General features: G+C 39.8%; 6 protein-coding genes and 2 pseudogenes across 20 annotated transcripts; 6 read left to right on the forward strand and 2 right to left on the reverse strand.

Annotated features, from left to right (window-relative positions):
* The first annotated feature begins 33,591 nt into the window (after positions 1-33,591).
* LOC122442007 lies at positions 33,592-34,568 on the forward strand (annotated as a pseudogene).
* A 13,611-nt stretch (positions 34,569-48,179) lies between these two features.
* ITSN2 (intersectin 2) lies at positions 48,180-167,947 on the forward strand. 5 transcript variants are annotated; one of them, XM_043469208.1, is made up of 40 exons: positions 48,203-48,400; positions 75,057-75,120; positions 83,175-83,267; positions 86,463-86,526; positions 87,271-87,434; positions 89,087-89,293; positions 89,423-89,519; positions 90,585-90,724; positions 93,496-93,559; positions 94,120-94,257; positions 94,719-94,804; positions 95,503-95,765; positions 96,597-96,746; positions 99,531-99,671; positions 101,129-101,216; positions 104,454-104,593; positions 105,639-105,719; positions 114,246-114,382; positions 117,690-117,826; positions 118,847-118,944; positions 122,529-122,695; positions 122,975-123,119; positions 126,283-126,488; positions 128,409-128,473; positions 130,929-131,095; positions 133,184-133,229; positions 133,312-133,433; positions 134,427-134,523; positions 134,929-135,120; positions 154,022-154,143; positions 155,811-155,917; positions 156,785-156,968; positions 159,511-159,609; positions 161,263-161,430; positions 161,832-162,047; positions 162,626-162,747; positions 163,428-163,510; positions 165,918-166,001; positions 166,405-166,578; positions 167,040-167,947. In XM_043469208.1, exons 2-40 carry the CDS (start codon positions 75,090-75,092, stop codon positions 167,195-167,197), a joined length of 5,043 nt encoding a protein of 1,680 aa, XP_043325143.1. In that variant the 5' UTR covers positions 48,203-48,400; positions 75,057-75,089; the 3' UTR covers positions 167,198-167,947. The 5 variants fall into 5 exon arrangements, with proteins under 5 accessions (XP_043325138.1, XP_043325143.1, XP_043325139.1 ...); XM_043469203.1 differs by lacking the exon at positions 105,639-105,719 and having other exon boundaries at positions 48,180-48,400; XM_043469204.1 differs by lacking the exons at positions 48,203-48,400; positions 105,639-105,719 and adding an exon at positions 62,845-62,866.
* On the reverse strand, positions 162,058-182,872 carry FAM228A (family with sequence similarity 228 member A). 2 transcript variants are annotated; one of them, XM_043469228.1, is made up of 9 exons: positions 182,285-182,872; positions 179,966-180,034; positions 178,835-179,026; positions 176,665-176,745; positions 173,950-174,037; positions 173,680-173,836; positions 170,627-170,768; positions 169,767-169,909; positions 162,058-162,368 (listed from the first exon to the last, which is right to left on the reverse strand). In XM_043469228.1, exons 1-9 carry the CDS (start codon positions 182,375-182,377, stop codon positions 162,362-162,364), a joined length of 972 nt encoding a protein of 323 aa, XP_043325163.1. In that variant the 5' UTR covers positions 182,378-182,872; the 3' UTR covers positions 162,058-162,361. The 2 variants fall into 2 exon arrangements, with proteins under 2 accessions (XP_043325163.1, XP_043325164.1); XM_043469229.1 differs by lacking the exon at positions 162,058-162,368 and having other exon boundaries at positions 169,700-169,909.
* A 408-nt stretch (positions 182,873-183,280) lies between these two features.
* Positions 183,281-223,981, reverse strand: LOC122442005 (protein FAM228B). Of its 8 annotated transcripts, none has more exons than XM_043469235.1 (9): positions 223,846-223,981; positions 207,288-207,415; positions 201,079-201,147; positions 199,065-199,256; positions 198,270-198,350; positions 192,974-193,061; positions 192,723-192,879; positions 188,600-188,704; positions 183,281-183,572 (listed from the first exon to the last, which is right to left on the reverse strand). In XM_043469235.1, the coding sequence occupies exons 2-9, from the start codon at positions 207,381-207,383 to the stop codon at positions 183,566-183,568; spliced, it is 795 nt and encodes a 264-aa protein (XP_043325170.1). In that variant the 5' UTR covers positions 207,384-207,415; positions 223,846-223,981; the 3' UTR covers positions 183,281-183,565. The 8 variants fall into 8 exon arrangements, with proteins under 8 accessions (XP_043325170.1, XP_043325172.1, XP_043325171.1 ...); XM_043469237.1 differs by lacking the exon at positions 223,846-223,981 and adding an exon at positions 208,085-208,421; XM_043469236.1 differs by lacking the exon at positions 223,846-223,981 and adding an exon at positions 208,198-208,420.
* Positions 203,931-204,427, forward strand: LOC122441306 (annotated as a pseudogene).
* On the forward strand, positions 208,360-212,315 carry PFN4 (profilin family member 4). 2 transcript variants are annotated; one of them, XM_043469244.1, is made up of 5 exons: positions 208,360-208,388; positions 209,475-209,603; positions 209,877-210,014; positions 210,804-210,909; positions 211,769-212,315. In XM_043469244.1, the coding sequence occupies exons 2-5, from the start codon at positions 209,487-209,489 to the stop codon at positions 211,795-211,797; spliced, it is 390 nt and encodes a 129-aa protein (XP_043325179.1). In that variant the 5' UTR covers positions 208,360-208,388; positions 209,475-209,486; the 3' UTR covers positions 211,798-212,315. The 2 variants fall into 2 exon arrangements, with proteins under 2 accessions (XP_043325179.1, XP_043325178.1); XM_043469243.1 differs by lacking the exon at positions 208,360-208,388 and adding an exon at positions 208,469-208,570.
* On the forward strand, positions 217,095-223,548 carry TP53I3 (tumor protein p53 inducible protein 3). 2 transcript variants are annotated; one of them, XM_043469225.1, is made up of 6 exons: positions 217,095-217,244; positions 217,505-217,647; positions 219,762-220,029; positions 220,979-221,191; positions 222,204-222,400; positions 223,186-223,548. In XM_043469225.1, exons 2-6 carry the CDS (start codon positions 217,510-217,512, stop codon positions 223,366-223,368), a joined length of 999 nt encoding a protein of 332 aa, XP_043325160.1. In that variant the 5' UTR covers positions 217,095-217,244; positions 217,505-217,509; the 3' UTR covers positions 223,369-223,548. The 2 variants fall into 2 exon arrangements, with proteins under 2 accessions (XP_043325160.1, XP_043325161.1); XM_043469226.1 differs by having other exon boundaries at positions 217,131-217,647.
* Positions 223,982-224,021: 40 nt separating the features above from the next.
* Positions 224,022-232,186, forward strand: SF3B6 (splicing factor 3b subunit 6). The gene is made up of 4 exons (XM_043469245.1): positions 224,022-224,294; positions 227,010-227,128; positions 231,608-231,746; positions 231,917-232,186. The coding sequence occupies exons 1-4, from the start codon at positions 224,265-224,267 to the stop codon at positions 232,004-232,006; spliced, it is 378 nt and encodes a 125-aa protein (XP_043325180.1). The 5' UTR covers positions 224,022-224,264; the 3' UTR covers positions 232,007-232,186.
* Positions 232,187-235,442: the final 3,256 nt, after the last annotated feature.

A 235,442-nucleotide genomic window follows, 5' to 3' on the forward strand; every position in this document is an offset into this window, starting at 1 on the left:
GCTTCTTCACACTGATCTCCATCTCCAGGCACAAATAGCTCTCAGCCAAGTACAGTGGTCATACAGCTGGGTCAGCCTGCTGTGCTGTTTCCCAGGACAGTGCTGTCTGAGCCAAAGAAATAGCCAGGGAAATTCAAGTACCGCAGTATACCACTAGTTCTTTTACCAGCAACTTACCAATATTTCTAAATATCTTCCAAAAGAATGAGAAATAATTTAAAGAAGAAACAAATGTATATGCTCAGAACCTGTCCCCAGAGCACATCACCATAATAATGATTAGAATATAGCAAGTATGTGAAAAGGAGAATCCTAATTGAAACTCTTCCCTATTTTGTATTATATGATGAGTGGACATTATTACTTGGAGAAAAGACAGTAAAAATACTAGACATGATAAACTATGAGTGCATTTATTCCCTAAAAGTATTTTCCATATTAATTTTTATGACACATTCAGTATCTGAGTATATTTCTTGGTCATAAGAGACTCTGAACATTTGTACAGCTTTTGATAGCAAGTTAGATCTCTTTTGACAGCAAGTGAGAAGAGATCTGATCCAAACACTGGCTGAAACAAAACAGGAACTTACTCGATTATGTAACTGAACAGTCCAGGAATAGGGCTTGCTGCTCTGCTGCTATCTTGGATTGAAAGCTGAAAAGCATCACCAGGGTGCCTCTCTCTCTCTTTCACAGCTCTGTTCTCAGACTGGTTCCCACTTAAGATGTCAAGATGGCTACAGCAACTCTGAGCCTTACATGAAACATGAAAATATAGCAGGACAGAAAATGAATCTCTCTCCCAGAAGCCCCAACAGAAATATCACTACTTCTCATTGATTCTGCCTCAGGCTGACCAGGGGACTGCAATATCTGGATTGATTTAGGTCACAAACTCTGTGCCTGAGCCAGGGGTGAAGCCCCAGCCGGAGCAGCCACCCTGGAGGCTGGGATTTCCACAGATGGGAGCGAGAGTCCAGTTTCCAGCAGCAGGCTAGCTGTGTGGTGGGCAGGGAAGAGAACAACTGACAGTAAACAGCTGTAGCCTGAGATAATTGGTGTGCGATGGAAATCCTGTAGCAATGAGGATCTACCGGGAAAGAGGGGCACACTGAGAGAATGAGAGTGAACAATGGGAGATGTTTACATCCATCACTTGACATTAACATTTAAAATGTTAAGAGTCTATATTTCTGGACTTGGTATGCAATTTCAAAAAGAAAGAATAATTTATGTTCCTAGACGTGATGTGCAATTTCAAAAAGCAAGAATAATTGCTTTATTCTTCAAAATTAAAAAAAAAAAAACTTCATGAAATGAGCTTTAAGAAGAAAATGTTATCCTGAGAATTACTCCAAGTATAAGATTACTCTCATCTAAAAGCATGTCAGAAATAAAAGACAGTGCTGGGAATCAGCTACTGACAGCTCTAGACAGAATGTCTAATTTGAAAATGATTTATTCTTTTCCATGTAAGGCTCTTCTATAATATGTAAATTGGAGGTGATTCGTACAACTCATGTAATGCTAAGATAAGAGCTAGAGTAAGAAGTTTGGGTTAGAAGCAGAGTGACTTTTAAAAATAGTTTTACAGTCAGTTTCTATATTCTTCAAATACTTAATGGCAAGAAATGTAGTCCAAGAACTTTTCTAAGTCACTGCAGAGAATTAATAATTATCAGAAGAAGAAAAACATTTTACTAGTTTCTGAAGAGGCATTGTCCTGCCCTTGGCACAGGACCGGGTGGATTTAGCGTGTATAATTTCTCCTGAGTGCCTCTGGCAAGGCTATTAGTAGCCTACCCAACAGCTATTACCCACTTCTTTCTGCTTAACAACAACAACAACAAAAAAAACAGACTACATACATAAAACAAAAGCCCTATTTCAATTGGGTAATGATGTGCCCAGTTTCAGGGCCTAAGCAAATCATATCACTCTCACTTCCCTTTTGTGAGTCTAGCGATGGGCATGAGGTCAAGTTCAGGCCCAAGATGTTTGCTGGGAGCCTCAGTGTTTCTTCCTGCTTAGGAAGACTTAAGAGAAAGAGAAAGCCCTTTTCTTGTCTCCTTCCTTCCTGCTTGGGCCTCGGCACTCTGACGAAACCATGTCTAGAGCAGCTGCGCCATCTGGTGGCCAGAACGGGCAGGGCACGGGAGTAGCCCTTGTGGGCCCAGTCACCCAGCTGTTGAGCACCCCAGTCATCGCCTGCTTTCACACGTTCGTTAAGTGGCATATTATGGGTCATGTGGTTTGAGCATTTTTAGTCGGATATTCTATTTCTCTAGCCAAAGCCATTCCTAAATAATATGGCTCCTCCTCAAATTTCTGACTTGGGACTGCCATACTAAATACCATGCAGCTAAATTTTCCTTGCAAAGTCAAAACTTCATTCTTAAAGAACCACTATTTCTTAAATTGTCCTATTTATTTAAGTTTGATCCAGTGCTTGCCTTCAAAAAAGAAAATTCAAGCCAGATCCTTTTTAATCGTTTCTTTTGGAAAACTATTAAATAAATTTATTACTGAAATGACATTCCCTCACAGCTGACACCTGTCCTCCTGTTTCAAATATGACAATCAGTAAACATTGAGGAGAAAAGTGGACAAAGAGGAACTTTCACTCAAAACCGTGCAGAAACACAGCAGACCACACCCACAGAGGAACTTGAGTGTAAACAGAATGACAGGACTTCATCAAGAACATTTAAGTATCAGATGGAATGCAATTAGATGATCTTTAAGGTTTCTCCTTGAAAGAAAAGTTATGATCAACCCAGACAGCATATTAAAGAGCAGAGGTATTACTTTGCCAGCAAAGGTCCTTCTAGTCAAAGGTATGGTTTTTCCAATAGTTATGTATGGATGTGAGAGTTGGACTATAAAGAAAGCTGAGTGCCAAAGAATTGATGCTTTTGAACTGTGGTGTTGGAGAAGACGCTTGAAAGTCCGTTGGACTGCAAGAAGATCCAACCAGTCCATCCTAAAGGAGATCAGCCCTGAGTGTTCATTGGAAGGACTGATGTTCGGCCACCTGATGTGAAGAACTGACTCACTTGAAAAGACCCTGATGTTGAGAAAGATTGAAGGCAGGAGGAGAAGAGGACGACAGAGGATGAGATGGTTGGATGGCATCACCAACTCAATGGACACGAGTTTGAGTAAACTCCAGGAGTTGGTGATAGACAGGGAGGCCTAGTGTGCTGCAGTCCATGGGGTCACAAAGAGTTGGACAAGACTGAGCGACTGAACTGAACTGAAGGTTTCTCTTAGTTCTAAGATTCAAGGGTTTTAATGTTCTCGGATCTCACATCTTAAAACTAAAAACATCTTTTCGTTTTTGATTCTGCAAAACATTTTATTACCATCTTCTCTCCTTAAATATTTAATTGAAAGTGAAAATGAAAGTTTCTCAGTCATGTCCAACTCTTTGCGACCCCAGGGACTATAGAGTCCATGGAATCTCCATGCCAGAGTACTGGAGTGGATAGCCGTTCCCTTCTCCAGGGGATCTTCCCAACCCAGGAATTGAACCCAGGTCTCCTGCGTTGCAGGCAGATTCTTTACCAGCTGAGTCACCATGGAAGCACATATATACCCACTTTTTGCTTTCTGACTCCCTATCCATAACATTGTGTAACTGAAATTCTATACCACATTTGAGTACTAAAAGTGTTCTTAGTTTACTAATGACTGAAGATTAAAATTAATCCAACACATTTTTCTTAATCTTTTTTTAAATTAGATAATTTTTTATTAGATAGTTTTTTCTGCAAATGCACAAGGAATCTCCATGTAGTTTTAGAAACCTCCTTCTAGTATTTTTTGTTGTTGTTTAGTCACTAACTCAAGTCCAATTCTTTTGCAACCCCATGGACTGCAGCCCGCCAGGCTCCTGTGTTCATGGGATTTCCCAGACAAGAATACTGGAGGGGGTTGCCATTTCCTCCTCCAGGGAATTTTCCCAACCCAGGGATTGAACCTGTGTCTTCTGCATTAGTAGGCAGGGTGTTTTTTGTTTGTTTGTTCGTTTGTTTTTTTACCATTGAGCCACCAGGGAAGTTCTCATTCTTGTATGAACCCCTACAAAATCAAAATCTGAATTTCTTGGTATATTTGTAGCCCATATCTTTCTTGTTAGTTTTTGCATAAGCCTTGCACTATTTTTTCCAGCTATATTGAGATACTATTGACATATAACATGCAAGTTTGAGGTGTATGATGTGATGATTTAATATATGTGTATATTGTAAAATGATTATCACAATAAGGTTAATTAACACCACCATCCCCTCATATAATTGCCTTTTTGTGTGCATGGTGAGGACATTTAAAATTCACTCTCTTAACAACTTTCAAGTGTATAATTCAGTACTGTTAATTATAGTCACCATGATGTACGTTAAATCCTTGGAACTTACTCATCTTAGAGCTGGAAGTTTGTGTCCTTTTAAATCTTTATCCTCCCTGGACTCTCTCTTTTCCAACCCCTGCTTGAAATTCTGTCCTTCCTTTAATCTCATTCCTGAAACTTGAGGGGTTTTTTCCTTCTTCTTTGTAGTCTTTATTAAGATATAACTAAATAATCTGGGGAAACCTTTTTAAAATTACACGCATCCAAGTTCGAGTCCAAGAATTATGATTCAGTGGGTCAAATGTGGGGTGCATTTTGCCAAACAACCTATGTTTTAGGGTATACTTTTCCTCTAATCTGTTCTTCCATCAATTCTGTTTTATAAGACCCCCCCAAAAATGGGAAATGGCTGTTGGTTAGGCTACCAAGTTGTGTTCAGCATCACATGATTAAATTTGGATTTTAGACTACTGAGGGAAAAGGGTTGGCACTGCTATCAAAAAGAGACAAAGGGGGAACTTCTTCTCAGAAGGGAAACATTCACTCACCAGGAGGAAAGGAATGATAAATTATGCTTTGTTAAAAGTAATAACTTCTATTTATCAAAAGATACCATTAAGAGAATGGAAAGGTAAGCCACAGGATGGGAAATTGTATTTGCACCAAGTATTATTGAAAAGAGGCTTGTATCTAAAATGTATAAAAGACTCTTGCAAAGCTATAAGAAAATTATGGACAACCCAATAGATAGATATTCATATCAGTGTGTGTGTGTGTGCTCAGTTGTGTCCAATTTTTTGCAATCCACCAGGTTCCTCTGTCCATGGAATTTTCCATACAAGAATACTGGAGTGGGTGACCATTTCCTCCTCCAGGAGATCTTCATGACCCAGGGATTGAACCCACATCTCCTGTGTCTCCTGCATTGGCAGGCTGATTGCTTACCACTGAGCCACCTGGGAAGCCCTAGCTATTCATGAATAATACTAGAAACTGCCCATGGGAGAGCCAGTTTTCAAACATTTACTAGCCCAAGAGGATGTGAAGCCATATTATAAAAGTGTTAGCCAAGTAATAACCTTCTTACACCTCATCTCACTCCTAGTGTTACCTCTCTCCTGGCTCTTTGCAGAATTAAAAACAAAGAGCACAGAACTTATAGTCTGGAGAGAAGGTAAGAGCAAAAAAAGCAGTACGCACAAGTGTGTACCTGCAGCAGGTACCAGCAGGGAAAAGTTTTAATTACTGACTTGAGGCTATTTTCACACAGCGTTTTAGGAATATTTTCACAGGGTATATAATTCTGGGTTGGCAGCTATTTAGTTCAGCACATTAAAGGTACCAATGCTTAATCTTTTGGCTTCAGTGATTTCTGCTAGGAATTTAGCCATCAGTCTAACCCTTCTTTCACGGTAAACTGTCTTTTTGCCTCTGGCTGCTCTTAAGAATTTCTCTTTCTCTTTGGTTTTCCTGGTTTCCTTATGACGTGTCTATGTGTGGCTTCCTTTTTACAGGTCTTCTTATGATTCACCAGGTTCTTGAATTTGTAGTTTGTTGACTAGAGCAGAATGATTTCCAGCTAGTATCTCATTAGATGTTGCTTCTGTACCATTGCCTTTTACCTCTTTAAAAACTCCAATTAAACAAGTTAAACCTTTTGATTCTGCCACATTTCTCTTTGTGCTTTGTTTTCTCTCTTTGTGCTTCATTTTCAGTGGTTTCTTTCAACTGGTATTCATACACTAATTCTTTCTTAAATGTGTCTAATTCATCCTAAATTCATTCATTGGTTTCATTTAGGTTACTCTACCTTTTACTATTAGAAATTCTATTTGGTTATTTTTCAAGTCTTCTGTGCCATTTTTAAAAATATAAAAATACTTTACAATTCTCTCCTAAAATTTTCAAGCTTCTCTTTAAAAAAAATTTTTTTTAATTTATTTGGCTGTGCCAGATCTTAGCTGTGGCCCACCAGATCTTCAGTCTTTGTTGTGGCAGGATCTCGTTCTCTGATCAGGGATTGAACCTGGGCCCCCTGCATTAGGAGCACGGAATCTTAGCCATTGGACTAAGTGGCTAAGTTCAAGCTTCCCTTTTATCTACTTGAATTTGATAAACATAGATGCTTTACTATCTGTATCTGGAATCCTTGAGGATCTGTTTTTGTAGTCTATTGTATCCTTCTTGTTCATGGTGTTTTTAATCTTGTATACCTGATTCTTTTTTTTTACAATGTCCTGACAATTTTAATTATTTGTAAAGATAATTTTGAGGCCTCTGATGATGTTCTCAGTCTCCAAAAAGAATTTTCATTGCTTCTGCCAGGCAGTTGGAGGTACCAACAATCCAAGATTACCCTAATCCAGTTTCACAGCTTGACATTTTCTGGGCTATATAGATGAGTCAAAAGCAGATGACAGTACAGTTCATCCTCATTTCTAGCGTCTGTCCTTTTCGTCTCGACTTAAGGTAGAAGGCACTTATCTCTAGTGGGCCATGGACCACAACTTTTGTCACTGTAGCCCCAAATGCCGTTAAGCCACTCAACCCCTGCTCTGCATTACCTAACATCCTCAGAACAAAGTGGCACCACTTCCAGGCACTTCTCTCTAGATTTTCATCTTCTCCAGGAACTTAGCCTAGGAATTCCTCACTATTTGTTAGTCTGCTACTTTTAGAAAGATCATGCTATAGCTTGTTCCGCATTCCAGCTATCTTCAATGAGAGGATTTATCTAAATTACTTAACTCATCATTCCGGGAAGAAGAAGTCTACTGTCGACTTTTTTTAAATCTTTTTTGGCTGTGCTGTGTGGCTTGTGGGATCTTAGTTCTCCAGCCAGAGATTGAACCCAGATCCTGGCAGTGAAAGCACTGAGTCTTAACCACTGGACTGCCAGGGAATTCCCTACAATCCACTTTTTCATCTACTCCTACTTATCACCCTGTGACTTTTTAAGGAAGCATAGACATAAAGGAAACAAGGAGAGCTGGGTTCTGGTATGGCCTTCTCCATTAATTTGCTGTACAGCTTAGAGCAAATTACCTAACTTTTGGCCCTTAATTTTGTGGAAACAAATTAAAATTAACCCTTCCCTTTCTTTAAGGAAATTAAAGAAAAATGTTAAAGGGAAAATATATTATGTGGTACTGAAAGAACTTCTGTGCTGTTCTCCAAAATGGCTTAGTTTGTGCTGATATAGATAACAAATTGCAAACTTATAAACTAAACTTAAAATTTTTTGTTACTTAATTATTCAGATTTAATCAAGATGTTAAATGACATTAAATTTGACCACGTTTCGTACCAATCATAGATGATACATTTTTCTACTGGGCTTTCTTCTTACTCAACAAGAAAAAATAAGAATTCCCTTGCCATCATTTTTAAAAACAAGAGATATATACAAATACTATGCTTTCAAATGTGTATGAATGTCACAGATTACAAGTTGTGTTTTAGATGATAATGGCAAGTTTAAAAATGTAGCTAATGTAAGACAGTATTGTTAATGTATTAACCAGGATAGACTAGTTATGCTGCAGAATTAAACAATCCCAAACTTTCATACCAGGGCTTCACTGATAGCTCAGTTGGTAAAGAATCTGCCTGCAATGCAGGAGACCCCGGTTCAATTCCTGGGGCAGGAAGATCCGCTGGAGAAGGGATAGGCTACCCACTCCAGTATTCTCGGGCTTCCCTTGTGGCTCAGCTGGTAAAGAATCCGCCTGCCATGTGGGAGACATGGGTTCAAACCCTTGATTGGGAAGGTCCCCTGGGGAAGGGAAAGGCTACCCTCTCCAGTATTCTGGCCTGGAGAATTTCATGAACCATATAGTCCATGGGATCGCAAAGAACCAGGCATGACCAAGTGAATTTCACTTTCAAACTTCCATTCGTTTAGCCCATTACAGTTTATTTTTCCCTCATGTGAAGTTAGCCATAGGTACCGTGGCTCTTCTGGACACCTCTCTTCCAAGCACGCGTGACATCCAGGCTATCTCCCCTATTTTTGGTTATACCATCTCGACATCTGGCTTCTACTGCTGGGATGGTAGGAAAAGAGAGAGGCATCAAGAACTAACAAGTGCTCTCTTCTCTATGCTTTGTCCCAGAAGTGACACATGTCACTTCTCTTCACATCTCATTTGTCACAACTAGTCACATAGACCCACTTAACTATTAATACCAGGGAGCTGGGAAATGCACAGGAGCACATGGATACTCAGTGACTAATACATTATAATAAATTACTTCGCTTTAGATGTGATTGAACTTAAAATGAACTCCTTGAAATATTTCCAAGTAAGAGTTGTTCCCAAAGCAATAGGAAAATCATGGTGTAATTTCCAGTGTTTGAAGAAGCAGATCTTCTGCTGTCTGCCCCCTGCAGTGGTTAATTTCTTAAAGAGTTTCTGACAGCTTCAAAACATAAAACACAGCATGGAATTTTGTTTATTCTTGGATAGTTGCCTTCTATTTAAAAGGAAGGGATTGGATTGAATGATCTCTAATGTCACTTAAGAATCCTTTAAATGATTGTTTAAACAATCAGAACCAACTATTTTCTATTTCAACTTGGATTCATTTTTGTTTCAGAATTCTGATTACTTTTTTAACCAAAACGAATTATGTACTAGAAGTTCTAGTCCCTCAGAAAAAAACATTTGATAAGTGAATTAGAGATAAGGTAAATCTTATGCATCTGGTTCATGTCACACATGATTTCTATATTAGGACCTTCACTTTTTTAATGAAGGCCTTTTGTTGGCAACAGAAGTTAAAAAATGGAAACCCCATTTCTCAGGTGCAATGGCATGGGGTAAGATCAGTTTGGGCTTCAAGGTGGCTCAGCGGTAAAGAACCTGCTCTGTGACGCAGACACTTGAGTTCAATTCCTGGGTAGGAAAGATCCCTTGGAGGAGGAAATAGCAACCCACTCCAGTATTCTTGCCTGGAAAATTCCATGAACAGAGGAGCCTGGAGGGCTACAGTCCAGAGTCGAAAAGAGTTGGACGTGACTGAGCACGCACGCTAGAGATCAGTTTATTCAAAAAGTTAACATGAGCTTACATCATTAAAACTTTGTTCTTCATATATAATTTTGCATGCCTGAGTTTTAGCAAGAGAACTCTTTAGCAAGATAATTTTGCTAAACTTGTTAATAATGTTTCCTGTGTTCTGTTTATTGGTAAGATGTTGAGAGAATATTGGTAAATAATTTCAAACTTGTGACTGCAAAATCAGACCTGAGAGGGTTCAAAGAGGTAGATGAAGCAGATAACGTGGGAGTTATGGAGACAGGATGGAGCTTGTTTAAAGTGGAGACCCACTACCAGCATATTGTTATGCTAGAATTTGGGTTCACAGGGTCAAGATCTTCCAATTTAGGAGCAAAGGAGAGAGCTATTAAGAAGGGAGAAGAATGGAAGAGGCAGGGTTGTTGGCAAGAGGCAGAAAGACATTAGCTTATTTCTACTCTTTCTTTCCCTCTCTCGGGCAAGCAATCTCTTTATATGTGAGGTGGGAGAGGAGGAGAAACTAAGAAAGCAAAGGCTGTTACACAGACAAAATTAAAACAGTAACAAGGCTCTTAGGCACAAACAAGGCTCGAAAACAAAAGGGGGCAAGGATTAATAACAATAGTAATAGTAGTAACTAATAGTAATTGAGAACTTACTATGTTCCAGGTTATATTTTAAGAGCTTTACATGTAATTATTATTTAATCCTTATACTCAGTTCAGTCGCTCAGTTGTGTCCAACTGTTTGTGACCCCATAGACTGCAGTACGCCAGGCCTCCCTGTCCATCACCAACTCCCGGAGCTTACTCAAACTCATGTCCGTCGCATCAGTGATGTCATCCAACCATCTCATCCTCTGTCGTCCCCTTTTCCTCCCGCCTTCAATCATTCCCAGCATCAAGGTCTTTTCAAATGAGTCAGTTCTTCACATCAGGTGGCTAAAGTATTGGAGTTTCAGCTCATACGCAGCTCAGTTCAGTCGCTCAGTCGTGTCCGACTCTTTGCGACCCCATGAATCACAGCATGCCAGACCTCCCTGTCCATCACCAACTCCCGGAGTTTACCCAAACTCATGTCCATCAAGTCAGTGATGCCATCCAACCATCTCATCCTCTGTCGTCCCCTTCTCCTCCTGCCCCCAATCCCTCCCAGCATCAGAGTCTTTCCCAATGAGTCAACTCTTCACATGAGGTGGCCAAAGTATTTGAGTTTCAGCTTCAGCATCAGTTCTTCCAATGAATATTCAGGACTGATTACCTTTAGGATGGACTGGTTGGATCTCCTTGCAGTCCAAGGGACTCTCAAGAGTCTTCTCCAGACCACAATTCAAAAGCATCCATTCTTCAGTACTCAGTCTTCTTTATGGTTCAACTCTCACATCCATATATGACTACTGGAAAAACCATGGCTTTGACCATAGAGACCTTTGTTGGCAAAACGATGTCTCTGCTTTTTAATTTGCTGTCTAGGTTTGTTGTAGCTTTTCTTCCAAGGAGCAAGCATCTTTTAATTTCATGGCTGCAGTCACTGTCTGCAGTGAATTTTTCTAGTGAATTATCAAACCTGAGGATGGTCATGAGAATCCTGACTTTGTAGCCAGCTGGTCTGATGTGAGGGTGGCCCTGAGAACCTTGAAATTTTTGACTGGTTTCTAGAATGAAGGCAGTCTCCTGGAGCTGTGGTTCATGACTGTGCAGTTTTCTAAACTCTTTTGCAAGCACCCAAGAGATTGTTATGATACAAGAACTGATACCAAGAGGGTCATTTACCTGAGGGCATAAGGGAAAAAGTCAGGTTTCAAACTCTACAAACAGTGTGATATTGCTACTCCATCATCTCAAACTCTGTAGAAAGGATCCCTATTATATCTTAAAGTAGCTTTGCTTAGAACTGTTTTTCAAATGTACTGCGTAATAAATCCTGTATTTTATATTGCCATTCATTCTACACACACACACACACACACAAACACACACCCTTGAAATAAAATGTGATACACTCTGATACTTTCTAATCCCAATTCTTTTTATTTCCTAAATGTTAGAAACCTACCAAATTGATATATATACACTTAAGAATTTTGCAACAGCAGTATAAAGAATGCTGGTTGAGAAATTTACTTTAAAATAGTACTTTACAATTCTGGCTTCAAATTAGAATAACTTGGGGAATTTTTGAAGGAAATTCTGAAGCCCAGGCTCCATCCCTATAGATCTTGACTCACTTAGTCTAGATGGGGCTTGGGCATTAACATTTTATGTTTTTAGTCTCTGGGTGCATCTAATGTACAGCCAGGAGATGAGAATTGTTCAAAAATATTATCTACTTTAATATTTCAAGCAGATGTTTTAGGGAATAAATATGCTCTTTTATTTTGAAATAAAACTGTGTGAAGAAAATGCATGGTTAAATCTGGTGACTTGAAACTCTTGCAGATCACTTTCATGGCTACAGCACTGTTGACAGCATTTTACCTAAACTGGAAGGGTGATTTTTTTGACCATTTAAAAATAAACATGGAAACTGACTCTGTAACTCTAAAGACATGAAGTCATGTCTTGGTGACTTTTCTTTTCACTTAAAAGTGATTTTATTATCAAGAGGAGAAAAAAAATTACAAAATGTTTCAAAGTAATACTTTATATTATATATTATTTATGCTACATATGCAATCAAGAAAGTCATATTTAAAAGCATACCTGTATAAATATTAATTTAAAAAATAAAGAATATTACTATTACCTGTGTGCCTCTCTCTGCCCCATTTTCCTTTCTTTTTTAGAGATAAAACACTATCCTAAATGTTGTTATTTTGTAATTTTTTTGAGCCTTAATAAGTTTGTGTACATCTATACAACAGTGTTTAGTTTTGTATGCTTCTGAATTTTATTTGAACAGAATCATATTCTAAGCATTGTTTCTTGCACATTTTCATTCAAAATTATATTCTTGAGACTCATCCATGTTGTTACAGCTTTTGAATTAACTCTGTTATATAGTATTGCACCCTATATTGTTACAGGGTATTCATTCCACTGCTGGTGGACACTTGTGCTGCTTCTAACATGCTGTTATAAACAGAGCCACTCTGATTAGATTGGCCCATGTCCCCATGTACACGTGTTTGAGGGTTTCTTTAGAACATATACCTTGAAGTGAGAACACTGGGCTGTATAATAGGTACATCTTCAACTTTACTATATAATGCCAAATTGTTTTCCAGTTACTATCTCAATGCACACTCCCACCAACAGAGCATTATGGCTTGCGCTGTTCCACGTCATTGGCAACACTCAGTAGTATCAGATATCAATTTTTGCCAGCCTGACAGGTATAAAACTGTACCTGAATGCTATCATTTCCCCGACACAAGGAGCAGTACTAAAGCGCGTTTTCCACACGCTGATCCTCGGTCATCTATTGCGTTTTCTCTGCTGTGAAGTCCCTATTTCGTCTTTGGCCCATTTATCCACTGGGTTTTCATTCTGGTAACTCCCTACATGTCAACCTACCAAATTCTCTTAAAACATACCCCAGTGAGCTCCCTCCAAAGATAAATCCCTCCAAAGCATGTTTGCATGGAATTTCTTACAAAAAGTTTTCAGGTGCTCATTTTAAATATGCTGAATTTGTTAAGTTTAAATCAGGATGTTGAAAATTATCCAAACTACCCATATATAGTCAGAGATTCCTGCTCTTTTCCATCCCAGATCTCTCTTAGCTACAGTCTCTAGGTAGATAAATCACAGCGGGATCATAGGCAAGATTCCGGTTAACTGCAGGACAGAAACCTGCATAGAGAAAAAAAGCTTCTGACAAATACAAATATTATAGAGGAAAATAGGTGAAAATGTGATTGAAAAGCAGCTTGTCAAATGGACTGTTATTTATGCATATGCTTTCCTGCCAGAGGATAACAATCATTCCCAAATCTAGACCAATGCATTAACTCAAAAAAAGTTAACAATGACTTCAGTAGTACAGCTAGAAAAATAAGAACAGAAAATTTGCCCTGCTGGGTCATATCCACACTAAGAATCAATCCCAGTAATCATGCCCCTGGGTTTCCCTGGTGGCTCAATGGTAAAGAATCTGCCTGCCAGTGCAGGAGACGCAAGAGACGTGAGTTCTATCCCCGTGTTGGGATGATCCCCTGGAGAAGGAAATGGCAACCCATTCCAGCATTCTTGCCTGGAGAATCCCATGGACAGAGGAGCCTGACGGGCTACAGTCCATGCGTGCATGCTAAGTCACTTCCAGTCATGTCTGACTCTTTGTAACCCTATGGACTCTATCCCACCAGGCTCCTCTGTCCATGGGATTCTCCAGATAAGAATACTGGGCTGGGTTGCCATGCCCGCCTCCAGGGGATCTTCCCAACCCAGGGATCGAACCTGTGCCTTCTATGGCTCTTGCATTGCAAGTGGATTCTTTACCGCTGAGCCACCAGGGAAGCCCAGGCTATAGTCCATTGGGATCGACTTAGCAACTAAACAACAACAAATCATGACTCTAACAGAACTACTGGGTTGCTTATCCAGCTTAGATTCCATATCATCTTTATAACTATTCTCACATGTAAAGGTTCAACTCCTTTGTCCTCAAAGCTCTCCAGTTCACTCACCTAACAAACCCCAACCTTAGTGGTATTTTGAAAATAAAATAGTATGACTTTTCTCTAAAATGTTATAATTCTGGATGTTCCAAAGAACTCCAAGGAACTCAATAATTTCCCCCCTTTGCTTCAAATTCCTTACTTGAAAGTTTTTAGTCTGTTGATGTAGTAGAGAGGTGTGTGGATGCATGTGTGTGTGTGTGTGTGTGTGTGTGTGTGTGTGTGCGTGTATGAGTGATATTTGACTATTTCAGTGAAGAAATGTGTTGCAGAAGAAATCTTTGAAATACACTATCAGTGTTGGCTTCCCTGGTGGCTCAGATGGTAAAGAATCTGCCTGCAATGCATGACACCCGGGTTCGATTCCTGGGTAGGGAAGATCCCCTGGAGGAGGAAATGGCAACCCACTCCAGTATTCTTGCCTGGAGAATCCATGGACAGAGGGGCCTGGCGGGCTACAGTCCATGGGATCACAAAGAATGGACACGCCTGAGCAACTAACACTTTCCCTTTCTTTCATCAGTGTTTCCTCACTGCTGCTTTCTCTATTCAAAGTCCTATTACATTAGTTCTTAAAGGCTTGTCAACAAATGCAAAATGTAAGATGATTTACTTGACTATTTGAGCTTGCCTTATCTTACTTTTAACTGCTTGTCAATTCTATTATATTTCACTGTGCTGTACGAAAACAGATATTTCTTTCTTCATTGTTTTAGGGAAAGCAACTCTAGACCTGAGCCTGCTATTGTGTTCTGGTGAGAGGGTACCCAGAGAAGGCTACTGTGAACTGTGAAGATAAGGTGAGGCTGCAGTCAGATGAGCTGGCTCAGGTGGAGAAAGCTCCATTCTAACCTCCCACAGTGAGAGGAATTCTAATTCTGCTGACTCCAGGAAACCCTCTAAGAGAAGAATATGATGTTCCCAGCAACAGAATCAACTCTGCCTGGTGTTCCAGGGTCCTCAGAAGCAGAGTCATCCTTCTTCCTCGTATTTTGTCTAGGGAAATGTCTAAACACTATGGATGCTTCATTCCAGGCCAGACTAATACTAACTAGACTGCTTTTGGTGATAAAGATAAAAAAATGACTAGTTCTGTTAGGTTCAAAAGGCACCAGTCTTTAAGCCCCAAAGAAGGCAGTGGGAAAAATCCTAAGAATGCTGTTCAGAGGAAGATCTAGGAATTGCTACTGCATGAAAGAAACCTGCCTCAGATCCCATGACAAACGATGAGAACCCTGCTCCTTCCTGGTACTATGTCAGACTTGTGAACCCATCAAGATCAGGAATCCTTTCTAGTGGTCATGAGTTTGTTTTCCCAACCTGCTAATTTGACATTTTTCAGTCATCCATGCTGCATTAAAACAAACAACCCCTCTCCATACACACAAAAACAAAATAACAACAGTCAAAAACAGGCTTGAAAAAAAAAGAAAAAAAAAAAAAACAGGCTTGAAACAACAATTTATTATTTTTTGCTATGCTATGGGAAGGCTGGGCTGGCCTGGCCTTGCCTATGTCACTTACATGGCTGTGGTCAGCCAAAACCTCAGGTGGATGGCCTGAGATGACTCGCCTTCATACTATCCAGGCCCTCATTTGGGATGTCTGGAATGGCTGGGAGCCTCAGCCTTTCTCTCCATGAAATCTATCACTGAAGGCTTTTTCCATGTTGAGAGAAGCATCCTCAGAGGGAGAGAGCAAAAAACAAAGTGTTTGGAGGCCAAGATCAGAAATATCTAAGCTTCTTTGGCCATATTCTAATAAAACAGAACACAAGGCCAGAGCAGATTCAAGGGGAAGGAGATTTCACCTTTTCAGGGGATGGGAAAAAAAGGATGGGAGGAATGGTTGTAGCCATCTTTGCAAACAATCTACCACATGTGTTTAATATTAGAAAATCCATCATGGTAAAAGCCAAAAAGAAAAAAAAAAATATGTATATTTTCAATACATGAAGAAAAGACATGTAATAAAATCCAATAATACATATTCAAGATTTAAACAAAAACAACACAGTAAAAAGACTAGAAAGGAATTTTCTTAACCTGATAATATATATCTACCAAAACCTACTCCAAATGTTATTACATTTAAAGGTGAAACAGAAAATACTCCATTTAGGACCAGGAAGAACATAGGAATGTCATATCACCATTTCTAATTTACCTTTTTGTCCAGAGTTCTTAGCAGTACACTCATGTAAAATAAATAAATAAGGATTGGAAAGATAGAAACAAGTCTTCATTATATGCAAATGATAAAATGCTAGAATTAAAAAGAATTTAGCAAGCTCACAGGAAATCAACATTAAAAAAACCAACTGCATTCATATTCATCGGCAATAACAATTAGAAAATGTAAAGAAACTCTTGTTGTAAGTATTGAAAACTAGCAAGTTTCCATTTTCTGGTAAAATGAAGAATGCATATTTCAAATCTCTCCTACTAAATTCAGCTATAAAATGGACAGAATGCATAAGGCAGCCCATTGATGACTCTAGACATAAGTAGGAAAAATTTTCAACATCATTAGCTACCAAGGAAATAAAATCAAAATCACAAGATATCACTTTTCCCACTATGATGACAATAATAAAGAAGATAAGCACTAATAAGTATTTGTGAGGATGTAGAGGAATTAGATGGAGAAAGCAATGGCACCCCACTCCAGTACTCTTGCCTGGAAAATCCCATGGACAGAGGAGCCTGGTGGGCTGCAGTCCACGGGGTTGCTAAGAGTTGGACACGACTGAGCGACTTGACTTTCACCTTTCACTTTTATGCATTGGAGAAGGAAATGGCAACCCACTCCAGTATTCTTGCCTGGAGAATCCCAGGGACGGGGGAGCCTGGTGGGCTTCCGTCTACGGGGTCGCACAGAGTCGGACACGACTGAAGGGACTTAGCAGCAGCAGCAGACAGTTCTAATTCGAACTGTCGTGCAATGCTGAGAGGAATGTAAGATAATCCAAGAGAACTGAAACTTGCCCCCACAAAAACTTGTACATAAATGTTTATAGCATCATTATTCATAATAGACAGAAGTGGGAACCCAAAAGTCCATCAGTGAATGAATGGATAAACAAAATGTGATATATCCATACAGTAGACTATTATTCAGCCATAAAAAGGGATGAAAAATGGATTAATCTATTTTTCAGATGAAAAAATGCTAGAACATGAATGAACCTTAAAAATAATATGCTAAATGAAAAACATAGACAGAAAAGGCATATATTATATGATTTCCAACTCTGTATTACTCAGGGCTCTCCAGAGTAGAAATTGGCTCAAACAAGTGTGGGGCCTGGTGAGTATAAAACTAGCTGGTAGGCTAGAGATTCAGAGAAGAGTTGAGTTGTAGGCTTGAGTCCAAACCAGAATTCCCTCTTCCTCCAGGGACTCAAGCTTTTTTTCTCTAAGGTCTTCAAATGATTGAACGAGTGACTGGTAATGAGTATGGGCTTTCTTTCTGAGATGATATAAATATTCTGGAATTAGGCAGTGATGATGGTTACACAACTCTGAAAATATTAAAAAGCCACTGAAATGTATACTTTAAAAATGTGAATTTTATAGTATGTGAATTATATCTCAGGTTATGACCAACCTAGACAGCATATTTGGAGAAGGTAATGGCACCCCACTCCAGTACTCTTGCCTGGAAAATCCCATGGATGGAGGAGCCTGGTAGGCTGCGGTCCATGGGGTCGCTAAGAGTTGGACACGGCTGAGCGACTTCACTTTCACTTTTCACTTTCATGCATTGAAGAAGGAAATGTCAACCCACTCCAGTGTTCTTGCCTGGAGAATCCCAGGGATGGGGGAGCCTGGTGGGCTGCCGTCTATGGGATCACACAGAGTCAGACACGACTGAAGTGACTTAGCAGCAGCAGCAGACAGCATATTAAAAAACAGAGACATTACTTTGCCAACAAAGGTCCATCTAGTCAAGGCTATTGTTTTTCCAGTGGTCATGTATGGATGTGAGAGTTGGACTATAAAGAAAGCTTAGCACCGAAGAATTGATGCTTTTGAACTGTGGTGTTGGAGAAGACTCTTGAGAGTCCCTTGGACTAAAAGGAGATCCAACCAGTCCGTCCTAAAGGAGATCAGTCCTGAGTGTTCATTGGAAGGACTGATGCTGAAGCTGAAACTCCAATACTTTGGCCACCTGATGCGAAGAGTTGACTCATTGGAAAAGACCCTGATGCTGGGAAAGATTGAGGGCAGGAGGAGAAGGGGACAACAGAGGATGAGATGGTTGGATGGCATCACTGACTCAATAGACGTGGGTTTGGGTGGACTCCAGGAGTTGGTGATGGACAGGGAGGCCTGGTGTGCTGCAGTTCATGGGGTCACAAGGAGTCGGACACGACTGAGCGACTGAACTGAACTGAACTGAAAGGTGTTTTAAAAATTCTTTTAAAATTTTTAAATTTTAAAATTTTTAAAAGCAGAAGTTTTTATAAATATAAACAAGCCTATTCTAAAATTTATTGGAAAGACAAAGGATCTAAAATGTCTAAGACAATTTTGAAACAGAAGAACTTGAAGGAAACAGTATCCAGTCTTAAGATTTGTATAAAGCTATAGTGATCAAGACAGCAACCATGAATTCAGTCCTGATTCCTAAGATAAAGGGATTTTAATAAGAGGAAAATTTTTTAATCTAAAAATTTTTTGTCATTTTTATTGAATTATTTATATTTTCCCATTTCCAAAAAAGAATTTTAGTCACCTTACCAAAATAAATACAGTATTGAATGAAGAAAAGACAAGTGAAAACACAAAATTAAAAGTCTAAAAGTCACTTAAAAGTAATACACAAACATAAAAACCATAAGATACTCTCCACCTCTAGAATTACAAGTAGATTTAGCTAAGAGCTTTTCTAGAAGCCAGTCCACCAAAAGAAAAGTCAGTGGCATGCTCATCGTATTCATAAAAAATAAAAGCAGATACTCAGGAGAGAATATTGTTTCCTGATTTTGCAATTTGAGAGAACATTCTCCCATTTAGAAAAACACAGTTGTGTGGGGGCAGTAGAGTGTAAAATATTGACAGCCTTGGAGACAGCAGCTTCAGCAGTGACAAGAAGTAGCATCGATGGCACAAACATCAACAATTTGACACCAGATATTGGCAGCCTGGGAGCAGAGATCAATGAGAGTCAGCAGCCAGCAGGGGTGTGGCCTTCAGTTTGCCTCTGAAAAGAGAAGAGCAAGAACAGAAATGTCAAGGCAGCCAAGAGAACAAATTCACAGAACACTTGTGATATACCACATAGATTCCAAGAACTCTTTACATGGAAACAGAGGTCTTAGAATATGGGGAGAAGAGAGAGAGAAATATTGCTATGTGACTATTATTCAGGTTCTCAGAGCACCAATGTGATAGGTTTTTCTTTTCATTTTTTTATAAGATCAACCCATATATCTCTTTTAAAAAATTAAATAGAAGAGTAGAATTCTGACCCTTTGAGCCTTATTCTCAAATTCCCACTTCTTTTTAAAATTTATTTTTAAATTTTATTTTAAATTTTATTTTTTATTTATTTGACTGTGCTGGGTCTTAGTTGCAGCATGTGAGATTTACTTCTGATCAAACCCCAGCCCCCTGAATTGGGAGCATGGAGTCTTAGCCACTGGACTACCAGAGAATTTCCTTTCATTCCTCTTAAGCAATTCTTTTAGCTATTATGGTAAATGAAGATTTATCTGTCTTAAATAATCTCCCTCAAATATATTTGCTCACATATATTTCTGCATATCCATTTACCAAATTAGTTACATTGGCATTTTTATTTAAATGAATGTTTATTATTTATATTATTATAATTAGTTTATATTATTCACAGTTATGATAGTGTGTACTATGATAACATTTCATTCTTGAACAACTTTTGTTTTTCCCAATATTGATAACTGCCTTGGGCTCTTTTGGTTACTTGTTTGCTTTTTCCCATGTCAAAATCAGTAATTCAACTCCAAAACTATCCAATAGAACTAAAAAATCATTTCAGAACACATTAAAATACCTCAGATACTCTACATGTAGTTTTCTCCCTGGAAATATCCATCTTGGAACCCTCTTATCTATACTGGTTGCTCACTAGGTTTACTGCCCAGCTATCATCCTGAAATTTCCCAGCACTAAAATCCTGGGAGTTCTTTCCCCCTTGCTTATATGTCAGATCTTCTGTTTCCTGGATACTATGCCTTTCTTTTTCCTGGTTTCTTCCTTTTTCACATCACTTAGTGTTTCTGAACAGAAGTGTCATTATTTAACCTTCCTTACCAGGGTGATAATTTGCCTAGGTATAAAATTGTAGATTGGAAATAATTGTTCTTCAGAATTTTAAGGCACTGCTCCATTTTTCCTCCAGACTAACCCAATGTTCTTGTTTCATTTGCTTGTTTTCTGAGTCCCGAATTGCTTCTTCTGTCTTTGAATTTTTGTTATGGTTTGTTTGTTCTTTTGCTGTTGGTTGTCTTTGTCTCTCTTGCTTAAATCTGTTTCAACTATCTAGTGATCTTTTGTTGTTCATTCATATTTTAAAATAAGGCTCTAAAACACTGAAAGATTGTGTGCCAGACTGTCACCTGGTGAGCTTCACTGTGGAATGATGAAGCATATATGTTAAAACTTTCTAATTTTCTATATAGCTACTTTTTCCAGAGGAAAAAATCTTGAATCTTCTGGTTGGTGGGTGCTAGGGAATAAAGCTGTCATCCTTCTGGTTTTCAGCTTTGTGGGCATGGAGAAACTCAAGAGAATGAGTGGAAGGTCATCCTGCACCATATGGACTTTGTCATTCTTTATAGTATGATGCTTCTGCTTTGCCTACCACTGTGCTTGTCCCTGAATTGGAACCTGTCTTTTCAATTTATAGATCAAGCCTCCAGTCTTTGCTTTGGGCACTGGAGATAATCAATATGTTATATCAAAGAAAATAAGAGTCAGATACTTTTGCATAGGAAAAGATATCGGGAAAAAAAGAATATTTAACAGCTAAATACAGCAGATTGAACATATGGCACTTATTTCTGTTGCCTCTAGAAACTCTGCTAAAATGAGAATAAAATTCTTGAAATGAATAAATACAGTAAAGGAAGAACATAGACAGTGATGAAGCAGTCAGAGTTCTGGCAGAAAACTAGTTGGCACACTCAAAGGAAAACTGAATAGAATTTAATAAGGAAACTATTTACAAAGGTGTGGGCAGGATTAAAAGAACCAGTAAGGGACGGTGAAGTACGCTGGGGGGGCTATCACCATCTTTATGCCTGGAGGGGAATGTGGAAAGTGGACTTTTTATGTTAGCTCACAGATTAAGTCTCAATAGATTTTAAAAGATTGATATCATACAAAGTATCTTCTCTATCATAGCTTTATCACAAATAAAACTGGAAAATTCACAAATTTGAGGAAATCAAATAATATACTCTTAACAACCAAGAGGTCAAAGAAGAAATATCGAGGGAAATTAGAAAGTACTCAGAAAAGAATGAAAATAAAAACACAACATACCAAAACTTACAGGTGTAGTGAAAGCATTGCTAAAGGGGGGGAAAAAAAAACAAGAAAGATCTCAAAACAATAACATAACTTTACAATTTAAGGAACTAGAAAAAGAAGAACTAAACTCAAAGTTAGCAGAAAAAAGGAAACAACAACGATAAGGGCTTCCCTGATGGTTCAGATGGTAAAGAATCTGTCTGCTAGTACAGGAGATGTAAGTTAGATCCCTGATACTAGAAGATCCCACATACTATGGAGGGGCTAAGCCCATGCACCACAACTATTGAGCCTGTGCCCTAGAGGCCAGGAGTCACAACTACTGAGCTCACGTACCACGACTCCTGAAGCCCACATGCCCTAGAGCCTGTGCTCAGCAACAGGAGAAGCCACTGCAATGAGAAGCCCTCACACTGCCACTAGAGAATAGCCCTTGCTCACTGCAACTGGAAAAAAAGCCTGTGCAGTAACAAAGATCCAGCACAGCCAAAAATAAATAAATAAACTTTAAAAAAGAAATAAAAATTGAAATATTACCAATTCTACAGAAATAAAAAGGATTGTAACAGAACACTATGAACCACTGTATGCCAATAATTTGGATCAGTTAGTCAATCAGTTCAGTTGCTCAGTCATGTCTGACTCTGTGACTCCATGGTCTGCAGCACGCCAGGCTTCCCTGTCTATCACCAGCTCCCAGAGCTTGCTCAAACTCATATTCATCAAGTCAGACATAATATAATTTGGATAATCTAAATTAAATGGACAAATTCCTACAAACACAAAATGAACCAAGAGTAAATCACAAAGAAATAGAAAAATCTGAATAAACCCATAACTAATAAGGATGTTGAATTAGTAATCAAATATATGACAAAATCCCTAGACCTGATGACTTCATTGGTTAATTCTATAAAACATTTAAAGAAGAATTAATGCCAATATTTCTCAAACTTTTCCCAAAAACTGAATGAAGGGAAACTTCCTAACTCATTCTATGAGGTCAGCATTACCCAGATACCAAAGTCAGACAAAGACACTGCAAGAAAAAACAGCAGACCAACATCCCTTATGAATGGATGCAAATATTCTCAACAAAACACTAGTAAACCAAATTCAGCAGAATATCAAAAGGATTATATACCATGACTAAGTGGAATTCATTCCTGGAATCCAAAGATGATTCAACATGTGAAAATCAATGTAACATACTACATTAACAGAATGAAGGAAAGCCACATAAACACTTCAACTGATGCAGAAAAAGCATTTGACAAAATTGAACACCATTTCATGATAAAAACACTCAACAAACCAAGAACAGAAGACAACAAATTTCATATAATAACCACATATGAAAACACATAGTGAAAATCATACTTAATGGTGAACGTCTGAATGCTTTCCCTCAAAGATCAGGAAAAAGACAAAAACACCTGCTCTTGCCACCTCTGTTCAACACAGTACTGGAAGATCTAGCAGATAAATTAGGCAAGAAGAAGAAACAAAAGGCACTCATATTGGAAAGGAAGAAATAAAATTATCCCTTTGCAGATGATATGATCTCATATGTAGAAACCCTAAAGACTCCACAAAGAAATTGTTGTAACAAACAAATTCAACACAGTGGCAGGATTTAGTGTCAACACACAAAAATCACTTGCATTTCTATATACTACAATAAACAATCTGAAAAAAAAATACACAAGCAGTCCCATTTACAACAGCATCAGAAAGAATAAAATACTTAGAAACTAACTTAACCAAGGAGGTGAAAGGCTTGTAACAATACAGTGAAAACCACAAAACATTACCGAAGGAAATTAAAGATATAAGTAAATGGAAATAATCTATGTCCATGGATTGATAGACTTAATATTGCTAAAATGTCAATAATACCTAAAGTAATCTACAGATTCAGTGCAATCCCTATCAAAATCCCAATGACACTTTTCAAAAAATAGAAAAATTCATCCTAAAATTCATATGATGCCTCAAAGGACATTGCAAAGCCAAAGAAAATCTTGAAAAAGAAGAATAAAGCTGAAAGAGCCACAACTTCTGATTTCAAAACATATTGTAAAGCTACAGTAATCAAACTCATGTGATATTGCATAAAGACAAACATAGAGACCAATGGAATTGCATAAAACCTAGGAAAAAAATCCTCACTTATATGATCAAGTAATTTTTGACAAGGGTGCCAAGACAATTCAATGAGGAAAATACAGTCTTTTCAATAAATTATGCTGAGAAAACTGGATACCCACATGCAGAAAGAATAAAGTTGAAACTTTACCTAATCCCATATATAAAAATTAACTCAAAATGAATGAAAGACATAAGGTGTAAGACTCCAAACTATAAACCCTTAAAAGGAAACAGCTAGAAGCTTTACAATAGTGAATTTGGCAATGATTTATTGGCTATGACACCACCAGAGGCAACAAAATAAAAAAATAGGCAAACTAGACTTTATGAAAATTTTAAAATGTTGTGTATCAAAAGACGTATCAACACAGTTAAAAGGTAACCCACAATTGGACTTCCCTGCCAGTCCAGTGGTTAAGACTCTGCACTTTCACTGCAAGGGGCATGGGTTCAATCCCTGGAAAGGGAACTAAGATCACAAATGCCATTCAGTGCAACTATTAAAAAAAAAAAAAAGGCAACTCACAGAATGAGGGAAATTTTACAAAACTCCATCTGATAAAGGATTACTATCCAGAATATACAGAGAACTCCTATAACTCAACAACAAAACCCCAATTCAAAAATGGGAAAAGGCCTTGAATAGACATTTCTCCAAGAAGATATACAAATGGTCAATGACATGAAAAGATGCTCAATATCACTAATCAGTAGGAAAATGCAAATGAAATCCACTGAGATACCACCTCATATCCACTAGGATGGTAACTAACAAAAAAGAGAAAATGACCAGCACTGGCCAGGATGAGGGAGTGTAAAATGATGCAGTAAAAACAGTCTAACAAAAAGTTAAACTAGAACTACCCCCAAGACTGTATAGTTCTATTTTTAGTCATATACTCAAAAGTATTGAAAACAGGGACTCAAGCAGATACTAGCATGCCAATGTTCATTGCAGTACTATTCACAATAACTGTGAGATGGAAATAACCTAAATATCCCTCAATAAATGAAAGGATAAATGAACCGTGATATAAATACAGTGGGTATTCCTTATCCATGAAAAGGAATGGGGTTCTGATACATGCTACAGCATGAAAGAACCTTGAAAACACTATGCTAAGTAAAATAAGTCAGACACAAAAGGAAAAATGCTGAATGATTCCACTTGTATGAAATATCTAGAATAAGCAAATTCATAGAGACAGAAAGTAGACCAGAAATTACCAGGGTATAGGAGGAATGGGACTGGATGCCACGATCTTAGCTTCCTGAATGTTGAGTTTTAAGCCAATATTTTCACCCTTCTCTTTGACTTTCATCAAGAGGCTCTTTAGTTCTTCACTTTCTGCCATAAGGGTGGCGTCACCTGCATATCTGAGGTTATTGATATTTCTTCCAGGAATCTTGATTCCAGCTTGTGCTTCATCCAGCCCAGCATTTCTCATGATGTACTCTGCATGTAAGTTAAATAAGCAGGGTACAGCCTTGATGTACTCCTTTCCCGATTTGGCACTAGTCTGTTATTCCATGTCCAGTTCTAACTGTTGCTTCTTGACCTGCATACAGATTTCTCAGAAGGCAGGTCAGGTGGTCTGGTATTCCCATCTCTTTCAGAATTTTCCACAGTTTATTGTGATCCACACAGCATGGCAAATAGATGGAAAAACAATGGAAACAGGGACAGACTTTATTTTGGGGGGCTCCAAAATCATTGCAGATGGTGACTGCAGCCATGAAATTAAAAGACGCTTGCTCCTTGGAAGAAAAGTTATGACCAACCTAGACAGCATATTAAAAAGTAGAGACACTACTTTGCCAACAAAGGTTCATCTAGTCAAGGCTATGGTTTTTCCAGTGGTCATGTATGGATGTGAGAGTTGGACTATAAAGAAAGCTGAACACAGAAGAATTGATGCTTTTGAACTGTGGTGTTGGAAAAGACTTGAGAGTCCTTTGGACTGCAAAGAGATCTAACCAGTCCATCCTAAAGGAAATCAGTCCTGAATATTCATTGGAATGTCTGATCCTAAAGCTGAAAGTCCAACACTTTGGCCACCTGATATGAAGAACTGACTCGTTGGAAAAGACACTGATGCTGGGAAAGACTGAAGGCAGGAGGAGAAGGGGACGATAGAGGATGAGATGGTTGGATCGCATCACCGACTGTATGGACATGAATTTGAGTAAGCTCTGGGAGTTGGTGATGGACAGGAAAGTCTGGCGTGCTGCAGTCCATGGGGTTGCAAAAAGTTGGACATGACTGAGCAACTGAACTGAATTTAGGGAAAATGGGGAGGATAAGGAGTTACGGCTTAATGGGTACAGAGTTTCTGACTGAGGTAATGAGAAAGTTTTGAAAATAGATTGTGGAGGTGACTGCACAACACTGAGAATGTAATTAATGCCACTGAATTGTACTTAGTAAATGGTTAAAATGGTAAGCATTTTGTTATATATATTTTACCATAATGAAAATAAAAACCTATGAAAGAAAGTAAGGAAGTGAAATCACTCAGTTGTGTCTGACTCTTTACGACCCCATGGACTGTAGCCTACCAGGTTCCTCCGTCCATAGGATTATCCAGGCAAGAATACTGGAGTGGGATGCCATTTCCTTCTCTAGGAGATCTTCCTGACCAAGGATTGAACCCAGGTCTCCCGCATTGTTGGCAGACGCTTTACCGTCTGAGCCACCAGGCAAGTCCCCTGGCAGGTTGGTATAAACCCCTGACAGGGTTTCTGCCATAAACCATATGCTGCTGCTGCTAAGTAGCTTCAGTCATGTCCGACTCTGTACGACCGCATAGACGGCAGCCCACCAGGCTCCCCCGTCCCTGGGATTCTCCAGGCAAGAACACTGGAGTGGGTTGCCATTTCCTTCTCTAGGGCATGAAAGTGAAAAGTGAAAGTGAAGTCCATATGAGGTCACCACAAAACACAGAGCAGGGCTCCTCACTTGCTTCACGCAGGGCGTGTCATTTATTCACACAAGCATGCTGTAGAGTCAGTAAAGTACGGCAGAAAACATGTTTGTTAGGAGAACAAAGAACTAGAGCTCCAAGCCTCCTTACCTTAACCTATGGGAAATAGAAAAAAGGGTGAAATTAAGGTCTCTATGCATTATTTATTATCCCATGTCTACTGCCTTTCTCCAGATTAATAATTAAATATTTGCTTAGAACTGCTCTGGTGGTTCAGACTGTAAAGAATCTGCCTGCAATGCGGGAGACCTGGGTTCAATCGCTGGGTTGGGAAGATCCTCTGGAGGAGGGCATGACAACCCACTCCAGTATTCTTGCCTGGAGAATCCCCATGGACAGAGGAGCCTTGCAGGCTGCAGTGCACGGGGTCTCAAAGAGTTGGACACGACTGAGTGACTAAGCAGAGGGCATGCCATTATTTATTATCCCAAGTCTACTGCCTTTCTCCAGATTAATAATTAAATATTTGCTTAGAACTGTAGTTTACAAGATTTACATGGGAGTTGGATGTAAAATATTCTGGCAGTACCATACTTGTTTGGGAAACTCTGGCATACAAGGTAGTTTCTTAAAGTACAGTCTGAGGATCACCAGCATCAGAATTACCTTAGGATGCTGATAAAATGCAGATTCTTGGCTCCAACCAAGATCTACCAAAATAGAAGTTTTAGAGTAAAGCTTATGAACCTGCATTTTAACTATCCTTCCAAAGAGAAACTATAGTTAGATTTTAGGCAATCGTATTTATGTGAGGCTTCCTAAATTTGGAGAGAAGGCCTGTGCCTGATAGTTCCCTGGAATTTTGGATAGAAGAAATTTTGAAGACTTCAAGACTTCAAGAAGTTCAAGATAGAACACTTGAAAGACTTGGGCTAAATTAACCCAACTTCGGAGTTGCTGAAGGAGTGAATAAGACTTCTTTATCTAGACTGAAGAGAATAAAATTTTAAAAGGGAAAAGGTAACCATTTTCTACATATTTGAGGTTTATATTCAAGAGCTTGAATAACAGAAAGGTGTTAGCTGTGTTCTGTTTTCAGGGTGAAAAAACTGGCATGCAATAGTATTATACTGTGCTCATTGTGCATGCAACTCCGGGTCTGATTATGGCATCATACAGCGTGATTTTAAATGAGACCCAGAATAGGGGAATGCCTTCTTATGTAGTGTATAGCACTGATTTTCAAACCACAGTGTGCATTAGAATTGCCTCACCTTCCTCATGCCCCCCCACCCCAGAAATTCTGATTCAGAAGGCTTAAAGCAGGACCCAGAAGTCATTAAAAAATAAATACACCCAAAATAAATAAATAAATAAATACATAAATACATAAATAACTCTAGGATATTCTTATGCAGATGGCCCATACTTGGAAAAACACTTGAGTTGCACTTGATATGTCCTGAAATAGCTCTCTGGCTTCCTGGGCAGAATATTAACGGAACACTTGTAAAAAGGACTGAACTACCCATTTTATGAGTCCTAAGCAGTGAGCTAGCAAGGACTGAAGAATCAGCAACACGTAGGTAGAGGCTGGACACTTCTGATACTTGGTTAAGCTCCTCGGAGAGGGAAAGCAACACTCTATAGTCTTCCTGACTTTTAACAGTAAAACAATAGCAGTAACAATAAACCCACCCCAACCCCCCCACCACACACACAAATTTGCCAGTCAGTGGTGGATGCACACTTTACCCACTAGGGGGAGCCCAAGGATTTCCACACACAAGCTTCATCCCCTGGGGGAGGAAATCTGATACAGGCCAAGGACATTTGGGGACTTTATTGCTAAGGAAGGAGCAAAGAATGAAAGGATCTAAAAAGCTAAAAGCCCTTGCTTACATGCAGAATGTCCTTTCTTTCTGGCTGCCATTCAAATCTTTGCATCTTAAAAAGTAGTGCTCTGAGGCAGCCTAGGCCAGATTTGCCAGGATTGTTAAAGAAGAAATTATTCTAACAATACCACACTGTATACTTCAAAGTTGCAAAGTATACTTCAAAGTTGCAAAGTTCAAAGTTCTCAGTACTCGTTCCCCCACCCCCCCAAAAGGTACTGTGTGAAATTAACCTTATTGTGGTAATCATTTCACAATGTATTCGTGAATCAAATCACTATGTCGTACACCTTAAACCTGCACAATGGAAAGTGTCATTTGTATTTCAATAAAGTTGGAAAAAGAACAAGTTATTCTGACACTTTTTTTAAATGGTAAGGAAAACTTTATTCAAGACTATTGCAGCAGATGTCAAGATTATTCCAATGGGGAAAGAGATCAGGCTCAACTCTGAATATAGTACAAATGGGGATTCACAGCCAAGGAGCAGAAAGGGGAGATCAGTGGATAGAAAACTCAGTGGATGGAAAATTATTAAAAGGAGAAATCAAATGTAGGGATCTTGGTAAACTGACTTAGCAGGATTCTGTCTGAAAGCTGGCCAAGGACTTAGGAACATCAAAGGTAAGGGGTGAAGAATTTGATCAGATATTGAGAGTTATCAGGTATTAAAGAGACTTGAGAGTCTGAACTAATCCGTCAGGATTCTTGTGAAAACTAGGCTATGCAGGCCTGGGCCTATTTGCTGCTGTTGTTCAGTCGTTCAGTTGTGTACAACTTCTTGCGACCCCATGAATTGCAGCATGCCAGGCGTCCCTGTCCTTCACTATCTCCCAGAGTTTGCTCAAACTCATGTCCATTGAGTCAATGATGCCATCCAACCATCTCATCCTCTCTTGTCCCCTTCTCCTGCCTTCAATCTTTCCCAGCATCAGGGTCTTTTCCAATGAGTAGGCTCTTCATATCAGGTGGCCAAAGTTTTGGAGCTTCAGCATCAGTCCTTCCAAAGAATATTCAGGGTTGATTTCCTTTAGAGTTGACTGGTTTGATTTCCTTGCAGCCCAAAAGACTCTCAAGAGTCTTCTCCAGCACCATATTTCAAAAGCATCAATTCTTTGGTGCTCAGCCTTCTTTCTGATTCAACTCTCACATCCATACATGACCAATGGAAAAACCATAGCTTTGACTATGTGGACCTTTGTTGGTATGTGATGTCTCTGCTTTTTAATATGCTGTCTAGGTTTGTCATAGATTTTCTTCCAAGGAGCAAACATCTTCTAATTTCATGGCTGCAGTCACCATCTGCAGTTATTCTGGAGCCTAAGAAAATAAAGTCTGTCACTGTTTCCATTTTTTCTCCATCTATTTGTCATGAAGTGGTGGGACCAGATGCCATGGTCTTAGTTTTTTGAATGTGTATGTGTATGTGTATGCATGTGCATGTGTGCTCAATTGCTCAGTCATGTTCAACTTTTTACAACCCCATGGACTGTAGCCCGCCAGGCTCCCCTGTCCTTGGAATTTTTCAGGCAAGAATACTGGAGCAGGTTGCCATTTGCTACTCCAGAGAATCTTCCTGACCCAGGGATTGAATCTGTATCTCTTGCATCTCTTGCATTGGCAGGTGGATTCTTTACCACTGTGCCACCTGGGAAGCCTATATATACACACACACACACACACACACATGTATATATATACACCTATACATATATATATATATGTGATATATGTGTGTATATATACACACAAACACACACATACATACATACAGTGGAATATTAGCCATTTAAAAAATGAAATAATACCATTTATAGCCACATGGATGGACCTAGAGATGATCATACTAAACCAAGTGCTAATGGCAGAAGAGAAAGACAAATACTACATTACATCTTGTGGAAAAACCTGAACAAACTTGTTGACTAACTCAATACCATGTATCACTTATAAGTGGTATCTAAAGTACAACACAAATGAACATATCTATGAAACAGAAATAGACTCTCAGACTGAAAACAGACTTGTGGCTGCCAAGAGGGAAGGAAGAGGGGTGGGGAGGGGAGGATTAGGAATTTACGATTAGCAGATGCAAACTATTATATGTAGGAAGAATAAACAACAAAGTCCTGCTATATAGCACATGGAACTGTATTCAATATCCTGTGATAAACCATAGTGGAGAAGAATACGTATATATGCATAACTGAGTCATTTTGCAGCATACTAGAGATAACACAACACTGCAAATCAACTATACTTCAATAAAATTTAAAATAAAAGTAGTATATTTTGAACTGAAATAAGATCATAACATGTGCTTTGCAATCTATTTTATCCAAATGATAAATCATGAATGTTCTGCTTTATAGCCTTCAAATACACAGGTTTGCTTTTCATAAAACTTTTATACTTCTGGGAAAAAGATGGCAGTTTGAGAAGACATGGCTGATTCCTCTCCTTCCCTTTTCTTCTACCCTACCAAAATGACTAAAGAAATGTAAAATAAAGAACAATCCGTGTCAGTACTGAGATAGAGAAAAGCATCCAAATATCAGATATTTTGAGGAATTTTACTAGATTTAGGGCAGCTGATATTAAAGAACACATAGGTAGGTTTGCCAGATTTAGCAAATAAAAATACAGGGTGCCCAGTTCAATATGAACTTCAGATACCAATATATAATAAATAATTTTTAGTATAAAAACTATACTACTGGCTCAGGCAATATTTGTTGTTTATCTAACATCTGAATTTACTGGGCATCCTGTATTCTGTCTGGTGATCATACTCAGAGCCCATTCACAGCTTCCCTGAAGAAACTTCAAGACCAGGAAGGAAGGAAGGAGAGAAGAAAGAAAGAAGGGGGGGAGGGTGAGACAGAGAGGGGTGTTAACAGTTTAGATTTGGAGGGAAAAGCACTGGGATTGACAGGCATGGTGAGGTTGACTGGAAAAGCTGTATTTAGGGTTCCAATTAGTTGTTAAGGATCCTGTGGGCCGTAGTGGCCTTACGCTCCAAAGCTGTCAATGATACTAAGTTGTAGAAAGCCTAAGGTAGGAAAATGGGCCCTCTCACACACTGCTAGTGGATGAATAATTTTAAAGCAGTTTTTCTAGAGAACAATTTGGCTATCTGTCAAACTCTATCAAAAGCTTTAAAACATGTATACACTTTAACTTATCAATATCACTTCCAGGAATTTATTCTAAAGAAACTGTGTGATCTTTAGAGTATTGTTCATAATAACAAAGAAATGGGCACAACTTAAATGAGAAACAGTAGGGGAATGTTCAAGTTATGGTATGCCTACACAGTAAGAAATATACTATGCAGTCATTAAAAATGATTCCATAGATTATTTATTGACAGGAAGACTTTTTTTCACAGTATAATTTTTTTTTAAAGCCAAGCTACAAAACTGCATTATGATAAGATACTATTTTTGAAAGAATATAGATATTTAAATATATACACACTTTATGCATAAAGAATGACTGAAAGGGTATATACTAAATGTTACCAGTAGTTTTCTCTAATTAATTGAATATGGGTGGTTAGTGTTTTCTTTTCACTTATTATCTATTTTATATATTTTCTTCAAAATATTTATTACCAGGGTTAATGTTTTTAAGTTTTAAAAACTTTCTGATTGGTGATTTTATACTTTTGAGTAATTATAAAACAAGATTGCAATTATAAAATAGGCTTTAACATTAAGGAGAATCTAGTCCAGATAAATCAACACTGAGTTTCAACTGGATGCCAGGCCCTGTGATACAAGCTGGGGATAGACAGGAGTTGGACACACTCTCCGCCCCCGCCCACCCTTCCCCCGCCTGCCAAGAGTCTAAAGTCCACATTCTTTGGGGGAGGTTCCTCGGTTCTTGGCCTTGCTGGCTCCAAAAACTGAGAATAGCATTGAAACAAGTATACTATCAAGGATGAAACAGATCACCAGCCCAGGTTGGATGCCTGAGACAAGTGCTCAGGGCTAGTGCACTGGGAAGACTCAGAGGGATCGGATAGGGAGGGAGGCGGGAAGGGGGATTGGGATGGGGAACACATGTAAATCCATGGCTGATTCATGTCAATGTATGGCAAAAACCACTACAATAATGTAAAATAATTAGCCTCCAACTAATAAAAATAAATAAAAATGAAAGGAAAAAAAAACCCATTTGTCAGCCCATTCAAGATCACCCCTCGTTTTAACCAAATTCACAGAAGTTGATGAACAAACTAAGATAATGTATTAATTTGTGCTGAGAATTATCACAGTCACATGGGCTAGGATAATCCTCTAAGCATGACCAAAACATTTTTCACCCTTATGGGGTGAACTACATAGGGAACCAAAATATGATTAGCATCTTGTTTATTGAGATTGGAATCATACCAGGGGCAGGCCGTAACTTAAAAGTCCAATGAGACCTGGTGTTAGTACGCTTCTCCTCAATAAACATGGCCCTGCCAATGAAATTACCGCACAATTGCACTCATCTCACACTCTAGTAAAGTAATGCTCAAAATTCTCCAAGCGAGGCTTCATTGTGAACCATGAACCATGAACTTCCAGATGTTCAAGCTGGACTTAGAAAAGGCAGAGGAACCAGAGATCAAATTGCCAACATCTGTTGGATCATCAAAAAAGCAAGAGAGTTCCAGAAAAGCATCTATTTTTGCTTTATCGACGATGCCAAAGCCTTTGACTATGTGGATCACAACAAACTGTGGAAAATTCTTAAAGAGATGGGAATACCAGACCACCTGACCTGCCTTCTGAGAAATCTGCATGCAGGTCAAGAAGCAACAGTTAGAACTGGACAGGAATAACAGACTGGTTCCAAATCGGGAAAGGAGTACATCAAGGCTGCATAATGTCACCCTGCTTATTTAACTTATATGCAGAGTACATCATGAGAAATGCTGGACTTCATGAAACACAGGCTGGAATCAAGATTGCCAGGAGAAATATCAATAACCTCAGATATGCAGATGACACCACCCTTATGGCAGAAAGTGAAGAGGAACTAAAAAGCCTGTTGATGAAAGTGAAAGAGAAGAGTGAAAAAGTTAGCTTAAAACTCAACATTCAGGAGTGGGAACAGGCCCTGGGCCCAGAATTTGGGCGCCCGCTGCTCGAAAGCGGCCTGCGCCATGGCCACCTCCGCCGCCTCCTCGGAGCATTTCGAGAAACTGCACGAGATCTTCCGCGGCCTCCATGAAGACCTACGAGGGGGTGCCGGAGCGGCTCCTGGGGATGGCAGGGACAGAAGAGAAGAAGAAGTTGACCAGAGATTTCGATGAAAAGCAACAGGAAGCAAATGAAACGCTGGCAGAGATGGAAGAGGAACTACGTTACGCTCCCCTATCTTTTCGTAACCCTATGATGTCTAAGCTTCGAACCTACCAAAAGGACCTTGCTAAACTCCATCGGGAAGTGAGAAGTACGCCTTTGACAGCCACTCCTTGGGCCCGAGGAGACATGAAATATGGTACATACGCTGTGGAGAATGAGCATATGAATTGGCTACAGTCTCAAAGGACATTGCTTCTGCAAGGCACTGACAGCCTGAACTGGGCCACCCAGAGTATTGAGCGTTCTCATCGTATTGCCGCAGAGACTGACCAGATTGGCTCAAATCATAGAAGAGCTGGGGGAGCAACGTGACCAGCTGGAACGTACCAAGAGTAGACTGGTAAATACAAGTGAAAACTTGAGCAAAAGTCGGAAGATTCTCCGCTCAATGTCCAGAAAAGTGGCAACCAACAAGCTGCTGCTTTCCGTCGTCGTCTTACTGGAGCTAGCCATTCTGGGAGGCCTGGTTTATTACAAATTCTTTCGCAGGCGTTGAACCTCCTACAGGGAAGGGTTTGTGGACCAGAACTGTGACTTTGTGAATGAATGGCCTTAGAGGTGTGGAAAAAATCTTATTGCTGCTGTGAACTAGCCGTTCAAGAAGGCACTGTGTAGCCAGACTGTGGGTGGAGGGAGGAAGACGGAAAACCACTGATATGTGAAGGAACAGCAATAAGACCAGTATGATATAGCAAGGTAATAAATGTCGTTTATGACTTCTTAAAAAAAAAAAAAAACACAAAAACTCAACATTCAGAAAACTAAGATCATGGCATCTGGTCCCATCACTTCATGGGAAATAGATGGGGAAACAGTGGAAAAAGTGGCTGACTTTATTTTTTGGGGCTCCAAAATCACAGCAGATGGTGACTGCAGCCATGCAATTAAAAGATGCTTGCTCCTTGGAAGAAAAGTTATGAACAACTTAGACAGCATATTAAAAAGCAGAGATATTACTTTGCCAACAAAGGTCCATCTAGTCAAAGCTATGGTTTTTCCAGTAGTCATGTATGGATATGAGAGTTGGACTATAAAGGAAGCTGAGCGCCGAAGAATTGATGCTTTTGAACTGTGGTGTTGGAGAAGACTCGAGAAGACTCGAGAGTCCCTTGGACTGCAAGGAGATCCAACCAGTCCATCCTAAAGGAGATCAGTCCTGAATATTCATTGGAAGTTCTGACGCTGAAGCTGAAACTCCATTACTTTGGCCACCTGATGCAAAGAACTGTCTCATTGGAAAAGACCCTGATGCTGAGAAAGATTGAAGGTGGGAGAAGGGGATGACAGAGGATGAGATGGTTGGATGGCATCACTGACTCAATGGACATGAATTTGAGTAAGCTCCAGAAGGTGGTGATGGACAGGGAGGTCTGGTGTGCTGCAGTGTATGGGGTTGCGAAGAGTTGGACACGACTGAGTGACTGAATTGAACTGAACTGCCAATGAAACCTTAAGTACAAGTGTGAGACCGTCTCTTCCCAGGACAGTAGAAGCTGGATGGACCTTGCCAATATTCACCCCAGATGCTCTCTTATGAAAATCTTCCCAGAATAACTAATATACCTCCATTTACTTCTGATTTCACTGTCCACATATACCCTCATAATTTGCTCAGATCTGGAGCCATTCCATTTCTTCAAAGTAATTTTTGTCTCTTTTCTTCTCTGTAATTTTTTTGTTTATATAGTTTAAAGATTATCTTATTTTCTTAATTTTCCTTTCTTAAAAGCCATCTAATTTATACATTGACATACAACAAATTTTAACTAGTAAACATATTTTTTAATTAGGAAAAAATATTTCAAATTTAGAGAGGAAATAATGGAAAGCATTTGGTGAAGAAGTTAGGAACCATCACACAAGGCTTTCTATAACTGCTCATTTGCCCTTCAACCATGATCATCCTGGGGTAAAATTCTTATGCTCAAAAGTGAAACTAAGCCCCTACTACATGGGTAGAAGACACGAGGCACAGCTCTCTCTCCTGAAGTGGTCATAAGGAGTTGCCACTGGTGTGGCTTCCTTCGTTGCCAACTAAGCTACCCAAATTTTCTGTAATTGGAACCAAAGTCCACACAGTCTACTTCACATTCAAGAACATGGTGTACCCACTGTGGGTCATCCAAAAGGCAAATTAAGTACATTCCTAGAGTGCTGGCAACGCTTGGGCAACACACACACACACACACACACAAAATTTGGAAGTATTCAATATTTGAGAGTTTTTTTTTAAAAGGCATTCAAATAGTCATCATGCAAAATTCAAAACAAACAAATCATAGAACTTACTAGATTTCTTGATGTTTACTTTAAGGTTTAGTATATTTCGCTGTTTTGTTTTTTAATTTCACACATGGATTTAGAGCCTCTAAACTCTTAATCCAGTACTGGGGATATTAATTCTAGTATAAATGCTATTAGAATTTTTAACATTAAAACCATGTTCATTAGGCAATTACATCTATGAATTCTAAATTTCAGCATGTTTCAGCCACTGGATACATACTTGACTCCTTCTAAGAAGCCATGAAAAGTTTTTCACAACTCCTTTCATCACACATCAAAATAGCTCTCAAAGTTAATTATACTTAGGGTTTTGTGCCAAAACCCCAACAATTAACAATCATTATTTTTTAAGTATTGAGAGTGCAGTATAAGCTATCAAACTACATGTCAAAACCTGGTCTCTGCCCCAAGGCTTATCAGATAAATTACAAAAACAAACTCATTCAGACTACTCACTGCATCAAACTAAAAAGCAAGGCTAAACTTGAATGACACAAACTTCTGGAAACTTTTCTATAAATCCCTAATAAGTTACCATAATTCTAACCAGAATTATTTGTTGGTTTGAAGGTAGAATTCTGTATTTTTTTTTTTTTTAATCTACTAACAATGGCACTGCCAATGTTCCAGGAAATAATATTTAACTTAAGAAGAGAATGCTACAGTTGTAATATAATTTCAGTTACTCTCATTGTCCCAAATGAAAAAAATCAAACAGCAACATAAAACTCTTGGATATCACCTAGATTCTCCTTAATCATGAGTGAACTGAAATATATCAAGCTATTGTAACAAGAACCTCAACAGCAGTAGCATACTGCAAAGAGATTTTAATATTTACTTTTCTTTCATTAAAAAAACCATCCATCAGTACCAGTATGTCTGCCTGACAAAAATATTACAGGAGACATCTTTTGTGGCATCTGTCTATTCCTACTGCTCCTCCTTTTCCCTTGGCCTCCAGAGACTACAACCTCAAATCACAAGACTGGAGCTGAGTCAGGCTTGTTTATACAAGGCTTAATCAACTGTGGCCAAGGGTGGTATCTTAGGAGAGGCCTAGTTTGTTTTCATTGTATAACACTCCACACAGTAGAACTCTTAAAACATAATAAAAATGTTTGACCCCACCCTTGACCACAGTTGACTGGGCCAGGAGCAGACACATGACCCAAACTAGACCAATCAGAATCTCATCCCAAGAAATCTGGAATTAGAACTAAGGGATTCAACCTTTCTTTAGATGACTAGACCTAAAACATGGAGGTTGGGTCCAGTGGGGATGGGGTGAGGGCATCTTCACCTGTGAGGAGGACTGGAGAAGGATAGGAAGCCAGTCTGCAGACAGAAAATGAAGCACAAGGGCAGAGATGAGAGAGAGAGGGTGTCTATTGAGTATTTAACACCATACTCTCCCATAACCTTATATTGTGTTGTTGTTCAGTCACTCAGTTGTGACCAACTCTTTGCGACACCATGGACTGTAGTACACCAGGCTTCCCTGTCCTTCACCATCTCCCAGAGCTTGCTTAAACTCATGTCTGTTGGGTCAGTGATGCCATCCAACTACCCTGTCCTCTGGAAAAGGTAGTATTCTCTATATTACCTTATATAGAATACTACTTTTTGTTTTAAGCCCCTTTAGTTGACTGCTGTTATTTCCAATCTAACATCTTAACTCAACCTGGTCACTCTGACATGGAACTGAGAGTTTTATGTTTCCTTATACAAAGACATAAGAAAAACATTTGCCTAAATTATTAGGGTGGGCCTAAATCCTTTTGAAACACATGAAAAAAACTCACCATGGTGAACATGTGGGTAAAAAAGCTTCATTCAGCAGACTTCATCAAAGGAGCTATTCTCTAAGAATTTGATAAATAGCCTTGCCCAGCATAACATTATTTTCAATATATCAAAAGCCTTGAAAATACTAAATTTAAATTTGTAAAAATGAAGATTTATATTATGTTTAAGAGAGCTACTGCATAGAGTATTATACAATGAAAACAAACTAGGCCTCTCCTGGGCTTCCCTAGTGGCTCAGCTGGTAAAGAATCTGCCTACAATGTGGGAGACCTGGGTTCGATCCCTGGGTTGGGAAGATCTCCTGGAGAAGGGAACGGCTACCCACTACAGTATTCTGGCCTGGAGAATTTCATGGACTGAATAGTCCATGGGGTCACAAAGAGTCGGACACGACTGAGTGACTTTCACTTTCAGTTTATCCTAGGAGATAGTATCACTGTCTCCTAGGATACCACCAGTAGTTTGTGTTCAACCAAAAAATACACCATGGTAAAAAATAAAATATAGTACATATACCTTAGGAAAAAAAATATTAAATAGAACTTGGAAAAGGGCCATCTGACTATTCTGATCAGGTAGGAGAATTTTAGAAACCTCTTCAAGGACTCCTGAGAATTATTCAACAATAATTAGAAATGTAGATGACATTATCTTCTGTCATAAAACTTTTTTCAGCATCCAGTGACATTTATTGAACATCTAACATGGGCAGTTCAGTTTTGTCGTCGTTCAGTCGTGTCCGACTCTTTGCAACCCCATGAATCATAGCATGCCAGGCCTCCCTGTCTATCACCAACCCCCAGAGTTTACTCAAACTCATGTCCATCGAGTCGGTGATGCCATCCAGCCATCTCCTCCTCTGTCGTCCCCTTCTCCTCCTGCCCCCAATCCCTCCCAGTATCAGGGTCTTTTCCAATGAGTCAACTCTTCGCATGAGGTAGCCAAAGTATTGGAGTTTCAGCTTCAGCATCAGTCCTTCCAATGAACACCCAGGACTGATCTTCTTTAGGATGGACTGGTTGGATCTCCTTGCAATCCAAGGGACTCTCAAGAGTCTTCTTCAACACCGCAAAAACCTTGTTATCTTGTTTACTGCTATATTCTCTTTGCTTAGCACAGTCTTGGCATATAAAAGGCACAGTAAATATTTCTAGATAAAAAAATGAATGTTGAAAAATAAGAATCAATCCATGTTATCTGGTAAGTAGAGAATCAAATAATGTCCAATGAGATAATGACCAAAAGATGATTTTAAAACAATCCTCTTTTGTATATATTATATAAAAAATTCATATGAATTGGTAAAATAGGAATACCATAATTATAAATGGACAGGGAATATGAATAGTTCATAGGAGAAAAAATTACCCTTATTAATAAAAAGTAATAACAATGTTGATCATTAGGACTGATCTAAGAGAAATAAGTTGAAAAATTACTCTGTCTAATAATTTAAAAGTTGATGAAATATAGTTTTGGGGAGGGTATGGTGAAACTGGTATATTCCTACACTGCTTTGGCAGACTAAAATATATTTTATAGAAACTATCAGTAATTATTTTGCTGAAGTAAAGTTCTGAAAATTGATTCTGAGGATGGCCATCAAAAGAAGGAAAAATGATATCTATGAAAATGTTTACTGTGAAATATTTTTATATATGTTTCAGTGTTTAGAAATTAAATGTTATTTATAATAATAAAAACCTAAAATCAACCTAACAGGAGCATCATTATGCAAATTACAGTACTTCATTCAGTAGACAGTATGCAGTTTTTTAAGAAGATAAATACAGAAAATACATGGAAATACAAGAAATGCAATAAAATATACTTGGAAAATATACATGGAAAAGTAGCTATGATATACATTAAGTGAAAAAAGTTGAAAATAAAATTTTATTACACTATGACCTTACTAATTACACTGTGACAGTCAAATAATAAATATATATCCATATACACAAGTCCTAAAAGTAAAATGAAAGTTTAATTTGTTGGAATGGTGCAACTGTCTTATTTAGATTCTAGATATAATTCTAAATCTACTGATACAATGTTATTTGGGTAATAAAATAAAGTAAGATATCCCTTTTTTCTGAAGAAAAAATAGAATTTTAGGAAAAAGAACAGAGAGTTAAACAGACACACATAGAGGGTTAAGACTTAATGGCAACTAAGACCCATTACAGGCAAATAAATAAATATATTTTAAAAAATGACTTAAGTCTGAAATCTTTTTAAATTCCACTTCCCACAAATGAGTAAATTCTAGGCAGACTATTTCAAAGTATGATAAAAATTCTGTTGCTTCAAAATGGAGTGTCTACAACATTGAACAAAAGAAGCCAGGCACAGATGGGTACATACTGTGTGATTTTACTTACATAAAATCTGGGAGCTGGCAAATTTATGATGTGCATACTTTTAACACCTGCAAATTATACCTCAATAAAGAACAGAAATGATCTGTAATCAGATAAGATCATTTCACAGAACTGAAAACCAGACAGAGACATTGAGAAGATTTCATTTTCCTTAAATTGCCTATTTGGAATTTAATAAAGCTTTTCTAGGTGTTTTGAGTAATCCACCCTTACTAAACCACCTTGGGTAAGTGTGGGTGGTCATGAATGGTGAGATGTTTATTTAAATACTTATTATGGCTCACATTGGCCAGACGGAGTGTACATCTTAAAGGCCACTGCTGCCTCTCCTCGTCAAATGATTGGGTGGATTCTCTTTCATAAAGAGTTATGTTATGTACATGATAGACTCTTAAAGGAATCCAAGAAGTAAGACCATTTAGGTCCCAGTCTGGAAATCTGTGGCTAACACAGAGAAGAGGAATTGTACTGCAACATGAGATCCTGGCTGCAGAGGAAGGAATCCCAAGCTCCAGGAACATCATACAGTGTATCAGACTATAAAGGGGAACTTGACCTACTATTTGCATCTTCATGTTTTGGGTAATTGTTCTCCCCAGATAAATTATTTTGGAAGTTCTTTATGCACATTTAATATGAAAACAGAGAAATTATTAAATGCTGTAATAGAGTGACAGGAAGCCTTGTAGAGTAGAAAAAGCAAGGACTTGAAAGTAAACAAAATCAGGAGTCAAATTCTAGCTCTTCCACTTCCTAAATATGTGACTATGGAGAAATGATCCAATTCTTCTAAACTTCCATTTCTTTGCCTGTGAAATGAGGTTTATAATACCTGCCATATATTGCTATCTTAAGGACTGCAGACTACATGAGTGCCTGGCATGCTGAGCATACAATGGTGTCGGTAACTGTTAAATATTAAGAGAACCGGATACCAGCCATTCTCAGCACTTATGGCTGAATGGCTTTGTTCAAGACACTCATGTTTTTCATTTATAAAAAAAGCCAAGAACATCTACCATGGCTTCTGAACTTAATTTGCAAGCAGTCTATTTTTGTTCTTTCTTGTGCTCCTACATGTGTCTACTGAAATAAGCACTTTAACACTAGATACTAGAAAATGGGGAAAAGGTCTATTTATTGGATATGTACAACACAAAAGGAAAAAAAAAATCAGAAATGGTAAATGGCAACAACACCTAACCTCCATTTGAGGCCCAAGGCAGAAAATTCTCCTGAAAGGGTGGATGAGAATGGCAACTGACTTCAGGTTGCTGACCTCATTTTTAGCAGTGATTTCATTGCTCTAATTTTTATTTTTTTATTTTATTTTTAAAAAAATATTTATTTACTTATTTGCACCAGGTCTTTAATTGCGGCATGCAAACTCTTTAGTTGTGGCATGTGGGATCTAGTTCCCTGACCAGGGATCAAACCTGGGTCCCCTGCACTGGGAGCATGGAGTCTTAGCCACTGGACCACCAGGGAAGTCCCATTGCTCTAATTTTTAAATGTTCATTTTGTTCTTGAATGAAATCAAGATAGTCAAGTTTCAAATATATCACTCAGGGTCACAGACAAGATGGCAGAGTAGACGAACATGAGCTCATCTCTTTTTACTGGAACACCAGAATCACAACTAACTGCTGAACAACCATTGACAAAAAGGTACTGGAACCTTCTAATAAAATACCTTACATCCAAAGACAAAGAAGAAGCCACAATAAGATGATAGGAGGGAGGCAAGTGCAATAAAATCAAACCCCATACAGGCCAGGTGGGCGACCCACAAACTGGAAAATACACTGCAGAAGTTCTCCCATAGGAGTGAAAGCATGAAGTCTGTATGCAAGCCTCTTAGGTAACATCCACCAGGCTTCAACCACAATCACAGAAAGACAAAATGAGATGGCAGAGAAATATGTCCCAGGTGAAAGAACAAGACAAAACCTCAGAAGAACAACTAAGTGAAGTGGAGATAGGCAATCTACCTTTAAAAGAATTCACAGTAATGACAGTAAAGATGATCCAAGATGTCCTAAATGAATGGAAGCATAGATGGAGAAAATAAAAAGGAATGTTTAACAAAGAACTAGAAGAACTAACAAACAGATGAACAATAACTGAAATAAAAAATATACTAGAAGGAATCAAGTATATCACCCAAACAAGCAAACAGTGGCTTCCTATTGGCGTAGGGTCTATCTTCCTATAGTGCTTGACTCCAGAGCAAGGATAGTTACCCCATCTCATCTCTCGCTGCTGAGAGTGGGCATAAGGCCAAGATAGGGGCAGTTATCTTCCTTTTATTTCTCAGGCTCAAGGTGCCTTATTTAGGGAAAAGAAAATGGCAATACCAGAAATAAAAATGCTTGTCCTGCCAGTCTGGGCCAAGCAGTACAAAATGATCTGATCCATTGTATATTTTAAACTAAAACACTGTTGCTTTCTGAACCCAGAATAGCATGGCCTGTGTTTCTCTATTTAAAAGGGGAAAAGAAAATCACAACTCTGCATGGGAAAATTCCCCAAAAAAGGCTTACGCCTGACTTTACCCCTTTTTCTTCACACCAACCAAGGTTAGATAATCACAAACAGAACTTTACCCTACTTCCTAGGATTGTTGTAAGGATTAAATGAAATAAAATTACTCTGTCAAGTGCAAAATGCCACACAAATATTAGTCAGGTTATTACATGAAGGAAACTGGTATCATTCCAGGTTTGTGCTGGAGACAGCAACAATGAACTAAACAGACAGCTGGGCAAATCTGCTAGACAGGAAGCATGTCTGACTCTTGAACACAGGCTAGATTCCCTTCTGCTGAGCTATACCTGCCAGACTGGAAGCCCCTCGTGCTCCAGTCATGAATGGACACGTCCTGTCCAGGGCTTCCAAGGCCTCACCCCAGTCTGGCCTTTGGCTCCACCCTGCAGTGCTGGCCCAGGGCCAAGTCTGGGTTAACTTCCCCTTCTAGTTTGCCTGGTACTGCCTTTCCGGTACCATCAGGCATTAAGCCAGAGTCAGGTTTTGCAGAGCACAAGTGGCCCAAGAATGAAAACATTCCTTCCTTCATACTAGGGAACTTCCCTCCTCTTTCCCCTAAAATCATTCCTATTTCTACTTCTCTGGTTCTCATCTGCTCCAGGGCTCCAGATTAAGGTGTGGGAGGTCAAGAAGCTAAGATAAGAGGGAAGGAACAGTTTGTCTCATTGATCATTCCTCTAAATTGAGTCTCAACTGCTCTCCACTAGTGCTACTTCCTTGCTAACTCCTTGCTTTCAGGAGCTGGAACGTAATAGGTTCTTAATAACTATTAGCAAAAGGAACACAAATATCAGATTAACGAATCAGCAAACATAGGTATACCTTGGAGATTTTGTGGGTTCAGTTCCAGACCACCACAATAAAGCAAATATCTCAATAAAGTGAATTTTTTGGCTTCCTAATTCATATAAAAGTTGTGTTTACAACACACTGACATCTATAAAGTCAACAGCATTATGTATTAAAAATATACCTACGTTAACTAAAAATACTTTATTGTTGAAAACCCTAACCATCATCCGAGTCTAAAGATCACTGAACAGAGATCATGATGATAAATAATATAATGATCAAACAGTTTGAAATATTGTGAGAAGGAATAATACTGAAATATTTGAAATATTGTGAGAAAGACTAAATTGTGACACAGAGACATGAAGTAAGCAAATACTGTTGAAAAACAGCACCAATAGACTTGTTTGATATGCAGGGTTGTCACAAATCTTCATTTTGTAAAAATGCAGTATTTTTGAGCATGCGTGCATGCTCAGTTGCTTCAGTCCTGTCCGATTCTTTGTGCCCCATGAACTGTAGCTCACCAGGCTCCTCTGTCCATGGGATTATTCCAGCAAGAATACTGAAGTGGGTTGCCATTTCCTCTTCCAGGGGATCTTCCCATCCCAGGGATTGAAGCTGTATCTCCTATGTTTCCTACATTGGCAGGAAGATTCTTTACCACTGAACCACCTGGGAAGCCAAAGCACAGTAAAGTTAAGCATGATAAAACAAAGTACACCTGTATCAAACGAAGTCCAAGGCCTTTTCCTGGACCCTGACCTCCCCTATTCCTGCCTGCTTTTCATCTGTTTTTACATTCAGAAACTAGGGCACTTCAGCTTGGTTTCCCAGATTAACTTTGATTTTAGTTCTTTATGCACAAAGGATCACTTTCAGCACATCTATACTTTCATATGAGTTTCAAGAGGAAAAAGAAACTTAAAAAGGGACAAACCTTACTTTCTATCTATTTCTCAGAAGGGTCAGAATCAATGTGGCAATATATAAATGTGTGTGTGTGTGTGTGTGTGTGTGTGTGTGTGTTTAGGAGTGGCATGAAAAGATTGTGAGGTTTTGTTATTTTCAATAGGAGAATGGAAGAGACACCCTAGCTGGAAAGCAGAGTTGCTAACAGTAGAGGCAGATTAACTCCTACCAAAGACAGAAGGTAAAGAGGGCATAGCTTTAAAATCATGCTACTCACCCCTATCTCCAGATGCCCTAGATCAGGAGGGGAGAAACAGGGTTTTCTGGTGTTCAGTGGTGGAACAGTGTTCCACTGCTACACTGCATCAACTATGAAACCCAGGTGGTATCAAATACTCATATATACATGTAGTTGGAATGACAGAAGGAGATGAGAGAGAATAGGGCAGAAAAAAAGTTTTAAAAAATAATGGCTAAGACTTTTCTTAATTTGATGAAAGACAGAAATTTGTAGATACAAGATTATAAATGAACATTAAGCAGAAGAAACACAAAATAGGTTCACACTGATGTACACCAGAGTCAAATTACTGAAAGCCAAAGCCTAACAGCAACTCTCAAAAGCAGCAAGAGAAAATAACATATTACACAGAAGGAAAAAAATGATCCGATCAACAGCCATCTTTCATCTGAAACCATGGAGGCCAGGGAGAATGGAAAAACACCATTAAAATGCTGAAACTAAAAAAACCATCCTGTCAATCCAGAACTCTATATTCAGGGGATATGTTATTCAAGTATGAAAGAAGAATAACAATATTTTCAGATAAAGTACAACTAAAAAGATTTGTAGCCAACATATCTACACTAGAAGAAACACTAAAAGAAGCTTTTCAGGTTGAAGGGAACTATGAGATGGAAACCTTCATTCAACAGGGAAGAATGAAGCACACCAAAAATGCTAAGCATCTGAGTAAATTAAAAAACTATTTTTTGCTCCTTTTCTCTTAATTTCTTTTTAAATTGCTTTTAGTACTTGGTTATAGTCTATTGTTTATAGTCTTGGGAGATTTATTACTTGCAGAGGTATTACATATGAGCTCATAGCCTTCCTACTCTGTATTTATCTTATGGGATGCTTAGAGTCTGGAATTGCTTCTGCTCTCTATTCGAGCCTCTTTCCATTACTAAGAATTTGTTATGTGCACTGACTGGGTAGTAATGTGGTGAGGGACAAAAGTCTTTGAAAACCAACAGAAACGGAGATTGCTAGAATATAGAATGTATATGGTTGGGAGGGAGAATCAGTGCAGGGAAGGAAAACATTGAGATTAAACGCTCCCATGGTAAAAGCCAAGTTACCAGGAACAGGCCTTCAATCTGTCCTAATCTGTGGCAGAACTTGGGGAAGAGAAACGTAACATACTTAGTCCACTACCTAATTTCTCAACCTTCTTACCCTACAATAATTCCTAATCTTCTTAAGGCTTGACAGATATGTCTGTATGTCTTTAGGTAGTACTTAGTTCCTCCAGGTATCTGATTTCCAGTTGGTGCAGGAAGTGAAAAAGAGGTGGTAGGATTTGGGAAATAATAAGGGGAGAAATTACAGATACAGTTTCAAGGTGTGCCCTGTGAGGAGAAGAGGAAGTCAAAGAGCTGGAACTGTGGTGGTATCACCCATATGAATCATCAGTGCTGAAAGAGGAGGATAGGATGGACACACTGGCCTCAGAGCTCTGAATGGAACCCTGGGATATAATTGTTTTAGTGTTTGGGGTACTATAGGCTTCCAGTTGTATTCAGGACCTCAATTTCTATCAGAGGTCCTTAGCTTTTTGGTCTATTATAGGAAGACTTAAAATTTTTCCTTAAATTTCTTTATAACTATTCCTTTCTACAAAGTTCATTTTTGTCCTACCAAGGATTTGGCCTCCTCATTTAGAAAGAAAGAGGACTCAGGGTGAATGGTATCAGGTCCAGAACCCAGAAACACAAATGACATTGATCAGACAATGGGTGGGAAATGGAGACTGGCTATCAATCGGCCTATTGGGAATAAAATTAGGTTTTACCTTACAGACCAACCCTTCGGAGAACTACGTTGAGAAGGATTCAGAGGCTTGGACTGAAGCACAGACTCCAAAAGGGATCATAAATAATTGGTGATATCTGTCATGGGAATAAGACCATGTGCTCAAGAGTGCTGTCTGTAGCTTGGGTGGTTTGTTTGCAGACTGATTGGTCCCCAGCAGATAAAGGATAGACTGACTGGTTTCTAGTAGATAAATGACTTGCAAGGCAAATGCAAAGAAGTCAGGTTTTCCTGTGTCACTGACTCAGGAACTGTCTATAAAGTCTAAGTCAGGTCCAAATCTAAGAGTTAGGAAAAACATCGAATGTGAGAGCGGGAAAAGCCTGTTTATCATTACTAATGTTTGCTAAGTTCCTCACAGGAGTTGCCTGTCTAGTTCAGATAGGCCTGGTCTCTGGAGTCACGCCTCTTAAGTCAGCCTGGCTACATTCACATGCCCCAACGTGTACGAATGAAAGGAAGCTATGGGAGCTTTTGCTCTGCACAGATTTCTCCTTTTCCAACAAGTCATGGTGTATGAGTTTTGTACATGGGTCCATCCTTCACTCCAAGTGTAAAGCCAACAAAAATCTTGGGTCTTGCACCTCCACTTTGTTATGCCCATAGGAACCACGGACGCCACCTCGAACCTCAAATAACAAAAAGCCTTTCTCTTGAAGGAGTGCTGTGTCAAGGGCAGGCCCCCCATAAATGGTGGTGACTTGAGTTATTTAGTCTTTTGTGAAGAGACTAGGAGCTGAAAGGGGAGAAAAAACATGCTGAATTTGAGCTTCACCTGTCAGGCGGCTCTCAGGTGGGGAAGAAAGGTCAGCATCCGGAGGGCTGCAGGTCGTGGAATTTACGGAGAGATAACTATCTTCTTACTGCTTGGCCAGAATATTCGAGGTAGGTGTTCTGCGTGTGGATGGGGGCTGGAAGGCTCCTTTCTCGTCCTTTTTTGTTTGTTATAGAGGAGGGTGAGGGACGCTGAATGGACGACTGTTAGGTACGATGAAAGTGAGTTCTTCTGGGGTATTTGAAGGAAAGGCCCACACCCATGAACAGAGGTGGGAATAATCTGTGCCCGTCCCATCCCCATTCCAGGGGAATTGAGCTCCCAGGTGAGAAGGCTCCAGAGAGAACCCCACAGGGACTTGGGGTGGGGTGGGGGCGCATGCATCAGGGACGCGCTGGACACTGGTTGGCCCTCTTCCGAAACCATGGGGTCTGCGGTGGCAGGAAACGCACTACCCAACCCCAGCATGTCACCTCGGGGAGGAGGAGCCAGGTGGGTAGGCACCCCTCCAGGAAGGGCTGCCGGGTTCAGGCTTCGGGGCCTCCCCGAGGGAAGAGACGAGTATGAGGACCAGGCCCGCGGGGTCCGCGGCCTCGAGACTCCGGGGATGAGGAGTCGCGCCCGGGCCAATTTCGGGTTTCCAAGGGAGTACGAGTCGGTGCCCGCCAGCGGGCGGGCGGGCCGTCAACTGCCCGGCCCGTCGCCTCCCTCCCCGCCCCCCGGCTTCCTGCGGAGGCCGCGGCCGCCATGTTGTGGGGCTGAGGCGGCGCCGCGGAACCCGAGCGGCTGTGACAGGCTGCGCAACAGGTTCGCTGTCGGCGGCCTGACGACGAAGCAGGCGCGGCGGCGGCTGCCGAGCAGGTCTCCCGGCATCCGCCCGCGCCCGCGCCGCTGGTGCCGAGGGGCGCGGGGTCGCGCTGTGACGTGCGGGAGGCGCGGCGGGCGCGCCAGGTGGGTGAAGCCGCTCTCCGGCTGCGGCAGGGCGCGGGGCAGGTGCGGGCGCTGCCGCGTCCGCCGCGGGGAGGCTTGCGGGCCGGGCTGGGAGGCGGCTGCGCGCCCCACACGACGCGGACGGGCCCTCGGGAGCCCCGGAGGTCCCCGAACTAGGCCCCTGGCAGTCTTGGCGGCGCCGGGCGGAAACCTCCGGCCCCGGGTTCCTGCCCCCGCGGCGCGGCCAGGGCGGACGGCCAGGGGCCGGGGCCGGGCTGCGTCTTCCCCGCGGCCAAACCCCGGACCCCGGCCGCGGCCTCTTCTGGCAGGTGCGGACGCGGCGGTCGGCTCCCTCGCTTTTGGGGTGCGGGTAGAAGCGAACCAGCCCTGAGGGGCACCCGCCCGCTTCCTCGGGGCCCCATTTTATTTTCACGGAGTTGGTTTTCCTTCTTGGCAATGGTTGGTGCGGAACGTCAGGTGAGCCGCATCCCAGTGCGTCAAAGTAGCCCGAGTCACGAGAGGCCAGTGGGCGGATGCTCTGAGTCCGACGCTCTCATTAAACCAAAGTTGGGAAATGTTACAATTTGACTTCAGCGTTATTGACTTCCAGGGTATACAGGAAGCACGGAGAGCTGTAATCTCTTGGACCAGAGTAAAAGTTGATTGCTTTTATAATTCTTTTTGAAGACGCCTGCATGTGTATAGTGAATGGGTAAACCGAGGCTGAAATGCAGATGGCTGTGCATTTTGTAAAAAGATGATGTATTTGGATTTATTAATCCTGTGCGTTATGGTAGAGTGATTGCTGATGGCAAGTATGCTTCACTTGAGACTTATATTAATTAGGAATATTTTTGATAGAATACTTTGTGATAGGAATTAAGCTTAACACAAAAATGTTTGCTTTGCTAAATGCACTAGTTTGTTTTTACTAGGGTTTACTTGCTTACCCAGAAATAGGCGAGTGTGCCTTGAAATTTTGTGTTGTCCTGGTCAGCTTAATTTAGGTAGCATACACTCCAGGTTAAGCTTCTTAAGCCTCTTAAGAAAAGTAATTGCCTCTCTCCCTGTGCTTCTTTGCTATGTTGTTAATCAGTGGTGAAACCTAAACACAATCTAGAAACATCACGTAAAACCCTTACATAAATTAATAATGACGTCTCTCAAAATTTAAAGATGGTAGCAATTTTGTTGTGCTAGGTTTCTTTGGCTGTGCCTACGATTCCCTTGTAATTTATTTCGCCCAGCTTTATTGAGATATGCTTGATATATATTCCTTATTACTTCAAAAGTAGGTAAGGTGAAAGTTGTTTCTAAAAGCTTCATTTAAGGACAAACAGAATTTTGTGTTTTTTTTGAGGCCATGGAAAAAATTGTGCATGGCTGCTGATTTAATGTAGTAGTAGTGAGCCTCACTAAAGCTTGCATTTTTTAATATACTTTAATGCATGTAATTGTTTTTTTGCTTACCTTTATAACAAAAGGTAGAATTGTTTGAGAAAACTTGACCTATACTGAATTATTGAGCAGGGAGGTACTATTGTTAGTTCAGCATATCTCATGGCTAAAATCCAGATCTCATCAGAATATGAGAAAATGTATTATACAATTGCTGGGATTAGAATTATGGTTTTAAAAAATTTTGTATCTTCACAAAATCTGAATAGTAAAAGGAACCTCTATACATCCATCACCCAAACTTAGCAGCTTTCAAGACCTTCTTTGCCCATCTCTTTCTTCCTTTATTTTTTTCACTCTATCGACTTACCATATCTCTTTTTTAAAGTGGAAATTTCTTACATAACCTTAAGATTTTTACTTTGTTGTATTTTTAATATAGAGTTTCACAGATTTCTATCTAGTAAGACAAAAAGACCATTTATTGGCTATCTACTTCAGCTACTTTCCTCAGTATTAAAATATATTTACCATTTTTGTCATTTATTGAGCACTTACTGCCTCCCAGGCTCTGTGTTGTTACATAATCATTTGAAGCTCACAGAGACCCTATGAGTAGTTCTTTCCCACCCATCAAATAGATAACTGAAATGTTAACCTGGAGGTTAACAGAGCTTCTCTAGGTTAACTGAGTTATTCTAGGTCACTGAGCTAGTAAGTACAAGAGCTAGGTTTCAAACTAAGATTCTTCTAACTTCAGCACCTGTTCCTTATATGGTACATTCATCTTGGTTCAGAAATTAAAATAAAAGGTTATTTGGGCATTCAGTATTTGTTGAGTAAATGAATGAAAGTTTTGATACATATTATTCCATCAATAAGTAGCATTTTTATATACTATATTTACTTGTAAAGCATTTGTATTAACAAGTTCCAGAAATGATTCAGAATAAACTAATTACCTTACTCAAAATATGGTGGTATTTTATTACCATACAACAATGCATGTGCCTGTTTTTCTTTTTTTATATTCTGATCTTTTCAGTACCTTATTTATGGAAAAATTTATGGAATAACTATTAATATTTATGAAGAAAGGCTAAAAATAGGCAGACGTTTTTGTGTGCCAATTGTTAAAGGCGGGATTCCAAGTGTGAAGGATAAAAATAATGTTTAGGATTAATTCTGTAAAAGAATAGTCCTATAGATGAAGCTACATCAGAAATGCTATATTTTTTTACTTGAGTTTATTTTTTACTTTTTACCATTCTCTACCTACAGAGCGTAGTGACTAAATTAGAGTCCTGTTGGGGAGAGTGTGTCTATAGGTATTCTTGAGAAGGAGGAACTGAACTGGTCTAAAATGATCTAAAGGCAGAGAGGAAGTGGGGGAGGGGGAAGGAAACCCAGCAGAAAAAGAATACATCTGAGCGAATATAGCAAGAAAGAATGTGTTTTTACAACTCTAGGAGGGCACCATATTTCATTTTCAAATGTTCTGAGAGATTAATTTAAAAATTAATTTCACAGCTATATCAGGACACTGAATGATTTGTTTGTGAAGTTATTCAGCAGTGGTTATGGTAGACATTTATAGAGATCTAATATCAGATGGTAGACTTTTAACTTGTTTTACTTAAGCAACTGTTTTATGTTTTCTAGATCTTTTTTTTTCACTAGTGCATATTCATTTTAGAAAAAGTATATGTATTTCAATAAAAATTTTATTTATTTTGGTCTTGATAAAAGTACAGGCCTTTAAGTTAAGTCTCCTGCTTATATCTGTTTTGAGCAACTTATTTTACTTCTCTAAGCTTCTGTTTCCTCATATGTAAAATGGGGAAAATAACAGTATCTATCTCATAGTGACGTTGTATGTAATATAAAGTCCTTACAGTAATTTCTGCTTAGTTTAAGTGCTTAATAAATGTTACATATTATTATTCCAACTTACTTCAAAGAGAAATTTCAAAACTGAACTAGTCCTCTTTCTATTTTTTATTTATTAAAAAAATTTTGCTCTTAATGTTTAATCTTACCATCAAAACAATCCATAAAAGAAGGCTGGAAAATAGTGCAGAACTTAGCCACAATCCTGTCTCCCAACAAAGAATCTGCATTTTTAGTCCCCTTAATTTGGGGGAGGGTGGGAAACATAGCCTAAAAGAAGCAAATGTTCTTTATCTGGAAAAGAAGCTACTGCTTTGGTTTATTACTTCGAAGTCTTTGAATCCACATGCTTAAATAACTTCTACTTTTCAGTGTGAGGAGTATTTGGCTAGTATGAGGTTGATAATGGGAGAGAATGACCAAGAACAGTGTCAAACTGCAGAGCCCACATAGATAAGGACCCAGTAGGCTTTGCTTGGACAGTTTGGAGGACACTGATAATTTGCTGTATCATTTCATTTTTGCTTAAAAATAGGTATTTGGACACTTTCTTCACCACCTTGCCACTCCTCCTTCACGCTTAAGAATGGTTGCTTAAATATGAGAATTAAGTAGGTCAAATTAATAAATTTCACAATTTATGCAACATTTGAGGAGTTTTAGTGAGTGTGTGCTAAATTGCCTCAGTCGTGTCTGACCCTTTGTGACCGTATGGACTGTGCCTTTGCGATGCTGTGGACCAGAGCCCTCCAGGCTCCTCTGTCCATGGGATTCTCCAGGCAAGAATACTGGAGTGGGTCGCCATGCCCTCCTCCAGGGACTCTTCCTGACTGAGGGATTGAACCTGTGTCCCTTACGTCTTCTGCATTGGTAGGCGGGTTCTTTACCACTGGTGCCACCTGGGAAGCCCTTTTAATGAGTATGAAATACTTTTTGGTGAATATAAGTGAGAATTTAGGGATTAATGGAGTTTGCTGAGAATGAAGCAGACTAGGAATGCTTGCGTAGCATTCATTCTCTAACTTTATGGTAAGCCCTGAAAACCTGAATGGTAAAGAAGACTGAGATTTAATTTCCCTTAATTCTCTTCTTCTCCCTAAAAGCATTTTAGGCTTTACCTCTGCTAAAGCTCCAGTGAAATGCTTAGACAACTTGTATTAGAAGACTTTCCCTCCCCACTTCTCCTTTCTTCTGGTGTCTGGTCTTCATCATTCCATATATATATATATATTTCTTTTCTTTTTTTTTTTGGCTCTGCAGCATGTGGGATCTTAGTTCCCTGACCAGGGATCAAACTCATGCTCCCTGCCATGGAAGTGTTGAGTTCTAACCACTGGACTGCCAGAGAAGTCCCTTCCTTCCATGAATCTGACTGAAGTTTTTTCCTCCTTCTAGCATCCTAGTTCCTACATCCAGGATCTAGGGTTTCACTGTTCCCTGAAAGCTGAGTTACTTGGATGATTGAGATGGAAAGAGGCATGCCATTTAGGGAGACAGATATAGATAACTCAAAGCTTTCTGACAACTCCTTTCCGGGACCTGGGTTTTATAGTCTTTATAACCTGGTGGTCATCCCATCTTGAAAAAGTACGTGCTGCAGCTCCCTCTTATATCCATGTTTACTATTATTTTCCTCATTAGGTTGACTTTACCCCAACTTTATCTTTCTAGGGGTTTCAATGGGGAAAAAAAGCTCCTCTTACCTCTTTTTCTGCCCTCTGCTTTAACTTTCTTTTGTTCTCAGTCTCTTTGTTCTTTAAAAAGTTAAACCTAACAGAAGTCAGTCATATTTCTTGATACTGAATTCATTCATTCTTCTAGCAAATAATGAGTGTCTTCATGCCAGGAATTGATCCAACCACTGAGAGTATAAACAGTAAACAAAACACACAAAAGCCCTGCCCTGTGCTACTTGTTTTCAGGAATGGGGAGTGGAGACAAAAATGTCTAGGAGTTAGAATTTGCTGAGTGCTATGGAGAAAAGTAAGGTAGGAAATGGGACTAGGGAATGTGTGGGCAGGTGGGTGGGGGTAAATGGAGAGAAGTAAGTTTGCCTCATTCAAAATTATTAAAGAATTCAAAATTGGGGGAGGATGATTGTACACATTTTATGAGTAAAATAGTATTTCAGATCATTGTATTTAACAGAAATGTTTATCATTTACTATCTGGTTTGGACCCAGTAGATCTCTTAATATTTCTATTTTCTATAACTTAAGCCAGAAAACAAAAAACTTCAGGTACAACATGAACCTAGAGCAGATAAACTATTTGTCAAATAGCTTAGAATAGATACCTTAATTTGATTTTTTCTAAAAGTGCTATGTTGTGTTTGTTTTTAAATTCTATAGACTTTTTGTTTATGCTATTTTTATTATGATGAGTAATATAAAGTTCCTTGTGTAAAACTGGAAAGCTGCAGAGAAATCGAAGGAAGAAAATTGTAGTCCTTAATAATATTATCTGGGGAAATATTCAGTGTTAATATTTTGGTAGATCTCATCTAGAAATTTTTCCTTGGGAAAAATGGAATTATATATTCTGCTTTTGTTATCTGATTTTTAGTTTACTAGCATTTATCAAAATAATAAATGCTACTTTATATTTATCTACAATAAAATTTTCATTGGCTAAATAATATTGTCTTGCTTCTACTGAATGTTAATAATGTCTAACATCTATTGATATTACTGTATCCTGGTTACTTTTGAGACACTTTACATACTTTTGCTCATTTAGTCTTTAGTCTCTCTTTAAGAGCTGTTCTATCATTATTTATTTTACAGCTGAGAAAATTGAGCAAGGGCAAGTTTAGTAATTTTCCCAAGATCCCGCAGCCAGTAAGTGGCAGCCATAGGTTATGAGCTTATTCTGACTCCGCAGCCTGTGGAGGTAGTTTATAGTTGTTTCTGTTGTTATTTTAAGTCGTGCCACAGCTAACATTCTTGTAACAATAATCTGTCTTTATATCTATGATTATTTCCTTAGAATAAATTTCTATTAGTTGTAGTAATATTGGGTCAAAAGGTGTGGATACTTCCTAAGGCCCATGTAAATGTATTGCCAAGTTGGTTTCCAGAAAAACCTGTCAGTACCAAAGTGTTCTCTTATTACCACTTGAAACCAGATTCCCCACATCCTTAGAAACACTTCTTTTTAAATCTAATAATTTGATAAAGACCCTTGTTTTAATTTTTCTTTCTCTGAATACTAATAGTGAAGTGAAAGTCGGCCAGTCATGTCCAGCTCTTTGCAGCCTCATAGCTATACGGTCCATGATACAGGCCAGAATACTGGTGTGGGTAGCCTTTCCCTTCTCCAGGGGATCCTTCCAACCCAGGGATCGAACCCAGGTCTCCCACATTACAGGCAGATTCTTTACCAGTTGAGCCACAAGGGAAGCCCAAGAATACTGGAGTGGATAGTCTATCCCTTCTCCAGCAGATCTTCTGACCCAGCAATCAAACTGGGGTCTTCTGTGTTGCAGGCAGATTATTTACGAACTGAGCTATCAGGGAAGCCCTAATATTAATAAGGTAATACTTAAAATTTTTTCTTTGAGAAATATTTGTCTCTGTCCTTTTCTCACTTCATTGGCATGTTCATCTCTTGGTTATTTCTAAAATTTCTTTAAACATTAAGAATAGTAACTCTTTGCTTATAGGTGTAAATTTTTTTTCCAAATTTGTATCTTAGTTTTGTAAATGAATTCTTATCAATCATAATGATAATAGCTAAGGTTTATGTGCTTCCCTGGTGACTCAGAAGTTAAAGCATCTGCCTGCAATGAGGGAGACCTGGGTTCGATTCCTGGTTTGGGAAGATCCCTTGGAGAAGGAAATGGCAACCCACTCCAGTGTTCTTGCCTGGAGAATCCCATGGTTGGAGGAGCCTGGTGGCCTACGGTCCATGGGGCCACAGAGAGTCGGACACGACTGAGTGACTTCACTTTCACTTTCAGGGTTTTTGTAGTAATCACCGTGTGTGGCGTGCTTAGTCACTCAGTTGTGTCCGACTCTTTGTGACCCTATGGACTGCAGACCACCAGACTCCTCTGTCCGTGGAATTTTCTAGGCAAGAATACTGGAGTGGATTGCCATTTCCTATTCCACAGGATCTTGCCAACCCAGGGATTGAATCTGTGTCTCTTGTATCTCCTGCTATACTAATTGATTATATTTATTAACTCATTTAATTTTTATAAGATCTCTGTGAGGTAGGTGCAGTTATTAGCTCCATTTACAAAGTACTCTGACGGTATGTTTTAAATTCTCAAACAGTTTTTTCTTCTGTGTCCTTGCCCATTTCTGTTCTCAGTTCCTCAGACTCTCTTTTCCTAGCCTAATTGGGTGATACGTTTTGTTCAGTTTTTCATTACTTAGTTTAGAAGTTATTTCCTCTGGGATTACTCATCTAACAACTTTCTAGTTCCCTAAGGCAAAGTTAGGTGCCCATCTTCTGTCTTTTCTTTATACCCGTTGCACTTACATGCAGTTACCGTTTTTGATCTTATTCCTCTTGTGTATTCCCTGCTCTTATACATTTTATACAGATGCTGTACATCTGAATACTCTGTAAACATTTGTTAATTTGAATTAAAGGTGCTCATGATAATGTTGGTGATATAAGAAAGAAATCAACCTTCCCACTATGTAAAATAGAGAAACTTACATTTAGGAAGTTAACACTGGAACTCAACTTTGAAGGCCAGTGGGGGAGGAGGCAGAAGGAGGGGGGCCTAGAGACTGAGTGAAAACACGCATGGGTATTTCCCATTCTGGGAACAACAATGATTTACAGTGATTTTGAGGTTTATCAGCTTTGCCTCTGGGAAAGCCTGGTGTAATAAATCCCCCCTTCCCCCAGCATACCTGGTCTGGTGTTCAGAATATTTCAGTCTGTCTTCTGGATCTCTTCTGTCATGAAGCAGAGCTCAGTTTCTCTTCTGACTTCCTCATTTTTTCAGTGTGACAGGAACGGGGGAAGTTGGCAGGTCCTGGTATAATCTTGATAAGATCTTGACATGCCCAGGGAAGTTTTGTGACTTGGTGGGGAAGGCCCACTGGCAGCCTTTGCCTAACGTGGAAGTCTTGGGCTTGGGGAGAGAGGGAACCCTGCAGCCTGTCTGTGAAGACCTGGGTTCCTGCACACCCTTTCCTGGTTGTCAGCACATGGCATGAGACCTCAATGTCTTTTCTCTTTGGCCTTCGTTACGTTTCTGGTCTTCTAGCTTTGATACAAGACTAAGAGATGTTCTTCTTTGGCTCTAGTCTTGAGGTATACTGACTGCTGGTCTTGAAGAACAAGTGAGCACTTTACAGATTGACAATATAATTTATTTGTCATTTGATATTTTTTCAAATCCTCCTCTTTATATCTCATCATGTAACAAACTTTTTTCATTATGAAAATAATTCTTGCTTATTGAAGAAACTTTGTAAAATAGAGAAAAAAAAAGTAGGAGAAAAGTTATTACACCAATTAAAACCACATTTTTGTGTCTCCCACCACCCTGTTTTTTCTGTGTTTTTACACACGTATTTTTGTAAATGTTTGACAATATAGCACTGTAGTTAGGAACATGGCCTGTGCTATCTGACTGGGGTTTTAGTTACAGCTTAGCCTTTTATTAGCTTTGTGAATGTAACTGTCTCACTAAGCCTCAGTTGTCTTTTCTTTAAAAAGTGGCGATTTCATAAAATATTTATCCCTGGAGTTTTTGTGAGGATGAAGAAATAATATGTTTTCAGTGTGACCATCTCATAATGACTTTTCAATAAATGTAACAGTAATAATCAGGCCTGTCCTTTGGTTAGGTCATCGAGGGGTGCACCTCTGGGCTGTGCTTGGAGAGAGGAGGTGGGTCAGGGTACTGTACCTTTCTTTTATGAAATAATTAAAATTCAACTTCAGATTTTTTTTTAACATTTTCAAAGGGCCCTATGAAAATGTTTACACTGAGACCTCCTTTAAAATATGACTTTTATCTTGGCCTAGCCTCACAGTGGGTGAGTGGCGCTGGGCCTCAGACTTCTAGGATGGCCCTGATGATGATGGTATCAATGATATTGCAATAACAGTGACAAGTAAAGACCTGAGTGTCAGGCTTGGTGTTTGATAAATATTCAGTGATTGTTAGCTGCTCTTTTTAATAATGATAAATACACATTTATATTAAGTTTTAAATTATAAATTCCAACGGATGTTGGCAAGTGTTATATGCAGAGTACATCTTGTGAGATGCTGGGCTGGATGAAGCACAAACTGGAATCAAAATTGCTGGGAGAAATATCAATAACCTCAGATATACAGATGACAGTACCCTTATGGCAGAAAGTGAAGAGGAACTGAAGAGCCTATTGAAAGTGAAAGAGGAGAGTGAAAAAACTGGCTTAAAACTCAACATTCAAAAAACGAAGATCATGGCATCTGGTCCCATCACTTCATGGCAAATAGATGGGGAAACAATGGAAACAGTGAGAGACTTTTTTTTTCTTGGCCTCCAAAATCACTGCAGATGGTGACTGCAGCCATGAAATTAAAAGACATTTGCTCCTTGGGAGAAAAGCTGTAACAAACCTAGACAGCATATTAAAAAGCAAAGACATTGCCGACAAAGGTCTGTCTAGTCAAGGCTATGGTTTTTCCAGTAGTCATGTGTGGATGTGAGAGTTGGACCAAAAGAAAGCTGAGTACCAAAGAATTAATGTTTTTGAACTGTGGTGTTGGAGAAGACTCTTGAGAGTCCCTTGGACTGCAAGGAGATCCAACCAGTCCATCCTAAAGGAAATCAATCCTGAATATTCATTGGAAGGACTGATGCTGAAGCTGAAACTCCAGTACTTATGTGAAGAACTGTCTCATTGGAAAAGACCCTGATGCTGGGAAAGATTGAAGGCAGGAGGAGAAGGGGATGACAGAGGATGAGATGGTTGGATGCATCATTGACTCAATGAACATGAGTTTAAGCAAGCTCTGGGAGTTAGTGATGGACAGGGAGGCCTGGTGTGCTGCAGTCCGTGGGGTTGCAAAGAGTCAGACATGACTAAGCAACTGAACTGAACTGATAAATTGTAAAAGCATAACCAGTTTCCAGATTATTACATAATCTTCCTGAAATTTTTTTAAAAGGTTATTGAGATATCTGTCTAGATATAGATATATCTGTATATCTAGATCGATCAATCTATCTACCTATATATATCTAGATCAATCTATGTATCTAGATAGATCTATCTATATATATCTAGATCAGTCTATAGATCTATCTATATATATCTAGATCAATCTATATATCTAGATAGATCTATCTATATCTAGATCAGATCTATCTAGATATATAATTCACATATCACTATGAATTTGATTGAAGTGGCAGCATAATACCTGGCTCAGTGTGTTCTCCCCTTATTGGATGCTCATATCATTTCCAGTTTTTCTCTGTAGTAACTAATAATAGCTGCAGTAAATGTCATTGTAAGTAAAGCACTTCCCACATTTATTATTGTTTCCTTATGACAGATTTCCAGAAATGAAATCATTGACTTACAGGATAAGAACTTCATTAGGATTCTTGCTGTATATTTTCACACTGTCTTCTGAAGAGCTCTGCCAGTTTGCACCCCCATGAGTATGTCTGTAACCCTCTTCACTTCTCATGTTTGTGAGCCCTGATACTGGTAGCCCTAGAGTCTGTTTTTTTTTTTTTTTAAAGTAAATCTATAATGAGAAACAAAATAAAAATTTGCATTTTCTCGATTTATTAGTAATGTTAACATCTATTAGCCAGTTTTATTTCCTCTTTGGAAATTATCTATTTAAAGTCTTAGTGTTTTCATTATCTAAGTAGTTCTATGTACATTAAAAATGATGACTATCATATTTGTTTTGCTTTTTCTCCAATTATATATCTTTTAATTTTGTTTTCAGCAGAAGTCTAAAAATATTTATATGGACAAATCTTTACTATTTCTTTTGCATAAATAATAGCTTCAGGACTTAGTTATCTTTGTTTTAGGGAGGTGATATTTTACTTGAAGGTAAAGCATCTACCTGAATTTTTTCCCTCTATACTATTTTTTAGAATATTTACTTATTTACTTGACTGTGTGGGGTCTTAGCTGTGGCCTGCAGGCTTGGTTGCCCCATTCCATGTGGGGTCTTGCCTCCCTGACCAGGGATCAAACCCATGTCCCCTGCACTGGAAGGTAGATCTTCAACCATCGGACCACCAGGAAAGTCCCCTCCTTCTATACTTCTTATTCAAGTCAAGTAAATAGTTTTGTTTTAATATTTAGTCCTGATATAAGACGGAAGAGGGTAGACCAACTAGCCAGCTCCCACCAACCCACCCCTTAGAGCAGTGCAGGCTGAGTCACAAGCTATTCTTAGGTGTTTTTTCCCCTTTCATGTGGGTGAGTTGTCTTGTTCAGAGTTGTTGACTAATTCTTCTAAAATTGATTTAATTTAAATCTTCAATATAATGCAAGCACTAGCTACTTCAGTTATTAGTTTACCATTTCTGTTCTTTTTTTGCCCTATTGATTGATTCTTTGTGGGCTAAACTTAACATTTATAGAAGTCCAAGCTTACAGCTTAAACTGAAGATGTTAAGTTGCAGAACTAGAACTGAGAACTAAATTTGTGTAGAACAGTTCTCTTTTTGAAGCTTTTAAGTCTCAACATGCTTTGTGTATTTGGGGCCCTAAGCCTCTTGGTAGAGATAATAGTCACCTTTTACTCAAATATAATCAATATTTGTAAGAAAAACATATCCTTTTTATTAGTAATTGGTACAACTGTGGTTTGTCATACCAATTCAGTGAAATTAAGCCAGTTCTTAATAGTTGAAAATCAAGATGAAATAATAGTAGCAATAGCCATCATTTATGAGCACCATCTGTGTGCCAGATGTTTTACAGACATGATACCTGAGCCTTGAAAGAGCCTGGCATTTAGGTGCCATCAATCACATTTATAAGTTAGAAAACTGAAGCTATGTCGTGTGCAAGTCTCCTAAACTAAAAGTAACTACACTGGGATTAGAACTCGAATTGGTTGATCTGCTTTCAAAGTTCAAGTTTCAGATTGTCAGCTTGCTTGTCCTCAGTGCAGTTGAAAGGATGTTAATCTCTCAGTGTCAAAGCTTTTTTATTAAAGGATATTTTAGTACCTACCCGGTGGCTGAGCACTAGGTATATGAAGATGAGACACTCACAGGACCTCCCAGTCTGATAGAGATGGGCAGGCATGAATACAAAGGTTACAGTATTTGGTGGTATGTAGTTTATTGGAGATATATACAAGATAAAATGAGGATGTGGCAAAGGAAGGTTTTAAGTGGAAGTATCACTGAGAAGTGTCACAGATTCAGAGAGAGGGCTAATAGGAATAAGATGGCATAGAGGTGGAGGGGGAAGGTATTCTAACACTGGAAATGTAGGCAGAGGATAAACCCTAAAACACCTTATATGCCATTAGAAAATTAGATTTTTTAAAAAAATATCAGTTTTATCAAGATATAATTCATATACTATAAAATTCACCCTTCTAAAGTTTACAATTCTGTCATTTTTATTACAATCACAGAATTGCACAAGCATTATCACTAATTTTAGGTTATTTTCTTCATCCCAAAGAACGCCCTATACCCATTAGCATCCTCTTTCCCCCATTTCCCAGCTCTAGGTAACCACTAACCCGTGAATATGCCTCTATGAATTTGCCTCTTCTGGATATTTCATATAAATGAGACACAGAATATGTGGTTTTTTGTTACTGAGTTCTTTTACTTACTGTAATGTTTGTTTTTAAAGTGCATCCAAAAAAAAAAATGCATCCATATTGTACCATGTATCAGTAATTCATTTCTTTTTATGGTCGAATATTCCATTGTATGGATGTAGCACATTTTGTTTATCCATTCATCAGTTGGTGGTCATTTAGGTTGTTTCCACTTTTGAGCTATTACGAACAGTGCTGTTGTGAGCATTTGTGTACAAGTTTTTATATGGACATAGGTTTATATTTTCATTTCTCTGGGTTCATATCTAAAGGTGGGTTTGCTGGGTGTTATGGTAACCTATGCTTAACATTTTGAGGAGCTGCCAAATTGTTTTCCCAAACAGCTAAATCTTTTTACTTTCCCACCAGCAAGGTATGAGGGATCTAGTTTAGTAGGAGATCAGATCCCCTGGAGAAGGAAATGACAACCCACTCTAGTATTTCTTGCCTGGGAAGTGCCATAGGCAGTGGAGCCTGATGGGCTATAGTCCCTGGGGTCACGAAAGAGTTTGAAACAACTTAGCGAATAAGCAACAGATTTTATACTACTGGTGAGCACAGTCACAGTGGTTGAAAACTATTGGATTCTGTTCTGCTTCCCAATGTCTTTCAAGACATAGGTCAGAAGCCTTTTTCTAATGAATGGAACTAAAATGCAAATCATTTCCTCAATTCTGTGGGCTACTTAAAATCTGAGTTATTAAGGATTACTGAAATTTAGTGTTTATGTATTAAAACTAACCAAATTCTAGAGCTTACTGAGTGTCCTAATTCAGTTTTTTTCTAAGAAATCTGTTAACTCTCCAAAACTTTGGCAGCGTCAGATTGAATTGAAAAATTCCTACTATGCACACCCACTACAGTGGATACTATTTCATTGTATCATTGGGTTGTCTTGAGTTTGATTTGGTTCCATTTCTGCTATTCTTGAATTGATTGCAGTCACAAAATTATGTTGTTTTAATTTTGTTGACCATTTGTGTAACTGTTTCTTTGCTATAACTTCTTCATCATGGAATTATTTTTCTATTGAAAAATAGGAGCACGTAGGTAGGTTGAATCTCTTTGTTGTTCCACATAGGTAGGCAATAGTTAGAATAGTTTGAGAATGAATGGATTACATAATTGGAAGATTTCTTTCCCACTCTAATATTCCACCCTAATACGTTTTTAAAGTGGAAATTAATGTGTGTTATAATTAAGGGTTTTGACTATGGAGTACATGCACTCCCCAAATTGGCTTTGGAAGTCTGAAAGCTTTGAAATTGTTCACCACATTTTGTGCATTTGTGTTTTTTCCAGAGAGAGAAACTGGGTTTGCCAAATTTCTTTAAAAAAAAAAAAAAAAGAAGTCCATGACCCTCAGAATTAAAGAATTCAGATGGATGAAGAGAATTTGGAAATTTGAGATTTGACGTATTTGGGGGAAGTGAGACCTTGCTTTGGTTAGATGTTGCTGCTCAGTGATAGATATTTTCTGGATACATGTCTTTTAAAAGGGTGACTCATTCCATGTTAGAAGAGCTCTCTTTTATTCTTTCCTGATAATTTTTTGTCCCTGTCAGAACTTGGAGTTTGCCTTCAAAGTCCTCACTGCACATTTATTATTACTATTTTATATTTTATTATTAAAGTAATACTTATTATTTTATATTTACTTTCTTGTATGATTGGATTGCTCTTTATTAAAGGTGTTATTTTTGCTGCCCTGATTGCATGCTTTACTTGAAATGAGTTGATATTTTAAAAAAAACGGTTTGATAGAATAAGAAAATGAATGCTTTTCTACCCTTGACTTTTAGTTTCTTTTTCCTTTACTCTCTTGTTCTATTTCTGTTTTGGTTGAGATTGGAAAGTACCAGTAGCCGGTGGACGCTCTTCCCGTGCAGGCCTTGCTCGGGTGTTGGGGCATCAGCTTGAATATCAGGTTCTCAAGGCCTCTGCAGTACAGTACGGCTGGAGGAGTATACTTCTTCTCTGTAGCTGTTTTACCATCATATGCAGCATGGTTGGATTTGAAATATGAGACCGGCAATTTCAGTTAAATGTTTTTGATAAAACAGACTTGTTACTTAATATTGTTTACAATAGATTAAGAAATTGTCAAGGAAAAAAAAAGAGAAATTGACAAGGTGAGGTTCTGGATGATATTGGCTATAGGGTTAAAAGATGGTTGTAGTATAATACAAATATATTTGGTCTGTGTCCCTTGTTCCTGGCACAGAGCTCCTAAAATCTTTGAAATTCCCTGAGTGATAGGAAACTTGCTTTCCATCATACCTGAGTTTATATTTATGAGGTGACTAACAGTGGCACCCCTGGATAGCCTCAGCATAAGGCTAGATAACCAGACTTAGAGAATTAGAGGGTTGGAATTTTCAGCCCCATCCACCAACCTCCAAGAAAAACAGGTGAGTGTTGGAGTTTGAACTTCTGTTTATATACATAAGTTCACAATTTTGAATATTTGCATCCTATTCCAGAATTTTATATTTAAAAAAATTTCCATTGTATCATAAACATTACCCATCTACTATAACCTTGAAATCATTTGTGAATAGATGCATTTTATTCTAAGTGAATATAACCTTATTTTCTTGTTCCTTTCTTTGTTTGATAAATTACCTTATTTGTATTTTTTCTGCTGTTGATGACACTATGATACGCATCTTTGCATTCTGTTTTCCTCCTTTGGATTATTTTCTTAAGATAAATTCTTACAAATGGGCCAAGTGGGCATTTTGTTTTGGATGAATGTTGTCAAATGTAAAGGTACAAACTTTATCTTAAACCTTCTACTTCTGTGATATTTGCCTTCTTTAAAAAATTGATACACTTTTTTTTGGATAATTTAAAATTTACAGGAAAATTGAGCAGATAGTACAGAGTTTCCTGTACACCCTTCTACCTATTATTAATAACATTATTAGTACAGTACATTTATTATAATTAACCAGTAGTGGCACATTATTATTAACTAAAGTCCATGCTTTACTTACTTACTTTTCCTTAGTTTTTACCTAATGACCTTTTTCTGTACCAGGATCCCATACTATAGTACATTTAATTGTCATGGCTCCCTAGGCTCCTCTTGATTGTTGTTACTCTTAGTTGTGACTGTTACTCAAACTTTACTTGTTTCTGATGACTCTGTCTTGAAGGGTACTGGTTAGGTATATTTTAATGTTCCTCTGTTGGAATTTGGTGTTTTTGTCATGAGACGAACAACCATGGACCAAGCAGGCAAATGAACCAGACGTGTAGACTGCAACGTAAATTTGCCAAAATAAATATGTTTCTTGTATACCAAAAATATATAAAGTTAGTATGTCACTTTTACTGTAACCATTAAGTACCTACAAGTAAATGAGACAAGAGTAGGACTCTACTGAAGGATGCAAAAAATACACGTGAGAACAGTCTCAAAAATTATGAAAAAATAGGACAGTGAGTAGAGAGAGATTTGCATATTCTAACACTGGTAGTTAGAACCCTAAGACAGGAATACACAGGAAGACCCACTGAACAGAAATAAATGCAGGTTATGAGTAAACTTAGTGTATAAGAGGAGAGGTGCATTTTACACCAATTAATAAAAGCTAAATTATTTCATAAATGGTCTCAGAAAAAGTGGTAGACATCATTAGTGGTGGAAAAGTGGAGAAAATAATTTAGACTCATATCATTCCATTCCAAAATAAAAAATTCTGAATAAATCAAATATATAAAATTTTTTAAATGTACAGGTACTAGAAGAAAACTTGGGCAGTTTCTGATATGAGACAAACCTTTCTTAGCATGGGAGCATACTCAGTGGTCATAAAGGAAAAGACTGATAAAAAGACAGAACAAAGTTGGTATAACAACAAATTGGATAAAAAGTGTTTGTAACATGTAAGTCTGGGAGATTGAAAGGGCAGTGTGTGAAGTAGTCTTCTAAGAGAGTAGGGGAGCAAATGAACTAGGGAAATGTGGACTTGTCAGGCAGGACGTAGAGTACACTTGAGTTAGTGGTCAGGAATTTAAAGTGAGACCAGGCAGCGTGTATATAGTCATGGAATAACTAGAGAGTTGGATTTGCAAAAGACTGGTATTTTGCTAGATGTGTAGTATGTAGGGAGAGAGGGAAGCTGAGGATGTTTACAACAAACTGCTTATAATGGTGAGCTGTGATATTTAATTTGGGTAAGGAGGGATATTAGGACATGAGGAAGGGTGTAAGGATATAAGGAAGATTGAGGGACAGTTAAAAGGTGATAAGATCAATAGTTTGTAGGTCCAAGTAGGGCTAAAGAATTGTTGGCATTAGGGAACTGGAGAGATTCAGCTTTGAGATGGTGCTGGCAAAAGGGGCATGGGAAACTTGAAATGGATTACAGAAGAGGGAAGTTACTGACCTGAGGTGTGACATGGAAGTTGTGCCTTAGATGAGATGGAGGATAAAATTTTTGGAACACAGGAGGTCAAAGACTTCTTGTTGTTCAGTTGCTATGTTCAGTCTCTAAGTTGTTCAGTCTTTTAAGTCGTGTCCAACTTTTTGCGACCCCATGGCTACAGCATGCCAGCACATCAGAGACTTACTTAGAAGCCAGTCTATGGGCAGGATGATCTGTGAGAACATTGACATCACCAGGAATTCTTATGGGAATAATGCTGGAGAATAGATAGTGAGCTAGGTGTTAAAGCAGTCAAGGAATTACTCTGGTGAGTGTAGGGGAAAACAGTGAATGAGGAGAGCCAGTGGTCAAGTCAGATGCTTGAAAGTCAAAAGCTAGTTTTCTTTTTCCACTTTTATTATGAAAAATGTCACACATAGAAAGAAGTTTGAAGTACTGTGATCACTTGTTTTCTGTATGCCTTCAGTTAGTAGTTGATTTTTTTTTTTTAGTAGTTGATTTTTTTTAAATAATTTTTTAAAGTCTTTATTGAATTTGTTACAGTATAATTTCTGTTTGATGTTTTGTTTTTTGGCCACAATGCATGTGGGATCTTAGCTCCCCGTGCATTGGAAGGCAAAGTCTTAACCACTAGATTGCCAGGGAAGTCCCTAGTAATCTATTTTTTTTACTTAAATGTGTCTTGTGTTTTTGTGGGGGCTTTTGTGATAAGGCAGGATATAAATGCATTTCCAAATTCCTTTCCAGAAAGGTGGTGCCGATTTACACTTGTATTAGCTAGGTATTAAGACTATGCTTTCAGGGATCATTTTTGTAGTGCATATTAGCTAAGAGTTGGTGCAGTACTTACTGTTACAGCTATTGTTAGAGTTCCTTGCATTGCTGTTAGCTCTTCACTATATCATGTGAATAAGCTGCTGCCTATTTTCCCAGACCACGCCTTTCTGTCTGCTTTTGCATGTGCTGTTACCTCTGCTCAAATTTTTTTCCCCACATTCATTCATCTGATACATGTTTTTATGTATAAGGCATAAACTAATTTAAACACAATCTGAAATGCATGTGCCTGGTTGATTCTTGGGAACTGATTTGCATGTGACCCGCTCTTCTTTTGGCCTGCAGAGGCGAGAAATTTGTGTTTGGGCTCCTGGGGGGCTGGGATACAAGAGCCTGTTTTCAGTCTGATTCTTTGAACTATTGTCTGGGCCCAAAGGAAAGATAAAAAGTTACAAAGACAAGATGTACTTTCTCCTTTTCTCAACTTCTTTTTCCTGTGCTTGCAATTTAGGTACATTCATCCTTACCGCTTTTCCTGTTTTTTATTCTGTCCCAGATTCTAACTTTATACTCTAGAGCTGTCAACTTCCACTTTCTCTGGACCCAGACTTGTTAGGTAACCTCTTCCTTTTCCCTTTTCAAAATTAAATCTCTCCTCCTTCCTCTTAAAGTGATTTTGTTCTCGCATCTAAAAAGTAAAGACTTATAACCTCTCCTCTTTCTTAAAGCTTCTTATCTCTCCTCTCCCTCTTTTTCCCACTTCTTATAACAACACATACTTGTTGAGTCACCTACACTTCACCTCCAGATTATTGCTTCAGCTTGCCTTTAACAGTCAGCTCACCAGCCTGGAACTGTCTTCACAAGAGATTGCCAAAACTAATGGCTTAGTTTTGACTTATGTGACATTTGGCAGTATGACCATCATCCCCTTGAAACTTGTATCTGTGTGTCCTGATTTCTCTTTTGCTCAGCCTCTGTTTTGATTGTTCTCCTCCTGTTTCCTGCACATACTTTCTACGGGTAATGCCATTCACTGACGTATTGACAGCTACTCCCAAGCCCTAATGACTGCCGAAACTGGGTTTCTGCCTTAAACAGAATTCTTAACTGTTCCTTGTATGTTTCCACCTAAATGTCTTCGTAGGTGTGTCAGATTAGATGTGCTCAAAATGGAACATTTTGTTGCTTACCTCACAAATCTAATATCCAGATCCCTGTTTTCTCAGAGCTCCTGTTGGTTAATATTATCATTCTGCAGTTGCTCAAGGTAGAAACTCATTTATGATGCTTTTCTTTCATCATCTGCATCAGCTGATCAGAAAATCCTGTCTCTTCTACCTCTACACACGTTCAGATTTTCACTGTCTGGATTATAGTAGGGACAGTGTCCCTGCCTCAAGATATTCAAGTGCAGTTCAGTTTCTGTATTATTTGTCAGAATTCTTTCTCTCTGCCCTTAAAAGACCAGGTTCTTCTCTTGTTTCTTATATATACTTACCCTGGATAATCTCCTTCATTGACATGGCAACAACTTCCCAATCCCTGGGGGCTACCAAATCTGGGTCTCTAGGTCGGATACATACTGTGTTTTGTTTGTTTATTTATTTTAATTTTGAGAGGCTGCAGCATGCAAGATCTCAGTTCCCTGACCAGGGATCAAACCTGTGCCCCTTGCATTGGGATCACAGAATCTTAACCCCTGGACCACCAGGAAAGTCCTATATGCTATGTTTTAAATATTGACACTCTGTGACTTGTGTAGTGAAGTTCAGAATCAATAACATGACATACTTTGTTCCTTAAGTTGAAATCTTGGCAAGTTACTTCCTGTCTTTGACCTCTTTTTAATTGTTTCTAAATAAAGGGAAAGGAATTAGGTATGTGTTTAACTCTTTAAAAAAAAATCATGAGATAAAATAGAGAAACCTCAATATGTAAAACACAAGAAACAGAGCTACTTTCATTAAAATTGGTATCCTCAACAGCTCTGCTGTATCTCCTTGAAATTTCTAGAACTGTAAGGTGCACAATTTGAAACTGTTGAGTTTCAAGAATGAGTTCTTTGAAATCACATCACGCTCAGATTATACTCTCTGAGTAGCAAAGGCTCTGCTGTTTTACTGGGTGTGTTCTTTCCTTCTTTTAGCAAGTCCTTCTCTTAGATTCAGATACTTCTCCTTTCTTTGTAATAGTGCCTGGCAATAGACCTGTGCAATGTATTTTACTATAAGGGCCCCATTAAACCCACTTACTTTAACACTGACGTCATGTTAGATAATTGTGTGTGTGTGTGTGTGTGTTTTGGCTGCACTGTGTGGCTTGCAGTATCTTAGTTACCTGACCAGGGATTGAATCCAGGATCTAGGCAGTGAAAGCCTGGAATCCTAACCACTGGACTGCCAGGGAGTCCCCTAGATAATTCTTATACAAAAAATTGCCTTCTTTGTGATATGTACGGTACTTTGATTTACCTCCCAAGTAGTGTTAGTTCTATCCTCTTGATTCACATAGCATTCTTCTTATCCTTTTATTATAGTTCATTGTTCATGTTTGAATGAATAAATATATGGATGAAAGAAAGAATGAATGAATAGATGGGGAACAGGTGTGGCATCTTACTGCAGGAACTATAAAGAAGTAGGTATTTTGCTTTAATTATTCTTGCATGGAACTGACCTTGATCTCCTTGCAAATCAGATGTGGAAAGAACATTTTCCCCAACTAATCAGCAAGTTTAGAGAGTTCGCTTTTATGTATGTAGCACGTGAAGTGGAGGAGGCACTGGAGAAAGATTATATAATATGCCTTCAGAAACTTGATGATCTTGCTTTTGAATGTCAGACCTTCAGTCAAATCTATACTAATCAACATGATTCAAAGTATAGTTGAGAAACCCAAGGCTTTCTCTTCATTCCAATAAAAAGCCTTTAGAATTCAATGGGAAGTAAACCTTTATCTCTAAAAGTGTACTTACAAGAAGAAAAAAATTAAGAAGGTCCATATTACAAAAGGTAGTTTTGTCTAAGATGCATAGCTCTGATGCCTGTAGGGTTTCAGGGAAGTAGTTTGGAACCTCCTCTGCTTTCTTACCAGTTTCTCTTCTGTATATGTTTTCAATTCAGTATTACTCTTCTCCATGCCTCCCTTGCTTTTTTATTTTTTTCCATATCTCAACCATCTTATTCATTTACCCAGTTTATTTGTTTAGCAAATACTTATTGAGCATTTTCTCTGGGAGATCTGGTTTAGGCAGTAGGCATAGAGGTAAATAAAAAAAGGTCTCTGTCCAGAACAAGTGAAACAGACAAATGTGAAATTGGGATACAGTATGATAAGTAAAGTTACTGTGGGATGAACAGGTGTTATGAGCATACCTAGGAGATGATGACTGACTGCCTGAGAGGACAGAAATCTTCCAAAGAAGAGGTGACATACGAGTTGGGGGTTGAAGAATGAGAAGAAAGTGTGGCGAATGTGACAGAGGGGAACTGCTTTTTACAGAGGAATAGGAGAGTGAAAAAAGCCCCTCTGATAAAGGAAAGATTGGTATAGTTAGGACATCTGAATCTAGGGGACGTGTCTAGCGGTGAATGTGATAAAGTAGAATTGGGGTGGGATTTTGAAGGGTGCCATATTTCATACTATGAAGTTTGGACTTTAACTTGTAATCAGTAGGGGAGTTTAAGCAAGAGAAGGGCATTAGTGGTTGTTTTTGGGGGGGGGTGTGGAACTAGTAACTCTGTGGAAGGCAGGAACACCATGTTAGGAGGTTCATGCCCTGATTCATGTAATGACCCCCTTACTAAGTCACAATTTCCCAGTGATAGGCCCGGGAATCTGTAGAACTAGAAAGTGTCTGAGGTGATAGAATCAGGCAAATTGGGATGCTTAAAAATAAAGCATTGGACCTAAGAAATGTGCTTTCTGGGACCAGTTTTGCTACTGACTAGCTATATGAGCTCATGGAATTCTTTTCGTTTTTCCGTCTTGAAAAATGAGGGTTTTAGACTAATTAGTATAATTGTTTCCTTCTATAATTCTGTGCTTCTAAACAAATCCAACCTTAATTGAACTACTTTTTACTTATAATGGCTATTTTTTTTTTCCTTCTGTGTCTTATTGACCCTTTGAAGAAGACGGATTGCCTACTCCTATTCAAGTATTTCTGCTTTTCTCTGCCTTAGTATGAATATATATTTCCCACATTCTCCAAATGGTGTTTGGATTATGTTAAAATGAAGCGGTGGTCTTTGCATTATGTCTGTTATCTGCCACACGTTTTCTTGGTTTCTAAAAAGGAAACAATGCCAGTTCTCCACTTATTATGAGCAGGAAAATCTCCACGTAAATATTCTGAAACCATTGATAATTAACACAGTGTTCAAATTATATGATAGCTGCAAACTGCCAAGATTGCCCATCATTATATGTTACCCGTTTTGAAGAGTAGAGAGCAATGTTTATTGGATGCTGACTTCAGTCATACATGCCTGAAGCAGACATCAGGCCTGAAACCGGGGAGATGCTGATCACCCTTTCTTCCTCTCAAAGGGTTATACCAAGAGGGAAGAAATAATTAACATTCCCTAATTTATGCATGTGGTTGATGTAGGCCTGAGTGTTAGAAGGCGTCTCTGGCTGGCTTGTTTTTCTTCTTTCTTTTATTATAAATGTAGCAAGAATGAGTTGATCTGGTACATGCAGGAACCTGTGACCCACCCAGCATTAATTATTATACCCATTTAAGAGAGGAAAAGGCAGATAAAGTCCATGGAAAGTTCATGGACTTTAGAACTAAACAGGTTTCATCACTTACTGGCTTCATCACTTAACTGAATTTTGGCAAATAATTTAATCGTCCCATTTCTTCATGTGTGAAATGGGCACAGTATCATCTCTCCTGCAGGGATGATGTGAGGTTTGCCAGTATTATCAAGGGTTGCCAGTATTATCAAAGGTGCCTAGCTTTGTCTGGCTGGCACCTAATAAACAACTCCTATGTGTGTAGCTCCTTGTACAGAACCTGAAATATTTTAGATTCTCAATGAATATTGAGCATGACAAATAAATAATAAAGTATACTGAATTTGTAGTAAGCATTTAGTAAATGGTAACTATTATGATTACATAAAGTAAAACTGTTGATTTTTTAAAAACATCAAATGTATTTGTTGCATTTTTCAAAGTTTTAATTACTATTTCTCTGCAAATATAGATGGTAAAGTAATTATTCTACAGCAGGTCAGAGAGAATTAGTATAAACCTAACAAATATGAAATAGTAGGCTTTAAAAGCTTAATGATTCTGTGGATGGACCTAGAGAATATTATACTAAGTGAAGTCAATCAGGCAGAGAAGGGCAAACACTGTATGATATCACTTATATGTGGAATCTAAAAAAACCACAAATGAATCTATGTACAAAACAAATAGACTCACAGACACAGATAGCAAACTTTCAGTTACCAAAGTGGAAACGGAGGAGGTAGGGATAAATCAGGAGTATGGGATTAACAGATACAAACTGCTATACATAAAATAGATAAGCAGCCAGGGTTTAGTGTATATATATATATATTCAATATCTTTTAATGAACTATTAACAGAAAATAATCTGAAATATATATACACACATATATAGCTTAAAAAGATGTCATCTGAACAATCCATATATAGTTGGGCAAACATATTTTGTATTAAAATTCCTGAATATAGCATATATAAAGTTAAAAAAAAGCTTATTGGTTCCAACAAATGATGCCACTGTATTCAGATGTTACCACAGTCAATCAGATGTTACATACATACATATAATAATGTGATACCTGCATGCACAGGTGGCTAACCCCCATGTACCAGGTGAAGAATATTCTATAATACCAGTACCTTCCGCTTCCCTAAGGGGATTTGCCTGCCCTCCTTGCCGTTCACATTTGACTCAATTTTTGGTTTTATTTCAGGATTATACTTGTGATTATTGAGCATCTGTTATGTGGCATTTTGTTGTATTCAGAGTACATGATGACTCGCCAGACGTCCTAGATAGATTATCTGTAAACTTTTACACCTAAATCTAACTGATTAAGGCATTGTGGCTATGGGATCCTATACCTTGTCCTTTGTAAGCCTGTGCTTTTCCTTCAAGCTGTCTTTGGTAATGCACACATTTTTATGCAGTTATAAAATGCATTGTAGGTAATACTTTTGGAGGATTTCTGCTACATATAAAAATTTTCTCACAGAAACTTAATAAAAATAGGGGCCCTAGCTACTGCATATCTGTCAATAGTTTCTTTGCAAGATTTGGCTTATTTTGGTTTAACATTACTTGTGATAATTTAAAATTGGGGAAGTGAAAGTGTTGTTTGTAGAATTTCTATATTTGGAGACGTTGTAGTCAAAACTTGATTTATGAAACTTCCTTCTGTGTTCACTTTATTTAGCTCCTGACACCATGCTTCATCCAGTCACAAACTGTAATTCTGGGAGTCCATGGTCTCTTATAGCTCATAGAAGTTGTACCTACTGTAAACACTTTGTTGTTCCTCCAGTTCATTCCCTCTCCTCCCTTCCCCTCTCTTCCTGCTGCCAAGGTTCCAGATCAGCTGCCAGATGTCATTTTTACCTGTGCCAGATAGTCTAACTGAGCTCCCTGTGGCAGGCTTGGCATTTTCTTCACAATTGACTGTCTTAAGTGACATAGGAGTGTATCCCTCCATAAAACCTTTTAAGACTTGTCAGCCATAGGTTCAAGTCCAAAATTCTTAGCATTACAGCTATAACTAATTCTTACTCACCTGTGAAGCTCAACACAGTACCTCCTCTAGGAGTTCTTGACCACCCCACCACAGTTTAGATATTTTTTTTTCTGTATGGTAAGCAACTCCAAACCTAGAGTTCACATTACCTTTGAGAAAAGAGGTCAGAAAATCAACTTGTACATGAGTAAAATTTCCTCCTACCTAAAAAGATTGTAGTGACAGGTGAAGTCTTAAGTGTGGTAAAAGGTTCCAAGTTCCATTGCAATGAAGCTTACTAACATCTAGAGAAAGAGTGCACTTTGAGAGGGAGGATGGTATATCGTGGCAACATACAGAAAAGTTAGGAGTCAGAAGACTAAAACTCATTGTGTGTTAATAAACTGGATTTTATATACCAGTTTTTTGTTAGTGTGACTTACTTTGGTGGTTATACAGGTACATCTTTCCTGTATACATCTTTCCCTTGAGCACCATGCATTCACTGGGATAGGTGCCTTGTAACACTTCTTGGCAGCTAGTCAACCAGCTCCTCTGGGGACACCTTCTACCACAATGCACACCTCTTTAAGCCTTCTTTATTCAGATGGCTTGTGCAAACATTTTTTTCTCAGGCTTCTAAAAATACTCGTATTTGAATGATTTGGGTAAATAGATGAGTTACTGAGCAGTCTTTCAATATAGTAGTGTTTTCCTACAATGTTATAAACCATGGTTTTAATTAAGTGCATTACTGTGAATTTGCTAGGTCTTCACTCTCCCTAATTGGTCCTGCCCTCAAGATTTCCTGGAACAAATTTTGAATTTATTTGTAGTAAGATGATGAATTCAGGGTTCAAAGTTATATCATATTCTTCCTTCCTGGACACCCAGGAAACCATTTTTAAGTCATTTTAAAAACACCCACAATGTGTCAGACAGTGTACTGGGTTACGTTTAATGCTTAAAAAACAAACAAACAAACAAACTCCTGTCAATTATTTTTACAGATGAGAAATCTGAGACTTTATAAGATTAAATAACTCTTCTGTGATCACAGCTAGGAAAATAAAGTTGGGATTTGAACCCAGAGCTGTTAATTTCCAAATTCCCTTCTCTTCCTAGTGCAGAATATTTCCTTATTACTTTTGTTATGTATAAATAAACATACACATTTTAATAGTTACTTTTAGTCCATTTTTATAAACCTGTAGAACTGAATTAAACAGCTCTGCTACATTTATTTTGGATATTTTTCTTGCTCGAGTTTTTTTTGTTTGTTTGTTTTTTTGAAGGAGAAGAGTATTATGACTTCCCATGTTATTGTACAATTAATTTATAGAGTTAATTTCTCTGAAATAAATTCTTGGCTGGTTGAAGCAACCCTCCTGTTTCACAAATTAGTTTCTACAAAATTGGTTTATGCCAAAGGTTCTTTATTCAGTATTTACCATTAAATATGACTTTTTCTGTTAAATGGTTTTATTTTAAAGGCAGCACCGTTAACCCAACAAAAGCTTCTACTCTTCCCCAACGGTAAATCCTGCCTGTTCAGCAGCAGCCGAAGCTCTGCATTGTTTTCTGTTGGAAGTGTGAGCTGAAGGGGACAGGCATTCCCGGTGCTTAGCGGGTGCGCTGAGCTGCGATCTGCCCTTGTTGTATTATTAACGGCACCATGTTTTCATGTTGCAGATGGCCGAGCGTTAGCAAGGAAAATTCAGGACCATGATGGCTCAGTTTCCCACCGCAATGAATGGTAAGTAGCTTGATGCTTGTGGTGAGATAAAGTGGTTATGAGATTTTGGATAGAAGTTATAAAATATTCATTTAGATATTTTCCCTTAAATTTATAAATGCAAAATTTCAAGTATTCTTGTTGAAAGAATTTAAATAGTTTATTTCAAAACACTGCGTGTGTCTTCTATTAGAATATTATGCAGTAAATCCCAAAGCTCAATATAAGCATGGTCTGCAGTATCATCTGGAGTGTGTGCTTGCCTTTGAGCAGTTAAGAGTAACCTAAGCATCCATTGTGTTTAATGCCTAAAACTGGAAGACAGAAAACATAGTGCCATAAATGAATAATATTAAAGATGTTTTTGATGGCATGAGATGATTGTAAACTGATTAAACCAGTAAAGATTCATTTATTAATGTATGTATAAAATTAGTTTGTTTTCCCTTTTATAAAGGGTTTTGTGTATACCTATACACACAGTTATTTAATAGGAAACATTTTAGAGGACATGTTTAGGTTATTTCAATAATAAAAAGTTTTTAAAGGTTTTTTTCTGATTCAAATTTTAATTTGTTTCTCAGATATACATTACCCACCTTTAATAGGTATTTTTTACTGTGTGTATCATTTATAATTGAGAAAATGCATTGTGTTTTTAAATTACTAAGGTAATTAAAGATGCTGAGTTCTGAATTATGAGGTAGATTTTATTAGCTAATTATAAATGTAAGGAAATAAAGAGTCCAGTCAATAATTCTTTAACACTTGAACTGAAAACTATAATTGAAAAGAACACTGGGGGAAAAAAGAGGGAAAAATCACCAATAATTCCAAGCCTTCACATAGGATTGTGTTAATGTTACCAATTGATCAATTCCTTTTTTTTTTTTAATGTTTTCAATCATAGGGCCAAATCAGTACATTGTTAATAAAGAAAATATATGTTGTATATCTTAAGTTTTTAAGACTCAGGATTGATCTTATGACATTTAGAAAAGTTTTCAAAAAATGAATTATTTTCATAAAAAGTTAAAATAAGTTTTAATATATGGTAGGACGCTGTCATTTAAGGATGGACTTGAGATAAGGGTTTTGTTGTTTTGTTTTTTGCCTTTTCAGATGTGAGCATTGCTCCTTCTCTGGAAATGGTATGGGATTATAAAGATTACTTGATGCCATGCACTATTTCTTAAAATGAATTTTTTTTCCTTAATGAGTGTTAAATGTAAGTTTAGAATGAGGGTAATAATTGTGGTAATAATGTGCTCTACTCAAATTTGAGAATTTCTATGCCACATACTAAGGAGTTTGCTGTAAATACATTGTTTAATCTTCAATCTACATGTTAAGCAGGCTTATAAACAAAATGAGCATAGTAGAAATCATTGTAGACCTGGTCTTTCTCATTTTTTTTTCCCCATTCTCTGAACATTTACAGATCACTTTGTAGCTTATTCCATTATATGTAAAATATTGGAAACAAGCAAGATGTTCAATAACAGCAACAAAAAGAGATTATTTGAATAATTGTCTAAAATGTTGGACAATTAATTTAGGAATGCTCAGTTGCTGAAGTCGTGTCCAACTCTTTGTGACCCCATGGACTGTAGCCTGACATTCCCCTCTGTCCAAGGGATTATCCAGGCAAGAAAACTGGAGTGGGTTGCCGTTTCCTTCTCCAATTTAGGAATAGTATATAAGAATAAAGATAGTAATTTTCTAAACTTCTGAAGAAGTGATAGCTAATGCAGACTGTAGTACCTTCCTACTTACTTTATAAAGTAACTGAGGATTGAAGATAATCTTATATATATCTGAGTCCAGTTCAGGGTTTAAAATCTTATTGAAAGAAGCATCCATGTATAGCACAAACCTTCAAGAGCAATGTTTGCTCCTTCAATACCTTCTCAGTCATAGATCGGGTTAAACTTTTTTGATGCCCAGTGCTATTGGAACTTGTCTCTAACTGCCCTCCCTGGACCAAGCTGTTTGTCTAAACATTTCTGACACAGTCCTCAAATTTTGCTATGTCTACTTTATCATCCTGAGACTAACCACAGACTTTTAAGACTTTTTTGGTTCTTAGAGCTGTATTGTCTAATACAGTAGCCATTAAGTACATGTGGCTATTTAATAATTAAGTAAAATTTAAAAATTCAGTTCTTTCAGTCACACAGCCAAGCGTGCTGAGAATCACATGTGCTCGGCTAGTGGCTACTATATTGGACAGTGCAGATACATCTCAGATAGCTCTGTTGAATAGGTATTCTTTCTTTGTGTGCTTACCATTTGCTTACAGAACTAGAAGATCATTGCATCATATTTTTACCACTTACAATTTTACTTCTGGTGTCTTCTGCATGAGCAGAGTCATCCTTGCCAAAACCGTTTTAGCCATGGTAGGTTTGCTTTCTGCTTTTCAGAAATGTAATGAAATTATAAATACAGAGGGCATGATACATGAGCCATAAGGTGATAGGCAAGAGGCCACTTTGGATACATGTTCTGCCAGTTGGTATCGTAGTGTGTCGTGGCTTGTTTCAACCTTAAAACTGTGGAGGTACTAAAGGCTGGTTATGTGAGTATGAAATTCTGGAGCCCATGACAGTGGTTCTGTCTAAAACCTGGAAGAGAGAAGGAAGAAGGAGAGAAAAGAAACAGCTAGTAACTTAGGAGGGAAAAAATACCATTTTTATTTTTAGAACCTTTCATTTATTACCTTTTAGAATTTTGGAGCTCTTTACTCTTTATGTAATTAAGAAATTTTTGTTGAACATTGGACCTGGAATCAGCTGTAGTGTTGAACTGCGTATGTAACAACCCAAGCATTTATTACTCAAGTCCCTACAGTTAGGCTTTTGTTCTATCTAGACCAGTATTCCAGTTGTGTTTTAGAGATTTAACTTAGTACTGGATCAACGTATATCATTTGATTATTATTTTGAAGTGAACAAATATACCAGTGAAGACCGTTTCTGATATCATTTAATTATTACAGTGTACAGGTGGGATGTAACCTATCTGAATCATGTATGCTCGGAACTGTGTGTTAGAATACTGCTCTGCCACTACCCAGCTGTGTGGCTTAACCACATGGAACTTATTTTTGTGTGTATATGTACATACACATATGTATGTATACATAGATGTAAAACAGGAACGACACTACTTACTGCATGGGGTCTAGCATATAGCTGATGTTCTGTAAACGTGTGTTTTTCCTTCTACATAGACCATAAGAATGTATTTGTCAGAGCCAGTAGATGAGACTAAGCAACAGAAATCTTTATGAAAATACCACTTTCTCAATTTAGTGATGAGTTGGGGGAAGTGGATAGAATTTTAATATATTTCTAAAGTAATCATCAGAGAATGTAAAAGGTTTTAGGTTTTTAAGGAAATAATTGGAAACATCGACTCCAAAACTTAGGTTTTCCTGCCTTTCTGTAATACTTATGAATAAATATAGATTAAGATATGCTTTACTTGAAGTTCAAAGTAATAAGCTGTTGACTCTTTAGAAGGTTCTTTTAGTACATATTCTAAATAAGAAAGCCAGAATTGGATCAAAATTGGCTTTGCATTACATGTATTTCATAGCTTTAGTGTCCAGATTTGAATATTATTTGAATACTACTTAAAAATTATTCCTTCTCATTTGACTTAGAATATTTTTATTCAGTTAGTAACATTAATCATGACAATATTTAATCATGATCGTTGTGTATGACTCTCTTGGCTTGTGGAGCCAAGACCGATCAAACTTCCCCAACCAGTCTGTTCAAACTTAAAATAGTCTTAGGGTTTGTGACTAAAAAGTGTCACATTCAGTATCTTTCTGGCAAGAATACCTTTATGACAGAAAGAGCCTATGAAAGGTTTTGACTCTCTGCCTCCTGCCTAATTATGCCGTTCCCTGGGATTGGATTGAGTGAGTGAAAGTCACTCAGTCGTGTCCAACTCTTTGCGACCCATGGACTATACATTCCATGGAATTCTCTAGGCCAGAATACTGGAGTGGGTAGCTGTTCCCTTCTCTAGGAAATCTCCCCAACCCAGGGATTGAACCCAGGTCTCCCACATTGCAAGCGGATTCTTTACCAGCTGAGCCACAAGGGAAACCCTGGGATTGAGTAAGGAAACTAATTTACTGAGCACACGTCATGTGACAGGCATGTGTTTGATGTGTTATATTTTTGTTTTAAGTTGGATTTATTGAGGTATAATCCACCCTTTTTTATACAGTTTGATGAGTTTTGACGAGTGTATACAGTTGTTTCCAGGAATGTATATCACTGAAATATAGGTGCCCACTATAATTTTAAACACTAGATGGATTTGATCTGATATTTCTTAGCCCCAAATGACTGTTTTTTTTTTAATCTATAAATATCTTCTCGTAAAGACAAGGTTTAAGATTAGAGTTAAACAGGGACTTGCCTGGTGTCCCAGTGGTTAGGACTTGGCACTTTTACTGCTGTGGCTCAGGTTCAATCCCTGGTCGGGGAACTGAGATCCTGCAAGCCTGAGGAAACAACTTTGTAAAGCAGATTTTTATGGACTATAGTCAGCAAACATGTGTGAGTTTACATACCTAAACATACTTGGTTTCTTATTGGTAGAAACTGAGTAAACTGGAAGGGTAATCAGAAGTGAAGCATAGATGACTGTTAGCCATGTTGAATTTTTTGTGTTCTGTTGCTAAGTTGTGTCCGACTGTTTGCAACCACACGGACTGCAGCACACCAGGCTCCTCTGTCCTCCACTGTCTCCCAGAGTTTACTCAAATTCATGTCCTTTGAGTCAGTGATGCTGTCTCATCTCATCCTCTGCCATCCCCTTCTCCTTTGCCTTCAGCCTTTCCCAGCATCATTATCTTTTCCAGTGAGTCGGTGCTTCTTGAATATATAGCTTTAAAGACCTCCTCAGTGGGCCAATATAGCTATATGTGAAGGATAGACACCAGAAAGATTTGTAAATGAAGTTGTCTTTTCCTGAATCATGATCTTGCCTCTCTGGCTTTTTTTTTACTCCTTCTGATTTTTTCAGATATTTTTTCCTCAGTCAATTTTAAGTGTGTGCTCTGTAATATTCTGCTGGTTCTGAGGATAGAAAGATAAACACACAAAGCTCTTGTCCTCCAAGGACTCATTGTGTGGTAGAACAGATGGATAGAAAACAATTATAGAACTTTTGTAAGTGCCCTATAGAAGCATGGTGAAGTCCCTTGAGAATCTAGAGGAGGAAGCAATTAATCTGACCTGCAGGTGTCAGAGACCTCCTAGACAAAATGACCCATGCCCTGGACCTTGAAAGGTAAAGTTTGAAATGGAAGAGGGTTATGTGAATGGCAGTCCAAGTAAAGGGAACATGTCACAGGATGGGAAAGACAAATATTATATATTGATATATGGGGTTTGTAAGAATTTCCTTTTGTGAGATACAGATACAGTACCAACCTCCTCGTGGGTCCTCAGGTTTTGTTTTGTGTACAGAGAAGTCCGTACTCCTGGGAATCAGGTGCGCAGGGCCTGCCTAAGACTGAGAGTGGACCAGTCAAAGTCATCTGGAGGGGGATGGCAGACTCAGAGTTACATACATCGTAAGGTGCTTCCAGCAGTTTAGGAGTGCCTCACCAGGGCATCCTCCTTGGGGAAGAAGACTCCCGAGCCAGCTCTGAAAGAGAAAAAGTCATGCTTCTCCCCTCCAGTGTTTCTGGGATCTGAGGTATTTTTCTCTAGATGCTGCGTGGGGCTCTCCACTGCCACAAGATTTAGGTGTACTGTTTTGCTTTAGCTTCACTGTTTTCTAGTGATCCAGAAGGGTTAGTCGCAAGAGGGACAGGGACATTTTTGTAAACCCTAACCAGAATTAGCTTCGAATCCTTTAGGTTCCTATTCAGCTGAGCTACCATCTGAAGAATATACCAACCAGCCTGTCCACAGTTGTTTCTAGGAGAAATAGAAATGCATCATGTCCAAGAACCATCAGGGTAGAATCCTCAACTTTCACATTAAGACTTGTATTCGCCTGTGACCCCTCCCCCAACCCCTTTAGTCCTGATCATTAGCCAGGAAACAGCTAAGGGACATTGATGATCCCTTTCTCGGGACAGCACATTCAGTGGCCAAGCTGAACAAGGAGTATGAACCAGGAGGAGGTTATGAAAGTGGACTCAGCCTCGATCAGTGCATTGTGAACAGTTTTTTATGATAAATGATTCATTAGCATCAGAGTACTGATAGACCAGAAAGCTAAAATCATGACACAGGTTTGTTTTAAGGGCCATGCTAGTATGGACATAGCAGACTGATTGGTAACCTAAAAAGTGTCGACAGTTTGAAGAACCACCAGTAACCCTAGAGGGCAATCAAAAGTTTGATGTAGTCCATCTGCCAAGAGCCAAAAAGAGGGTAGTGCCCTGTGTAATGAGACCCCCTCCCCAGACAGGAATCCTTAAGTCTGGCATGCATTGATATCCTCTGCCTCAGAAACAGAGTCAGACTTCATCAGAATCTTGATTTCGGTCTAAGTTAGAGAATGGGCCCTTGCCATTGGTAGTGACCCAGACTATTCAATTAGCAATTAAAATTTGTTTCCATTTTGCAGCCCCAAAGAGGGTATCTTTAATTTGTCAGTTGTAATTTTCCAAGTGGCAAATCAAACAGCTGGGCCATTGGCAACATTTCAAGAATCTGAGTTCTGTCCACTGAAGAAAATGTGTCTTGTTTTGGTTCTGCTTAGCTCTAAGGCTGAAGAGTCATGGCAGCCCAGTGGACATTGTCAGAACTCCAGCTGCTGTGACCCATAAGTGAACCAGGCTGTGGCATTTCAGGGAATTTCACTGATCCAGTAGCTTTGCTTCAGACAGTGGAGTAGGAATAAATTTTCCCCTTAGTGAATTTGCTGCCACCTTTTCATGTGAAGCCAAAAGGCCTTTGGGGCCAGGCTGTCTTCTGTTCTTGAATATACCATTTCTGTTTGACAAGTAAGGCTTCTGAGGGTCCTTCTCACCTTGTTAGTTGTGAAGTTTGTTTGACCCACCCTCAAATGGGAGTCTCAGGCCGGAGAGTCACTGGGCCTGCATAGATCAAGCATTCAGACCCAGAGGAGGCTACTTCCCTTTGCCAAAGCTTCCACTTGGCAGAATCTTCAGTAACAAAGATTTGTGCTGTTTCCAGTGCCCAGAGTCTAATTTGTTGGGGTTTACTAGCTAGCCCTGCTGGTGGAGGTATTTAGTTTAGCTAGTAATAGTATACCAGTCCTAATTTATGTGTTTTGACAAATATACTATGGTTGTGTAAATTGTTAACTTAATGGAAATTGGGTGCAGGCTCCGTACTATTTTTGCAACTTTCCTGTAAGTCTAAAAGGATTTCGAATAAGGAGGTTACTTTAAAATGTATCAGAGGACACTCCATAACTTCCAGGCTAAAGGTCAGCTAAGGGTGCTATTTAAGACCCTTTAAAGCCAGGCCTTCTTAACCTCTTTCCCACACTCACGTGGCGCTTTAGCTATCAGTCTGCTCAGTGCAGTGTCTGGAACATGCCTTGACTCCTCATCCTCTGACCTTGTTGTGTGAAATACCCTTATCTCGCCTCTTCACATGGCAAAATTCAAGCCAATCTTCAAGGCTCTGCCTCAGTCTGACCTTTCCTGTTAGCTCATCACTGATGCTTCTGACTCAGGATTAGCACAGCTTTTTGTATATGTTTTTGCTTAGGATGCTTCACAGGTTAACATTGTAAGCGTTGATAGTCATTTTCTAGAGTAAGACTTCCTTGAGGATGGAACAATACTTTATTCATCTTTTTATTTCCAGCATTTAGCTTGTTGCCCTATCCAGTGAGTGGTACACAGCAGTTGTTCAAGTAGATGTTAATTGGGTGATGAGTGAAAAGCCTCAGGACCATACTAGGTATGGTTATGAATAGAGCTTTCTTCTTTGTGTCACTCCAGTATTAGGACTGTCATTAAAGGAACATTTGTGATTCATGTTTACATTATGGAATTGTATTTAAGCATTCTCATATATGCAGTATAATATCTTTGTCTTTCATTTATGTTTTAGGAGGGCCAAACATGTGGGCTATTACCTCTGAAGAACGGACTAAGCATGACAAGCAGTTTGATAACCTCAAACCTTCAGGAGGTTACATAACAGGTTTGTGTTCTTATTTTATTTGCGATTTATGCTCCCCTTCATGAAATATCTTATAATTAGTTTTAATTTGACTGCCATCAATTTGTACTATTTAATGATAAGTTCCATGGTGGCTCAGACAGTAAAGAATCTGCCTGCAATGGAGGAGACCTGGGTTCGATCCCTGGGTTGGGAGGATCCCCTGGAGAAGGGAATGGCTACCCACTCCAGTGTTCTTGCTTTGAGAATTCCATGGACAGAGGAGCCTGGTAGGCTACAGTCCACAGCATTGGCAAAGAGTTGGACACGACTGAGTGTGGTCGTGTATGGATCTGAGAGTTAGACCATAAAGAAGGCTGAGCTCCAGAGATTGATACTCTTGAATTGTGGTGCTGGAGAAGACTCTTGAGAGTTCCTTGGACAACAAAGAGATCAAACCAGTCAATCATAAAGGAAATTAACCCTGAATATACATTGGAAGGACTGATGCTGAAGCTGAAACTCCAGTACTTTGGCCAACTAATGCAAAGAACAGACTTACTGGAAAAGACCCTGATGCTGGGGAAGACTGAAGGCAAAAGAAGAGGGTGGCAGAAGATGAGATGGTTAGATAGCATCACCAACTCAATGGACATCAGTTTGAGCAAACTCCCCAAGATAGTGGAGAGGAGCTTGGTGTGGTGTACTATAGTCCATCAGGTCACAATGAGTCAGACACAACTTAGCAACTGAACAATACCAGGGCTTGGAAACCTTTCAGTCTGACTTTGGAATTCATCCTCTCAACCATTATCAGTTCAGTCGCTCAGTCGCTCAGTCGTGTCTGACTGTTTGCGACCCCATGAACCACAGCACGCCAGGCCTCCCTGTCCATCACCAACTCTGAGAGTTTGCCCAAACTCATGTCCATTGAGTCGGTGATGCCATCCAACCATCTCATCCTCTGTCGTCCCCTTCTCCTCCTGCTTTCAATCTTTCCCAACATCAGGGTCTTTTCAAATGAGTCAGCTCTTCACATCAGGTGGCCAAAGTATTGGAGTTTCAGCTTCAACATCAGTCCTTCCAGTGAACACCCAGGACTGATTTCCTTTAGGATGCACTGGTTGGATCTCCTTGCAGTCCAAGGGACTCTCAAGAGTCTTCTCCAACACCACAGTTCAAAAGCATCAATTCTTCTGCACTCAGCTTTCTTTATAGTCCAACTCTCACATCCGTACATGACTACTGGAAAAACCACAGCCTTGACTAGACGGACCTTTGTTGGCAAAGTAATGTCTCTCCTTTTTAATATGCTGTCTAGGTTGGTCATAACTTTCCTTCCAAGGAGTAAGCATCTTTTAATTTCATGGCTACAATCACCATCTGCAGTGATTTTGGAGCCCCAAAAAATAACGTCAGCCACTGTTTCCACTGTTTCCTCATCTATTTGCCATGAAGTGATGGGACCGGATGCCATGATCTTAGTTTTCTGAATGTGGAGCTTTAAGCCAACTTTTTCACTCTCCTCTTTCACTTTCATCAAGAGGCTCTTTAGTTCTTCTTCACTTTCTGCCATAAGGGTGGTGTCATCTGCATATCTGAGGTTATTGATATTTCTCCTGGCAATCTTGATTCCAGCTTGTGCTTCCTCCCGCCGTGTTTCTCATGAGGTACTCTGCATATAAGTTAAATAAGCAGGGTGACAATATACAGTCTTGACGTACTCCTTTTCCTATTTGGAACCAGTCTGTTATTCCATGTCCAGTTCTAACTGTTGCTTCCTGACCTGCATATAGGTTTCTCAAGAGGCAGGTCAGGTGGTCTGGTATTCCCATCTCTTTCAGAATTTTCCAGTTTATTGTGATTCACACAGTCAAAGGCTTTGGCATAGTCAATAAAGCAGAAATAGATGTTTTTCTGGAACTCTCTTGCTTTTTTGATGATCCAGCAGATGTTGGCAATTTGATCTCTGGTTCCTCTGCCTTTTCGAAAACCAGCTTGAACATCTGGAAGTTCATGGTTCACGTATTGCTGAAGTGTGGCTTGGGGAATTTTGAGCATTACTTTACTAGCATGTGAGATGAGTGCAATTGTACGGTAGTTTGAGCATTCTTTGGTGTTGTCTTTCTTTGGGATTGGAATGAAAACTGATCTTTTCCAGTCCTGTGGCCACTGCTGAGTTTTCCAAATTTGCTGACATATTGAGTGCAGCACTTTCGCAGCATCATCTTTTAGAATTTGAAATAGCACAACTGGAATTCTGTCACTTCCACTAGCTTTGTTTGTAGTGATGCTTCCTAAGGCCCACTTGACTTCACATTCCAGGATGTCTGGCTCTAGGTGAGTGATCACACCATCGTGATTATCTGGCTCAACCATTATAGTTTAATGTTATTTGTACTTCTGTAATAATAACTACCTTAACTTGTCTCCTGGTAGAGATTTGATTACCCTGCTTACGAGGTAATAATTTGGTCTGTTACTGTCTCTTGAATGCTAGCAGAATACCCGGAATTCCTAAGTCAGAGACCCAGGACACTCTTTGTAACAGCACAGTTGGCAGCCCGAGTATTGGCACATTTCTGTCCGTTTCCCTTGTCCCCTGGTTCATATAGGGGCCATGAGGAGAGCCCAGAAGGATGCTGTACATGCCATGGTTGTGTTAAAGAAGAGGAACACTCAACCTCAGGGAACCCATCATGTTTTAGCAAGCAGAAAGCAAACTTGTTCTCTGTCCCAGTGGAAAACATTACCTCCTTCCTCAAAACTACTCACAGCAAACCCAGTTCTGAGAAGTGATCCAGGCAGAGAGCTGTTAGGAACTTATGTTCTTGGCTTACACAGCAGGAGATACAGGATTTTCAAATGCCCATGAGGAGTACCTTCCCCAAACCTGGTGTTTTTTTATTTAGAACTCTTCTGGGGAATAGTGCTTTTAGCTATAAATTTTACAAGATAGGATTATTATCAAGTAAGACCCCAATTATGTGGGAAAACTAAGATGAATAATGTGATCTTTCTTCACTTACATTTCATTAACGCATATATTTCAGTTGTGACATTTTTGTTTTAAAACCTCCTGTCTTATTAAAGTAATATAAATAATTTTTCTTTAATAATTGGAATTAAAATAAATCAACAGAATTGTTACTAGTGGGCATTTTTCTTATTCAGAGACATCAAAGTAATTCCATTTGCTAATGCATTGTTTGATTATTTTGTTTTTATTGCCTTCAGGTGATCAAGCCCGTACCTTTTTCTTGCAGTCAGGCCTGCCGGCTCCCGTTTTAGCTGAAATATGGTAAAATGTGTTCTTTTGTAGATGAACTTAACTTTTTAATACTTAGTGTTAACATAAAGTTGTTTTTACCTGTAGTTGTTGTTAATAAGTAAGAGTATTCAGCTTTTTAGAAAATAAATTTTAGTGAGTAACTGACTGAAAATCTGTTGGGGTTTTGTTCTGTAGTACAAAGTTCTAATTTCCTTAGAATTTGTAAAGAAAGGAGATGTATACGTTTCTGTTGAAAAACACTTCTTTGTAATTTGGCAAGTCTCCAACTTCATTATGTTGTTTTGTAGTTATTTATTTCATCATCTTTAAACCTCAGATTAGCTCACCCTTCCCTTGTTCCTACCTTAAAGAAATTATTCTATATAATATCTAAGGTTTTGGTTTTCTAATGTATTTACAGTAAACATCAACCCCTATTCCAACCTTCTCTCCATTCCCATGCCTGGCAGAGGGCCAGGCACTTAGCAGGCATTTGGTAAATATTTGAACAAATTGTTTAGAATGATTATACTCTTGTATAATTTCTTTACATTTGGACCAGAGGAATTCATCCCAAAGGTATCTAGAGTCTATATAGACCCATAGTATTTTATTAGATACTGTTTTTGGTCAATATTATTGTACAGGTTTTAGCTTTTTGTTGTACACATACACTCACATTTAATTAAGTGATTATCTACATGTAAATGTGATGTTATTTACAAAGTAATGCTGATCCTATGTAACAATCCACCGGCCTCATCATCCTCTTAGGGCTTTATCAGACCTGAACAAGGATGGGAAGATGGATCAACAAGAGTTCTCTATAGCTATGAAACTCATCAAACTAAAGCTTCAAGGCCAACAGTTGCCCGTGGTTCTTCCTCCTATTATGAAACAACCTCCTATGTTCTCTCCGTTAATTTCTGCTCGTTTTGGTATGTGTTTCTTAATTTAGTTCAATATATTTGATAGTTAAACTTGATTCGTAAGCATAATGTTTGAGAATCAGAAAAGGATTTGTTGGCATAAAATGACAGTCCCCAGACTCCCAAGTTAACTTTCATGTCTGAGATTAGAAATGTTAAGTTCGCTGTCATAGCTCGGGAGTCCATGTGTCCCAGTTTCCCAGGGACAGTGTGATTTATGCCTGTTGTTCTGGCATCTAGTCTGGTTTGTGCTCCCTTTCTTTTTTTTTTTTTTGCAAGTTGATATCTCATCTTTATTTTTTTTTTCTATTTATTTTTATTAGTTGGAGGCTAATTACTTTACAGTATTGTAGTGGTTCCTGTCACACATTGACATCAATCAGCCATGGATCCACATGTGTTCCCCATCCTGATCCCCCCTCCCACCTCCCTCTCCACCCATCCCTCTGGGTCTTCCCAGTGCTCCAGGCCTGAGCACTTGTCTCATGCCTCCAACCTGGGCTGATGATCTGTTTCATCCTAGATAATATACATGTTTCGATGCTGTTCTCTCGAAACATCCCACCCTCGCCTTCTCCCACCCCTTTCGTAATTCCCAGTTGGATGATAGATTATATGATCCTGCTAGTCATAGCTGATCCTAAATACTATTCTTACTTAGTTTCCTCTATACTTTGTATGCATAACAAAAAATATGAACAATTTAAATTCAAAATAGTTTAATTTGGGGGGAGTAATTTTAAATTATACATTAGTAGAAATTTCTTTAAAGGTTAATTTGCCAGCCAAATTTAGGGCTAAAAGTTGGAAACTTTGTGCTAATTAATTTACATATTCATCTGAGATCACCAGTCTTCCATTTATTTTGATTAGCCATTATCTCACTAATTATTTGTGAGGAGCACTCATTGGAACGTTCAAGTAGAATCTCTTTATATCTGAACCATGGTCTTCCACTCCAGATGTTAGATCTTAAAATGCTAAATTCTTTCACTCTTGCAGTGAATTGTAGAGATAAATATCAAATCATTGTGTAATCATATTAATATAGTATACTTTGTATTCTGGAGTTAGTAAACAAATGAGTCATCACTTTGTCCCTTTTAAAGAATTCTCCTTGAATCCATACGTGTGTTGCATATAAGAAAAGTGAAACAGATGGCATGCTTTTTTTCCTGCACATAATGTGTATGCATAAATGGGTCTCCTTAAGTATGTAGAATTTAGAACATCCTTTGCGGGGGAGGGAAGAGTTTGTGGAGTGTGTGTGTGTGTGTGTGTGTGAACTCAACAGCACTGTATTTATTATCGCTATACAAAAACCCACATTTAATCAGGTGATACATTCTCTCATTGAGGATACTAATGGGTAGTTAGAAAAGGCCTACTTAGTTTTATTCATGATACTAGAAAAGAATTTTAACTTCTTAATAGACATTGCCTCAGTTCACACAGGTCAGAATATTGATATTAAAAGCAGTAGTTTACCTCCTACACTGCTGGATCCAGCTTGCTTTAATGAAGTTTTTAAATCTATTGATAGTTTGCCCACAGTGTTTCTGTAACATAGCAGCTGTTCACTGTACTGTAAATTTGTTTTCTGTCCTGTGTTTTATAATTTGTTTACCAGCACCAGAAAATGTGTTCTGTTTTGTCCTTAGGAATGGGAAGCATGCCCAATCTGTCCATTCCTCAGTCATTGCCTCCGGTTGCACCCATAGCAACACCCTTGTCCTCGGCGACTTCAGGGACCACCCTCCCTCCCCTAATGATGCCTGCTCCCCTAGTGCCTTCCGTTAGCACTTCATCATTACCAAATGGAACCGCCAGTCTCATTCAGCCTTTATCCATTCCTTATTCTTCTTCAAGTAAGTGCTTTGTGTCTAATGAGTCAGTATTTTTATGTGAAGAAACTGTTATATTTGCATCCCAGTAGATACAGATTTTTTTTCATACTTTGTGAAATTGTTTAATGTGAACCTTTTTCTTTTTTTTAGCATTGCCTCATACGTCATCTTACAGTCTGATGATGGGAGGATTTGGTGGTGCTAATATACAGAAAGCCCAGTCTCTGATTGATTTAGGATCTAGTAGGTATGAATACTTAAAACTTTCAACTTCTTAGGCTTTAATTAAGAAGGGCTTCCCAGGTGGCTCAGTGGTAGAGAATTTGCCTAATCCACCTCCAGTGCAGGGGAGACAGGTTTTTGATACCTGAGTCAAGAAGATCCCCTGAAGAAGAAAATGGCAACCCACTCCAGTGTTCTTGCCTGGGAAGTCTCATGGACAGAGGAACCTGGTGGGCTACATACAGTCCATGGGGTTGCGAAAGAGTTGGATGCAACTTAGTGACTAAACAACAAACAAAGGCACATTTAACAAATGACTGTTTGTTTTTTAAACTTGGAGCTTATCCAGCTTTTACTTTCTAATGACCAAATGTAAATACTATAGATAAATTTACTATTTGTAATTCACATAAAATAATTTTATTTTTAGAATTATTAACTGTCTGTGGTATTTTACTTCTGAAAATTTTGTTTTATATAAACTAAAAATATCCTGCTATATTTTAATCAGTCAGTTTTTTGCCCAAAACTACATATTTTTCCTTTCAAAAATTTCTCAAAACATCTCATGATCATTACACATTATTTCTTGAGCAAAAACTACTAATTGAGTATCCTTTAAATTTCAGAAGGCACAAAAGCATCAATGTTCATTCATCACTCCTTGTATAAATCACAATAATACTCTTTAAAACAATGACCCAGAAAAACAATGTCTGTATCCTTGCTTAAACACTCACTGATTGTGTAACTTTGTTTTTCTCAACATCACTGAGCTGTAGTTTGCCCATATGAAAGATGGAAATAGTAATACCTTTTAAATTTGTCATGGGGATTAGACATAATATTTATAAAGGCCCTAGCACTGTGTGGGGCCTGGCACATGATAGGTATTTGGTATATGGTAGTTTGAAACTTCATATGGTATTTACTTTCCTAAAGTACCATAAGGATAGATTGTTTTTTTCAGTATCATATACAAAAGCAATTACTGTTATATTACAGGAGGTAGGATTCTTATTGTCTCTGACTTATAAAGTTTAAATGTATTTTATTTAATAACAAAAATTTAAAATAAATTTTGTTACAGCTCAACTTCCTCAACTGCTTCCCTCCCAGGGAACTCACCCAAGACTGGGACCTCAGAGTGGGCAGTTCCTCAGCCTTCAAGATTAAAATATCGGCAAAAATTTAATAGTCTTGACAAAAGCATGAGTGGATACCTCTCAGGTAAGTGGCATACTGTGCTTAAGAATGTGAGAAAGTTATGATTTTCTATGGACTTCTATTGAAGAGCTTTTATTTGAAGTTGTATTTTGTAGCTCATTGAAAATTTGAAAATCCAAAAAAAAAGTAGCAGTCATTTGATAAATACAAATAATGGTTAAGTTATGTAATAGTTCAAAGTTCTTATAATCAAGTTAAACACACAGGTACACACCCAATGTTTTGAAAAGAAGACCCCTCCCTTGAGAAAGTTAGACCTCATCTTCCTTGTCCTCATGTGACCAGAGTGTGACACTAAGCCTCAGTTTCTGTGAGATTTTCCTTCCTCATCGGGTCTTTCTCTGCTTGTCCTTCCAAACGCCTCACCTGAACACTGTTCACCCTTTAATGCTCCAACCCAAGTGTAGCTATAAAACTGAGATAACCTGAGATCCCCCTGGGACATTTGAGTCCATGCTGTAACAAACACCCAAATTCACTAATTGAGGATGGTGAAGTGGACGTAAACAGAGGACACTAGGCAAGTAGAATTCTGGTCTTCTCACTGACCCGTCTCTCCTCACTCAGCAACGACTTAGAGTTTAGACAGAGTAAAGTAAGTATTTATAGTAGAGCTTTATCAGATATGATATCACTTATATGTGGAATCTAAAATATGGCACAAATGAACCTGTCTACAAAATGGAAACAGACGCAGAGACATAGAGAACAGAGGGTTGCTGAGAAGATGGAGGGTAAGGGGAGGGATAGATTGGGAGTTTAGGGTTGGTAGATGCAAACTACTACATGGATAAACAACAAGATCCTAATGTATTTCACAGTCATATTCAGTATCCTGTGATAAACCATAATGGAAAAGGATACTGAAAAAGAATGTATGTATGTATATAACTGAGTCACTTTGCCCTATAGCAGAGGTTGACATTGTAAAAAACCTGGTGAAAGAATCTTCCTTTAACATAAAAAAAAACCTCCTCAAATCTCACATCTTGTTTGAAGTCTATTGAGTATTATTAATTAATTGAGTGAGGCTGTAAGCTACTTCCAGTGTATTTCCTGTGTGTGGTTTCTATTAAAAAAGAATGGAAAAGATTTTAAAGTTACATAATATAAACATTTGATTGCTTGTCACAATATGTGGTATATTTGAGTCTATTCCATATAGAATATGTTGCTTCGATTATCCAGATCTTTGTGTTTAAAGTTGAGTGAAGCAGTGGATTTAGCAGCATCTGTGCTGGCTTTGCAGTGCACGTGGTTGCTGAGGAAGAGCTGGCAGTTGTGTGTCTTCTGTGTGGGGTTGTTCAGATGCCCCTTGACTCAGGCTGGACGCAGGGTAGGGCTGGCTCTTCCGGCGCTTGTGGCTTATGCACCTGAGAGTGGAAGGTGTGGCACCTGCTCTACCAACTAGGAGGCCTTCACCAGAGAAGCCTCCAGATTCATCATGGTCAAAAAGCCGCAGACAGGCTCACCAGGAGTGAGTGTTCCTCTGAAGCCAAGGGGGATTTTCTGTTCTGGAATATATTCATTGAAGATCAGGAGCCTGTTACGGAAACATGTTTTTGTTTTGTCTCACTGAAGGAGAGAAAAGAAGTTGAACAGTTTCCCATACATAGTAAGCATTCAGTGAATGTCAGCTGTCTTTATTATCAGGTGCTCTCATATAAGTAAGCCTCCATTGCAGCTAAGATAGAGGGAAACTTTGGGTTACAATTTTATTCATTACTTTTGCAAATATTTATTAAGCCTCTAGGTACTAGGCATGAGTTATACATTAATGGATACAGCAGTCAAGGCTTTTGTCTTCATAGAACTTGGCATAATAGGGGAAACAGACAAACAGGTAAACAAGCAAATAAATGTTACATTACAGATTGTTATGAGATATAAAAGATAGAAGCAGGAAATATATTGAATGGTAGAGTGGACAGAGAAGGCCTTTCTGAGAAGGTGACGTTAGATTTTGACTTCACAGGTGAGAAGGACCTAGACATACAGTGATGTGGAACTGTAGGACTCGATGTTGCGCCTGCTTGTACAGGACAGGGAGGGTTAAGAGGGGACTCTGATTTCTGGCTTGAGCTACTGGATGGCCTTTAATACCATTCATAGAGAAGAATAGGGTGAAGATTAGGAAGAGAGGCCTCGTTGGAGATTGAAAGAGTGATTTTGTGTGTACTTAGTTTGATATGCTTGTGAAATACATACATAAATTTTTCAATTGGATGTAGACGTCTAAACTTAAAGGAGAGGCTTGGGCTGTGGATGTACATTTAGGAATCCTCTGCTTCCAGGTGCTGTTTAGTCACAGAAATGCATATGAGAGAATGGATATGAGAGAGAATTCTCTCTCACAGAGAGAATGGAGTGCCCAGGACAGATCCTTGAAAAATGATTTACACGTTATTTATAAGAGGAAGAGTAGAGACAAAGAAATGATGAGAGAGATAAGAGCAAATCTGAAAATGCTAAGCAAAGCTGTGCTTGGGAGCTTGGCCTTTAATACTGGCTTAGTCCTTTGTGTTAGTCACTTGTGGGGACCATTATCTTCTGGAAGGACATGGGAGCACTTTCTTCTACTGACTGTAGATTTTAAACTCTTTGGTCCAGGGGATGTGTTTATTTTGATGACTGCTGAATGCTCAGTGCCTCGTGCATGATAAAATCCCAGGATAGCAGCAGTGTTATTTCACGAGTACAGCTATTTAAGTTTGCGTGACTTTAAGAGGCTAAAGAATCTTATTTTATGTATTTTTTTTTCCCCACTAAATCAGGTTTTCAAGCTAGAAATGCTCTTCTTCAGTCAAATCTTTCTCAAACTCAGCTAGCTACTATATGGTGAGTTTGCCCATTAATTATGATTTTTAACTAGCCATTCTGTATGATTTTTAATTAGACATAAGAAAGAAGTCATTTCTGTAAATGTTTGTGACTCAAAAATGTTCCACAAAAGCAACTGTGTGACATTTAATGCAAACCTGCAAGCAAATAAAATTGCTTTGTAAAATGTTACCCTTGAGAATTTGGCATTTAATTATTTTACAAGTAAAACTTGTTTGCTTTTCTGTAATATCTTCTGTGGAGAATTAGAGAATATCTCATTTTCAGTGTAGAGCCTGAGGTGATTTGATAAGCGAATTAACCATGAACCAAGACAAGCTACCTTTTTGAAGGGAATATTTCCCTTTTCATTTCAAAGTTTCTTCCCTCTCTTTGGTGATATGGAAATTAAGGGCAAAAATTAGCTCACTTTTCTGTATGTACTTTTCACTACAATATATTAACCCAGCTGTTTTTCTGTCGTTACTCTTGCTCTAAAAATAAAAAGATTGAACTCTTCTGAAAATACTTTACTCTAAACAGGCTTTCTAAGTGGTGAAATTTTATACTCTCTTTAGGACCCTGGCTGACATTGATGGTGACGGACAGCTGAAAGCTGAGGAGTTCATCCTTGCCATGCACCTCACTGATATGGCCAAAGCTGGACAGCCATTGCCACTGGCTTTACCGCCTGAGCTTGTCCCTCCATCTTTTAGGTGAGTGTCTCGAAGGTTAAGGGGTGTTGTTGCAATCATGTTTGGCAGGCAAGACTTTTACTCTGGGATTTCCTGAGGTCTCTGCTCTACTTTTGTGGAAAATGAAGCATTTACATTGCCATTTGATTTTGGTACTTAGTGAGTAACACTGATAAGAGGGTAGATTTTAGAAGTACGTATGTGCTTTCACCACATTATAGATAAGGAAACTGATGCCTAAAGAGATTAAGAATAAATTTACCCAAGAATAATAACTGGTCGAACCATGATCTGAATCCCAATCTGTCTGGTTTGATACTTCATGTACTGCTGTACAGTGTAACTATAGACCATACTGTTTTAAATATCTTTAATATTATATGCTAAATATTAAATTGCTGTAGTCATTGGTATCTATATAGTCTGGTCTAAAATTCTCAGATCTCATAACGCTAAATTTATTTGTTGTTTGCCTTTCTTAGAGGAGGAAAGCAAATTGATTCCATTAACGGAACTCTGCCTTCATATCAGAAAACGCAAGAAGAGGAACCTCAGAAAAAATTACCAGGTAACATTGGATGTCCAAGTTGTATATTTTATAGTGAATGCTCTTAAATTTTACTGTGAAGTAGAAATGAATATTTAGAATTTTAACTTTCTTAATATATTAAATGCTATATGAGAAACTATTTGATGAATAGGATGGATTTTTACGTCAATAAAATTAAGACAGTCAAATTGGAGAAGAAGAGACTGGTGTATATATTTGGCAAGAGTGTATGTATTAGATGTCCAATTTAAAGTGTTTCCCACTTTTGGAAAAAGCATTACAGCAAGCTTTATGATGAAATCTTGAGCTTTAAAAGTTTAAATACTGGTTGAAAATGTACATGTGTATATATTTAAAAATACTAAAAAGTTAGGGCATATAACAAATATAGAGCCATATAATTTTGGTTATCCTTGAAGAAAATGCTGAGAAAAAAATTGAAAAGTATTTTTATTGGCAGGAATAGTAAAATTATTTTTCTCTTAGACAGACTCAAACTTAGTGATTTGTTTTTCCTAGAATGAGTTTTTTCCCAAAATGAATATTCTTATAAGAAAATAAATATTGTATTATTTACATTTGAGTTAAGATTATCCTTAGAAGTATCCAAAGAGAAATTGCATTCACATGACCACAGGGCATGAGGATGTTGAAACCAGATTACAGGTTTGGTAGATGCTTCATGCTGAAGAATGCTTATGCTGTACCTTATTCAGTTACGTTCGAGGACAAGCGGAAAGCCAACTATGAGCGGGGCAACATGGAACTGGAGAAGCGACGCCAGGCCATGATGGAGCAGCAGCAGAGGGAGGCAGAGCGCAAAGCCCAGAAAGAAAAGGAAGAATGGGAACGAAAACAGAGAGAGCTACAAGAGCAAGAATGGAAGAAACAACTTGAATTAGAAAAACGCTTGGAGAAGCAGAGGGAATTGGAGCGACAACGGGAAGAAGAAAGGAGAAAAGAGATAGAAAGACGAGAGGTTATTTTTTTTAAGTTATTTTATTTCCAAGGAAATCATTTCCTTTAATAAGTGGCTACATTTCATTTGATAAAAAATGGCACTTTTTGTTGTGATTTTTCTCAGCCTCATTCATTCATTCTTACCCTGTATGAATCTGAATCTTCCTTCCCCTGTGAAGGCAAGAGGGTCCTTGCTTATGAAGGGTTTCCAGGGCTAACAGCTGGTAGAGAAACCATATCTGCAGGTGGTATCTCAATCAGAGCAGGATTGGTCACAAAGCTGAGTTGAGCGAGGAGCCAGAAGAAGAAGTCAGTTGATCAGGTCATTAAGTGAAACTAAGCTTAGGATCCAGAGTAAAAGGTCAAGTAATTGGAGAGGCAGAAAGAAAGCCTTGAGAGGAATTAAGAGGGTGAGCTTACACAGATCCTTGGGATAAATGGTGCTGTGTGGGGTCGCTGGGAGGCCTGGCTGTATTTTCAAGGACTGTGCATGTAAATTACAGTGCCACTGAAATAATTGTAAATAAAAGTTTCTTATTCCCTGATACCAGAAGAAAGGTGCAGTTATTCCTACTAACATCTATATGTATGGAGTTGTCCTTTTGTTTATTAAGGGAAAAGTAACTGCAGCAAGAAGATGGTGCTTGAAGCAGTCAGAAAGTCTGGCGAATGAATTTGCTTTTGTGAAAGTCTTTAGGTCCATTGATAATAATAGGTTTGCCCAGTTACCCTTCGACCTCAAGTCCACTCAGTGCTAAATGCTGCCTCAGCTTTACTTTGTCCTCCCATCAGTTTTTGAATGATGCAAAAAGTGTTAATTTAAAAATTAACTTTGATTCATTATTTTCAGGCTGCAAAACAGGAACTTGAAAGACAACGTCGTTTAGAATGGGAGAGAATTCGTAGACAGGAGCTTCTCAGTCGAAGGAATAGAGAACAGGAAGAAATTGTCAGGTTAAACTCTAAAAAGAAGAGCCTCCATCTCGAGTTGGAAGCACTGGTATGCTTATAGATTTAAGTGAAATTTATCTGAATGATGCAAGAGTTACTTGTTGAGAATTTTTACTGTTTACCTGGTGCACTGGGAAGACCCAGAGGAATCAGGTGGAGAGGGAGGTGGGAGGGGGGATCAGGATGGGGAATACGTGTAAATCTATGGCTGATTCATATCAATGTATGATAAAACCCACTGAAAAAAATAAATAAATAGAGAATTATTACTGTTTTTTAAATCTACCTCATGAATAATTAGTCATATTTTCGTATGTGCTTTTTAACAGTCTAGACAGTATAGTTTACTAAAAAAGAATAGTGACTCAAAATGTTGAGAATTGTGGTTTTAGTTTAGATGTGGATAGGCAGTGTATTCTTGGGTAAGACGTTTCCCTTTTCTGTACCTCACTTTGTGCATCTGTAAAGTAAAACTTTGTGCTGGTTCAGCGATTTTCATTTTTTTCACACTGGAAAATGGTCTACAGAAGGATAAGCAGGAGGTGGGAGAGAGGAGCCAAGGTGGCAGGACAGTGTCTGCTCTCCCCACTTCTACCCACACTTCACAACAGAGAATCGCCACATTAATCTCTGGCACTTTTATTGGAGCTTTATCTAAACTTTGGGAAAAAAGGATTCTACTGCTAAAAAGAAAAAAAATGATCGGAAACTGCTGAGCTAAATGATCTCTTACAGTTTCTTTCAGTTCTCTAAGACTATGGTTGTTAACTAATACTAGCCATTATGCTTATCAGTTTTCACACATCAGATGTTGGGGCATCAAACTGTTAAAAGACTTTGCTTAAAATGCAGGGTGAGAAGATATAAAGGGTCTGAGTAAGGCATGCTATTCAACTACAACTCTGAAGTTCCATAAACCTGACCTGATTGTATAGTAGGGTTTTGCAAAAAATACATATGTAGCTATGTATAGTAGAACCATATTTGCATCTTGTTTAATTGTAATCTGATGTTTTATTTGGCTGATGAATTACATTTTTAAAAAGTCATAGTATCTTTCATCAAAAAGATACTGTTTTTTGCCTTCAAATAGGTAGAAAAGCATACCACAGTTACTAAGCATGCCATAGTACCACAGAACAGTCCTGAAAACTTTAACTTCTTTGTGTAGCTATTTGGATATCTGTCAGAACCAGTATGTTGACTTTATATTTTTTTCTTCAAAATACAATGGGAGGAATCCTTAAGACTGTGTATCCCCCCAAGAACTGGAGTAACACACCAAACAGTAGCACGTAGCACAGATTAATGTGCAGAGTCTGGAAAAGCCCAGAGCCTATTCTTATATTTGCTGAAGAAAATAACATGAACTCCAGGATGGGCATAGCATATTCCCTTCAGCATATATTTCTCAAATATGAAACAGACTTTTCAGTAAAAACCTCACTGTAGGTGATTTTTAACCAGTGGCCTCTTTTTCCCTCACCCCACTGTGTTTGCTAAGCCTGCCATAACAAAATACCACAGACCAGGTGGCTAAAACAACAGAAGTTAATTTTATCACAGTCTGGAGGCTGGAAGTCCAAGATCAAGGAGTCAACGTGTCTGCTTTCTTCTGAGGCTTCTCTTCTTGGCTTGTAGATGCCTGCCTCCTTACTGTGTCCTCACGTGGTCTTTTCTCTGCCCGTGTGTCTCTGCTGTCTCTTTTCTGTCCAGATGTTCTCGTCTTACAAGGATACCAATCAGATTGGAGTAGGGCCCCCACCTGACCTCATTTAATCTTAATCGCCTCTTTCAAGGTGAAGTCTTTAAAGGTCCTGTCTCCAAATATGGTCATATTCTGAGGTCACTGAGAATACAGTCAACATATGAATTTGGAGGGACGCGATTCAGCCCATAACACCTTTCCCTTCTTCTTAGCTTCCATTGAGAATCTCTGCTATTTTTTGTTCCTTTTTTTTTTCCTTCTCAGAAGGGAAAAGAAATATTGTTGTAAGAGAAGAGCATCATGGCCAAAGAGGCCCTCTTGGACACTGTTTAATGAAGTGAAAGTTGCTCAGTCATGTCCGACTCTTTGCGACCCCATGGGCTGTAGCCTGCCAGGCTCCTCTGTCCATGGGATTCTCCAGGCAAGAATACTGGAGTGGGTTGCCATTCACTTCTCCAAGGGATCTTCCCAACCCAGGGATCAAATCCAGGTTTGATTCTTTACCCTCTGAGCCACCAGGGAAGTCCTGGACACTGTTTAGTTAGACGAATTAGCTGGCAGTGTTGAAGGTAGAAATAGAAGTTCAGAGAAGGTAATCCTAAATGTCACATACTAACACCCTCTCCTCCTCATTATTTTTTGAGATTTTTTAATATTTTAATATTAAAAATTAGCATCTGAATGCTGTGTTCAGAAAACAAAATTCATTGTGTTGTGTTTCTGTGCTTTCTCATTTAACATGTAAGGCTCTTAGAATGATACATTTCCTGCTAATAACTCTCTTGAGTTAGCTTGGTATTAGACATTTATCTTAGGGGCTTCCCTGGTGACTCAGAAGGTTAAGAATCTGCCTGCAATGCAGGAGACCTGGGTTCAATATCGGTCGGGAAGATCCCCCAGAGAAGGGAATGGCAACACTTCAGTATTCTTGCCTGGAGAACTCCATGAACAGAAGAGTTTCCTGCTAATCACTCTCTTGAGTTAACTTGGTTTTAGACATTTATCCTAGAGTGAATATAAATGACAAAATGACATTTACAATTGAAATAAAAATATTATTCTCTTGATGGGAGCATTTCTTAGTAGCATTTTATGTAACTGTGTATTTATATGGTCTTCCCGTAGAATGGCAAACATCAGCAGATCTCAGGCAGACTTCAAGACGTCCGACTCCGAAAGCAAACTCAGAAGACCGAGCTGGAAGTTCTGGATAAGCAGTGTGACCTGGAAATCATGGAAATCAAGCAGCTTCAACAGGAGCTTCAGGTGAGTGCTTGGCTGCTGAATTGTCTTTCACTGTGAGCAGTTACTAATAAATAACTCTTCCTAATCTAGTGGTTTTTTGCTTTTGGGGTCCTGAACCCCTTGGAGTCTCTAGTGATCTCCTTTGTAAAAGGATAGTAGACATAACCTTGTGGAATATCAGGAGTCTCATGGACTCCCTAAAACTCTGCCTGACACCTGGCTAAATTCTGCTTAATATTTATACATTACCTGGGCATTTGCCACTTTGTGTTTTAAATCTTTAATAAATACATACATAAATATATATTAAACTAAGGGGAGCAGGAGGAGAAGGGGACGACAGAGGATGAGATGGCTGAATGGCATCACCGACTTGATGGGCATGAGTTTGAGTGAACTCCGGGAGTTGGTGATGGACAGGGAGGCCTGGCGTGCTGCGATTCATGGGGTTGCAAAGAGTCGGACATGACTGAGCGACTGAACTGAAGGTTATTGTGACTACTTTTAGGAAATTTTACCTAATGTTGTTCTTTCAGAATTGTGGTGAGAATATTTTTACTAAATATGCCCTCATGGACCTGGTAATTCTGCTCTTTATTTGTGCAGAAAAGAGACCCTGGAAGCATCTTGCATCTCGAGTCCTCTTAACCAAATGTGTTTTTCTGTAAGGACTAACAGTAATTAACATAATGTTTTTACTTTCTCACAGCAGATGTAGACAAGAGGCCAAATAACATTTCCTGTCTGATTTACACCTACTTTCCCAGTTATCCCTGAGTTTTTGGCCCCTCTTTGATCTTCATCCTGGTGTATTATGGCCTGCTTCCACATACCATTCAGTGCAGATACCAAAGGCACCTCTTAGGCTGTGCCTGTTCTCATCCTTTAGTACATGGGAAATTGTCAGGCTTCTCGACATACCCTACTAGCAAAGCTTTCTTCACCACATTTTATTTTCAGCCAGTCTTTCGTAAATGGATTTATGTGTAAATATTTGTATTTTATTTTATTTTATTTTTTTTATTAGTTGGAGGCTAATTACTTCACAACATTTCAGTGGGTTTTGTCATACATTGACATGAATCAGCCATGGAGTTACATGTATTCCCCATCCCGATCCCCCCTCCCACCTCCCTCTCCACCCGATTCCTCTGGGTCTTCCCAGTGCACCAGGCCCGAGCACTTGTCTCATGCATCCCACCTGGGCTGGTGATCTGTTTCACTATAGATAATATGCATGCTGTTCTTTCAAAACATCCCACCAAATATTTTTATTTTAAATCATGTGTAATCCCATTCTAGTTTATCTATAAGTTACAAGCAATTTATATATTATTCTACATATTAATTCTATACTGTTTTTTCTTTTAATCCTATACTAAGTTTTAAGAGTGATGAAATCATGTTTTTACATTTTCAAAAAATTCTTAGACAACATTATAGAGTTTTAATCAGGTACTACTTTTTCTTTTTGTAAGGAGTATCAAAATAAACTTATCTATTTGGTGCCAGAGAAGCAGTTATTAAATGAAAGAATTAAAAACATGCAGCTCAGTAATACACCTGGTAAGTCTCTAAGGTTTGTTTTGCCTCTTTTATTCTTTATTCTTTTCTGATTGTGTCATGCATACTCTGCTACTTTTAAAAAATAGCATCATTCTATTATAAATAACATTTTTTTTTTACTATAGTTAAACTTTTTAAAATAATGTGAAAATGATCACATGTTGGGTCATTTTTAGCAATAAAAAGTAAATGCAAATAAAGTAACAATTGTGGTCTGACTTTCTGTCTTCACACCATTTTTATTTATATATTTTAAATATTAATCAAATAAAATGTTAGATTACAGTTAAACAAGACTTCAGTTTGGCTTGAACACAATGCTATCTGTGCATTTTGGCAAGATTCTTCACTAATTGTAGAAAGAATTGTTTATGAGGACACTTCTATGAAGCCAAACCTGTTGGACTCTAGGGTAATAGTGTACAGCAATGATAGGCCTAAGCAACTGGCATGCCCTTCCTGGGACTTTATATCATCTAACTTTGTGATTCATGTGAAGAATTTTACCAACTTGGCCCTCTGACAATTGTGGAACAAGATATTCCAGTGTAATTTATAAGAATATAACATTTCTCTTGATTCAAGTCTCAACCAGAAAACTGAAAAAAAAAATTTCTATGTTGGATAGCATGCCAATAATAGCGTAGCAGAAGAAAGATTTATTTAAAGAAAAGTAACTGCAAATGTGTTAAAACTAGCTAAAGTATCCTAAATGTCTCCCACTGAGTGCCAGTTTTTCACTTTACAGCTCTTTATTACACTTCTGGTTGTTGAGGAGGTCCAATAAGTAGAGTTATCCCTCTTTGCCCAAGTTCTGAACAAATTAAGAAATAAGGCAAAAGAGTAAGACGTGAGAGACCAAAACACCACTTCATTATTAATAAAGCTAATGTTAGATAGCATGATTTATCTGTAAGCAGTACGGCTGCCCAGTGTCTGTAAGACATTGGGTGCATGAACAAAATAGAATGCAGATTCCTGTGGGCAGTTCAACCTCAAGAAAGCAAGGGATAGGAAAGATATAGGGCCACATATGCCCAGGTCCTTATCTTGATCTCACCAATTATGTAAGAGTTAGAAAGAAGCTGGGACTGCTGTTCTCATCAAAGTCCCCTTACATGGAAGAAGCACCAGGTATAGAAAAATCAATCTTGTGACCTACTCTTATCATGTTCCCCACCTTCCACTGATGTCTCTTCTCAGACCGTCTTCTTGGAACAGGGTGCTTTCTTTTCTTGGTTATTTAAAGTGTATTAGCTTGTGCTCGCTTCGGCAGCACATATACTAAAGTGTATTAGCTCCCACCTCACCCCTCACAGGCATTCCAGAGGCAACAAAAGACAGCTCTCCTGATTGATGCAGGGTACAGAGTATATTTTCATCCTCACTGTCAGTATCTGAATTGTGAATAGGATGTAGACTGTGTCTTGTTAGGGGCCTGGTAGAGCTATGCTTCTGGTAGAGCATAGATAACCATGCTATCTAACATCAGCTTTATTAATAATGAAGCGGTACTTTGGTCTCTCATATCTTGCTCCTTTGCCTTATTTCTTAATTTGTTCAGGTTAGCTGACTTCCCTGGTGGCTGAGGTTAAAGCGTCTGCCTGCAATGCAAGAGACCTGGGTTCAATCCTTGGGTTTGGGAGATCCCCTGGAGAAGGAAATGGCAACCCACTCCAGTATTTTCGCCTGGAGAATCCCATGGACGGAGGAGCCTGGTGGGCTACAGTCCACGGGGTCGCAAAGAGTCGGACATGACTGAGTGATTTCACTTCACTTTAGCTTTTATAAATTTATTCGTCTTTGTTCTAGTCTAGTCCAGAATAGGAAGCTCTTATTTGGAGTTTGCAAAGTACCCAGTATCCCTTAGATTCCTCTCTCCATTAACAGTAACCATTTAAAATTGTCAGCCACGCACCAAGCACTATGCTAGACAGTTTTCATGCATTATTTCCTTTCATCTTGACAACAACCTTCTGAAGTAGTTGTTGTTATTCCCATTGTTCAATTTGGAAAAACTGAGATTCAGAGAGAATAAGAAGTTACCCAAGATTGTCTTAGCTTCCCAGGTGGCACTAGTGGTAAAGAACCTGCCTGCCAGTGCAGGAGATGGAAGAGACTTGGGTTCGATTCCTAGGTCAGGAAGATCCCCTGGAGGAGGGCATGACAACCCACTCCACTATTCTTGCCTGGAGAATTCCATGGACAGAGGAGGCTGGTGGGCTACAGTCCATAGGGTTTCAAAGAGTCTAACATGACTAAGCGACTTAGCACACACAGAAGATCATTTATTAGTAGGTTCAAATTCTTGTGTGTCTGAGTCTAAAGCTCACTGCACTACAGTGTTGCCTCCTTCAGTTATCCAACACAGTGCTCGTAGATAGGATATGATCACATTCAGTATAAAGGCATCCATTATTCCTGTTGCTCAGTTTGAATACTAAGAATGAATATTCTTTATTTTTCCCAGTGCTTGTCTTCCACTAGAATAGGACCCATGCTTATCTTTCACTTTTACCTACTGTTGAACAAAGAACAGGGCCTTGCATATAACAGATGTGTAATGTAATGATTAAATATTTATTGAAATACCGGAAAGCTCTTAGAATTATAAAAGAATTTAGCAAGTTGCCTGGATATAAAATCAGCATATAAAAATTAGTAACTTTACTATATATTGAAAGTATTTATTCAGAAAATATGGGGGAAGGTCTCACTCACATTAGCATTCTCATTGTTAAATGAATAAAGAAAAGCACAGCCATACAATTTTACTGATTGACATAAAAGATTCCTGGGTAAGTAGCTACATATTATATTCTACTCCTGAATGAATGAACTAGCTCAACATTTTAAAGATGTTGTTTAGTTCTCTACTAATTCATCTATATATTCAGTTTAATTCAGATTTCTTTAAATGAAACTTGGCACGATAATTCACAAATTCACCTAGAAGAGAAAATATGCAAGATGAGGCAAGACATGAAAAAGTGGGAGGACTAGACTAGCCCTATCAAATATCAAAACATAAGTTACAAAAGGTATAATACCTAAAATAATGTATGTTTGATCAAAACTAGACAAAACACTGGAACTAAATAGAAAATCTAGAAACACAGTATGTGTGTACAGCTTTTGTCTCTCAAGTTATACCAGTTTGACCAGACAATAACCATTAATTACTGGTAAGGACAAGAACTTCTGCAAAATGTAAACTGTGTAATGTTTGTATTTCAGATTTAGGGATCAGTTTACTTCATAAAAAATCATTAGAAAAGGAAGAATTATGCCAAAGACTTAAAGAACAATTAGATGCTCTTGAAAAAGAAACTGCGTCCAAGCTTTCAGAAATGGATTCATTTAACAATGAACTGAAGGTATTTATCTTCTATTATTATTCATTTTTAATTTGCTGCTTCTTTACCTTCCTTATTTTGATTTAATTAAATGAATAACTGAAGCTGTTATTTTTAAATGTTGATTATTTACATAATTTATTTTATTATTTGAGCTACACCAGAATTGCAAGATTGTTTTTAATGTTCTCCATATATATTATAAACATTGAGTCGTGTAAACATACAATTTACCATAGTTTCCAGTTTTTGATGACTGTTTTATTGGCATCTATACATTTAAAAAATAATTACCTTGTCAATATTAGTATTAGATTAGATTTGTCAGTATGGATCTCAGTCAGAATGATCTTAAGCAAATTTGAAAATGGGAAATATGGAAAATTTTAAATAGTCCAGGTGGTAGAGGCTCTTTTAACACACTGAATTCTTTTTTTTACAATTTAATTAACCTTTGTGAAATAATGCAGTAACCAGTGCAATCCAAAGCATAATTTGGCACTAAAAATTTTGCATGAAAAGTAGATTCGTGACTCATTATTTGCTGCAGTGGAAGAGCAGATGTCTAAAATGTATACCATATGCTTCTCATTCTGTGCAGTATTAGTTGTATGCTGAAGCCATACCTATGAACGAAAATATTAAAAGCTAAAAATCAGACTAGTAGCACATGATTGAAATTTTGGACTAGTCTCAGTTACTCCTTTGCTAACAAAGCATGAAGTTTTCAGAGCATAAAATATTACAAGGTTTTTCAGGCAAATCTGTCTCTTCATTTGACTTTCATCTTGCTAACTTATTTAGAATAATGTTACACCAACCAGAAAGTAAACAGTATGATCAAGAAAAGAAACCATGGTGGCTTCAGTGAAGGAGGGAAAATTTGAGGTGAATAATGTTAATGACACATTCTACACCAGCATATATTCTGTAGAAAAAAAAATGTAAAGAAAACCAAATAATTTGTCATTGATGGACAGACAAACCAACCAAGTTATCTTCCCTACATTATTTTTTTTAAATCTGTACATAGTTTAATTGGCTTTTTATCTGCCTTATCTTACAGTGTGGGAATATGGATGACTCTGTTCTTCAGTGCCTTTTGTCTCTGCTAAGCTGTCTCAACAACCTCTTCCTCTTACTTAAGGTTATTTTCTAATATCTAGCTCTTTTTCTTTGAGTTACTTTACTGTTTCTTTTTTAAAACACTAGACTATTCTTTGCATTTATCTGAGTATCTTTGTTTGAAATAACCTATACAATATAAACATTTTTCTTTCTGCTTGCTTAAATATCCTTCTGCTGTTTCACTGCCTGTTTGAGTCTAATGCCGGGAATCAGTAAGGTTGCCCAGAGTTCTCATGAGGAGGCCATGACACTTAGAAATATTACCTGGTTCCCTGTGAGTTAGACTAAATGATGGGATGATTACTGATTCAATTAAAAGGGAAACTAAGGGAATGTGAGACTAAATTATTTACCCATATCACTGAAAATTACTATTTAAAGTAAAACTTAAATACTTTCTGAAATCTAGTGCAAGGTTATGTCATGTATATATATCAGGCTGCTTCCCAATACTATGATAAGAACCAGTAATGTAGGTACAGCTTTGGTTTTGTCTAGTTATCAGGTCTTATATTTAGATACACTTGCACCACAGAGAAAAATGTTTAAATCATATTTATAAATAAGCAGTTAACTTTTTCATGTATAAATAGCACAAAAAATATTTAAAATACTCAAATGAATTCCTGTTTAAATTTAGTTTAAAGAGAGTTGCTTTATATTTACCACTAGCTGAGCCTAGTAGATTTTAAATACATTCTACTCAATACTAAAGTGGATGGCAATAGGGCACTTAAATGTACATACACAGTGAAGGCAGGAAGTAGAACTCAATTGTTACCTAAAGAGAGGTAGACGGAAAGATTATATCAGCCTTTCCATTAGGGTTGTAGCATTAATTGCCAGATTATCTGACCTTAGAATATGTGCTTCAGATCACACAGAAGTTTAAACCTGTTTCTTCATGTACACAGTGAAGTTTGACAGTGGTTTGTGGACTACGCTCACACACATAAGTCTGATTCTTTGAGTTAGCATTTGATTCTCCACAGGCCAGCAGATTATTCTCGTTTCTTGTTTTACTTTCTTCCTTCCGCTTCCTGCCTTCCAACCTTTCACTGCTTGTTGATGCTTTCATCAGAGGCAATTTAGGAATCTAAAAGGGGATGAAACCTATGCTATCACAGTGGTCAGGAGAGTGACTGTCTTTACAGAAAGCAAGAAAAGAGGCTTTCTGTAGCCATTAGAAATGATACAAAACAGTCAGTTAACTTAGTACTGGAAAGTATCCATTGAATTGAAGACCTTTTTGAGAGTGTCATCTCAGTTGAGTGACCACCAGAAGCTGGATTGCTGCAGATCAGGAATGAATGGGAGCTGAGGAGGGGTGGAGTGAGTGGGAAAAGCTTTAGAAGAGTGAAAAGAGAGCATGGAGAAAAAAAAAGCATTGGTTAAAAAGAGAGCATTGGGCCTTTTTGGTTTAAGAAAGACAACAAAGGATACAAAGTTTTAGTTATGCAAGATGGAAAAATTGTGAAATCCAATTCACAGCATAGTGACTACAAACTATAGTTAGCGAATTTGAACTGTACAATACAGTATTGTTAAGAGGATAGCTCTTAAACATTCTCAGGAAAGAAAGAAAGAGGGAGAGAAGACAGGGAGGGAGGAAATGAGAAGAGGGAGTGGTAACTATATGAAGAAATGAATATGTTAATTAGCTTGATTAGGGTGATCATTTCACAGTGTATATGTGTATTAAAACAAGTTGTATACCTTAAATATATAGTTTTTATTTACCAATTATACTTTATAATAAAGTTGAAAAGTAAAAGAATAATTGGGGCCACCCTTGAAAGTGGTATCACCTTTTTGTGCAGCATATGAATACTTGAACAATGAATCATTTTTGTTAGGACAGAAGCGTGAAATGGAGAAAATTGAGCTTTTTGGGTAACTAACTATATCCATCAGAGGGTAAAGAATCTGCCTGCAATTTGGGAGACTTGGGTTCGATACCTGGGTTGGGAAGATCCCCTGGAGAAGGTAAAGGCTACCCACTCCAGTATTCTGGCCTGGAGAATTCCATGGGCTGTATAGTCCATGGGATCACAAAGAGTAGGACATGACTAAGTGACTTTGACTTTTACAACCATATCCATCAGAGGGTCTTAATTGCCAACTCAAGCCAAATATTTTATTGCTGAATTCCCAACACCTAAAACAGTGCATGGAACATCATGGATGGCAGTGCATACTTGCTGAATGGATGAATGGTTTCGAATGTTCTCAGTCAGAAGATAGGCAGCATTTAGAGTGTTATTGGTATAGGTTTATAAGAAAAAAGTAGAATGAAATTAGTCAAAACCAGTAGGAAACGTATATCCCAGATTTTAAGAACACTTCTTGTTTCATATAATTTTTTCTTTTAAGTAAAGGCTACTTTTTGAATTCAAAAAAAGGAAAGAAAAGACTTGAAGGAGATAGTAAAGAGAGAGGAAGGGAGGGAGGAGAAAAGTGAGAGATTGAGACTATTAAAGTGGTGATGATGGAATAAAGTTCCAGGGAAGCAGATTAAGATATAATCTTGTTCTTCAAGATAAAAAGAATACTTCCAATATAGCATATGGGGATAAGATAAGCATGAAGTCAGTTAAATTTGTTGGTGGAGAGTAGGAAGTTGACAGCTTCAAAATTTAAAATCAGAAGCAAGTTGGATCGTTGCAAGAAATCATGAATAGTTAAGGACATGGAATAACTCAGACTAGAAGGAGATGGATCAGATGCAGGAAGGTTTAATGCTTTTGAGATGGAAAGATGAGGGAGGTCCAGTCTGGCTTAATGTAGCAAGATTATTGGCTGGTAGTGAGGAGAATGAATGGAAGATTGGGAAATTTCAGGAGAGAAAAGTAGCCATGAAATAACACATCTCAGTGTGCCTAGAGAGTGCAAGTTTAGTAGAGGAAAGCAGTCCACATCCTGAGGAATGTTGAATGCCTATTCACAGTTGGAGTTCATGAATTTAAAAAAGAAACAGCATGACTAATTGTCTTTTTTCTCTCCACCAAAGTTCAGCTGCTTATATGTAAGCATAGAAAAGGGTAATGACATAGATTCATAGATTTAAACAGGTTTGAGGTTTTAATAGATATGGGCAGAGAGGGACGAACAAGGGAGCTACAGATCTTAACACAGTAATTATGATAAAAATGAACTCTGACATATGTTTTGAACATGAAGGGATATGAAAAGAGGAACGGTTGTTGATGGAAAAAGAGAGGATGATGGGGTCAGCAGAGCAGAGGTCCCAGAGAGGTTGAAAAACTGTTGAAATGGATGCATCAGATACAAGAAAAGCTTGAAGGATAAGAACTTAGGAAAATGGGATACTGATCAATGGTAGTTTTCTTTGAGATGATGACAAGATTCAGGGTATAATAATGCAAGTGATAGATCAAATGGAGCAAAAAAAAAAAGGGGTCATCATTGAGAAGATCAGCCTGAATTTAGGTTTTGATGGTGTTATCTATGTGGATGTCAAAGACTGGGAGAATAATGAAAATGAATGAGTGAGGAGCAGTGACCAGGTGATTGATAGATGACAGTAAAGAGGAAAGGGAAGGTGGAACTGCTGGATGGTATTCTGAGCCTCAGAAGCATGGAATTTGTATGAGAGAGGACAAATAGTCATCTGGGAAAGGCAATGAAGAGCAATGAGAATATTCAGGCCAGAAACCAAGTCAGTCATATTACTGTTACCTCAGGCCAGAAACCAGGTTAACCATCCTCAACCAGGCAGTCATATTTACTATTACCAGAATGGCACAACTGACATTACGTGTCTCCTGATAGGATGCACTGAGAAAGGCACATCACTTCTGTGCTGTTTTTGCTAAAAACATTTCATCTCTGTGTAAGTGTAAGGAAATAATTAAGCAAACCCAAATTGTGGTTTGGTCTATAAAATACTAACCCACACACTAGAAATGTGAATCTCATGAAAAAATGGAGGAGATCTCACAACAATGAAACAAAGTGTATGGTCCTTGATTGGATAGTGAATCTTAAAAAAAAACTTATTAAGGACAGTGTTTACATTATTGGGGACATTTTTGGAATATGAGTTCTGTATTAAGTAATATTACTATGTCACTATTAACATTCTTTAGTTTGGTACTGACATTGACACTAGTTATGTGGAATAATGATGAAGTTCTCGGGGGTGAAAGCATCAGTGTCTGCAACTTAGTCAAGTTTTCTGTAAATCTGAAAATTTTCAAAATAAAGAGAAAAATTTAGAGTTGCAAAATGTTGTCAAATGTTTATGAAAATGAAATAGTAGTTTAAGTCTATTTTTAAGTTATAGCCAAACATTGGGAAATGAAGAGGAGATGCGGGATAGTGTAAATGAGCAGATTCCTCATATTTCATATCAGGAGTCAATTATTTTCTAATTCATAAATCAAGCTGTACTTATAATAGATAAGATTATTACAGGCTTTCTCTGTGACTGGCACTGTCCTAAATGTTTTACTTATATTATGTAATCCTTAACATTACCCCTGTGATGTACCTTCTATTATTGGTTCACATTTCACATAAAAGTAAATTAAGCTGCCCAGAGTCACACAGAGAGCAAAAAGAAATTCAACCCAGAGAGTCAGAATTTGACCTTAAATGGTTATATTAGGGAAAAAATGAAAATTTATTAGCTAAGTGTTCAACTTAAGAAGCTAAAAAAAGACTAGCATAATAAAGGAGGAAAAAAGTAGAAGGAAATAGTGAAATAGAACACAGATATTTAATAGAAAGAGTTAAGAAAACCAAATTTTTACTTTTATAGATTAAAAAAATTAACAAACCTTTGGCAAGAGATTTTAGAAGGAAGTAAAAATAAAGTTAGTAAAAAGGAAAAATAATTAAATACATTGCAAACAATAAGAGGGAATATTATGACAAATTTTGCATATAAATATAAAAATGTAGGTGAAATGAACAAATTATAATTTGTTAACACTGATTCAAGAATAAAATAGGTAGCTCTGTTGTCATGAAATATTTTAATTCTGTAGTATAAAATCTCCTCTAAAAGAGAGTCTAGACCTGGAATTTTACTGAAGAAATAAATAACTCCAATTTTATACATCTGTTTCAAAATATAGAAGAGGGAGTATTCCCAACTTGTCACATGAAACTATCATAAACCTCATAATTTGATAAGAATAGTGTGAGAAAGGATCATTATAGATCAATTTAGCATAGAAGCAAAAATTCTAAATAATATTGAAAAGTTGAATATGGAAATTTATAAGACAGATACTTAGCTATGACCAAGTGGGATTTATCTTACCCAGGCAAAGGTGATTTGATATGTAGAAATGTTTTACTGTAATTTGCCATATAAACAGATTAAAGGAGAAAAACAATATGCTCATCTTTCTAAAGGCAGAAAAGGTATTTGATAAAATTTAGCACTTATTTATGATTAAAAAATGAAAGTTATTAGCATACTAGGAACAGAAGAAAACTTCCTTAACTTGAAAAGAATGATCTATTGTTCTGTTAAGATGGAGAACAGCTCTGGTCGTAAGTGCAGATTCTTTACTTGCTTTCAGTTAATTGATAGATTATTTTTAAAATCGAAGTATAGTTAATTTACAGTTTTGTGTTAATTTCGGCTGTCCTGCAAAGTAATAGTTAACTATTAGATTTAACCAGGACTTCCTAGAAGCATGACATAACTCAGAGGAGTGAATCTAATGATGCTTTCTGGGATCATTGTAACTCAGATAGAGGAAATGTTTTTGGCAAGCTCCAAGGTACTCTTCATGTCTTACTGATATGCATAGACTATGGTTTATGTACAGTTAAGAGTGCCTGCAATGCAGGAGACCCGGGTTCTATCCCTGGATCTGGAAGATCCCCTGTAGGAGGGCCTGGCAACCCACTCCAGTATTCTTGCCTGGAGGATTCCATTGACAGAGGAGCCTGCAGGCTACAGTCCATGGGGTCACAAAGAGTGGCACACGACTGAGGGACTCACCTTACCTTACCTGTGGTTTACATATTTTCATTCACCCAGTAAATACTAACTGAATGACTATAGTCTACCAGGCTATCTCTTGGCTGGGATTATCTTGATGCGAGACAGCCATACGGTTGGAAGATGCTGCCTGTGATAGGAGAATGCACATAATGCCTTGGAGAGACACAGGAGGAATGGCTAATGAAGGAAGACTTGGAACAGTATTTTTTTTTTTTAACCTTTATTTATTTATTTGGCTGGTCTTAGTTTTGGCATGCAGTATCTAGTTCCCTGATCAGGGATTGAACCCAGACCCCTGCATTGGGAGCGTGGAGTCTTAGCCACTGGACCACCAGAGTAGTCCCTGGAACAGTATTTTAAAGGACAAGTTAGAGGGCTAACCTTGCAACCATACTAAGATCAGACATTAATTTGGCTCCTCTCCACTTTGCTTTTAAACTTACAATTCTTTTCATGACTTCAGCCAGTAATATAGCTAATATTTATTAAGGACGCACTTAGTGCCCTGCACTATTATAAGCACTTTATGTGTGTTAACCCATTCAGTTCTCATAGCAATGCTGTGGGGCATGTACTGTAATTAACCTCATTTTACAGATGAGGAGACTGTGAGGTTTCCTAAGGTTACTCAGCTAGTCACTGACAGAACCTGATTCAGATCTTGGGGGGTCTTACTCCAGACCCATGCTTCTGAAGTGCTTTCACTAAACCAGGCTACTTCTCCATAGAATGTAACCACAGTAGTCTTCTGCTTTTCAATAGAGTCTAGAGAAAGGTGCAACAGAGAAAACTGAGATCTGTAAGAGACAAAACTGAGATCTGAGATATGTGAAAACTTTGCTATGAATGGTGGTATTTGTATTATTGTTGCCTTAAGTCTTGATCTTAGACATTTTGGACATAGTATCTGGATACCACATTTACTCAGTCTAGTTAAAAGGGTTCACTTATAAAATATTTTTATTTCTGAAAAGAAATAGAGCTTAGGCTATTTTCCTTTGTTTGCTCGTGACTTGGAGTTTTTGTTTTTGTGTATAAATAGATGCCCCAAGACATCTTTTACCAAAAAATTCTATCCAAATGTGGTCTAAGCTCCCATCTTTGCTGTGAAGCTTCCTTTGTTTACTTTAGGTTTTTGTGGGAGTTTTCTTTGTTTTTGGAGTTTTTTCCTCTTCCTTATCCCAGCCTTTTTCTACTGTCTTGTTCAGGATTCTGTAGATTCTAAGTAAAAGAAATTCAGTTCAAAATAATTAAGCTAAGAGTGGTAATTGGAAGAATACTAGGACCGCTAACTGAATTTGTAGAAGGGGCAGTTCCTAGACATGGGAGTGAAGTCAGAGATTTGGTTCCCCAGCACTCCTTCTTGCTCCACCTCTAATCTTTAATTAATCTTTGCTTCTCTCTTTCCTATGTTGACTTCATTTCTACCCTTGATGGCCTCACTGGGAAATGGGGCAGTCCCAGGTTTACCTTACCCTCACTTTAATGAGTTTAGTGAAGGAAAGGCTTCTTTCTCCCCTCCTCAGTGTATCTGAATCCTGGGAAGGGATTGTGGCCCAGCTTGGATCATGTGCATGTCCTTTGCACCAGTCATTCTTGCCAGGGGAATGAGGTGCTGTGATTGTTTAGATCACGTGACCACACTTGGGTGGAAGTGGGAGGAGCACTGAGTGTGACAGATTCTTCAAAACCACAGAGAAGGGTGGTTTTCAGGGAGTAAAGCAACTTCGCCAAAGGAGGACGAGTATGTTAGTAGAGAAGGGGAAGGAATGCAGAGTGGATAATCACAGGTTTCTGCTAAGACACTCAACTATATTCCAGATTTTGGCACTTTTCTCTACTTTGAGGCTGAATTCTTTGAAGACAAGGACTATAGACTCAGGAGTCAGATGGTCTTGCATTGGATCCCCTGTGAATCTTTATACTATTTTGCACAGAACTAGATGCTCAATAAACATTTAATTCCTGTTAAATACTTTTCATTATTTTGACCCACTCTAGTCATGGTTTTAGGTAGACATTATCTTTTCCATTTTAGTTATTAAATTATTTAATTATTTAAATTAAATAAATATTGCATAGTTTATTAAATAATTACTTCTGTGTTCAATATCTGACTGGATAAAAGTTATGGATAACTTGGTTAAACTACACATGTCAAAACTATGACTGAACAAAATTCCTCTTCAAATGTTGTAACCAGCAAACTGTTTTCCCTGGATTTTTAATGGATTGCTTTTCTATAGAAAACGAAGTACCAAAAAAAAAAAAGAAAACGAAGTACCAAATCAAAGACTTGGCTTGTAAAGGTTTTTGTTCCTTAGGAATGAATTAGTATAAAAGTAGTTGATTTTAACATACATTTGTCCTCAGTGGCTATATACCTTCAGTTCTTAATGTATTCAAGATTTTTTTAATCATCTTTTTTAAGACTTTTAATCTTTTTTACTTTAGTTTAACTTGCTTTATGATTTTTATCTTTAAATGCAGTTGCCACATTTTTATGTAAGACAGAAGTATTTAAATCCATGCCATATTAACTTTTTATTTTCTCCTTAGGAACTGAGAGAAAGCTACAATACACAGCAGTTAGCCATTGAACAGCTTTATAAGATCAAACGTGACAAACTGAGGGAAATTGAAAGAAAAAGATCAGAGTTAATACAGAAAAAGAAACTAGAAGATGAGGCTACAAGGTAATGTAGTTGATAAATTTATTATACTATATTGCTACTAAAATTCTAATTTTTGTTGCCCATATCTTTAGTTTGACTATGAAAAATATAAGGGGAATAAAATTATTATCCTAAGATGCTAATTAGATTCTAAAGTTTAGAAGTTTAGTCCTTCTTTTGCGGACTGAGTTTACAGTAACCAATTGTAAATGTTCCCTTAGTGAAAACTACAGGCTTTGGAGTTCAACCTGGATTATCTTGATCTGCCATTTACTATCTGAATGACCTTGGTTAAGTCACTTTACCTTTTGGAACCTCAGTTTTTACCATCTGAAAAATAGAAACAGTAATGCATACCTCATAGCTAATTCAGAATTAAATAAGATTAAAGAGCCAAGGCAACCCACTCCAGTATTCTTGCCTGGAGAATCCCATGGACAGAGGAGCCTGGTAAGCTACAGTCCACGGGGTCGCAAAGAGTCGGACACGACTGAGCAACTTCACTTCACTTACTAAAGAGCCAAGTATAATGTTTAGTGGGTAATAAGCACTCATTATTTTTGTCTCTCCATAGTAAATCTATTACTGTTTCCTGAGAAATCATAAAAACCAAGTATTTAATTTTATATAGTATTGAGTGCAGAAATGCCACGTTGATACAGTTTTCTTTGTATATATCTGGGCTACATCAACTGCCTACATTTGTAGCAAAGAAAAGTGAGACAGTTGTATATCTGAAGCATAGAGCCATTCATTTAGAGACTTCACATGACTTTTTTTTCTATCGGTAAGATTCTACTTCTGATAGGTTCCTATGTTTCTCCCAAGTTCTCTAGTGTCAGAAATTATTATAATTAACAAATATCAGCACACCAGCATTTCTTTACCCTGGAGAAGAGTAGAAGAGCAATGTCCATGAAGAGCTACTGGGAAGACAAGAAAGACACATTACCATATAGCAGGCCTGTTTTCTTACTGACTTCAGAATAACCACCTCAACACATTTTTATTTAGTGGTCACTGTTGACTGTGATGCAGGTAATCTCTGGGTTACTCCTTGTCTCTAGAATCCTCATAATTCTAGTAGGGGATTCAGACAGCTAAGCAAATAGCTGTAACATTTTTTACTCCAAGACTCATACTTTTGTGACTCCCTAGCAAGAGATAGTGGAATAATATAGGTGCAGAGGCAGTAAGTTTAAACTAAGGAGGTTTTTATCTGCCACCAACTTGTGCAGCAGTGTGTGCCCAAGGGACCCGTGCAGTGGCTGTACCACCAGTCACCGTGCTAGGGTTTTCTGTTGACACGTGCAAGTATCTTGATACCTCTCCATCATTGCTTGTGGTTCCTTTCAGCCCAGTAGACCATATTAGCAATACACTTATTTTCATTTTATTCATCATCTTCACACATTATCCTACTTTAGTAGAGGGAAGCAATCAGAACAAGTAGGATTGGTTCAGAGCTGGCTCTTAGTACTACATCTTGACTTCTTGGCCACTTGCCCAGCTTATGTTGCCTTCTCGCCCAAAGCTATTGGTGATAGTCAGGTTTTCCCATTGTAGGTCTGGTCTCTTTGCCTTTTGTCCAACTTTTGAAGCATCTTCTGGCCCTGGACCAGTTTCTCATCCACAAACTTAGAAACTTTACCAAAATTTAATTTTATATTCTCTTAGCTCTCTCGTCTTTTCTTTATCCCAATAAATATGTGGCAAGTACTCTGATAGTGGTGTTCATAGTGCTATGGCAATTTAAATAAAGGTAGGTTGGGTCATCCTAGACATGAGAGACTGTCAGGGAGCGTTACCAAGGACCTAGGAAAGGGAATATTGGTTGGAATTAAGTCAAGACTGCTAGAGAAGCATACTTCTGAAAGGAGAGGTGGATGTCAGTTACAGAAAATGCTAGAGAAAGCACTCTGCAAAGTGATAGAGGGTGTAGGAGGGTTTGCAGAGGGTTGAGTGGAAGCTAGTTGTGTGATAATGAACCAGGAGTATGAAGTGTAAGACATTTGGGGGATGAGGAGAAAGGGTTCATGACTAAGTGGGTCTGCAGTTTTTATTTTTTTAAAAATTTTTTTTTTAATTTATTTATTTATTTTTTCAGTGGGTTTTGTCATACATTGACATGAATCAGCAATAGATTTACACGTATTCCCCATCCCGATCCCCCCTCCCCCCTCCCTCTCCACCCAATTCCTCTGGGTCTTCCCAGTGCACCAGGTTCGAGCACTTGTCTCATGCATCCCACCTGGGCTGGTGACCTGTTTCACCATAGATAATATACATGCTGTTCTTTCGCAACATCCCACCCTCACCTTCTCCCACAGAGTTCAAAAGTCTGTTCTGTACTTCTGTGTCTCTTTTTCTGTTTTGCATATAGGGTTTTTTAAATTATCTAGTATTTCCAAATTCTTCCAGGAATTATAGGAATAGAGATACAGAATTAAGCCAAGACTTTCACCTTTGTGGGGCATAAGTGCCCCCCAAAACCCAGGATGCATCAGACACAATTGTCACAGACCCTGATAGTGTGTGCTGAGGCTTGAAGAAGGTGTTAAATTTGGTGTTGACTGCTCTGCCTTCAGTAAGATCATCAGAAGTATGTGCAGGAAGAACTGTGGTGAGCATTAGTTCTGTATGATCACAGGTCATCTTGACTAGCTAGAAACCAAGCTGCAGCTGTATCAAATGTCATAGAAACTTGTACAGAAGCACAGACCTCTCGAGGAAAAATGATCTGTTATCCAAAATCTAACAAATGAAAGAGACTCTTAAGTGAGAATGTAAGAAGTAATCTGTCTGTCCAGAAGCATTTCCTATTTCACAGCAATGACTAAATCCCTAAAACAGGGATTAGCTAGAATAGTGAGAGTAAGAGTTTGACAGCAGTCCTGGTGAAGAATCTAGAGAGAAGGGAAGGAAATTTAAATACAGTTTTTATATTTGTTTTCTGATTAGTTCCATTTCAGTTTTTTCCACTTTTTTTTCCCTTGGGTTTGGGAGGTTGGCTGGGCAGGAAGAAATCTGAGAGTGTGAGAAATTGTTAGTCATACACTTCAGCTCATCTGTTTGTCCATAGTTTCTCTCTTGATTAATTGATTGACTAATTGGTTTTCTCCTTCAGCCCTGATTCCCTATGGTTTCTCCACTTCCCCCCCACGTGTCTTTGCTGTATGTAATAAATACATAATTATGTTTAAGATTATATTTAAATATATAAGAAATATTAATTTTTCTTCAGTTTGTCAGGAAGAAGATCTATTATATTTTTATTTTGCATAAAAGAAATTTAGGACATTATGCGAACTTTTTCTTTTTTATAAAGGAAAGCAAAACAAGGAAAAGAAAACTTATGGAAAGAAAATCTTAGAAAGGAGGAAGAAGAAAAGCAAAAACGACTCCAAGAAGAAAAATCACAGGAAAAAGTTCAAGAAGTGGAGCGGAAAGCTGAGGAGAAACAAAGTAAGGATAAGGATAAAAATAATTGGTTTGATTTTTCTGAAACAGAGTAACAAAAGCAACAAGAAAAAAAGATTCTAATGAGGCAAAAAGAAGAAGAAGAAAATTTAAATGGATGCTAATTCTTTTTCTAAATTAAACTTGGATGAGAAGATGTAGTCTTACTAAAACAGATTGAGGGTAGAAATCTTAAAATGACACAAAGAAAAGAAAGTAGTCATCACTACCAATGCATAAACCTGGACACAGTGTTTATAATTGAAGTAATTTAAAATACTTTATTTCATTAGTGTAGCTAAACTGTTTATTTTAATGAAGTAACAGTAAACTGTTCTTTGCACAGTGAAATTTTCTCAGATGATAAAAGGTTGTTTTTGGTACCCCTCCCCAGTGTATTTCTAAAATATTAACAGTTTAAGTATTATTGTATCTTTTCTGGATACACATATTTTTGAATCCTTAATAATGATACAGTGTATTAAAAATTTTATAAGTTAAAGCATTTATTCTACAAATGAACAAAGTAAAATATCTTTAATCTAGTAAGTCTAGTATACTTGTGAGCCCTTCTGCTGTTTTTGTTTTTAGAACCATGCTGATGAATCTGTAATTAACCCTGTTTATACTGGCTTACTTCCTCATCTGTGACCTCCCTTTTGTGCTCATCTTCCCTGTGATTCTGACCTCCACAGATCAAATTAAGCCTCTTGCAGCTTAGTCTCCCTCCACCTGGCACATCTCAGTCACCAGCCCTCACCTTCCCTTATCCACGCGTGTGACACATCCTGCCAGTCGTCTCCTTGTTTTACTGCCTCCTGCTTAGGACAGTTATCCTTGTTTGTTTTTTATATTGATTCTGTGACTGTTAAAAATACTTAAATCCAACAAGCCTATATCAAATGGATTATCATTATACTGTTTGATGCTCAGTTTGTTTGTTTTTTTTCTTTTTGAGCTCTTCATTGAGTCATAGCAAAGATGTGTCTCTGTGAAAGAAGTGAATAATAATAATCTTCTCTTTAGGTGAGCCAGCTGGTACTTTGGTGAATTACAGAGCGTTATATCGCTTTGAAGCAAGGAACCATGATGAAATGAGTTTTAATTCTGGGGATATAATACAGGTTGGAAACTAAGTCTTTTTTTTTTTCTCATGAATAAGCTGAGTGCACTGTACTATTTTACTTTCAATAATAATATTGAGTATACTATTATGGGGCTTCCCTGGTGGCTCAGATGGTAAAGAATTATACAATAATTTACAATTTTAAAAATACATCTTTAGCGTTACCTCATTTGGTTCTTAAGATATACTACAGATCTGCAGAGGACATTACAGGTAAGGAAGACTTACACAAGCTGTAATCCTCAGCGGCACACTGCCAGCGGGGAGTGAGAGTACATGTCTTTGCATTTCTAAACCCAGTGTTCTTTTCACTAGGCCCTGCTGCTTTATGCCATGAAAAGTGACACTGATTTTGTTTTAATAAATTATCAATGACATTTGGGAGAGCTAGTTATTTTCTGACAACCATTAAAAGAGTTGAAGGAGTTAGGTTCTGTAGTTCTAACTAGATGCAGAAGAAAAAGGATTTTATTGTATAATCACAAGCCATGTAAAATGGATGAATAGGAGAAGATGCAGGGAATAGCATTGATTGAGCTATTGTGATACATTAGGAAGAATGCAGGCTGTAGAAGCATGGTGACTTGGACTTCAGTTTTCTTCTTAGGAAATAAAAGTTATATTACCCAGATACCTAGCCAGTGTCTGTTTTCTTTTTTTAACCTGCGTTTTCACCAGTTTGGTGTATTTTATCAGTTGAGTAGCAAAAGCCGAATGGTACCTGGACTAGGGTTTACAAAAACCAGCTCTTCAGATGCTCAGTATCCTCCCCAGCTGCACACTGCTTCTGTTGCCCTTGCCACGGTGGCCGTGCGTAGCTGCTTAGCTGAGGGAGGTCCGTTACATAGGCAGCTGAGTCCCGTCTCCTGGCCCTGCCATTCCTCCTTGTCTGGTTGGTGGTGACGAGGCAGTGTCCAAGAATGAAGAAATATAGCCTGTCTGGGCATGTCCAGCCAAGAGCCTACTTATATTTTTGATTAAATCTTTTGTTTCAGCAAATTCTTGTTGGAGGCTATACTAGGCTAGGGATATAGTAAACAATTCACAGTCTCTGAATAAGTTTATAGTTTATTGAGAAAGATAGACATCCCAAGGAAGTAGAAGAAGGGTGTGGACTGCTGTCCCCTCTAGAACAGACCTTTCCCACAGTCAGAGAGCCAGTCTGGTGGTGGTGACAGCAGGAACATGAAGTTAGCTGGAGTTTCTTGAGTGCTTATGTTCTCTGCTGAATACTTGATGTAAAGAATGTCGTGAGTTACTGTCAGATATCTGATTTGGAGGCTTCCCAGGTAGCACTAGTGATAAAGAACCTGCCTGCCAATGCAAGAGATGCAAGAGATGCAGGTTCAAGCCCTGGGTTGGGAAGATCCCCTGGAGGAGGGCGTGGTAACCCACTCCAGTATTCTCACTGGAGAATCTCCATGGACAGAGGAGCCAGGTGGGCTACAGTCCATAGGGGTACAAAGAGTTGGACATGACTGGAACAGCTTAACATGCATGCACACACCTGATTTGGACAGCTTAGTTAATAATGGTGTTCATTCACTAAGAGAGGAAGATTAGAAGGAGGAAATTTAAGTGGGAATTATAATGAGTTTAGTTTGGGATGAGTTTCAGATTTCTGGGCAGCAGTTACATATCCAGAGGTATCTAGCGAGATTGCTGGCAAAGGTCAGAGGGGGCCAGTTTGGATGTCATCAGTGTGTTGTGATGGTCATTGAAGACATGACTGTGGCAGAGCTCCCCTAAGGGGAATAAGAAAGGGGGAAGATGGCTTACGGTGCACTCTCTGGGAAGCATGGACACTGAGGGGAGCTGGAGAAGAATGACGAGAGGAAGAAACAGAACAGAGTTTAGCGTCAGGGAAGTTTGAGAGGAGTGGCCCACATGTAAAACCAGACAGTGCTTTAAAAAATAACCATTGTGTTAGCAGCAGCAGTTACTATTAACCTGGAGGAGAAGAGTGTTAGTTGAGTGGAGTAGTGGAGGAAGAAGCCAGATTTCTGTGAGTTGAGGAACAGTTGGAGGGGAGAAAGGAGGAGACAGTGAATATATAAAACTCTTAAAGGAGCTTGGCTTCTGAAGGGGAAAAGGAAGTGAAGGTGGAAAATAATGACAAATGTGGATTGAGGGAAGTTGTTCTGTTTTCTTTTTTTTTTTAACTTGGCAGAAGCTTGAGCGAGTTTAATGATAGAAAGGGTCTGCAGAGAAAAACAGTTAATGATACCAGAAAGAGTAAATTACTAATAGAGGGAGATTTTTTTTTCCAATTAAGCTATAATTTACATTTAGTAAAGTACACAGCCATCAGTGAATAGCTCCAATAATTTATACACATATGTAAATCTTTGAAGGGGCTTCCCAGGTGGCTCAGTGGTAAAAGAATCCACCTGCCAATGCAGGAGATATGAGTTAGTCCCTGGGTCAGGAAGAGCCCCTGGAGGAGGAAATGGCCACCCACTTCAGTATTCTTGCCTAGGAAACCCCATGGACAGAGGAGCCTGGTGGTCTGCAGCCCATGGGGTTGCAAAAGAGACACGACTTCACAAGTAAAACGACGACAACATAAATCATTGAAGCCACAGTTCAGGTCAACACACAGAACACAGAGCACTCAGGAAGGCATCTCAGGCCTCCCTGTCAGACCTCACTGTTCTGACCAATGGATGGAGATGAGAAAGATTCTTGACAATGTGGAGGGCTTGGGATCTAGAGCCCAGGAAGAGGGAGAGGTGGAAGGACTGGGTACATTTTCCTTTGTGGTTGGAGGGCTGGATGAAAGAGTGGATGGGATCATAAATTTTGCTGAAGTAGAGGTGAGGTCAAATCTGAGGGCTTCTGTATTGTTGGTACGATAGGAGGCAAGATCTAATCAACTTAATTTGAGAAAGTGGCAGAGGAGGTTTGAGAGAAAGTGCAATAAATTAGAAATTCCTCTGAACCCTGGCAACATTTTTCATCACAACCTATGTTTCTAGTCTTATCTGTTAATGCTGTTTTTGAAGTAATAGTTTCTCTAGGCCTGTGAGAATTTATGTAAAATTTCCTAGCTTAGGTCTCTATGTAAACTGCCAACTAGAAATCAATTATAATCATAAATGACAAGTATGAAATTGATTAAAATTGACCCCTTACAAAGCAAATCTGGCCTAACTCTGAAGAATAAATGAATGGGCATTTTCTTTTTCATAAGGTTGAAAATATTAGGAAACAATATTAAAGAAATTATGCTTTTAAAAGTTTGTAAGAAAAAGAGGAAGTAATTCCTCACCTTGAGACCAAATATTTAAATCAGGTTTAGGTTGCATAATTCCTGGGGTTTGTTGTTCTTGCCTTCATGGAGATTCTACTGGTCTTTGTGAACTGTTTTTGTGTATTAACTTGGATAAAATTAAAAATTTAAGTTTAAAAGGGCACCTTGTCAATTGTTAGAGGTAGTAACCTATTGTAGAAAATGCTTTAGCTATGTAGTTAGATGGACTTGATTCTGAAAATTAGGCTGCTGGACAGTGTTCTGCATCTCTTCTCTTTGCAAATATGTGGCTTTCCAACCACTGATAATTCTTCTTTTTGTTTCCATAGGTTGACGAAAAAACTGTAGGAGAACCTGGTTGGCTTTATGGTAGTTTTCAAGGAAATTTTGGCTGGTTTCCATGCAATTATGTAGAAAAAGTGACATCAAGTGAAAAATCTGTGTCTCCTAAGAAGGCCTTACTTCCTCCTACAGTATCTGCTACCTCAACTTCTGAGTAAGTTTTTAGCTAATAACGGAATTTATATGTCGCTGCACATGTTTGAATCCCTAATATGTATTTCTGTCAACCTGATATTTAATCATATTGTAATATGCACTGGACTCTGTCAGAGTACCTTTTGTTCCAAATTTAATACTGAAGTTTACTAAGTAAAAACATAGGTCATGATTTTTTTTTAATAATTTGTGTTTAAGCACAATGTATATTATATATGAGTAGATAAATTGGTAGTACTTCATTAAGTATACTTATATCATATTGTTATATTTATAGGTCACTTTCTTCAAACCAACCAGCATCTGTGACCGATTATCAAAATGTATCTTTTTCAAACCTGAGTGTTAACACATCATGGCAAAAAAAATCAGCTTTCACTCGCACTGTGTCCCCTGTGTCTGTATCACCGATTCATGGACAGGTTTGTATGTTTCATTTTTGTGTGTTTTATTCTTTGACATTGCTCCTGGTTCATGTAAAATAGAATGAAGATTTTTGCACAAAGCCTTCATTGATTCATTTACCAGTTTGTAACATTTAGTTTAGGTTCTTAACCATTCATATGTGATACAAAGTTGAAGAAATTATTAGGGGTTTCTCAACAATTTATTCTCTTAGTAACAAATTGCTACCAGCTAAGGTTTCTAAACTCAAAATATCATCTTTACAAATTTGATTATATTCTTAATTTGTAGTTATTATAAGAAGAGCTGTGGGCTTGGAGGTTTTTTGTTTGTTTGTGTTTTCCTTAAATAAGTCATTGTGTGAGAACTGTATTATATGTGTATTTAGCCTCTGGTTTAGATGTAACCAAGATGCAAGCATTGTTACATTGCTGGTGGTTTAGTCACTAAGTCATGTCAGACTCTTGCAACCCCATGGACGCCTGCCAGGCTCCTCTATCCATGGGATTCTTCAGGCAAGAATACTGGAGTGGGTTGCCATTTCCTTCTCCAGGGAATCTTCCCGACCAAGGAATTGAACCCAGGTCTCCTGAATTGCAGGCAGATTCTTTACCGACTGAGCTATAAGGGAAGCCCATTGTTACATTAACATTATTAAAAAGAAATTGCAGACTTTATCAGAACAGAGTCCTGCAGATTCCAGCTTACTCAGAAAATGTTTATTGTGTGACCATAGGTCCTAGGCATTTATTCTGTGCTAGAAATTTAATGGAAGAAAATTCTGTCATTAGTGAGTCATCAGCTAATGAAGACACAAATAAATAACTGTATGAGAAGTGTTGTAATGAAGATATTTTATGAAATCCTAATGGGTATACAGAAGAGAGAGCATTTCAGTTCAACCAGTGGGAATCAGAGCAGCCTTCACAATGGTTAAGGCATTTCAGTAGAACCCTCAAAAATGAGCAAGCCTTTAACAAACAGAAGGAAAGTTATTCATGTGAAAGAACAGTTGGGGGAAAGTCAGTGAGGTATGTTAGCACAGGAGTTTATAGGAAACAAGAATTGTTTATAGTGTGGCTATATTACCAGATTCATAAAGAAAGAGTTAAAATGTAGTTGGAGAGAGAGGTTGAGATTTATTTGTGAAGCATTTAATGCCATGCTAAGCAGCTGGCAGTGGAAAGTCCATGTGAACGTCGCTCAGTCGTGTCTGACTGTTTGCAACCCCATGGTCTATAGCTTGCCAGGCTCCTCTGTCCATGGAATTCTCCAGGCCAGAATACTGGAGTGGGTAGCCGTTCCCTTCTCCAAGAGATCTTCCCAACCCAGGGATCAAACCCGGGTCTCCCACATTGCAGGCGGATTCTTTACCACGTGAGCCACCAGTGGAAAGCACATGAAGGTTTTCAAAAGGAGAGCTGAGTTGTGTATTTTAGAGAGAGAACTCCGGCAGTCATATAGAGGCCAGACTGGGAGAAGGTAGCACAGGGAGGAGACCGCCAAAGGGAGGATATCACAGTAGTAACAGGTGACGCTGTGAACCAGTGTCACAGAGGTGAAAATATACAGAAGCAGAGAGGGACTGAAAAAAGTATTAGTTAACCAAAATTTGGCAATCCTTTGCATGTGAACAATGAGGAAGAAGTTGAAGTTAAAGATACCTCTTCAGGGTCTTTAGCTCAGGTGACTGAGGGGATGGTGGTATCATTGTGCAGTGCAGGAGGAATGGGTTTGGTGAGTTCTAAAAGTGATTACATTTCAGATGTATAACTTAGGTATTTGTATACCTAAGCATGAGGGCCAGGCCCAGCAGGCAGCTTGATTTACAAGTCTAGAGGTCAAAAGATAAAGTTACAGTTAAAATATAGATTTGAGGGCTTCCCTGGTAGCTCAGTGGTAATGAATACACCTGCTAGACACGAGTTTGATCCCTGACCCAGGAAGATCCCACAGGCCACAGAGCAGCTAAGCCTGTGCACCACAACTACGAGCCTGTGCTCTTAAGCCCAGGAGCCTCACCTGCTGAACCCACGCAGCCTAGGACCTGTGCTCCACAACAGGAGAAGCCGCTGCAACAAGAAGCCTGAGCACCACAACTGGAGAGGAGCCCCCACTCCCTGCAGCTAGAGAAAAGCCTGCGCAGCAGCAAAGACCCTGCCCAGCCAGAAATAAAATAAATAAATAAAAGCATATAATTTTTAAAAGATACAGATTTGAGAAGTCCTAGGCATAAATAAAATTTTAAGAGAAATCACATGAAACAGGAAGAAAAAGAGGCTGGACCAAAGAGGAGCTCTCAGTCACCAGATGGTGAGCTTCAGGAAACTGGAGGGGTTTCAGTGATGTCACCACCAATCAGAGATCAGGGAAAGTAAGGGTTTGAAGAAGCTTTTGGCTCTGACGTTATCAGTGACCTTGTCAAGAAGTTCAGTATTACAGCAGTTGCAGAACCTAAGTTAGAATGGACTGAGGGGTGAAATTGGAAAGCAAGTGCAAGACTTCTGTTTCTTTAAGGAAGTTAGAAGTAGAATTAAGGAGAGAAGTGAAGAAATTAAAGATTCAAAAGAGAGAATTCACAACGTTACAAATATTTTTAGAAAATGAGAAGACACGGTAGAAAGTTTAGAGCCCAGGTAGAGGGGTTAGCCTTATCAACAAAACAGAAACCCACCTTCCTCTGAGAGAAAAGAAAGGAGAAATAAGAATATGCAGAGGTTATGAGACAGAAAACAAAAGTGGAGGAAGGTTGAGCACAGCTGCATCTCCATTCCTAGTGGAATAAACAGAATCCATTGCAATGAGGAGACTTGGAAGTGAGGAGAGAAAGGGTTTCCCTTTTCATTTGTTATGTGATACATACTTAGTGGGTCTGTGAGTACGCGTCTTCAGTACCCAGGGTTTGCCTTCCATACCTATGGTGCAATGCCAAGGTGTTTCCCTGAATGGTAAGTGTTGGGTCTTTAAATTCATAGAAGGCTATTCAGATGGTTGTCTGTCATATATAATTTTAAATCAGTTAGTAGATAATGATTATCTTAAATCATCATTGATAATAACTCACCACCATACTAAACCAGTCTCCTGTTTGAGCAGTAAGTATGTTATATCCTGGGAATCAGAAATCACAATTGTCATTGTTTTCTGTTTGTTTTTAATTTTGTGGTTTTGTATTCACAGGGACAGGTTGTAGAAAACCTGAAAGCACAGGCCCTTTGTTCTTGGACTGCAAAGAAAGAAAACCACTTGAACTTCTCAAAACATGATATTATTACTGTCTTGGAGCAGCAAGAAAATTGGTGGTTTGGGGAGGTTCATGGAGGAAGAGGATGGTTTCCGAAATCTTACGTCAAAATCATCCCTGGGAGTGAAGTTAAGCGGGAAGAGTAAGCACTTAGTTTTGTGTGTTGACATGAGATGTCGATGTTGCCAGTTTCACTGATGAGTCAGCCACAGTACAACTGGCTGTGCAGGAAAATTAGAAGTTTAAACTTAAGTGTGAATATCAGAATGGTAATTCCTAGAGTGGAAAAAAATCATACCTAAGGTATTTGTACCAGTTTTAGAATATCTTTTATTCTAGTTATTTCAGATTCCTAGAGTTTTCAAAGTGCTTAAAATTTTAGATTGGTTGCTTTTTTTATACTAGCAGGTCAGTTAGGTTATTTTTCATTTCCTTTGGAGCTTTCTCCCTTGTTGTTTACTGTAAACTGTCAATATTTAGATAAATCTTTACTGCGGGCCTCGCCTCTGCCTCTCATCTCTGGATCTCCAGAGTTCCTTTGCAGGTCACCTTTCTTGGTGCTCATGCACACTGTGTTGTAGCTGTTTCCCTTCTTACCTATATTCCTTATTAGGTCATAAGCTCCAGGAGGTGGGATTCACGTCTTTTTTGTTCATTTTTTAGGTTTTTGATACCTAGTGTGATCTTAATGCCTAGTAGCTGCTCAATCATACTTGCTTAGTGAAGAGAGGAGCTAATGAAAGAACACACGAATGAAACTTTTGCATGAACAAAAAACAAAACCAGATGGGGTCTCTGGTCTTTATTTCCCAGTCAGTAGGGGAGTCAGGTCATCAAACATCTTTACTGCCAAGAACTAAGTACTGTAATGTAGCTGTGGGTAATTATCACTTGTGTTTTATGTGGAAGTTGGTCTAAATAGAAAAGCAAGATAATTTATTGAAAAGGAATGGGGTCATTGGAAATTAAGATCCTTGAGTTCTGATTCTACTATTTTTGCCAGACTGTATGGGGTAAGCCTTCTTGGTCTCAAGTTTTTTCATTAATTGAATGAAAATAACTGAAAAATCTTTAAAAATTCTTTCACTGCTAAAGTTCTGTACATTAAGTTTTAGTTCAAATGTCAGAAGACATTTACTTTTCAGACTGACATGGAATTCTAGAGTGTGTGATGGTAACAATAGCAACAGTAATAGCTGATGTATGTGCTGGCACTGTGCTAGACCCTTTATGGTAATTATCTTATTTAAACTCCATAACATTTTACAGAGAAGGAACACATAAACACAAACAGGTTAAGTTTAAATGCTTAAAGGACATTTCTAACTTTTCATTCGATTACTGATCCTTTCTAACAGATAAGGCACGCACCTTGAAAACCTGCAGTAACGGAGAATTCAGCCAGGCAGTCCATTCAGTGTGCCCATGAGTTGTAGTAAGAGTCCACTTTTAACCTGAAAACTGCTTCACTATATAGTTAGTCGCATCTTGGGGATCCCTGATATATATACAGATATCTAGTTCTTACTGCCACAGTTTTCCAGATTTTTGAGAACAGTTTCCTGAGTTAAATTGAAAATAAAAGCTATATATGTTCCCAAATCTAAAAGTAAAGTGCTATTATTTTATATATTTTTAAAATGTATTGTGCTGTAAACAAGTGGTAAAATTTATAATTGCCCTTATTTTTTTCTAACCAAAACCCAGCCCCATATGTGCTTCACCAAATAACTGCCCATTTTCCAGGGCCTAATGTCTTTTAGATTTAGAAAAGCAAAATAGCTCACATTTGAAGAACTATTTATAAATCATACTGAAATTACTTAGATTTTAAAATTTTAGTAGTTTGTAAGTAGGCAGTTTATAATCCACTAGTATTTTGTGTATGAGCGTATTTCTAGCTTGTGTACTGAGACAATATTTCAGTTAATTTTAGCCCTTAAAAGAGCACACTGCTGAAAACCTGCTGTCTTCATCAAACCATCTTCTTTATTTACGTGATGATACCTTTTTTATTGTATTATTATTGTTTTTTTATCTGTTTTGTGTGTTTATTTGGCAGACCAGAAGCTTTGTATGCATCTGTAAACAAGAAACCTACCTCTGCAGCCTGTACAGTGGGAGAAGGTGAGCTTTTGTTAATTTGTAAATTAGATGGAAGTCAAATTAGCTACTGACTAATTATATAACTGACTTCCCACAGTTGTTACTCTTAGTGCTTTTGTGTCTTCAGTGTTAAAGTGAAATTAGGAGAAACCTTGCTGCCGCTATATTTCACATGAATATTTAGGAGATAGAAAATATATGACTGAAAATACTTGACACTTTAAAAAAATCAGTACTATAAAAGTTCATATCATTTCAGTTCAGCTGCTCAGTCGTGTCCGACTCTTTGCGGCCCCATGAACTGCAGCACACCAGGCCTCTCTGTCCATCACCAACTCCAGGAGTTTACCCAAACTCATGTCCTTTGAGTTGGTGACGCCATCCAACCACCTCATCCTCTGTTGTCCCCTTCTCCTCCTGCCTTCAATCTTTCCCAACATTAGGGTCTTTTCAAACGAGTCAGCTCCCAGTAGCATATTGGGCACCTACCGACCTGGGAAGTTCATCTTTCAGTGTCCTATCTTTTTGCCTTTTCATACTGTTCATGGGGTTCTCAAGGCAAGAATACTGAAGTGGTTTGCCATTCCCTTCTCCAGTGGACCACATTCTGTCAGACCTCTCCACCATGACTTCAATAAATGAATAAATAAGCATTGCAGTGAGATAGCATGAAATTTTTTGTTTTCCTTTTATTATATATTATAGATGTTTAAAATACAAGGAAATTTTAGTATATTTAGTTATGAATTGCCTTTTTTTTAGCCACACTGTGCAGCTTGTGGGATTTTTAGTTCCCTGACCAAGGATTGAACCCAGGCCCTTGGCAGTGAGAGCATGGAGTCCTAACAACTGGCCCACCAGGGAGTTCACTGAATTGCATTTTAATTACAGTATGCCACATAAATCATTAAGTAGGATTTGAAATCAAGATACACTTTAATCATAAATATTACAACGAAATTTTTGTTGCCCCTTGGGTTGTTTGACTATCTTAATTTTGAAAATGTGTTGAAAAATGTCTACCCTTATTTCAGACAGTGTTTTTATGTAATAGTTATATAGATTTATAAATTAATTGTATATATCCATTGTAAAACTAGTTGAATAGTTTACATTTTGTTTATATTGTTCAAGAAAATCAGTTTAATAGTAAGTTAAATAGTTTATTCATTATCTACTAGAGATTCTATGCTAGAGCCTAGAATTATTCATCATATACAAGGATGAATAAAACACAGTTTCCTAGGTACTAACAGTAGAATGGGAAGGATAGGCATATAATTGTAATAAATGCTGTAACAAATGAATGAAAACACAATTTTGAGTAGGACCTATGAATCCACAGAGGTGGCCACATTGAATCATCTTAAACAATGAGTAGTATCTTGCTTAGTGATGAAGAAAGAGAAGGCTTGGTGGACAGAGGGAAAGGCGTGAGCCAAGGCTCAGCTGTGAAAGGTTAGGAAACTTAAGTTACCAGCAAGCCTAGAGCCAGAGGTTTACTGTGGAATAAAGGCAGTGGAATGATGCTAGGAAAGTGGTGAGGAACATTTTGGAAAGAACCTGGCTTGTTACAACATACCTTAACCTTGTGGTCAATTTTTGTTTTATTGAGTCAGCTAAATTGAATAGTATGGGAATGTGGATAGTAAATAGTTTTTGTATGATGGTTCTGGTCATCTTCAGTTTATGATCTGCAGATCAAATTTCATGTCAACAAAAATAAATACATATAAAAACTTACATAGTTCCCTTAAGGTTATTCATTAACAAATATTTATGGAGCGTCTATTCCATGCCAAGCACCGTGCTAGGAGCTGGACCATTGTGATGGAAACTGGACTCTCATACTGACGTTAGGTGAAGAGTTGGCATTTGCATAACTGTATATAAAAGAATTAAAGAGAAAAGAATTAAACTATATGTAAGAAGATTAAAAAAACTTTTCATGTCTTGACCCTGTAGAGATACTGATATGTATTTGTAGCTTTGGGGTTATTCTCTGTGACATGATGATGATGATGATACAGTGGGAAAAAAGAAACCTGTGATAAAGCTTTCCATCCATTCTAAGTCGCTTCAGTTGTGTCTGACTCTTAGATCCCATGGACTGTAGCCCACCAGCCTCCTCTGCCCATGTCATTCTCCAGGCAAGAATACTGGAGTAGGTTGCAGTTTCCTTCTCCAGGAATCTTCCTGATCAAGGGATCGAACCTGTGTCTCTTACAATTCCTGCACTGGCAGGCGGTTTCTTTACCACTAGCACCACCTGGGGAGCCCCAGACTTTTTCTAGTAATTATTAAGTAATTACTTCATTCTACTTTCCGCCTTAACATCTCTTTACATTAGGTTTCCTTAAGTCACAAAGTCTTTTACCACAAATTTACTCAAAATCCTGGAAATTAACACTTTTTTTTTTTTTACTTCCATAATCTTATGACCAAAATTAGTTTCTTTTTTCTTTATTCCCTACAGAGTATATTGCACTTTATGCATATTCAAGTGTAGAACCTGGAGATTTGACTTTCACTGAAGGTGAAGAAATATTGGTGACCCAGAAAGATGGAGAATGGTGGACAGGAAGTATTGGAGACAGAACTGGAATTTTTCCGTCAAATTATGTCAAACCAAAAGATCAGGAGGTAGAGTTCCTTTGGTATAGAAACAGAATCAGTCCTGTTGCTCAAGCTCATGTTTATAAAGGAGGCTTACATGTGGTTTTGGTCGGGCTGCTTTGGTTACAAGGAGACCATTTAAGGTAACTCCAATAAAATATAGTTTATTACAGAGATCCTGTTAGATAAAGGAGAAATGATCTTATGAAATTCCAAGAACAAGAGCCATAGATAGAGCCAGGCCTCATGGTAACTGAAGTTAGGGAATGGTTTGGATTCAGGGAGGCTTAAAAGGAATCTGTAAATCTTTAAGGCTCTGACGTTATTATGACCCAGCCCACACTTGGAGTTCCTGCTGCCTTTCTCCCACCACTAGCAGCGGTTCTCAGACTTTTTGATTTCAGGAACTTTGCACATTCTTAAAAGTTATTGAGGACTCCAAAGTTTCTGAAAATATATGGCTTATATCTAGCAATATTTCCCATATTAGAAATTAAAACTGAAATTTTTAAAAATTTACTAATTTATTTTGAAATAACAAAATTAAACCTACTATATGATGACTTAAATAACTTGCTTTTAATGAAAAACAAATATCTACTTCTCCCTCTTCAAAAACGCTTAATGAAAAGAGTAGTGTATTCTTTTGGTTGAAGTAGTTGAAGAAAATTCAACCTCACACAGATATGAGAGATAACAAAAGTATTTTAATAACATGTTCAGATATCTGTGGATGTTCTTCTTTAACACTGCTGTACCAAAACTTGACAAGTACTAGATTTTTGTAGATTATTTGCAATGCAGAATCCGAAGCCAAATCAGTGAACATTCCTTATTGTTAACATTAAAATTCATCAGTCTGTTTTTTTTTTCCATTTATTTTTATTAGTTGGAGGCTAATTACTTTACAATATTGTAGTGGTTTTTGCCATACATTAACATGAATCAGCCATCATCAGTCTGTTTTGTATACTGAGTGTAATAACATCATTCATTGGTTATTTGGGAAATACTAAATCACTGAGTTATGCAAATATTCCCTATATTGCTACATTTCATTATATAATTTTTTTTCATTATATAATATTTTAAAAATTACGTTTATGGCTTAAAGACTTAAACATAAGATGACACCATAAAACACCTAGAAGAGATCACAGGCAAAACATTCTCTGATGTAAATCATACCACTGTTTTCTTCAGTCGGTCTCCAAGGGCAATAAAAATAAAAACAAAAAATAAACAAATGGGACCTAATCAAACTTACAAGCTTTTGTATAGTAAAGGAAACCATAAACAAAATGAAAAGACAACCTACAGAATGGGAGAAAATATTTGCAAATGATGCAACTGACAAGGGCTTAATTTCCAAAATACGCAAACAGCTCATACAACTCAACACCACCAAAAAAAAACCCAATCGAAAAATGGGGAGAAGCCTTAAATAGACATTTCTCCATAGAAGAAATACAGATGACCAGTAGGCACATGAAAAACTGCTCAACATTACTACTTACTAGAGAAATGCGAATTCAAAAGTACAATGAAGTACCATCTGACAGAATGGCCATCATTAAAATGTCTACAAATAACAATTCCTAAAAATAAGAAATGTGATTGGCCCAACTTATCCTGTAAAGTCAAACAGGTGATAGTTGCTGGTATGCATTCTTTGTTCTTAGGTCAGGTTCAGGTGGAACATGACAAAAAATTAAAAATAAAAGCACTACCTTGTATGTAGCAGGAGCAAAACTCACATATGCCTTAACATACCCAGAGCACATGTGTTATATGTGGTGGGCATTGATTCTAACCCCCTAATGATAAAATGTATTTGTGTTAACATTTAATATTCAGAAAAAATTCAGAAAACGAGCTGTTCCTGTTGAGTTGCCAACATCAGCTACTTATATATAATGTATTCTGTCAGAATCAGATCTCCCTGTAAGTATTGGATTCTTAACTTATTTGATCAGTATAAGGTTAATCATTATTTTGCTCTTACTCTAAAGAAACAAGGACCCTGGGAATTAGAAATCTCTAGTTCCTAATAGCCTGTGTACTTTTAACCCTGGATTGTTGAAAAATGATAAAACTGTATCTTTTCCCTTATAGGGTTTTGGGAGTGCTAGCAAATCTGGAACATCAAACAAGAAACCTGGTATGTATCATGATGAAGCTGACAAACTACTAAGGTGTTTAATAGTCTTGAATTCATAGTCCCTTGTTTTTCTTCTTTTCAGAGATTGCTCAAGTAACGTCAGCATATGTGGCTTCTGGTTCTGAACAGCTTAGCCTCGCACCAGGACAGTTAATACTAATTCTAAAGAAAAACACAAGTGGGTGGTGGCAAGGGGAATTACAGGTAATAACTTTTAAATAACATTTGTTAATTTTATTATTAATGCCTGCTCATTAAAAAAATAAGATTAACAAAAATTTAATTTGTCTTATTTGACTAATTGATAAATAATAGTTAGTTTGAATGATTATTAACAAAGCTCCAAGAGGTATTTACTTACTAGGAGAACATTAGAAAAGTCTTTTTAAGTTTATAAATATTATTTGTGTGAAGTATGCAGAGAACTTTGAGACTGAACAATCTCTAAATAGACTTCTACAAATAGTGTTGAGATGCGTATTGAATCTTCCAGTTGTTTAATATTGACCTCAAAGGCCAATGCAGAATTCAAGTGTTCTCAAGACACCCTCCCTCCTAACACAGATTGTAAGTTTGGAGGGCCCCGAGACCACTCCCAGATTCAGTAATTTCCCATAAAAACTCAGGACTCACTGAAAGCTGTTATGGTTACGATTTATTACAACAAAAGGATTTAGATTAAAATTAGCCAAGGGAAGAGATGTATGGGTCAGAGTTCAGGAGGGTTCCTAACACAGAGATTCCCGTTGTTCTCTCCCCATGGAGTCATGGGCAGCATTAAATCTCCTGGCAGCGGTACACATGGAGTATTGCCAAGCAGCAGCTCACTTGAGCCTTGGTTTCCAATGTGTTTATTGAAACTCCATCAAGTAGACACAGTTGTTGTGCACATGGCTGAACTCAGTCTCCAGTCCCTCCAGAGGTTGAGTTCATATTATGACCCAAAGGGTCCACCATAAATCACATCATTAGGCTCTCCCGCATGGTTAAGGCCCCCACATAAACTGAGACACTCTTTTAACAGTCAAGACATTTCAAAGGTTTAGAGATTACCTTCCAGGAGCCATAGGCAAAGGCCAGGCCTCCCTTTGGGCAAGGTTAAATTCTTTACTACACAGTTTGGATTTTCTCATTTTCAGTTTATGTCTCAACGATTGTCTTTAGTCTCATCTTTTGTGTTCTTTTTACTAATTTTAGGCCAGAGGGAAAAAGCGACAGAAAGGATGGTTCCCTGCCAGCCATGTTAAACTTTTGGGTCCAAGCAGTGAAAGAACTACACCTGCCTTTCATCCTGGTATGGAAATGGGTTAGCTTGTGTTTCGTCTTAGGAAGTTTTGTTTTTTTTTTAACTCAGCATTTCTTAGATTAGCCAATTGAAAAATATTTTAAAATTTGTTCTTTCTTTACCTCTGTGAGAACTTCCTTTCTAAAAAGTTCTGTTAGAAACAGCCAGCTGTTCAGTGATGCTTGAACTACATCACTCCTTGAAGTTGTTTAATTGCTCACCATCATACTTCAAAGCAGTCGCTTGGATTTCCAAACTACATTTGGAAAATTCTTGCTTTTGTGAAACAGGGAATAGAGGAAGGAGGGTGGGAGAGAACAGCTAAAGGGAAATCTTGGCAGAATTTTAAGGTATGATGCTAGTAGGAAGAATTACTCAATTTAACTTGTTACTTTGTTGTTCTTTCTCTGGTAGTGTGTCAGGTGATCGCCATGTATGACTACACAGCAAACAACGAGGATGAGCTCAGCTTCTCCAAGGGACAGCTTATTAATGTTTTAAACAAAGATGATCCTGACTGGTGGCAAGGAGAAATCAGTGGGGTGACTGGTCTCTTCCCTTCGAACTACGTTAAGATGACGACAGATGCAGATCCAAGTCAACAGTGTGAGTAATATCAAATTATTTACTTCTTAATAGTGCATCAGCTTTAACATACAGCACTGCATTCCTTACTTTTCTCAACCAAATCTTAAACTTAGCACTCTCAGCAAATGTATATTAATGTTTAGAGTAAGAAAATACTATAATAAGAAACTTTCACAAAATCAAAAGTTATATTGCTTTTTTTCAAATACTTTTTTCCTAGCTTCAGACCTTACTGTTAGACTTTATCTGAAAAAAAGTTCTAGTTCTTTCATGAGTTCCTTGGTATGGTAGCAGTCTATACTGCAGCTTATTTTTACACCAGTCTTTTTCAGCTTAAGAGAGAGTAGAGACTGGCTGGCAGTTGGTGTATTCACCTGTGCAGAATGACACTTTTAGTGTACAGGCGCTGTTAATTTCACAACCTTATTTATTTCCCACGTTATTACATAGCACCCAGGTTAGAAGAAAATTATAAAATTTATTTTACAAATAAAGTGCTTGCAAAAATCTCATTAGGTGATTTTTTTAAGGTAGGTAACTCATGCCACAGAGATATATGAATTAAGATCTGTTTTACTACTTTTACTGCAAGGGTCCATATCTCAGTGTATATGATTTGGTATTATGTAAAATTATCTCTTGATACCTAACCTCTTACACTGGACAGTAAATGTAGCATTAGAGAATAAACAGTACTTGGAAATATTTTTTTAGCTTCATAAAATAGAGGTCACCTTTCCTCACCCTTTTGATCTTTTTGTCCTTCTTAATAAAATACATCATGATTTGTGTTTTTATCATTCTTGTGAAATTATCTAAAAGCTTTAGCCTCTCATTTTAACTTAGCTTCTAAGAACATATAAATGGTAACCCAGTCAAAGCTGAGATGTGTTTACAATTAAATGCAAGTATTATGAATTTACTTTGTACTATATCTATCAGTTTAAATTATCAGTGCATTATTTTCACTTTAGAGCTTATAAAGATCCTTGTGATTTGGGGGAGAAGACTGTCCTTTAGATAGAGCAGCTGAATGTCCCAGTCTGGAGGTGGAGTCCAATTTTTTATGCTTTCAGTATTCCTAAAAATACCTCAAGGTTTCAGGAGAGGTAGTAAGGAAAATTATAAAACTTGGATTACCTAAATGAAAGACCATTTTTAAATTCTACTGATGGTTTGGCAGTTTTCAGGGCTTGCCAGTTTGTCTGGTTATTAAAATACCCGAGGTGTCTTTCCTGAGCCTGAGAGAGGAAGGTACTTTTCAGACCCACTAGGTCTGGAAGATCTTGGGCTAAGTGATCCTTGGAGGCATTCTAGTTTGTCAGTGCATTTGACTTTTATAGTGTCTACAATGTAAAGTGATCGTTTTCCAAATGTTTTGTTGTTATCTTGTTTTCCAATGGTGGAACATATTTTTTCCCTTTTAAGTCTTATAATAAGAAATATAAGAAAATATGAAAGTGTTCTAAAGGAAGATCAGCCAGGGATATATGAGTCAGTGAAAACTAGTTAAGTTTTAGACTACCATGTGTGTTTCTTAAGCCTTTATAAGTATTACTTTCATTTTACTAGGTAGTTAGAATATTTTTTAAAGGTTGAGAATTTTAGTAGTTCAAATTTGTTGACGTTGCATGTAATCGGTAGAATTTTTCTCACCCACTTGATTTGCTTTATGTTCATTTTATCCCTCATTTTTCTTTTTATAGGACCCAGTGTTGTCTTCCAGTGTGAAAGCACCCCAGAGACCCACTATCCAAGTTTGACTCTAGCGTGGAGACAGGGCAGGCAGCCCTGATCAAATATCTCCTACACAATTCCTTAGCTTCGTTCTCAAATGTTAGAGCCACTTGTGGTTATTTCTCTGTGTTTCTAATTTACAGTTAAAATTTATTTGTAACAAGTTAAAGGATAGTGGGTCTTTGTGTGGCTTTCCCTGCTGTTCACTCTGGCATCCTTTAGCATTTTTCTTCTTTTTTAATTTGGTAATTGTAGGTCATTAGCATGCATACTGAGTTTGCCCTTACATGGTGGGAGTTCAAACACACAAAGACCCACTATTTGCACAAACTGTTCTTGCTGGTTTGGAATGGGCTGCCATGCTTTTCTAATGTTACTGCAACATGTATATTCATTACAAAATTCAGAATTGCTTATGTTTTGCTGTTACGTTTGACCTAATCTTAATCACAGTGAGCTCTTAATTGGTTCAATATGCAATTTGTCCCCCAATAGGCACCGTTTCCTCTGTTACTTTCTGATATGCCACTATAAGTACCAATATTTAAGTTTGTTAAAAGGCCAAGAATTGAAAATATCCTTTTCTCTATTTTCTGTGTATTTTGGGGTGGGAGTGATGACACTTTGGGGGAGCTTTTCTTACTTCATAGAGGAGGGAAGTGGCCCACCCCACCCAGCCGTATGTGCAGAGCAGGGTGGGTTTTATCTGTTGCAGCTATCCCAAAATGAGCCCTGTACCGTGGGAGTCCACTGGGGTCTCTGGGCTCATGAAGATACTGCTAATGTGCTGCAGCAGGCAGTTGTTATTTCTTTACTGATTACCTAGAAATGGATTATTTTTGAGGAATGAACGGCTCCCATCATTGACTACAATATATGACACTTTCTCTGCCTTAGCAGAGCATTTATATCTATACATTTTAAAGTCAGAAATTCATGTTATCTATTTTAATGAGGTGACTCCATGTCCCAGGTCACAAAGGGGCACAGGTTGACTTTCTTCTTAATGTATTTAGTAAAGATCATAAGAAATGCTTGAAGAGTTTAAATGCCCTTGAAGCAGGCAGACAGTCTCTATCTAGCTGAGAATGAATTAGAGTGAAGGAAAGTTGTGTGGGAGCTGGCATTCCTCTGTGTCCATGAAGCTTCTTTGTGGCTACAGAACTGATTTTACCATTCAGAATTCTCTACCTAATATCTATTCTTCAACCACATTGGCAACTTTGGCATAGGACTTCACTTCTTTTCCTTGAGCCAAAAACTGCAAGGATAGTAAAACATTATTATAAATGTGAGAGTACTTAGTTGACTTTTAGTGGATAGTATTAAATCATATTTGAAAATCAATGAGAAGTTTATGCAATTTAAACTGTTTACAAACTGCAGTGCAATCTACTGTTTCTGAATGTCCAAGTATTATCAGGAAAAGTGTACATACAATCACAGAGTCTTATTTCCTCACAGAGTTCTTTAAGAAGAGTGAAATGTGTTTTTATATCTCTGAGGCATATTTTGTGCAATATTTGTGTTAATGTGCCTATACATTATGAATGAATGATTTTATTCATATGTTCCCTAAATCATAACTTTACAACACTTGAGGAAGAATCAACGGTTTAGTTAGAACTTCACAAAATTTAAATGTCTGTGTTCCGGAATACTTCACATCGTTGGGGTGTATGGTGACAGGCCTGTGTGCTCCCTGAGGCAGGGATTTCTAGTTACTAGACCACCTCAACTTTTAGCATTTGGCATCATCATGATACTTTTATAAAATATGACATTAAATGGAAAGCAATAATGTTATTTTACAGGTGGCATAACAGATTTGCCTGCAGTCACTAAAGGGTACAGTGTAAAGACTGAATCCTTGTAAATTCAGCTGATCTTCTAAATTGTACGGGTTACTTGGTCTTGCCTTTTATTTTCTGAACATGTTAGTTGGGTTCAAATTCAGGGCAGTTTAAATCCACCTTAAATCCTGAAGTTAGAAATAAGACCACTTAATTAATTACATGATATAGTATAACATTCTCTCTTTATAATTTTGAATTTGGGCTTATTTAATACACTGATAAATTATTTCAAAGGTATTTTTGTAGCTCAAATTGCTTCCCTTTTACACTGATAACTATAGATTATTAAGAATGACATTCTGGTAGAGATTAGTGTCTGTAAATCAATTTGAAAAGAATATATTCATCAGGTACTATGGACTAAGTCTTATAATGGCGTATTTAAACTGAGTGTCTGTCTGGGAATTAAATTTACTGTATTTACAGAAATACCTCTCTCTGTTTAGGTATTTTGTCATATATTTGACAGGAAGCTAAAAGTAAAGGAAGTGGTATGACATATAATAATAACTTGTCCTTTTTAAAAGAGCATGCAATCCTTTGCAATACCTCATATTCAGCCACATATTTGCTCTCTTCCTCATTCAGTATAAAAGGCAGCTTCAGTTTACTTAGAAAGCGACATTAGAAGGAGCTTATCAGGAACGTAGAATTTTAAAATGGGAGCACAACTGAGCAAATCTGAACCCTGTAGGAGGTGAAGAATCAAAATACCTTAGTGAGTGTTGATACTTTGGGTCTGAGTAAAGCTGAAAAAAAAAATAAAACACAAAATACCTGTTTATTTAAAAATTGTAGTATGTTGTAATCATTTCTACAGTATGTGATTAAACCTGATGAGTTTTTCAGCAATGAAAAAATCAGTTCTAAGACCAAAGCTGATTTTTTTAGAAAATTTGAAAATCTAAATCAATCCTACCTGTTGTATAGTTTCCTCTAAAACTTTATCCTAGGGAGTCATTTTAAAATAATACAGCTATTAAAAGAGTATAACTGCTACATTAGTGTTTTAAAATATAATATGAATTCTGATAGTTTAAAATAAAGTAGGGGAAGGGAAGGAAAAGTAGAGAAAGCAATGCCAATTCCAGTCCAAAGCTTTATTTGCCAAGTTTTCTTAGGATGAATTTTACCAAGTTATAAATTCTTGTAAATAGACTCTCTAATGGAAAGACTGAGAGACTTTTGCCTATAGTGGCATTATTGGATGCTGCTGTGATGCTACTGTAATGTAATAAATTATTAAATTGTTGCAAAGTGCTGTTTTTTTGCCTTAAATTTTTATTTTGTGCGTCTTGAAAACTATAGTATTAAAGGTATTGAGATTGTGCAAATGCTGGGCACGCTTGGCATGAGGTCATTCATTTTCATTTTTACAAAATTGTAATATAACTATGCAAGTGTGTTTATTAAAGGGACACAAACTACATTATTTGTATTGTGTATTTCTTTTGAAGCATCCTTTAAAACTTATTTTTAACTGTTTATATTCTAGTCCTGTTTGCATTTCTTTGGAATTTCTCTTTTTCCTTAACATGGTCTCTTGGTCCAGACCAGCAAGTTGTATTGTAGTACAAGGGACAAAAGAAATTTTTAAGTGGTAACAATTGAGATAGTTTGATCCAAGATAAGTGTATGTATCTCAAAAGCAAAAGAAATTTTGATTTGAAAGTACAAGAAAATATCTAGGATAATAATAGGCTACTATGTTATTTATAATTTTTACTCCAACTTTATCTCTAAAAAGATTGGAAGGAATTTACAAGTTAATACTCATTGCTAGACTAATACTCAATGTAGACTAAGACATTAGTCTTAGTAGTCTTAAATGTAGACTAAGACATTTTTAGTACAAAATAATAAGAGTCTATATTCAGTAAAAGAAATTCCACTGGATGCTTGGAGGCACCAGAGTTAAGCAGTTTTACACTTCAGTAATCAAGTTGGTGGTTTCACCTTGAGTGAAAAAAAGTGGATCAAAATCCAACCCATCTGTCAATGTATGATATAAACAGTCTCTTTCCAAAAACCTTTTTTCATCTCTGTAAAGTCTTTCAACGAACATATGTTGAGTATTTGTATAAGCGAATGCAGAGTACTAGGTCCTGAGAATGTGAAAATGAGTGTCAGATGGTCCAGGTCTCAGGTAGGACCTAACTGTAAGAGGATCAGGCATGAAAGCAGATGATTATAAAACAGCATGCTAAGCACACTGAGAGATATTTACTGGGCGCCGAGAGTGCAGGGACTTCCCAGGAGGCGCTAGTGGTAAAGAACCTGCCTGCCCCTGCAGCAGACGTCGGTTCAGTCCCTGCGTCGGGAAGATCCCTTGGAGGAGGGCATGGAAACCCACTCCAGTATTCTTGTTTGGAGAATCCCATGGACAGGAGCCTGGCGGGCTATGGTCCATAGAATTGCAAAGAGTTGACCACAACTGAAGTGACTTAGCACGCACGCACACAAGAGAGTATGGAGGAGGAATACCTAATTCATCTGTAGATTGGTGAATTAGAGAAGACTTCCTGGATAAGGCAACTGCTTGATCCATAAGATAAGTAGGAGAAAGCCAGATTGGCGGGGAGAGTGATAGAGACAAGCAGCAGCCTGGATGCAGGAGGAGAGGGGTGACTATAGCAGTTCATTATTGCTGGAGTAGAAGTGGAAAGCCAGCAAGACAAGTTGAGGCTTGAGAGCAGGCTGGGGGCTAAACCAGAGATTCCTAGCTTGGCTGCTCATTGGAATCACCACCCGGGCGCCTTTGACAAGCTATTGATGCCTGATTTAAATGGCCTGAAGTGAGGCCTAGGCATGGGGATTTTTTTAAAACTCAGATGATTCTTACGTGAAGCCAAGGTGGAGAAAAAACCATGAAGCAGCATTAAGAATAGTTTCTGAGGGAACACTGGGAGGAGTTGAGGGATTTATGGATTGTGTGGACAGGTGAAAGGGTCAGTTTGATTCTCAGGTTTGTATCTTGGTGACGGGGAGAAATGGTGCCACCAGCTACAGTAAAGAATCAGTTGGGAGAAGAAGATGAGTTTGGTTTTGACTACAAAGTACCCGTGGGACATCCAGATAGAATTGTCCAGCAGGTAATGAGATATAATTAAGATATACAGCATCTGATGTACATCAGCTGGTGGCATGAATGCATACTGATAGTTTCTGAGCCAGTGAAAGTAAATGAGGTGACCTGGGGAGACAGTCAGACCTTTGAGGGTATCAGGACTTAAGGGTTGTATAGTGAAAGGAACCCATGAAGACAAGAAACAAAGGTTCTAGGAGAATAAAGAGATTGTTATGCTGATATCACCATTTTTATAAAATAATAAAATTCTACCTGTATAACCATTGCTCATATCAGTAAAATGAAAAGAGGAAAAGTGCTATTTATTGAGTACTTATTAGTCTAGGTATTTTTCTAAGGTCCTTATTATTGTTTTCTTTTTATAGGCATGGAAATTAAAACACAGAGAAGTTAAATAACTTGGTCAAGGTTGCACAGATAGTCAGTGACAGAGCTGGGTTCAAACCCAAGTGGTTGGCTCAGAGTCCATCCTCTTAGCTTCTACTCTCCAGTGCTAATGTTGCCTCCCACTTTCATAATAATGAAGTTCCTGCAGTACAGCCGTAGCTTGAACCAATGAAAAGACAAGAAGAAAAATCAAAGGCTGCAGTGTTTTCTCTGTGTAAAATGTACATGCAGAGAAGATGAGGAAGCAAAGGCTGAATATTATAACAAGGATAAGAATCTCTAAGAAGAATATCCAAAAGGATAAAACTGAACATAATCACTTTTTTGGTAACAGCTTTGTTGAGACATAATTTACACTCCATACAGTTCCCCCAGCTATACAAATCAGTGGTTTTTAGTATATTCACTGAGTCATGCAGTCATTATAGAACATTTTCATCACCTCAAAAAGAAACCATTAGTTATCACTTTCATATCTGCCTAAGCACCCTGCCTTCCATGCAGCCCTGCTGCTGCTGCTGCTGCTAAGTTGCTTCAGTTGTGTCCAACTCTGTGTGACCCCATAGACGGCAGCCCACCAGGCTCCCCTGTCCCTGGGATTCTCCAGGCAAGAACACTGGAGTGGGTTGCCATTTCCTTCTCCAATGCATGAAAGTGAAAAGTGAAAGTGAAGTCGCTCAGTCGTGTCTGACTCTTAGCTACCACATGGACCGCAGCCTACCAGGCTTCTCCATCCATGGGATTGTCCAGGCAAGAGGACTGGAGTGGGGTGCCATTGCCGTCTCCATCCATGCAGCCCTAGGCGACCACTAATCTGTGTTCTGTCTCCGTGTTTGCCTATTCTGGACATATACAAATGGAACCATAAAATGTTTGGGGTTTTTTTGATTGGCTTATTTCACTTAGCATAACATTTTCAAGTTACATCATGCTATAGGATGTGTCAGTACTTCATTCCTTTCTATGGCCAAATAATATTCCATTGTATGGATATAATGTTTTCAAGGTACATCATGCTGTAGGATGTATTGGTAGTTCATTCCCTTTTATGGCCAAATAATATTCCATTGTTATTTATCCATATATTAATTGGTGGACATTTGGGTTTTTACTCTTTGGTTCTTATAAATAATGCTCTGTACATTTATGTTACAAGTTTTTGCATGGTCATACAACTTCATTTTTCTTGGGTCTGTACCTGGAAATGAAATTGCTGGATCAAATGGCTTGACTTTTTGGGAAACTGCCAGACTGTTTTCCAAAATGGTTACAATTTTTTTTTTAATTCCCACCAGCAGTGTACAAGGGTTTTTGTTTCTCCACATTTTTACCAATGCTTATTATTATCTGACATATTATTAAAGCCATCCTTGTAGGTGTGAAGTGATATCTTGTGATTTTGAATTACAAACTCCTCCGTGACTAATGATGATGGAGCATCTTTTCATGCGCTTGTTGGCCATCTGTATGTTTTTTGGAGAAGTGTGTATTCAGATCCTTTGCTTATTTTTAAGTTGAGTAAATTGTCTTTATAATCACTTTTAAAACTTTTAAACAACAACAAATTTGGAAAGATGTGCTTAAGAGAGATGTCTTAATGATGTTATCAAAGGCAAAATCCAAGAGTGATAAAATGAATTAATAGGAAGTTGTGGCTGCTTTGAATCATGGCTCTGTGAGCTCACCCCTAGGAGCCTTCACCTCATCTGTATAATGAAGAGAGTAATATCTATATTACAGGTGAGACTTAAGCAATTTATGAAGCACCAGTCCAGTGTCTTAGCATATAGATACTGGAAATAACAGTTAATACTTACCAAGCATTTGCTGTATCCTAAGTGATGAACCAAACATCTTGGGTGTGATGGAATATAAGTAGAGTCCAGATCTGACTCCAGAGCTTGTGCTCTCAGCCATTCCTCGCTAACTTGGAGTTGTTACTTCAAATCACAAAATTAGAACAGTCATCATTTAACTCCAAGATATAGGTGAGAAGAGGGTAAAGAGCATTAAGCGAATTGAGGCTGGTAAAGTTGCATTTCAAGGTAGTGGAAGGACCTGCTGCTGTGAAACCTGTGTCACCAGGGGTCACCTGTTAACCACCATGAAATCAGAGTCAGGCAGTGCTACAGAATCAGTGTGTTCTAAACTCGGCAGTTTGGGACATAGTATTATATAGTCATAAACAAGCTGGAAAACACAGGCTGTATAGTCATACCATTGGGTAAAGTTAGAGGTGTAGCAGTCTGTTTAGTAATAACAAGAAAAAACCATATGTACAGATGAAACTCCTGTTGCCCCAGGTCAGTACTGTAGTAATGGGCGAACTAATAAAGAGCATGAAGGGTACACAGTCTGTTTGAAGTTGGCTGTTAGATACAAGTTGGTATGCATGTGTAACCGAATAGAAGTTTAGTAAAGGGACCAATGATGTCACAGAGATATAAAAAAGAGTTAAAGGTGAATAAGGACCCTGTTGGCTTCTTCAGTGCCTTTGGGTTTTTTGGCATTCCAAATATTTCTACTGAAATCTTTTTTTCCTCAAGAATTCAGCAAGCTTGAGGCCAGGTCAGGTTTGTACACACTATTTATTGCCAGTGTTTCACCCCAAATAGGATTGTCGTGCAAGCACCATTTAAAAGGGCCTGGAATTTCAAAGTGTAAGACTTGAATCAACACACCTAGATTTAGGGATTTAGTAGTTCTAAATCCTACAGTAAGTCCCTTAACTACTAAGCCTCAGATTTCCCATATGCAAATTCAAATTTGTATTTGTTAATCAGAGGATCGATCAGAGGTTTGTAAATAGTGATACACACGTTGGTTATTTGTACTGTTAAAATTGGAAGTTCTGTGCTGTGTGAACATGAAGAAACTACTCTTTCATGACATCTTTTCATAATATTCTGTATTCTGAATAGTACATTAATTCCCTCAGTTGAGCCAGTGATATAGGGTCAAGTCTGGAAGACTAGAAGATAATGCAAAAATCAGCTTCAACTAACTGCTCTTTGAGGCCAGAATTTGCACTTCTGTCTGCTTTGGGGAGGTCTTTGCTGTCTTTTAGGCTTATAACATTTTATTGTAAATTTAAAAATAGAACCAAATTTATTTTATTTTGGTAAATGCAGATCCACTTGCATTTATCATAGGAGCTGCTTTTGGCAATTTTAGAATGTGTCTGTTTTCTGATAGTCAAATATTTTGCTTTCTGATGGTCTGCAGCATTAGACTATCCACACACAGTCCTTTCTGTACGTAAGCGACATAACACCTGATGGCATAGAACTTGACAAGCATCAAAAAATGACACAAGAGCTTAAAAAATTGTTCAAGGATTATTTAAATTTCCAAAAGCAAAACCACAAATATGTATGGCTTCATGGTGGGAGCATGCTACCTGGCACATGGTTTGCACTCAGTAAATATTTGCCAAGCAGATAAAAGGCTATTCTCTTACAAAATAAGATGTCCAGTAATTTCCTATTGCCCTGATAAAGCTTCAGTATTAAAGGCAGCCTTCAGAAAATGCACCCAGCTCAGTCATCTGGATTTACTGTTAAAATCTCATCTCTTCACTGATTTTCCACACAGTGAGACTGAAAACCATTATGTGACACTCTGGCAGCTGAACTTGGGGACACAGAGAATAGCATTGTTCAGAGGCGTTCCTCTCCTCAGAATGGGCAAGGACCTTTCTGGGACTTCGTGACGTCATCTGAACAAGCCCTCTTTGTGTCAGTCATCACAGATTGCCTTTTGTCCTTCACTTTTTGGAATCTTCGCAGCTATCTGCGAAGATGCCTCATTTTCTTGCTTGCACTGTAATTTAGAAGAGTGATTCCCAATTATAGTGGGACACAGAGTTTTCATAACCATTATTCATTATTCATGTTTTGTCTCTCAGTCTCCACATCCTAAAAAACAAGTGTGTGTGGGGGGGGGGCGGGGGGGCGGGGACATGGTTGGGGGGATCTTGTGGTCCAGCCTACCACTCATTATTTCTCTGGGAACTTTGACCTGATAGTAGCCATGATCTCTCATTTTTCCTACTTTCCCATTCTTCTTGTCTATCAGAAAGAGCTTCCCAGGATGTTTTCATCATTCTCTGACTGCCTGTAGTTAATATTGATGTACCATTTCCTGCAGCTCAGAGTCTATCTTCATATCATCATCTATAAATACTTGTAAAACCTCCTACTATGTGTCAGCCACTGGAGACATAGAAGATTGTAAAATAGATAAAAAGTCCTGCCCTCTTGAAGCTGATACTTGAGTAGGGTAAGACAAAACAAGACGAGTAAGTATGTGATATCTTAGAAAATTGAAGCAGGTTAGGGGGAGAGAGTGCTGGGTGGGGAGAGGTGGATGCGGAGGGATTTCCGTTTCAAACTGACTACTCAGATAAAGATTCTCTGACATGGTGATAATGTGAACAAGGACTTGACAGATGTGATGGGTATCTGGAAGAAGCCCTGTGGACACGTGGAAGATCACTCTAGGTAGAGGGAACATTACGTGCAAGGAGCATTCCTGTGATGGGGTCACACATCCTGTGATGGGGTCAGTGTGGCCGGTATGAGGGAGGAGCAAGAGGAGGCGGCAGTGAGGACGGAGAGAGATCCACAGAGGTGGGGGAGGTTGTTCCTTGTGGGCTGATTGTTAGAGCTTTGGCTTTTGCTCAGAGTGAGAAGACCCCATTGAAGGGTTTTGATCCAAGGAGTGACATGACCTGCTATGTTTTAGTAGAATAGCTCTGGATTGCTAGGTTAAATTGGGGGTTGGCGGGGGATTAAAATGGTGGTGGATGAGGTAGGATGTGGTCAGATTATGGACCACTCTGATCTATTTTGAAGATGGAGCTACAAGTGGATTAAATGTGAGGTGTGAGAAGAGAAGTATCAGATGTCTCTGATTGCCTGAGCAAAAGAATGTGTATTCTCTTGTTTCTATTCTCATTATATGAGGCCTGTTAATTGTGTTCAAATCTTTCATATTCTTACTAATTTTCATTAAGAAAAATATATTAAAATCTACTACTTCAATGATAGATTTTTTAGTTTTTCTTTTTTCTTCATATTTTTGGGGGAGGTAATTCTGTCAACTTTTTGTCTTAGATTTTGAGATGCTCCTGTTAGTTGCAAATAAGATAAGAATCATTACATTTTCATGAGTTTTTTATGATATTGTCTTATACAATCCTTGAAATCCTGTTTTGTCTGTTGCTAATAAATCCCTCCCCCCCACACTGCTCTTTTATATTTTGCACTTGGATAGTTTTTTTCCAGTCCTTTACTTCTAATATTTCTGTTACTTTATGTATTAGGTGTCTTTGTAAATAGCATCTAGCTGAATTTTTTTTTTATCCAGTCTGGAATCTCTCTTTTAACTGACAGTTTTAAGCTATTTACATTTATTAGAATGGTTTGATACTTTTATTTATATCTATCTTTTTTGATATGTTTTATTTACCATATATTTTCTTTGCTTCTTTTTTTAAAAATTCACATTGAATTTATCCCACTTAGTCATCACTATTATTTTCTAATATAAATAGCTTTCTTCACATCATTACTAGTACTCCTGCTCACCATTCTTTTTTTCCACTACCCTTTGCATCTCTTTATTTCTCTTTTTATTTGATTTTTTTCTTACCAAAGTACATCTCTTAATGGTTCCTTTAGTCTCATCTATTAGTTGTAAATACTCTCAAACTTTGCCTGAAAATGCCTTTATTTCCCCCTCTTCCATGAAAAATGGTCTTCCCTGGTGGCTCAGAGGGTAAAGCGTCTGCCTGCAATGTGGGAGACCCTGGTTTGATCCCTGGGCTGGGAAGACCCCCTGGAGAAGGAAATGACAACCCACTCCAGTATTCTTGCCTGGAGAATCCCATGGACAGAGGAGCCTGGTAGGCTACAGTCCATGGGGTTGCAAAGAATCAGACACGACTAAGCAACTTCTTTCTTTTCTTTCTTCCTTGAAAAATAGTATAATTAGAATTCTAGTTTGACAGTTACTTTTTCTCAACACTCCCTATTCTTGGGTTGCATTGTCTACAGCCAGGTCTGATTGCTGTTCTGTATTAATTGTTCTGCCCCTTCTTTCTTACTGTTTCAACAATTTTTTCTTCTTGGTATTTTGCAGTCTAGGTGTGGGTTTATTTTATTTTTTCCCAGGAGTCATTGTTCCTCCTGACTCTGTATAATCATAACTTCCATCAGTTCTAGAACATTCTCAACCATTCTCTCAATATTATCTCTTCCCATTCTTTTTATTCTCCCTTCCTTGGCTCCTGTTAGATGTATGTTGGGCCTTGTCATTTCCTCCTCCATATCTTTTAACTTTAATTTTATGTTTTCCATCTTTTTGTCTTTCTGGGCTCTATTCTAAGTAACTTCTTCAGCTGTTTTTCAGATTTACTAATTGTTTCCTCAGATGTGTTTGATCGGTTATCTCATCTATTAATATTATGATAATATTTACCTTCTATTCATTTCTTTTTCAAATCTGCCTATTGTTTTTTTTAGACCCTACTTAGGATTTCAAGTACATTATATATGTCTTGAGTTATTTTAAACATATATATTTTATACCCCCTTTTGTTCTAAAGTTCTTGCAGCGCTAATCCTCAAAATGAATGGTGAGTCTGTCCTTGTTTTTTGTAATTTTTTACTATGAACTCAGCTGTAGCAAGACTTGGTTTTTTTTTTTATGTAAATCCTGTGGAACCAAGGTTGTGAGAGTGACCCTTCAGACTGGGCAAGCATCCTGAAGGTATCACCAGCCAGAAACTAATTTTTGTGTTAATTCATCAGTTTAGGAGTTCTTGAACTCCAAATTTATGTGAGATGCAGCCCAAGCATTTCTGTTCTTTACCCAGTGGGGACTAAATGCTTTCTTGTCATCTCACTGTTGTGGCAGGAGGATTCTTTTCCTAATCTACCCTAATAGTCTTCAGTATCCCGATGGAGCCTCCTCTCATTAACCAAATCCAGGCAGAAGCCAAGTAAGAAAGGAGCTTACAAAAGTAGCCTTAGAGTTTGGCCTGTTTAGAGGTTGAGAATTTTCTAGAACTGATGAAAGATGTGACTCCACAGATTCAAGAATAACAATGACTTCTGGGAAAAAATAAACTCATACCTAGACTGCAAAACACCAAAGAGAAAAAAAAAATGTTGAAAATAGTAAGCAAGAAAGAGCAGAATAACTGCACAGGAACAGCAGTCAGACTTGACTGCACACAACTCAACCCAACAATAGGGAGTGTTAAGAAAAAATAACTGTCAAACTAGAATTTTAATTATACTATTCATGACAGGGGGGGAGATAAAGGCATTTTCAGGCAAAATTTGAAAGTATTTACCACTAATAGATGTGACTAAAGGAACCATTAAGAGATGTGCTTCAGTAAGACAAAAGTACAGAGCAGAGCAGGGGAAAGACGAGAAATGGGTCTGGAGATCACAAAATAGTCTTCCGACCTCCATGGGCAAAAGCACTGCTAAGTGTTATATTATAGACTGTGTCAGACACAGTCCCTAACCTCCACTGGGAGAGATGGCCATACGAACTGTATACAAATGAACTACAAGTCACGTTATGTGAGGTATTATAATATAGATGCAAACAGTATCACGGAAACATGAAGGAGAGGCAGTGTGGGAGCAAGTGGGACAGGGGATGGGAGAGGTTTCCCCAGAGTAGGATCATGTGAGTTGTACCCTGAAGGGGTAATGAGATGGCTTCTGTGTGGAGACGGGCTGTGGACAGAGCCCAGGACAGAAGCGGAAACAGCCAAGCCATGGCCAGTGTGTGCAGCTCATCATGAGGACTGAGCACAGGCCAGGGTGGCCAGAAGGTGGGCGGCATGCTCAGAGGCAGGCTGCTGCTGGATTCCGGAGACTCCAGAGCCTTGTGCTCCCCGCCGAGTTAGGACCTCATTCTGCAAAAAACAGCAGCCATTGGACATTTCCATCAGGGAGGAAACCTGATAAAAAAATGTAGCAGCTGGCTTGAGCTGTTAGATATAAATATAATGTTAGTCACAAATACAAGCCCATGTGTAATTTAAAAGTTTCCAGCAGCTACATTTTAAAAAGTAAAAAGAAACAGATGGAATTAATTTTAATAATTAATTTTACTTAACCCAGCATTATCCAAAATATTATCATTTCAATATGTAATTGGTGTAACAATTTCTGTACTGATGCATTATTTTACATTCCGGGATGTTTGTACTGGGTCTTTAAAGTCTGGTGTATATTTCACATTTATGGCACTTCTCTATTTGGACTGGCCAAGGTTCAAGTGCTGAGTAGCCATATGTTACTAATGGGTACTGTACTGGACAGTGCAGGTGTAGAGGATGGCAGAGGGGTGTATTCTATCCATAAACCCTAATTCCTCAGTTCTCGAAAGATTCACTCTCCACTCAAAACAGGGGGTTCTCTGGTCAAGTAAGTGTCTGAGTTCACTGAAACTGAATGTTTCTTTAGAGCAGGATTTCTCAGAGCCTTGGTATGTCCATGCACCTTGTGACCCCAGCAGAGAAAGGCATCTGTAGCTTTGCCCACACTCATTTGACCCTGCCAGGTCAGGAATGCCGGGAATACATTGTAGTGTTTGCTGGACTGGGGAAAGCAGAGAGCCTGGAGGCAGGCAGAAGCAGAAATGCAAAAGGACACAGCTGGAAGAGGAGAGTGACAGGGGCTGAGGGAGAGACTGGCGGGCTGGAAGCAGCAGCTCATCAGAGGTGTCAGGGCTGTGGGCAGGTACAGGAGGATGTGAGCTCCAGGGGTCTCTGGACTGGCAATGCTGAGTCGTCATTACCTTCACAAAAGCAGTGTCTTGCTGCTATATTTATTAATAAAATGGATAACCAACAAGGACCTACTGCATAGCACAGGGAACTCTGCTCAATGTTACCTGGCAGCCTGGATCGGAGAGGAGTTTGGAGGAGAATGGATACAATGTTTATGTATGACTGAGTCCCTGAAACTATCACAGTAGCACTGGCTCTTCTCCAATATAAAACAAAAAGTTAGAAAACAAAAGCAAAAAGCAGTGTCAGTGGAGCAGTGGGACAGAAGCCAGTGACTCTAAGTTGGAGAGGTGACAGAGAGAGCTGGGGCTGGGGGGAGTGAATGACAGACCCCTCTAGAGCCATTTGGCAGTGAGACCAGAGATGGGTGTCTGAGGATGGAGCAGCATTGAAGGAACGTGTGTGTTTGTTGTAAATATTGTGGTAAGAGGGACACATGACTGTGTTCATAGACTGGAGGGGCCACAGGACTGGAAGTGGAAGGGCGGAGAAGGGTCCTGCCAGAGACGGTAGGTTAGGGATTCTGGCTTCTAGAAAAAGTAGGATCCTCTTGGCCCCTGACACAGGCAGGAAGTTAAAGGGGCATCATGCCTGTATTTGTTTTTTTTCCCTGACGTCAGAGATAAGAGCATCTGAAAGTGATGGTAGGGGTCAGGTTAGAAATTTTGAGGATAAACATTTAAGAACCATAAGTAATGAAATGCACAAATGTCAGCTAGGATGTTAGTACAAGGATTGTCCCACATTCATCCTGATGAAGCTAACATCATGTATGTTCCAGCTTTAGAAACAATAAACTACCTGAGACTATTCCTCTTGTTCACAGACACTGAACAGACAGGCCGATGCTTGCAGGTTTTAACATAAATCATTCTTTCCTAAAGTGTGATATCCTGTTGGTGCCCAACACAATGGCATGCAAAAAGAGGGCCCAGGAAAACTCAACTTATGTTAATGGTTACATGTTTATGGTGGTGACTATTGGAAGAAACATAACCAGCACATCGAACCCATGACTTCCCTAGGTATTTAGCTCAAACGTGGACAAAAATGTTATCTAAGTAATAGTAGAGCTGGAATGTGAACATGGCAGAATATGAGTGACCAGGATTTGTAAACCACCAGCGAAGAGGTAGAGCAGCCTTAGAAACTGTTGCCATTGCATCTACCAGAGCCAGCTGGGTGGCGGGTGATCAGCAACACTGTCCCAGGCATCAGCCTCCTGGCTGCAGAGCCGGGGCAGGCAGGGTGATCAGCAACACTGTCCCAGGCATCAGCCTCCTGGCTGCAGAGCCGGGGCAGGCAGGGACCTGAGTTAGCCTTGCTTGTCCCCAGTTCTTGCTCATTCGTGCAGGTCTCCCTGGCAGAATAGGGTGAAACACAGTCCCCAGAAAAGCTTGAGAAGTTTGAGCATGACAGTGGTACTGTGCTCTCTTGGTACCACCAAACAGAACCTGCCTTAATTCAATTTTTGTTTGACTGTGGGAGTAATTTTTTTAAGCTGTCGGCAGCATGTGCAGAAAGTGGAATAACTGTCTTCACGAGAACTCTCTGTAAGGCCCAGTCTCTACAAAACACATAAACATTTCAAAGCAGTCAGAGAGAGAACCTCCTTTAAAAGCCTGGTCTGATCCTGGCCTTTTCCACCTCTGTGGCTTTGTGCAGTTGTCCCCGAGCAGGGCGTCTGCCTCGATCCAAACTCCGCCGTCTGCAGAGGCCCCTGGCAGCTGCCCCTGCTCCTGTGGCCTCACTCCCCAGACCTTCCTGCTGCCTTCCTGTCTCCCTCTCGGACATATACCGTGACTGCCCACTGCTGTCACTTGCGGGGCCCCTACCTGTTTTTTCTTTTTGTCTGATAAGCACTTTATGAGGCCTTTCCCCTCCTCCTGTGCGTAAGCCAAGCCTTCAGTTTCTAACCCCACGACTCTGAGATTAACATCACTTCAGTTTGACGGTGAGCTCAGCCTGTACACTGATCTGAAGTGAATGCGGTACTTCTCACCCTGACGCCAGGCGAGACTGCCCTGGGCTGCCCTCAAGCTCTGTGGCTGCAGGGTAGCCCGAACCACCATTCTTTGTTCCCTCAGTTTGAGGTAGTGTTCCTGCTGGGAACCGCTGGGTTCTGGGCACTTTAGGTTTCCTCACTGAGCACTTAACTTTGGGAATTCTAGAGAAATGTTTCTCAAACACTTTTTAAACAGCGGCTCACAATAAGAACTACATTTTACATCCACAAATACATACCTAACTGAAAATTTTCTCAGGACGATACTTACCAATCCTGTTTATGTGGTGCATGCTAAGTCACTTCAGTCGTGTCCAACTCTTTGCAACCCTGTGGACTGTAGCCCGCCAGGCTCCTCTGTCCATGGGATTCTCCAGGCAGGAATAGTGGAGTGGGTTTCGATGCTATCTTTCAGCAGATCTTCCTGACCCAGGGATCAAACCCATGTCTCTTATGTCTCCTGTATTGGCAGGCAGGTTCTTTACCATTGGCACCACCTGGGAAGCCCCCTGTATACATGGTAGCTTCAATTCATTTATTAATTTTGTTTTGTTAATGTTTAAAAAAATCAGTTGATAGAATGACTCACAAATGGCTCATGACCTGCAATTTGGAAAACACTGTTCTCAAGCATTTGATTCCTTTAATTATTACAATAGTTTGAAAATGTGTTGAGATGGCGAGAATAGCATAGGTTCTTCACAAACTCAGCACAGTTTATGGCCTCTTTGAGGCTGTTTCTGAAAATCCTTCAGTCTGTCATGACTTGCTTAGAAAGACATTCAAGCCACATTGAGCCGTTACAGGCATTGCTAATTTGCGGCTCTGGAGCGTGAGGGGCCGATGGCGAATCCAGTTTCCGCAGGTGTACACTGCTCTGCTCTCCCAGGCCCCAGGGCCCTTTGGCTGGCCATGGGATTCTTTGGAGGCAATATTTGTAAACTCAGCACATCCTGCCAGTAGATCTCTCTTTCCTTCCAGGAGAAGAAAATAATACTTTGAAACTCTACCCTGCTTTTCCACAGGGTGTGCTGATCTCCAAACACTGGACACCATGCAGCCGGTGGAAAGGAAGAGGCAGGGCTACATCCACGAGCTGATTGAGACGGAGGAGCGGTACGTGGATGACCTGCAGCTCGTTGTGGAGGTAAGGGCGCCAGGCTCTGCTGGCTTCTTACGGGGTGGGGGCTCGTACCGAGGTGTCGCCTTTGACAGTGAAGTCACCAGCAGCGACAGGCACTCTCACACCCTCAGAATGTTTCCTCTGCCTGTTGGAGGGGTCTTGACAGTCTCCAGTCACCTCTTGCTGTCAGATTAGGTCATTCAGAATGAGGAGAGAAGAGGCACTCGGTACCTCAGTCGGCTGTGAGGTGGCCCTGTCAGGAAGGACAAGGGTGCAGGGTGGGTGGGAAGGCGTGAAGCAAACGTGCCGCCTCAGACTTTTCTCTCACAAAGTCTGCACTGCCACTCTGACACCTGACATTTCTGATATTTTCATAAAGTTTAGTTGTTTCCAACGGAGTTGTGAGGCAGTGGGAGTGTTCCTCTAATGTTTGTATCAGTTTGGAAAACCACTCTGCCACCTCATAAGATCCTCTCAGGGGTGAGGCGTCAAGTCGGGGTCAGGGGTTTAGGGTGAAAAGTACTGTCCACAGGCAAGTGGACAGCATTCTCATCAGCACTCCCCCCCCAAGAGGACCCGGCCACCACATCCTCCTCTGCTCCTCTGTTGACTGAGGCTGACGCTAAGCCAGTCAACAGAAGGCATAAACAGTAATGCAAGTCAATCCACAGATGAAAGGACAGACAATCAGATGCTCTCCCTGTCCTTCCAGAGCACCTCAGAGCAGAGTGACCTTGTCTCCAGGTCTCTCTCCCATAGGAGCATCCAGACATCTTCCATCTGACTCTGAAACCATAGAGGTTTAGACATGTCAGTCCATAGACTTTTACCCGAGTTCTTGGACTCCAGGTTCAACTCAATGCTATAAATATCAGTTTAGAACAGTTTCAACAGAGTAATGTCACATGTATTTTGGAGAGATTACACCTGAGGAGAGGTGTCACAGATGATGTCACCATTTCCTTAAGGCTTTTAAAGTCGTTCCCTAGTTGTTTAGTGGAAACTAGCTTTGTGACCTTGAGGACGTCACTCTCAGCCTTCATTTCTTCATGGGTCAGTTGGGAATAATAATACCTGACTCAGCATGACCTACATCATCATCAGTGAAGTTAACTGAGAAACCTACACACACATGTGCATGTATGCACACACACATATGCATGTGTGTGTGCATATCAGAACTTTGTGAAACCTTAAGTTCTGTGGGTTACCAGTGTAAAGAGTTATCACATCCCCTTTGGTCAGCCAGCCTCTGAAATCCACATGTGCTTGGTGGTCAGTCTTGGGGCTGAGTTAAGGCATCGCTGTTTCTTTTGCTGCACTTCTCACTAACTGCTTCCAGACGCCTGTGGTGCAGTCTGACAACACTCCTGCTCCCTCAGTTCTGCAGGCCCTCCTGATGTGGGGTGCTTTATGCCCACAGTTTAATTAACCTGTGTAAGACCCCTAGGAGGTGGATATGAGACTCTCGTTGATGGGACTGCTGGATTCAGTCCTCAGAATCAGCCCTGATAGGTGCTGAAATAGCAAAACGTAGGGAAATTTTACAATTTAAAATTCAACAGTCTGTGTATGTTATATAAAAGTACCTTGCTCTTCCTGGTTTCCATGTACAAAGATACCATTTCCTTTAGACCACACAGGCTGTGTACTGCCCTAGAGCTGACTTCCTTTTCTTGTTCTGAATCTAGGTTTTTCAGAAACGAATGACAGAGCCAGGTTTTCTCACTGAAGGAGAAATGGCCTTGATCTTTGTTAACTGGAAGGAGCTCATCATGGCTAACACGAAGCTGCTGAAGTGAGTCGTGAGCACTGCCTTTGGTGGCAGCGGCCACCCCAGCCCTGGGACCAAGAGTCCCACCTCACTCCCTGCAACTGAGCTGCTTAAAGAACTTCTACTGCTTTCCACTCCCTCAGGCTTTCTATTATTATTTTATGAAATGCTAACTGTAAAGTATATCATTATTGAAACAAAATATAACAAAATATTTGATTAAGTAAAGAAAAAATGAAGTCATTAAACAATATATTAACATATGATTCCAAACCATCCTTGACTCTGTATCAGCTAGAGTCAGGAGAGAAGCCACAGCTTATGACCCAGACATAAGCAGCTGGACTGGCAGTCCTCTAAGCCCAGTGTGAAATTCCGTCCCTTCCGCCCACAAGGACAGGCTCCAGGGGAGCTCTGAGCCATCCCACCCTCGATGCTTCTCCCCGATCCATGAGCTTTAGCAGCTCTCTGGGCACAATATCCACCGCCACCTTCACCTCCACACTCTGCCTCTGCGGACTCTTGCTCCCATATTTCTCCTGCAGAGAAGAGAAATTTCTTTCTTCTTGGTTCAGTTTAAAACAAGTTAGAAAACTTTCAAAAGAAACTTTGCTAAGAAACTAAGCTGAAACCAAAACAGTTCCAAAGACCAAGGAACACCCAAGCGCAGTCTTCATTTTCTTCTTCTTTGCTCACAGTTCACCCAGGTTGGCTGGGCAGGCAGAGCTTTAGGTCCTAACTGCCTGCTCCTCCCGACTTTTTCCTCATGGTGCTAGAGATCTTTAGGTAACTCGCTGGCCATTATTATTGCTAGTCTCCCAAGATATTCACTGTTCATTGGCGACGGACACTCAGTTAAATAAGAAGTGAGAAAAAGTGTGTTGGTTTCAGGGCGCTGCGGGTGCGGAAGAAGACCGGGGGTGAGAAGATGCCCGTGCACATGATTGGGGACATCCTGGCCGCTGAGCTGTCCCACATGCAGGCCTACATCCGCTTCTGCAGCTGTCAGCTTAATGGAGCAGCCCTGTTACAGCAGAAGACAGACGAACACACAGACTTCAAAGAATTTTTAAAGGTAACTCCATCCCGGGAATGTAGGCAGGCCAGCCCTGTTCTGAGCCAGGAGGCAGAGGCATGTGGAGGCCTCTGGGAGGCCTCAAGAGTAGAGACGGGTATGACCATCACTTTCTGTGTGTGCTTAGTCGCTTTAGTTGTGTCTGCCTCTTTGCAGCCTCATGGACTGTCGCCCACCAGGCTCCTCTGTCCATGGAGGGAAACACAAATATGGCAGAGAATTTTCTGATTGCTTTGAGTTGCCTTTCCTGTTGAATTTAATTTTTTCTTGGCTCTGGGACCATTATTTTGCCCATCTTAAATAGCAGTGTTTTTTTAAGCCTACTTAATGTAAATCAGCTACTTTCTACTCCAAAAAGCATCCAGAATGTCACTTTCTTAATTTTGTAAATTGTTTTTATTTTTGTACCTGTCTTATTCAAAGGAAGAATATAAAATAGCTTACATAACCAAATTGGATCATTCCAGGAGGCAACACAATATCATGCTTGTAATAAGACAGACTTCCAACTGTGTGGGCTGAAATCCCAGCCCCAACACAGTTCACTATGGAACTGGGGCTAGTTTCCTAACACTTGGCACCTTCAGTCCCTTCATCTGTAACCTGGAGATAATCAGATATTACTTTTAAAATACTTTAGCACAGAGACCAGCACATAATAAGCATTCAGTAAATGCTAATGTTACTTATTTATCTTACTATGATCTCAGGAATGCAAAAATGGTTCAATATAAAGCACTGAGGACAGAACCCTTCAATTGGTGGGAGGCAAGGGGTTGCCTAGAAATGAACTAGAAGAAGCATAGAAAGAAACCCAACATCACAGAAACAAACATTAATCAGAATAATTAGATAAATGTAGAATTATGAGTATATGTGAATGTTTTAAAATTATCAATTGTAGTATTAAATATAGGACATTTAGCTTCTCAGTTCAGTTCAGTCGCTCAGTCGTGTCCGACTCTTCGTGACCCATGGACTGCAGCACACCAGGCCTCCCTGTCTCACAAACTCCCAGAGTTTACTCAGACTCATGTCCATTGAGTTGGTGATGCCATCCAACCATCTCATCCTCTGTCATCCCCTTCTCCTCCCGCCTTCAGTCTTTCCTAGCATCAGGGTCTTTTCAAATGAGTCATTTCTTCCAATCAGGTGGCCAAAGTATTGGAGTTTCAGCTTCAGCATCAGTCCTTCCAGTGAATATTCAGGACTGATTTCCTTTAGGATGGACTGGTTGGATCTCCTTGCTGTCCAAATCATAGTAAAAGATTTAATTTTTTTTTCAAATAGTAATAAAAGTAGCAGTGTAAATAGGACATCAGTATCACCACGATTGTAACAGTAGCAAAAATAAAAAGTGTTTAGTCTCTAAATGAAAGGGATGGTGTTGATTACATTAAAAGTAGATCTAACAAGCTGTGTTCTAAAATGGTGCTTTTTAAAAACACTCAGAAGATATCAAAATAAAGAGCATGAAGATGTTTATCTTAGAAACATAGAATATCCAAAAACAGAAGGAGGGGGCGATTTTTTAAAGTGGGGAATAATTAGGTAAATTATAGTAAATGTGTTACTTTTCAGTTGTTAAAAATGAACATCCTAGAGTACTAGCTCTCTGTTAGATCCTGTACTACTCGTAGGTGTAGAATCAAATAAATGTGGTCCTTGGCCTCCTAGAGTTTACAGTCTGAATGGGAGGTCATAGAGACACTCAAACATGGTACCTCTACCTTTGTTACCAGATATGGCATGATGATAAAGAAAGCCATAGGGGCTTGAAAAGGATCACGGGAAGGGAGAGGAGACCCTGGAGTGGAAGAGGCTAATCTGAGTCTTCAGAGATGAGTGTGAATTAGCCAAGTGAAGAAAAAGCACTAGAACAGTGTCAGCCTGACTCAGCTAGGTGCTCAGTAAATGGTATTGTCATTGATGAAGCCCAGCGATGAGCAGCCAGAGGTGGGGGAGATCAAGAGCTGCTTAGAAGACAGACTGGAGTCAGTGGTGACTCCTAGGTGTGTGGGGAGGAGGTGGGTGGGTGCAGAACGATGCTACCAAGTCCGGTAGGAGTAGAGGTAGATGGTGATGCTTTTATGACAGAAGACGAGGACTTCACCTTGAGGTGTGTTGAGGTATTGAGGTGCCTTTGGAACATCAGATGAAAAGGAGAATAATTCGGCTCCATTGATGGTCTGGGTTACACTGTGGGACTCAGTTGTGGGAGACTGTGGGGAAAGAAGAAAGGAGTGAGGAAGACTGAGGTCAGTGGACTGGGAAGACAGCTGAGAGAGCATGGTCCTTGAAGTAACAGAGGGAAGGCTCACACAGCCTGTCAAATCCACCTTAAGAAAGAACTGAAAGTATTCGCGGGGTCTGGCTCATGAGGTGGGATATTCCTACTGTTAAATTGATGGGTATCATTTTGGATCCTGAGTTTTTAAAAGAAATTCAAAATCTGAAAGATGTCAAAGTGAGGAGTAGTTCCAGTGTTCCCTCGCTTTTCTTAGCCTCTGATTTCCTCATGAGCCTCTCAATTATTTTGCAGAAGTTGGCATCTGACCCTCGGTGTAAAGGGATGCCCCTTTCCAGCTTCCTGCTGAAGCCCATGCAGAGGATCACCCGCTACCCACTCCTCATCAGAAGTGTGAGTGTCCAGTGGGGAGAAGCAGGGTCCTTCGAGGCTGACGGTTAGGGAGCCTCCAAGCACGCCAGCCGCCTGCCACATGGTCTGACTCCATGTCTGATGCACCAGGCACCGAGAGAGAGAGAGAGCGTGTGTGTGTGTGTGCGCCCCCACAGACACATACACATGTAGTCTGAAGGGATAAATCCTGGACATGGGCAAATAAAAGACATATCCAGGGTCATTTGGGTTACCTGTCCTCCCCCTTCCCAGGAAGCTTCTGGCCTCTCAGGGTCATGAGTGTATATTGTCTAGACAGAACAACACCCTCTAGGTCTCCAGCTGTGGAGCCCATCTTGAGTCCCTTGTTAGTTCCACAACCTTGGGGTCCAGTCTTCCCCCTGAGATCTGAAGTCATCTGCCAACTAAATGCCTAACCTGGACATCCCAGGAGTCTCCAACTCAGTGTCCTAGACACGTCCCCTCACTGAGGTCCCCACCTCAGCTTGCTGACCACACAGTCCCTCTAAAATTCCATTCACCTTTTTGACACCATGTGGGCCTCTTGAGCCAATAAACCATCTAAGGAGAAGGCAGACCTTCAAAGGATTATTCCACAAGTAATCATTGAGGTAATTTCAGTCATCTTACAAAGAAACACAGTAGAAATAATATAAGACTGTTGCTTTTATTATGTCTTGACCACCACTCTGTAAGCCATGTTAGACCCTATCAGAACTAATTAGCCACATCAAAACTAATACAGAACTAATGTCACAGTTCTGATACCAGACAGACCCATTAATACACATTAATCCACAGTTAATCCCTTACCTGAAATATTTGGGGCCAGATGTTTTTCAGAATACAGAATATAATTCAAATGCTGTGTATTACATGATACCCCAGCAAAGCCTGGGCAGCACTGATAACTAACATGTTCAGAGTCTGAAGGGAAGTTAATGAATAATCATTAGACATAGACTTAATTCGTACATCTCTTCAGTTTAAGTCAGGTTTTGCCATCAAATGAGTAATGAAAAAAGCATTAGGCTTTCAGAGTTTTTCACATTTTGTGATTATGAATGAGGGACCATGAACCCAGGAAGCCAGACAACAGTGGTCTACTGGTGGGCCAGCCCATTTCCAAGCAACCACACAAAGATGCATTCTCTATCCTTTTACCTTCAGGAATGTAGAGTCACTTCAGAATGAGATGAGTGCATTTTCCTACATGCTGACATCATTGTTTTATTGTTTTATCCTGTGGTAGGGGATTCACTGCTTTCAGCAGATTTTTCAGAAAGATCAGTGACCCCAAAAATATAATGAATGGTTGCAGCAAATTAACACACTTATCAAAGGTGCAGCCAGTTTATACTGGAGAGTTCACCTGGATTACTGGGAGGAAGTGGGGAGGCACCCTTACACCTCCCCCAGACCCAGCCAGAGAGCCAGCAGAGACCCGCAGTGCAGGGCACTTGGTCCATGTAGTACTTGGCCCACCCTCTTGTCCCTGAGTCACCTGTCTCCCCAAGAACTCATGGGCCCCTGAGCCTCTCGAGGGTGAACAACTGTCTTGCTCACTGTTGTATTCCCAGCACCCAGCACCTGGGCTGGTGGGGCAGGTGGAAGACATAAGACATCCCACATGACAGAGCCCCTCTCCTCCAGATTCTGGAGAACACCCCAGAGAATCACGTAGACCACTCCTCTCTGAAGCTGGCCCTCGAGCGGGCAGAGGAGCTCTGCTCTCAAGTGAATGAAGGCGTTCGGGAGAAGGAAAATTCAGACCGGCTGGAGTGGATCCAGACACACGTGCAGTGCGACGGGCTCGCGGAGGTGAGGGCTACGGGCCTGAGCTGGGTGCCGCCCGGCAAGCTCTGGGTGGGGAACCAGGTTCATGCCTTCTCCCAGTGTAGACAGTCTACGCCTCAGCTCAGCCCATACAGACTCAGCATCCTGCCCACTTCTTGGGTTGTCATTGTCCTTTCTCATAGAGAGATTTATGTTTTGCGTTCTTTGAATTCAGCTGGTACAATCAGTGTTCTGTGGGTTTCTAAGTAATCTTTTTCACTGTGCCAGTCTGAACTCTGAAGAGAAATAAATGTAAGGAGCTTCTGTGTGAAGGTAAATGATTACAGCCACATTCCCACTGGAGAGGTCTGCCGCCCCTCCCTCAGGCCCAGGACCTTGCCAGGGGTGCTTGGACTTGCAAAGTGACACCTTCTTCTCTCTTTAAGCAACTTGTTTTCAACTCCCTCACCAACTGCCTGGGGCCCCGGAAGCTCCTGCACAGCGGAAAGCTGTACAAGACCAAGAGCAACAAGGAGCTGCACGGGTTCCTCTTCAACGACTTCCTGCTTCTCACCTACATGGTCAAGCAGTTCGCGGTCTCCTCGGCCTCGGAGAAGCTTTTCAGCTCGAAGTCCAACGCTCAGTTCAAGATGTATAAGACGGTAAGTGTCCTGGCAGTAGCATCAGGCACATAATGAGGTGTTTCCTCTCCCTTCAGGGCCTACTTTCTTCCTGGCCTGGGCCCTTCCCATCCTCAGGGGACTCTTCACCCACCTCCAGATAGCTCACGCCTCCATGTCATTCCCAGGGAGGAAGCCAAGAGTGGCTGGGCCTTCACCGCCCTCTGACAGCCTCAGTAGATCCCAGCTGTGGATTCCAGCTTCTTCCCCAGCAAACACAACGGGCAGTCCCGCCTCCGTCCACATTCAGCATCGGGTCTCTCTGAGAAACCGAGGCTGACGCAAAGGGCCGAGTATCAGGGCCTGTGGAGAGACCCTGTCACGTGAGCGGTCACAGACACTCTGTGCTCCTGTCCCCACTTTAGTAACAGCTGGTAACCCCAGATATTTACTTTCCTGAAACAGGAGGCAGTTTCTTTTCTCCTGGGTAAAATACTCTGGAAGCTAGAGCCCTCTCCACTGCTCAGCAAGACTCTTCAGAACAGACAAGGCTCTGGATATAGGTGGGTGGAGGGTTCCGACCCATTTCACAGCCTGTGTTTTGGCCCTTATTCTTTCAGCCCATTTTCCTGAATGAAGCCTTGGTGAAACTGCCCACAGACCCTTCCAGCGATGAGCCTGTCTTCCACATCTCTCACATTGACCGGGTCTACACCCTTCGAACAGACAACATTAACGAGAGGTCCGTCTCGACCACATGTGTGACCTGCCTTGAGGCCCAGGAGAAAGCCTGACCTCTCCCCCTGCCATAACCCACCTCCAGTCTGTACTCCCACCCTACTAATCCCCGCCTCCGCCAATCCCACTGGCAGGCCTGGGTTTAGACAGCCTGGTGAACACAAACACCTCTAAGGCTTCTCTGCTTCCCGTCTGTCCTGGGTCTTCTGAAGGGGGAGACCAACGCCTCACTTCCTGCCGCGACCCTTTAGGGGCAGCCTGTGCTCCCTCGCCTGCTGAGGCCCTCCTTTCCCGTCCTGGCACCACACAGGCCCCTGCACTACGGCCGGGACTCTGCCCTCCCCCACTGCCCTCTGCTGGGAGCCTTCCTCCCTCCCTGCCCAGCCAGCCGCGTGCCCTCCCCTCTGGTTGCAGCTCCTCCTCTGCGGGACCAGAGCCCGTCATTCGCCATGCTCAGCCATCACTGCGTCTTCCATCTCCATGCGCCCAGCACCTGACAAGTGCCTGGTGCCACCAAGAACTGTCTAGAAATTCTCAGCTTGATCCTCAATGAGCAAACGAGCCCTTCAGTTGAATTCACGCTAGGTCTAGGGTTAGGAAGCTCTCAGAGACGAGTGTGGAGCTCTGGGGCTTCCAGTGACCCTGAGGGAGGTGTGTGAGGGCTGCGCTCTGCTTCTCCTCCAGGACGGCCTGGGTCCAGAAGATCAAGGCGGCATCTGAGCAGTACATCGACACGGAGAAGAAGAAGCGGGAGAAGGCCTATCAAGGTAGTCGGTGGTGCCCTGGAGGGCTGCAGTTCGCCACGCCAGGGTGCCCTGGGGACAGGGTGGGGTCCCAACTTCAGAGCCCAGGCTGCAGAGAGGGGCTAAACAGGGACAGCCTGAAAGACCAGGCTTGCTGCCCACTACGTCCTCCACAGCCATTTCAAAACTCCTGGGGGCCTCCTGAGCCCCGCCACTGCCTACTACACAGATGGGGGTTGTCCCGCACAAGCCCCGGGATGCCCCTGTGGCACAGAGTCTCTGCCCCTCCTCCCTGCATACTTATTCTTCACTTCTGTTTTCAGGCAGAAGGGTCTGACCTTCACATAACCAGCCCCACTTCCTCTTGGTCCCTTTTGCTCCATCAGACTTCACCTCTGTGAAGATTCCCATCAGCTCCTCCACACCCTGCTCCTCCTCCCTGGCCCAGCCTGTACTCCGGCCCCTCCTGGGGACCCACCCATCCTCCCTTCCCCGACACTGGGTTGGGGACCTTGAGTCTCCCCCTCTCCCTCAACTTGCTGTCCCCTCACCCTGTGCACGCAGCCTGCTCATGTGACCAGTGACCACCCCCCACCCACGACAGCAGGAAATTGGTCCCTCGGTCCCCGGGCCCCCATGACACCCCAGAGGCTCCTCCCAGCACTGCCTTCTTTCTTCCTCTCCCTCCTAGCCCTGCTTCCTTCCCCTGTACCCCGTGAGTCCTGCCCTGGCTCTGAGCCTCCCCAGCTCACGTCACCATGCTTCTGTGGTGGTTTCAGTGGCTGCAGCCAGCCTGCTCTCTCCAGCCCATGCTCTCCGGACACGCCTGCTGCACCCCTCCCATGGGATTAATTCACCACCACCACCCCCCGAAGTAGCTCCTCCAGAGACATTCAGGGGACAGCTCTTGTCCTCGGCCGTGCACTGGAAACGTGTCCCCTGACATCCCCCTCCCCCAGGCCTCTCTAGTCAGCTGCCAAGTCCCACACGTCCTCTCTATGGTTCTCTGTCTGGTCTTGTCCTCATGGTGGCGGAGCCCTGGTAAGACCCCCAGTCTCCCACCAGGCTGTGGCGCGAGGCCCTTCCCTGACCAGTCCTCCCACTTGTGTTCCTGGCTGCTGGAGTTGCAGCTCTTTATGCTTTTTTATTCAGGTTTCCCTTATTTTGTTACATACTCCTGAAAGGTATGTGTAAATTGGCTTCTGCTAACTGAATCCTATTTTAATGGTACTTTAAAGTCTTGCTATTGAAAAATCAATGATTGAAGCTTTTCAGAAAGCATATAATCTCTTAATTGGTGAAAAATAAATCAAGTTTTTCTTTATTTTGCTTCATAGCAATATCTGTACGTACATTTATGCACTCTCCACGTGTTCAATTCTTAGACATTTATTGATTACTTACTCTGTGCCAGGCCCTGTGCTAGGCTTAACCGAGTCTGCAAATGAATACGGCCCAGCCCGCCTTCAAGGAGACTAAATGCAAGGGCCTCCTGGGCGGGAGGGCACACACAGGGGGTGAGTCGCTTCTCACAGAGAAAGTTCTACTTGCCCTGAATTTTGAAAAGTCATGAGCTCACCAAGCAGCTTTCCTTTAGTTTTTAAACCCCTAGGAGCAAACCCAGCTTAACTATCTTTACATTTACCAAGAAAATCTGAGTTCACTAACTCATTTCTCCCCATATTAAAAGTGTTTTTGAGTACCTCCTTAAACAGAATAAGGTCTTAAGTAAAAGTTATAAGCTAAAGTGTTTACATGTAATTGGAATTATGATGAGTGGTTAAGAAAGTAGACTTTGGTGTCTGACGTTTTAAGTTTTAAGACGTCATTTAGAGACTCTGTGACATAAACATGTTACAGTCATTTCTAAGACTCCGTTTCCTCATATATGACAATGGCAGTTATAAAGAGCTACCTTGTAGAGTAAACATTGCAGTTTAAATAATATAACTTATTTAAATGCCTAACACAAAGTAAGTATCCAATAAATGGTAGCTGCTTCTAAGTGCTGAATAAATATAATATGATCTTATGAATATCACTACTTGCCAGGCAGTTGAGGGGTTAACACAAGGATGAATTTAAAAAACCTGCACTCCACCATGGCCTCTGGAAGAGGGAATGGACTGACCCAGAATTGCAAACCGGGCAGCCTATATGATACACGATGAGCCTGGACCTGTGTGTTTAAGAGTGTGTAGGCTGCCCACGGGCAGAGATGGCCGCCAGGTGCCCTAGCAGGTGACACAGCCTGGGCGGAGGCCCAGAGCAACCCCATGCTGGCCTGCCAGTTCTGGCTCAGGTGGCAGGCATGGCTGGGGAGTGCTGGGGCTGGTTAGAAAGGCAGACTGTATCTACAGCTTAGCGCCATAGCTACACTGTCTGTGTTCTCAGAGAAGAAATTAATGTCACTCATCTTCCTCTTTTGTAGCTCGCTCTCAGAAGTCTTCAGGCATCGGGCGTCTGATGGTGCATGTCATTGAAGCTACAGAACTGAAAGCCTGTAAACCAAACGGTAAATGCTTCTTTCATTCAACAGATGTGGTAACAAACCCGCTCTTTGCTGATGACTCTTCTGTACACTGAATAATGGGACACTTTTTAAAAGTCAGTATTTCCAGTGCCACTAAAATGGTTATTGGGCCAAAATTATTCTTCCTCTATTTTCCCAGAGGGTATTGATGCCTCCTTCCTTGGTGCTTCTGAGTGGAGAAAGCAGGAAGCAGGGTGCACTGACACCTGCTCGTGGGGAGTGGCCCTGCTCAAGCCCACACAGTTGGTTCCTCCCCAAGTTTATGATGCTCTCAGCATTGGGAATGGAGACCACAGGCCATGGTCTATAGAGAAACACCATACCCGCTTCTGCTCGAGGAAGACCCGTTCATCACATGCCACATGTTTTGTTTGTTTTCATTCAGGAAAGAGCAATCCGTACTGTGAAATCAGCATGGGCTCCCAGAGCTACACCACTAGAACCCTCCAGGACACACTAAATCCCAAATGGAATTTTAACTGCCAGTTCTTCATTAAGGACCTCTATCAGGATGTGCTGTGTCTTACTATGTTCGACAGAGATCAGTTTTCACCAGACGGTAAAGTATAACTCAGGGAGGGGTATGAAGGTCCCCACACACGAGGATCCGGGGTCTGGAATGCCTAAGGGCAGTGATACAGCCCATGGCCCTCAGAGCTCTCAGTGGCCACAGGTGGGGCCCCTTCTCAGGGGCAAGGGGTGCGTGGCCTCAGGTGTGTGTCAAGTCTCCCACCCTGTCACCCCTGCTTACCTAATGGAAACGCTGTGCTCCTGGCACCTGCTGAACGGGTGAGACACTCCCTGACCAACGAGGCTTGGGGTCCCCAGAGGCAGCTTCCTTCACACAGACCCCTTGTTCTGCACTTATCCATCCACTCAGTTTCCAACAGCCATTAACCAAAAGGAGTTACTTGTTTTGGATGCAAATATTTTATGAATCCTGCTTCAGACACTCCTCCCGGGATAGTTTTTTTAACAGTTTTTTAAAGAAGACTTTTGACACTCTTGTCTGTTCACTAGATTTCCTGGGTCGCACTGAAGTTCCAGTGGCAAAAATTCGAACAGAACAGGAAAGCAAAGGCCCTACAACCCGCCGACTCCTGCTGCACGAGGTCCCCACCGGGGAGGTCTGGGTCCGCTTTGACCTGCAGCTTTTTGAGCAGAAAACTCTCCTGTAGGGGCCTCAGGGATCTGCCCACTGGGCTGGGGCCAGAGAAGACAAGCGGTGCTGCCCCTGAGCCGGAGGAGCGTCACGCAGCTTCATCCATCACAAGGCCGTGCGCGCTGGGGCCTCTGTTTTACTGCACACTAAATTGCTCGCAATCTATGCAAACACGGTCTTTCCTAGAAATAAACCAAACCCCATAGCACAGTGCCTTGTATTAGTGTTAACATGTTCGGCTGTGTTTGGATGCCAAGGTTTCCATTTTCAGGGCTATACAAAGTATTATGTGGAAATGAGGCATCAGACCACCAGACGTTACCACTTGGTTGAATGTGTCCACTGTGGGTGGTTTGGGTGACGCTGTAACCATTCCACACCGTGTGGCCCCCGCTGGGTCATAGCCACTCAGGAGGAGAAGGACTGGAAAGAAATGCTGCAGCCTCAGCCTGGGAACAGCCTGCAATGGAAACAGTGTCCACTCGTGCACTGACTGGAATAGAAACTTGAGCATTTTATTCCTGACTAGATGTTATCATTCTCTGCTGAGACAATATAGTTTGAAATCTAAGGGAGAAAGCTTGATCTACTTTAAATACTGTGAACTCTTAATGAGGCGGAAAATATTTTTCAACTTTAACTTTCTGAAGTATAAATTATTTATGTAAATCCCTTGTTTTGCATTATGTCATAGGACATGCATCTTTAAGCTTTATCATTGCCAATATGTACAGAAAGAGAATAAAAATATAAGTTTATGAATGTAGCTTCAAAGCCTGACTGATTTTCTGTCAATGTGAAAGGCCTTTTTAAAAGGTGATTTCAGGGACTGCTTGTAACGAAACCAAATTTCCTTTCTGCAACAGTAAGAAACATCCAGGACAGAATGTGCAGAGGGAACAGGCAGGAGCCCCAGAGCCTCGCCTTGGCTGCCACTGACTTACTCTGTGACTCTGGTCAACATACCTACTGTTTCTAGGGTTTGGTTTCTTTGACAGCTGAGTCTCTAGGAGCTACACTGTCCCCTTTTAATCTCCTCTGCTTGCCTTGCTGAGTAGAAACCTCAGGGGGAACTCAGCTGTGAAGGGAATGCACAAGTATTAAGGATCATCAGCAGGCCCGTCCAGCTCCAAAGCACCTCTCTCTCCCCCTGCTCCCCATCCTATTGGAGCCACATCCACAGCCATTTACTTGGCTTCTGGATTCTGAAGTGTAAAATCTGTCCTGAACATTGATAACAAAGAAGCCCTTATACATTAAATCCCTGGGTTACTGACTACAGCCGGGAAAAGAGCTGCCTTTTGGAAGGAGTCACGCGGGGCTGCAGGAGCCCTGCCTGATTTCTCAGGGAGCATGTCTTCTCAGGCAGCTGAAAGAGAGAAAGGATTCAGATGTGCCTCCATCATAGCCCCTGTTTTCTGCCTAAACGTAATCACGGACAAAGAAAAACTGGACAACATAATTCAGAATATTCAAGTGAAAAAAAATCCATCATTCCAGTAGTGATCCTGGGCACTGATTGGCTAAAAGAAGTATGCCCCAGTGTCAAAGGAAGAGACACTCAGTACCTGAACCCAGACAACTGGTTGTGTTGCTTACTTTAGGGAAAGCTGGGCTGGTAAGGCTCAGCCACACCGAGCAAAGCAAACTGCTGATCTTTACAGGGTTCTGGGAGTCGAGCGTGTTGGATCAGAAGGCAGGTGTGGGTTGATATCCAGCCGACTTTTAAATCTTAAGGCTGCCACTGATGGGTCAGGCAGCTGTAAAAGCTGTGACCACAGCTATAGGATAATTCTATACCTGGGACTATGGGATTTTATCACTGTGATGAACTGTGACTGGTGCCATGTTCTTGTCAGATTTAGGACACAGAAGCCTGCAGGAGGTAAGTCAGACGACTATGACATCACAGAAGAATAGTTAATGTCAGTACTTCCAGCAACTCCAGTCGCCCCTGTTGACCAAGAAACACAGCTCTGCTCCTTAAGAAATCACGTTCTCGCCTGATAAAAAGGAGCCTGATTTTCTGAAAGGTGAGGAAGGGAGGGTGCACCCTGAGATTACCTACACTTCCGGGGAAGGACTGGGCACACACTGGAGGAGTGCCCAGCAAGCCCCTCCTGTGCCCTTTGGGATCACGGTACCCTGCAGAAGAGTGGGATAGCTGCGCCCTCTGAAAGGGGACCCAGGTTCTGAGCAGCCTGATTGACATCACACAGTCCAAGTGGCTGCAAGGACAGCGTGTGCCCTGGGGAATGTGTGTGTGCTTTGGCACCTGAGGGACTAGACCTGGGCTAGAGAACACTGCCACCTTCAAACTGTGCAGCTGACCTTGAGCAAGTTACTGAACCTCTGAACTTCACGTAATGGGTATTACCTTGCTGGGAAAACTTTTAAATGCATACAAAGTACACAGTTCCTGATTCACAACCAGAGCTCGATAAACTGTAACTGTTATTAGTTGGATATTCCTTGCAATATTCCACTTCTGGAGAGAAGAAATGTTGGCAGCATTTTAGCTGCAGATACTGCAAACCATTTATTACAAATGGCCTCTTGTGGGGCACGGTTCCCGGTTGCCTCACCTGTCTCCCAGCTGCAGGGCAGCCAGGTGCTGCCCCAGGACCTCTGCGGTCATCACTCTTCTGTCCACAGGCTGTGACCTGCACCTCTGCTGGCCCTCTCCTGCTGCCCAGGAGCGGGGTCTGTGCTGTCCAGTTCCTAAAGCCTGTGGGAGAAGAGTTGGGTGAGGGGTGGGGAAGGACAGGAAGGAATTTCCTGGCCCATCCCAGCTGACATCTTCCAGGCAGCTTTGGGGGATAGGCGGAGCTCTCAGCTGTGCCCTGGGGCTGTGAGCTCTGGGCAGGAAATCTGCACACGGAACTCCCCTTCCTGTCTATGCCTTTTATATATCTTATCTATCACTTTGCCCTAATTTTTTAAGTATAAATTTCATTTCAAAAGATTCCCACCTATTGCGACTAAAATATGGAGAACAAAAATCTGGTCTAGTTTGGATGTAATAAGTAGTAAATGGTAGGAAAATGAAAGGAGAGCAAAAACTCAGAAAAAAAGAGCTGAGGAAACCTTAGAGGGTGGATCCCCTCTGAGCAGGTGGTCTCTCACCTTATGAAGGGCACAGTCTGTCCCCAGACAGTGGGGTCCAGGGCCCCACAACCTGCCCCTTTTCTGAGTGTCTTCGCCCAAGGCTGTCCTGTGGAAGGAGGCCCATCTCTGCAACAGAACTGAGCTCGAGGAGACCCCACCACTTCCTCTGCGTGAAATAGGCCCTCCCTGCCACCTCTTTTTCACCCCCTTCTTTGGCCACCGCCTGCTCCGCCCTTGGAGTCTCTCTGAGAGGGAGGGGTCTGTCAGTGATCTCTGGCGGGTGTTACACAACTGTACCATCCCCACCGCCTGCACCACCCCCGCAGTCTCTGCTCACCAGGCCCTTCTCATGCCTTTTACTCTCCTGGCTGATCTTCGAGGAATAAAACCGCCTTTCAAAAACAGTTGGATTTACGTCACTAGTCGTTTTCACTTTATAAGTTGGAAATTTCTCTTCTGCACAGACAAGCTTTTCAGGACTGTAAAGAATAGTAGAAGAAAATGATCTCAATTCAGTATAAATAGAATTGTACCATTCAATAATTGTCTGAAAATTAAGTTAGTGAACTCAGCACTCACTTTATGAAAATGAGAGACTAAGAAAACATCACTTGGTGGCTGTCGATCAGTCTGCCCCCTACCCCCACCCCTGCCGGCTCCATCCTTAGGCAGTGAATCATGTGACCTGCGGCTGTAGCTGAGGCCTGAGACCCAGAGCCTCAGGCCCTAGAGTTGTAACTGGGACAGAGGAGCTCCAGGCGACCTCAGAGGGCTCAAACCAGAAAGGCAGAACCAGGGCATCCATTTTCCAGCACATGCACAAGAAAGCAGAGAAAGAGAAACGAAGCAGGTTCACAAAGAGAAGCTATGATAGATGCCACACATCCATCATCCATCAAGTCCCAGAGAGGCAAGGAGTGACTGTGGTACCTTATGCAGCCTGGCTATCTTTCTGACTGCCGTGGTCTGACTGTTTATGTCCGCTCACAATTTATATGTTGAAATCCCACCCCCAAAGTGATGGTATTAGGATGTGGGGCCTTTGGGAGGTGATTAGGTCATGAGGGCAGAGCCCTCCTGAATGGGATTAATGACCTTGTGAAACAGACCTAAGAGAGTTCCCTCTCCCTTTCCACCAGTGAGAAGATCCAGTGTCTGAATCAGGAAGCCAGTCCTCATCAGACTCTGAATCTGCCAGCACCTTGATCTTGAACTTCCCTGCCTCTACCACTGAGAGAAATATATTTCTGTCATTTATAAGCCACCCAGTCTTAGCTCCTCTTATCTCAGCCTGAACAGATGGAGACACTGACTGTGGCTTCCATGAGAGATGGGTGCTTTCTAACATACCCAGGCCCCCTTTCCTTTTTTTTCAAGTTGAGAACGACTCAGTTTTTTGTGATCAAACTGTCTCTGACTAACAAAGCTACCTCACTCTTAAGTCTTTTTATTACTTTATTGAAAAGCAACTGGAGGCGCCCGCAGGTGCATCCTCTCAGAGGGTCTCCCAGGGCTGTCTCCATCCCTGCCCGGGAAGCCAAGGCCTCTCTAGGGAAATCACCTTTGCCTCCACTCCTCCATTCATTCATTCATCCCACAAGTACTGATTCCTCATCTGCTATCTTCCAGCTAAGTGCTGGGAACACCAAGATACATTAGCAACCCCTGCCCTCAGGGAGCTTGCTGCAGAAAGAAGAGGCAGGAAGGGCAGCAGGGGAACAACCAGGTGATAATCCCCCAAGTGCTGACTTGATCCAAATATTTCTGTGCTTTGTCATTTTTCTTTAGAGAGAGGGGATTTTTTAGACAAAGCCAGAAAAGGTAGCACGGCCCAGAGAGCACCTTATGTGCTAGTTGGGCTGGACGTTATTGGAATGGTTATGGGAATCTATTGAAGGGTTTTCAGTTCAGGAGGTTGATCACTTTGAAGAGATTCCTCTGGCTGTGAGGCAGAGAGTCCATAGGAAGAGACAGACTCAAAGGCAGAATATCAACTAAAGAAATATGACCGTCTATAAAGGCTGAGGAGCCAGAGAGGGGAGATGAGGAAATAAAGCAATATAAAGGCTTTGTCTTGCTAGGGGATGAGGAGTTATAATTATTGATGTTTAAATAAAAATATTCATTAAAATTTGTAAAGAAACCATGAAACCAGAAATAGAACACAAAACTTTCAAATCACAAGAAAGCAGAAACAAAGTAGTGTTGTTCATTCCAGCAAAACTCAGGATGGGGGATAAAGAGGAAACACCAAGAGAACATGACAGACATGACAGGGCTTCTTCTTTTTTTTTTTTTTTCCTGTAGAAAGTTTGCAAAGGCCAATGCTCCTACTGCAACAACTTGAGAGAAAATAAAAAAAATTCACCCCCTCCCAGCCCCACGAAATTCCTATTTTAAAGTAACTGGACAGCAGTGGAACAATTCTTCCAGAGAGGAGACAGTCCTTTCAGAGGGAGCTGTCAATCTCTGGCTACCTTCTCTCCTGGGAGCTTTGGTCAACATCAGGTAGCAGGGACTGATTCCTCCATGCTCCCAGCATGTCTTTGGCAGATTTTCCCTCCCAGGCCTGGCACTGTTCTGGAAAGTGGGTAGTTAACCTTGTTCTGAACAAACCTCCCTGGGGATGGGGGAAAGTCAAACCAGGGCACTGGAAATAGGTTCCCCCATCAGAAGTGGAGATCCTCCAGGCCCTGAGGATCTCCACAGCCTTCCTCAAAACTCATCTGAAAAGGAACAAAATAAAATGCTTGAACTATAAAAATAAAACAATTGAAAATAAAAACTCAGTGGATGGATTTAATAACAGATGGTTAGATACAACTGAAGAGATAAAGAGAAAAAAACCCTAGAATTAAATTTGGAGCAACTTGGAAATAACAAGAAAGGGTAAGAGACAGGGAGGTTACAGTGAGAAAATCTAAAATATGTTTAACTGGAATTCCAGAAAGAAAACAGAGAATATGGCAGAGGTAACAATCAAAGAGAAAATGAATGAAAACCTCCCAGAACTGACTGAAGACATCACTTTACAGATACAAAAAGACCCATAAATGCCAAGTAGATTAAAAAAAAAAACAAAAACAAAAAACCCACACCTAGGGACATCATAGAAAACTACTGAAAATCAAAGACAACAAGAAAATGTTAAAAGCATCCAGAGAAAAAGATAACTGTCTCCAAAAGAACAACAGTAGGATGGGCAATTTTAAGAGCAAAAGACAGGGATATATGTTGAAAGAAAGTATCTGCCAACCTAACATTCTTAATCCTGTGAGAACAGCCTTTAAAAATGAAAGTAAAACCTTGAAAAGGCCACCTGCTGTGTGACTCCAACTGTACGACAAACCGTACAAGGCCAAACTCTGGACACAGCAAAAAGACCTTTACCTGCATTTGCTATGAGTTTTGCTTCCCACAGGCTTCGCAGACTCTTTGGGCCTCTCCTTTGAAACCATGCTGTGGAGACTGAACGTGAACTGGGGCAGCCTGGCATACTGCCTGGCCTTCTCTAGCTCTTTAAATTCTTTTAAGGTACATCGTTTTCCTACAGGAAGATAAAAATCTAAATCAACACCCTTAAGGTCAGCTCCAGTCACCCTTGGGGTAGGAGATCACTCGAGAATTGAAGTCTCTAAAGATGAAGTGATCACAAAGTACCTGTTGTGTACTGAAAAATAGCTCTCTGCTCTTCATCTGTCTTTTGCTGTCTTCTAAACAGAGGATCACAGAATGGTGGGACCGCAACCTGCGAGAAAATGACTCTCTGAGGACCCAAGTACAATTTGTTTTAAATCTATCCGAAGCATTCGAGTGTGGCCAAAGCAGATGAGAACCAGGACCCAGGGGTAATGTCATGCAGAGCAAGGGAAGCATAAATGCCACCCACCTCACCCAAGAATATTTCACTGAGCCTTAAGTGGCTGAATGGAGCAAGGGCCACCCAAAGAGAAGACACACACTCCCGTTAAGAGTTCTACAGTATCAATGCATCAGTCAACAAGTATCTGCTGATGCAACTGCAGGGGTAGCTGCCTCCCAGTGGGGTCCTGTATTCAGGAATCTTTCAGTCTAGAACAGACAAGTCAAGGATGACTACCTTGTGAGAGGCATCAGCTTGGCTGCTTTCAGTTCAGTTCAGTCGCTCAGTCATGTCTGACTCTGCGACCCCATGAATCGCAGCACGCCAGGCCTCCCTGTCCATCACCAACTCCCAGAGTTCACTCAAACTCATGTCCATACAGTCAGTGATGCCATCCAGCCATCTCATCCTCTGTCGTCCCCTTCTCCTCCTGCCCCCAATCCCTCCCAGCATCAGGGTCTTTTCCAATGAGTCAACTCTTCGCATGAGGTGGCCAAAATATTGGAGTTTCAGCCTCAGCATTAGTCCTTCCAATGAACACCCAGGACTGATCTCTTTTAGGATGGACTGGTTGGATCTCCTTGCAGTCCAAGGGACTCTCAAGAGTCTTCTTCAACACCACAGTTCAAAAGCATCAATTTTTTGGTGCTCAGCTTTCTTTATAGTCCAACTCTCACATCCATAATGACCACTGGAAAAACCATAGCCTTGACTAGATGAACCTTTGTTGGCAAAGTAATGTCTCTGCTTTTTAATATGCTTTCTAGGTTGGTCATAACTTTCCTTCCAAGGAGTAAGCGTCTTTTAATTTCATGGCTGCAGTCACCATCTGCAGTGATTTTGGAGCCCAAAAAAATAGTCTGACACTGCTTCCACTGTTTGCCCATCTATTTCCCATGAAGTGATGGGACCAGATGCCAAGATCTTAGTTTTCTGAATGTTGAGCTTTAAGCCAACTCTTTCACTCTCCTCTTTCACTTTCATCAAGATGCTTTTTAGTTCCTTTTCACTTTCGGCCATAAGGGTGGTGTCATCTGCATATCTGAGGTTATTGATATTTCTCCTGGCAATCTTGATTCCAGCTTGTGCTTCTTCCAGCCCAGTGTTTCTCATGATGTACTCTGAATATAAGTTAAATAAGCAGGGTGACCATATACAGCCTTGATGTACTCCTTTTCCTATTTGGAACCAGTCTGTTGGTCCATGTCCAGTTCTAACTGTTGCTTCCTGACCTGCATATAGGTTTCTCAAGGGGTGGGTCAGGTGGTCTGGTATTCCCATCTCTTTCAGAATTTTCCAGTTTATTGTGATCCACACAGTCAAAGGCTTTGGCATAGTCAATAAAGCAGAAATAGATGTTTTTCTGGAACTCTCTTGCTTTAGGAGCACGAAAAGAAAGAAAGTGAAGTCGCTCAGTCATGTCCGACTCTTTGTGACCCCATGGACTGTAGCCTACGAGGCTCTTCGTCCATGGGATTTTCCAGGCAAGAGTACAGGAGTGGGTTGCCATTTCCTTTTCCAGGGTATCTTCCCAACCCAGGGATCAAACCCAGGTCTCCCGCTGCAGGCAGACGCTTTACCATCTGAGCTCCCAAGGAAGCCCTGGGAGCACAAGGCAGAGCTCTAAGCCGGCCTGGGAGGAAGGGCACTCCTTGAGGGCTGACCACTGGTCTCTAAGGGCCTGTGAGAACCACAGGGCAGGAGAATGGTATGTGCAGAGGTCAAGGGCCTGCTACAGAGGCCATGGAGGACAGTGGTTTTCTCCCTCTCTCCACATCCTGAGTATAGGCTTTAGACGGAAGAACTATTCCCACCTTTTACTTCCCCACACACTTGATCTTGACCCAATGCTATTTGCAAGGACAACAGCCACTGAATGAGGAGACAGCATAATGACTCCCCAACAGAATACTCACTGAGTCCCCCAAAGCCAAAAAGACCTTCCTATCTTCACAACCATGACCTGCCTTAGTTTTTGGGGAGAAGCAAAAATAAACCACTTTCCTCTTCAGAGATCAGGTGGCCACTTCTGCTACGCAAGAGTAAAACACGTGAAACCTACATCTCAAAATGTTAATACCTATATTGTCAGTGTGAAATGTGAAGATGCATTACAAGCTCAACTACTGGCTCCTGGACAGCCTTTCCTGCGTCCCTCCTTCCACCTCTTCTATGAAGGCACTCTCCCTGCGCTGGTTCTGTGACACTCCTGTCACATTCACTGTCCACTTACCTTCCCCAACCTCCTGGGCCTCCGGTTTGCTGAATGTGAGTGGATAGAGGAAAGAATGAACGAATGAATTATCACACACACGCATGTGCCTTTTTCACAATGTTCATTCTCAAGTGGTCAAAATGACTTTGGGTTCTTAATCTAAAACTCAGGGGAAATGCTTTTGTGGATTTTTTTTTTAAGTGAATGCAGAATAACTGTAAGACTTCTAAAACAATCAGGTTTTCCCCCACCCCAGAGCTTCTAAGAATAAATAGATAATAATAGGTAATGTACTTACCTTTCCATAATTTGGGTCCTTTTTTGTCATATAAAAAGGGTTGTATACTTCAGGATCATAAAAGTCTCCAAATATAATTTCCTTTAAACAAAAAAGTACACTTAAGAGCAAAGCACTACATACAAATGTGTTTTTGCAAGATTCAGAAAAGCGAAATACTTTATTCCATTTGTTATATAAAATCATAAATTCAAAGGGTTCAGAGAAATCTTAGAAGTAATCTGGACTGCAGTGAGAGTCCACCACCTTCTGGAAGAAGTAATCATCCAGCTTTAGTCTCAAGTCACCCACTAGCCTTATTTGAGGAACTTCTGCTTCATTAGGGCTTCCCTGGTAGCTCAGCTGGTAAAGAATCCACCTGCAATGCAGGAGATCCCGGTTCGATTTCAGGAAGATCCCCTGGAGAAGGGATAGGCTACCCACTCCAGTACTCTCGGGCTTCCCTGGTGGTTTAGATGGTAATGAATCTTCCTGCCATGAGGGAGACCCTGGGTTTGATCTCTGGGTTGGAAAGATCCCCTGGAGAGGGCATGGCAACCCACCACAGTATTCATGCCTGGAGAATCCCCATGGACAGAAGGGCCTGGTGGGCTATCTGTCTATGGGGTCGCGAAGAGTCAGACACAACTGAGCAGCCAAGCACAGCACAGCTCTGCTCCATGAGGCAGATGCTCCCTTGGTCATTCTGACCACTAGGAAGCTTGTCCTTAGAACTGAAGTCTGCCTTGTCACCGCCAGTTCTCCCCATGAAGCAACACAAAGTACATTTACTCTTCATCCACATGTCAGCCTTTTACAATACATACTTAAAGATGTCATTTCCCCTCGTGTCATCTCTTCCCTAGGCTAAACATGCTGTATATTTTTTTCCAATTTTCCTCCTGTGAAGTGTTGTCAAGCCTCCACTCTTTTCTAAAGGTTCTGTAACTGGTGACTGTCCATGGATAGACAGGCTGGACCCATTTCCCACTCAGAGCACTGCTTCTCAATACTGCCTAAAAGCTTGGATGATTTCTTGGAAGCCAGCTCACATGGCTGACTCACATTGAATTTACTGTCATTTTAAATCACTTGACTTCAACACATGGTTTTTCTAAGGCATGGCTTTCCCATCATATGCTTGCTTATGCAATCACATTTTTGCACATACTTGTAAGACTTTGCACTTTGTTTCAAAGTGACCTGGATTTACCCTTGAGCTCTGCCTCTTAGGGTGCTTAGGAAGAAGTATTTAATGTACACACCCAGAAATTTTGCTCATTAAATATACTTAAATCTCCAATATTCCAGTCACATTTACTCTAGATCTCTGCTGAATATGTGGAAATTTAGGTGGGCCTCAATTTCAAAAGAGGGTCCTGATCTTTTTTTTTTTTTTTTTTTTGGGTCCTGATCTTTAACAAGAAAAATCTTCCATAGAAGAAGCCAAAATTTGTTCTTATTTAATAAAACTGAAGAACAGAGGATAGAAACTGGTGGTCCCTTCACCTAATGTTTGCTAACTCAATAGCCGTGGAGTCCCCTTCTCCTTCACCCACAACGTACTGAAGACTGGAAAGCCACACACACCTGCCCAGCTCTGCTTTTAGCTAGGACTTCTGATGTGACCTGGTTTATGGACAATGACCGCTAGGGGGAAATGTGCTAGGAGCTTCTGAGGACTTTTTGCTTCCTGATCAAAGGATGAGATGTAAGAAAGGGCCCCCAGACATCATTTCTTACCCTTTCTTCCTGCCTCATACCCAGAGCTATAAGAAACCAAACGTGCTTACAAATGTGAGGATGATGGGCATAGACTGAAAATACTCAGGATATCAGAACAGGAAAAAAACAAAACAAAACTGGGTTATTAATGACATTGTCAGACTGCCAGAACCCACCATAAGACCACCAACCCCTCTGTTTCTTATTGAGTAACCAATAAATGTTCTTATGGTTTAAGCCCCTGTTACATTATTAACAATCACCGAAAAGCATGCCTGATAAATCTAGTTTCAAATAAACACTTCTGTTCCCTCTACCTTAAACTTTGAATTTAAAAATGCAGTAGGCTGTTTTACAGTTCCATGAATTCATCTTAGATACAAAAACAAATTTGAGAATCTGCATAATCAATGAAAATAACAGTCCAAATTTTCAAATAATATTTCATTAAAAAAACTCTCAGTACCATTTTATTTGTGTGCTTTAAAAAATATTCAAAATTCTCTTGCTTTGTTTTCTCCAATGCTTTATATGAAATTACTTTTTCCATAATTCTCTGCTGAAGAGGCTTTGCGACATTTTCAGTCCATTTTTTATGCAACAGCTCTTTTCTTCTTTCCTTAAAAGCATCCAGATGCTGAAAATACGCATCCAATCTCTAATGAAGTGATACAAACAAGGAAAAAAACAAGTTACTAAGAGGTTTTACATTTATTTTAATCTGAATAAGTTGGGGGGGACACTTGTTCCCACTCCTAAGTTCTCAGCACATTCAGGCTGCAAAGTCATAGAATAAGATAATCAAAGAACAGAATAAAGTTCAGAAAGAGAACCTGAGAGCATAGAGCATGCAGAACCCACAGAAAGTTCCACACAATAGTGCCTCCAGACCAAACCACATCCAAACCCTTCCTAACTCAGGAAACTGTGCTTCTTTTCAGGATTCAAAGCATTCCCTGGTCACCATTCCTCATCTCCAGCCTTTATCATCAGTAAAGTCTGTGATAAAAGTGGTAGAGAAATAAGAGCACCAGACTTGATTCAACACCTCTCTTTCTCTCTGAGGGTAAACCCACCTTCATCTTTTGAGGCTCATATGAGAATATATATGTGAACCTCCTTTATAAACTGTCACAGTGCAAATGTTCCAAGTATTATATATCAAATTCCAATCCCTCTCATTGAGATGAAAACCTCCTTAAATTTATTAATTCCATAGTGACGATCAGTACTGATTGGTCATTACCCTTAAATACTAATTCATTTCTCATGGCTTTATAGCTCCCCACTGTGATGTGGGAACATAAGAGAGAGAGGTAAGTTCTAGGAAAAAATTCTATTCAGTACCAGGGGAGTAGTTAGAACAATCTCTCAGATCCCTTAAGGATAAATCTGGGAAACCTGACCTCTTAGTGATCCTGCAAGGAGAGAGCACCAGCTCAGATCTATGTAGCATCAATGGGTGATTCAAGGGAGGCTCATTCTCCCAGAAAAAATGACTCTCTCTGACATGGTAACATCCTCTTTGCCACACTGCTCTATATCATTCGTGCTTATCTAGAATGCACTTAGAATCCACTCTGTAGCCAACTCTTACCTTTGCAATACAATTTTCTCTAAATAATATTGCATATACAGCTTCATCAATGTCTTCTCTGGCTAATGCCTAAAATTATAGAATTAAATATTAAGATGTGGATCCTGAATAAACAAGCCTGTGACAAAACTCAATGTATTTTACCAATAATTTGAGTGTGAATCTAACATCTGTACCTCAAAACATATTTTGTAACTTTTTATTATGGAAATTTTCAAACACAATTCTCCATGAATCCATCACTCAGGTCCAACAATGATAAATTCAGTGAATCTTATTTCATCTAAATCTCTACTCACTCCCCTGCCCCCTACTAGATTATTTTGAAACAAATCTCTTACATCACACCATGATTTTTAAAGTACCAAGAAAGTATATTAAAAAGCAGAGATACCACTTTGCTGACAAAGTTCATATAGTCAAAGCTGTGGTTTTTTCAGTAGTCATGTATGGATGTGAGTTGGACCATACAGAAGGCTGAGCACCAAAGAATTGATGCTTTTGAATTGTGGTGCTGGAGAAGACTCTTGAGACTCCCTTGGACTGCAACGAGATCAAACCAGTCAATCCTAAAGGAAATCAACCCAGAATATTCATTGGAAGGATTGATGCTGAAGCTGAAGCTCCAATACTGTGGCCACCTGATGTGAAGAGCCGACTCACTGGAAAAGACTTTGATGCTGGGGAAAATTGAGGGCCGGAGAAGAGGGCAACAGAAGTTGAGATAGTTGGATGGCATCACCAACTCAAAGGACATGAGTTTGGGCAAACTCCAGGAGACAGTGAAGGACAGAGAAGCCTGGTGTGCTGCAGTCCATGGGGTCACAAAGAGTAAGACACAACTTAGTGACTGAACAACTATAAAATGAAGCCTCTTTACAGGCAGTCTGTGCGTATGTTTTAAAAGCCCTTGAAGTTCCATGACTTCTGCTAGGTCTCTTTATAAGTTAAAACCTCCTTATAAGTCAAAACTGCAGAAGTTTGACTTAGTTTGACTGGACCAGAGCCAGTTAGCTGGGAACTCCTGGCTAAGAACCAAGATGGTTTTACATTTAGGGACTAGCTGTTTCCATTATGAGTTTGGGTAAAGCTGATGCACTTAAATCCTTACTCTAGGGCTTTTCATTTGGATCACTATGAACTGATCTTCCATCTAGCGTTTACTCTTACAGAAGTAAGTAGGAACAAATGGAAAAGCAATAAAAATCTAAGAGAAGTGCTGTTACCTAAAAGAATTATCTACTGTAAAGTGATACAGATTCTTAAAACTATGTTATTCAATCTCTGGCTTTTCTTTCAGTTCTGTCACAGTGAGTGCATCAAAATGAACTAAACCCCACACTCAAATACCAACTCTGTGAATAACAGAAATCTTGAAAGGGACAGTTGTATTTTTATTTGTATATATAACAGCTTTGCATGAAATCTAAAATGATATTCAGACAGCTACTAGGGTCTTCTCTAAAATAAAACTCTCCTGATAATATGAACAGACTCTTATTTTAAAATAAAGCCTTCTTAAACTTATTTTAAGATGATAACTGAAAAATCATATAAAACAATTAAATGTTTTCCCCTAATACAATAATACAAATTTAGAATAATCAATCTATTTATCTGAAGAAGTAGAAACATACACTAACAATCATCTTGGGAAATCAATTTTTTAACACTATTAGCAAATGTTATACATACTGTTGGTTATATGCAGATTTTCAAACAAACTTTTTTTTTTTAAAGGAAATAGTTTTTGTTTTAACAGCTCCCTCTTGGTGATTTTGTCAGAAAATATAAGGAGGACGTTAATGATTTCTAGCAGCACTGTTGAAATCTGTATTTTTCTGTGCATGTACATGCATGCACGCACGCACACACACACAATCTCACCACTCTTACTGCCACCACAGTAAAAGGGGTAAAACAGAGGAAATATCCAATAACTTCTCTATAAAATAATGAAACTTTATGAGAAAATCATTGCTTTACCAGATCCTGAAGTATCATGAAGTAACTACAAGCCCAGGCCGGGCCTCCCCTGCTCTCGTGCGGGGCAGCTCAGGGACTGCTGCGTTTACCCACTGCCGCCCTGTAGCAGTCCTCACCCTGCCTGACCACAGCAAACAGGACAACCACCCTGGGCCAACTGTGACCCCCACCCCCTGCCCTTCCCATTGGATGAATTTCTTAAGCACCAAGTCTATGCCAGGCACTGTTCTAGTTCTGGAGAAAACAACTGTGATTAAGACACAATAAATCTTAATTTCAAGGGATTTATGTCCCATCACCAAAAGACGGCCCCTAAATGCCATATCATTTTACCTCCATCAACGTGACTGACTCGGGTTCTGGCCACTTCTCTAATTGTTCAGGCCCAAAATGCTTACCACAGTGGGACATGTTTGTGGCAGCCATACATAATATAATCCCTGAGGGGAGAAAGAGTAAATTGAGGAGATAGCCGAGTCCAGTTGAAAAAGTGTAGGTCTTTGAGTTCAGAGAGTGGTTAAACACTTCGGTTAAGTAAAACAAAAAATAAACCCTCCAGTGCCCCTAAACCTGTTTCGCAAAGTGGGTGACTAGTTAGGCTCCCTGACCTGCGGCCTTGCAGACCCAGCCAGGCAACACCTCAGGGTCCGCCTGGGCCACACCGCGGAGGGGCTGCTGGAGTGGTCGCGGGCCTGGCCGCTCCCTGCCCCCACCTCGAGCGCAGGGCCATCGGGAAACGGCACGGGGGGCTGACCGTTCTGGGAGGGGGAAAGGGAGCGCCTTCTAAAACCAAGCTAAAGCACTCTGCTTAGACCCCAACCCCTCTTCCCTCAGTCTGCCTACGCCTCTTATCTACCGGGAAGTCAGCAAAGAGTCAACCTCGCGCCGCCCCTCCACTCCCACCAGCCTTCCACCGTCCAATCCCTTCAACCGTCCAATCCGACATCACCCTAGGGTTTTTTTTTTTTTTAAATAAAAAAATGTAGGTCATGTAAAGTATACTAAAGAGAATGTACCATTTACCTGTGTGATCTAAGGCTACAAGTAGAAGTGTGAGGATAGATTTTCAGCGCCCCTTTTACCCAAGGAAAACCTAATTGTCTTCTCTTGTGCTCCAGATCCTGCCTACTGAGCTCCTGGGAGCAGGAGTCAAACTCAATATGAGCCAGAGGCAGACATGCAGACCCAGAATCAGCGGATGGATAATCAAAAGGAGTTTTTAAATTTTCTCAAGACTGTTGGGAAAACCTATGGAGACTATGTGGGTATGGATTTTTAGGGTGCCTGACAATTTAAGGAAAGAGCAAGTGAATTGAGGTGGGTGCTAAATAAGGCAACAGTATTTTTATTTATCTCTGAGGCAACATTTAACTCCTGTGGGAAATACATTTGCAATAACTGTCAATATATAGTATGGTCATTTCTTAATTATCATACAGACAATTAGACTCAAAGACAAAGTTCATTGCAGATGCTTTTCTTAGAGAACATTTCTTGAATGCCTTCCTCCGTCCTCAGTCTGAGCGCTTCCTGCAGCAGATGGCTTCCTTTGAAGCAGCCTTCTTTTGTGTCCTCTTTGACCAGTCAAGGACCAGGGTGTGTACTCCTTGGTTGCTAAAACCTTTTGAAAGTGACAGAAGAGAAGAGATAAGTGTGACTGATATAGGGATGAGGGGTTTTCCAGAGCAGAAAGAATTCCTCTGCTTAGCTGAGCTGATCTCCCTGAAGCCTAGTCCTCCTGTTGGAGCTAAGTGGCCTGGAGGCAGGGTCCCCTCTAAGCCTCCTGACTCAGACTCTCCTCACTCCATCTGGATTCAGAAACATTCAGACATTCCAGTACAGAGCCAACCCTATTACAGGTGTGACAGATTACTGATGTGGGATATGATCTGAGGGACCACCTATGGTCCTGCTTTCGGATGTCAGTATGTTTGGAGTGCTCATTTACACTAGGATTATTGTGATTTATAAAATACTAGGTTCCTTTCGTCCCTTCTCCTTTCAAACCTCTAAATCTTTGTCCTCCATCTTCACTGTCAGTTCATGAATGACCTTCTGATTTCATTGAGAAATCAGACTGTTTACTTCTGAAGTAAACAGTCTTCATTCACAAAATTCACCAAGGTGTCTTCATCTATATCCATGCATTCTGTGTCCTTCCTTCCTCTTACAATGACAGATTGTCCTGACCTCCAGTTGAGTCCTGGCTTCTACCTCTCCACAAGTAAAGGGGATAGGGAGGGTAGAGAAATGGATGAGGGAGGTATTTTAAGTAGACAAGTCATAGAAGCCTTCTTGGGAGAGATGATATTTGTGCAGGGGTCTGAGTGAGTGAGGCATGGAGAGATCTGGGGAAGGGGTGTTCCAGGCAGACAGAATGGCAGAAGCAAAAGCCTGATAAGGTGTGCCACAAAACAAGAAAAGGAACAGAGTGAGTGTGGAAAAAAGGCAGGTGACAAGGGTGGAGAGGAGGCAGGTGCCCAGCTGTACAGGGGTTAGAGGACCCATTAAGGAGTTAGGATAAAATCCAAAGTGTGAGGGAAGCCATTAGGATTCCTGGTTTTGGGTAGGGGAAAATTTTGGTATAATAAACATTTCTAAAAGACTATGGTGCTGCATGAGAACTCATTTTGCAGAGGCAAGAGCAGAAGAAGGAAGACCAGTCAGGAGGCCAGGTAAGACCACAGCGGCTTGAACCAGTGGTAGGACTGAGGAACTGAGACGTGAACAAGCTAACAGACATGAGCTAGAAGACATGGGAACTGAGTGAAAGCAAGAAATAAAAAATGACTCCTAGACTTTTATCCTGGGGGTCCTTCTTGGATTATGGCCCTATTCACTGAACTAAGAGAAACCTGACAGGAAGAGGGGCAGAAGTGCAAAAGTAAAGAATAATCTTGTTTGGGGCTGATTATATCAAGATACCCATAACTATTACAATACATAAGGAGGGTCTGTAAGTTATGATTAAAAAGTAACTTGTATTTTTCCTCACTGTCCATTAAAACCTGTTGTGTTAGGTAGTTCTCCAGGAACTTCTGTTTTATTTTCCTCACTGCACTTATTACTAGCTCAGTGATATCATATATTTGCTTATTTACTGTCCATCTTTCATCAAAATGTAAGCTCCATGAGATCAGAGATTTATCTGTTTTGTTTACCTCTAGTCTTCAGCCTTTCAAATACTGCATGGTTCAGAGTAGGTGCTTGTTAAAATTTAAGGAAGCAAGCAAGCACAGGGGAGGATATTAAAACATGACAAGTAAAAGGAATGAAACCACAAATTTAAGTTTTCATACATTTACCATGAGTGAGTAAAAACAAAAAAAGGAGCTCCCTTATCCTTTAGGAGTAGGAGTGAGGAAACAGAGTCAGAAAAAAAGAATGATAGAACGATTGACTGTAGACTCGGACTAACAAACCATTTCCATATTGATTTCTAACTGGGAGATGAGGAGGATGGGCTGTGACTTCTTCAGTCCACTCCTCAAAGAAGCTACGCTCCAGAGACCTGGGACACAGGGTGTAGAGAAGAGAATTGAAGGGTAGTAGCACCTAGGCCTAAAAGCAGTAGGCTAGGCTACTGAGTCAAACGGCACCAATTTTAACCATAGTCACCTTAGATGAAAAATCTGTGCTAGGTGAGCATCTATATTTCCATACATTTTACATTTGGGAACTTTTACTTTTCAAACCTTACTACTTTTAGTATACGGTCCTTTTGAAAAATTTTGCCTTTCTTGGCTAAATTAAGAGGAAAAAAATTTGGGACACGTCTTGAGCATGGTTATCTGATAAATAGTAGAGAGATGATTGAGATGGTGGAGGAGTAGAAGAAGAGCAACAGCTCAGGAGAAGAAGCTAGGAAAATATACAGTCTGCCCTCCAGAGGACACTCCATTAGGCAGTACATGGAGTCTCGCTCTCCATACCCCTGAATCAGGAAAACCTGCCTCAGTTTCTTCTACTCACTCCCTCACCCTTTTTTGGCAGGGGGAGAGGGTAGGGAGGATGGCCCGCTGCCTCCTGTCTTTGGGAAGCCTGCCATACAGAGTTGTTCCCAACTGCTCAGATTTTGGCATCAGCAATTGCTGCTGTGTGTATTGCAAAATGGGACTACCCCAGCTCTCGCTGCATCCTGGTCCCAATCCCTGTCTTTCTCCTAGCTCAAGGAAGTTCAAGGAAGAAAGGTGCTCTTTAGAGTTGGCTTCTTTGGAACTTGGATTCTTCCCTCCTGATAACATAGAAAGGATGACCCTGTGTTTGTGGAGAAAGGAACCAGAAAGGAAAGAATTCTATCAACTCAACTATAGCATTTAATATCTTATTTAAATTTGAGGTTGATGAGTTCTATAGGAATTTATACGTTTTAATGAAAAATAAACAGCATTACTTTGCTCTACTAACATTTTCATCCAAAATCTCATTACTGCTTAATCAAACAGCTGAGTGAGGGTCCTGTGGCATAAATGACCCTCACCCCCTTACAGAGGTATACACTGTAACTTCCCTGAGAAGGTCTAACTCTGTCAAAGACAAATATGCCTTTTCCACTTCGATGCCTTAATTGGGTGGTGGTGGTGGTTTAGTCGCTAAGTCGTGTCTGACTCTTGCGACCCCATGGACTGTAGCCTGCCAGGCTCCTCTGACCATGGGATTTTCCAGGCAAGAATAACAGAGTGGGTTGTCATTTCCTTCTCCAGGGAATCTTCCCGACCCAGGGACAGAACCCTGGTCTCCTGCATTGCAGGTGGATTCTTTACCATCTGAGCTACAAAGGAAGCCATACTTGGGATGATTCCTTAATTCATGGAAGAAAATACAGTGTAATCTTCCTTCTTATTCAGGGAGATCTCATGAGTTTAAGCCTCTAGTTTAAACCCCTACACATTCTAATGATGCAATATTCTCCTTCATATCTGGGTCATACTCTGCTATAAAAGATATTTAAGGATAAAACCGCCCCTTTTATACAATATATAAAAACGAAATAGGACTAAAATGTTTACTATTCTAAAATCTGACTCAAACAAGTGTGTATGAGATCATGGCAGTTACAGACTGTAGAGGAACTTACTCTTTCAGAACCTAGTATACAAGGGTGATGCTGAATCAGTCCGTCTTTTAAGGACTTCAGCTGCCAAATGAATAGGGCTTAGTTTCAATATTACCTATTATTCCTCAATTTCAGTTCCCATGCAGAAGAGCAGCAAAGCGTTAAATGCCCCTCAAGGACACTAAGAAGTCCACAATAGCCAGCACCATCTCTAACAGTCACCTGTTTCTACTTTAAATCTAATCATGAGGCAATTAGTTGTTCTCTCTGCTGGACATGCCAGAATCAAGCATTTCTAAAAGCCTTCTGGCTTCTGTCACATTATATTTGTTCAAAAACTTCTGAGTTTATTCAGAACAAGAAAAGGGAAACCCACTGCAGCTTACTTTGTGGCTTTTTAGTAACAGAGAATTATAAGCCAACCTCCTAAACATCATATGCCCTTCTGCCTTGCTAGGTTCTTTTTTTATTATTGTCAACAGTTTTACTGAGCTATAATTTAGTACCATAAAATTCATCCATTTTACGTGTTCAGATCAATGATTTTCCTATATTTACAGAGATGTGTAATCACTACCACGGTCTAATTTTAGAACACTTTTGTCAGTCCAAAACCTCACCCTTACTTACAGTCACTCTCCATTTCCAACTCCAGCACTAGGCAACCAGTAATCAACCCCCTAGCTCTACAAATTTGCTTTTTCTGAACATTTCACATAAATATAAATAGAATCAAAATTGTGATTGTCTTCTTTCACTAAATATAATAGTTTTGAAGTTCATCCATGTTGTAGCATGTGTAAGTACTTCTTTTCCTTTTAACTGCTAAATAATATTCCATGTATGGATGTACTGCATTTTGTTTATGCATCCACAAACTGATGAACATTTGAGTGCATGATGGTGTCATGAACACCCACTCATATACAAGCCTTTATGTGGCCATATATTTCCATTTTTCCTGGATAGAAACCTAAGAGTTTAATGGCTGGGTCACTTGGTAATTTAACATTTAACATTTGAGAAACTGATAAATTATTTTCCAAAGCTGCTGTACCATTTTATATTCCCTTCAGCAATGTCTGAGGGACCTCATTACTTTTAATCAGATGCTTAACAAGTTATATGTAGAGAAATCTCTTACTTTAAATTCCATAACTAGTAAATTGAGGTGACTCCCCATGTTACACACACAGTAGTCTATGTACTGCTTTTCTGCTGATAACCTCTCTTTACTCTGGGTACAATATTGTAACAGCTAGTACCCACCAGAACTAATCCAAAATTTCATTTTTACCACTCCAATTCAATTAAAAATCTCTTAACTTTTAACTTTAATATGAGTTGTTAACAACTTTTTTCTGCATCTGTGCTTGTTATTTCTGAACATGTCAGCTGTTTGTTCTTTAAAACTAGAAAAAGCTGAGCAAAGTGGCCATCTCACTCAGACACAGTGGTGGTAGATGCCTGATGTCTGGCCACAAGAGTCTGCTATATTCCTCAGGACTGACTCCAGCAACTTAAAATGATGGCAGGTGGTGGCAGTCAAGCAAGTCAAATAAAAGAACAAAGCCATGGAACAGCAGACTTACTTATAAATAACTGCTTTATCTTCTTTTTGGAATTCCAGATGAGGAGTTCTTGCCAAAGGTTTCAAGTCAAAACTGCTTTCATTAAAATTCACTTTTATTTTTAACCTTTAACAAGACAATATGTGTGAGAGGATATTCAGAAAACAACACTAGCTTGCATTTATGGAGAAATTATTGTTATATATTGACCACTATGTATACACTGTCCAAAATACCATTATTTCAAACTGGTGTGCATTCTTGGGTATTTAGGAGTTGCTGAAACTATGATAGAGATTGGTTTACTATTTACTGAGGACCTAGAATCAGGTAGGCAAAGTTTAAAGTACTCCTTATATCCTAGAGCTTATACTCTAAGTGTAAAAAGAAGTTACAGAGATTGTGTCATTTACAAGCATAAATGTAAAATGCTTTTCCTAAGAAAGAACTCCAGCACCTCATTTCTCAGTCTCCCTTGCCATAAGGTGGCAGCAGGTGACTTAGAGCCTTCCCATCTTGCCCCAGCTCAAGACTGGTTGGAAGGATGATACCAGCCCTGTGAGGAGCATCCACTGCTGGCACAGATTACAGCAGAGCTGGTGGGGTTCTAGGCCAACAACTGGAGCAGCAGCTTCCTGGTTCTGCCATTTCCTGACCACAGCAGAAACGACACATCCCTTGGTCAGTCAGTTCTACACTGTGATTTGGGGAGTTATTTCTGAAATTTGAGCCCTGTTTCTTACAACCTCCCAATGATTTTGTGAGCAGCATAAGTCCTCAATGAATGAATCCTTTTCTGGGGGAGGGGGAGATTCAGTTGTCTAAAACCAAGAGCCATTATCCCAACTAACATACCCAGTACCCCCAGCTTGTAAATAGCCACACAAAGAATTAATGGAAACAATCAGTCTGATGCTGACTTAGTCAGAATGAACCTTCCTAGAGAATGTGGACTTTGAAATATGTTTTGAGTAAAAGAAATTGGTACAGCAAACATCTAGATTAGTAATAAAGCATTACTCACGAGAGGACAAAAGGGTTTCCTGTGTTAATAGGTCTGAGAAGGGCTAATGTAGTGGCTTATTTGTCCCCAGGAACTTTCTTAGGCAAGGCTATCCTGGAGAAGAACTTGAGATGAGAGTAAATACTAAGGGAACCAAATGACAATGAAAAGGCTGGATGAGAAGGGTATTATCGGATAAGACCTTCTCAACTACCTCTGCTTTTGCTCAGAGAAAACTAAGAGTATGGGCAGGAATGTCCTTAGTCAACAAATCCCATGGCTTCCTCTCAGTTTGCTACACTCCAGAGTATCTGGCATAGGGCCTGATCCCTTCTTGTCACTCTTTCCTCTCCTGACATCTGTGGCAAACCACAGACTGCTTCTTCTGTCTCCTTTTCTTCTTCCCACCTCCCAAATTTTATCACACAGCCTTTCATCTCAGAATTTTTCTTTTCCCCAGTATTCTCTCCTCAGCCTATCCAATTCATACTTATCCTTTTATTCTCATTCCAAAGTGAATAACTCTTTTAGTTCTCCAGCCTCAAATCCCCTTCTCTCTTGAGCTGTAGTCTCACTTTTCCAACAATCTGTAATACATCTTTACCTGAAAGGACCACAAGTGTATAAAACTCAGAATAAACAAAACTAAACTCATCAACTGCATTTCTGAATCTGCTCCTCCCATGTTCCATCTTATGCTGATAGCACCTCCATCCTCCCAGTGGCCTATTTGATACATCAGAGTCTTCCCTGAGCTCCCCTCCTCCCTGTTCACCATATCCAAACATTACTTCATTAGTCCATGAAACAAACACTGATTTTGGGTCGCTCAATTACTATCCTCAAGGAATTTACAGTCTATGTATGTGTATATACACATATATATATGAACAAAAAATATATATAATAATGGCTGACTAGGAGCTTGCTCTAAAGCAGTGATCTTTAAGCAGTTTTGTTTATATACTCCTAAAAGAGTTTTGAAAAACCACATAACCCCTTGGATATTTTAAAGCTGACACCTACAATTTTTTCATTATAAGTTTAAATAGTTTGTTTCTTGTTAACAGATTTTAAAAATATCAACTGTCCCTTAAAAATCAAATATTCATTAGGTTAAAATGAGTGTGGGCCTTACTAGCAATGAAAATTTTAAGATATTGTTTGATAAAATAGATTTTAACCACCATATTGAATAAGGCACACCAAATCTAAAGCAATCACATAAAGCTGTTTTAAGAGGATTATAGCTAATATATTTTGAAATTCTGGCAGTACCAGAAAACATTTCAGTTATACTTTAAAAGAAGCATCACTAAATTATATAGCTTCAACTATCCAAATTCAAAGCAACCCAACACAGACCAAGTACCCTGGTTCTATAGCATGCCTTTAAATCAATGAATTAGTTAAAGTAAAATAAAATATATATGACAGGGAAATACAGAAAGGCCTGTGGGTTAAGTTTTCTTGCTTCATCATTAAAATCTCTAAAAAGCCACTATTTTTATTTGCTCCTTCATTCAGTATCTTAAAATTTTTACACACAGGTTGAAAAGTATGCTTTTCTTTTAAAAAGTGGGATAAGAAGTAATATAGATGCAGGCTTGTTCTCATGCAGATCAACTTTTAGGAAGAGTACCTATAGACTTATGAATCTGGAAGCTGAGTCTCTTAAAATTGTCCATGCCTATGTATACCTTGGAAAGTCTTTACAGACCATCACTGTATATTTTGAAATTCACAATTTGAAATTCACTGCTTTGAGGGAATCCACTTACTTCAAATACCTAGACCCTGGATAAAATGTATCCTTTGAGGTGTCACTAGCCTCACAAGAAAAAGAAGGGTCTTGAAGAAACAGACATTCACACACAAATGTAGCACAGGCTAGAGGTATGGGAAGCTAGGGCCATAATGGTGGGCAGCAGGGGCATGTGAAATAACAGATAATGACCCCTGATGACAGATGGAAATAACAGAGCTAACGGAATACTGAGCCCTGTCTGGGCCAGCGGTAAGGTGGGGACACTACACTTGAGAGACGCCACTCTGAGCCCAGACCTTTGAAGAGAGCTAACTAGGCCCAGGTTGATGGCATCCCAGCTACCAGCAAAGGAAGAAACAGAAGCAAATCCTCTGTAGAAGTTCCCCCAATTTAGGCCAATAGGACACCCAAGATAAAATTAACTCACAAATAAAATTCACGAAGCATATGAGAAAGCAAACCATTATAATTGACAGTCAGCAGGGGAAAAGATTCAGCATCCTCAAGAAATACAGAATTTGGAATTATCAAATACAGAATGCAGAGTAGCAGTGTATAAAATGTTTAAAGAAACAAATAATCTAATCACCATGATAAAACAGTAAGAGCCCATTAGGAATGAACAAGCATATGGGGTGGGGGGAGAAAATTTAAGAAATTAAAATTTTAATATTCAACACAGTGAAAAAAGAATTAGTAAATAGGAAAAGATAGCCAAAGAAATTACTGGACTTTCCTGGTGGTCCACTCGTTGAGAATCTGCCTGCCAGTGCAGGGGACATGGGTTTGATCCCTAGTCCAGGAAGATTCCACATGCCATGGGGCAACTAAGCCCATGCATCATAGCTATTGTTGCTCTGCAACAGGAGAAGCCACTGCAATGAGAGGCACACTGCAGCTAGAGAAAGCCCGTGTGCAGCAACAAAGACCCAATGCAGCCATAAATAAATAAATTTTTAAATTAAAAAGTAGTAGAGTCATAGATGTAGAAAACAAACATATGGCTACCAGGGGACAAGGGGGAGAGGGATAAACTGGAAAACTGGGATTGACATATACACACTACTATATATATAAAGCAGATAACTAATAAGAACCTACTATACGGCACAGGAAATTCTACTGAATACTCTGTAGTGGCCTATATGGGGAAAGAATCTAAAAAAAGAATGAACATATATATACGTGTAAATGATCCACTTTCCCATATACCTGGAACTAACACAATATTGTAAGTCAATTATATTCCAACAAAAATTAAAAAATATATATTTTAAAGAAATCATAATTATGACAAAATTTGTATCACTGTCTCAAGAAAAAGTCTTCAAATTCTAAAAGGTTCCTTAAATTTCTACTATATTAATCATTACCTGCTCCTTTTACAAAATTCACTTTCTATGTAGTTTGGAGGCAGTCTAATCCACTCATTTGGAGTCATTAAATGCCTTGAACTAGAAATTCCTGGGAATCTGGAATGCAGTTTGGCCTTCTCAACCTCTTTAAATTCTTTCATTGTATATATTTTGCCTGTAGGACAATTAAAACCTAAAATTAGCACTCTTAAATGCAAGTGCCATTGCTCTTGGGTTATGAAACCACGTAACAATTAGAAACTAAGTACCAGTCTCACACTGAAGAAGAATTCTTTTCCCATCATCTTTGTCATATTGTGCTTTTTTCAAAGGGTCACGAAACGGTGGGATGGTAACCTATAAGAAAAACAGTTCTTTGAGGACTGGGTTGCAGGTCTTTTTTGGCCTATTCTAAGCATCCATGCATGGCTCTTATGCCAGAAGAATCAAATGGCATTCTAATTATTATATATATTTATATATATATATATATATATATATATATATATTTAACACATTACAAAGAGATATGTGCACTCCAGTACATCTCCAAGCAAGGCTTTCCAGCCAAAGAAGCATGGTAAGCTCTTGTTTTAATAGCCTTTTCAGATTATTGTGGATATTCTTTTAGATATTATACCCAAAATCAGCAAGTGGCAGTTTCTTAAAGGTTAGTGATGATGTGGAATCTGAAACCATATCAATGAGTTATTCAAACTTTGCTACATTAAAATTCACTGACTTATCTTGAACTCTGAATGGCTCTTTTATCCATATCATTAATTGGTGGTTTAGAAAAAATTAGATCACTGAGTTATATGAGGTCTTCCAAATGTTAATACATTTCATTATATAATAATCACATTCATTAATATCATTACCAATGTATCAGTAAAGTCTTTGAGTACTGGGACACTGTCACACTGATGATGGTATGACTTTTCAAAAATTCAAATTTTTGAAAGCTCCCATTTTATCATTGGCAACAAATACCATTAAGTTGTTTCTCTTAAGGCAGTAGACTCACTTCAGTAATTTTCTAGAAAATGTCTGCCAAATATCCAAGAAATAACCAAAGTCTATAAGTAAAAGTGATGTTCCATGAAAAACAAAATCAGCCAGTTCAGCTCAAATTTTAAACAATCATACTGTATTTCAATACACAAAAGTATTCTTTGCATACTTTCCATTTCATCACACAGAGTATTAAGAAGACCAAGATCTGAGGTGAGGAGGGATAAATTAGGAGTTTGGGATTAGCAGATACAAACTGCTAGATAAAAAACAGATTAAAAAAAAGGGTTGTACTACACAGCAAAGGGAACTATATTCAGTATCTTGTAATAAACTATAATGGAAAAGAATCTGAAAAAGAGTATATATATTACATATATATAAATCACTTTGCTATATACCAGGAACTAATATAATACTGTAAACCAACTGAACTTCAGGAACTAATATAACATTGTAAACCAACTGAACTTCAATTTAAAAAAAGTGGGGGTAAGACCTAATAAAATTAATAATGTTTACTGTTTGATCAAGGACATTCTTAAGTGAAACTGAATTGTTTTTTTACTGTGAGTGCATGACAGTGAAGAATATGACTACTAGTATAATTTGTGACACCAACTTAAGTAGTTCTAAGGTACTTGCTGTTTTACCCAATGCTGTTTTTGCACCATCAGTGCAAATGTCAACATAATGAAAAAAAGCTGGTAATATTTAGCACTATTATGAAAAGTTTTGGCCTAATGGACCCCCTAAAAGGGTTTTGGGGCTGTCAAAGTTTTTGTACATCACTTTGAGAACTGCTGATATAACCTCAAATTGCTCAGCTTATCTTAAGAGGTCACCTATCAGCTTCATTTAGAAAGTCATCATGGTGAAAGAATAAAAGGAAATTTTGGTATCAGGGAGATCCGGTTTCAAATCCCAATTCTCACCCTTACTAGCTACGTTACTAGTTAATATGTCTAAGGATCTACCTCTTATAAACTCTCAATTTAACTCTGACCTATAAAAATACAGACAGTAGCATCTATATATATCCCAATCTGGGCAACAATTTAAAGATTTGCTTTGCCCTGCAAATGTCAGCAGGGCATGTCTATGATTCAAGGTAGGTTTTTTGTCTTATTTTGTTTAATGATATCCACTACTAGCAAAAAATGTGAAAAAAGTAGATTCTCTGGAAGTGGAAGTGTTAGTCACTCAGTTGTGTCCGACTGTTTGTGACCCCATGGACTGTAGCCCGCCAGGCTCCTCTGTCCATGGAATGCTCCATGAGAGAATACTGGGGTGGGTTGCCACTGCTTTCTCCAGGGGATCATCCCGACCCAGGGATTGAACCCAAGTCTCCCACATTGTGGACAGACTTTTTACCGACTAAGTCACCACGGAAGCCCAGATTTGCTGGAAGGGGTGCAAATTATATAACCATTCTGGAGGACAATTTCATGATGTGAATCAAAATCACGTATAACTTTTAACTCAGCAATTCTACTACCAGCACCTTATCCTAAGGAAAAAATTAAGAAATAAATAGTTAAAGGGATGCTCATCATACTGTTGTTTATAACAGCAATAGGTCAAAAACTATCTAAAGGTTCAAAATATGGAATATTAAAAAAAAAGATGCTATATCAGAACTGTGTATGAGTTTAGAAACACACTTATACTCTGGTATCGACAGCTGTGCAACCTTCTGGACAGATCACAGCCTTGTTGTGGTGAAGGGGCTTGTGGAACAGTGAAGCTATGAGCCATGCTATGCAGGGCCACCTAAGATGAACAGTCATAGTGGAGAGTTCTGACAAAACGTGATCCACTGGAGGAGGGAATGGCAAACCACTGCAGTATTCTTGCAACAAGAACCCCATGAACAGTATGAAAAGGCAAAAAGATATAACACCAGAAAATAAGCCCCCCAGGTTGGAAGGTGTCCAATATGCTATGAGAGAAGAACAGAAGGTAATTACTAATAGCCCTAAAAAGAATGAAACAGCTGGGCCAAAGTGGAAACGACGCTAGGTTACAGATGTGTCTGGTGGTAAAAGTAAAGTCCGATGCTGTAAAGAACAATATTGCATAGGAACCTGGAATGTTAGGTCTGATGAATCAAAGTAAATTGGATGTGGTCAAGCAGGAGATGGCAAGAGTGAATACCCACATCTTAAGAATCAATAGGCAAACATAATTCAGATGACCATTATATCTACTACTGTAAGCAAGAATCCCTTAGAAGAAATGGAGTAGCCCTCATCGTCAACAAGAGTCAACAAAAGGAATACTTGGGTGCAATCTCAAAAATGACAGAATGATTTCAGTTCTTTTCCAAGGCAAGCCATTCAACATCACAGTAATCTAACTCTATGCCCCAACCAATGATGTCAAAGAAGCTGAAGTTGATCAGTTCTATGAAGACTTACAAGACCTTCTAGGACTAACACCCCTTTTTATCATAGGGGATTGGAATGCAAAAGTAGGAAGTGGTAGTCTGAGGAGGCTTTACAAATAGCTGAGAAAAGAAGAGAAGTGAAAGGCAAGGGAGAAAGGGAAAGATATACCCAACTGAATGCAAAGTTCCAGAGAATAGCAAGGAGAGATAAGAAGGCTTACTTAAATGGACAGTGCAAAGAAATAGAGGAAAACAACAGAATGGGAAAGGCTAGAGATCTCTTCAAGAAAACTGAAGATATCAAGGGAACATGTCATGCATGGATGGGCATGCTAAAGGACAGAAATGGTAAAGATCTAACAGAAGAAGAGATTAAAAACAGGTGGCAAGAATACACAGAACTCTACAAAAAAAGGTCTTAATGAGCCAGATAACCATGATGGTGTGGTCACTCACCTAGAGCCTGACATCCTAGAGTGTGAAGTCAAGTGGGCCTTAGGAAGATTACTACAGACAAGTCTAGTGGAGGTGATGGAATTCCAATTGAGCTATTTAAAATCCAAAAAGATAATACCATTAAAGTGCTGCACTCAATGTGTTAGCAAATTTGGAAAACTCAGCAGTGGCCACAGGACTGGAAAAGGTTAGTTTTCATTCCAATCCCAAAGAAGAGAAGTATCAAAGAATATACAAACTACCACACAATTGTGCTCATTTCACATGCTAGTAAGGTTATGCTCAAAATCCTTCAAGCTAGGCTTCAGTGGTACATGGACCAAGAACTTCCAGATGTACAAGCAGGGTTTAGAAAAGGCAGAGGAACCAGAGATCAAATTGCCAACATTCGCTGGATCACAGAGAAAGCAAGGGAATTCTAGAAAAACATCTACTTCTGCTTCATTGACTACGCTAATGCCTTTGACTGTGTGGATCACAACAAACTGTAAAATTCTTAAAGAGATGGGAATACCAGACTACCTAACCTATCTCCTGAGAAACCTGTATGTGGGTCAAGAAGCAACAGTTACAACCAGACATGGAACAAAGAACTGGTTCAAAATTGGGAAAGGAGTACAACAAGGCTATATATTGTCACCTTGTTTATTTAACTTCTGTTATGACCAACCTAGACAGCATATTAAAAGGCAGAGACATTACTTTACCAACAAAGGTTTGTCTCGTCAAGGCTATTGTTTTTCCAGTAGTCATGTATGGATGTGAGAGTTGGACTATAAAGAAAGCTGAGCACCAAAGAATTGATGCTTTTGAACTGTGGTGCTGGAGAAGACTCTTGAGAGTCTCTTGGACTGCAAGGAGATCCAACCAGTCCATCCTAAAGGAGATCAGTCCTGTGTGTTCATTGGAAGGACTGATGTTAAAGCTGAAACTACAATACTTTGGCCACCTGATGCAAACAGCTGATTCATTTGAAAAGACCCTGATGCTGGGAAAGATTGAAGGCAGGAGGAGAAGGGGATGACAGAGGATGAGATGGTTGGATGGCATCACCAACTCAATGGAGATGAGTTTGAGTAGACTCCGGGAGTTGGTGATGGACAGGGAGGCCTGGTGTGCTGTGGTCCATAGGGTCACGAAGAGTTGGACACAACTGAGTGACTGAACTGAACTGATGCAGAACACATCATGTGAAATGCCAGGCTGGATGAATCACAAGCTGGAATCAAGATTGCCAGGAGAAATATCAACAACCTTAGATATGCAGATACCACTCTAATGGCAGAAAGCAAAGAGGAACTAAAGAGCTTCTTGATGAGGGTGAAAGAGGAAAGTGAAAAAGCTAGCTTAAAACTTAACATACAAAAAAAATATCCAGTCCCATCACTTCATGGCAAATAGGTGGGGAAAAAGTAAAAACAATGACAGATTTTATTTTCTTGGGCTCCCAATCACTGAGGATGGTGACTACAGCCATGAAATTAAGACGCTTGCTTCTTAGAACAAAAGCTGTGGCAAACCTAGACAGTGTATTAAAAAGCAGACACATCACTCTGCTGACAAAGGTCCATATAGTCAAAGCTGTGAAGATGGGACATGATTAAGATGTTACAGCATTCATAGGGAATCACTGAAGGACTATTTATATATCAGGACTGTTCAAAAACATAAACCACATAATACCAAAGTTAAAATTAGAAATCTACCTTCAGAAAATTCGGGTCCTCTTTGTTCATGTAAAAAGGATCATACTCTTTTGGATCATAATGCTCTATAAATGCATTTCCCTATAGGAAGGAACCACACATAAGAATAAGAGGTACACAATTAATTTTGAACATAACAAGACTCAAGAGTCAAATACACAGTTCCACTGTTATGCTTTAAAATGGCATCAATGACAAATGCAAATGGAATGGGAAGACCAAACTGGATTTATCTAAGTAATAATAATGCATAATTATACATTATAATGTATAATTATACAGTAAATGTAATAAATAATGTATCTAAGTAATAAATATCAGTGATAGAAGGAATTTAATTAAAATTTGCAAGATTTTAATAAAAGGTATTAGAACACTAAAAGACTTAGGAATTTGTTTTTAGATACTCACTAGTCAAACATCTCAGATCTCTTTAAAATGCCAGAAAAACAAAAATATTTTATAGCCTTATAAATAATCAAGCTCCAGAATTAAAAAAACAACAACACATATCTTGAACCTAGACTCCAAATTTTTTTTAACTGGTATATAAAATTAACAATTACATACAGAAAAAAAAAGAAAAATGATTCTAATGTTCACATTTAAATACAGATCTAACCCTTTACCTCCATCCTTTCTACATGCCCTGGATTTAAGAATAGTATATGCTAAGATAGAGTATAGATTATACATAAACAGAGGCAAGGGTAGGCTGTCTGGATGATTATAAACAAAAAAAGATAATTATAGTTTTTGAGCAACTGAAAAAAATAACAAATGAATCCTTAGTACCTTTTTATTTACATATTTTAAAAAACCATCTAATTCTTCTTGTCTTCTTTTTTTAATCTTCTTATATGAAGTAACTTTTTCTATAATTTTCTTCTGGAGAGGATCTGCCACATGGTCAACCCATCTTTTATACAATATCTCTTTTCTTCTTGCATTTAAGAAGTCATGATGTTTTAAACACTTATCTAATTCCTAGTAAACAGTGATAGGAAAGACAAATATATTATCTTAAAGTTTTCTTGTTCCAAAATTTAAATTTAACTTATATTCATAAGAATAATTCACAAAAGCACCCATTAATTAAATCACTACGTTGGCTTCTGATGCATGACACACACAATACTGGAAACAAAGAATACATGAATAAATTAGATAATATACCTGCTCTCCCTGGAGGACAGACTACAAAACAAATCTACAAAACAATGGGAGGAGGGACAATGTAGCAAGAGATATATGGGATTCAGTGTTCATTGCATCATTACAGTAGCCAAGAGGTGGCAATAACTTCAGTGTCCATCAACAGATAAAAGTATAAACAAAATGTGATATATATACAAATAATGGAATATTATACAACTATAAGAAGGAGTAAAATTCTGACACATGCTACAACATGGATAAACCTTAAAAACAATATGCTAACTGAAAAATGCCAGACACAAAAGGACAAATATTTTAGGATTCCATTTACATGAAATAACTAGATTAGGCAAACTCAGAGAGACAGAAAATAAACCAGAGGTCACCAGAGGCTTGCAGAAGGAGGGATGGGGAGTTACTGCTTAACAAGTACAAAGTTTTGTTTGGGGTGATGAAAAAGTTTTAGAAATAGATAATGGTGACAGTTGTACAACATATCAATGTAATTAATGTCACTGAATTATACATTCAAAAATGGTTTAAAAAGCAAATTTTATGTTATATGTATTTTACCACAATAGAAAAATAATCAACTTTTTTCTTTTTTTGGTCACACTGTGCAGCATGCAGGATCTTAGTTCCCCAACCAGGGATAGAGCCCATGTCCCCTGCATTGAGAGTATGGAGTCTTAACCACTGGGCCACCATGAGAGTCCCAATAAAATTTTTAAAAAATTTCCAAATTGGTAGACACTTGGGATAGACCTTAAAGAACAGTTATTTTCAACTGCCCTGGCCATCTAGTGGTGAAGACTCTGCACTTCTACTGCAGTGGGGTGCATGTCCAGTCCCTGGGCAGGGAACTAAGATTCCCATAAGCTGCTCGGTGTGGCCAGGAAAAAAAAGACAAGAGTAAAAAGGCAGAACTGTAGCACAACCTGGTACAAATGGCAAGTAGCCTGCAAAGAAAATGCCTAAATCAGGCTATAAAACTAAATCATTCTCAACAAAACTTCTCATACACCTTTCACCTAGCAAATGAAATCATGTGATTACTAGGATCAACAACATGAAACTTAAAATGAAAAAAGTACTAAAATCCTGAGACCTTTTCCAGGTAATATCCCTCCCTAACTTCAGGTCATAGCACATCTCTACCATCCTCAGTGAATAATTCCTTTCCTTTTTAAACAACTCCAAAGAAAATTCTTAAAAACAAAAATAGGCTGCCCACTCCAGAGTTTAGTACACGTCACATGGACATTCATCTTGTCTTATAATTAAGCCCATCCTGCTACAGTTAAAGCCTTGTTCTTACCTAGGTATTCCTGAGTAATAATTCGTCAGTGTGTTCCAATAACAGCTCTTAAAAATAGACAGGGATTCCTAGAAGTCCCACTAAAATGAAGAAACAAGTGAATAGGAGGAAACTCTTATAAGGTATCTATAAAAGAATCCCCACAAAGTATAGAAAGTGAAGAAGTAAATTAAAGCAATCTCAGAGTTCTTTCAAGGTCAATCCTAAAGGCTAAGGAGTGTTTCCATTACTTTCTATATTTTCTAAAATTTTTATAATGACATGGCACTACATCTAAAATAGAAAAACAAAATTTAATTTTTAACTGAGACACATTTTGTAGCCAATTCTTACCTTAATTATATAATTTTCTCTATATAATATTGATTGAATAGCTGCATCAACATCTTCCTTAGCTAACACCTAAAATGATAGAACAAAATTTTGAAAATCAAGTATTAAAAATTAAATTATTAATACTACCTAGATTAATATTTTATGTGACCTATATATCACTGGGAAGTTCTCTGTAAATCCCAATTTTTCTACCTCAGATCATATCATCAAGTACTTTTTAAAGAGTATTTGAATCTTTCCACTCTCAGCTACATTTCACTCTAGGGAAAAAAATAACAGATCACAGACATTTTGACTCCTAACATGGTCAAATGACTTGCCCAAAGTCACGTGGGACCCATCTTTTTTCACATCCTATAAAATGATACAATCAGGCCTCAAATGGAATTCATTTACTCATTAATGAATTTTATTTGATTACACTTAGTCATTTATGGGCTTCCCTGGTGGCTCAGTGGCAAAGAATCTGCCTGTAGTGCAAGAGACGTGAGTTCAATCCCTGGGTTGGGAAGATTCCCCTGGAGAAGGAAATGGCAACCCACTCCAGTATTCTTGCCTGGAAAATCCCATGGACAGAGGAGCCTGGCAGGCTGCAGTCCATGTGGTCACAAAAGAGTTGGACTACTGCTGCTACTGCTAAGTCACTTCAGTCGTGTCCGACTCTGTGTTCATAGAGCACAGTACCAGAGGGAAGAAAGTCACAGAGAAAAAGAGTTTTTGGGATCTGCAGATGATTAGATCTGTAGAGTGTCCCCCTTGAGACTTCAGGTGAATGCTGAACACTGTATGCTGTGCTGTGCTTAGTCGCTCAGTTGTGTCCGACTCTTTGCGACCTCAAGGACTGTAGCCCCCCCAGGTTCCTCTGTCCATGGGATTCTCCAGGCAAGAAGACTGTAGTGGGTTGCCATGCCCTCCTCCAGGGGATCTTCCCAACCCAGGGACTGAACCCAGGTCTCCCACATTGCAGGCGAGTTCTTTACCTTCTGAGCCACCAGGGAAGCCCTGACCACTGTGTGCATATGGGGAAACTACTCAAAGAAACACTGTGCAAAGAAGTACCTGAAAGGATTAGGGAAACAATCCCTAGAGGTCACAGACCCCAGGAGTTATTCCTCTTAACAATCAGCCAGAGTGAAAAACTTTATGGTATGCAAAGCATAGAGTTAAAAACTCACAAGTAGTTTTACTGCAGCAAAACTAGCCACACACTAAGTGCCAATACAGTTCTACCTAACAAAGCCTGGCGGCAAGACATTAAAGAAATAGTCTGTGTCCGAGTAAACTTAACTGCATCCCAGAACAAAGCTAAGAGCTTTTATTGAAAATAAAAACTATCTAGCACTCAACAAGAAAAAATTCACAATGCCTGGTATCCAATTTAAAAAATCACCAAGCATACAAAGAAGCAGGAAAATTTGACTAATAATGAAAAGAAGAATCAATCAAAACTACCCCAGAGGGCTTCCCCGGTGGCCCAGTGGTTGAGAGTCTGTCTTGCAATGCAGGGGACAGAAGTTTGATCCCTGGTCTGGAAACATTCCACTGCTGCAGGGCAACTAAGCCTGTAGGCCACAACTACTAAAGCCCACAGGCCCTAGAGCCCATGCTCTGCAACAAGAGAAGCCACCACAATAAGAAACCCATGCACCACAACTGAAAAATAGTCTCCACTTGTTGCAACTAGAAAAAGCCCCGGTAGAGAAACAAGGACTCAGGGAAGCCAAAAATAAATAAGTTAATAAAACTTTTAAAATAAATAAAATAAAATTTTTAAAAAATAAATAAAAATAAAAACTACCTCAGAAATGACACAGATAATATAATTATTAGACCAAGACATTAAAATAGTTCATAAGTTCAAAATTGGAAAAGGTTGGCTCCAAATTGGAACCAACTGGTTTCAAACTAGGAAAGGAGTACTTCAAAACTATATACTGTCACCTTACTTATTTAACTTATATGCAGAGTACATCATGCGAAATGCCCAACTGGATGAAGCACAAGCTGGAATCAAGATTGCAGGAAGAAATATCAATAACCTCAGATGTGCAGATGACACCACCCTTATGGCAGAAAGTGAAGAACTAAAGAGCCTCTTGATTAAAGTGAAAGAGGTCCCTGGAGAAGGAAATGGCAACCCACTCCAGTATTCCTGCCTGGGAAATCCCATGGACAGAGGAGCCTGGGGCTACAATCCAAAAGTTAGCCAAGAGTCTGACACAACTGAGTGATTAAACAACAACAAAAAATGAAAAGTAAGTGAAATTTTATATTCTTTAGTGTGCGTATTTTAAGTCATTTATTAGTTCCTCTTCTATTAGTAAAATTACAGAAGTAATGCATTTGCACCGAAACCAATGAAACAATGCCAATAAAAAAAAAAAACTTAGTATCTCTGCTTCTCTCCATTCCTCACTCCCTCCTTCTGTGTCCATTTCCTTTTGAGTAATGTCTGCACCTCGTGTATCTCCCCCGTATATTTCTTCATGCTTAAACAGTAACACAAATTATTTTAGTATAATTTTTGCCCAAAAAGTGGATGATACTTTATACATTTCTCTGTAATTTTCTTTTTTACATACAACTGTACATTTTGGATTTTCTTTTGAGTCAGTAAATGATGACTGAACTTAGTTGTTTTAATGGTTGGAATATATTCCACACTCTGCTTGTACTGATACCTATTCAACTGCAGTATTTCCCCAGTTGTGATATTTCAGATTGTCTCTTTTCCATTTAAAATTAGTGCTGCAATAAACAGTCACATATTAAAAAATAATAAAATAAAGTGAAAGAGGAGAGTGGAAAAGGTGGCTTAAAACTCAACATTCACTCTTTGAGGAAGACACGGTCGCCACTGCAGCGGAGCTCAGTGCCGCCCGCTCTTGTTCCTGACTCACCGCTGTTCGCTCTCGCCGAGGAACAAGTCGGTCAGGAAGCCATGCTGCAGCCATGGCCTTTAAAGACACCGGCAAGACTCCCGTGGAGCCAGAGGTGGCCATTCACCGGATTAGGATCACCCTCACCAGCTGCAATGTGAAGTCTCTGGAGAAGGTGTGTGCTGACCTTGATCAGAGGCGCGAAGGAAAAGAATCTCAAAGTGAAAGGACCAGTCCGGATGCCTACCAAGACTCTGAGAATAACTACAAGGAAAACTTGTGGTGAAGGTTCTAAGACTTGGGATCGATTCCAAATGAGGATCCACAAGCGACTCATTGACCTGCACAGCCCTTCTGAAACTGTCAAGCAGATCACTTCCATCAGTATTGAGCCAGGAGTCGAGGTGGAAGTCACCATTGCCGATGCCCAAATCAGCCTTTTTAATAAATCGATAATCAGTTGTTAAAAAAAAAAAACAACTCAACATTCAAAAAACGAAGATCATGGCATCTGGTTCCATCACTTCATGGCAAATAGATGGGGAAACAATGGAAACAGAAACAGACTTTATTTTCTTGGGCTCCAGAATTGCTGCAGCCACGAAATTAAAAGACCCTTGCTCTCTGGAAGAAAAGCTATGACAAACCTAGACAGCATATTAAAAAGCAAAGACATTCCTTTACCAACAAAGGTCTGTATAGTCAAAGCTAGGCTTTTTCCAGTAGTTATGTATGGATGTGAGAGCTGGACTATAAAGAAAGCTGAGCTCTGAAGAATTGATGCTTTTTTGAACTGTGGTGTTGGAGAAGACTCTTTAGAGTCCCTTGGCCTGCAAGGAGATCAAAGCAGTCAATCCTGAAGGAAATCAGTTCTGAATATTCACTGGAAGGACTGATGCGGAAGCTGAAACTCCAATGCTTGGCCACTTGATGCAAAGAACTGACTCATTTGAAAAGACCCCGATGCTGGGAAAGATTGAAGGCAGGAGGAGAGGGGGACCACAGAGGATGAGATGGTTGGATGGTGTTACTGAGTCGATGGACATGAGTTTGAGCAAGCTCTGGGAGTCGGAGATGGACAGGGAAGCCTGGACTGCTGCAGTCCATGGGGTCATAAAGAGTCGAACACAACTGAGCGACTGACCTGAACTAAGTTTAGGAAACCAGAAGAAACAGCAGACATTCTCAGACAGTGAAGAGTTTTTAAAAGACCCCCTAAAAACTTTAAGGATGAAAACGACAATGCCCGAAATGAAAAATACACAGACAAGCTTAAAAGCAGACTGGATATTCCAAAAGAAAAGATTAGTAAACAAAATCATAAGAACAAAAGCTGTCCAAAATGAAACGCAGGAAGGAAAAGTCTGAAAAAAATTAACAGGTAATCAGTGGGCTATGGGATAGATGAGGTAGCTTTCAAGCAGGTGGTTAAAAGTGTAATTTTATTTCCCGAAAGGAGAGAGGTGGGATAGAAAACTATTTGAAGAAGGAATGGCTGAGAGTTTTCCAAATGTGTTGGGAACTATATGCCCACTGATACCAGAGGTTCAGTGAACTCTGAACAATAGAGAAATTGGAACCTTCATATGTTGCTGATGAGAATGTAAAATAGTACAGTCACTGTGAGAAGCAGGCAATTCCTCAAAAAGTTAAAACACAGAATTACCGTATGACCTAAGCAATTCCATTCCTAGGTTACACATCCCAAGCCAACTAAAAACATATGTTCACACAAAAACTTGTATACAAATGTTCATAGCAGCATTATTCATAATGTAAAAAAGTAGAAAAAAATCCGAATGCCCATCGACTGATGGCATCCATATATTGGAGTATCATCTTGCCACAAAAAGGAAAGAAGTAGTGATACATGCTACAACATGGATGAACCGTAAAAACAGTATGGTAAGTGAAAGTAACCAGGCCCAAGGGACAACATACTATATGATTCCATTTCTATAAAATGTCCAAAATAGATAAATCTGAGAGAAAGCAGATTAGCAGTTGCCAGAGAACAGGGGAGAAGGGAATGGACAGTTACTGCTAAAGGGTATGACTTTCCTTTGGGGGTGATGAAAATGTTCTGTAATTAGATAGTGGTAATGGTTATACAATCTTGTGGATATGCCAAAAATAGCTGAGCTGTACACTTTAAGGTAGTGAATTCTATGGTATGTGAATTCTATCTCAATAATAAAAACAGTAAGATAAGAGCTCAATTTAAAAATGCACAAAGTATCTGAACACTTCATCAACAAATATATATATACATGGCAAGTTAGACATAAAAAGATGCTCAATATCATTAGTTACTAGGGAAATTCAAATTAAAAACAATGAAATGCCACTCTACATATTTTTTAGAACGTCTCAAATTAAAGACTACACACACACACAAAGACTGTAACAACAACAAAAAAAAAGACTGTAACCAAATGCTGGCTAGGCTGTAAAACACTGGAACTCCCATACACTGCTAGTGGAAATATAAAATAACTTTGGAAAACAGTTTGGCAGTTTCATAAAATGTTAAATTTCATTTACCATATCACCTAGGCATTCCACAACTAGATATTTACCCAAGAGTAATGAAAACACATGTCCCTACAAAGATATGTATGTGAATGTTTCTAACAGCTTTACTTGTAATAGCCAAAAACTGTTAATCCAAATATGCAACAACAGGATGTACAAACTAGGGTATATAGCATTCAACAGTAACAAAAAAGAATGAAGTACTGATACATGAAACAACATGGGAGAATCACAAATTATACTGAGCCACACAAAAATAATATATATCTTAAGATCACATTTGTACAAAAAATTTAAATGCAAAATAAACTAAAGTGATAGAAAGTGGAAGGTAGGGCGCTTAAAAAGGGACACAATGAAGACACTTTGGGAGTACTGAATATGTTTGCTGTCTCGACTGTGGTGATGGTTTCATGCATGAATACATAGCTCAAATTTTACCAAACTGTACTCTTTAAATATATGCAATTCATTATATATCAAGTATTCCCAAAGCTGTGTAGAAAAAAAAAAGAAATAATCTAAAAAAAAAACCCCACGACATAAATAAATTTGGGTGATGTAGCTAAAGTAATGCTTCAGGAGAAACGTTGTAACTTTATTTAAAAGGTATGTAACCAGTGACATTATTCCACCGTAAGAAATTGGAAAATGAAGAGCAAAGAAAATAGTTAATAGAAAGAAGGGGATAATAAAGAGCAGAATGAAACAGAAAACAGAAAAAATTTAGCACAAGCCACTTTTCAATTCAACTACCCAAGTATAAACTTTAAAATGCCATAACTATGATACCTCCATAAAAGAAAGTGGCTGTGGCTCCAACCATTCTCTTGAGCTCTTGAGCTTGGGAAGCTTGTCAGTTATCAGATCATTCTCATAACTTTTCATTGTGGTCACAAATAACAGATTCCCTAGAAAAACTAAAAAATAAGCTTCCTTAGTAACGAGCATTCACGTGTACTTTCTAATTAATATTTGTGACCATAGATGGACATGAAACAGATTCTGAACATTAGACATCATGTTTTTCCTAAAGTCGGGACATTTGTATTCACAGGCCTTTTAAAAGCTAGCCAGAGAAGATTACTCTAGCTGCAGTTCCCTTTTTTCAGAGTCTGTCCACAAGCTTCTGCTGATGTCTTCCAAGCCTGCCTCCTTTAAGCAGAGGAGCTCCTTCTGGACCGACCAGCGGAGCGCCCTGAGAAGCCAGGCTTTCCACAACATTGCTCAATCGAGCCGGTGCAGCAATTCTCAGCCTGGCCTCAAGGAGGCGCGTGTGCAGCTTTCCGAAACCGCAGCTTTCGGAACGGGAAAGCTGCAGCTTTCTGGCTCCTGAAGCACACACAGGATGGGCCTCTTAGAGAAGGAAAGAAGGGCTTTTGAACAAAATTTGCTGGTCTTCAAGCTCTAAAAGGCCCAAACTGCTCCCCTCCCAGCCCCCCGCACCCGCCGGTGCCTGAGAAGCTGTCATAAAGCCTGTGTCCCTGGTAGAACCTACAACACGCACGACCCCGCCCCTTCACCCCTACCCGGCGAGCAAGGTGCGAGCGGCCTCCGCCGCGGAAAAGTTGAATGGCCGCAACTAGCACCTCAGCTCCCTTCAAAACTGGCAGAGCCTTCGGCTCCTCTGCATCACGCGAGAGCCAGACGCGACAGCCTACAGTGCCAGAGCGGTCGGCTTAGGCGGGAGAGCCCGCCGCACCTGCGGCCCAATCAGCTCGAGGCCGTCGCCTTGGTAGATGAGAACGTTCTGCGTCCAGTGATTCGATAGGAACCACCCCACGACACCTCCGACGCGGCGACCGCTGCGTCCCTGAGCCGCGCACAAGTGCGCTCCCGCGGCCGCGTCAGGCTGAGAGGGAACCTGGTAAGCAGTAGCGCCCGCGCCCGCCGGTAGGTCCTGGTTTGGGGGAGAAGCTAGAGCGCTTCTCGGTGATGGGCAGCTGCCACAGCCAGTAGCTGGGCTCGTCGCCCTCTCGCCCCGCCTTCCCCTGCGTCCGTTGACGGCCGTCCGCGCCTCTAGCCAGGCCTCCGTGGAGCGCTGGGCTCCTTTCCGAGGCAGCTGGCTTTAATAGGTCTGTCCCCGCAGCGATTCCCCAAGCCCTCAGTGCCTCCTGTGCGTCTTCCCCCCCAGACAACCAGACCGGATTTAAACCCCCTCCCTCTCCCTCAGTAACTCTGCTCCGGGGAACTCTCGAGGGCCAAATCACCACGATGGGAGTGGCGGGCTAGGGGCGCCTGCCCTTAGGATCTCTTGGAAGGACGAGTGTTTGCAGAACTTGTCCCCTATGAGGACCGTCCAAGAAGACTTGGAAACTTGTAGGGAAAATGTCGCTCTGGGTTCCGCAAGGTGTTTTTGTGGGCTGTGCTTGGTCGCCCAGTCGTGTCCGACTCTTCGCGACCCCATGGACTGTAGCCCGCCAGGCTTCTCTGTCCATGGGGATTCTCCAGGCAAGAATACCGGAGTGGGTTGCCATGCCCTCCTCCAGGGGATCTTCCCAACCCAGGGATTGAACCCATGTCTCCCGCATTGCAGGTGGATTCTTTACGTTTGAGCCACCAGGTGTTTTTGGCCTGAGGTATTGACCAGTGTCCATGGTGCTGATGCTGGTCAGAAGGAAAAGAACGTGAGGACTGAATGACTGGCATATCTCATTTAGTCTTGTTTTCTTCAGTAGTTCTCCATTTAGTCAGGTTTCTTGTTGGTTTTAATCCTAGGTGATTCTGATACAAACCGTTGACATAGAAAAAATTATAAGCTGTGAATTTCCAAACTCAAAACCCTCTGTGTGAGCTGATTTTCTGTGATTCTGTTTTCCTCTTTTTAGTGTTGATGGGCACTGGATGGTGGACCACTATTTTCACTCTGCATCTTTTCAGTTAAAGCTGTTGATATTAAAGCTGTTCTGAATGTCTTGGGGACATCTTTTAAAAGCTAGCTGGAGCAGATGATTTCAACTGCAGTTCCCTTTTTTTCAGAACTGAGGGAGCATGAGCCATTTGCAGAACTTACTGTTAGATACACTCCTGGGAACAAAGCATGTGGACAGTGCAGCCCTCATCAAACTCCAGGAGCGAAGCCTATGTGTAGCATCACCAGGATTTAGTGTAAGAAAAACACAAGTTTGGCGTAAGAGTTTAAGTCTTTTTCTGTAAAAAGCCCATAGATAATAAAGGAAAGGGAGTGATAACATTCCAATAAAACTTTATGGAACACTGAAATCTGAATTTCATGTAGTTTTTACATATTGCAAAATTTTTTTCAACTTTTAAAAAATGTAAAAACCATTGTTAGCTCATAGGCCTAAGAAAACTGGTAGTGGGTCAAATTTGGCCACTTCCCCATCGTTTGCCGATTTCTAGTCTGTTTAACCTCTGTAGGTAATGCCCAGTGATGTCCGAACACTTGTAAATGGGTTTGCCAAGAACCCTTTGAAAACCAGAAGAGAAGGATTGTATTTCAAGGAGAAGGACTACAAATGTGTCCGGGCAGATGACTATTCTCTTTATGCCAAGAATGTGAGTGTTCAAGACATGAAGACAACTGGTAAAAACTTTTGAGTTTGACTCCAAGTTTTCTATGCCTCTCCTGATCCTATCTTTAAAACAGACTAAGCCTGTTACCGCAGTGGCAGTATTTGAGATAGCAGCAGTCTAGTGCCATGAAGGCATATGTTAAAGAAAGTACTAACAGAGCCTGGTTTTGGGAACCATTCATTCTGGATTTTATCAACTAAATATTGCCTGAACTGTCTCTCCACTGCAGTTCAGCTCTCATACTCGATATTATCCTTCTTTAAAAAAGTGGCATTACTCTTGTGCTTAAAACAACTGTTGGTTCGATGTTCCTATAACAAGGGGATGATAGTCATATTTCTGGTTGCCCTGTATTATGGCTTAGGCACACTTCACCCACATTATACACTAAGTAACCTCATTTACAGATGAGGAAACTGAGGCTTAAGAAGGTTCAATAACTCTTCCATAGTCACAGCAGAAAATGGAAGTGCTGGGATTCAAACCCAGAGTGATCTAATTCCAAAATATATTTCCTTTCCATGACATCTGTTGTTCTCATCAGGACAGGGAAATACTACAATCAATTTGAGAGCTTTTTCAGAATACACAAGCTGTTATTACAATAGTCTGAAACTTTTTAAGGAAACAACTAAACTAGTGAAAAAAGTAAGATTATCCAAAAACAAACGTGAATATGAGTCAGGAAATGGTGAAAAGTGTGGCTGGAGGGTAACTGCTAGTCCTGTTGTTAAAATCAAGAGAAGAGAATTCTGTTTTATTTTTATCCAGGAAAACACTGGTGTGATTGTTGTGAAGACCCATCTGTATCTTCTGGTGGCAACTTACTCTGAAGGCATGTATCCTAGTGTCTGTGTGGAAGCCACAGAGAAGTTGGGTAAGTTTGTTCCCAATGCCTGTCTTTCTTTGCTGTGGTAGTAAAGTCTTCTGACTGCAAGTAATGCAGTCAAACCAGCTGAGTCACAGGAATAATGGACTCCAGGGACTGGAACAATGAATCTTCCTCCAGTCTTTCCTCCTAAGAGCGTCAGCTTTGTTACCTCCCATTGCAAACTGCCTCCTTTCCTCATGGAGTCATGGTCAAGCCTTGCATCCTCTTAATTTCTTTTAGAACCCTGATCTGACAAGTCTCAGATCATATTCATTACCCTTGTATCAGGCAGCTGGGGATAGGGGGTGGGGAGGGCAATGTAAAAAAGCAGAGATGTAGCTGCTGGGGGCCATCCTCTTTAAAAGAGCCTTCTACAGAAAAAGAAATCACTGTGAGCCAGGCAGCTGTCTTCTTGGTGTCTAGTGGATTCCCCTTCCGTGTCTACATTTATGAATAAAGATTTAATGTAGAACTGGGAAATTATATCTATGAGATATATCTATGAGAGTTTTAATTGTATTTTTAATTGTATTTTTCTCTATCAAAAATTATGCATAATTATAAAAATTTTGGGAAATAAAATTTTTATTATGGAAGAGTGTAGGAATATATAATAGACAATAGACATTGTCTCCCCAAACAGACAATGAACTCCTTGAAGTCAGGGACTGGGTCATAACTATCCAGTCATCCTTGTATCTCCAAGTACTTAACACAGTGCCTAGTATATAGTAGTCACTCACAAATTTTTATGGAATAAATGAATGAATCATATTGTTATTATTGTGAATGAATCATGTTTTTACTATTTACTGTTCATCAGTAAATAATATGGTCAAATAATAACCATATTGTTTTCTTTCAGGAGACTATCTAAGAAGAAAAGGGAATTAAGTCATCAAAGGACTATGAAAGATGGCTTTTATGATTTTAGAGGAAAATTATAGATCCTAAAGAAATAAATGCCTTGTTTTGTGGTTTAAAAACCCTAGGCAAAAGATACTGAAAAGGAAGAATGAATTAAGGAAGCAATTTTTCTCATTTCAAGAGATTCTCTTCTTTAATTGGAATTATTTAATCCACTTTTTTTTTTCTTTAGTGTTGTTCACTGGCATGAATGTGAGGCACTGATAGTTTCACATAGTATATCTGCTGGAAGACTTCTCTATGAGTCTCTTGTATTCCCACACATATTGTTGGATATGCCAAGAATGCAAGAATGATTGAATTAATCTCCAGTCCCTCTCCCCTCTCCAGAGATCAGCGGTTGGGGGACCAGGGACAAAAGCTAAAAATATTTATTATATCACTTCTGGTCTTAATGGCAAGGTTGTACTGGGTAAAAAGGTGGATATATCTTGCTATCTTAGCCAGATTAAGTATTAAACATTCAGTTCATCTCAATCATCCCATCTTGTCCAGAATCTTTGCTCACCATTTGGCTTTCCATGTAGATCTATCTAGAGATTTGGGGGTCAGACCTCATGCCAATGATTTCTCCTTTTAAATCAGAACACTGACATCTGAGTTTTATAACTTAGTTATGTGGACTGTACACCCACTCTCCACATGCCGACAAACTGAGGTTTTGAGCCTGCAAGGCAGGTCTGATCTTGGATCACAGTGATCTCTAAAATACTGAAGCTATCATGAAGCCTCTTGGCTGCTCACATTTCCCAGACACACACACACTGCACTGCTGGGTACCAAGTGGGAGGCTATTTCATAAACTTCATCAAGGCAAATGCGTCACTGTCTAGAGTCCTCCTATGTAGCACGGTCTAGTTGCTTCCTACAATTCTTACCACAAAGTTCCGGTCTGGCTCAGCTACTCAGACCCACAGCAGGGACCCTTTGATGGCAGCACCCTGTGGAGGTGCCCAGGAAGCAGGTGATGTTCTGAAACAGGGGTCTCCGAACAAGGAAAATTTTTGTCCTGATAGTTCACAAAGACTTGAAATGGTACATACAGGCATGAATGTACTCAAGGGATTCATTTTTTTTCCCCAGGTCCCCAACTTCCATATGTACTTTCCTAAAATTTACCTGTTGTGATTGAGCAGTAATGCCAGTTGTCCCAGGATGCAAAAGAAAGGCCTACTCTCATTCAGCCCCAGTCCTACTGTAATACTTGGCTTGGAGTGTGAGAACTGCAAGGTGCCAAAGGAAAGGAAAATTCTCAATTATTTTTAAACTTAATGAGCTCTTCCATCCTGTATTGTAAAAAATACATCATATGTGAAGAAGAGTCCCATGAGAATAAATCAAAAAGGGCATCATTGAGAAATAGTGAAAATCTTTGTATCATAATTCATCCAGGAGAGAAAGACTCCTCATCTTATCCACGTTTCTTAAAATTCAGAAGCAAGACAGTTATCATAAAGACATGAAATAACATGATTACTTGAAAAATGAGAAACCTTTCCTGATAGAAATATGAGTTGGCTGATTAGTTTAACAATGGTGGCTGGTTTTGCCAATAAGAATGTCACAGATGTTGTTGATAAATGGGTTAAGTTTACAATGCCAAGATGTCAATTAAAATATATTTATTTTTTAAATCTATATTGGAGTACAGTTGATTTACAATGTTCCATTAGTTTCTGCTCTACAGCAAAGTAAATCAGTTACACATATACATATAGCCACTCTTTCTTAGATTCTACTCCTAGATCATTAGAGTATTGAGTAGAGTTCCCTGTGCTATACAGTAGATTCTTATTAGTTTTCTATTTTATATATAGTACTGTGTATATGTCAACCCCAATCTACCAGTTCATCCCTCCCCCCCAAATACATACTTAGAAGGATTTGGTCCAAAGAATTGTCTTAGCAAAAAAGTGTATTGGAATTAACACTTTTACTTTCCACATCCTCCTGAATATATATAAACAAGGGGCCTCTAAGAAACAGAAGCAGAAATAATAGTCATTTGATAAATCTTTGCAAAGCTTTGTTGGCAATAATCCCAGAAGCTGAGAATGACACATAGGACTGGGTAACTAATCCCTTACAGCTTGAATGGTTTCCAAATCTTTGCTTTCAACAAAATTGAAGGAAGACTTAATTAAGTTACCAGCTAATAGATCACTGAAAATAATCTCGGATGATAAATCCTTATATGGTTTTTATCATATAACTCAGAGGTATTCAAATAATTGGCTGACATTCCTATAAAGAAATTTCTTTCCCTTCTAATTTATGCAAATTAGGTTTCTCAGAGCTTGTCCATAACAATGAAAAAGATTAATGCTGAAACTAGTCTCATTCAAGCAATAATTAATATTCATCCACAGATGACATAATTATTTGGAAAAATTCAACCCCACCAATGGTCCAATAAAAATTTTATATTCAATAATTATTAACATTCAAAATAATACTTTTACTTTGGCCATGCCATGCAGCCTGTGGGATTTTAGTTCCCTGACCAGGGCATAAGCAGTGAGAGCAGAGAGTCCTAACCACTGGACTGAAAGGGACTTCCCCTAAAATAATACTTTAAATAACATAAAAGTAATTCAAAATAATGTTTTGATCAGCTGTGAACTAATAATACTGTAATAATAAGTAAACCCAGAAGAAATTTAACACTTTATAGCCCTACAATCACAGAAAATTTTAAAACTAATGTCAGGTTACATATATTTTGTTGTAGATAAGAATGATCAATAAAGCATAAAACATAGCAGGATGTAATTTTTATGTAGAATGAAAATATAAGTATTAGGAAAAAATGAAATTTTAAAACTTCCAACTGTTAAAGAACTTGTTTGGGTACTTTTGAGTGGATGATTATAGTATTAAATTGCTCTAAAATCCAACTCCACTTGATACATTTAAAAGCCTGATATGAGTTTTAAATGTCAGTATTTATGACCAGAAACCATATCTTTTGTACCACCTTAAATGTAAGATGGAAAGTTTTAGATATCAACTTTAAAATATGAGGAATGCAGCTTTTAAAAATGCTTTTTGTCTACTGATGAAGACCACTGCCTGGAGTAAGAACTGTCTTGGGTTCTGAGTCATACGGATGGGTCCCCAGGAAAATGGCAGAGGCAGGTAACCAAATAGGCAGCCCCACCAAGCTGACTGCAAGCTCTTTCTTTTCCTACAGCCTTCCTGAGTCTTTGCTCCTGAGATTTGCCCTTCAACCTCTGGGCGGAGTGCCCATGGAGAAAGGGGAGGAAGAGCCCAGACAAAGTCCTGCAGGCACAGAAGCTGGCATGGTACCCAGAGGTGAACTGCCCCAGCTCCTCTAGGCAAGGACCAGTTGTCATCACTGAGCTGCTGGGCTGTCCAAGCTTGAGCGTGGTTACCACAGAAGCTGCTGGTTTACGCAGAACCCTTCAGAGGCCATCTGGGAGAGATTATGCCCTCACCCCCATTTAACTTTCAGGATAAGCAGCAGCAGTTGTACCCTCACATCAGCTGGGTTTCTGGGACACATGCTTCCACCTAATTCCTAACACAGATCTTGCTTGTTCTGCTAAAACATGAACCTGTGGGGGAGTTCCTCTAAGGCCAGAGATGTGGACTGTGGAATACTGCTGCAGCAACCAGTCATCTAAAATTTACCACCCAATTCCACAACTTATATTTTGACAAAAAGGGGCTGGAGCAAGGATGTTTTAAGGAAATTAACCTGTTTTTGTAGTTTCCAGCAGAGCTCTCTGTTGACCCTTTGGGAGGTTAGTGTCCTGAGACGCACAATTACGTATTTTCATAAGGCCTGCTGCTCTGTGTGGCTTGTGAGATCTCAGTTCCCCAATCAGGGGTGGAGTCCATGCCACCAGCGATGGAAGCTTTGAGTCCTAACCACTGGACCTCCAGGGAAGTCCCCTGGGTCTTATTCTTTAATTATCAGGGAGTCAGCAGTATAAGTTCCTGCCCTCCCTGGGACATGGTCCTTCTGAGACACTATAGCCTACCCAAAAAAAGAAGCAAAAAATACCCACCACAAAGTTTCCAGAAAAGGCCTCCTATGGACCTTTCCTCTGAATACACTGTTGGGCTTCTTCTGTCCCTTTTCTTGCAATAGTGGTTTTGACACAGATGACAAAAGGAGGGACAGTGGCTGACAGGCGTTTCTGGAAAACAGGCCTTATAAAAATATGTAATTTGGGTAGCCTTCTTGCAAGAGAGGGATATCAGGAGAGGGATGTAAATAAAGAGAAAGGGAGTTTGTAATTGAAGGGACAGATGAGTGCCCCAGGTAGTCTTTCCTTCTACTCTAGAGCCTTGGGCAGGATCAGGAGACAAAGAGTTTGATTTCTGGCTCTGACACTCATAAGCTATGTGCCCCTTGAAATCAAATTAATCGTTCTGTTGATACATCTCAATTCCTTTTTAGTGAAGTGTCATAAAACTAAAAAAAAAAAAAAAACTCAAATAAGAGAACACATGTGAAGAGGCAAATTATAAGACACTGCAAAAAAAAAAGTTACCTTTTTATACAGGTGCACATACACGTGTATTCTTCTAATCCAGTGGCTTGTAACCAGAAGCAGGTGGTTTTTTTGCTCCCTAGGGATATCTCGCAATGTCAAGACTTTTTTTATTGTCACAACTGTAGAAGGGTGCTGTTGGTATCTAATGGGTGGAGACCAGGGGTGCTGCTAAACACCCCACGATGCACTGGGAAGTCTTTCCAAACAAAAAATTATTTAGTCCAAAATGTCAATTGTGGCGAGGTTGAGAGACCCTGATGTAATAAGCATTTATACAGCTTTTATTTAACCAGGCTAAATTGCCTCACTGGGCAGCCTCTTCCAGGGGCCACTCCCTCATCCTCAGGAAAGACAGGAAAAACCATAGAAGTTTAAAGAATCCCAGGACTGCTTTTATCCTCCCTTTCCCCCCAGCGCTCCTCTGTTTTTTTCTCAGAAGCACCCAGCTTGCCCACCTTACTACAGAGACCAAGGGCAGAAAGAGACTGACAGCACAAACCAGCCAAAAGTCTGCCAGGCTGGGAAACGGACCGGTCGCCCGCCAAGAGTTCCGGTTCTAGTTCCCTTAGAGAGAGGGAAGGATTCTCAAAGTTGAGTGCCTAACAGCATTTCACGCTAAACCAAAGGAAGGACTAGATTGCACAGGCTCAAAATTCACAAAAATCTGATTTGCCGCCACTAGCTTTGCATTTTCAAGGGAGAAGGAAGAAGGGGAGGGTTGATTCCGGCCAACCCCACCCCCTGCACTACCCAGAGTGCAGCCGTCCGGCTCCTAGGACCCGCCGGGCGCTCAGGACCGCCCCGTCACCTGGAGCAGCAGCAAAAGCAGCAGAGAGGCCGGGCCTGGAGCAAGTAAGGAGCTCACACCGGCTCCAGCGATCCAGACAGGTGGGAGATTCGAACTCGGAGTGAAAATTGCCTCATGCTCTTCAGTGTTTTCCTGTTCCGCCCGCAGCCAGTCGGTGCGGCCAGCCTCCCTGCACCCCCATCCCAGCCTGCGCCTTCCGCGCGGTGTTGGCCTGGAGGCGGCAGGGGCCTCGCTGGAAGGAGAGCAGGGGCCGGCGGCCAGACGGATTGAGGGAGGCCGCTGGCCGGCAGTGGGGCACTGGGCCCCTCAAAGAAGTTTTCTGTGCCCTGTGTGTCCTCAGAGACCATGATAGCTGTGCACTTTGACAAGCCGGGAGGACCAGAAAATCTTTACTTGAAGGAAGTGGCCAAGCCCAGCCCAGGCGAGGGTGAAGTCCTCCTGAAGGTGGCAGCCAGCGCCCTGAACAGGGCGGACTTACTCCAGGTACCCAGGGGTCTGGCAGCAGCTGGGACTGAGCAGGGCAACGCGGTCTTTAATAAACATTCACCAGACAGATGAAGGAGACTTTAGGCACTGCCATTAACGCTCATCATGACCTGCTTCCTCCCGGTTCTGAAACTAGAACCATTTAGCCTCCCTTGTTTTACACAAAGAAAAGGGGTAAGTGCACAGCAGAGGCCACCCTGAGTCACTCCATTGTCTGTCTGCTCAGGCTTCCCCATTTCTTGGAGGGGTGGGTGTTAGACCTCCCTGTATCTCCTTTGAAAGTGAAAAAGTCAAAGCGTCAGCACAGTCTTGTCTGACTCTTTGCAACTCCATGGACTGTAGCCCACCAGCCTCCTCTGTCCACTGGATTCTTCAGGCAAAAATACTGGAGTAGGTTGCCATTCCCTTCTCCAGGGGATCTTTATGACCCGGGATTGAACTGAGAGGATAACAGGCAGGAAGGCCAGGGGTCTCCAAATGGAGGAAATAGGCTTCAAGTGTCAGACATTTTTTATCTCCCTCTTAAGTGGCAGGAGGAAACAAACAAGTGTTAGATTTTTTCCCTCCTCTATACAAATTTAAAGAGGTTTCTCTTAAAATTCTGTGTTGCCATAATGAAACCTGGCTTCACCTGAACTTTTCTCAAACCTTGAGCTAACCAAAGCGTTTTTCTTTTGGAAATGTTTGTCTTAAGCTATGTTAATGAACTATATCCTCGACTCTGTCTTTCTTCAAGTCGGTTTTGCCTAAGACTCGGAACTGACTTGACAAACCTGCATGTTTTACTCTTAATCTATGTTAATGAAACCATATATTTACTTGGAAACCTGCCTTTCTTCAAGATTCCTGTCAATGGTTTTATGGCCCGGGATGACTCATCTGGTGCCAGTGTTATCTCAAAATGCATGTTGTGGGTGAGGGCCTTGGGGCTGAGTTTTGAGACATCTCCTTTCTATAATTAACAGCTTGCTAGTAGCTATGTAACATCCAGCTAAAGACTAGCAGGGGGGCACTCTTTTTGCCCCCTTCTGATGTCTATGTCAGAAGCTTTCTCTATCTCTTCTATACTTTAACACAACTTTATTACACAAAAGCTCTGAGCGATCAAGCCTCGTCACTGGCCCTGGATTGAATTCCTCTCTTCCGGAGGCCAAGAATCCTGGCGTCTTTCCTGGTTCAGCAACAACCTTTCAGAACCTAGGTCTCTTACGTTGCAGGTGGATTCTTTACCATCTGAGCCACTAGGGAAGCCCCGCCTCAAAGGTTGGCATCCTTACACCAGGAGTCAAAGCTGGGCCGCCTGGGTGAAAATCAGGACTCCTAACTGCTCCTCAGGCAACCCTGTTCACCATTTGTACTCTACAGACAAAGAAACTGAGAGTCAGAGAGGTTCAGCAATGAGCCCAAAGCCACACACTAGTAACCAGGGGAGCAGTGTCTTTGTCTTAAGGCACCTGAGTCTGTATTCTTTCCACTCTGAGGGTTCAAGAGCTGGCAGGGGGCAGTGCTTTTAAGAATTTTCTTCCAACTTCTTCTAGAAGCACTAAACTGGGTCACCTGCATTTTTTGAAGTGATTAAGAAATGTACACCAGAATCACAAGGGGCACTTACTCAAAATAAATAGCACAGGGATCCAGGCATGTATACTTTGCAAAAGGATCTCAAATTGTTCTGATGCACACTCCTAGTTCAGTCCCTCTGGTCTCGGGCCTCTGGCGATTGTGAGGCATGAGTACAGAGCCTGGCACTTGATATATGAGATATATCATTAGGAAGCCCATGGTTTAGTTACTAGTCTTGCTATTAACTTGTTTTGCTACCCTGGTTCCCCTGACAAGGCGTCAGTTTCTTCATTTGTAAAACAAAGGGTTTAGATGATACAAGGACTGGAAGTGATACCACAAGTTACACATCCACTGATTATGGGACCTGTAGTCTCTTACTTGTATGAAACAAATTACCTCCCCTCTCTTTTTCCTTGACTTAAAAAACCTAATTTTACCCTGAATTTTGTCTTAAAGGGGGAGGAGGGGAGCTATGGGAAGAAAGCCAGGGATGCTGACACAGATTTCTGATCATGCTTACTACCTAGCGTGTCCTCTTTCTGCAGAGACAAGGCCAGTATGCCCCACCTCCAGGAGCCAGCAACATTTTGGGACTCGAGGCATCTGGACACGTGGCAGAGCTGGGAGCTGGCTACCAGGGACCCTGGAAGGTCGGGGACCCAGCCATGGTTCTGCTGTCTGGCGGGGGCCAGGCTCAGTATGTCACTGTCCCTGCAGAGCTCCTCATGCCCATCCCGGCAGGACTGACCATGTGCCAGGCTGCAGCCATCCCAGAGGCCTGGCTCACCGCCTTCCAGCTATTACATCTCGTGGGTAAGGACCACCCCACCCCATGCTCACTCCATACAGCATAGTTCAATTTATTCATTTATTCATAACTCAGCCACCTCAAAACCCACCATTCCTGAAGGGCAGCTTTGATCTGGCCACTGAGCAACAGCCAATCCCAGCACCTTACCCTACTTAGTATCAGATCCTCATACTATGTAGCAATGGCTTGATATGGCTGAAAATCATGGTTAGCAGATAGAAAAGCACTGGTAAGCACTGGATAGAAGGCCTGTGTGCATCTTCTCACTGTTAGCCCAGTAGTAGTCCCAGCTTCTCAGTCTTGCTAAGCTCTCTGAGAGCCCTAGTGCAGCAGGTGGAGCCATTCAACAACTTCTTAATTCCTCCTCACTCCCACTGAAGCCAGCCAAGAGCTCATGTGAGGGTCTCTGCCTTTGGGGAAGTCAGTGTAACTGGGAAGACAAGCACAGTGTTTGGAAGGGTGGCCCCGTCTCTAACTACAAACTACAACAGAAGCTTAAGGTGAGAAAGGTTGGTATGGGCGAAGTCAGAGAAGGCTTTCTGGAATAGAAGGACTATGAAGGGTGGTAGAGCTGTGATGGACAGAAGGCACACCAAGGTGGCCTAAAAGCATCAAGGTGAGATTGGCTGCTTCACTCTCAAGTGAAGGATGGGAACTTCCCTGGTGGTCCAGTGGCTATGACTCCATGCTACCAATGCAGGGGACCCAGGTTCAATCTGGTCAGGGAACCAGATCCCACATGCCGCAAATAAGAAATTGCATACTGCATCGAAGATCAAAGATCCTGCATGCCACAATGCAGCCAAATAAATAAAAATTTTTTAAATAAGACAGCAAGAGATTTGACATTTGGTGGTCCCAGGGCCAGATGATCACAGAAGAATAAGCCTATGTGGTAAAGGTATAGCAGTTGCAAAGTAAAGAAAATGGTTCCTATACTTTCTATCACAGGAAATGTGCAGGCTGGAGACTCTGTGCTAATCCATGCAGGAGCAAGTGCTGTGGGCACAGCTGCCATCCAACTTGCCCGGATGGTTGGGGCTACTCCTCTGGTCACAGCTAGTTCCCAGCAGAAGCTTCAAATAGCAGAAAAGCTCGGAGCAGCTGCAGGATTCAATTACAAAGAAGAGGACTTTTCTGAAGCAACACTGAAATTCACTAAAGGTAAACAAAGCTTCTGCAGTTCAGCAGGAGTTTCAGAGATAATTAAATAAAATTCTCACCAGCCACAAAGTTGCTTCTGGATTTTTTTTCCCTCTGCTAAAAGCATAACACCTGCCCAGGCCAAATTCTAGTACTCTACTGTTTGACCACTGGAGACAGGCAGGCAGTATTTAGGACTAAGGTGATTTTCATGGGCATTCTTATAAGTGATACAATTTACATGCTTTTTACAAAGGGGATAATCACACAGAGTTGGCCTGGAATTACTCAGGACCTCTTTTTCCCAACCAGTCACTCTGTAGTGAATTAAAAGCAAGTAGGGGTAGAAACTAGTTTGATTGGGTCGTTTATTTTTCTGGAATTGCACTTGTTTGTTAGCCATCTGTAAGTCTTCTTTGGAGAAATGTGTGTTTAGTTCTTTGGCACTTTTTTTGATTGGGAGAAACTAGTTTGGAGCTGGTCATAGTAGGCTTTGGTAGGTAGCGCCCTAAGTGGGTAAGTAAATGTGTATGCCTCTATATTCTAGAGCCAAATCTGTTTATATTTGGCTCATCCCATTCCATTTTTTGACAAGAATCAAAAAGAGAGTTAAAAAGAAAGCTATCAAAGCCATGATTCAGAGAACCCTGTGCAGACACTTCATAACTTAGATATGGACTAGCCTGTCCTGTAGGCTAGGGTGGGTCTCCCCTATTCCCTTGGGTGCCAATGGGTCTCTACTTATGTGGAGGTCAGGGAAAATACCAGATCATGGTGTTGCCCCATTTCCCTCTTGCTGTGGCAGGGATCATAAAATATGAACTGTATCACACATATATGATAGACTTCAGGTCTCTAAACTCCATTTACAACCATGGTTCTATAAGCAATGTTCTGGGTTCCAACCTATAGATTTACTGCTTGCACTTGTATATATTTATACCCATATTTCCACAAATATGCCATGTAATCTTCTTTTGCACCAATCTTTCTGATTCTGACTAGCATCACAAATCTGTGTTTCATGTGAAAGGTGCTGGAGTCAACCTCATTCTAGACTGCATAGGTGGCTCCTACTGGGAGAAAAATGTCAACTGCCTGGCTCTTGATGGTCGCTGGGTTCTCTATGGTCTGCTGGGAGGAGCTGACGTCAATGGGCCTCTGTTTTCAAAGCTACTTTTTAAAAGGGGAAGTCTGATTACCAGTCTTCTAAGATCTAGGGACAAAAAGGTGAGTGATGGGTGAAAATAAAACATGTGATTTAACTATTATCCAGAAAAGTGTGATTCATTCACATAATCCTGAGAAAGGATCACATATTAAGTTGGAGAGCCTGTAGAAACCTGCCCCACTGTGGATAAACTGGTAACCTAATTTCAAGAACTAATTAAAATTGGTTGATGAAGGCCTCAACATCTGGGAAAGAGGGTGGCTAATACTTAATATAGTATGTAAACTTCATATAAAATGAACAAAGCCTTGACTATATTAGGAAGTATTTCTAATAGTACCAAGACTTTTGTTTGCAAAGGCAGAACTGTTCTCAGTGTGCTAAGAAAACCTCTTAGGTAAGTAAGGTTAGTAAGCTTCTACCTTTAACAGATTATACATTCCTGAAATTTTGTAGCATTCCAACAGGTGCCAGCTTTGGGAATGTTTCCTCACAGGGTTTCACACCTGCTGGGGGATAACAGGGGTTAAGCATCTCTTTTGAATTGAGCCTATATAAGTCCTCTCTGTGGCTGCCTCCTGCTTGAAGTCTGTATTTAAAAAGAGTCCGTCAGCTTTCAGTGACACTAATATTTTCTCCATGCTTTGATCTTTACCTAGTACAGAACCGAGCTTACAAATCTAGAGGCATGCACATACATGCTAGGAGTGAGGTGATTATTACATACCCTTGTGTGACTTCATATGTGTATGAGTTTCAGAGAAAGCAGAAACGCTAATCAGGGTGGGGAGTGACAAAGAAAGGCCTCCATCCAGGCTGACGGTCTTCTTTTCCTTATCTTAAGTACAAGCAAATGCTGGTGAAGGCTTTCACAGAGCAAATTCTGCCCCACTTCTCCACGGAGGGCCCTCAACGCTTACTGCCGGTTCTGGACAGAGTCTACCCCGTGGCTGAAGTCCAAGAAGCCCATGAGTACATGGAGACTAACAAGAACGTGGGCAAAATCGTCCTGGAGCTGCCCCAGTGAAGAAGGAGGTAGTACAAGACAAGGCTACCTTCAGTCTTCCGACAGCAAATTTGGGAGAAAACTCTGTACGCAGTCAGGCTATCGGGTGCCACTCCAGGCTCGCCTGTAACTCCCTATTCCTCCCCCAGCCTCCTCAAATTATCAACATAAAGATGGTCTAAGGAAATAAAGAGTGGACTTTACGAGTGGCGCGTGGACTCCGGTCGCCGGCTGAGGGGAGAGGTGGGAGTCGGGACAGGCATAGTCGCGGAGATTAGAGTAGAGGCCTGGTCAGCTCATGCTCAATTTCGGGGACCTGCGCTAGCGCCCGGGCTTCTAACTACCAGATACAGTGTCAGGCCACAACACAACCAGCCAGAAGCCTGCAGGCTCCGCGCACTGTCAGAGGCCCGGACGCATGCACACGTCCCCTCGCACGCAGCGCGGGGCCTGCAGCCCGGGACCCCACTCCACTGCCGGTCCTCTCCCGCAACTCACCAGCGTGCAGACCCACTTCGCGAGGCCCGCTTCCGCCTTGCGGAGTTCTCTCCGGGCCTCGCCCCCTCCAGCCAACTTCCGTGGTTCCTGGCCTCCCCGACCGGAACACTTCCCTTAAGCCCAGGCCCCGCCCCTTCCGGTTCAGAGCCCGGAAGTGCCTTGGACTCTCTCCTTTCAACCTTCCGGCCTCGTTAAGTACCTCGGGCCCATTTTGCTCTGGAGTCTTATTTGTAGGGGTCAGCTACGTCAGCACGTTTCGGCGTGAGACGGTGATATTCCGGCGAGTTAGAACAGCTTCCGGCGGGGTCTGGATGTTGATGTCCTGCATCTGATGCCTTGTTGCGCTCGAAAGTGAGCGAGCTCCCAGGAGTGCGGAGGAATTCAAGTGTTTGCTCCGGTGACTTCATCAGTCCGCCAAGATGGCGATGCAAGCGGCCAAGAGGGCGAACGTGAGTGTCGGGGACTTCTTCCGAGGAGGGGGAACACTTGGCTGCTGGCGTGACCAGAGAGCATTCTTGGCCCTCCTTTGTCCCTTCGGCGGGAAGAATCAGAAGTTACCTGTCAGAGGGGAGATTCCATCCTGGCCCTGGCCTTCAGTCACATTTCCGTCACTGTTGCTTTAGAGTCTGTTATCCTAGTGTCAGTGGTAGTGTTAACAGCCTAAGTTGCTTCACGTGTACCTGGAATCTGGCATCAGGATCTTCTTCTCGGCCTAAAAGTCAGTAGAGCAGTTGAACCTCCCATAAATCACACGCTTAACAGGCAGCTGGAACCTGGAAGTATTCTCAGATTATGGAGTTTTGGGATCCTTCATTAATGTTTTCAAAGATATTTTTGAGCACCTTAGTATGTTCCAGACTTGAGAGAGGATCCAATAAGTCAGTCATATTTATTGAACACTTACTATGTGCCAGACACTAGTCTTAAGTACTGAAGATACAGAAATGAATTTAAAAAAAAAAAAGACCTGCTGCTTATTAGGGTCTGTAATATTAGGGGGTGGGGTGTTATGGAAACCTAAGAAAAATTGCCTGGAGAAAGAGAGTGGTCCGCTTTAAGTTGCTGAGAGGTATACTAAGGTGAAGATATAATTGAATATGGTGAGATGAAGATTTTTGGTAACTTCGATGATAATCATTTCAGTGGATAAACGTAGAATACGGTGGCATGAAAAAAAGGTAGAAATTGAGAAAATGGAGCTGGAAATGAAAACACAAGTTTTCGTGTAAATAGAAGTTGAATGACAGTTAACTTTTTTAAAAGATGTGTGATATAAGGTGTATCTGTATGCCAATGATGCAGGAGAAAGATGGGTTAAATTCAGTAGTTTGGGGTAGGTGAGGGGTTGTCATAGCAATGAGAGGGAAAGTGGATGAATGTGGATAAGTGAAGACTGAATATAGGGCACTTACCATTTGGTTATATCTGTTTTCTTTAATAAGCAAGAGCCAAGGTTATCACCTGAGATGAGCAGGGAAGAGAGGTTAGAGTTCAACTCAGATGTCAGAGGGAATGGTGATGGTAGGATTTGAGGAAAGAGGAGAAAATGTGATACAGTGTCTTGCAGAGTCAGAAAGCGGATTTACTAGAGAAGTATGTTGTGATTGTCTGACAGTGTTTATTATCTACTTGAACTGAGCCTTAAATCTTAACATCTAAAACTTCATTGTACTTGTTTACCATTTGTCACCACTAATAACTTGAGGGCCGGGAATAAGTTATCTTGTTCTTCCATTTATACAACACTTTATTGTTAATGCCTGAAATTGATGCTGGTTTAATAGTTATTGTGCACATTAATAATGTCCAGTATGTAATTAGTATGTTAACAAGGAGCACAAGAATGAAATCTGGACTGGAGATACATATTTGGGAGCCGTCAACTTAGTCTGGAAAACATGTGTAGTTAAGAGACCAAAGGAATGTAGAGTTAAGGGGAGTATATGAAGAGTCAAGAAAAGAAGTCTTAAAAAAAAAAAAGAAAGAAAAGTCTAAAGATAAAACTCTTTGGAAAATCCTATTTTAATGGCCAAAGAAGACTGAGGACTACTAGCCAGAGAATTAGGAGGAATCCAAGGCAATAGTGTGTCAGGAATAGTCAAGAAGGTGATAGTCAACAGTGTCAGAAGCCTCAGAAGAGCTGATGAGAATTGAACATTGCAAGTGCAAGGTCTTAGAGCATAAAAACAATATTCATCAGAGTGCTTGGGTAGAGCTAGATTGTGGTAGGTTAATGAGTTGTCGTGAAGTAAATATGAGGCAGTGAGTATATACAGTGCATCTTTTCAGATGCTTGACTGAAAGAAAAAAAGGAGCAAGATGGGCTAGTAAGTAGAGAGCTCTTTTTTTCCCCTTTCATTCTGTAATCCTAATGTATATATATAACAAAGATGCTCACTAAATATTTGAATGAATGAAGAGGGATCCAAAGTGTTTTATTTTGTGTGACAATTGAGAGTATGTAAGCAACTGTTCACGTGAGGAATAAAAGAAGCCAATGGTGAGGAAAAGGCTGTAAATTTAAAGGAGAGAGGGGATCATTGATAGAACAAGTTTCTGAGACCAGAGAAGGGTCATCAGTGGGAATTTTATTATCCAGCAAACAGGAAACAGTTCCCTTGTTCTTTCCCACAAATGTCTGTAGCATTGAGGACTTTTAAATGAGGTTGGATATCTTTGTTTACCTGTAGTGACTAAAAATCTGGATTTTGTAGTAGTGAAGTCGCTCAGTTGTGTCCGACAACTCTTTGCAACCCCTTGGACTGTAGCCTACCAGGCTCCTCCGTCCATGGGATTTTCTAGGCAAGAATACTGGATTGGGTTGCCATTTTCTTGTCCAAGAGATCTTCCCAACCCAGGGATTGAACGTGGGTCTCCCACATTGTAGGCAGACGCTTTACCATCTGAGCCACCAGGGAAGTCCTGGACTTTGTTAGTTCCTACTAACAGCCCTCCCTATAACCAGTGCCCAGTTGCTTTTCCCAAGAGCATGCCATTTTCTTTTTTTTTTTTTTTTTGCCATTTTCATTAATGTCAGATTACAGTTCTTATTCTTGGTGTATAAAAATTATGTATCTTTTTTTTTTTTAGAATGTATTATGAGACAATGTTTTCAAATGGTAGCGTTCTTGCCTCTGATAATAACCCATTATCTTTCATTTTAGATTCGACTTCCACCAGAAGTAAATCGGATTTTATATATAAGAAATTTGCCTTACAAAATCACAGCTGAAGAAATGTATGATATATTTGGGAAATATGGACCTATTCGTCAAATCAGAGTGTGAGTCTTACTGAAACTTTTGAAATGTCATTTAGAGAAATGATTGTTTAATTTATATTCTCAGAATTAACAGATGACAGAGGGCCTCACCAAGAGGCTAGAGACTAAGCATAGAGACCCTCATGATCCAACTCAGTGAAAGCCAAGAATGGTAGTTGTGAAATTATAGAGAGCGTGAAGTAGTAATGAGTGGTTTGAAGGCAACAGATGGGAAGAAAAAGAACCAACATTTTTTATATACCTGCTATTTGTAAAGAAGTATTCTACTGTGGTTACTCTTAATTTTCTCAACAATCTTCACGGTCTCCTTTACTGACTCCACAATTTATGAGTAAGTTGTGTAAAGAGATATAAAAGTAACAGAAAAATGATTTTTTTTTCAAATACACCTTTCTGTTGAAGATTTAGAAGTATAGGGCAAAGTAATTATAAATCCATGTTTTAATTTAATCTAAAGATTGGGGCTTCAAATGATATCTATTGAACATCTGCTGTATGCCATTTGTCCTCTAATAGGTGCTTTTATTTGCATCACCGACACTACAACCCTGTGTGGAAGTGATAGGGTGTCTGTTTCACAGGTGAGGCTACTAAAGCTCAGAGAGTAAAAGTATCAATACTTTTCTAGTTTCACCCAGCTCTTTGGTGATAAAATCTTGTGATTCTAAACTGAATCTCTGCACAGTACCACAGCTGCTGTCCTTTTAACTAGTATATGTGAGCCAATTAACTAGGAGTCCATCTAAGAAGATTTCTAAAGGTTTTATTTTCCATTGGAATTCTTTTATGACTTGAGAGTTCCTTCTTGGCTTTTAGAACTCTGAGATCTTGAGGATTCTTCTTTTCAGTAATCACTATTCCTCCAAAAAGGAAACAAAGAGCTAGAAATGTACCATCATTGGTACTCAAAACAGAGATGAAAATGAAGTGTTACAGACCAACTGTCCGTTTAAGGAACTCTTTTTTTTCCATATTTGATTAAAGTTTTGGGCCCTTTCTGCAGAATACACACAACATTTCACATGTGATTTCAGTGGGTACATGAGCTCTAGGTTAAGAACTCCTATTTGAAACATATAAGCGTGGTATGCAGAAAATCCCTTGACTTGGGGTTTAGGAGACAAGATTCTGCTTCAGGATGAGTCATGTGTCTCTAGACAAGTTGCTTGGCTTTTTCCTCACATATAAGATAATCTGAGTGGACAGTGCCTTTCAGCTTTTAACATGGAGGTAGTATGATAACCTAGGTTCAAATACTAACTGGGTGCTTGCTAGTCATATGAAACAGCAAAACAGTTAACCTTCTGGAGCTTTATCTATGATATAAAATCTTTCTAGAAGAGTTTCCCAGAGGATCAAATTAGATAGTTCACACTTTGAGTATTTCCTTCCCAGTGTGCGTCAGCCACCCGCCCTGTGTTCCCGTAGCTTCTCCTCTTAGTTGTCACATGGTTTTGCTGTTGACTGTGTGCTCACTCGTGGCTCCTGCCGGCCTTTGGACTCCTCCAGGGCAGATAACCATATATTCTTTTCACTTATGTTGACAACTCTTGTTGTGCCTGACACATGTTAAGCACACGGGCCTGTAAGTAAATGAATAATATACAAAGTGGCAGTGTATTTATGAAGGTATAACAAAATTTATTGATAGTACACAATTAAGAGATTAGTGGAGTTAAGTCAAGATGAAGATTGCAGAGTAGCTCAAGACCTTAGAACTTTCAGTCTGGGCTGTCTGGGAGGGATTTCCACCCAGCTCATCTCATTTCTGGCTCCTCATTCTTCAGGTCTCAGCTTCAATGCCAGAGTGGTTTTCCTAAACCACCCTAGCTAAAGTAACCCCTATCTTCCCATTAATCTGTCATTAACTGCAAGTGTTTTGTATTTATTTACATAATATCTTTCTCCTGCATGAAAAGAGCCCCTTGAAGGAAGGGATGATGCTCATCTTTTTCACTATTGGATTTCCAGCACCTGTCATGTAGAAAGAACGCTATGTGTATTTGTTGAATAAATTCGTAAAAGTTTGGTGTGCAAGAACTTGGGTCTAAATTATAGATTGAGGAACAGATGTTTCCTGTCCTGTAGCTGTGGTCCTGCTCTGTGGCACCCAGCAGTAGGGTGAGTGGCCTTCTCAGTTTGCCCAGAGCCAAGGAGTTTTCTGGGACAGGGGGCTTTCAGTGCTCAGACCTGGACAGTCTTGGGCAAACCCAGCTGATTTGTCAGCTTACCTTGCATGCAGTAGACTCTCGGTGCTTTGAGCTCTTTAAAGCTCTTTCATACTTGTTGCATCTTTTGTTTATTAAAACCATGTGTGAGGTAGGATGTCACTATTTGACACATGAAACAGCTGAAGCTCAGAGAGGTTGTTCCATGAGTAGATCTCCTTATTTTTACTTTAAGCTTTTACCATTGATCAAGAAAAGAATGTTGCAGGGATTCTCTGGTGGTCCAGTGGTTAAGATCCAAGCTCTCACTGCCGAGGGCCCAGGTTCAGTCCCTGGTCAGGGACCTAAAATCCCCTAAGTTGTGTAGTGTGGCCAAAGACAGAAAATACTGTTGACTCAGCACCTAACATATATTAACAGTAGGTACCAAGTATATATTTTTAATTAAAATTATAATGTAGATTTCAAGATATTAGGTTGATAATTAGGGGCTGGGGCACTTTAGATGGAGGATCTTTAAAATGGGTTTAGTGCCTGTTGCGCTTCTAGTTCCTAAGAAGATGTAAGAGGAAAAAGAGAGACGCTCTTGTTTTATTAGCTTCCTGGAAAAAAGATGTGTATGAGAACTGATAGGAGAAAGTAGATATCCATCCTTCAAATGCTTATTGGGACTTGTTATATGCATAGCATTGTAGGAGTAAAATAAAAAAACCATATTTGCCCTTTTGGAACTTAAATTATTACTTTTTTTTTTTAATGGTTTTATTCCAAAATAAAAATTAAGTGGACTTTTGGGGAAAATCTTTGGGACAGTGTTTTTTCCCTTTGTGTATTCCCCAATATTTCAAGAATAAGCATTCTTGAAAAAAGTCAAAAGTTGTTACTTTCAGTGAGTAAAGAGTATAATAAAATTCTTCATCAGGCCCATGCAGTCTGACAAAGTGAGAGTGTTCTATGGTCCTGGTACCCTCCAACCCCCTCAGCCCCCTACACCTCTCCCTTTTACAGGAAGCACAAGCTCTGATAGGGCCCAAAACTGTAGTCTCATCCTAGATCAAATCTAGGCAGGTGCCTCCCCTTCCCATGGGCCCACTGCCTTCCCTTGACCCTGTGCAGTCACTGTGGCAGTTGATAAACCTTACTCTGCAGTTGCATTGGGTGGCTGGAACTCAGATGGAGGCAAGGGGATATCATCTTTAGCTTTAGAGCATAAGCTGAATGGGACTTCTGCCAGCTGTCCCCACTCGTAAGCACATGGCCATCTGCCACCTGCAGTTTGTTGCTCCTCACACTTCCCTAGCTCCTCCCCTACCTGAAGCTGGTGTGAGGAGAGGAGGTGGCAGCCCTATAGCTTCCCTACACAAGAAGCAGCTCCATATCCATGAGCTTCCGTGTTCAGCCACCTGCCAGCATTCTTCTCTGACACTCAGGTACCCCACCAACCACCACACTTCAAACCCAATCCCTCCAGAAACCCAGCCCTTTTCCCTGGCTACAGAAGGCTGTGTAATGCATAAAAGTGCAGATATTACTAAAAGTGAATGTCTGAAGGATAGCTGTTGACTCTGTTGTTTTAAAAGGGCAATGAATCTTCTAAGGAAAATGGAAGAGACTACATTAGCTCTCTCTTTACATCGGAAGACACCCTGTCCTAGTCATAAAAGATGGTAGTTGACTGTTTTTAATTTTGCCATCTTCTTGGTAGGGTTTCCTTCCAACCCCACTCCTGCCACAGACACAAAATTTATTTTTATGGATTTTATAAGCTTTAGTAAAATACTACCCAGAAACGTTTGTTCCCTACATTGATGGAGACTGTCTTGTGTTTAAGAATTGGAACTAAAATTAGAGTGAGGGAGAAAATCAAAATCTTTGGAAACAAGGGACTAGTGTGGTAAATAACCAAAACGTATTGTTTCTGTTGCATAAATGCACAGTAAGAAAAGCTGCATCCTAGACATCATTGGTAATAACAGCTATCACTCCTAAGGTACTATACTTAGCAGTGTAAGACTAAAAATTGATTCTTAGTATGAGAAGTAGGAAAGTGAACATGAGGACTGCTCTCTCTTAGTAGGGTAGTGAACATGAAGACTGAATGTTCCAAGCTTGTTCTTTGCTGCTATTGTCTTAGTAACCATATTAGTATTCTTAGTATAGTAAGTTTCATCTGAGATATGGTACTTAAAAACAAAAGTTACCTAATTCAAGAAATTAAAGGCTTATTCAGCATACCTGTCCATAATATCTATTTCCCCTAAAGGTTTTCAGGTAAATGTGTATTTTAATTAAGTCCAATTCACCTTTGTAGGGGGAACACACCTGAAACTAGAGGAACAGCTTATGTGGTCTATGAAGACATCTTTGATGCCAAGAATGCATGTGATCACCTGTCAGGATTCAATGTTTGTAACAGATACCTTGTGGTTTTGTACTATAATGCCAACAGGGTAAGTACAGGCATGGTCCTCATCACTTGGGGAACCCATGTAAGAGTTAGTGGAGGGTTGTACCATTAGGGGAGATGCTCTCCAGAGTTCTTCTCTAGCTAGTGCTATTGGTAAAATTCGTTTGACTGTAGGTTGGTAACTGTTAACTTTGGTCCTTACCACACTTTCAGGCATTTCAGAAGATGGACACAAAGAAGAAGGAAGAACAGTTGAAGCTTCTTAAGGAGAAATATGGCATCAACACAGATCCACCAAAGTAAATGTTTTCTGCATTTTCACTTTGGACTAAAACCCATGAATGACTACCACTTTTTTTTTTTTCTTTTAAATGCTGAATATTGTGATTTTTTATTTGAGATTGACCCAGTTTCAAGACCCACTTGAAACTGATATATGTTAGAATATATTATGTTAATAAACTTGTAGCTTTTGGTAAAACATGTCAGTGTTTTCTCTTAAAATTTCTCCTATATTATACCAGAAAAAAAAGATAATAAAACAGCAGTTGAACCATATCAAGAATTATTCAGTAGTAGATGGTCCTAGAGACTAAGCTTCTTGAGAATGGAGACCTTTTGATAGTCTCAATACTACCAGTGACCAGTCCAGTGCTTAGCCATTAGGGGAACTTATTAAGAGTATTGTTACTTATTGAATGTCTATTAATAATGAAATCTACATAATAACTCAGTGAAGGTAGGTATCTCCCTTTTGCAGATAAGGAAACCAAAGTTTATCATGTTGAGTGAATGAATAAAATGTTTTTTGACATCAACTAGTTATTAACCACATGAGTACATTTGAGTGATACTTGGTTTACAGTTAGTGAAATGCCTTTGTCAGTATTGGTACCCTTGTCCTTAGAGGTTTATTCTAGAAATGGTCATTCAGATGATAACACATTGTTAGAAATGGGGAGCAAGCTGCCAGGGTGGTGGTATTTGTTGTTACATGTCTAAGATGTATTTATGTATTCTTTCCCTTTAGTTAATAAGTGTTTGTGTATATTTTGGACCTTAGCTCATAGTATATCTTTGCCATAAATAAAATACTTAATGCTTAGTCTTATAATCACAAACTCCCATGGCATGGAAATAGTATGTTTATTACCACATTCATCATAGCTCAGCAGCTTGGAGGAGATAGCTATAATTTTCTTTTTATAGTTTAGGCATGGGCCAAATGGAGAAACATGGACTAATTGTTTTGTATATAACTATAACGCAAAATCAATTTGAAAGATACAAGCATTGAATCATTTAAATGGACAAAGCCTCTTCTACTTTTAAATGCATTTAGCTTTGAAATCTAGCATTACTGCAAGAAAATAGATTATTTTGTACTTTTTGTACTGTCTTCTCAAAGCCTACTATTGAAAATCAAGAAATAATTGTCTTGTTTATTAACTCTGTCTGAGTGCTTTTTGAAAGCACTGTTAAAGAGTAGAAAAGAGTCCTTTCTAAGAAGGGCAGGCAGATGACAAAGGAGCCACAGCTGTAATTTTCTTGTGAATGCTTTTATGAGTTCCTTATTTTTGTAATGCTCAGTGTGCTTTTAGGTATCTATAAATATAAAAAGAATTTTCTAAAAGACTTTTGTAAGGGGAAAACAAATTAGACCTACTTACAGTGTGGTTTGTCTACAGACTGACTTGCTCCTAATATAAGTTGTTTTAAATTAGTAACAAGGGGGAATTCCTGACAGTTATAACTGGTCTATCATTTGGATTATATATGTGTTAGTTGAATTCCATGACCTAAAGTTAAGAGTTTCTAAAAAATGCCCTCTAATTGGAAATTTTTAGCCAGTTCCAATTACAAGAACATTAGTTCAGTGGACACATCCTGAGCCTCTGCTCTGTTCTCTATGTACTGAAATGCTGAGGACATAGTTACAGCCAGTCCTCTGCACCAGGCATTGAAGGCGCAGTTTCTCAAAATGCTTTTAAGAGTATAAGGAATCGGGATTTCCCTGACAGTCCAGTGGTTAATACTTCTTCCAAGGCAGGGGATGTGGGTTGGATTTCTTGTCTGAGAGCTAAGATCCCACATGCTTTGTGACCAAAAAAAAACAGAACATAAAACAGAAGCAATACTGTAACAAAGACTTTAAAAATGGTCCGTATTAAAAAATCTTAAAAATAAATCCAGGGGGACATCGAAGCCAGCTGGGGAGCTTAAAAAAAAGGGAATGATTGTGTTCATGTGCATGTATGTACACACACACATGTGCCAGAGCTGCTTTACATCCATGTAGGTTACATTTCAAGTTTTCAAGAAAGATTTTGTATGAATAGAGAATTCATTGAAAGTATGAAAGTGACTGATAAAACATATATTTCATCATCACCTTCTTGCTTAACAACTTTTGGTGGCTCTCACAGGATGATGCCCAAACCCTTGTCGTATTGCATCACAATTTTCTGTGTTATCTTTTAAGAGTGTCAGTAAAGCAGGGCCTGTGAAGCCTAGCGCCCTACCCTCTCCACGTGCTAGCCAGTAGGTATTTGCTTTTATTCCCCCCTCCTGTTAGTGTCTCCTGTTACCACCTTGGCTATGAGTACTCTAGGCTGAGATCATTTACTTGACTCCATAATGGGCACCTGAAATGGTCCTTGGTGCTATTTTTAGTTATCTTATTGGTGTCACAGCAGAAAACATGATGATAATCTTTTATACAGGCTGACTTCTGAGGAATTCTCATAGGCCTTTTGTATCATTGAGGAAAGCGAGGAACCAAGACATTCTGAAGGAAACACCCCAGAAAGGAGTGAGTGTAGCACCTGCTGACTGGTCTGGTCCCACCGTAGAGGTGAGCATAGGGACTGGTGACTGAAAGCAAAGCAGCCCCTTTCTCATTTCATTTTCTCCATCTTAAAGCACTGCTTCTTCAGTAGCTCATCAGTCCTCAGCAGAGGAATACAGCCAGGACTTTTTGGAGACAAAAGGGATCAATAAAATAGCCAACATGTTGTGTCATACACATACATGACACATTTTGTGATGTGTTATCAACGAGTCTATGAAGGAAACTTAACAGCACTTGCCCCTCCCTCAGTCTTGAAACAATTCTAAGACATCACTGAAGAAGAACCCTGACGATGGCCAAGAGCTTTTCTCAGGCCAACTAAAAGAAAAATCTCTTAGCTACATTGCCGTGGGCTCTCCTGACATACAGAACCCATATCAATCAGCAGGCTGGTTTTAAAACCTACCTGGAAGTTCCGGTAAGTTACAGTAAAGGCAGATGAAAATATTAATAAGCAGCATAGATAGAAACAAGTTCAGAATCATATATTCTCAGAAGTAATGCTCCAGTATAAAGTTAGAGCAACTCTAGATGAAAATAAGTACATACTTATTATCACAAGTAATGTCCCAATGTGAGTTAGTGTATGGCTTTGAAGCGTAGCACATCATCATTTCTTTAGATGCACAAAGCACTTTTCCAAGAAGGGAGCTCATCTGGTTAAGTCTAAACGTAGATTTCACGATCGATCACCTGAAGTGCTCAAATCCAGCATTTGATGACTAAGCTATGGGGTTTGGACAAAATGTATTCCTTTAGTTACAGTTACTCAGAAGAGAATTCTGAGCCTGTGAGATGAGTGGCAAGCAATAACCTACCTTGTAGGGCTGCTTAGTGGAGAAGGAAATGGCAACCCACTCCAGTATTCTTGCCTGGAGAATCCCAGGG

Source organism: Cervus canadensis, chromosome 5 (assembly GCF_019320065.1).
Source record: "Cervus canadensis isolate Bull #8, Minnesota chromosome 5, ASM1932006v1, whole genome shotgun sequence".
Taxonomy (NCBI): domain Eukaryota; kingdom Metazoa; phylum Chordata; class Mammalia; order Artiodactyla; family Cervidae; genus Cervus; species Cervus canadensis.

Bases quoted from the DNA above. Each gene is read 5' to 3' on its own strand.
- ITSN2 (XM_043469208.1), top strand. From the start codon at position 75,090: ATGATGGCTCAGTTTCCCACCGCAATGAATG. The intron at 135,121-154,021 runs GTGAGTAATATC...GCTTTTCCACAG, and splicing joins TGCAGATCCAAGTCAACAGT to GGTGTGCTGATCTCCAAACA. The intron at 159,610-161,262 runs GTGAGTGTCCAG...CCTCTCCTCCAG, and splicing joins ACCCACTCCTCATCAGAAGT to ATTCTGGAGAACACCCCAGA.
- FAM228A (XM_043469228.1), bottom strand. From the start codon at position 182,377: ATGGCTGCCACAAACATGTCCCACTGTGGTAAGCATTTTGGGCCTGAA. The intron at 180,035-182,284 runs GTAAAATGATAT...CTATAATTTTAG, and splicing joins AGTCAGTCACGTTGATGGAG to GCATTAGCCAGAGAAGACAT. The intron at 170,769-173,679 runs GTAAAGGTCTTT...TATTCTTTACAG, and splicing joins AAAACTCATAGCAAATGCAG to TCCTGAAAAGCTTGTCTGTG.
- PFN4 (XM_043469244.1), top strand. From the start codon at position 209,487: ATGAGCCATTTGCAGAACTTACTGTTAGATACACTCCTGGGAACAAAG. The intron at 209,604-209,876 runs GTAAGAAAAACA...TAACCTCTGTAG, and splicing joins TAGCATCACCAGGATTTAGT to GTAATGCCCAGTGATGTCCG. The intron at 210,910-211,768 runs GTAAGTTTGTTC...GTTTTCTTTCAG, and splicing joins GGAAGCCACAGAGAAGTTGG to GAGACTATCTAAGAAGAAAA.
- LOC122442005 (XM_043469233.1), bottom strand. From the start codon at position 213,010: ATGAGAGTAGGCCTTTCTTTTGCATCCTGGGACAACTGGCATTACTGC. The intron at 207,416-212,949 runs GTAAATTTTAGG...CTTATTTTTTAG, and splicing joins TTACTGCTCAATCACAACAG to TTTTTCTAGGGAATCTGTTA. The intron at 188,705-192,722 runs GTAATGATTAAT...GTCTTGTTAAAG, and splicing joins GAATTTTGTAAAAGGAGCAG to GTTAAAAATAAAAGTGAATT.
- TP53I3 (XM_043469225.1), top strand. From the start codon at position 217,510: ATGATAGCTGTGCACTTTGACAAGCCGGGAGGACCAGAAAATCTTTAC. The intron at 220,030-220,978 runs GTAAGGACCACC...TTTCTATCACAG, and splicing joins CCAGCTATTACATCTCGTGG to GAAATGTGCAGGCTGGAGAC. The intron at 222,401-223,185 runs GTGAGTGATGGG...CCTTATCTTAAG, and splicing joins TAAGATCTAGGGACAAAAAG to TACAAGCAAATGCTGGTGAA.
- SF3B6 (XM_043469245.1), top strand. From the start codon at position 224,265: ATGGCGATGCAAGCGGCCAAGAGGGCGAAC. The intron at 224,295-227,009 runs GTGAGTGTCGGG...CTTTCATTTTAG, and splicing joins AAGCGGCCAAGAGGGCGAAC to ATTCGACTTCCACCAGAAGT. The intron at 227,129-231,607 runs GTGAGTCTTACT...TCACCTTTGTAG, and splicing joins CCTATTCGTCAAATCAGAGT to GGGGAACACACCTGAAACTA.